General features: G+C 41.3%; 22 protein-coding genes and 2 long non-coding RNA genes across 47 annotated transcripts; 10 read left to right on the top strand and 14 right to left on the bottom strand.

Moving 5' to 3' along the window:
- Window positions 1-1,830: 1,830 nt before the first annotated feature.
- On the top strand, window positions 1,831-27,988 carry prkcg (protein kinase C, gamma). The gene is made up of 17 exons (XM_086077878.1): window positions 1,831-2,365; window positions 5,390-5,612; window positions 9,037-9,068; window positions 9,179-9,261; window positions 10,176-10,287; window positions 11,033-11,161; window positions 11,255-11,411; window positions 12,253-12,454; window positions 14,143-14,340; window positions 17,151-17,324; window positions 18,574-18,665; window positions 19,030-19,092; window positions 19,252-19,390; window positions 22,414-22,494; window positions 22,581-22,688; window positions 22,899-23,039; window positions 24,769-27,988. Exons 2-17 carry the CDS (start codon window positions 5,395-5,397, stop codon window positions 24,928-24,930), a joined length of 2,091 nt encoding a protein of 696 aa, XP_085934004.1. The 5' UTR covers window positions 1,831-2,365; window positions 5,390-5,394; the 3' UTR covers window positions 24,931-27,988.
- A 3,297-nt stretch (window positions 27,989-31,285) lies between these two features.
- Window positions 31,286-48,816, top strand: cacng7b (calcium channel, voltage-dependent, gamma subunit 7b). The gene is made up of 6 exons (XM_086079276.1): window positions 31,286-31,582; window positions 39,610-39,805; window positions 41,562-41,648; window positions 42,235-42,375; window positions 43,580-43,725; window positions 45,087-48,816. The coding sequence occupies exons 2-6, from the start codon at window positions 39,610-39,612 to the stop codon at window positions 45,537-45,539; spliced, it is 1,023 nt and encodes a 340-aa protein (XP_085935402.1). The 5' UTR covers window positions 31,286-31,582; the 3' UTR covers window positions 45,540-48,816.
- A 3,448-nt stretch (window positions 48,817-52,264) lies between these two features.
- cacng8b (calcium channel, voltage-dependent, gamma subunit 8b) lies at window positions 52,265-74,862 on the top strand. Of its 2 annotated transcripts, none has more exons than XM_086078253.1 (6): window positions 52,265-52,408; window positions 63,142-63,540; window positions 66,768-66,992; window positions 70,249-70,332; window positions 70,838-70,978; window positions 72,138-74,862. In XM_086078253.1, exons 2-6 carry the CDS (start codon window positions 63,510-63,512, stop codon window positions 72,938-72,940), a joined length of 1,284 nt encoding a protein of 427 aa, XP_085934379.1. In that variant the 5' UTR covers window positions 52,265-52,408; window positions 63,142-63,509; the 3' UTR covers window positions 72,941-74,862. The 2 variants fall into 2 exon arrangements, with proteins under 2 accessions (XP_085934379.1, XP_085934380.1); XM_086078254.1 differs by having other exon boundaries at window positions 52,324-52,408; window positions 63,145-63,540.
- Window positions 74,863-78,823: 3,961 nt separating this feature from the next.
- On the bottom strand, window positions 78,824-88,937 carry cacng6b (calcium channel, voltage-dependent, gamma subunit 6b). The gene is made up of 5 exons (XM_086078874.1): window positions 88,750-88,937; window positions 85,977-86,400; window positions 81,367-81,441; window positions 79,865-80,002; window positions 78,824-79,780 (listed from the first exon to the last, which is right to left on the bottom strand). The coding sequence occupies exons 2-5, from the start codon at window positions 86,338-86,340 to the stop codon at window positions 79,560-79,562; spliced, it is 798 nt and encodes a 265-aa protein (XP_085935000.1). The 5' UTR covers window positions 86,341-86,400; window positions 88,750-88,937; the 3' UTR covers window positions 78,824-79,559.
- Window positions 88,938-93,218: 4,281 nt separating this feature from the next.
- On the bottom strand, window positions 93,219-101,014 carry u2af2a (U2 small nuclear RNA auxiliary factor 2a). 6 transcript variants are annotated; one of them, XM_086079321.1, is made up of 12 exons: window positions 100,442-101,014; window positions 99,187-99,328; window positions 97,834-97,869; window positions 97,502-97,608; window positions 95,743-95,894; window positions 95,532-95,648; window positions 95,316-95,454; window positions 95,111-95,190; window positions 94,804-94,926; window positions 94,626-94,712; window positions 93,483-93,731; window positions 93,219-93,365 (listed from the first exon to the last, which is right to left on the bottom strand). In XM_086079321.1, exons 1-12 carry the CDS (start codon window positions 100,488-100,490, stop codon window positions 93,231-93,233), a joined length of 1,416 nt encoding a protein of 471 aa, XP_085935447.1. In that variant the 5' UTR covers window positions 100,491-101,014; the 3' UTR covers window positions 93,219-93,230. The 6 variants fall into 6 exon arrangements, with proteins under 6 accessions (XP_085935447.1, XP_085935446.1, XP_085935445.1 ...); XM_086079320.1 differs by having other exon boundaries at window positions 95,111-95,208; XM_086079319.1 differs by having other exon boundaries at window positions 95,298-95,454.
- A 735-nt stretch (window positions 101,015-101,749) lies between these two features.
- ccdc106a (coiled-coil domain containing 106a) lies at window positions 101,750-107,955 on the bottom strand. 2 transcript variants are annotated; one of them, XM_086078958.1, is made up of 8 exons: window positions 107,713-107,955; window positions 106,909-106,987; window positions 106,723-106,824; window positions 106,046-106,264; window positions 105,886-105,942; window positions 104,509-104,766; window positions 104,081-104,245; window positions 101,750-102,598 (listed from the first exon to the last, which is right to left on the bottom strand). In XM_086078958.1, the coding sequence occupies exons 2-8, from the start codon at window positions 106,979-106,981 to the stop codon at window positions 102,282-102,284; spliced, it is 1,191 nt and encodes a 396-aa protein (XP_085935084.1). In that variant the 5' UTR covers window positions 106,982-106,987; window positions 107,713-107,955; the 3' UTR covers window positions 101,750-102,281. The 2 variants fall into 2 exon arrangements, with proteins under 2 accessions (XP_085935084.1, XP_085935083.1); XM_086078957.1 differs by having other exon boundaries at window positions 107,656-107,953.
- Window positions 107,785-109,864, top strand: LOC147172839 (transmembrane protein 238-like). The gene is made up of 2 exons (XM_086078960.1): window positions 107,785-108,123; window positions 109,390-109,864. Exon 2 carries the CDS (start codon window positions 109,392-109,394, stop codon window positions 109,719-109,721), a length of 330 nt encoding a protein of 109 aa, XP_085935086.1. The 5' UTR covers window positions 107,785-108,123; window positions 109,390-109,391; the 3' UTR covers window positions 109,722-109,864.
- Window positions 109,865-109,866: 2 nt separating this feature from the next.
- On the bottom strand, window positions 109,867-120,316 carry LOC147172840 (C-Jun-amino-terminal kinase-interacting protein 4). Of its 2 annotated transcripts, none has more exons than XM_086078956.1 (28): window positions 120,175-120,316; window positions 119,202-119,453; window positions 118,930-119,124; window positions 118,726-118,846; window positions 118,041-118,111; window positions 117,887-117,951; window positions 117,691-117,751; window positions 117,451-117,611; window positions 117,127-117,362; window positions 116,903-116,960; window positions 116,662-116,814; window positions 116,531-116,573; window positions 115,745-115,872; window positions 115,575-115,628; window positions 115,339-115,464; window positions 114,117-114,246; window positions 113,931-114,017; window positions 113,818-113,865; window positions 113,608-113,749; window positions 113,426-113,468; window positions 112,327-112,407; window positions 112,167-112,234; window positions 111,949-112,097; window positions 111,703-111,874; window positions 110,963-111,076; window positions 110,788-110,886; window positions 110,571-110,657; window positions 109,867-110,503 (listed from the first exon to the last, which is right to left on the bottom strand). In XM_086078956.1, the coding sequence occupies exons 2-28, from the start codon at window positions 119,298-119,300 to the stop codon at window positions 110,391-110,393; spliced, it is 2,904 nt and encodes a 967-aa protein (XP_085935082.1). In that variant the 5' UTR covers window positions 119,301-119,453; window positions 120,175-120,316; the 3' UTR covers window positions 109,867-110,390. The 2 variants fall into 2 exon arrangements, with proteins under 2 accessions (XP_085935082.1, XP_085935081.1); XM_086078955.1 differs by having other exon boundaries at window positions 114,093-114,246.
- Window positions 120,317-121,302: 986 nt separating this feature from the next.
- Window positions 121,303-125,048, bottom strand: LOC147172841 (uncharacterized). The gene is made up of 2 exons (XM_086078951.1): window positions 123,027-125,048; window positions 121,303-121,891 (listed from the first exon to the last, which is right to left on the bottom strand). Exon 2 carries the CDS (start codon window positions 121,833-121,835, stop codon window positions 121,422-121,424), a length of 414 nt encoding a protein of 137 aa, XP_085935077.1. The 5' UTR covers window positions 121,836-121,891; window positions 123,027-125,048; the 3' UTR covers window positions 121,303-121,421.
- LOC147172842 (visinin-like) lies at window positions 121,534-131,276 on the top strand. 2 transcript variants are annotated; one of them, XM_086078946.1, is made up of 4 exons: window positions 121,534-121,759; window positions 125,862-126,429; window positions 128,788-128,899; window positions 130,196-131,276. In XM_086078946.1, the coding sequence occupies exons 2-4, from the start codon at window positions 126,049-126,051 to the stop codon at window positions 130,282-130,284; spliced, it is 582 nt and encodes a 193-aa protein (XP_085935072.1). In that variant the 5' UTR covers window positions 121,534-121,759; window positions 125,862-126,048; the 3' UTR covers window positions 130,285-131,276. The 2 variants fall into 2 exon arrangements, with proteins under 2 accessions (XP_085935072.1, XP_085935073.1); XM_086078947.1 differs by having other exon boundaries at window positions 121,535-121,759; window positions 125,901-126,429.
- Window positions 131,277-132,215: 939 nt separating this feature from the next.
- Window positions 132,216-142,030, bottom strand: LOC147172843 (germ cell-specific gene 1-like protein). 2 transcript variants are annotated; one of them, XM_086078944.1, is made up of 8 exons: window positions 141,628-142,030; window positions 140,880-141,052; window positions 138,984-139,572; window positions 136,045-136,227; window positions 135,511-135,558; window positions 135,287-135,439; window positions 134,622-134,733; window positions 132,216-133,734 (listed from the first exon to the last, which is right to left on the bottom strand). In XM_086078944.1, the coding sequence occupies exons 3-8, from the start codon at window positions 139,177-139,179 to the stop codon at window positions 133,335-133,337; spliced, it is 1,092 nt and encodes a 363-aa protein (XP_085935070.1). In that variant the 5' UTR covers window positions 139,180-139,572; window positions 140,880-141,052; window positions 141,628-142,030; the 3' UTR covers window positions 132,216-133,334. The 2 variants fall into 2 exon arrangements, with proteins under 2 accessions (XP_085935070.1, XP_085935071.1); XM_086078945.1 differs by lacking the exon at window positions 141,628-142,030 and having other exon boundaries at window positions 140,880-141,198.
- Window positions 142,031-142,475: 445 nt separating this feature from the next.
- On the bottom strand, window positions 142,476-144,774 carry atg12 (ATG12 autophagy related 12 homolog (S. cerevisiae)). Its single transcript, XM_086078952.1, has 4 exons — window positions 144,581-144,774; window positions 143,885-144,021; window positions 143,751-143,813; window positions 142,476-143,148 (listed from the first exon to the last, which is right to left on the bottom strand). Exons 1-4 carry the CDS (start codon window positions 144,726-144,728, stop codon window positions 143,089-143,091), a joined length of 408 nt encoding a protein of 135 aa, XP_085935078.1. The 5' UTR covers window positions 144,729-144,774; the 3' UTR covers window positions 142,476-143,088.
- Window positions 144,775-144,805: 31 nt separating this feature from the next.
- isoc2 (isochorismatase domain containing 2) lies at window positions 144,806-146,405 on the top strand. 2 transcript variants are annotated; one of them, XM_086078949.1, is made up of 7 exons: window positions 144,806-144,924; window positions 145,061-145,132; window positions 145,292-145,416; window positions 145,502-145,636; window positions 145,800-145,870; window positions 145,941-146,058; window positions 146,230-146,405. In XM_086078949.1, coding segments are annotated over exons 2-7 (516 nt in total). In that variant the 5' UTR covers window positions 144,806-144,924; window positions 145,061-145,131; the 3' UTR covers window positions 146,296-146,405. The 2 variants fall into 2 exon arrangements, with proteins under 2 accessions (XP_085935075.1, XP_085935074.1); XM_086078948.1 differs by having other exon boundaries at window positions 144,812-144,924; window positions 145,502-145,714.
- Window positions 146,406-147,852: 1,447 nt separating this feature from the next.
- foxj2 (forkhead box J2) lies at window positions 147,853-156,455 on the top strand. Of its 3 annotated transcripts, none has more exons than XM_086078940.1 (10): window positions 147,853-147,998; window positions 148,279-148,608; window positions 150,066-150,140; window positions 150,256-150,348; window positions 150,423-150,548; window positions 151,781-152,123; window positions 152,725-152,901; window positions 154,135-154,236; window positions 154,319-154,648; window positions 155,892-156,455. In XM_086078940.1, the coding sequence occupies exons 1-10, from the start codon at window positions 147,861-147,863 to the stop codon at window positions 156,002-156,004; spliced, it is 1,827 nt and encodes a 608-aa protein (XP_085935066.1). In that variant the 5' UTR covers window positions 147,853-147,860; the 3' UTR covers window positions 156,005-156,455. The 3 variants fall into 3 exon arrangements, with proteins under 3 accessions (XP_085935066.1, XP_085935069.1, XP_085935068.1); XM_086078942.1 differs by lacking the exon at window positions 147,853-147,998 and adding an exon at window positions 148,044-148,212; XM_086078943.1 differs by lacking the exon at window positions 154,135-154,236 and having other exon boundaries at window positions 154,420-154,648.
- epn1a (epsin 1a) lies at window positions 156,169-170,495 on the bottom strand. Of its 6 annotated transcripts, XM_086078935.1 has the most exons (14): window positions 170,039-170,330; window positions 168,577-168,835; window positions 167,250-167,404; window positions 166,713-166,814; window positions 166,165-166,323; window positions 164,605-164,733; window positions 164,214-164,334; window positions 163,976-164,133; window positions 163,734-163,805; window positions 162,681-162,764; window positions 161,753-162,056; window positions 159,896-160,060; window positions 159,516-159,758; window positions 156,169-157,927 (listed from the first exon to the last, which is right to left on the bottom strand). In XM_086078935.1, the coding sequence occupies exons 4-14, from the start codon at window positions 166,779-166,781 to the stop codon at window positions 157,464-157,466; spliced, it is 1,968 nt and encodes a 655-aa protein (XP_085935061.1). In that variant the 5' UTR covers window positions 166,782-166,814; window positions 167,250-167,404; window positions 168,577-168,835; window positions 170,039-170,330; the 3' UTR covers window positions 156,169-157,463. The 6 variants fall into 6 exon arrangements, with proteins under 6 accessions (XP_085935061.1, XP_085935062.1, XP_085935060.1 ...); XM_086078936.1 differs by lacking the exons at window positions 168,577-168,835; window positions 170,039-170,330 and adding an exon at window positions 170,462-170,495; XM_086078934.1 differs by lacking the exon at window positions 168,577-168,835.
- Window positions 170,496-175,835: 5,340 nt separating this feature from the next.
- Window positions 175,836-193,560, bottom strand: LOC147172848 (uncharacterized). Of its 3 annotated transcripts, XR_015095336.1 has the most exons (8): window positions 190,183-193,560; window positions 189,388-189,444; window positions 182,460-182,782; window positions 182,073-182,327; window positions 181,634-181,737; window positions 179,492-179,642; window positions 176,237-176,324; window positions 175,836-176,077 (listed from the first exon to the last, which is right to left on the bottom strand). It is a non-coding gene; the product is annotated as an uncharacterized LOC147172848 (long non-coding RNA). The 3 variants fall into 3 exon arrangements; XR_015095335.1 differs by having other exon boundaries at window positions 182,073-182,782; XR_015095337.1 differs by lacking the exon at window positions 189,388-189,444 and having other exon boundaries at window positions 182,073-182,782.
- Window positions 175,842-183,514, top strand: sbk3 (SH3 domain binding kinase family, member 3). Its single transcript, XM_086077996.1, has 4 exons — window positions 175,842-176,120; window positions 179,517-179,664; window positions 179,959-180,161; window positions 182,116-183,514. The coding sequence occupies exons 1-4, from the start codon at window positions 176,115-176,117 to the stop codon at window positions 182,863-182,865; spliced, it is 1,107 nt and encodes a 368-aa protein (XP_085934122.1). The 5' UTR covers window positions 175,842-176,114; the 3' UTR covers window positions 182,866-183,514.
- mfap5 (microfibril associated protein 5) lies at window positions 188,689-193,561 on the top strand. Its single transcript, XM_086078000.1, has 7 exons — window positions 188,689-188,777; window positions 190,169-190,233; window positions 190,358-190,390; window positions 190,488-190,526; window positions 191,245-191,332; window positions 192,301-192,374; window positions 192,439-193,561. Exons 2-7 carry the CDS (start codon window positions 190,191-190,193, stop codon window positions 192,552-192,554), a joined length of 393 nt encoding a protein of 130 aa, XP_085934126.1. The 5' UTR covers window positions 188,689-188,777; window positions 190,169-190,190; the 3' UTR covers window positions 192,555-193,561.
- A 302-nt stretch (window positions 193,562-193,863) lies between these two features.
- necap1 (NECAP endocytosis associated 1) lies at window positions 193,864-199,968 on the bottom strand. Its single transcript, XM_086077998.1, has 7 exons — window positions 199,763-199,968; window positions 198,246-198,346; window positions 197,677-197,781; window positions 197,513-197,594; window positions 197,301-197,409; window positions 196,415-196,562; window positions 193,864-194,984 (listed from the first exon to the last, which is right to left on the bottom strand). Exons 1-7 carry the CDS (start codon window positions 199,861-199,863, stop codon window positions 194,878-194,880), a joined length of 753 nt encoding a protein of 250 aa, XP_085934124.1. The 5' UTR covers window positions 199,864-199,968; the 3' UTR covers window positions 193,864-194,877.
- Window positions 199,463-202,229, top strand: LOC147172852 (uncharacterized). The gene is made up of 3 exons (XR_015095338.1): window positions 199,463-199,599; window positions 200,896-201,117; window positions 201,362-202,229. It is a non-coding gene; the product is annotated as an uncharacterized LOC147172852 (long non-coding RNA).
- aicda (activation-induced cytidine deaminase) lies at window positions 200,536-202,250 on the bottom strand. The gene is made up of 5 exons (XM_086077999.1): window positions 202,231-202,250; window positions 201,376-201,541; window positions 200,853-201,135; window positions 200,651-200,766; window positions 200,536-200,583 (listed from the first exon to the last, which is right to left on the bottom strand). The coding sequence occupies exons 1-5, from the start codon at window positions 202,248-202,250 to the stop codon at window positions 200,536-200,538; spliced, it is 633 nt and encodes a 210-aa protein (XP_085934125.1).
- A 6,303-nt stretch (window positions 202,251-208,553) lies between these two features.
- On the bottom strand, window positions 208,554-210,487 carry nat14 (N-acetyltransferase 14 (GCN5-related, putative)). Its single transcript, XM_086079207.1, has 4 exons — window positions 210,320-210,487; window positions 209,850-209,980; window positions 209,408-209,713; window positions 208,554-209,163 (listed from the first exon to the last, which is right to left on the bottom strand). The coding sequence occupies exons 2-4, from the start codon at window positions 209,928-209,930 to the stop codon at window positions 208,717-208,719; spliced, it is 834 nt and encodes a 277-aa protein (XP_085935333.1). The 5' UTR covers window positions 209,931-209,980; window positions 210,320-210,487; the 3' UTR covers window positions 208,554-208,716.
- Window positions 210,488-211,147: 660 nt separating this feature from the next.
- Window positions 211,148-221,696, bottom strand: znf628 (zinc finger protein 628). Of its 4 annotated transcripts, none has more exons than XM_086079203.1 (9): window positions 221,602-221,696; window positions 220,637-221,155; window positions 219,480-219,552; window positions 218,421-219,374; window positions 217,199-217,369; window positions 216,777-217,101; window positions 216,553-216,707; window positions 214,790-215,032; window positions 211,148-213,555 (listed from the first exon to the last, which is right to left on the bottom strand). In XM_086079203.1, the coding sequence occupies exons 2-9, from the start codon at window positions 221,005-221,007 to the stop codon at window positions 211,633-211,635; spliced, it is 4,215 nt and encodes a 1,404-aa protein (XP_085935329.1). In that variant the 5' UTR covers window positions 221,008-221,155; window positions 221,602-221,696; the 3' UTR covers window positions 211,148-211,632. The 4 variants fall into 4 exon arrangements, with proteins under 4 accessions (XP_085935329.1, XP_085935330.1, XP_085935331.1 ...); XM_086079204.1 differs by having other exon boundaries at window positions 220,637-221,143; window positions 221,602-221,668; XM_086079205.1 differs by lacking the exon at window positions 221,602-221,696 and adding an exon at window positions 221,450-221,590.
- Window positions 221,697-223,975: 2,279 nt separating this feature from the next.
- il11a (interleukin 11a) lies at window positions 223,976-232,450 on the bottom strand. Its single transcript, XM_086078811.1, has 5 exons — window positions 232,093-232,450; window positions 231,233-231,390; window positions 225,818-225,913; window positions 225,497-225,658; window positions 223,976-224,228 (listed from the first exon to the last, which is right to left on the bottom strand). Exons 1-5 carry the CDS (start codon window positions 232,097-232,099, stop codon window positions 224,049-224,051), a joined length of 603 nt encoding a protein of 200 aa, XP_085934937.1. The 5' UTR covers window positions 232,100-232,450; the 3' UTR covers window positions 223,976-224,048.
- Between the last annotated feature and the right edge of the window lie 18,416 nt (window positions 232,451-250,866).

A 250,866-nucleotide genomic window follows, 5' to 3' on the forward strand; every position in this document is an offset into this window, starting at 1 on the left:
TTATTTTTAAATTATAATAATAATAATAAAAAATAAATTAAAAAAAAAAAAAAAAGCTATAAGTGGCTTCAAAAGCTTAGTATTAGTTTGGTGGAAGGCAGCCGTAGTAGCACGCTCGAGGTCCGCCGTTCGGGGGGCGCACGCATTGACTTGCAAGCCGCGCTACGCTACTATGCAAGGACGCATTACTCCGTTATTTGTGACAGCAGACAGACACCATTCATCCCAGATAAGACAAATGAAAAGTCTACCCGGATACAAAATGAAGTCAGCGGCGGTTTGGTGATGCATTTTGGGGGGGGGGGGGGGGGGGGGGGATGGGGCAAAAGCAAAACTGCTATCAGGTCCAATCAGCTGCTGCTTCCGCATGATTGATGCTGAAATGACACATATCGTCGTCAGACAAGCACATGTTCAGTTCATGCTGACTGGCATACTGACGACAGCACATACAAACACGCGTTCGTGCACGCTGGCGCTTTCTTATCTCGCTTGCTGACACCATTTTGCTCTCCAACAATCTTGCTAATTATAATTGTTAATTAATTCTCTGCCAGCGTCCTCATCAGGAGACTAATAACCTACATTTCCATTAATTAGACCTTAAGACCTTCGCTCGCTCTCGCAGTCTCTCTGTCCCACTCCATTCCGGACCTTTGTCCCCGCATGCCCGCCTGAATCCCCGCCTTGAGCCCTGCCAGCTTCCCTGCCCTCATTCCCGCCCTGATCCCTGCCTTCAGCTTGTTCTTCCCTGGTTGAGCCACAGTCACACCCACTGTGTAATTGATTGTGACTAGGTGTCTATTGCCTACTCACCACGGCAAAACCAAAAACTATTATCCATTAGGGCGAGCTGATACCATATGGGGGTACCAGTGGTCCTCAAACTCATTTTGACATTTAGTATTTACTAGGGGTGTGCCAAAAAATCGATTCTCATAAGAATCACGATTCTCATTTAGTACGATTTAGAATCGATTTTAAATGTCCCAAAATTGATTTCATTTCAATTATTTTATACTGTCTTCCCTTTGGTTGTGTGTGCCTTTATTGGGAGCGCTGTTCATGTTGTACCCGATTTGGCCACTTAGGGGCAGTGTGGTTTCACGCGGTCTGATACATTGTTAAGTTGTAGCCACATTATAGAGTAGAAGGAAAAAGTCACGATCAAGTTATTCCAATAAAAGTTGTTTTTTGCAGCGTGGAGCCGTTCTTTTGAGTGATTAAAGCATTAGCGAGTCAAACTGGAGTAGATCATTACGATTCCTTGAACATCTATAAATTGAAGCAAAAATCATTGTCAATCAAATCATTTTGAATCAAAAATCGCTCTTAATCAAACAATCGATTCCGAATCGAATCGCGCACCCCCAAAATCGGAATCGAATCGTGAGACATTCAGAGATTCCCACCCCTAGTATTTACCTTTTCAGGTTAATGTATGTGGATTGAAATAAAACCCAAAACCGCCATTGTCATATGGAACTCCACTCCCCTAACAGGCTTGCTTTCAATGCACCAAAGCAAAACTTGAAGAAATTTGAACTGTGTGAGTGTTTTCTTTTTAATTAACTGCAGTATTGCTGCAGATGTTTAACAGCCTTCCTTATTTCACGGGCCTGTTGATCCTGCGCTCATCTGCTTGGAGCTCCACCAGCCGTCTTTTTGCCACGCTCGAGTTATTTCTGCGAGTCTCCAGCAGTCCATCTCGCTGCTCTTTTCTTTCCAATCTGGCTGCCTCACTCCCCCCCCTCCCCCCTCCCCCCTCTCCCCCCACCCCCACTTTGCCTTTCTTTTCCTTCCTCCGTCTGCCACTCCAAGAAGGAGTGAGAGGCAGTTGGCACTCGGTCCACACTGGATCATGGATGGTGGCAAAAATGGCAGCTTTTGCCTTATCCGTCCCCCTTTCTCCACCTCCCTGGGCCCCTCTTGAGAGAAGTAACCCAGATTTCGAAATGAATCGCCTCCTATTCCCCTCAATCTCTCGCTCTCCTCGCTCTCCTCTCTCTCACTCTCTTTCTCTCTTCTTATCTTTCCATCCTACTCTTGGTAAAAACAGGACCAATCTTGGAAAGAGAGAGTACCACCTCTCCATCTCGTCCTCCTCCTCACCCTGCCTGCGGGTTAACGGATATTTACAACTTCTATCTTTGGTTCCAGGAAAGCTTGAATCACAATCTCTTGCTGCCGTTTGGTTGAGAAAGCTTCCTTCTTTTTTTAATTTGCGCTGGCTCATTTCCTTTCCTCTTCTTATTTCTGAAGTGACGATCCACTGTACAGGTGCCTCTCTTGCGAGGTGAGGGCCGAGGAAGTGAGGAAAGATACCCGCCGCTCAAGCCTCTCCTCCAAAATCGCACATTTTCAGGTACTGTCCTGATAGATTTTGTGTTTGTGCATTATTAAATATGGAATAGTGCTGCCCCATTTTTGCCCATCAGTCTCTTCATCCATCACATTTCCTGACATGGCTTCGTGCAACATGCTAAAATCGATTGTTTGTAGCTAGCATTTCTCAAGTTACAAACTATATTAAAAAAAAAAAAAAAAAAAAAAAAAGTAGCTTCCTTTGTCCCTGCAGACTGTTTCAGTGGAAACTTCTTCGGCTAAATGAGACTAACTGTTAATAAGGGCATGGCAGGAAGTGGGAGAAGAGGACACAGGCGCTAATATTGGAGCAGGTGGTGAGGGTGTTGTTGACATGGCAACAGAGGAGGTACAGTCGACATGGCGACCAGGGCGAGGGGTGGGGAGATGAAGGAGCGAGAGAGAGAGAAAGTTGGCAGACTGGACAGGCAGTATGTGGGACAGTTGTGTTAATTGTTTCGCGACTCAAAGTCTCTTAAGAGCGCTTTGCCACTGTGCGCAAATTAACCTCTGTCTCCTTCATTATGTCCTCTTTCCCTCCATACGTGTCGCTTTTACGGTTAAAAATACACAGGGAGAGTTTGTTTCCCTTTTCAAAAGGTGCCCCATTTGTAGGAAAGTTGACTTGTTTTTATTTGTTGAAGGTGTAACCTTTAATCCAAAAGGTTTCCACAGTTCTAAGTTTCAAGTGTGGAGTTTCCCTAATTATGTCTCTGATGGATTGTTGCCATGGCGACAGGACACGCCCCACCAGAGGCTTCTAAATAGGGTGACCCGACCCTTAAAATGTAGAACTGTAGAAGCCTTTTGGATTAAAAGTGAAACATGTTCAGTAAGGATGAGACTGCATGTCTGGATTCAACCTGTGCTGGTTGCCATGACCCGGATGACTGAGGATCCATACAGACAGCATATCCTACTGTTGACATTGACTCTTGTTTGGTGTGTTTTGGTGTATTGGGTGATTGAAGTCTGAATTTTGCTGATCGGCTCCAATATTCTTAACTTTTGAATGAGTCTCAATTATTTTAACAGTTGAATCGTGTGCAGTAGATCCATATTCATCATCTTCATTCTTGTCAGTCAGGACGAACGGCATGACCAAGCGTTTATTGGGTTCAGGTCAGGCAATTTCTTTGTTTGTATTCCAAAGGTTGCTTTTGAAACTCTTCCCCGCTCGTCATCAGGACGGAGTCCCAGACCAAAAGGTGTTACCCTGCCAGTGGTGCTGGTGTGAAGATTTGGCAAATACTCTGCTTGTCATTACACAAATGCCCCCCCCCCCCCCCCCAATTTACAAATGTGGGCATAAACAGGCTTTCCAGTGGTATAACATTGATAGATCACCATTTCCTGTACTTCATGGCCAATCAAGTTAATGACAGCTGGCACTCGTATCGGTTATTATTCCACTAATATGTTTATTATTGTAGCTGGAATTTGCAGTGGTGTATAACTGAACTGCACCATACTGGGAGGTGTATGTAGTAAAAAGAGAACTGTTGAACCAATTTAAGATTGAACAGAGAATTGTTGACCGACTTAATAAAATTGCAGGTCCCCTTTTCATACAGTTTTTTTCTATTTCATTGCTATGTGAATGAAATGTTCTCATTAAGGCCACTTGTGTTCTGTCTGGAGGAAATTAAGGCTTGCATGACACTAAATTTAGTTATAAAGTTATGGTGTTAGGGTCTGTATGACAAATTTTCACTCCACACTCTAAAAAGAGAATTGTTGAACCAATTTAACATTACAAAGGGAATTGTTGACAAACTTAATAAAAGTGCTTCAATTGGTAACACACGATTGAATTAAGTTAATCCAAAGTAAATATATAAAGTTTAATGAACTCATGATTAATTCAACTTAATATATTCACTTTGGATTAATTTAATTAATGATTGAATTAAGTTCATCCAAAGTGAATATATTAAGTTTAATGAACTCATAATTAATTCAACTTAATATATTCACTTTGGATTCATTTAAATTAAATAAATTCATTAATTAACGATTGAATCAAGTTAATCCAAAGTGAACATATTTAGTGTAATGAACTCACAATTAATTAAACTTAATATATTCACTTTGGATTAATTTAGATTAATTAAATTAATTAATTAATGATTGAATTAAATTAATCCAAAGTGAATATATCAAATTTAATGAACTCGTGATTAATTAAACTTAATATATTCATTTAGGATTAATTTAATATATAATTTTGGATTAATTTAATTCAATCGTGTGTTACCACTTGAAGCAATTTTATAAAGTTGCAATTCTCTGTTTAATCTTAAATTGGTTCCAAAATTCTCTTTTTAGAGTGTTATAGCTAGTCGTCTATTAAGCATGCAAACATTGAATATATTCAGTGTATTATTAAGCTGACGCATCCATTATGGCAAAAATAACAGTGACACGACAAATATAGAATCAGAAATTTGAATATACTTTTTTTTTTCTTTTTGGTAATGATTTCCGCAGAACATAATGAATATGTAATGTGGTCATTGTTCTTTTGTATTCGCAGTGATGGGAGTACATAGAGGAGGATACCGAGAGGTCAAAATGGCCATAAAGTGCTTATGTAATAATGATTTCACGCTTGGGTAGCAATACTGTACTCCGTTCCACCTCTACTAAATCTTACAAACAGCTCTCAGTTTGATGATGTGCAGTTCTACACCGCCGCTAAAAGCGACCACAATACATTCATGAATAACTTACCGACAGAGTAAACCACAAACTGAGCATTGTGACTTATGTCAAGGAAGAAATTGAGATGTGTATTTTGTGCTGGTTCTTATTAGATTGTGCAGGTGTGAAATAATCTGTCTATTTAATCCTCTGCCCTTTCATCTTTCTCCATGTTTAAGTCCATCTCTCGACTTCCTGTCCTTGCGTACGTCCGCCGTCCTACTTCCCCCCCCCCCGTCCCACATTCAAGGTCTTTCCCCTCGTGTGCAACTCAACAGTGTCATCATCCATCCTCCCTCTCTACTCTGGCATATCCCTCCAGGCGTCATGTCCGCCCCCGTTTCCCCTTGCCCGCTGACACTGGTCTCCCCGACATCCGCCGGCTCCCCGCTGCCCTCGCCCCTCTCGCCTCCACCCAGGGTTCCCGTCTTCCAGAGAAAAGGCGCCCTCAAACACAAGAGGGTCGTGGAAGTGAAAGATCACCAATTCACGGCCCGCTTCTTCAAGCAGCCCACCTTCTGCAGCCACTGCACCGACTTCATCTGGTACGCACACACCGACACACTCCACAAACACGTTTGTAGAGAAAGCACCCCGGTAGTTCTTAAGCCGCCTCCTCAGGCAACCCACTGCCGCATCTGACTTCTTCTTTTTTTTTTTTTTTTTTTTTTCTCTCGCTCTCCTTGAGGCTGCAGAAACAGCCCACATCAGCTAGCACACTGACCCCGTCCGATCAAATAAGCTCTCCTCCCCGCTGGAGCCCACACGATAGAACACGTTCCGTTCAAAGCAAACTCACGAGACACTTCATTAGGTACACATGCTCAAGATAATGACATTCAACATAGAGCTGCCTCTACAAAAAGGACGTTACTGTCTTACTCTTTGTAAAGACAGAATTATTGACACAGCTGTTATATTGGATCTTACCAAATTGTACATAAACTATTAAAATACCAAGTAACCACCGAGGGCAGGGGCGGACGCAGATACAAATGAAGTTTTTCGCAACTAAAGTCAGTTACTCAGTAAGCTCCATAATATTAGTCCGATTTTCAAAAATAGGTATTTTCTAGTGTGAACATGTCTAAAAAGTGACCATAAAATGTCCCAAAAGGAAAAGCACCAAATTACATATGATGTACACAAAATTGGTAAAAAAATAAATAAATAGATTAAAAAGTCAGAACATTTATTTTTAAAAAGCGGAAAATAATTTGTTCAAAAAGTAACCATAAAATGTTCCAAATACAAAAGAAGAAAGGCAGAAAATTGCCTTAGAATGTGTTTGGAATTGCCTAAAAGTCAGAAAATTCTTCTTTTTTTTAAATGAAGAAAATAAAATGTTCAAAAAATGTCCAAAAACAAAAGTAGAAATCCCATAAATTACCATAAAATGTCCACAAAATTGCCCAAAATGTCAAAAATTCGACAGAAGAACAGAAAAGTAAAAAAAAAAAGTTCTATGAAAAACAAAGTATAAAAAATTACACCAATTTAAAAAAAATCCAAAAAACGGAGGACAAGAGATAGAAGAAAATGAATCTCTACGTGTTGGATGCTGCATATTTTTGTATTGTGGTGCAGTTCATTATTAGCTCTTGGGCCCTCAGTACATTAAACTAACACTAACATACTGTTTTCTCCATAATGTTCAAATGTTTTGCGGCTCCAGATAGATTTTATTAAAAAAAAAAATTGGGCCTAAGTGGCTCTAAAAGACCCCTGGTCTAAATGTTATTTGGAAACTATGAGTTTTTACATTGTTAGCATTACGCAAAAACATGCAATTCTCTTTGTTTACTTTTTAGTTTGACAGAGTTGAGTTGCATCACATCGACATAGTTCAACAACACCAATGTACTACTTTCCTATCAGATAGGGCTAAAAAAAAAAAAAACACAGAGATAGATTGTCAGCAAATAAATGAGGAAGAAAGAGAGGTGAATCCCTGAGTAGCAAATTTGAATACACTGACTAAACATTTTCTACACGGCGAGTGCAAACGTGGAACGAGAGTAAATGCACTGTGATGGCAGCAACATGTTTGAAGACGCCAAATAGAATGTGTGAATCAAAGTGTGTTAAGCGTGTGCTGTGTGGCATATGGCGAGGCTGCAAGTTGGAGGACGCTTGGCGCGTGTGCCAGCAGCCTCTGGGAAGTTTTCGGGACATTCCCCCCACTTGGCTGCCATCTTGGATGCACTATCACACTCAATCCTTTCTTCGTGTTGTTTGAGGCCCAGTGTACAATTTTAGGTTGATTACAAAAAGAAAATTAAACACGGAAGAATTACAATGTTGCTTGGGAGTCCTTCCAAGAAAATTTGTTTCACAAAATGGACCCTGCGTGCCTCATTATGGTTGTGCTGGGAATCATTCACTCGTTCCCTACTCCCTAATCACTATATAAGATAAGGATTCTTACATAGTGAACTTTATTATATATTTTGATTTCAAGCAGAGGCCTGGAGGTTTTGGGTCAAAATATACAAAGGATTAAAAATAATAAATAAATATATATATATATATATATATATATATATATATATATGGGGATTTTGCTGTGTCAAGCAGTTCAGAGTTGGAAGAGAAAAGAATGCCACCATTACATAAAAGCATAATTTGTATTTTCACGTCATCACCATCTAGATCAGTGCATATGCAGCACATGTAGCAGACACATCGCCAAACACAAATCCCTCCTGCGTGCACGTCGGCAACTTTCCCAAACATTTTAGGATGTGCCGCTTATCAAATGCTGATAACAGTAACGAATGCAAATCTGTGCTAAAACTGCAGCTTTGCTTACCTTTTAGTTTTGACACGATAGCGCTAGTCATTTGAAAATAGCAGATCTTGAGGATTTTCAGAAATAGGCAGCTCACAAAAGATTTCCTGTACTTGGTTGTGTAATTTCACACTTGATGACATACAAGAGTCTCCCACCTAACAACATAAACAGTAAGTTACAATTAAATGCAGCAAAACTGAAGAATGGTAAGGATCGTTTTTTGGTGTTGACTAGGAGAACCACATAGTTTAAACCAGGTACTTTGAAGGACATGCAGTCAAAAATAAAATAATAATTTGTAGTGTTTTAGGGGTGCTTGAGAAAAAAACTCAAAAATGGGCTAGGAACGTCTGTTGCTAACCAATCAGATTTAAATTTGCAAGCTCTCCTTAATGAGGTCAGCATTTTCCCTTCTTCTGATTGGTTGGTCAGGGCAAAATTTATTACAGCCAAGTTCAACTAGCAAAACAAATGTGCACACATTAATAAAAAGTTGATAATCAACATCTATGGTGAGTATGATGTATTTATTTTAAAACATTTTGAATGTCTTTGTCATGTTATTAGATAAATATTGATTCTGAACTGCAAATCAGCAACGTACACATACAACAGTATTTTATTTAATTGTATTTTTTTTACATCCTCGTGTTAGCCATTGCAGAAATGTTTTAGTATGGCATCAAAGTGAGCCAATGAGCATTAATTGCGGCATCATAGCTGGTTCTCTCATGCTCTCTGCTGGTCAAAAGCAGAACGCCGTTCACGTGCTGCACAGCCTCCTTGCTGCTGCATATTGTACGCGACCATTACCCCTCCTCTTTCATTGCTCCCTTTATAGGGTCACTTCCTATCAGCTCCCCCACTCGGCCTCTCCTTATGTGTAAGCATGTCTTATTTGTCTTCCCTCCCCAAAAGTGCTCGGTTCACAGCAGGCCAGATGCTGAGTGGACTCTTTGGTCAATCAATGGTTTTAACGATTCAATTAAAGGAGACGTTGGAAAGAAGCCCACGGGGCTACGCGGGCCTCCCTCTGCAATGTGACACACCACGTTTTGTTGATCACGCTGCTGCTTTTTTGGCCCACTTTGTATGTTCTTTTAATTAGCGAGGAAGATTGTGTTTGTCCCTTAATTGTTTTGCCGTCCTAATCTGTGCGCCTTTCTCACTCACAGGGGCATCGGCAAACAGGGATTCCAATGTCAAGGTACGCGCGGATCGATATTTGGCTATTCATCTTCTCAGATGAGTTGCTGACTTGAGTTGTCTCTCCCTTGCCCTCTCAATCTCACTCACTCTCGCTCTTTCCATTTTTAGTTTGCAGCTTTGTGGTGCACAAAAGATGTCACGAGTTTGTGACCTTCACCTGTCCCGGCTCGGTGACGGCCCCCAGACCAGATGTGAGACGCCTTCCGCTCATCGCGCACCACTCATCATATCTGCACGCTTGCATGACTCACTCGCTCATTAATCCAGACGCATTCCTTGTCACGTCTGTCTACCGCGAGGAGGTGTTGGGGGTGTTGGGGGGGTTAATAAGACTTTGAAGGCAGAAGAGGAGTAAATTCCTTTGTCATCTTCCTGCTGCCTTTTTTTAAGCTTTCGGGAACAATTTGTCTTCATGCTTTATTTTTTTGTTGGGCTGGCCAAATAAACGGCGTCATGAATGGGGTCAAGGGGAGTGTGTGTGTGTGGGGGGGGGGGGGGGGGGGGGAGTCTAGTTTTTGTTACATATTGGGGCCACATATATCGGGATTTCACAGAGTTGTGGGGGCCCACCCGTCCATGTGGGGCCATTTTGCTGGGCCCTAAAAGTTTAGACCTCTTTTTGAGGGTCAAGACTTGTTTAGGTTTGAATTGGGTTATGGTTGAGGTTAGAGTAAGGAAAGAGGGGTAGGCAATCATATTTGATGGTTGGGGTTTGGGGAAGGAGCTAGGAAATGCATTATGTCAATGAGATGGCCCCACAAAGATAGTAAAACAAACTTGTGCGTGTGTGTGTGTGAGTGTGAGAGAGAAATGATAACAAGGAAAAGTGCACACACAGCAAGATGGAGGATTTTCAACTATAGGCTAAAGCAGAGGAAGGTGAAAAGAATGAGGGCGCTGATGATGAGAGATAAAAATGAATCATCCCTCTTTCAACCACACGCACACACATTCCTAGATCTCATTTCCACGCCCTCCCTTATCTCATCTGCTATATTCATGAGCATCCCAATCCAAATGTCCCGATCCTGCATACCTGCATGTAACCACATGTCCTTGCTGTCACACTTCGTCTGTTGAGGACAATTTTTTTGTTACCTTTCAGGACCTGAGGAGTCAACACGTGTTCAAGATCAACACCTATGCCAGCCCCACCTTCTGCGACCACTGTGGCTCGCTGCTCTACGGGCTCATACATCAGGGCATGAAATGTGCATGTAGGTACTACTTCAAATTCATGAGATTATTAATCATAGATTATCAGATTATTCTATTTGACCAATAGGGATTTCTTTAATGATTATTTATTTTTTGGGGTTGTCATTTTTGATATTCAGATAACTGATACTGATTTTTTTTTAAATTAAATATATAATTAATTTAAAAAAAATGTTCTGGTCCCCTAATGCTAACAACAACAAATATATGAATTACAGGAAGAATATTTTTATTTTATTTTATTTTTTTACAATAATTTGTCCTTTAATATTTGTTTAACTTCACAACATGAATTTTCAAGGACAAAAACATGCAAATGCATGGCACTGCTGTATATTTTTAAACTTGAATTTCTATTTACAACTTTATTAAACTGTTCATTTTTTATGTGTGTATTTATTTAGATAACTGATTCTGATCATTTTTTATAAATATATAGTTAATTAAAAAAATAATAATTCTGGTCCCTTAATGCTAACAACAACAAATATATGAATTACAGGAAGAATATTTGAATATTATTATTTTTATTAATAATTTGTATTTTAATATTTGTCTAATTTTACAATAGAGGAATTTTCAAGGACAAAAACATGCAAAAAGATAACAATTAAAAAAAAAATGTACAAGTGTGGTTGCCGCTACCCAGTCGGTCCCCCTTTCTATCTTTAAACTTGAATTTATATTTCCCACTTTATTAAATTAATCCTTATTGATGTGTGTATTTATTTACCATCTTCACAGGTTGTGACATGAACGTCCATCGCCGATGTGAGACCAGCGTCCCCAGTCTTTGCGGCCAAGACCACACAGAGAAGCGGGGCCGGATCCACTTGACGGTTCATGGCGAGAACGAAGACGTCTTTGTCACAGGTGAGAAGTCACCTGAGGTAAACCAAAGCACAAATTTACTCAGACAATGTTTTTGTTCTTCCTTCGCTGTGATTGTTCTCGTCCGCTGCGCAGTGCGGGAGGCTCGTAACCTGATGCCCATGGATCCAAATGGCCTGTCAGACCCGTACGTTAAACTTAAATTGATTCCCGACCCGAAGAGCCACAGCAAACAGAAGACCAAGACCATCCGCTCCACACTCAATCCAGTCTGGAATGAGAGTTTTACTTTGTGAGTCCATCAAGTGAACGTGAATTTGATGTGAGAGAGTTCTGAGTATCACATTGGAATTATCCGAATTAGTGGTTCTTTTTTTTAGAAAATCATCATTTTTAGTTTATAATTTTAGAATTTGTTTTATAGAAACATATTTTTTTAGATATAATTTAGTTTAAAAACATTTTCTGAAGAACTAATATTTATTTCTGAATTAATATATTCATTATTTTTTTTTATAAATTTTTCAGAAAATAATAATTTTAGAAGGACATAGTATTTAATTTAAAAAATATATATATATGTATATTTTAATACAATTTAATTAAAAAAATATATCAGTAAAATATTTATTTTAAATAAATAGATTGAAATTAATCTTTCAATTTATTATGTAATGGTTTCAGAGAAAATATTTGGTAAAATAAATAACAATTAAAAATCACAAAATCATTGTTAATTGGTTTGTTCCAGATTTATACTATATTATTTATACTTTTATACTAGTTTTTTTTTTACTTGTATTGTTTTCAAAGTAATTGCATACCAACATTTTATGAGAATTTTTTAAAAGTAAATGTAATTATAATTTTATTTTTATATTTACTATAATTTTATTAGGAAAAAAATGCTGAAATATTTCATGAGATGATGAAATAATTTGTATTATTTTAATTTTTTACTTCAGTTTAAGCAGAGAAAAAAAAATAATGGAAGAAATCAAATTACATTTAATTTTAATTTTTTGTAACGTACTTTACTTAGGAAAAAAAAATCCCGTTATCAGAAAAAAAGGTCATGCACACTCCAGTAGTAACTTATTTGGCTTGAAGGCGTTTCGCCCATGTGTGTGCAGTTCCGTGCGCGGCCACCAGTGGGACAGGCGTCTGTCCGTGGAGGTGTGGGACTGGGACCGTACGTCTCGCAACGATTTCATGGGCGCGCTGTCCTTCGGAGTGAGCGAGATCTTCCGGCGTCCTATCAGCGGCTGGTTCAAGCTGCTTGCCCAAGACGAGGGGGAGTATTACAACATTCCCGTGCCCGACCCGGACCTGCAGGTACCACTGTAAACAAATAACACTGTAAAACATTGAGTGCCTGTTGGCCAAAAAGTGCACTAATGCATTTATATTCATTGACCAGACAGTGAGGCTGCCACTTACCGTTTTAATGCGCTGCCACTTTTCCTCAGGCTTGGCTCGGCCTTTATCTCATTACAAATATTTACTTCCAATAAAACCTAGCTGCTATGACTCACACAGTCGGAATCTTGTACTGCCACTTTGAGTTTATCTGCGCAAATAAAAACACAAGTGCCTTGCACATTAGGGATGAGATCCAAGACAAGAGATGTATCCCCTGAAAATTTTGCCTTTGCAGAGATAATAATGCTCTGTTTTGATTAATGACACTGTCAAACTGGTATTCATGTACCAATTTCACTTGTTTTAGTCAAAAAAAAGAAAGAAAACTTAGACTTTTAATCTTGAGATGACAAAATGCTGTAAGGCTCCCGCAGAGTGAGGAAGAGGTTGACAGTTTTCAGACAGTTCAAGTGTCTTAGAGAGTTAATAGTTTTGCTGTCATTTTTGATTGGATAATCATTTGCGAAAATTACGGACCTTGTGGGGACTGGGCATTAGGATCCATTTTTTTAATTATTTTTTTTACAAAAAATATGACATTGACCATATTTGGAAGTGCAGTGGTGCCTAGAGGTGCAAGTTTAATTTGTTCCGTGAGCATGCTCGTAACACAAAACACTCGTCTACTCACTTCCATCCATTTTCTTAACCGCTTAGTCCTCACAAGGGTTGCGGGGATTAAAATAATTTTTGATTAATTTCATTCATTTTAATACCGCAATCTCAGTCATATTTTTTATCCTCTGCGAAGATCGACTACTAGAAGAAGAGTTGAGATGTCTTAACTTATTCACTCGCAGCCATTTTTACTGAAGCAACCTCCTTCACTCCCGGCTCTTTTACTGGATTTTGACTGCTTTTGCAAGGCTCACAGAATATTGTGTTCTATTGCTATAAAAACATGGAAACTACCAAAAGAAAGATTAGATTCTTTCATCGGGGAAAAAAAAAAGTATATTTGTATCTATTTCCGTTTTGCAGCAATTATCATTAGAATAAAGCTATTTTTCATCATTATTCACAAATCTGTGAATATCCAGAAGGGGAAAGAGCTTTTTGCAACATGGTCCTGGCTGATCTCTTATACTATGCTGCCACCTGCTGGCTGCTTTTGTAATAACTACCATTCTCTTCAGTTCAAAGGCTGCATCAAAGCCTTCTGTATGCTCTAGCATAAAAATAAAACGTTTTTTATTTATTTATAAATATGTCTTTGGCAGCATGGTTATATTTAAAATAGAACGTATTCATACATTTTTGGGAGCAGTATTTCAATCTGTCTGTCTTATACTGCCCCCAGGTGGCCAAGGCAGACACACTAGAAAGATCTGCACATTGACCAATACATTGATCAAGTGTAATAAAAAAATATTTTAAATTCTGCCTAATTATGCCATTGTTGTAAAAAGTCCAATATTCTAGAGTGCTATTTTCCCTTAAAATAACAATATTACTGATGAACCGTGCTGTACTACGCTTTCTCTCCACCAGGGTGCAGGCTTGTCCAGCCTTCCTTCAATTAACACCCCAGGAGGTGAAGTTGAAGTTGAACTTTGTTGTAGTTGTATGAACCGCATCTAATCGCTCGTGTCCCTCCACAGGAGCCCCAGCCAGACGGCGCCACACCCTCGCTGCCTCAAGTCGGCCCCGCCGCCCCGTCGGAACCCCTCCCCTTGGCCCTGCCCCTGACCCCTGTGCCCTCCTGTCCGCCCGCCCACTCCCACATGCCGGGCAAGGGCAGGGTGGGCATCCACGACTTCAACTTCCTCATGGTGCTCGGTAAAGGCAGCTTTGGCAAGGTAACGTCTTCTATTGCTGGATTGACCTTCACGTCCCGTTTCGAACGCGAGCTCCTGGGTGTGCGTTGTCCCGCCCCTGCAACAGCGGCCAATGATTAATTCAAGTGTGCGTCTTTTGTGCTGTCAGCAGTCATGAGCTCAAGCTGGCTGGCAAACAGACTCCCCTCCTGGAGGTGCTCCTTCCCGAGGAGCCTTGCTCTCCATTTTTACTTTCCAAGCGCCCCCCCCCCCCCCCCCCCCATCCCTCCTGTAGATGAGCCGTGATGGAGAGAGTGTCGTTTTGAGTCCTTCTGCCTGGTCTACAGCTCCCCTGTGCTGTTTCATAACTGTCAGATGAGAGTCTTAACAGGGGACGGGAGAAATAGAGCTCAACTTACGTAAGATGGATGTTTAAAGGGGGGGAAGAAAGGAAGGAGAGAGACTTGAGGCTGCTGGGGGAGGGAGCGAACGGGGGAGGGGGGCACGCACAGATAGGAAAGGAGAGGATTATTGTGAGGCGGGAAGTGACAAAATGGCCAAGAGGAAATGGGATAACAAGCAGCCAAGAGAGAAGAAGCACTATGTGTGGGATTTCTAACATTCTAATGCTGTGGCCAATTGCGGTTTGAAATGGGAAAAACTATTACATACCAGGGGGAGCCACTCCGCTGCTCTCCTTTAGTCAGACGTGCTTTTTAAAATTCTAATTACACTTCATATAGCAAGTGGTATTAATAATACTGTCCATACAATTGAGCCCTTATTAATTTAACAGAGCTCTACAACTTGAAATGAAATGCAATCTCTCATGGAAAGAATATTACCGTGAAACCTTGCATACTGTTATTCACAGTTTTGCATTTGATTTCCATATCACAATTTTGGGGGGGGAAACCTAAAACTCACTTTGGCATGGCTAGCCTATTTTTGCGATTGCTTAAAGCACCGAGAATTTGAGACATTTTCAGATTTTATTTTATCTTATTTTTTTTACTGTAATGTCCTTTTTTAGCAAGTTAGAGAAGTGTAATATGAGTTGATGTTTTTTCTAGGTAGGAAACATCACAGGTGGTCGGACCGTAGCTTTTCAAATTGCAATGAGACGCTTTTACCGTTTGTGCACATGCTCATATGTCAATATTAAAGTTACATTATATTTAATTATTTTTTTGGTTTTTTGTCACTTGTTGCTAGGCAGAGTTCATAGGACTCAGTTGCAAATGCACCGTTGGCCACTTGTTTGAATGACAAGGAAGAAAGTGGTTCCATAACAGCCACTAAATTATGGAATGATTTAATTCTATCATGATGATAGAGATGAGATGCTATTGGAATTCGAAATAATGTGTTCATTTCCAAATTGTATGTTTACCGGCAGAACCTAATCTTTCATGATTAATCAAAATGTCTGACATAGTTGAAATAGTATACAATCTTAATCCAATTAAACTTTTCCAGACACCCAAAAAATACATTTTATAGAGAATAAATATAGTTTATCATACAGAAAACAATGTGCAATAAATACATAATTTGATCCTTTATTTGACTTTTGACAATGTATAAAAGACGTTTAAAAACAAAAAAAATCCACTATAATTATTCTAAACATTATAAGGAGCCACTGCCCCGAATAGCATAACGTAAACTAAAATTGATCCCTTCAATTAGTATTAACCCGTAGATACCAAAAGTTGGCACCAAAGCACTATTTTTTTTGATAGACTAAACTGACTTGTACAACCCTCACTTCAACATAGTTCCCTCGCACAAAGATGCCACAAGATGGCGGCAAAGCCCTGTGACGTTTGAGTCATTGAGCCATGTGAGTTTTGGCGCCATCTTGTGGCATCTTAAAGCGTTTCAACTTTCAAAGTTTTTTTTCATGACTAAGGAAGGCTGGATTTTCAAAATAAAATAAAAAAAATCTGCCAACAGGCAGAGGAACCTTTCATTGGAGGGCAGAGGTGGACAGGATTTCTGTCACTTAGCAGCAGGTCAACAATAACCCTGTAAACACATCCCAGAGCCACTAATTGTCCGGTAAATTACAATTCCATAGCCAGTAAACTTTAGCAAGCAGCTTTGCAACGTCACCAGGACCGTTTCTCAGTCAACAGCTCTCCGTAAGTTCTTCCCATTGTAGCAACTGACAGCGTCATTAGCTTTTAGAACAACCCCAAGCTGCAGTTTCTGATTTAAAAAAAACCCCGAGTGCCTTTTGCCCATGTTGACATTAATGTGCCTTGAAATATGGGGAGCATTAATGAAATGTTATTTCCAGTCATTTCAGCATGAATGCGCACACCAAGCACAGACATCCGTCCTAATAGTGGCAGCACGTGCTTGATTTTTTTTCGGATGCCCGCCATGCACACGGCAGGATGACTCGTAGCGCTTATGACACACTGACCACGCCACAGTTGGCACGTGCAAAAGCGCGGCAGGGAAATATAAAGCCTTACAGGGGAATGCATTCTGAGTCACGTTCAAGTAAGCTTGGAATATATTCCGCTTTTTCCCCTTCAAGCCAAGTACTGTACTGTGTTGTTATTTCCTACAAGCAAGCACTTCGGTTTATTTACGACCACACTTAAAAATTCCCAAACTCATCCGTCACAACATAAGGTACACCACAACATTCAATACAAGATCGCTGTTTGAAAAATAAATATCAGTTTGATTGGCAATTACTTTTTTTTTTTTATTGCACAAATTGCTTGCCGTCATGAAATTCACAATTCATACATTGAGTGCAAAAAAAAAAATAATGCAAATTGAGCCTGCTTGTTTTGTAAACGGAATGTCCACTGTCCTTGTGGTTCTTTCAGGTGCTGCTGGCGGAGGAGCGAGGCAGCGAGCGCCTTTTCGCCGTCAAGGTCTTGAAGAAGGACGTCCTTTTCCAGGACGAGGACACGGAGAGCGCCTTGGTGGAAAGGAGGGTCCTGGCGCTCCCCACACGTCCCTACTTTCTCACCTCGCTCTATTGCGCCTTCCAGACTGAGGTGTGTGTGTGTGTGTGTGTCGATTGTATGTGTGTGTGTTTGCGTATTTGTTGTGATCTTATTTATTTAAGCTTTATTTATCCAGGTTAAGGTAATGGAGAACAGAATTAGACTAAATCAACAGTATTGTGTTGGCTTGTTTGCAGCACTCTGCAGTGGTTCATATCCTATTTGGCAAACAGAACGTTCGTGTTCCACTACGGTGTTCCACAGGGGTCAATTTTGGGGCCCCCTGCTGTTTGCGTTGATTTCATTTCAAACACCTTTGTTCAGGCCCCTGTTTATTCTTTTTCACTGCTATGAAGTTGTCTCATTATGGCCACTTGTGTCCTGTCTGGAGGAAATGAAGGCTTGCATGACACTCAATTTCTTAAACTTCAATGAAAAGAAAACAGAAGTTATGGTGTTAGGTCTGTATGACAAATGTTCACTCCACACTCTAAAGAGAGAATTGTTGAACCAATTTAAGATTACAAATTGAATTGTTGACGAACCTAATAAAAGTGCTTCAATTGGTAACACATGATTGAATAATTTAATCAAAAGGGAATGTTTTAAGTTTAATGAACTCATAATTAATTAAATTTATATATTTGGATTAACTTAATTCAATTTTATTAAAGGGATACTTTTCAGCAGTAAAAAGGTTATATTTTTATTTTTCATGTACAATTAATACTAAATAATGAAATTAACAATAAAAGAAACACATTTTTTTCCACTTGCTGTCGATGAAGATGACATCACCCGTGCTGAGGAAATGGGTAACGACCAATCACGGCTCACCTGTTTTCTGGATTTGGTCAACAAACTGAGCCATGATTGGTCATTACCTATTTCCTCAGCACGAGTGATGTCATCTTCAATCGACAGCAAGTGGAAAAAAATGTGTTTCTTTTATTGTTAATTTTATTATTTAGTATTAATTGTACATGAAAAATAAAAATATAACCTTTTTACTGCTGAAAAGTATCCCTTTAATAAAATTGAATTAAGTATTTTTTAAAGGTATTAATCGTTCATGAAAAGTAATGAAGTTATCACATTTAACGATAGACAAAATATTATCTTCTTACTGTTGAAAATGGCTCAATGAGTCAAGAATCCTTTTAAGTTGGTCAACAATTCAATTTGTCGTCTTAAATTGGTTCAACAATTCTCTTTTTAGGGTGCATGTACAGCACTTTGTGTGCCTTAAAAAGTCATTCACTGCCACAGTCGATGAATCGTTGCAATCGTCTTTCCTCAGGACCGCCTGTACTACGTGATGGAATACGTCAACGGCGGCGACCTGATGTTTCACATTCAGATCATCGGGAAGTTCAAAGAACCTCACGCGGCGTACGTGCGCTTGCTTATCTTCACGCCGCTTTTCCTCGTCTTGAATTATCTGGCCGCTTTGTTCGCGATTCCTGGCGACTCTTGGGGAAAAAAAAAAAAAAGTCCTCAGCTGGAGGAGCGTCTTCCTCTTCCTCCTCTCCTCCCACTAATCTCGCCTTCGCATCTGCGTCATCCGATCATCTTTGATCAATCATCCAAAAGTCATTCATAGCCTGTTGCTCAATTTTTGATTTGCCTTTCATCTAGTTGCTTGCGCCGCCTTTCATCATCCGGCCGCTTCTACTTGTCATCCGTCCTCTTTTGATTTACTTTTATTTCCTGATACATGCACTCACTCGCTCTCTCTCTCTCTCGCTCGCTGCAGGTTTTACGCAGCAGAGATTGCGGTGGGCCTCTTCTTCCTCCACAGCAAAGGGATCATCTACAGGTAAAAGCTGATTTATGTCACGTTCGGGGGCCCGAGTCGCTCCTCCGCAGTGCAGCGAGCAAAGCGAGTCGCTCTTGTCTTTCTTAGCAAAAGACTCTTTTAAAGCCGCTTTGCGGCATCCATCAAAATGAGTCACGCGGCGTGTCCTTCCTCCCGCAGGGATCTCAAGCTGGACAATGTGCTGCTGGACAGCGAGGGCCACATTAAGATTGCCGACTTCGGGATGTGCAGGGAGGGCATGTTTGAGGGGGACAGCACGCACACCTTCTGTGGCACCCCGGACTACATCGCACCCGAGGTAGGCCGCACCAAGCAGGGCAACTTTGGGACTTCGTTTCTATTGTCAACAGTTGTGAAGGGTAGCGAGTTTGCCATTCGCAAGTTCACATTTTGCTTATTTTTTTATTTTTGTGTGAGAAACCTATCCAGTTATTCACTGAAAAAAAAAAGTCTTCATTTTAATTATTTTTGTGTTAAAGTAGCACTAAGGAACTTTTCAACCTTAATAAAATATTTTCCTAACTCTTCTGATAAACATCGACTTAAAACTAGTGGAATGGTGCATTTGACGTGGCCCGAAGGGGGTCTGTATCATTTTTACTGGCACTAACTCTGAAGAGGATGGTAGGAACACTGCCACACAAAAAACTACAAATGTGCTGACTGCTTTCTGGCATACGTCACTTCCTCCTTGACCCATTCGTTACAAAGACGGAAGTCAATTTAAATGCCGACGCACGATTACTGCTTTCCTGGCAGAAGCTGCAAAACTACTGAAAAGTTTTGTCTGAGAAGACACTAAAGAAAAATGGAAGCTACCCGGATAAAACGACAGTCGAGGATCAACAGTGGCCCGGAATTCACTCGCTGGCGTGAGCTCAAAAACAACGCAATGCGCTTGTCCTCATGGGAAATGTGGTCTTCCTTCGGGCATAACAATACCGCTTTTGTCCATATGGCGCCGCCCTAATCAACATAAACTGAAAGTTCCTTAGTGTTGCTTTAAAGCAATCAAATCAGTGCTTTGTCTTATGGCATCTTGGTGCCAAGAAACTACCTTGAAGTGAGTTGAGGAGTCTCATTAAGATAAAAGTACTTCTTTACTGGCATCTTCTGGGCCAAGGAACCATGTTGGAGTTGAAGAGTTTATTTCGGACAAAAGTAGTGCTTTGGCACTTTTTTTTTTTTTTTTATAGCATCTTGGTGCCAAGAAACGATGTTGAAGTGAGTTGAGGAGCTCCAGTTTTCATTACTATAAACTAAATATAATTTTGTGAAGCAAATATTCCAATTGCGGTTGCCTCTTCACACCTTACCATCGCAAACCGTACCGTCCTGCGCCTTTGTGAACTGATTGGCCCGGTTTCCCCTCGTCTTCTTCTTCTTTCACCTGCAGCCCCCTGCTGCAGTTCCGTGACTCTCATGTGACCTTGTCAGCGTTTTTTTTTTCCAGCCATTAGCCGATTCAATTAGCCCAGCTGGGAACCTGCAACACACACGGCCGCAAAACCACCAGCCAGCGCTGTCCTTCACAGACCTTGTCTCACCATCCTCACGTTGACAAGCGTGACTGATGAAGTGTGAGAAAAATATTGGAAAATCTCAAATTAATCCGGCTGAATTTTTTCTTTTTCTTTTTAAGTGTTTGTGTGTGATGAGTCGTGTTTGCGGTGCAGTGCGTGTGTGCGTGTGTTCAGGGGGGCAATTGAAGGAGCAGCTAGAAGCACGGCGGGGAAAGACAAAAGGGAGAACGTGACTTGTTGTGCACGTCTTTGATCAACATACGGGGAGTATCGACTCTCTTATGTAAACACTCATTGATTCTGCCGCCTTTGACATTTTGTATGCGATACAATAAACTCCCCCCAGGGGGCCGCGGGCTTGTTCCCTTGTGACACACACACACACACACACACACATACTTGTGAACACGTTCCCACGAGTTATTGCGACTCTCATTCAAACAATCAACCTCCCTAATGCAACACTTTCCCATCTTACATATACTGTGAAAAAGAATCATTCAATTCCTTTATTTAAATTTGTAAATTGGGAGAGTGATTTAAAAAAGAAAAAAAAAACGTTGTCATATACATGCAAACTGTCTGTATGTACGACGGCATATTAGGGCCACGTATGAATATGATTATTTTTTAAATCTCCAATTTGCGACTATAAAGTGGCAAATTTGTGGAAAAAAAAACTTAGAAAGAAATACACGTATTACTGTACTGCATGTTTTGGGTGTCTCCTGCCTCCAACCGAGGAGTTTCAAATCATCAGCTCATAATTACGTTCTGAAAATTCACACTCGCTCTCACAAGTGCAGAACCCCTGACCATGTGATTCATTTCAACACTTCTACCCGCAGCTTAAGCTCTAATCATCTCCATTTAATTGTCTGTCATTCACACGCACCTAAAGACGCACATAAAGAGATCATTATTTTCCAACCACTTTGCACCCAAACTCTCGTGCGCCGCATTCCAGAAAACGGGCACGCTGGGAATGTTCAACCTCATATATCGCACATTTGTCACCCGAACTGTCATACAAGTGTAAAAGTTTAAGTTACTGACTGTTACAGCCTAAAATGATACAGCTAACTGAAATATGAAACACGTTTATGTAAAATGAAAATGTTTACATTGTTGAACATTGTTCAGAATTTTTGCATTTAGCACTGACATGCTTTTTTTTTTTTATATATATAGAGTAATAATAATTAAAATACAATAACCATAACTTTGATTATGGAACTTTCCATTGGAAAGATAGCTTGGCATAATATTTACTTACAAAAAAAACATTTTAGCATAAGAAATGTTTAAATACTATATAGGCTGATATTGATATAATATATGTATATTTTTTTTTAAATATAATTTGCCTTTCTCATTTTGTACGATCCAGAATCGATTTTAAATGTCCCAAAATCAATTCTATTTAAATTATTTTATACTGCCTCACCTTTGTCTGTGTGTGCCTTTATTTGGAGCGCTGTTCATGTTGTACCCAGTTTGGCCACTGAGGGTCAGTGTGGTTCCACGCGGTCTAATACACTGTTAATTTGTAGCCACATTAGAGAGTAGAAGGAAAAAGTCACAATCAAGTTATTCCAATAAAAGTTGTTGGTTTTTTTCAGCGTGGAGCCGTTCTTTTGAGTGATAAATATGCCGCGAGTAGTATATCTATATATATATATATATATATATATATATATATATATCACAACTTTTGACAAGAGAAAGGCAAAAAGTTGCATACAAATCTGACAATGGCCGAAATGCGACCTCATGACCTTTTCTTCCTTACTTTCAGATTGTTGCCTATCAGCCCTACAACAAAGCGGTGGACTGGTGGTCTTACGGCGTGTTGCTCTATGAAATGTTGGCAGGACAGGTATCAGACGCGTCCTCGTTAAGCCTCCGAGTCTCTCTCTCTGTTGGGATATCGATTATTCATTTGACTTTATTTTTTGACTCCAGCCGCCTTTTGACGGCATTGACGAGGAGGAGCTTTTCCAGTCCATCATGGAACAATGCGTTTCCTACCCCAAGACTCTGTCCCGGGAAGCCGTCGCCATCTGCAAGGGAGTACGTACACGAAATGCATCATATCAAATTGTCACTACATGTGAGGGCTTGTTTGTCGATATTGTACATTATTTTTATGAATATATTGTCACATATTGTTTCGCCTTTGCCCCAATTAGGACATAGTAATAGGAAATGGATAGATGAAGGGAATAACGTGAAGAAGAGAATTGTCTTTTTTTAAATTATCTTTTTTATTTTTGATTGAAGCTGCTAACAAAGCACCCGGCCAAGCGACTCGGTGGCGGCGAGGACGCCGAACGCGAGATCAGGGAGCATCCGTTCTTCCGCTGGATCGACTGGGACCGTCTGGAGAGGCTGGAGATTCCGCCGCCATTCATCCCCAGATCAGTCAGTCCACCTTGTGGAACCTTCTTACCACCTCTCTGCTTCTCCTTATATTTTATCATTCCTCTTCTCATAGTGGTGGTCAGGGTCAACAAAGGCTTTCGATTTGAGATTTTGAGATTTTTCGTCCAATCAGATTTAAGCCTCTGCTGCCATGTTAAAGGGATACTTGACTCATTGAGCCATTTTCAGCAGTTCAAAAGTTAATATTTTGTTTGATAACTTCATTATTTTTCGTGTACAATTAATAACATTAAAAGCACATTTTTCTACTTGCTGTCGACTGAAGATGACATCACCTGTGCTGAGGAAGTAGGTAACGATCAATCACGGTTCCCCAGCTTTCTGGGCTTGGTCAGCAAACTGAACCACAATTGGTCGTTATCTACTTCCTCAGCACAGGTGATGTCATCTTCAGTCGACAGCAAGTGGAAAAATTACTTTTTAAAGGTATTAATTGTATGTGAAAAATAATGAAATTATCACATTAATTCTGGACAAAATATTTACTTTTTACTGCTGAAAATGGCTCATTGAGTCAAATATCCCTTTAATCGAATCCTTCAGACTCAGTAATGCTGACTCAAATTAGATTAGAATAGACCAAGCTGTGGCCCTGGATGACATCAGCATTCTTCTGTCCTCTGATTGGTTCATTAAAAGGAAAACTATGCGACTAGCAAAACACATCTGTTATTTTTATTAGAGGTGTCAGGCAATCATTTTTTTTAACCGTAATTAATCCCATGACTTCAATAGTTAAGTCACGATTAATCGCAAATTTTATATCTTCTAAATGTACAATAAAATATTCGTTTCTGTTTTCATCATACTCTTGTTAACATCCAAGTGGGGGGAAATTTTTAAACTAAAAGAAATATGGCTGCATCATTAAGTCAGTAATTTTATAATAATTCATAAAATTGAGTTAAAATTAAAAAGATGTACTGTAAAAAACGAGTGTGATATTGATTTGTGTTGGTCATTTTTCTGCCACTAGATGGCATAATTGCATTTGTAAGACGGTGACAGCTCAGTGCATTTTTCTTTTCATATTAAGAGCCATAAAAAATTTTACCATGAAGTAACTTGTGAAATTCTGCACATTTTTAAAATTGTAAAATACAACTTGACCCCACTCTCCACAAATATATATGCATTATTTTTCAATTTATTACTGCAAAATTTTGTCATGGACGCATCTGCTGCGTCGCAACTGGAATTCCCCCAGTACAGGCTTTCCAAGTAATGGGCGGCCATTCATTCAATTAGTGCCATTAAAAGAACTTTAAATTAACTCAAAATGAACGCACTAATTTTGACACCCCTGATTTTATACAACTGTCACATAATAGTGGCGGCATTCTCCAGATCACTCGCACGTCAACTTGCCAAGGGTTTGATTGTCAATCCGGCCATTACAGACAGGACCTTTGTGACCTCCTGTTCGCGCCTGCTCCTGTCCTATGCAAATATATGACATCATTAGCGCTCCATGAGCCCGTTTGCCGGCCCGATCGTGCTCAGGGGTTAGGGGTCTGTCCCATTAGCCGAAAGAAAGTCACATCAGAACCGCCGTCACATGCTGCTGAGGAGCAGCTCAGGAAATGCTCGCAGTCGAGTTGATGGTCAGCTCAATGAAGAATGTTTACGACGGTACAAAATGGGGAAGCTAACTCGCCGTTCCGAGATTCCTCCGACTCGCACTAAATTCTCTGCTGACTTCCAACAGGGCGGCAGAAAAGGGGAAAACTTCGACAAGTTCTTCACGGCGGCCCCGTCGGCGCTCACTCCCTCGGACCCGGACGTGCTGGCGGCCGTCAACCAGGAGGACTTCCAGGGCTTCTCCTTCCTCAACCCAGAGTTTGCCCCGTCACCGCTCACTGCAGTCTAAAAACAACCTCGATCACCATAACAATAGTCTACTTTTATACCGCCACCTCTCACCACTACATTCTATTGCAGGGCTCTTGAAATATGTCGCAATAATGGAGGGTGTTATGTAAACGTTGTTTTGGGGAATAATAGCAGTACGACTTCATCATTTTGCATGCGGACTATGTAGAATGGATTTATTGGACTCCATTTTCGTAGCGTTTCCCAGGAATGCAATAAAAATCCTATGATTAGAGAATCGGTTAAGATGGCGCGCATAGGTCGTAGGCTACCTTTTTATTTGTTGTTTTTGCAACCAGAATGTGGAATGCAGACCTCCACCAAGGCCAAGCGCTTGATTAAAGTCGACGTTCTAAATTTTCATCACTCCAACGACATGGACGATGAAAAGAAATGGCTTTGTCCAGACTTTCAAGGAAAATTCATATCTACTTTTCAGGATCATGCTCCACCCCTCAACAAAGTTTCACAGAGTTCAGTTTGGTATTTTATAACAGTATTTGTCAAATAGTATATGGGAGGATGGGTCTTGAAAACAACATGGTGGACTTTTGCACTCGAGGTGAACAATGTAGGAAGATGTGAAGAACACGCAATCCCAAATTTCTTCATTATGCAAATCCAATGTGGCCATTTTTAATTGTATTTATTATTGTTATTTTTGTATTATTCATGAATTGTATGTTCTTGCCCTTATGTGTTTTTTTTCTTCTTTTTTTTGCATTTTATTGTTGAATTTATTTTCCCTTATTTATTTATTTGGTATTTTATTTGAGTGTGTTATTTTGTGATTTTATTCCCTTTTTATTATTTTTAGTTCATATTGATTTCATTATTAGATTTTTTTTGTATTCATTCTGATTTCATCCTGAGTTTGTTTAAACTTAATTGTATTTTTCTTTACAATTTTTTTCATTATTTTTGTTTCATTTGACACTTTTTTAAATTAATTTTTATTTTGAATTTATTTTTCAAAAATGTTTGTGCATTGTATTTATCTTTTTAAAATGTGATATTTAATATATTTTTGTTAGTTTTCCCCCCCACTATTTTTATTGTTATATTTTTGCTTATTTTTAGTTTGATATCATTTGATTACAGTATTGTAAATCTTATTTCATTTTACATTTACATTATTTATTTTTTTATTTAGTTTATCTTAATTTTTGTATTCGTTTTACATTATTCTGTGATACTTTTTGCTTTTTTTTTTTTTTTTTTTTTTACATGACAGTTTGTTTGATTTATTGTTCTTGATTTTAATCCATCCAGCGATTTTCACGTTTTTGAATGTCTGCAATGTGATTGAGTGTTGACGGCCATTCCATAGAACTGCACTGAGTTGTCGTCCTGTGGGTTCGCTGGCGCTCCAAAAGCAACGTCGCGCTGACCTCACACGACCCACTCCGAAGCCCCGCTGACGTGGGCTGCGGGCTTCAAGCGTCGCCTCCCACTCCGTGTCATCATCACACTTTACCACCTCAAATTGGGACGCTATTTTCAGCTCTCATTATTTTTATTACCGTAAAATGGCCAATTTATTTCGAGAGAGGATTCGAGCTTGGGCTTTGTGAGCCTGTGCAGTTTTCCGCTACGTGATGACGCGCCCTCATCGATTGGTTGTAATTAAAAGCGCGGCTCCCTGGAAGCGGTTCAATATGGCGAGCAAATAATAGCGTCAACTGTCATCAGGCGCTATCTGAGCCTGGCCAGGTGGCTGGATGGAAAGTCCTTTCGGCATTTATTCGATATCCAGCTTCAGGTCCATGTGCTAGTTTGTTCTTCTTCCTTATTGCAGTGCTTTGCAAAAGTATTAGCCCCCCTTGACATTTTGACCTTTTGCCACATTTCAGTCTTCAAATGTACTGATTGAAAATGTTATTTTGGGAGAATCAGCACCAAGTGGGATTTGCTGCAATTACAGCTGAAGTCTTTGTCTCCCATCAGTTTTGAAATGTGATTCCGGATCTGCCTGTTCCTTGTTCTTCATGATGCTGCTTGCTCCCCAGTATTCTTTTAGCAGACCTCCGAGACCATCACAGAGCAGGTTCATTTATACTGAGATTGATTACACACAGGTGGACAATTCATCATCATCATTCATTTAGGTCAACATTGGATCATTTAGAAGTCATCAGGGAATTTCTGGAGTCAGTTGGCTGCACTGAGAAAAAATGGGGTGAATAACCTTGCACATGCTACTTTAGTTATCATTAAAAAAATTATAATATATAAAAATATTGTATAGATTTTGTTCCACTTCACGATGATGTTGATTACCCCCTCCCCCCACATTCTTTTTTTGGGGGGAAGGCTGAAATGTGGCAAAGGGTTACAAAGTTCAAGGGTGCTAATACTTTTGCAATTAGAATGTTGTTTCTACTACTATATATGAAAACCTAGAATTTTTTTATTGTACATTTAGAACAGATATAAAATGTATGATTAATCGTGAGTTAACTAGTTATTCGATTAATTACGATAAAGAAATTTAATCGCCTGGCGCGATCATTTTTAATAATATTTTCTCTCTTTTTTATCGAGTCAGGCAATTAATTTTTTTTAATTGTAATTAATTGCATGACTTCAATAGTTAACTCACGATTAATCACAAATTTTATAACTGTTCTAAATGTACAATAATTTTTTTCTAGGTTTTCATACTCTCGTTAACAAAAATGGAAAAAAAAAAGTTAAGCAAATAGAAATAGTTCAAATGCATTTTTGACGTCAATGGCAGCGAATCAGTTAATGATGACAAATAGTGAACCGGCGCACGGTCCTTAAACTCGATCTCAAGGATATCAACTAAATGCTCAAGCGGCTTCCCCTGCAGCTCTGCTTATCACCAATTGTGGCTCTTCTCTGGCACTTGGCACATCAAACTCTGTCACCTTTCTGATTATTTCCTCAGCGAGTCAATCCTAAATGAAACCATACTTCAGTGTGTGACTTTGTGTATATATTCTGTGTGTTGATTGTGATGGAGGAAAACAAGTCGTAAATGGAAACGTGAAGACGAATAAAGAGCAGCGGTGAAGCTGCGGCGAAACAAACAGCTTCTCGCCTTATCTTCTCTCTGTCACCCCCCGCCCCCGCCCCTGCCCCCGCCCCCTGACGCGCCACCTCCCACTTTCACACGTATGCGCAAAAGTGCAACCTCAAGCACGTACACACAGAGAAGCTGCTGACCCCTCTATTTACTGTAGTAGTGTACTTGCCAAAGCAGCAAAAGCCTCTCTCTGGCATCTCACGTTCCCCCCATCCCGCCTCCCCCCCCCCCCTCCCTCCACAACGCTGATGGGACTAATACCCCCTTAGAGATGCTAACAAGTTGACCTTCACATTAAAATCTCATCAAGTTCTCCCTCTCGCTTTGTCTGCTTTTCCCGGGCTCGTGTCCTGTCCCGTCCCGTCCCGTCCCGTCCTGTGCTGTATCTGCCCTTCATCGCTCCTTCGTCCTTCGTGTGTCTTCACAGGCTTCTTTTTGTGCGCTTGGCTTTTAATCATCCTGTCAAAAGGTATTGTTCTGTTTTTTTTTTTTTAATCTGTTGATAAGACTACAATACTGGCAGCACTGTGGAGGTGTGGGTAGCACGTTTGACTCACAGTCGAGAGGTCCGAGGTTTGATTTCTGGCTTGGCGCCCCTGTATGGAGTTTATATTCTTAAAAACATGCATCTTAGACTTATTGAAGACAAAAGCTGTTTCGTGTCCATCACCTTGAGCCGATTTTCTGTTAGACTGGAGTACTTTTTTGTGTGTGTGTGTGTGTCTTAAAAGTGCCCAATGCAGTACAAAATTATAGTAGGCCTAAATGAATATTCAAAAGCTTAATAACAGTATTAACTCATTCACTTCCAGCCGTTTTCACTGAAGCAATCCCCTTCGCTCCCGGCTGTTTTACTGGATATTGACTGATTTTTGCAAGGTCCACAGAATATTGTGTTCTATTGCTATACAAATATGGAACCTACCAAAAAAAAGATTAGAGTATTTTTTATATCAGGAAAAAAAAAGTATATTTGCACCTGTTTCCATTTTGCAGCAATGAGCATTAGAATATAGCTAAGTTGCATCATTATTCACAAACCTGTTGAAAACACTGGGAAAAAGAGCTTGATGCAACATGGCCCTAGTTGATCTCTTGTACTCTGCTGCCACTTGCCGGCCGTTTTTGTACTACCATTGCTTTGAGCGACCTATTCAGGTCAGAGGCTGCATCAAAGTCTTCTGTATGCTCTAGCATAAAAAACATAAAAATAAATAAATACGTTTTTGGGACCATGGTAATATTTAAAATAGAACATTTGTATACGTTTTTGGGAACAAATGAGTTAAGCTAATTTTTAAAGTAGGAGAGAAAATTGTGCCCAGCTCGTCCCACTCCAAATTTATTCCATATAGATTGACACAAAACATGGCAAGAACTCAAGTTACGAACAGCCATAAATGCAGATCTCTAGCTACAACACACTCTTTTGGAGCCGTGTGCTAATGCTAAGCTAATGTCCATTACCTTTGACGGGACATTGCTCCTGCCAACATGGCCGCCATGTAGGCACGTGAGCCTGCTTTAGTCTCCTGTACATTCCGCAACTAACCGACTTTGGCAACTAATATACTGCACAATCGCATTTTAAATCGCAATATTAACAAACAAAGTCTCAATTCGATCATTCTTCAAACCCGTGAAGTGCTACAGAAAACAAAACCATCCATCATGGCCAGCGAATGATACTTTCGCATCCTCCAACGAGTGAATGATGCTCCAGAATGAATGACACACACTGGAGGCTTGAACCCGGCGGCGTTGACATGCGCTGCAGCTGCAGCTAGGCCTCGCTACCCCCCCCCCCCCCCCCCGCTACCCCCCCCCCCCCATGCAGCTCATCGCTCACTGTCATCCGTGACGCCACTTTCATCCCTCTTCTTCTATTTCTATCCCTCCCCTCCTCCCCTTCGTTGTGACAATCCGTGCCCCGAGGTCGGAGGGCGCCACGGACTTTTGATATTGTTGCTAAAAATGAGATGATTGTCTCAAGTGCGCTCTAAATATAGACCGCGACCTCTGGGGACCTCTGACAGGCCGAGGACGCGAGGAAGAGAAAGAAGGACTGAAACGAAGGAGGAGAGACTGAGAGGGAGAATTAGATGGAAGAGGTGGAAAGGAAGGACACGTAAGACCGGTGAGAAGATGGACAGAAAAGAAGAAAACGGGGTGATGAAGGAAGCGACAGAAGATGATTGGGTCACGAGAGCCGCAAGACACGTGGACGACTGAAAGAAGGTGACGAACAGGAAGGAAGGAGGACAAGAAGCGAGCGGGGATGGAAGAATGACAAAAAGTAAGCCATGTAGGGATGGAGCTAGGACGGAGGGAAGAAAGACAGGAAGGAAGTGGGGCAGATGCAAAGGAAGGAAAAAAAATGGATTACAAAAAGGAGTGGGTAGAAAGGGACCAAACAAAGGAATTAAGCACGTGGAAAGAAGAGTGAGAAAAGGCAGGAAGAAGACGAAGGGTGGCAGAAAAGATGAAAGACAAGGACACCAGCAGGGAGAGAGTAAAGACAGAAGAAAGGAAGGGCAGACTGACAGAAGAGAAGGAAAGAAGTGAGAAAAAATGAAGGAGAGTGATGACAAACGAAGAAAGCTTTTACATTAGCCATATCTAACATGAAAACATTGCTTTGGCGCCATCTTGTGGCATAGAGGGGCATCAATCACTTGTGGATTTTCGCCCTTTGCGTCATTCACTTTTCCCACTGTGTTAGACCTGACTTTGGCGCCCTCTTGTGGCATCTGGCAGCTTTTTACAAAGCGTGAAAGCGGTATATAGGTAAGTTTTTCAAGGAAAATAAAGAAATGTGGACGCTGTACACTCTTCTTCATATTTGCCCTGCACTCTGTGCTACCATACTGCCCCCCACAGGTCAGTCTTGGTACTACAACTGCCATTGTTATTAAATGGTGTGTTGTTTTGACCACGTCGACTAAACCACACTCATGTTTTTTTTTTCCCCTCGTCGTGTGTGGGGACTCTTAACATTTTCACATTTTAAAAATATGTTCGAAACGATCACAAGAACGTAAACCGGTGATGGACAATCCCGTTGACGGTGTTTGAATGAGTCACAAGCAGATGAGCTCATGCGGGCACTTAGTTCACTTTGTCTTTGGGTCACGTGGAGTTTGGCACCATCTCGCATTTTCACACACACAACACACTCTTTATTTAACATATAGGCTACACATATAGTTAAAAAGCGTTGCACTACTACACACAGTGATAGGGCACACAAGCTCCCTCTCTCTCGCTCTCTCTCTCTCTCTCTCTCTCGCTCGCTCTCTCTCTCTCTCGCTCGCTCTCTCTCTCTCTCACACACACACACACATGCGTAGACGCACACACTTTTGAAGCCGAAGTGGCGGGCAGAAGCACATCCACACCGCAGTGCCCGCTCCGGATGGATCCAAGCAGGGCTGATGGATTTAAGGCTGGGCTGGAGGTGAACGCACGGACGGAGTGAAGAAGAAGAAGAAGAAGAAGAAGAGCACCAAATTCCCACCAAATCTCCCTGGCGTGTGTTCGCGCTTCTGTGTGTGTGCTCTCTTGGCTGCTGACGTGTGCGCACGACTCTGGTGGCAGGGTGAGTAATTCTCCTTTTTTCCTTCTTTTTTTTTTTTTTTTTAAAATAACCATATTGTGTACGTGTGTGTGTTTGTGTTTTGGCAGTAATGACCCCACGATGACGCCATTGCCGTCCTGACTTATCAAATGTGCGTGTGCGCGCGATGCAGCGTGGCGCCCATGTTGTGTTAACATGCGCACCATAAATGAGCGTGTGCATGCGTGTGTCGACTCGCTCACGTGTACGCGCGCCGTGTTGAGGAGCTCCAAACTCCGCCTGAGAGTAGGAGGGTGGGGGACACTTGCTGAGGGGGGTGGGGTGGGGGGCGGTAGGGTGTCGGACTCCGAGCCATCCTCCAGTGTATGCGCACGTCGGTGCTGCTGGTGGCGCATATGCAAGCATGCACTTTTGCAGGACATGTTTTTTTGACTGCCAATTTGGGCTTTTGTTTCCACATTTACCACAAACAGACAAAAAAATGCTGCGAAATGACACGAAGGGACGACATCACGGTATAGCGGTCCCAACGTGAGTATGGAACCCAACTATGCCAAAGCTTTTATTCCATATCCTTAATGACCAGCTTTTAAGTCCATCTACTTGTATGTCAAAGCGTCTTTCCCTATTAATTATTATTATTTTTTAAATCATTACAGTATTCCACTCCAGCGTGCCTCAGAATAGCAGCAAGTTTTTTTTACTAAGGAAAATAACACTCTATAATAATGCACATTACATAAATGAATAAGAGTAAGTAACTTATAATTGCAGTAATATATGTTTCTCTTTGCAGAGGATAAAGAATGCACGCCTGGGAGTATTGTCATATTGTCTAAAAATGTATTGCTGCGCCGTTTATTATTAAATATCCATGACCTAAAATGTTATACCCCCGTCATTTAGATGCCATTTGTTGGCTCTTCTATAGCATTCTCCAGCATGCATTAGCATTAAGCTAGCAGACTTAAACGCAATGTCATGTCATGTGTCTGTTTTAAATGCACTCATCTAAATTGCAAAATGACAAAACAATTTCATCCAAGCGGCTCTTATTCGTTATTGGCTGCAACGGAGCAAAAATTGGGCTTTATCAGCAACGTGACCAGAAAGGTCACTTTTGGTCATTTCGATTTGAGTCAAAATGGGAGCCACACATCAATATAAGACATTATCGGAAAGACACGTCAGCATTTTATTCATTATTCTTTATGTCCATACTAGTAGCATATTTGTTGTCCTCATTATTAAAACACTTCAGCGTACTAGTAGTACGACTTGGGCGCACTAATAAAACGACTGTGTCATACTAGGATTTTTTTTGTATGTGTGTTATTTTTATTTCTGCCTTCTGCCTTACTATACTGTATGACATCACTGCCCACTAAAAACGAGTGCTACTATCACAACAAGAAACGTTTCAAAATTCTACTAGTTGACCTCACTAGTAGCACGCAGATGTCATGAGGACAACGAGTGTACTAGTACATGTAGAAAATATCTCTTATCCTTCATAAGAAAGCTACTAGTGCATGACAAATGGCTAGTTGCTGGGCCTAGTCATGTCACTAGTGTAGTCGTTAGCCAAAAGTGGCACTAGTAGTGGGGGGGGGGGGAAATGAGCTGAATTGTTTTACTCATGAAGACAAAACTATTACATGGACCTTAAGCTGGGAATCAAGGATATGAGGCAGACAAGCATTCCACGTTTAACCGTGAACAGGATAAGTGGTCTTTAACTCATTCACTGCCATTGACGGCTATAAACGTCAAAAATTCATTTCAACTATTTCTATTAGTTTAACATTTTTTCCCCCACTTTTGTTAACAAGAGTATGAAAACCTAGATTTTTATTTTTAGAAATACAGATATAAAATGTGTGATTAATCGTGAGTTAACTATTGAAGTCATGCGATTAACTACAATTTAAAAAAAAATCATCACCTGATGCAACTTTAAAGATTATAAAAAAAATTGTAATCGCATGACTTCACTAGTTAACTCACAATTAATCACACATTTTATATCTGTTCTAAATGCACAATGAAAACAATTCTAGGTTTTCATACTCTTGTTAACAAAAGTAGAAAAAAATGTTAAACTAATAGAAATAGTTCAAATGAATTTTTGACGTCTGTAGCCGTCAACGGCAGCGAACGAGTTAAATAAATCAATCAATCAAATGAATGGATACAAGCTTAGCAAAGGTGATTCCCTCAATGCAAAGTCAAAGACCAAACCGTCGGAATGGAACGCTGGTTCGTGCATCGCAGTATGCGGGGAATAGGAAAGCAACGATGATGGCTTCCGAGCGCTATGATCTCCCATTACTCGGAAAACAAACGACGCTGCTATTAATAAGGGAGAGCCCGCAACGAGCGGGGGGGGGGGGGGGGGGGGCATCGTAAGCAGAGAATGCAACGGGGGCCCATGCGCCTATAAAACCAACATACCAAACCAATTACTCTTCCCTGCCCTTCGCTTCGGGCCAATTAAAAGCTCTGATGTGATTGTGATGTATCGGCAGAATATTTGCTGTTTGGAAGCACACGCTTGGGTTTTAAAAGGTCCAACTTGTCGAGGAAACGACGCTCGGCACAAACTCCGTTCTTGCCATGCGCAAAACAATGTCAAAATGATTCCGTTGATTTATTATGTTTTTTTTTTAAGCAATACGCTTTTATGAGTTACTACAGTATACTTCCTGTAACGCCCTCACCAATGGATGTCACATGAAACCCAAGCAGGCCCCGCCTCTTAAAGGCACATGCATGTACGCAAACGACTATGTGGCGTTTTCCAAATAATGTATTCCTCCAATATGTTTACAGTGTGTTTAAAAAGTGTGCTTCAGTCAGTTTAAGTGCATTTTAAGCATTGAAATGATACAGCGATATGTTTTTTTTATCCGGTCTGTACCTTGTCGATTCTCACCTCTATAGTGCATGACCTGTACTAGTAGTCATGAGTTCTGTTCCCGCTATCACTTCGCCTCTCCCTTTATTATTTTTTTTATCCGTCATGGCCTCTTTCTGTCTTCCCCGGAGAGCCTACGATGATGTCAGCTTGGAGATTGTGACACACGACAGAGATTGAAACCCTTTCGCCCCCCCCCCCCCCTTTCCCGCCCCCCCTCGTGTGGCTCCAATCTATCCAATTCAACCGGCTCGTTTCTTTCTGGGCCAGGGAGAGCTGGGCCCTTGTCTCAGAAGGCCTAAGAGTGCAATGTTAACACACGCGCCCCAACAGAAGAAGTGCCTTAGTTTCAATTCAGTCTCAATCTGGACGATTGCAGGTTTATCTTTATCTTCATATCTCTATTTCTATTGGTTAGGGGGTTTGAGCACATACAAATATAATGCTTTGATGTTTTGGGGCGCTAAAAGGATCCGAGATAAAGGTCATCTTTCTATGGCGATTGATTAGCTAGCTGTCTCGCTAGCTCTTTATTCAGTGAGTTCGATTGCTAGCTAGTTAGCTAGCTAGCTTTTTGTCTTTCATAGCTGCTTCAGTTGCTGTTGTTGTTGTTGTTGTTGTATAGTGTCTTCTTGTTGCTCTGCTAATCTATCCATCCATCTATCTATTTATTAGGGGTGTTAGAAAAAAACGATTCGGCAATATATCGCGATATTACAGCGCGCAATTCTCGAATCGATTTTTAAACATCATTCTGGGAATATTCAACAAAAACGTCTTACTTAGGGTTAGGATTCACACATTAAGCATAGAAGAATGTTATATGAATGGTACATTAAGCCTTAATATTTTATTTCAGTGCTGTTCAAACATGAAACAGACTGTTTGTTAAATGCGGTGGCTCAGTTATAAGCCTGAATTTATTTGTATTTATTCCTAATACATTTTCATACATATCTTACAGTGTACATGTACAAGTTTACTGATTTGAGTAAAAAAAAAAGAAAAAAACGCAATAATCAATGTAAAGATTTGCATCGGGATTAATCGGTATCGAATCGTGACCTATGAATCGTGATACGAATCGAAACACCAGGTACTAGGCAATTCACACCCCTACTGTCTATCTATCTGTCTGTCTGTCTGGTTCGATAGCTAGCTAGATAGCTCGATAGCTCGATAGCTCGATAGCTCGATAGCTCGATAGCTCGATATCTATCTATCTATTTAACAAGTGATGTGTCAATGATTTTGGCGCTAAAAAGAAAATGTGTCCCGCTTGTGCCAGTGATGGCACAAATTGATTCATACTCATTTGTGCCACCTTCATTCTGAGGTGTGCTTGTTACGGTTTTGTGTACTTCACACCGTGGCCTTCCCGTCGCCATCCCGCCATTTCCTCGGTTCTCCGTCGCGTGGCTCCGTCTCTCTCCTCTTCACGAGAGACACAAGCTCACGCGAAGGGCGCCATTTGTGCAAATTAGAACTTTAGACGTTTGATCGATTTGATTTGGAGCCCTTTCATTGGCTCCCCCTTTGTGCCACAAAGGAGGTTTTCTCTCTACCCTTGACATTTGGTATTAGTTACCCTGTGAGTACTTTGCCCGCTTCGCACTTGCCATCTCTCTGAGAACTTCTCTCATGTGGTGCCTTCACTCGCAGGGTGCCATCGCTTTGTTCTAACGCACACAAAGTGGAGCTTGCATTTGCACATGAATCATGATACACTTTGTGTCACTTCATACGACTGCAAACTCCACACTTAATTGATAAGCAATGTGACTTTATGCAATCGCAGGCCACAAAAAAACTCTCACCCGTTAAACACCTTTTACACAAACAGACGAAAAACCTTATACATTTTTTTTTTTTTTAAAGTCACACGTCCAAGCAAACTCTCACACAAACCTAAAATATGTACTCTGAATAAACATAAACTTTGATGGACAACAAAAATCTCTCACTCTCACCAAAAGCTCTTTCACGCTCACAAGACCTCTCACACATACATCAGAACATTCTCACACACACCATAATATCTGATACACAACAAAAAAATACATAGATGAAAAAAAAAATCTCACACTCCAAAAAAACTCTCACACAAAATAATACAACTTTATTGCATGTCAAAAGAACGCCAAAAGACTTTTCACACACACACAAAAATCTGTCACACACACACAAAAAAAACTCTCACATTCCAATTGAACTCTAACAAACAACTCACGCACAAAAACATTTTCACACTCCCCTAAAGACCTCTCTCACGCAAGCAAAAATAAAATAATGAAAAAAACTCACTCATACAAATATCTCTCACATGGAGAAAAAACCTTCACGAAAATATCTCACTCTAAACTCTCACACTCATCACAACAAAACTATCTCACACAAATACCTCTCTTGCACTCACCAACAACCAATAATGCTCATGAAAAATCTCACACTGACACAAAAAACTCATACACCAAACAACATCTCTTACACACCAAAAAACTCTCATGCACCAACACACTCAAAATACTCTTACACACCCAAAAACACTCTCACTCACACACAAAAAAACTCGCTCCTCCGCAACAACAAAACTCGCACACACTTAAAAACTGTAATTCATGCAAAAAATAATAATCTCTTACACATAGCCAAAAAGTATGCATTAGAGTTTCTTTTAAGTGTGTGAGAAGTAAATTTATTTTTTTTATTTTTTTTCCCCCCTGTTTGGCGATTCATAGAAAATAATTCGATTTTGCACCGTGGATCAAGAAGTGCCGTTTCGTATTTTAATAGCGCGGAGTGAGTCGATGTGAGAGAGCGACAGACGGCCGGCAAACAACAGCACGGCGCGAATGTACAGACGGGAAGATTAAAGGCGTCTTGTGTTTGAATGTTTGTGCAGCTCTGCAACATCAGCAGCAGATTTATTGCTTGTCGACTTGTGTAAGAACAACACAACTATTCTGTTCACAAGCCAGCGTGGCTCTCACAACAACGGCAAACTGCAAGACGGCACAGGCCGACAATAAATATGCTTGGTTTGACGTGACAATTGAGTTGGATTGCATGCAAAATGGAATTCTCAATTTGTAGTTCTATGAATTGCCATTTAATTACAGTATCCGTAATTATATATATATATATATATATATATTTTTTTTTATGATTAATCTTCCATCCCCCACATGAGTGTGGAGTGTGTTGCTGCTATTTTTGCAGTGTGTCGCTGCAGGTTATGTGCATGCACATGGACCTCACGCAGGCTCATCTTGCTGTAAAATCAGCTATTAAATTCGCACCACAACACACACATGTTCATGTTTTTAGATGAGACATCTGACAAGGAAATTATGATTGAAAAAAAATACTGTTTTTAATTGAAATGCTTTATACACAATTTGATTAAAATGTTGGTCATATTAAAGGTGACCTTTCACCTTGTCCTCTAAGTCAACCTTTATTTAAGTAAGGAACATATTGTCGCTGCTATTTTCTTCCAATTTTTACGTTTTTGTGATGTCTGCGTTCCGTTTCATCCCCAAAACATAAAAATGTAAAAAATGACAAAAAATGGGACATAAGTGTTTTTCGCATAGTAGCGACGATATTTTAAAAAATGTCACGGCATGACATCACATCAAATTCATATATTTTGAAATAATAATGATCTTATCTCAATTGGAAAAAAAACCCGTAATACTTAATAATTAAATCATTTACTCTAAAAAAGGAAAAAAAAAGCTCTATTTTAAATATTGCCATGGTCCCAAAAACGTATTTATAGAGCGTCCAAAAGGCTTTGATGCAACATCTGACCTGAAGTGGTCACTTAAAGCAATGGTAGTTATTACAAAAAACGGCCAGTAGGTGGCAGCAGAGTATAACAGATCGATTAGGGCCATGTTGCAACAAGCTCTTTTTTCCCCAGTGTTTTCAACATTTTTTGTGAAAAATGATGAAACTTAGCTTTATTCTAATGCTAATTTCTGCAAAACGGAAACAGGTACAAATACATTTTTCTTAATCTTTCTTTTGGTAGGTTCCATGTTTTTATAGCAATAGAACAAAATATTTTATGGGCCTTGCAAAATCAGTCAAGATCCAGTAAAACTGCCTGGAGCGAAGGGGGTTGCTTCAGCTAAAATGGCCGGGAGTGAACGAGTTAAAGTACTTGCTCTTGGTGAAAGCAATGATTCTATTGTTATGAATGGCAACATGTGCTTACACAGGTTGACCTTGTGACCTGTCATGCAGAGGAAGTGCATGTAATTGTTCTGCTTGCCGTTAAATGTTGCTGGCATAGATCATGTGTATATATATATTTTTTATTATTATTCTGGGACCAATTAAGTGAAATTAAATCACGAGTCAAGACAAAAAAGGAATACTGTATACAACAGTGGTTCTCAACCTCGGTCCTCGATTACCCCTATCCAACCTGTTTTTTCCATGTCTCCCTCAGCCAACACAGCTGAGGCTGTGTTCAAGGCTTCATGCAAAGCGTGCTGATGAGCTGAATGTTTGAAACACCCGCGTTGGCGGAGGGAGACAAAAAAAAAGCAGGCTGGATAGGGGCACTCGAGGACGACGGTTGAGAAGCGCTGGTTTGTGTGAAAAAGTTTCGAAATGAGCATGAAAATGTCGAAAACAGCTTTTTCCGTCGAGACATCTTGAGCGTTTGCTCGCTCACCCGATGATGTAATCAACTCAATCAAAGCAAAGGCGTAAAGCTGACATGAAGCAGATGTTGCCCGATTGCACATCCAGCCACTCGCAAATGTAAACAGACAGCATCCTCTCAACATTTTTTGCGCGCGCGCGTGTGTTTTCTTTTTGAAGTGCTTTAGCATGAAGCGCTCATGTGTTGGCTTGACGCTAACCTTTAACAGGATTGGTTGAGGAGGATGTGTGATGAGTTCATCTTTAGCGGTAACAAGGCGAGACAGGAGGATGGCCAGCGGCCGTGTGCATCCAAGTGTGCCTGCTTTTTTTTTTTTTTTTTTTTTTTAAACCCCCGCCCCCTACAATCCTAACAACTTCCCTTACGTGACCCACTCCAAATAAATGTGCTCCACATACACACACGCGCGCGTGTGCGCGCACCCACGAGTCTCCTCTCTGTGCCCTCCAGATGAGTTCGTGCAGCAGCCGCGCGTTGACCATCCTGTCCACAGTGTTCGGGGCCTGCGGGCTGCTGCTGGTGGGGGTGGCCGTGTCCACCGACTACTGGCTCATCATGGTGGAGGGCGTCATCCTGCAGCACAACCAGAGCATGGAGGTCAAGATGGCTCTGCATTCGGGCCTCTGGAGGGTCTGCTTCGTGGCCGGTAGGCACGGCTACGGACGCGCGCGCTGCATGCCAGGCCAACAAAAAAAAAGTCACATGCGGCACTGTAACAGTAATGTACGGTGGATATCAAAAGTGTGCACACCCCTTTTTTTTAACTCATTCACTGCCATTGACGGCTATAGACGTCAAAAATTTATTTGAACTATTTCTATGAGTTTAAAAATGTTTCCCACTTTTGTTAACAATAGTATGAAAACCTAGTTTTTTTTTTTATTATTATAGTAGAACAGATATAACATTTGTGATTAATCATGAGTTAACTAGTGAAGCCATGTGATTAATTACGATTACGAATTGTAATCGCCTGACGCCCCTAATTTATAATAATCTTTCCTTAAAATTTTTTTTTTTTAAATTAAAAATATATATATGTATGTTTAAAAAAAAGAAAAGATTATTAAAAATTAGGGGCATCAGGCGATTACAATTTGTAATCGTAATTACTTCCCTAGTTAACTCACGATTAATGACAAATTTAATATCTGTTCTAAATGTACAGAAAAAATTTTTTTTCTAGGTTTTCATACACTTGTTAACAAAATTTAAAAAAAAAAGTTAAACTAATAGAAATAGTTTAAAATAAATTTTTGACGTCTATAGCTGTTAATGGCAGTGAATGAGTTAAATGACACTCAACTTTTTTTCTCCTCTTCATTTATTTAAGTAACATCTAGTTAAAAGAAACAAAACAATTACAACAAAAGTTATACAAAGGTGGTACTCAAAAGGAGCAGGTAGAAGTTCAGAGAACTTATAATGATCCTACCCCTTATTTTCCACTATTTGGTTATAGATATTTCTCGTACGACAAAACATCAAAATATACTCCCTCAGTTTGGAGTTACAATGTTTCACCTAATCTCTAAGCCGGAGTCCTGCAGGTTTTTTTTTTTTTTCACAGGATGTTTTATCAGGCAGAGATTGCTGATAAACTGATCATATATCAGGTCAACATGCAAAACCTGCAGGACTCCGGCCCTCGATGCCCAACCTCTGCTCTATGGCGATTTACAGAAAACCAATCACAATTAATGTCATAATTGTACCAAATTTAAAATTTACATTTTTGCAAGTAGCACAGGAAAACAGGCATCAAATATGAAATATAAGAATAAGAACAACAAAAGAAAAAGAAAACAATTGGCACAAACAAAATACTCTTATGGTCATATAGTTTGAAGATAACTCAAAGACAATTTGTATAAATAATATTACCGTACTGTAAGGTTCGGAAATGAGTAATATTGAAGTTAATTTGTTCAAACATATATTTACTTATACATGTTTGTTTCCAGCATTATTATTTACACATTTATACTTTTTTTAATTTTTTTTTATGCAAGTAGCTAAATTGACATGTTGAATCCGCTGTTCTCCTTCCCTTGCATTTACCTAATGTTTGCTAGCTCCTGATTGGTTAGTGTTGGTCAGCTGATCATTTGTCAGGAAGTGTTGTCGCTTTCGCTGCGTGAGTAAACAACGTTGTTCCTGCTTTATCATCTTATAAAGAGTATTCCATTAACCACCGATGAACCCTCACGTTACTCAATTGAAAGTGTGATTATTACCCTAAATATTTATGAATTAATTTAAAATCAAGTTTGTGTTAATAAGCTCCTCTGCTTAGTTGAGGACGCCTCTAAAAAAAAAAATCACTCTTATATTATATTTTCTGTTTTCTGACTTGTTGCATTACTTAACTACATCTTGTGATTATTATTGTCTCCTTTCAGGGTCCGAAAACGGGAGATGTGTAGCATCCGAGTACTTCACAGAGCCTGACATCGAGATCACCACCGAAAACACCGCAAACATCCTCAGTGAGTGCAAGCAAGCCTCGAACTGTACATTTTAAGTTGTAAGGACCCCTGCTGGCGGATTGCAGGTACTGCTGCTAGAACAAAACGGTAAGGTATCAAATACCCCGTCCTCGAGGGCTGCAATCCTGCATGTTTTAGAAGATTCCCCTCCTCAAACACACCTGATTCATCAGCAAGCTCCGCAGGAACCTGCTAACGATCCTGATTATTTGATTCAGCTGTGTTTGAGGAGGGAAACCTCTGAAGCATGGAGGGACTCACTGGAAAAATGAGTGATATTTACTTGAGAAAAAAAAACGAATAAAGTTTTATTCACTCAGAATTTTTTAAGTACAGGGAGATTTTCATTAGAATTTCTGGGTGAAAGAAAACTTTACTAGGTCTTTTGAATTAAATATCACTCCCCATTTTTTCCTCGAGGATCAGAGTTTGACACCTGTATACTAGAATGTCATTTGAGCGGTACTTATTTTATACTTACTTATGTGACATTGTGATTTTCTAGGAAAATGTGAACATTAGCAGAGATGTATAAAAGCGTTTTATGCCACTACGACTTAATAATAACAACAAGTATCCTCCACAGAGATGGTGCGCACAGCGACGCCGTTCCCGATGGTGTCGCTGCTCTTCGTCTTCACCGCCTTCGTCATCAGCAACATCGGACACATCCAGCCCCAGCGCACCATCCTCGCCTTTGTGTCGGGGATTTTCTTCATCCTCTCAGGTGCCGCTCGTTCGCATCCTTTCCCCTGCGCGGTCAAATCAATAGATTTGTTTAGCAAAGCATCACAGGGTCTCAACTGCTCGGTTGGTCTCAAGGATCAACTTCACTTGTCAACAATGTAACGTGGTTTGACATTAAGCGCAATGCAATAAGAAAATGTGTTCAGATCAATAACACTCGACAGTAATGATTAAATGTTATTGCTAAAAAAATCACACGTCATCATTATGGCCAGTAATAAAATTAAAATCCATGTTGTAAAGAGGAAATGAAATACATTGCATACATGAAAAGATTATTGCTGTTGCACACAAACAGTGATGACGTTACTTCGCCTCCTTGCCAGTAATCCAGTCGAGTCATGTGATTTTTCTGCATTATTGTAGTTCATCCGTTTGGACGGCAGGTGGCGATCACAGCCCCAATTGCTTTCCTGTTGTCTGTGCGCCGAATGGTGGCAGATTGCAGCTCTTGTGCTCCGTTTGACGTGTTGCAGCGCCGCAGTGCTCGGAGCAACATCAAACAGCATCTCAGGCGTCGCTGATGAAATAATAATAATAATAATAATAACAATATCTTTTTTTAAATAGTTAGGGCAATGATAGTTGTGATGTCATAGCAGTTATGTAACGGGCCACTGCAATCGCTGGAAGTTCTTTTTTTGTCTTTCTAAATATATAATAAGCTAATAATGCTTCTCTTGTCGGCATGCCACTTTAACAAATGTATTAACTGTTTATTTTCATTTTTTGACGTATGATTGAAAATGACTGCAATAGTATGTGTGTGTGTGCTTTTAGGGTCAGATCAACGTGTCAACAGTGGACAGCAGCATGAGTTCCTCGTTTTATAGCAAAAAAAATATTTTTCAAGTAAACATACATGTAAAAGCTATGTTGGCAATGCTTGTAAATATTGCAATGCGGCTTGAAATTATTCATGCTAAAAGTATGTCTTTCTTTGAATATTGAATAGTCGACATTGGCCATATGTTGCCGCTCATGCGTGGAAATGTTCCTGGAAGGAGACTTTGAATGTTGCAAGTCGAAAACTAGCTTTCAAGTCCTCAGCTTTTTTTCTGGAATCGAGGCGCAACATGAATACATTTCCCGATTATTTCCATTTCCTGTTTCAAATGCCCCATGATGATTTCTATGCTCTTTCTTGGCGTCGCCCGTGTCTTTACAACATGTGGTTGTTGCAGGCCTGAGCCTGGTGGTGGGCCTGGTGCTGTACATCTCCAGCATCAATGACGAGGTGATGAACCGGCCCCGGGAGCCTGAGCAATTCTTCAACTACCACTACGGGTGGTCCTTCGCCTTCGCCGCCTCCTCTTTCCTGCTCAAAGAGGTCGGTCTGGGAACATATTCGTTTTACAAACCCCCCAAATTCTTCCAAAAAAAAAAAACTCTGAAAAGCATTCAATATACATTGTCCACAAAATACCAAAATATTTTTTATTTATTTTATTTATCTTTTATTGTCATTGCACATGCACAGAGTGAGAGTACAGCGCAACAAGATTCATTTAACAGGCACAACCCGTCCAAGAAACACAGACAAACAGAAGTTTATTAATCAAACACTAATCAAATACAACAATCAAAAGCAATCTTAGCACACCTGCCAGCTAATGCTATAACCAGGAAATAGTCAACTAATAGTTAAAAAAACAAAAAACATACACAGTCCATTCATGTGTGTGCGTGGAGGCTTGTTGCAATTTAATGTGCATTCTTTGCTCTTCCGTCCTGCGACTTCCCTCCCTCCACTCCTCCTTTATCCGCATACTGTTTTGGTGCAGTGTACAGTTCGGCGTCTTCCTCCTCCCCATCGTCTCCCCCCTTCTCAATTTCGCCCCTTTTGCAATCACATTTACTGCATTTTCTGTACTCCTCTGTCATAAAGTCATAAAACATATGCACAAAGCAGTTTAATGCTTTTAGGCAATCTCATTTGTAGAGATGTTTTGTTTTTGCGATGGTTCGGAAGTACAAACCGCAACATTAGGTACACCAGCACAACCCATGAGAATCAATATTGTTTCAAAAATACAAATGAATATAAATCCATTTTTGTCACGCCACCAAAGGGTTTAATGGTTAAGCTGTAATGTGCCTATTTGCCCACTAGGAAGAGCAGCAACACTTTAATTCAGGGATTCCCAAAGCCTGGGGGAGAATCAAAGTGTCCGAATAAATGAAATAATTACTCATTTATATTGTTTGGGGGCCGCATTTGTTCCCCCACCCCGCAAAATCAAATAACATTAACATTTCAAACCAGGAGGCTCATGGCTAACTAACTACAGTTTAGCACACCCCACAGCACTACTTCTGATATTACTTCTACCACTAGTACTACTTCTTCTTACACTCATATTGCTTCTATTGTTGCTGTTTCTACTTCTACTATTACTGCTACCTCTGCTACTGCTACTAATAATGACAATCATAAATAAGAAACATTACATTTCAGCATAGTTCTTGATAGAAAGCTAGCTAGCTAGGACCTGATAGCTATTTAGCTAGCTATAGATAGCGAGCAAGGTAGCTAGCTAGCTGGATGGATGGATGGATAGATAGATAGATCCATCCATCCATCCACTAATGGCTGTGTATGTGTGTGACCTATGACCTTTGTTAGATAGATGGCTTATTGGCCCACTAATGCCTGTGTGTGACCTTTGACCTTTATTCTTGGTTGCTTAGGGCGCAGGCGTGCTGTCCGTCTACCTGTTCATGAAGCGCTACGCCGAAGAGGAGATGTACCGCCCCCACCCGGCGCTCTACCGCCCCCGCCTGTCCGACAGCAGCGACTACAGCGGCCAGTTCCTCCACCCGGACTCGTCGTGGCCCCCGCCCAAGCGAGGGCGCAGCACGTCGGAGGCCTCCAGCGACATCTCCATCCAGCTCAACCAGCCGCCGCCTCCCCCGCCCAAAAGCGGCGCCCACAAAGGGGGCCAGGGCAACCCGCCGTCCGGCTCCTCTTCCGGGGGGGGCTACCCCAAAGCCCCGCCCTCTGCCGGGTACCCCACTCACAGCCTGCCCAGGTCGCACTCCCTGCACCCCCAAGGCCTGGCCCTGTCCATGGCCGTGCCACCTCCGCCCGTGCTACCCCCTCACTACCACACGCACATGCACATGAGCGCCTCCCCCTGTTAGGAAAAGGCGTTGACTCCTTTTGGTCATTTACGTTTGGAGGGCAAATGTCCAGCCTTACAGATCACGTAAGGATTTAAGAACAAGATAAGTGAAGTTTTGCAGAAAGCGTCCAAATTATCACAAAAAGGGCAAAGTTGAGCATGTTATTAGTGGTGGAAAGTATTTCCTGGAAGTGATCACATGACCGAGGACGCATACAATTTTATATGTAGCGATTTGTGGACGACGTGTGGACCTTTCTACAAAATTGGAATGTGATTTAATATACTGGAAAATTTCCTACTTTATCAGTCGGACTTCCGTAGCGGCGTGTAGGATTATTTTGAGTTAGTCAACAGTACAGTAGCTGGTAAACATTATACGTGAATGTTGTCACCGTTTTGAGAGGAAATGCAAGTGGATTACCGTCCGAAATATCATCAACTTTATGTTTTGTATATTTGTTGAAGTTATTGTACATATATATACAGTTGCACACTGGAATTTGTGTAGTATAGATAATAATGGGATTTTGGGAGGAGGACTGATGATTTTGCCTTATGCAATAGGCTGGTGATGACATCATCAATATTCTCTCAATGCTGTACAAGGTTACAAAATCAAAATAATGAAGGTTTACGCCCTCTACTGGCAAATTGGTGCACTGCCCCTGGACTCGCTTTGGGGGCCTCCTTCCTTTCTCGACACTCAATCAAATATTGCAGATATTCTTTAAAGACCTATTTCAAGAGCATTGCAATTTGCAACAATTTATGTCAGAAATCACGATTGGATCACGTCAGTAGATTTAGTCAAATTTGGATTTGGACTCAACAAGAAATTCCAACATGAAATTTTCAAAGCAAGTCGGTGATGTTATTTATATCATGTGGGTTGTCCTCGGTTTATGATATATATAACATAAAACATTTCATGTAGCACTTTTTTTTTTTTTTTTTTGCTTATGCAACTACACATACAGCCACTAGGGCACCATAAGAATTAATGCATTTTTTTTTTTTTTTTTTACTACTTACAGAAGCGGGGAACTGCCAATTTGATTAAAGATTTGCAAGTAAACATATTAGCCACTTCAGATTGGCAATTCCCCGTTTCCATAACTGCACTCTTGTAGCTTACTGATTGACTAGGTTCAAATTTAGGTGGTTCTGCCTGTACTATATTATAATTTCACAATTTTTTCAACTAAAGGAGAAAAAAATTCAATTTTCCACCAGTTCCTTTATATTTTTTTGTTTTACTCCATCTTACTGCAATACATCGCGGTGAGAGGAGAAACGGTAGCATCACTGACTGTCATCCGCACAAATGGAAGCACAGGGTAGACGCGCTCGTATTTAACGATCTTACTCCATGAAGCATGTAGCGAAATGAACAAACACCTTTTTTGAAGGGAAGCTCGCCAAGTTTTGTACAAAGAGAAAAAAACGGAAAAAAAAGAAGGAAAACGGATTATGATATTATGCACAACTTGTTTTTGATAAACACACACACACACACACACAAAAAATCAGTGCCGTTCCAATCCTAACTGGAAGCCGTTATTTAATGTGTAAGTGACAACTAATGGTTATCTTTATTTCAATTCTGACAGCTTTTTGACATTTACACTGCAAACTCGACAGTACTCTTGTTAGTAAGATATTTTTCATGGAGTTTTTTTTTTAAATACCCTGTAAAGTGATTTTAGAGATTTGTTTTGAATATATTATAGGTAGCACTCACTTGTGGAAAAGTCGTGTTAAACTTCTTTTCACGTTTCAGTTTTTTTCTTTTTTATTTGCCATGAATCATCCCTCCATCAATATGCATCAGCCATTTTCCAGCACAAATGGAACATTAGCTAGCTATGCCTACACCCCAAAAGTCCTTCCGATGGTTGCTTTAGAGTGCCTCGTTGTTGGCCGTGATTGCGTGTCTGTCCCACTTGAGAAGGGTGGAAGAGCAAACAGGAGCTTTTTTCATGTCTCAGAAATGTAGCATAAGCAAGATGCTAGTCAAAGTAGCATCCATTTTTCCAGGATGTACAAGGGGTATTTGATTGACAGTTGACTGCTGAGTGGGGGGGGGGGGGTGGTTTCAGCACATTAGTGAACACGCCCACATCGTTTGAGAGCTGCGACAAAGGCTTAGCTTCATCACAGATTTTTTTGATTTTTTTAATCATTCGACTTTGATTCGATTTGATCAAATTCACAAGACATTTATTTTCACTCTACGGGGACTTTAAAACTCATTCACTGCCATTGACAGCTAAAGACGTCAACAATTCATTTTCACTATTTTTATTAGTTTAACTTTTTTTTTCCATTTTTGTTATGTATGAAAACCTAGATTTTTTTGTACATTTAGAACAGATTTAAAATTTGAGTGACTAGTGAAGTCATGCGATTAATTACGATTACAAATTTGCCCCTGATGCCCCTAATTTTTAATAATCTTTTCCTTAAAAAAAAAAACGTAAAAATAAATAAATAAAAAACAAATTCTAGGTTTTCATACTTTTGTTAACCAAAGTGGGAATTTTTTTTTAACTAAAAATAGTTTAAATGAATTTTTTACGTCTATAGCCGTCAATGGCAGTGAATGAATTAATAAATAAATAGTGTTGCTATTATGAAAATAGTTTAGGATTACCTTCAAACATCAAAATCATTTGTGCAAAAATGTGTGTTACTGTTTGTCTACAAATCTTGACGACATATAAGACATCAAATCATCTCTGAAATGAGTTGACGTCATTATCACTGTGATGTGATGGAAGGACACAGCAGACGATGTGAACAAAAAACGAACGACGTCACAGAGGCGTCATCATTATCATCATCATCATCATCATCATCATTGAAACCTTCATCTCAGAGCATTCCGGATCTTTTCATGCATGCCAGGTACACAAGTTACGAGCCATTTGGGCTTCGCTAGACAACGTTCTGCTCTGATCTGTTGCCGCTTCAAAGTCCACCGTCATCATTTTGCATGCGGATTTGATCTGACATCTTCCCTCCTGTACAAATCCATTTTCGTTTGGAACATCTCAAAACATTTGATAACCATTCAGTGCCTCTTCAAATCCTTTTTCCGCCCCACTTTCCTTTCCCGCAGACAACGTTCTGTAAAATTCTGTAGCTGTGCTTGCTTATGCATTGTCTTCTTGACATAAAAAAAAAAAATGCTTTTATGGCCTAAGTGATGCGGTACTATGCCGATGTTACATGACTGAAAAGGTGAGTGGTGACACCTTCTGCAGCTAAACATCAATAAATCTTCAATCTTTTGTGCGCCTTCTTCTCTTTAATATAAGGCTGAAATCGATACAGTAGATATAAAAAGTCTACACACCCCTGGTCAAATTTTTTGGAATATACCAAAATTGAAGCCAAGAAAATGTGGTCTAAAAACGGAACAACTCAACTGAAAAAGAGATGTAATCCTTTCAAGATGGGAAAGTAAAAGTGTACACACCCTGTTATAATTGCGATGCGGCTGTGGGTCAGAATGAACCAATCACATTCAAGCTCATGTCAAACCTGCGACCATTCAAAGTGCCTCTGATTGACCCTAAATACATTTCTGATGTCCTATAATAATAAATTAAAAATGATAAATAAAATGTACTAATTAAGGTAATTAATTAACTAATACAATTCTGATGTTCTAGTAGGCTTTCCCAGATATTTGTTTTCTTGCCTAAGCCTGAAGGTTTAAGTTTTAACACGAGCTGATATTTCAAACAGTTCATAATTCCTCATGCTTTTATGTTTTTTCTTCTGCTGAAACCGGCACCCAAGGTAATGTGCAATTATGCACCGTTAACACAAAAATGTCGGGAAAAGCCTACTCGAACATCTGAAATTGATTTAGGGTATATCAGATGCACTTTACATGGTGGTGGGTGTGGGCCGGCTCATTTAACATGTGTTTGAATATGATTGGTTAATTCTAACAGGGTGTGCACACTTATGCAAACACATTTTAATCTCATAAAGATGGGGGGAAAAAGTCGCATTAATAGCGGAAAGGTCTTGGTCATATTTTTTGTCACAAAAACATGACGACATCTGGACAGGGTGTGTAGACTTTTTATGATTTCTAACATTATGGAAATAATCCTGGCTGTGATAACACTTGCTGTCGTGTCGCATTTTGCACTCCAGCCATGACGAGACAACGTAGCCTGGGGCCAAAATTGATCAATTTGCGTCCCTTCTTTTGCTGGCACGTGTGTCGGCATGTGTAACCGGCAGTCGAAAACTGGACTTGTGGCCCACTCAAGTTTGCTACATCAGCATTTTGAAAGATCTTTGTTGCATATCCTGGAGAAAATGCTCAGCATTTACGAAATTTAATTCTTTCACTGCCATTGACAGCATTTTTGTTGACAAGAGTATGAAAACCTAGATTTTTTTTGCACATTTAGAACAGGTATAAAATTTGTGATTAATCATGAGTTAACTAGTGAAGTCATGTGATTAATTACGATCACTAATTGTAATCGCCCCTAATTTTTAATAACTTTTAATTAAGAAAAATAATAATCTTTTTAATTTTTAATGTTTTTTTAAGAAAAAAATTAAAAAATAATTTGGGAAGTCTTTTATATCTGTTCTAATACAACAACAAAAATCTAGGTTTTCATACTTTTGTTAACAAAAGTGGGAAAAAAATGTTAAACTAGAAATAGTTCAAATGAATTTTTGACGTCTATAGCCGTCAATGGCAGTGAATGAGTTAATTGGAAAATATATCAAATTTATGTGGAGGGAAAAAGTCACTGTACTTCCGAAAGTATTGTAAAATATGTTTTTTTTTTTTAATTACATAATAGATTAATTCATGTCCAAAAAGGTGAGTTAACTGTTCTAGTGCCGCAGCAGTGAGCCTTTTATGGCTTTAAAAAAACAACAAAAAAGACAGTTGCAAATACCCCACAAACTGATAACAGATGAGAAAAATGTTTTTAAAAAATTGCCATCTTGTTTTGTGTGAATAATAAACAAATGGGCGACATAATTGTGACGTGACTACTTTTTTTTTACGTCATAATGCACCTTTCTTTCAGTGTTTGTGTGTGCGTATGTTTGTGTGACCCGTCTCCTTTTTTGTATGCATGTGTGTAGTGTAGAGTTGAGTGGATCTCTCTTTTCACCATCGCCATTACTGCATGAAAGAGCCGTCACTCCGAATTAGCTCGATGTGGCGCTCCCCCCCAACCCCGGTGTGTGTGTGTGTGTGTGTGTGTGTGCGTGCGTGTGTGTGTGTGTTCATGTTGGGCAGCAAAGCCATTTTAAAGCTACTGAAGGTCATTGTCTGCTGGGTTTTGTGCAACCTAACTGTTTTGTGTGTGCGTGTGCATGTGTGTGTCCTGCAGCAGCTCAGCAAGTGGCTGCATTATCTTTTTTTTTTTTTTTTTTTTTTTTTTTTAAAGTTCATAGGGTGACATATTTCAGCTTCCACCACCAACAGCACTGAAGTCATTAGACAGAATTCTGGTGAAAGCCGTGACAGACAAGTCAGCCTATATTGATATGTCGCTATTGATTGTTGATTTGCACGCACACAAAGACAGACAACCGCTCATGTATGTCACTGACAGCGATGATGCGATTTAATGTGTCATTATTGCTGTTAGTAGTAGCAGGACTGTATTTGAATCTATTTCAATTTTATTTTTCTTGTATTTTAGTATTTTTGTGTACGCTACCTTTAATTTAGTCATTAAAAAAAAAAAAGGATTTAGCTATTTTGTATTCTAATGTACTTTTAATTATGTAAAGCACATTGAGTTAATTGTCTATGAAATGCGCTACATAAATAAAGCTGCCTTGGTATGGTATGATATAGCTAATGCTAGCTTGTTAGCTAGCAAACTGATGAAAAAACACAAAACAACGTAGCAAAGGAATTTATTTGTTACCCATTTGGCTTTTGAGTTCTGCGCTCCATGAATGACATTTAGATATTAACGATCTTAACAAATTTAATGTTGGCTAATAAATTATTATTCAAAAATGTTCTTTAAATCCACTGCTTGTTTTTATCCATCCGAGCCTGAGAGGGCGGGCGGGCATTTTGTCACTTGCTGTCGACTGAAAATGACATCACAGGGCTGATTAACCAATCACAGCTCAGCTTGCGAACGTCACATGACCAAACCCTAGAAAACAGGACGCTCATAATTAGCCATGCGGTTTAAAAGACCATTTAAAATCCAATATAAGTACATTTTTAATTTTCACATAGTGATAATGACCTTTGAATTTTTTTTGCGCATGCTTAAAATGTCTTCAACTAGCATATCATTCTATTATTTTTAAGGTAAAAAAGGTGGACCACGTTTTAATCATGTGCAACCTATAAGTACTTTCCCCCATTTTTATGTGCAGTTTAGTCGTTATTTATTTATTTATTTTACAATTGTACTTTTCGTGTAGGCCTACCGTACAGTGTTTAAGGACAGTTGAGTTGTATTAACTTTGATGAACAGTTTTTATGACATGCGGCAAAAAGAATCCGCGCTCATTCAGTGACGTGTAATAGTTTGACCGCCCCTCTTCCACCCCACCCCACCCCCACCCCCACCCCCAACCACTGACTCGCTTGCTATAAAATAACATTGGAATCAAATTCCTAATGATCTGACCTTAAACCTTTTGTTTTATTCCACAGTTGCCTCTGATCGGTATCCTTCCACTCAGCGTGCCCCCCCCTCCCCCTTCCGCTTCCTCACACCCCCCTCCCCATGCACTCCTCCTTGCCTCCACCATCCTCATCATCCTCATCATCATCACCCTCATCATCTCCTCCCCGTCCTCTTGTGGAGTGCGCCGCGCCGAGAGGAGCTCTGACATCCCGCAGCAGCCTTTCAGGTAAGCCTGATCCATTTTCCCCTCCCGCAGCCTTTATCTCTATACGCGTGCGATCGCAACGTGTGGTTCGCTTGACTCGCTATGCGTCCCGTCTCTCTACGTGCGATGTGACGATTTTGCCGATTGCAAACGTGCGGCCGTTTGCACTGCAGCTCGTCCACGTTGACGCGCTCCAACTTCACCGTCGTGGGCAGAGTGGGGGGAAAACAAGCCCGATTACATCATTTGGGGGACTATTTACTATAGCGCGGGGACTATAATTAGCAGTGTCTATTATGCAAATGACATCCTTATAATAGCTGATTGGGAGCCCCCCCCCTCACCCCCACCCCTCCCCCCTCGCACCCACCTCATCGTCTACCTCCCTCCCTCCCTCCCACCTTACATCCACTAATATTTATTATTTCTCCTGTGATGATACAAGCAACAATTTGTAGAGGTCTCAATTATGTGATTTGTGTGCTGCCAGGCGTCCATTTTGCCCCCCCCCCATCCCTCACCCCTCCTCTTCAGCGCGCCCCCCCATGAGTAGCCAGTGCAGTCAGGGTGATGATGCATGTGTGTGTGTGTGTGGCTGATCTGTTAATGAATGCACCGCAGTCTGCATCCCTATACACTAGCCTGGCACGCTTGCATCCTCCTCTATGTATGCTGCTGTATGTGCACATAGACCCCCCCCACCCCACCCCCCTTCCCCCACTCCCCGTAGGACGTCATGTTGACGATGACCCACATGATGTTCATCTGAGGCATGTTTGTCTACTAAAAAATAAAAAGGAAAAAAAGCACTAAAGCACATGTGGAGAGGATTGTGTGAGGGGATGTGAGAAGTGTGCACTGCAGCATTGAGGAGACCCCCCCCACCCCCCACCATCCCCAAAAAATTGAAAAAAATTATATATATAAATATATATATATATTATAAGAAATAGACCATGATGGCGTCCGTCAGCACCTGCTGTGACTCAACTTGTGTGACCCCGCCTCCCGGATGCGGGATGCACCAACTTGACCGTATTTTTCCACAAATAGTGGCCGTGGATGTTTATTTGCTCAGTTGCAGAGATGCAAAGAAACAAAAACAGAAAAGGGCGGAGCTATTAAAGCCGTGCGGCTATCCAGGAATATAAACATGTGTACTCGCACAACATGGCGGTGCTCGGCAGTAGAAGGGGGCGGAGCAAGCAGTGGTTCGTTTGATACTACTTTTATCTGACTGAGTCGTATTTACATGCAATTACATCCTGTAATTGTGAAGAAAAGGTATTTTAATCTTAAATTGTAAAAACATAAATGTTTTTCTATCTGGTGCAAGTTTCTGTAAATTTCAACTACACGTATTTCTGCCTGTAACTCAAGACATTTGAGTTTTGTGGGGTTTTTTCAGTCGGAACACTAGGGGGCACTGTGTTAAAGGAGTACATAGATAAGAGATGAAGAAGATGAAGTCTAGTGAAAATGAATTTCCCCACGGGGACCAATAAACCAATCAATCAATCAATCAAGAAAATGTAGTTTGGAGGATACAATTGAGTAGGAATATGGATGTCACGACCACCATATTTTAACTGTTTAAATTCAAACAAAACACACAAAAAACGTGTAAAAATAAATCCAAGGCTGCTTCTTGAGAATACCACAAGTTAGAAAAATAATAATCAGACATTTACATGTGACTTTAAAGACTCCGTCTGAGGGTTGTGGATGGCAACCAAGTCGATGATTATACACGATTAGGTGACTCATTCCAGTCAATGGCAGCCCACTCACATTTATTGAGTTTGTTTGTAGGAAAATCATTATCCTCAAACACGCGATGACTCGTCAAAAAAAAGACTGAAAGAAAAGTTTTCAAATTGTTCTTTTTTTTTTTTGGTCTCCTCCGGCGGCTCTCGTTGTCTCGTACTCTCTCCGAGCGCTGACGCATGTACCGGCTAGCACCAGCTAGCGCAGCTTTTGGGGGGGGGCTAATTTCGCGCAACCTCCTCAAGTGGGGTTGCAACAGCCGCTTGATTGTAGCGTATTATGTCAGCTGTGCGACTTGTGCGCAGCGTAAACATACAAAACACACTCGCCACATCAGCATGTGTGACTAACACACACACACGCACGCACACGCGCGCGCGCTGCTGATGAAGGCATGAGGTGCGGGAAGAAATTTAATTAAGTGTCAAGTTTGCCAGTAGCAGCGACAGGGCAAGATTTATTATTATTGCCATATATCGCTAAACGACATCCATTTTGCCATTTTATTTGTTTAATGAAGCATTTTAGGCCTGAATAGAGATGGAACGGAAAGACTTACTCATGCCCTGGACTTCGCTACAGTCAGAAGCTAACAGGCTAAGCTAATAATAGCAAGCTAGCTGTCCTAACAAGGCCACAGCAGCCTTAACATTTGCCTGGATATCGCCCAATGGGTGAGCCAGCTTTCAGTCTATCCGAAAGAAAAACGTATTGATCAGAAAATGTCATGATTAGTTGCAGCCTATGTGGAGGCTCGTTGTTATTTTCGATGAAACAATCAGAATCAGAATCGATTTTGTTGCCATTGTCAGTGAAAGGTAGAGTACATTTGCTTCTTCTTCTTCTACCTTCTACCTTCTTTTCTTCTATCAGCTTCACGTGGGGGGGTTACTCAATTTTATTTTGTCAAGTGGTTCTAGAAACATTTAACATGTTTCTGGAGCCAGATGATTTTATTGTGTGCAACTAGATGAAATAAAATTGAGTACATTAGACACCGTTTTTTTCAGTGTTCTTCTTCTAGCTACCTTTTTCTTCTTCTTCTTCTATCTACCTTCTTTTTTTTCTTCTTCTTCTATCTACCTTCTTTTTTTTCTTCTTCTTCTTCTATCTACCTTCTTTTTTTTCTTCTTCTACTTCTATCTACCTTCTTTTTTTTCTTCTTCTTCTTCTATCTACCTTCTTTTTTTTCTTCTTCTTCTTCTTCTTCTATCTACCTTCTTTTTCTTCTTCCAGCTTTACTTCCCCCCCCCCCCAAAAAAAATAGTACTCCATTTTATTTCATCAAGTGGTTCTAGATATATTTAGCATGTTTCTGGAGCCAGATGATTTTATTGTGTGCAACTAGATGAAATAAAATAGAGTACATTCAACTCACCATTTTTTCTTCTTCTTCTCCTCCTGCCGACTAGGCAGCAAGGCTTTTGGTGCACTGCTGCCACCTTCCGGTCAACAGCGTTAATAAACCAAAAGTATTTTCAAATTATCAAAGGAGTCTGAAAATTGCAGTACGTTTTTTTTTATTTTTTTTAGCTCAGGTTGCACGTCAACGTCTAATAAGAAATGCTACTGCCCCTTGTGGTTACAATAAAATCAAAATCTATGCTTTCAAAATCGTTTTTTTTTTTACTGCACATTAACCATTCCTTTTAATTTCAAACAACTTTATTAATTGCTACAGAATTACTGTCCCACTGAAATAAAGGATACAACAACCTTTCTCAAGGTGCTTTCCGGTGCTGCAAAAACAATCCTCTTTCTTTTCACCTTCCCTGAAAATGCACATGCGTGTCCATGAAAGCCTACACTGCAAAAACTAAAATATTAAGTAAGATATCAATTCTTAAATTTAACCTAAGTTTGCTTATTTTGATTTGACAAGTTATTTTTTTTTACTTAAAATGAAATTGTCAGGCAAGATGCTTGTGCTTATTTTAAGATGCTAATTTATTATAATTATCTTATTTGATCAAGCAGTCTTGGCATTGAGTGCTAACAGACAGTTTTAAGTACTGTGAGGATTAAAACAAGCATTTCCTACATTTTAAGATGACAACTAACCAACATCAAAGACCCTGAACTGGAGTTTAATCAGTTTTCTCATTTTAAGATTTTGCATAATCTAGTAATAAGATAAATGGGGGGAGAAAATATGAAAACGTTATATTTCGTTATATTTACTAAGCTCTTCTTCTTCTTTTTTTTTCCACTACCAGCTCAGTGTTCTAGTGGTAGAGTGCCTACCCTCAGACTTGAAGGTTGTGGGTTCAATTCCTGGCCTCCCTGCTTGACACTCAGGCTCAGTTATCCAGGCATAAAAAAAAAATACTCATGTATTTTAAGAAAATAGTTCTATTTATAACAGCTTGAAAAAATATTTGTTTTTAGACTATTTTCAAGACCGCAGTGGTAGATATGGGGCTAGTATTATTTTCTTATTTTTCCAAATCTTACAGGTAAATTTAAGTAAAAATTTTGCTTATTTGAAGTAATCATTTTTCTTATTTTACAATATTTGTTCTCTTCCATTTTCTACAGTCCTTTTTTGCAGTTGTAACAGGGATCTCATCTTGGAGAGCACTTTTTTTTTTTTAGCATGAGTGCGGCTTTCCACATGTATATTTATGCGTATGCTGATGAGTGTCCGGTCATCCAAAAAGCACTATTTCGGGAGCCTCTTAGAACCAAGGTGTGAGTGTCACCGCCTCCTCGGGCGCTTGTGCTCCGGCAAGCAGGGACGAGGTCACATGCAGGCGGAGGTGGACACTGAAGTGCCTTTTAAAGATGACCTATTTTAACATTCTATTGTCATCACATTTGACAGTGCTGCTGCTTTCAGGCGCTGAGTGTGTGTACGCGCGCGCGCGTGTTGGCTCACGCTGGTGTTGATCTACCTGCGCGCGTGTGTTGGTGTGTGCGCTTGCCTGTAGATATTTTTGCGCGTCTGTAGGAGCGTTGCGTCACCATTTTTGGAGGAGAAATGTTTTATCCAACAACACACGCGCACGTTTAGCCTCCCCGTTGCCTTCCCCAATTTCCATACTTGCATCCATTGCGGGACTTGAACCCGTAATCCTCCCGTCCCTCGAGTGCGCTTCCGCAGGCCCGCTCGCGCCTCTTTAGGAACATTATCTTCGGCTATGAAAAATTCACATAACACTATTTTTATAAAAGCAGCTAACCCAAGTGCACCTTGTGCGCTTATGCCTCATTTCGGGCACGGGGGGGGGGGGGGGGGGGGGCACGTGGAATCACCAGATATGATATTAGAGACAGCTGCGTCATTAAAAAAAAAAAAAAAAAATCTAATATGAGAGTTTAAGCTTTTGTGAGGACGACTAGAAATGCAATGAAATGTGTGTGAAATGTGCACTACTGTACTTTTTGTCATTGCGCAATTTTACAAAACAATATAGTAAGTAATAGAGGGGATAAGAATACGATTTTATTTATAGGTGTCTTTCGGGACATTCAGTGTCACCTTTCACTGTTACACTATATATATATATATATATATATATATATATATATATATATATATATATATATACTGTAAGCATTACATAACATTAGTTAGGATGTATCATGTCTTTGAAAATGCAACAAAAAGTATGAAGCTGTTTTAATTAAATTGGGGAATTGAGCAAAAGACTGAACGAATCCTCGAGGCTAACTAGTACCCGCTGGCACCATTTAAAAAAAAAACGTATTATTATTAGGACAATGCAAATGAATCAATACAGCCAAAAGGCATCCATATTTGCATAGTGTCTCTTTCATCTTGCTCCCTCTCACCTGTGTGCGTAACTCCTCATCACTCCCCTCTATGCTCACCAAGAAAGTGGGAAAAAGTTAATTGGAGGCAATTAGCATCAAAGAAGTGGCTCGTCAGCTTGTCACAGTCATTGTTTCACCTTTAAGGTAAACTGGCATACTAAAAACTAGGGTCCGACCAATGTGGATTTTTTTTTTTAACTCAGTCACTGCTATTGACAGCTACAGACGTCAAAAATTCATTTGAATTATTTTTACGAGTTTAAATATTTTTTCCATTTTTCTTAGCAAGAGTATGAAAACCTAGAATTTTTAGAATATAATTTTTTTGTACATTTAGAACAGATATAACATTTGTGATTAATCGTGAGTTAACTAGTGAAGTCATGCGATTGATTACGATTACAAATTTGCCCCTGATGCCCCTAATTTTTTATAATCTTTGCCTTCAAAAAAACAACACTTTTTTTTTATTTATATATATATATATTTTTTTTTAAAGAAAAGATTATTAGTCGAGCGATTACAATTTTTTTTACGTGATTAATCGCATGACTTTATGATTAATCACAAATTTTTACATCTGTTCTAGTACAAAAAAAATTCAATGTTTTCATACTTTTGTTAACAAAAGCGGGGAAAAAATGTAAATTAATAAAAATAGTTCAAATTAATTTTTGACGTCTATAGCCGTCAATGGCAGTGAATGAGTTAATTCCGATATTTTGGACATAAATTCCTTTTTTGTGGTTGAGTACATCATGCGCTTGGGTCCTAACTCCACCACACAAACACATATTTTGAAAATTAACTTTACATGGAGCACAACCACATTAAATAGCCTCAAGTTTAACAAAAAAAAATAATATTTATTTTGTTGTACACATTTTGAGTCTCATGTTGTGCCAGTGTACCTAATGTTGTGGCCTGTGACCGACTCCAGCTTGGTTGTATGAACATTGCAATTATGCGCGGTCTTTGTGTTGAGTATCTGTGCTGGTATTATTACGCTCACACAGGACTAACATATTACAGATGTCATCATTAATTCAACATTCCAACACTTTGTTGATGTATGCAATAAATAGCTAATGGTGCAGATGCTATAATATTCAAATGGTTTATGGGAGAGAGATTGTTGCACTGTGGCATTGCTTTCATTGCACTTCGATTGTATAAGCCCACCATTCTGACGAGTGGGACAGGCTGAAGGTTCTCCTGAGCTGTGCAGTTCTTGATAATGGTCCCTGTTGGCCTTTCAAGCGACGTGCTTGGCCTTTTTCAGAACCGAAGCTAATTGGAGGCTTTCTGGCCTCAAGATTTCTCGAAATCCTCCTGGAAGTTGTAAACAAACCTAGAGACGGGGGGGCTGGGGGGGGGGGGCTGCTTTGGCGGGTGGGCAGCAGGGTGCCAGGGGGGCATGCGTCACTTTGGATTTTTTTTTTTTTTTTTTGTAATTGCACATCCATTACAGTAGGTGGCAGTGGCGCTCTTATTGTCAGAGAGTGCGGAAGCTATATTAACTCCTCTGCAGAAGTGTACTTACAATTTTTATAGACAAATGATACTAATTGTAGTCACGGCAGAAAGTTTGGGGCGGTGTAAAATATCTAAGCGCCCAAAAATTCTTGACAATAATAAGTTATATGTGACCTCACTCGTCTAAACATGACATTCTGATTAATGTTACATCTGTGGAATATGAGTTAAGCAGCAAAATCCAGCCGTTTTTAATCCATCTCAGGGGGCGGCCATTTTGCCACTTGCTGTCGACTGAAGATGACATCACAGTTGCCCAGGTCTCATTGGTCAACCAATCCCAGCTCAGTTTCAGAAAACAGGTGAGCTGTGCTCGGTCGTTGCCTGAGCAACTGTGATGTCATCTTCAGTCGACAGCAAGTGGCAAAATGGCCGCCCCCTGAGATGGGTAAAAAAACAGCTGGATTTCCCTTCAATAATATGTTATACCATATTACTGTTAAGAAATGTTTAAGGTTGACTTCCACTTTAAGCACCGCCTTCATATGATATATTTTTTTAATCTCGCCCTCTCGTCCTTTCACGCTCTTCTGCTCTCACATACGCTTCCACTCGATGTTAATTATTGGAAGGAAATGGGAATTAAATGGCAATTATGATCTCCCACACGGGGGACTTTTGCTGAAGGGAATAAAGAAGGTCATTGGAAAGGTCACGCACATGTATGCACCTTTGGAGATACTGTAAGCCTTCGAGGTTGTGGATTCTCCTGGGGGGGGGGGGGGGGGGGGAGCGTCTTCATGCCGATAGGGTTGGAATGTCACACGATTGCGTCTACGCGCAAGTCGTTTGCTTCCACAACGGCGTATATAAGTAAGCCACACTGCAGCAGTGTTGCTTGACAGTTTACATAATAAGAAGGCAGGAGCGAGCGATACTGAGGATGAGGAGGACGTCGGGCTGAGGGGAAGAACGTGCGCCGCCGCCGCCGAGATTCAACAGTTTCCAACGCTGGCCAGGAGGAAACACGACGTCTTGCGTCGCATCTTCGAGGCTGGGGGAGAGGGGGGGAGGGGGGGGGGGATGGGAGGGGGGGGGGGTGGGAGGGGGGGGGGGTGCTCACAATGCAAACGGGATCAGGATGTAACCTATTTTGCTCACGATGCCATATTGCGTCATGAAATATTAACAGGAATTCATGTCTGCTCGTTGTGTGTGCGCGCGCGTGTGTCCAATGCTTGCATTTTCTTTGGGGTTTTCTAGAGGGGGGGGGGGGGGGGACACTGCAGGATGCTTCTCGTCTGTGCCACTCGCGTGTTTTAGCGAGTGCACATGCGCTGCTTGGGAGCATCTGTGTCGCAGTCGTTACGCACACTCTCACGCACGCACACACACACATGGATAGAGCTTTAACTCACACTCACTATCATGACTTCAAATGTCAGCCCTCTATCCCCATTTTTTTTGTTGTTGCTTTTTCACCATCTTTGCTCTCTTTCTGTCTCTCGCTTGCTTGTCACACACACGCACACACACGCACGCACACGCACACACACCCCACAGTTCCCTCACTCTATGCTGATCTAGACTTTGGAATTCAATGTTGCCATGGTAACATTGTCGGGTCGGTCGCCCCCCCCTCCCCTCCCCCCCTCCCCCTTTTCTCCTCTATTCAGACGATGAGATGCAGCACAAGTCGCGCTAGAGTCATTCCGCCTTTTAGCCTCCACTGTTGGCACCGTGTCAGTCCAAAAGAGACGCCATGCTTTGGAGAACAATCACTTTCACACGATGCACGCTTCTTATTTTAAGGGCTTCATATCTTTTTGCATTCTGCAGTCAAGTTGCCTTGACGCTACGTCAGAGTGTTAAACATTTAATAACAATTAAGTTATAGCGTTGCAGTGAGATATTTGTAATATTTTGGTCACCGTATTGAGATGCATGACGGGTGCAAAAACGCTGCATCGTTGCTGCAGTTGCTGTACTTTATTCTATACATGCTCTGATGTGTTGGAGCTCGGGTGCAGGTGTACCTAATGTTGTGACCGCTGAGTGTTGCTAAAAACAAGATTTGATATTGAGCACAACACCGTTTATTATTTATTATGTATTCATTTATTCATTTATTTTTAAATTATTTTATTCATCAATACATCAGTTAATTGAACCGCTTATCCTCACGAGGGTATTTTTTTTTTAATTAATTTATTTATTTATCGGGCAGAGTGGGAAAAGTGAGGGTGTTGAAAAGTGGGCGCGACTCTCCTGATAATTATTACAGCTATGAATAATAAATTGGCATTTTATTAAAATGTTTTAGATATTTATATAGATATAATTTATCTCCATAATGAGAATGCAATAATTCCGTTTCAGAAGCAAAAATGGTTGACTCCACTTTTTGCTGTGATTTATATCATGTGTATCATAACATGCGTGTAGTATTTAGTATTTATTTTGTACATATAACATTAATGAAGTAACTTACGTCAGCCTGCTCTTGTTTTTGCTTCTAAATATGGACATGCTGTTCAGTGCAGGGGCGTAGATATTTTCCTGAGGTAGAGGGCCAAGAGCCTCCCTAAACCCTGAAAAACGATTTGCCAAATTTTTTTGTAGCTCCTGTATATTACACACTAAATTAAAGAATAGATCAATTGAGCATGCACCATGTGATTTATCGAACCCGAAACGGATTGCGCTAACTGATTTTGCATTTTTAAAGTAGGTGCAAACCAGCCACGCAACGAACGGCACCATCGTAGCAAAGGCAAAATGAGGTGGTGATCATTTTTCCACTAATGTTAATAAAAAAAAAATTAATTCTTGCGACCAATATTTTGGAGCTTCTGAATTATCCAAGGTCTAATTGGAGGCAGTCACAAGAAGGTGTCATGCCATATAAACAATGTCAACTTTCCTTTCAACTTTGTATTGCCATGCATCCGGGTTGTTTGAGTGCACAAATTAGTACTAGTTTTTGGAAAAAATAATGACATTTTGAAATGAGATGGGCACACGTGTAGCCTGCATCCAAACGTCATGTACTCTTTAAAAAATAAAAATAAAAAAATAAAAACGCCACTCGAGATGAACTAAATCAAACAAAATACGTTTGTTTAATGTAGTTAATTGTTTCCCCCGAAATTATTGCTTTGTTTACCTCTTCCACTAACACTTCCAATTCCATCACTCCAAACTTCATTTTGCACTCGCGGTGTTCTCCCAAATGTTGCACGGCGACCAAAACACTCGTCGGTAGCCATTGGTTGCCAGATTTGATATACATATGCTCATTGTAAAGCAGAAAACAAAAATGAGATTGTTATGACGATGTCGTTTGCTTTTCAACTATTTGCTTTTGTCTCATATGCACTGCCGACTTCCTTTTTAGGCCCGTTGCCAACAGCGCAATCTGTTAGCATGAGTTCACACGCTATTTCGCGCCGGCTATTTGGAGTCTTAGTAAATCAAGCCCTTTGTGAGTAAGCGCGTGAGCTACCAAATCAAAATGATTCACGACGGAAGGTCAATTCATTTATTTGGGATTAATTATTCAAGCAGAAAAATGTCAAATGGGCAGCAAATGCAAACTGTTCATAGATGAATTTGACATGGCGATCAATTGAGAGAGACGAGGAAATGGCGTGCGTGTGTTTTCATTGGAAATGAGGCCCTGTCTGATTTCATCTGCATATTCAAACGGCCCATTCTTTACTTTGTGTGTGCAGCAGCTGAGCAGTGATGATGGGCCCTTTGGTGGCGGCTTCCTGCTAGCGGAGGAGCGAGCGAAGGAGAGCGGGACCGACGTCCAAGACTCAGCCTCCGCTGGCACCGGCGACTCCGGCAAGAGAAAGACGGCGGCAAAGAGCGAGTGAACGTGAAAGAGAGAGAGAGAGAGAGAGAGAGAGAGAGAGAGAGAGAGAGAGAGAGAGAGAGAGAGAGAGAGAGAGAGAGAGAGAGAGAGAGAAAGAGAGAGGGAGTGCACGGAGGAGAGAGAGAGAAAGCGAGCGGGGAGCGGCTGAGAACAGTCGATGGATGCTGTCCGGATTGAAGGGGCAGCACGTTCTTCACTGACGAGGAAAGGAAAGATTTCAAAATGGAGTCGAAGGATAGAAACTCGGCGTCAGGTAAGTCCAGTTCTACGCTCTCCGGGATTGGGTCGCAGTCGCGTGGACGTTTAGGGAAGAAAACGGCCACTGGACAAAACATTAGGAACAGTGAATTCAGAGTGCCTCGTTGTTGGCCATGAGTGCGTGCATGTCACACAGAGAAAGAGGGAAGAGTGAGGATTGGGGAAAAAAATTAATGTCTGACTTGACAGCCAGCATGCGGACCGGGTCTTTGCGCTCGCGTGGCTGCTATAGAGTGCCTCATTGTTTGCCATAAGTGTGCGTTCAAAACATAGAGAAAGATGGAAGAATACGAATTGGAAAAAGTAAATGTCTGACTTGACAGTCAGCATGTGGATTGGATTTTTGCGCTAGCGTGGCTGCTATAGAGTGCCTCATTGTTTGCCATAACTGTGCGCACGTCACACAGAGAAAGACAGAAGAGAGAGATTTGAGAGTGGCAACATGCAGTTATCTAATTTTCTACTGTATGCCTACACTCAGAAAAAGCATATTCACTTTGGATAGCCACTTTAGAGCGCCTCATTGTCCACCATGTGTCCACACTTGTCACGCAGGAGGGGAATTCATTATTATTTTTTATGTCCAGTGACAGCATGTGAACCGAGGCTTCTGGCTGAAATGGCCACCTTAGAGTGCCACGTTGTTTGCCATGTATATGCGCATGTCACGCTAAGAAAGACACAAAAAAACGAGGATGGGGAAGAAATAAATGTCTGCAAGAATATAGCCCGGGGCTTTGGGCATTAGAGTGCAACGTTGTTTTCCATGAGTGTGCGTGTGTCAACTAGCTGTCAGGTAAGTCTATAATAATAATAAACTAAAATAAAAACAGACAACGACACACCAGTGAGGATGCTGGAAAACTAAAAGTCTGACTTGGCAGCTGGCATATGGTCAGGGGCTTCGGGCTGGCATGGCCGCCTTAGAGCGCCTCGTTGTTCACTGCGAGTGCGTGCACAACCGCGGCCTTCAAGCGGAGAGAACGATATAAAAATTCCCGAGTTCAGTTTACAGGGCCTTTAAATAAAAGATGTTCAGGATTGTTCTACCACAGATCGATGCGATTTAAGTCTGTAAAGGCGCGTCCTCGTTGCCCCGAAGGGATTTTTTGCGGCGGATCTGCTGCGAGTGTGCGCGCGTTTATGCATTCCTCTCCAGCCTTGCCTTCCAAATTCTAAAGCGAGCGGCGGTGTCAGGGTTATGAATATGGAGTAGACGTGCGGGGTGTGATCTGGAGCGTTTCGCATCACTTCTGACTTGTTAAGCCAAGTCAGCAGAGTCGTCCAACTCTCCTTCCAAGGACACATCATCATTCTGTGGCCCCTCCTTCTCCCTCACCTCTCACCGTCCGCCCTCCCTTCCTCCCCCCTTTTCCTCCCCCTTTTCCTCCCCTGGCCGCTTATCACCTCACCTGCAGGGCTGCTGTGTTTTTGAATGAAGTGCGGCTCACTCGTGAGATGATTTGACCGTTCCTTCTCATTCACTCAAAGGCGACTTAACGGCAAATTCCCGGCGACCACGGCAGTCACCGTGACCGGAAATGCAGCGTGCTGTAGGATTTCGGCCATTTTACGATACGTTTTCTCACCGTACGATACGATGTGTCCCGACCCGTCGCCTTCTGCCGGGGTCACCTTCAGTCGAGGCTTTCGTGTAGCTTTGGAGGTTCGAGGCCGGCCCCAGAGTTGGCGTCAAACCCGTCAACCCTCGCCCCAACCCGCACTCTCTACTGCCGCACCGTAAATGTTAGCGTTGGGTCAACAACTAAGTGACTAATCATCTTTGTGCAAAAAAAAGTACGTTATTGACATACACACTGCGCTTCTGCTCTCAGAGAAGGGCAGTGTCTCGTTCTTTCTTTCTTCTCTCCATCTTTTTTCTTGTTCTCTCTCTCCCTCTGTCCCCTTTTTCTCACTCTCGCTCTCTGTCTCTTCTCTGTCTTTCTCTCTCTCACTATCTCTCTCTTGCACTCTCTCTATCTCTATCTACTCTCTTTCTCTCTCACTTCATCTTTTTCTCTCTCTTGTCATCCCTCTTTTTACACTCACTATTAGTCTCTCTCACACCTATCTTTACTTTCTATCACTCTCTTTCTTTCTTTGTTCCTATTTCTCTGCCTCTGTACTCCCTTTCTTCCACACGCTATCTCCATTTCACTTCTCTCCTTCTCTCTCTCTCTCTCTTTCTCCCTCTTCACTCTCTACTCTCTCTCTCTCTATCTTGCTCTTTCTCCTTCTTCACTCGCTCTCTCTTTCTCTCCTCATTTTCTCTATTTATCCGTCTTCTCTCTCTCTCTCTTTCTCTCTCTCACCCTCTCTCTCTTTGTCTCTCGCTTTCTCTCCCTCTCTTTCTTTTGCTTTGTTCTCTTTCTCTCCTCCCTTTTCTCTTTATATCCCTCTTTCCTCTCTCTCTCTCTCTTCCTCCCTGTCTCTCTGTCGCTCTGTCTCCTTCTTCACTCTTTCCTGTTTTTCTCTCTCTTTCTCTTGCTCTTTCTCCCACTTTATTCTCTATCTCTCTCTCTTTCCTTCTCTCTCCCTCTTCCTCCCTTTCTTTCTCTCTCTCTCTCTCTCCATCACCCTCTTCACTCTTTCCTGTCTCTCTCTCTCTTTCTCTTGCTCTTTCTCCCACTTTATTCTCTATCTCTCTCTCTTTCCTTCTCTCTCCCTCTTCCTCCCTTTCTTTCTCTCTCTCTCTCTCTCCATCACCCTCTTCACTCTTTCCTCTCTCTCACTCTCTCTCTCCCTTTCTCTCGCTTTCTCTCACTCTCTCCCTCTCTTTCTTTTGCTTTGTTCTCTTTCTCTCCTCCCTTTTCTCTTTATATCCCTCTTTCCTCTCTCTCTCTTCCTCTCTGTCTCTCTGTCTCCCTCTTCACTCTTTCCTGTCTCTCTCTCTCTTTCTCTTGCTCTTTCTCCCACTTTATTCTCTACTCTCTCTCTTTCCTTCTCTCTCTTTATATCCCTCTTTACTCTCTCTCCCTCTTCCTCCCTTTCTCTCTCTCTCTCTCTCTCTCCATCACCCTCTTCACTCTTCCCTCTCTCTTTCTCTTTCTCCCTCTTCACTCTCGGCTACTTTTGTCATCGCGAGCGCAGCGGCAAATGCTTCAACAATGGAAAGAGCTCACCAGACATCACGGGCATCTCTCGTTTGTCCGTCCCGTTTTGCCCCCCGCGACCCGGAACCGGGTCTGCCGTCAACGTAGCTCCGCTTGCGTTTCCCCCCAGGCATGGTGTGCGAGAAGGGGATCCAGATCCTCCTCACCACCGTGGGGGCATTCGCCGCCTTCGGCCTGATGACGGTCGCCATAGGGACGGACTACTGGCTGTACTCCCGCGCCCTCATCTGCAACAGCACAGCCAACGTCACCCAGGACGACCCTCACAACAAGGACAAGAAGGACCCGGGGGCGCTGACCCACTCGGGACTCTGGAGGATATGCTGCCTGGAAGGTACGTTCAACATGCTACGCGATGCGCTTGATTGGTTGTCTGTGCGAAGGGCGGGTTTTTCCGATCCAACGGTTTGTTTTGCGAGGCGGCGCAGTGTTGTGATACTTCTAATTATTATCATCATCAGGCGAGCACGCATCAACCTCCTCGACCACGCCGCTGTGACAAGAAGCCATTTCAAACAATAGAGGGATAATTACATGATACCGTAGCCCAACCCCGTTTCCAAAATAATCCATTAATCATTGTGCCGGCGCCGGCTGCCGTCGTTTCACTCAAGTGGCCAAACAAAAGCTTGCGTTCCGCCTCCAGTCCAGACTCGGCAAAGACGCCGGAAAGAGACGTCGTGAGCGGCTGATTCGCTCAATGCTACACTGGCGGCAACATTCGATGGGTGTAGGCAGGGGTGCGAGGAAATAAACGAGTAAAGAGCCAAACGCTGTTGGTGTAGCTTTGCTTCTAAACACACTCGCACTTTGCGCTATCGCTTTGGTCCGTTTAAATCAAAGTCCGGTTTATTTTGGTACAGTTTGTTTATTATTATTGAGCGAACACCGAACCGGTCCAAGGCCGTGTCTCGCTACGGAAAAAACAAACTTACTAGTAAACTACTGTTTTACTCAGGAATGCTTGACTAGTATCACTATTTGCCCAACTTGTAGGCCTGTCATGCACTAGTAGCCTCGGAAAAAGGAACATTTCCTCAGTGCCGCTTTTTAGCATCCCGGGTTTCTTAGATGAACAAAACATGTATGAAGGGAAAAACAAAGCTCAAACTCCGCCCCTTTAAAGTGGAAGTCAACCATAAACATTTTCTTGACAATAATATGTTATATGTGACATCACTTGTCTAAACATGACATGAATAAGAGATATGAAGCAAAATCCAGCTGTTTTTATCCATCTCAGGGGGCGGCCATTTTGCCACTTGCCGTCGACTAAAGATGACATCACAGTTGCTCAGGGCTCAGGCAACGACCAATCAGAGCTGACCTATTTTCTGAAGCAGCACTGTGATTGGTTGTTACCTGAGACCCGAGCAACTGTCATGTCATCTTTATTCAACAGCAAGTGGCAAAATGGCCGCCTCCTGAGATGGATAAAAACGGCTGGATTTTGCTTCTTAACTCTATTTTTACAATAACGGCAATGCAATATTAACCAGAATACCATATTTAGACTAGTAGAGCTGCATAGAACATATGATTGTCCCAAAAAAAAAGAAACTTTAAGGCCGTCCTTTTTCACAAACGGCCATTTTCAAGCTGAACACAATTTTTGGGGTTGATTGGAGAATCATCACCTCCATGTGAGAACTGGAAGAAAAAGAACATGAAGCATTTTATTATTTATTTATTTATTTATGTTTGCTGTTTCTGGCAATTGTGGCCACGCACGCTCTCTTCCCGCCCTTGTCATTGGTAAACGTTCCACTGCGTTTGCGGCTATGATGTCACGCTTGACGTCGTTGCCGTTATCTCTTCAGCCCATGGTGGGAACACAAGCCAGATTAGGGCTTTTCTTTGGCCAAATGAACCGAAGCAATCGCGTCCTAATTCCCTCCAAGCAGCCAATTAGAGATAAGATCTCGTCCTGGCAGCAGTACTGCATCGCACGCCGACTTCCTCAGTCCCGGCCTCCAAACGTCATATTTCCGCTCGGTCGTTTCCTCTCCCCCTTTTTTTTCTGCTCTTGTGGCTGCTGCCATGTTGGCTGGCGTGAAAGCGGGCCAGCGTCTTGGCGTGGCTTCCGGGGTCAAGTGTCATCCATTCAGCCAGGAAAGATGCTCTCAGGTGCAGCTGGAGCGCAGAGCGGGCTCGCTCTGAAAGATTCGAATGCTCACGGTGAGCCGCTGCTGCTGCTCAGCGGTCTCGCTGAAGGTGGCGACCAGGTTTGCTATATCGCTAATATTTGCCGTGCGTGATGCGATCCGATTGGCGCACAGCGAACGGGAACCTTTCGTTTGTTTTTATGTAAGCGGCAATAAAGGAACGACGTTAAAGTTTAGTGGGCCGCTTAAGGAATCGGCGAGCGTTACGGTGAATTGAATAATTTAATTGTACACTTTGTTTTACTTACACACAATTGAACGCACGCATGAACGAGAGTGCTCAAGGACGGCAGCGACGGCGCCATATTTGCCTCAACTACTGCGTGGTTGTGACAGTTTGGGATTTGTCATTATAGTTAGCTCGTTCACTCCCAGACATTTTCACTGAAGCAACCCCCTTCGCTCCCGGCGGTTTTACTGGATTTTGACCGATTTTGACCGAAGGTCCACAGAATATTCCGTTCTATTGCTACAAAAACACGGAACCTACCAAAAGAAAGAGGAGAGTCTCTTCTTTCATTTATATCTGTTTCCGTTTTGCAGCAATTATTAGAATATACGTTTCATCATTATTCACAAACCTGTTGAAAACTTGGCAAAAAGAGCTTTTTGCAACTGGCTGATCTCTTATACTCTGCTGCCACCTGCTGCGTTTTTTGTAATAACTGATAGGGTAATAGGGTTATAAAACACAAAGTTCTAAAGGGACGGATAGCGGGAATGTCCGTTTTTTTTGTGGGGAACATTGATAGACTGATGGTTTTCAGCTGTTAAATGATAAATTTGCATATCCATTTAGAAGTAACATTAGCTGCTGGTTCTCAAGCCCCGTGAGAGGAAACAGAGAAAAAGTTCGATACAAGATTAAAATCGGACTAATCAAATAAAGTTTCTCCCTCAATATTCTGACAACAATTGTCAGAATTCACTCCATCAAAAAATTGTTGCAAGCTTCAGCAGGCCACCAAAAAATGTCCCGGCGTGCCGTTTCTGGCCCACGGGCCTCGAGTTTGACCACTGACGTGCGCCTCCATCTGCTTCTTCACAGAACAACATGGCCGAGCGACAAAGGGGAGGCCGCCACGCGTCCGTCTGTCCATCTGTCCCTCCGTCTGTGTGTCTTCATTCCACCACCTCCATCTTATCTCACAATCACATCAGCCAGCGTGTCGCCATCACGCGTGTGTGCTTGTATGTATTTACTAACACGACACGTGCACGCGCGCGCGTTGCTAACATTCCCGCCCTTGTGTGATTCTGTACGCTGAGGAGACGCTGACGCCGAGTCGCTCCGTCCCCCTTTTCGGGCTCTCGGGAGGACGCCCGCTGTTCTCCGTTTGACGCAGTTGGCTTTATGACTTTTTGTTCTCTCGCTTGTGTGTGCTCATCACATTTTTCCCCCCCTCCCCCCCTCCCTCATCTCAGGAGTAAAGCGAGGAGTGTGTTCTCAGATCAACCACTTCCCGGAGGATGCGGACTTTGACCACGACGGGGCCGAGTACGTCCTCCGTAAGTCAAACGGCTGCTTTTTTTTTTGTGGTTTTTCTTTTTCTCTTGCCGCAGTGGAGGAATCAACACGTGACAATGTGGACTAAAAGTCACAGGAGCTGCTGCGGCCTCGTTGACGCCAAAAGGCCCGCAGGGGGGACGCGTTGGCGCTCCGTGATACGCCGCACGGGCGCATACGAGCTTGTTTACAATCTTGCACAGGCATCTTGTTGGCATTTTGCTGGCATTTTCTCTCCTGTGGCCTACTTAGACTTCGTGTGCGCACGCACGTGTCGCATTTGCATACGACGACGGGATTCTCATGTGAGTTTGTTCAGGAGGAATTGTTTTGTTGCTGGGAGTGAATGGAAGGTGGTGGTCAGAGGTCAAGGTGGACGGTGACTGAAACGTACACTAAAGTGTATTTTCCCATTGAAATGAATGGAAATGCTATTAATCCGTTTTGGCAGCCCCCCCATACATAGTAACTTTGTGTTGCTAAGCACTTTTTCTTTGGCTTTTGCAGGTGTCGTGAGGGCTTCCAATATCTTTCCCATCCTCAGTGCCATCCTGCTGCTATTGGGAGGCGTGTGCATTGCTGCTAGCCGTTTCTATAGGAGAAAACGGAACATCATCCTGGGAGCCGGGATTCTCTTTGTGGCCGCAGGTAACGTTGGGGCATTATTATATGACAGAACACATCCGTGCTTCAAGCATCCTCGAAGAGCGGACACTTATTTTTACGCTGACTACTCTGCTTTTGTTTTGAAAGTGATGGATGGATGGATGATGAATAGATGGATGATTGAAGGATGGATGGATGGGTGGATGGATTGATAAACAGATGATGGAAGGATAGATGGATGGATGGATGGATGGATGGATGGATCAATGGATGGACGGACAGATGGACGGACAGATGGATGGATTGATGGGAGGATGATGAATGGATGGATGATTGAAGGATGTATGGATGGGCGGATGGATTGATGGATGGATGATGCATGGAAAATGGATGGATGGATCAATTGAAGGATAGATGGATGTTGGATAGACGGATGGATGGATGGATTAATGGATGGATGATGGAAGGCATGTATAAATGATTGATGGATGAATCATTTGAAAGGTAGATGGATGTTGCATACACAGACGGATGGATAATGGATGGATGGTAGATTTATGGATTGTTTGAAGGATGGATGGATGGATGGATTGATGGTTGGTTTGATGGTTGGATTGATGGACAGATGATGGATGGATGCATGGATGGATGGATGGAAGGAAGGAAGGAACGGATGGACGGACGGACTGATTGATGTATGATTGATTGTATGACAGATGAATGCATAGATGGATGGATGGACGGATCCATCAAGACTCATCAAAACTGATGGTTGGACGGCCCCCTCGCCCCACCCCTTTGCAAGCCCTTGCTGATAAGTAAGATAGCTGATAACTAGCTAGCTCGCTAACTAACTAGCCAACTAAGAAACTAAGATTGAAGGAGCTGTCTTTTTCTCCTTCCCCTTCATGTTTTCTTTTCATCTGACATCAGCACCAACCATCATTAAGGGATGGAATTGGGCAGTTAGATCCCCAAATGATTCCCGAGCGCGGCCCCTGCTGCTGCTCACCACTCCCCCAGGGGATGGGTCAAATGCGGAGAATGAATTTCGCCCCGCGTAGGTGGGTGTGACACTCATTGGTACGAACCCCCACCCCTAAACCGGTCCCAAGCAGTCCACGGCACAACATAAGGTCGGGTTCCGCCCGCGCAGTCGGAGGTACACAACAAGCGATGATGGCGTCGTTGTGCTTTTCAGGTCTGAGCAACATCATCGGCGTGATCGTGTACATCTCGGCGGCGCTGGGCGACATCTCCCCCAAGAAGGACGAGGACAAGAAGTGGCAGTACTCGTACGGTTGGTCCTTCTACTTCGGCGGCCTGTCCTTCATCATGGCCGAGATGGTGGGCGTGCTGGCGGTCAACATCTACATCGAGAAGAACAAGGAGCTGCGCTGCCGCTCGCGCACCGACATCTTCAAAAGCACCACGCACGCCATGCTCCGCCTCCCCAGCTACCGCTTCCGCCGCCGCTCCCGCTCCTCCTCGCGCTCCACCGACCCCTCGCGCTCCCGAGACCCTTCGCCGGTGGGCGGCGGCGTGGGGAAGAACTTCGGCCTGCCGCCGTCGGCGCTGCTCTCGCAGGGCCCCATCTCCGTGTCCACCCTGCCCAACCCGCACTCGCGCTCGCACACGGGCCTGGCCGGGGGCGACATCTCGCTCTACACGCTGTCCCGAGACCCCAAACTGGGGGGTCTGCCGCCCATGTACGGCACGGTGGACCGCGCCACGCTCTACCAGCTTCACAACTGCTTCCCCAAGGACGGCGGCGGGGGCGGCGGGGGCGGCATGATGAGCGGCACGCTGCCCTCGCTCAAGTCCCACAACCCGTCCAACTCCTCCAACTCCAACGTGCCAATGTCCAACTCGGTGGGCTCCGGACCGCCCCCCTTCACCTCGTCCACCGTGGACAGGGAGCGAGGGATGGGCACGCTGGACAGGCTGAAGGGAGACAGGGAGAGCAACTCCAACACTCTCAATAGGAAGACCACGCCTGTGTAAAGTTCGGGCGGGGGGGTTTGGGGGGGGGGGGGGCAGGAAGTAGCCGTCATCCAGCACAGCTGAAATGTTAACCTCTCCCTCGGCAACGAAAAGAAGAGTACGCTCGTACCTGAGCGGTAACAACAACAACAACAATGAACTCTCACTACAAAACTATTTTGATATTTCCACATGCTAGAAATGATTTATTTTGTTAACGATCAACATGCAAACTAACCTCGGGCTACTATGAAAAAAAATTGTGCAATATTAGCGCTAATTTAGCACACCTGCGTTAGCGTCGATTGTTGTTGTGATTATTCTTTGCGTTCGTGCTAGGGATGGATGGATTCAGGATTAGCTTGTTAATTAGCTTGTTAGCTAACAGCGTTTTTTCACTAGTATGAATTGAATCTGTATATCAATTACATCAAATATATGCTAAAACTGCTTTGCATACGCTACTAGTATGAGACAAAGCACAACTAGTGGGGCCATTTTTGTAACAGAGCTACTATGGACGATAAAATTCTACTAGTTAACATGTAGGGCTCTATTTTCGTAGACAGCAAATGTGCAACGGGGCCATTTTTAGACTCTCCACATTTAAAGGGAATGAGAGGAAATCAGCTCTCTCATCCACCAGCCTGTCCTCGTCTGTGAAATTACCAACACTGGGTCTAACCCACCTCTGCGTAGAGTTACACTGCATGCCATGCAGGTTTACAGGAAAATAGAGCCCAACTATTGCACAGTTTCACCTCACTAGTAACATGTAGTTATCTGACTAATATGCAAAAGTTGTCCTACTAGTGAGGACTAAAAATATACTAGTACATGGACCTTAAACTGGATATGAAGGCTATCAAGAAAAAAAATTATCAGATGGCTTCATGAAACGTTATTCCAGCATTTTATTTGCTACTCGTGTTTGCTACATGCTAACTCGTGGGGTCCAGTCAAATAACGGTTGGGTCAAAAATAACCCAATTTGGGTCAAAAGTCCTGCTCAATTTTTATTATTTTTGAGGGATGTGCATTACCCAATTTTTAAAAATTATTTTATACAAAACGACCCAACTCAAAAATTGGGTCAAATTGACCCAAGTGGATTGGCAACCGTTTTTAAAGTTACTAGTGCAGCACAGTAGTTCACAAGTACTAATGTTTCTAGCGTACCATTAAGGTTTCATTGATTACTAGTTAGAAAGATTTTTACTAATAAGACACACTAGTCCACTGAATAGTCTTACTCGTCAGCAAAAAGCATACTAGTAACTTAAAATGGAATTTAGGTTTGACTTTGTATTGAATAAATGTCAAACAGCATTCCACATGCTACTAGTACGCAATTACACTAAATTAACATGTGATTACATAAAAATAGCTGGACTTTTCTATAACATAACAAAGTGACATTTCTAGCAGGACAACTTTGGCGTACTAGTAGGACATGTTACTAGTAAAGTCAAACTCTGCACTAGTTGACAATGGTCTGCTAATAGTGGCAATAAAGTTCTACTACTTAGCATCTAGTGCTTCACCACTAGTAGTACATCCAGCACAAGTGATTCTGAAGGCCACGGGCAGATTTGACTGACATGGCAACAAGTAGACGCTGAAATCTGATTGGATGAAATAATCGAACGTTCACATACATTTGCTGAAAACAGTAGCAGCTAAGTGAAACGCTACAAAAATGAAGAGAATCAATTGTTGGGAGTGAACTACGACAACTTCCTGGAACAAATATTACAAATATTTACAAAAATTGCCAGCAAAAACAAAAACAAAGAAAAAGCAAAAACAAAGTAGTGGATGAAGGAAATGTTTGGTGACGTCCATCCTGAGTGCTTCCACGCTCGCTGCGTTATCCGGAGTTAACGTTTCCATGTTGCTGACTTTTACTGTGATATTTTATTTTTATTTTACTTTTCTTTCCACGTCGGGGGGGGGGGGGGGGGGGTCGAGCAGCGTGTTCCCGTGTCCAGCATGACGTGCACAAAACCTTACGCGGAGAGAATGATTTCTTTTGGCTCACCGGCTACTAGTACCACGTTGATTTTTGTTTGTTTGTTTGTTTTCAAGATGTGAATACTGTAAATTGTCTTCCAATAATAGTGATAAAAAAAAAAGAAGAAGAAGAGATGCAACGATTACGACTGGGTTTTGGCCTCTGTTCGTCTTCTCTCCATCGGAATCCGTGTTCAGAGTACTTGTAGCGCTAGTCGTGTTGAAGATGTTTGTTCTTTGGGCATTAACGACAACTTCACGTCCACACGGGAGAAAAGAGAAAATATGTACAGGACCAGGCGCAAGATGGCTGCCTGAGTTAGAAAAAAACAACAACAAAAAAACAAGAATTTCTTTTTTTATGAGTCCCAAAGTGACACATTTCATTTTCAATGGCAAAAAAAAAAAACATCATGTAAATGAAAATGAGAGTTTTGGAGGGTGATTTAAAAAAAAAAAATGTACATTGTAATTTATGCATACGTATATTTGTAAATTCTCAACAAAAATGAGCTTTTGTTACTCGGACTTTTACTTGGTGGTTTACCTCATGAGCCGCCCCGCCCGTGACCTTTTGACCTGCCCCCGTTCCGTCAGCATTGACGGGAACCTCCCCAAAGATTCTTTTCACTGTGCTTCCTCGCTCGTCTTCTCTTGAACGAAGGTGATGAGAATGTAAGCGGCCCCACGCACTCTTCTTTTTTTTTCTTCTCTCCCTTCTCCAGAATTTGACTCGTGCCACATGATGCAGCCTACAAACTAAAAAAAACAAAAAAAACAACAACAACAACAAAGGAGACGCTTCCAGATTTTCTGAATTTCTTTGCCGACATTCTGGGACAAAAAGGTGCACACAGAAAGCATTTATGTGGGCAATATGAATCATATGTAGTAGACGTAGAGAGACAACTGACTATGGTTTATCTAAATGTGTGATAAACTCAAACACTGTATTGCACGAAGTTTATATAAAAAAAAATCATTGAAGGATCAATGCTTTTGACTTTTTTTTGGTTGACAAAATCATATAACGTAATCTTGTACTTTCATTTACAATATATGAATTAGGGTATTATTTGATGATCAACTCAATGAATGACTTATTTCAGAACCAAATTATGACATACTGTTGCCTTAAGAGATGTCCAAGCTGGTCCATTGACAATGTCGACCACAAAAAATGACCGCTTGCCATCGCCTGATTTTTTTTTCATATATTTTTTTTCCAAAATCTGGCGATGATAGATTTAAAATTGGACCAAAAAAAAAAAACACTCTGGATTTTACTGTTTACCGTTTACCCGGATATGGTTAAAGTAAGCTAACGTTGTGTCAATACAGCTGGTGAACACATTAGGTACATTTTGAACAAGCTTCTGACTCTTAGCATGAAGGGAGTTTGAAAACAGACAAACCCTCTTTGGTTAGCTTAGCGCTAGCTAGCTGGTACAACAGAACAAGGCTGGATTTAAAACTTTACCAAAAGCAAAAAAAATAAAATCCTCTGTTCTGCCGCTGACCAGTGTAAGGCGCGTAATCCTGGTGGTTAACGTAAGCTATTTTAAACAAAAAAAGGTCAACTTTTCCGTGTACGTGTTAGTGGCTGTGTAAATGCGGCTGGTGAACGTTTTCAAACAGAATCCTAGCACAAAGTGATTTTGAAAACTTGATTGTTGGACTAGAGAGACAAACCCCTCCCAGGTTAGCTTAGTGCTAGCTAGCTTGTACAACAGAGAACAGATAGATTTACAACTAACAAAAGCACAACAACAACAAAAACACTCTGGGTTCTTGCCAGTTTACGTCAAGGGATCCTGGAGGTTAAAGAAAGTTATTTTAAGCTGAAAAACGTTTCCTTAGTTTGACGCAGCTGCATTAGCACATTGGCGTACACTCTGATAAGCGAATATGAATTTTGGGAAAGCACTTTGAACAACGTATAGTGGAGATAAAAGCACTATTTAAGTGCACTCTGTTTATGATGAGGGGGGGTGGGGGGGCGACTTAAGTATTTGTTGGCAAAATTACAAAACCCATTCGAGTTGATTCGGGATTTGCTGATTAAACAGTAAATGTGGATTTGGGGTGCAAGTACAAAGCTCCACTTCCTGCTTGTAGTTTTCTTTTGAGCATTACCTTGATCGCTTTGATCGAACACTTTCGACCTTCGTTGTCACACTGCTGCATACGATGAATTTGCATATAGATTGAAAGTTGCAGATGGTTTGCATTCGCATATTAATGTCACCGGAAAGCCGACAGAAAGTTCATGCAAACACTTTTTTTTGCTTCAGTTTGTGATTGGTCCCATCTGGCGCCTCATGCATGTTTTACACGGCTGTCGTGCTCCAAACTCAGCGGACGTGTTTTTCTTGACCTTCGCCGGCCAACTTAGCGCTGACATTTCTGCCTTGGAGCAGGTGCGAGGAGACTTCAAATTCCCCGCAGCGCCCCTTGTGAGTTCAAAGTTTTCGGACTTGTTGACTTTGTTACACAGGAGTCAGGGATGATGCAACAACACCAGCAGGTTTTTTACGAGGTGCCCTATTAGCTAAAAATAATATTTATGTCACACATACACGCGCGCACACACACACCTACACACAAACTCTCACACATACCAAAAAATACTCTCAAATGTACAGAAAAAACTCTCATGAATTCAAACAACCTCTTACACATATTTGTAAAAGTTTTCATATTTGCTAAAAACAGAACCCCTCACATACAAAAAAAAGCAATCTATTTTGCTGTGTGAGAGTCTGCTGTGAGGAGTGTATGTGAGTTTAGTGAGAGGTGTTTTTGTTGATTTTGAGAATTTTTTAGGTCTGTGTGTGTTTTGCTGAGTGTGAGAGGACTGTGTGGAGGAATGTATAAGGGTGTGTGTGAGTATTTTGGGTTAGTGTGTCTTTGTGGGAGAGTTTTTACTTGTGAATGAGAGTTTATGTATGTGAGGGTTTTTTTTTAATGCATGTGCGAGGTTTATTTTTTTAAGAATTATTAGGTGTGCGTGTGAGAACTATTTTGGTTTTCAAGAGGTTATCTGTCATATGAGTTTTTTTCTAACATGAGAGGTTTTGACGTGTGTGTTAGAGAGTTTTTGTGTGTATGTGTGAGAGCTTTTTGTTGCATGTGGGGTTTTTTTATTTTGGTGATTGTGAGTTTTTTTAGGAACCTGAGAGAGGAAGATGTCATTTTCACACCGCTTTTTTTGTTTTTGTTTGTTTACTGAGAGATTTTGGTGTGTGTGAGATGTTTTTGGGGGTGAGTGTTTTTCAGATTTGTTTGTATTTCACTTCTCAAACATGCAACTCGTGTCCAGCCCGACCTGATATAAATACGACCAAGATCAGATGTCACGTAGATCGCCTTTCTTCCCGAAGGGAGCGTTCAGCGTGCTGATGCAAAGACAGATACGGCTTGTGACGGTAATTATCCCGGTGGGAGGTTTCCGGTATGATCGCCCCCCCTGGGGGTGGGGGGGGGGGGGTAATGGGTGAGGCACGGGGATTTGGACGAGACATGCAAAAGGTGTGAGCACACTGAGGGTGGAAAAGTAAACGATGAGGCACGCATAGTTAAAATTCACGGGTAAGGTTTCTAAACTTGAGCAGTGACTAGCTAATTATAGAGAGTGTGTGTGTGTGTGTGTGTGGGGGGGGGGGTCTCTTGGCATAAAGGTCACTTGTGGGTTGAATTGGAGGGAAAATCATTTACATGTTTCTTCGTTAGCTTCATTCAAGACTCCAAATTGTGAATGCGAGTATGATTGTTTTTGTTGTTGTATGGTGCCTTGTGATTGGTTGACATCCAGGCTCATCTTGATTGGCTCCTGCTCACCCGCTGAGACCCAATGAAGACAAAATTCTATTCGAGTTTGCACTCAGTTGCTAACGTTCAACCTTTTTTTCATTGTGTTGAAAAAATACACTTTAGAAAAACACAGTGAAAATATGTAGGAACAAGTTTCGCTCTGAGAAACCAATCAGAGGACAGAAGCATGTTGATGTCATGGAGGATGAATTTGAAATCTGATTGGTTGAAGAAACAGTCCCATTGCTAACATAGTTGAAGCTACATGGGACAGTATTATTGATTCTGAATGCCATGGGGCAGATTGGATGGACATAGCAACACATAGAGGCTGAAATCTGATTGGACGAAACAAAACGTCCACTTACATGTCGTGAAAGCGCAGAGAAATGCTACAAAACAAAACCAATCGATTTTTTGGGGGAACAAATATTAGACATGATGTTGTAAATAAAGCTACAACAAGATTTGATAAGATAATGATCATTCATAAAATATATAAAGTGATAAATGTTATGTACATTGTAGAGCTTAAAAAGTGAGTCTATACAGTTGTCAGATGTACAAAATCTTACATACATTTTTTTTTGGTGATAACATCCCAAAAAAATTAACACTACAGACGCGTTTTCAAAACCGGATTGCATACCTGTTGGTGAGATCTGCTTTATACACACAAAGTGGGAATAACATAAATCCAATGAGGTATTGCGTAATAACTGTCAAATGCTAAGCTATGCTAATTGTTATGCTTTAGAAAAACTGTGGAGAAAAAAAAAAGGGTAAAAGACGTTCCGATGTCGACAACCGCTCACTAGGTGGCGCTGTTCTTGTGCGGCAAGCACTTCTGCCAGGAGCTGACGGGAAGCGAAAGGATGAGGAAGAGGACGCCTCCGAAAATGAGGACGGCCCCCGCCGAGCCCGCGCAGGCCGCCGACCACGACAGCTGGTGGTGCAGAGGGATGGAGTGGTCGCTGGACAGCAAGGCCAGCACCGACTGGTGGAACGTCAACACCGACACCAGCACCAGGACGCCTGAGCCGTGCGTGGCGGTGCGTAAACCGTTTGTTGTCATTAACACGTTACGTCACATGACTTTTTCTCTGAGTGAGGTCAGACCTGAGAGTATGAAGCAGAAGGAGGCGGGCTTGAGAAAGAAGGAAACGCCTTTGCTGAGTGTCATGACGATGCAGATGGAGCCCGTCACCATCATGGTTAGACTGAGGAGAGCTAAAATGGCCGCCGCGATGTTCAAATCTAGGAGAGGGGCAAAAATATTGAAAAAGGGGACTTATAGGGTTGGAATCACATGGAAATTACAATTACAATACTTTAACGCCCTAACTCGACATTGTATCCAAAGGTGGCAAATCCAGGTCCAGAAAGTGAAAACCCTGCCACAGTTTGGCTTTAGCCCCAGGTGCTAGCTATTTAGCTCCCTAGCTAGCTCCCAGGCTGTTCTTTTCCCTGCTGGTACTGGTAAACGAGCAGCATGGAAGCTAGCTAGGGAGCTGGCTAGCTAGCATCAGGGGCTAAAGCCAAACTGTGGCAGGGTTTTTACTTTAAGGCGCTAGCTAGCTAGCTCCCTTGCTAGCTCCCATGGTGCTCGTTTACTGGCTAGGGAGCTAGCTAGCTAGCTAGTACCTGAAAGTAAAAACCCTGCCACAGTTTGGCTTTAGCCCCTGATGCTAGCTAGCTCCCATGGTGCTCGTTTACCGGCTAGGGAGCTAGCTAGCTAGCTAGCACCTGAAAGTAAAAACCCTGCCACAGTTTGGCTTTAGCCCCTGATGCTAGCTAGCTCCCATGGTGCTCGTTTACCGGCTAGGGAGCTCGCTATCTAGCTAGCATCAGGGGCTAAAGCCGAACTGTGGCAGGGTTTTTACTTTCTGGACCTGGATTTGCCACCTCTGATCGTAACCCCATTTTGAAGCTCCAACCCTATTTTGAAACCCTAATCCTATTTCTAAACCCTACTTTGTAATCTGACTTGGCAACGCCATTTTGATGCCAAAACCCTACTTTTAAAAGCTTACTTTGAAACCCTAATCCAATTTCTAAATACTACTATGAAACCATAACCCTATTTTCGCGCTCTAACCCTACATTGTAACCCGACTTTGAAACCCTACCCCTCCTCGAAAACCCCATTTTAAAGCTCTAACCCGACTTTGAAACCCTCCTACTCTACTTTCACGAGCAAACTCTCTCTGAAACCCCAACCCTTTGAGGAAACCCTATTTCTAAACCCTAACCCTATTTTGTAACCCTAATACTAAGTATGAACCATGAAAAACATGTTTTTGTGTTTTATCAAAATACTTTGCAAAACCACGCTCAATGTTTTTTTTCCCGATGGTCTGAACTCGAATCCATGTTTTGTTTTTGCGTCTGCCTCGATGATGCAAATGTTGTTGTGCGTTGTTGGCAAGTGGGCCGATTTTTGGCTCAACTTGAAGCGCATTTTATTGGCAGGTGACGACGCACAGGTGCAACATGCAAAATCTGTGCCAACACGTGAGCCGTTGATGTCATCATTAGTCCGAGTTACACACGAGTTGATTTCTACCTCAAATTGCAAAAAAAAAAAAAAAAATTGGTTTTGAATTTTCCATTCATCTTACTTTTGTTTGTGCTCTTCTTGAACACGATGGCGTTTTCCCCCGAGGTGAAGAATTTGAAGTAGGTGCAGTTGGATTCTGTAGACCAAGAGGAAACTTTTAGTACAACGCGCACGCACGCACACACACACACGTGTGGTGGATTGCTGCTGGTCTTGTGTGATGTGCTTTCTATGCATCCATGCGCACACTATTGTCCTTCCAGGCATCCGTCCTATTTATAGACAAGTGTTGAGTCGGAATACGCACACACGCTGCACATATGCTGCTGCGAGCAGCAGTAGGAGTGCGTTACTGTATATATATTTGTCATTTACTTGAATATTTATTTTTCAACAAAATAGTATAGCCTCGATTTGAAACTACGAGCACACGCGCTTGACGATCCGAGTTGGTTCGAAATCCTCGAAGACAAGTTCAGTGTATTGAAATTTTATCTGGACACAAGATCACCTACAAACATTACGAGAACCGGGAAGAGGAATTACAGGGTGGATTTTTTTGTTAAATTTTGTCGCCAGGCCTCGTTTGGGAATTCCTTACACGTGTTATGTACACAGGTGTCGAACTCAAGGCTTGGGGGCCTGATTTGGGCCACCGCGTCATTTAATGGGGCCTGCAAAAGCAAATCATGTGCGATGATGTCATATTTATTGCTAAAGTATCAAAATTGCAAATTAGGGTTGCTCGATTATGGGGAAAAAAATTATCACAATTATTCAAATGATTATTTTTTTGCTACAAAATGAGAAAATGTTTAAACATTTAAAAATATTAAGACAAATAAAATTATTTGAAACACTAATTATGTAAGTTCCTTTTAGACCAAGCAAGATTTATTAAATTAGTCATTTTATAAAATAAAAAAAAGGTGCAAATATATCAATTTAAACAATTTAAAATTAGTATTAATAATCTTTTATTTTTGTTTATGATTATACCAATAATATAATATAATATAGGTAATAATGTCACCAATATTAATTAAAAACTTTTTTTGTTTTAAACATGACTCAATCATTCAGAATTCAATGTGGCCCGCAACAAAAATGAGTTTGACACCCCGAGACTACGACTTGACCAGGGACAAATCTGCCTCCCCTGCCTACCCAACATGTGAAGAGTAAATAATAACAGCAATTACATTCAATTATTTTGCTTTTTAGTTCCGCGGTTGCAACACATAATGCAACATAAGTTTCCATTAAGTTAAAAACTAAATTAATAAATATTTCTATTTTGTGTTTAGCAGTCATGTCAAGAGCTTCATTCATTCATTGCAATCTTGGTATCCTATAAAGCATTCAAAAACAGGCACAAGGAAGTTGGAGGAGGAGGAGGAAGAGGAGGAGGAGGAGGAGGAAGAGCAAACTGGGAGCGCAGATGGAGGGGAGGTGAAAGCTGCAGAAGAAAGAAGGACGCCACAGATGGAAGAGGAGGTCGAGGGAGCAAGGGACGGTGGAGTGAGTGTGGGTGTGGGGGGGGGGGGTAACATGTAGAGGGGGGGTTGTTAATACTGCATTAGACCTGCTCTCCCTTGGTCCCCCCCTGTCCCTCTCTCTCATTGGCCTTTCACTATATTTAGACAAAAACTGTGAAGTAGACAGATTCCACTCGGCTTTCCGAGCACATAGTGACAACTCTCACCCACTGAGCGTTACGGGCTGCGCATGCTTGTACACACACACACACACGCGCACACGCACACGCACACACATATAGAGTACATGTAGCCACTACTTATCAGCTAATCTGTGATCTCGCTCATTCATTAGGCCCATATTGCGTTGAAGACGCCTCCGAGCCGCTCGTTTTCGGGACGGCAGCCACGGGCGTAAAAGATGGGCAAGAAAACAGTTGCTTTTTTTGCCGCCAAACAAACATGGCGGCCATCTGCCAGTGGTGCGAGGGCGTGTGAGAAACATTGTCACGAGCAGACTGGTTGCCGTCGCACGTCAACGCGCTGTCATGTCACAGAAATAATTCATAATGTTATCAAATAAAAAAAGAAAATAAAATAAATATAGAGAATAAAATTCATACAAGTAAATATAATATAAAATATATAAATATAAAAATAATACGTTATTAACTGATTCACTGCCATTGACGGCTTTAGACGTCAAAAATGCATTTGAACTATTTCTATTAGTTTAACATTTTTTCCCACTTTTGTTAACAGGAGTATGAAAACCTAGAAAGAAATGTTTATTGTACATTTAGAACGGATTAAAAAAAGGTGATTAATTGTGAGTTAACTAGTGAAGTCATGCGATTAATTATGATTTAAAAAATTAATTTTTAATAAAAAAAATTAAGAAAAGATTATTAAAAAATGTTCAAAAAAATAATTAAAAGTACTTTTTAAAAAAAAGAAGAAAAGATAATAAAAAATTAGGGGCGTCAGGCGATTAAAATGTTTCATAATTAATGGCATGACTTCACTAATATCTGTTCTAAATGTACAATATTTTTTTTCTAGGTTTTCATACTCAAGGGAAAAAAAACTTACCAAAAGTGGAAAAAATGTTAAACTAATAGAAATAGTTGTAATGAATTTTTTACGTCTATAGCCGTCAATGGCAGGGATTTAGTGAATAATAGTAATAAATATATAATTTAATAATTACACTACAGTGAGAAAAATCAGCCGATTAAAAAAATATATATTATTTTCTTTTCTTCTTTTTTTTAAGGGCATTATCTTTATTTTATGTCTTTTCCTACAGCGTCGCGTATGTGCAATATTATTACATAATGCTCCACAAGGCTTCCCTTCCGTCTCCTGCCATTGGACGACTCCTTTGCCGTTCCTCCTTAATGATTGAATTAGCACGTATGGCGGGCTGACCTAGATGCATATATGTACGTACGTACACGCTATGTACAGCGCGCCGCGTCACGTTCACACCCCCCCGCGTGCTACGTTTCAAGACAAGTGTGCATCTGAGGCTCACGTTCGGTGCTGATGGGAATTTGGTGTTTTATGTAAGCTCTGCAGTATGTTGCTGGCATTGCATTTTCTTGAGGACTCTAAAAGTTGATTTTAAGTTGCCATTTATTTTACAAACACTTTATGAACAACACTTGTAAGTCAATTCTGCTCCCACTCTTTTCGCCTTTGAAATCAGAGCATTGCAAATTAGATAATGGATTTAATTGTATTTGTTTGACTAATGTGGATTTTTTTTTGTTTGATTCATCAGATTATGCAATAGGTAACAATTAATTAATATTAGCCGGTTCAAACTCATGTTAATTACACACCCGATTTATAATTGGCGAATAGCATCACTATTACGGTCACGGCAACCCTGACTCGTTTATTTTTGTGGTTTATAATTTGTGAACCAGCCAGGATGCGGCTCATGTTATACTAGCACGGGCGTCGGTGCTCATTTCACTTTTCAGAGTTGTTTTCAAGGCGTGTACAGACTATATTCCGTGCACCCTTTAAAGCGTCGTTTGTAGCTATTAATAACTGGAGTCAAACGCTAAAGCAGATTTTTTTTTATTACGCTGAAATGCATCCAAGCCTCTCATGTTGTGCTAGCCTTGTCAAGCGATTACAATTTTCCGCAATTAATCGCAATTAATCATGTTTTCCTACTTCTTCTTCCACTTTTTGTAACAAATATTTACTTGAGTAAAATACTGGAATTAATGTAAAATCATCCAAATATATTTAGTAGTGCTGTGAAGTGAATAAAACATTTACAATAATTAATTGCACAACTTAATGTAATTAATCGCAATTAATCACGTATTAAATAAATGTTTCTACTTCTGCTTATACTTTTTTTCCAAAGCTTGTAATAAATATTTACTTGAGTAAAATACTGGAATTAATGTAAAATCATCCAAATATATTTAGTAGAGATGTGAAGTGATTAAAACATTTACAATAATTAATTGCACAACTTAATGTAATTAATCGCAATTAATCGCGTATTAATCACATTTTTCTACTTCTGCTTATGCTTTTTTTCAAAGCTTGTAACAAATATTTACTTGAGCAAAATGCGGGAATTAATGTAAAATCATCAAAGTATATTTAGTAGTGCTGTGAAGCGATTACATTTTTATTATTATAAATAATTAATGACACAATTTTCCGTAATTAATCGCATATTAATCACATTTTTATACTTTTTTTCAAAGCTTGTAACAAATATTTACTTGAGTAAAATGCGGGAATTAATGTAAAATCATCAAAGTATATTTAGTAGTGCTGTGAAGCGATTACATTTTTATTATTATAAATAATTAATGACACAATTTTCCGTAATTAATCGCATATTAATCACATTTTTATACTTTTTTTCAAAGCTTGTAACAAATATTTACCTACTTGAGTAGAATATTGGAATTAATCATCAAATAGAAAGTATATTTAGCATCAAAGACCGTTCTAATAGCTTTCTTTGCTCCTTGACTATTTATGTAAAATACAAATATATATATATATAGATTATTTCAAACTTTTTGTTTGAAGATTTTTCTCATGGAAAAAGTGCCCTGGCCCAATAAGAATGAATAAGAAGGTGACTGGTGGTCGCCACGGCAACACCAGCGCTGCCATTCAGCCGGTCAACAACAGCGTCACGCCTCACCTCCCGGCAGTTCGGCGGGACCGCAGCTGGCCCGCTCGGGGTCCACGTCGGCCACCCACAAGGTGTGCACGCAGGCCTTCCACAGGCCGTAGTGCGCCATCTGGCACGTCTGGTTGCCGGCAAAGTTCTTGGGCTGCGCCAGTTCCGCCCAAAACTCGGTGCCCACGCCCAGCACGGTCAGCGTGACGCCCACCGCGCACACCAGGAAGGCCAGCTTGATCTTGCCGTCCTGGCTGTCGCTCATCTTTTGGCTCCGCCTGTGAGCGCGTCCGCCCTTCAGGGCGGCCAGACCGCCGGCTTGGCCGCCGCCCGCCGCCCCCATGCGGCCTTCGTCGTCCTGGGACACGAAGAAGTTGCTCCACATCTCAGTAGGCCGGCCGGGTTCGAGGTGGAGCAGGATTTTAGTATGGATGTAATAGTGGAGCTTTAAAATGGGGGATAAATAAAACACAGCTACTAGGATGGAGGATTTAAATAAAAAAAATACATCAGGGGACGAATTGAAGCGCCGTGCCAGTATTCCCTTTCTTGCAGTGCACTGAAGAAGATTTTTTTTTTAAATAAAAAACAATAAACAAGGCAGCAAAGGTGTCAAATTCAAGATCCAAAGTTGACCACAATTTTAAGTAGAAGCCTTTAAAATGATATTTTGAAAATGAACAAATAACAAATGTCTGCTTGCCACACACCAAGTCCGTGTACAAACACAGTGCAGCTCAGCTTCTGGCAAGCATATGTTCCTGTTTTGTTTTTTCAAACTAGTGCAGTAAAATGTAACTTGAATGAAAACTGCCTCTTCAAATTGAGCTATTATTAGCTTTTATTAGCTAAATGTATTTATTTATTAATTAATTAACTTTGTGAGGAGTAAGCAGTTAAGAAAATGGATGGATGGATGGACGGATAAATAAATTCAAATTATGGTTTCAAACTAGGTTAGGGTTTCAACGTAGGGTTTCAAAGTAAGAGTCGGGTTTCAAAGAAGGTTCACCATTTATAACAGTGGCTATAAAATTATTGAATTTTTGTGATGAACAAAAAAAGTCAACTGTCAAATTGTGTGACCTCAGTTTTCAATGTAGGATTTCAAATTAGGGTTTCAAACTATGGTTGGGATTTTCAAATTGGGGTTTAAAGATGTTATTAGGGTTTCAAAGTAAGGTTTCAAATTAGGGTTAGAGTTTCAAAGTAGGGTTTGGGTTTTTAAGTTCAACTTTTGTTAGGGTTTCAAATATTGTTAGGTTTCGAATTTGGGTTTCAGACGATAGTTAGGTTTTCAAATTAAGAGTTAGGATTTCAAAGTAGAGTTTAAAATTAGGGTTAGTGTTTTTAAGTAGGGTTTCGATGTAGGAGTAGGATTTCAAAGCAGGGTCACAATTTAGTGGCTATAATATAAAGTTATTGGTTAAAAAAAAAAATCAACTGTCAAAATGCGTGACCTCAGTTTTCAAAGTAGGGTTTCAAATGACGATTACGTTTTCCTCAGCAAGTTTGTCGAAACCGGATGTGTTCTGATCTGGCCTGTTACTGCCAGCATTGATGAAAACACTGAACTCCTAGAGCAGGCGTTTGCGCAAAGGCCAGAAAAGTCTATCTAGAGATCGACACGGGAACTCCATAAATCCATAAAAGCTCGATTCAGCGGATGCTTCGGAAAGCGATAAAGCGTTTTCTCGTCTCGATTTTAGGTTTCAAGCGGAACATTAAGATGACCAACGACCTGAAGTCGGTACGGCTCAGGCTTTATTGCTCTCCGAACTCGAAAAAAATCAGAGAAACCTTTTGTCGACATGGATTTAGTTTTATGGCGAGTGCCGCACTGGGCCACCCATCTTTCATTGTCCCGCCGCGTCGGGTTTGAATGCGGATCCCGTCTGATCTGAGGGGATAACCTGATGCCACAAATACTCCACGTCCCGCATCACATGTCACGGCACATACTGGGAATCAGGTGTGTGCGTGTGATCCAGGCTTATAAAACATTTTCCGCTCCCCCTAAATATGAGCGGGTGCCCGCGGGGGGGGGGGGCGTTTCAACGAGGTGGCAGCTGACCCTCGCGGGGTGCGAGGCAGGTGATAATTCGAGCCTGAACCAAACTAATTGACCCTGCTGGGGGGGGGGGGGGGGGGGGCTCTGACGGGTCAAACAGTGGACAGGAAGCCTTTTTGGATCACTCGATTCTGAGCTTTGCACCAGCGGTCTCAAAGGTTTTATAGAGGCGGCCGACCAAATCACATCAGGCCACCTGTTTGCTTGGGTTATGCTATTCATTAAAAAGAATGGCAACATTTAAGTGCAAACATATACATGGAATGTAGTCATTCACATAACGAGATCCAACAGATCAACAAAAATGGAATATTACAGTTCAGATGAGACAAACGATACGGGCTGTAATAGTAATACAGGTGTTTGCAAAAACCATCATATCTATCTGCTAGCTAGCTAGCTAGCTAGCTAGCTAGTATTATGTTTAAATGTGTATCATTTAAAATTCTCTTTTACGAGCCAAACTTATAATTATCCCTTCTTTATTCCCACACGTTCCTTTTAATTCTGATGGAAAGTTTCCAATTTTGAAAATCCTGGACTTTTGCAACTTTACAATCTGTGAATTTCTAGCGAGCTAGTATAGCTAGCAAGACATGCTAAAATGCAATTATTATTATTTTAACTCTACGTGCGCGCGTGTGTGTGCGCGCGCGCGTGTGTGTGCGTGTGCCTGTAGGAAAGCAACAAATGGGAGGGGGAAAACAAAAAAATTATTCTGACCTGTGGTTTGGTGTTGAGTTGAGGAGAAGACGCTTGAAAATTAAAAGGGAGAACGATCGAGTGCTCATGGGTGAGTTAGTGAAAGAGAGAGCAAAAGAGAGGAGCAGGGGGGGGGGGGAGGAGGAGGGGGTACAAAACAGTAATGGAAAGTGAGTGTAGCAGGGGAGGGGGCTGCAGCCGGGTTGGCTGACACTCTCCATTATTAAATATCCAATCTATGTGTGTCTCGTGTGTGTGGTCATGTCAGGAAGCAGCAAGTCGAGGTGCTGCAGGGGCGATCGCGCACAAGCACGCTGGCGTTCGTATGACGCGTGGGGAGGCGTGGCAGCGCGGTTGAAAACATGTCTGCTTTCTGTCGCACACGGGCCGTGCATGCGTGCGTCTATTTTGGACAGGCACCTGTTAATGACTTTAAAGTGAGAGTGGAGGAGGAGCCTCGGCGTGTGTTCGCGCGGCGCGTCCTACTGCACAGCGAGCTGCGTAATTGATCTGTCCAAGAACGGAGCGCGATTAATTATTGCAATTATGGATAACATGATCATTTTTTATGGAGCTCTTGTGTTCGGGCTCACGTGTAATTATATTGTTTGCCGCTAGATGGCGGCACACTTTTACAGATGACATGGTCAATTTGAAAGAAGAAGAATGAAAACAGGAAGTATTTCAACATCAGCCTACTTTTTGCAGAATTTTTTTTACTTTACCTTTTTGGGACAGCTTTTGTGTATGGGCTGTTTCTAATGATTTGGGCACTGTGACTTACACAAATGTAAAATTTGGAGTAACAATAAGGTAAAACTATTTACATTGAATAACTTGATATAAGTTTTTCATTCATAAAAGCAAATTTGGAGAGACTAAGCTGACCTTTATTGTGTTTCTGAAGGAATTCACTACAATTTTGTAAGTCTAAAAAGGCTTTATGGCTTTATAATAACACAGTGACCTTTTCCTTTGACCCCATTGTACGATGTGTGTATGTTGTTGGTTTTCACTGTTTTATTTTTCTACCGCTTAGTGGTATGTTTCAATTTTTCTGTAAGCTTCATTTGTTAATAAAAGGAAAAAAAGAAGAAACAATTTTTTTTTTCTGAAAATAATCAAACTCATTAATCCTGCTTTTTATGCCTACAAAAAGCAACAACTTGATGCTAATGTTTCATCTTTGGGAATGATTATTCATGTACTGTATTTTGTGGGATGATAAGTTTGGAATACACGTGATTTGTTTACTGTTAACTTATAGGGGGAAAATGTTGTGTTTGGTTAACTAAAATATCTAGTTTAGCCCCTTACTTTTTAACTTTCGTCCATAAAGTAATGCATACCATATGTGTATATATGTGTGTATAATAAGGGAGCAAGAGGTTTGGCGTTGATAGCTTGCATTTGACCAGCCAGCAGAGAACAGGACAAAACAAGCTCCAGGCAGTGTCACTTCCTGTCCATTTCAGTGTTTCCGCTGCAGCTTTTTACATCCCTCCACTTGTAATTACGCATCCGCTCTCATCTGCTCGTCCATCATTTGACGCAAAAGATCAATAATGCACCAGCGCATTGCCGACCTCTTCTGCACGTCGCTCAAGTGTTGCTGTCAGCATGATGGAAATCATGCACTTCATCAGAACACATGCACGCACGTGCAAAAGAGCATGAAGTTAAGTGGTGCTTTAAAAGACGAGTGACCCGATTGAGATGTTAAAAAAAAAAGAGGCTTCAAGGTAGTTCATGCTACTCCCAGTTCGTGTTTACTGTCAAATCACCCATTACACAAAGACAAATACACGTCGTGTACTTAAAACTTGCCTTCTGCTAGCTTAATGCTAACACACAATGCAGAACACCACAGAGATGCTAACAAATAGCATCAATAGGCGCAGTGTTATGACCATTTAAGCAGCACACGTTCGAACACATACAATAACAATACTTACAGGCATATATTCTTTATTCCCTAATCCCTACAAATGACTAATTACAGCAGCTCGCCGAGTCACTTACAGTAGTTGTGAATTTGTCTGTCTTCATTTGTGTGTATGATTGTGTTAAACTGCCCCCTGGTGGCCAAGTCGTCCCCATCAACATAATGGATTAATTATGACGCACAAATAGTTATTTATATTCTATTCAATGATGTTGCTACTATTTTAGTTACAATATTAAAGTGCTATTTTCCCCGTCAAAAAAAACCACACACATATTTTGCATCCTCTAAGAAAAACCGCAGCTTACAAATATTATGTTTCTCATATTAAAACGCATTACGTTTGAATTTAGGTTTTAAATGTAGGTCATTGCCTCGTGGCGGGTGTACCTAATATATTGACCAGAGACCTGATCCGCAAATGCACCTTAGCACCCAATTTGATGCCCTCCCCCTCCACCTCGCGCCAATGTTGCCTCGAATAAATATCAATGGGGCAATGAGAAGCGTTACCCAGAACAATTAAGTATCAGTGGGGGTGACGTCACCACACTCGGCTCATTACGTGTGTTAATGAACGGAAAATTAAGAAATTGTACCGAATTTAACAGTCTAATATTTGCATGTGTAATATATGCCACTCATATAATTTCATCGGTCGTTTCTTTTAAACTGGAAATATTGTGGTCAATTATGTTAGTCTGACGTCACATGCCGCATGCAAGGGTAAAAGATAGCGCCACCTTGCGGACATTACGGTTAACTGCATGTGATCTCCATGGCAACTAAACGACATGATTAAAAAGACGTTAAATCTATTCTTAATCTTCATCTGGGAAAACAATTATACCTTTATGAATTAAACTAAATTAAATGAGACTCTTGTGAGGACAAGCGGTTAAGAAAAAGGATTGATGGATAAATGTACTTTTATAAACTTCATTTAAGTTTTTTAAGTTACGATTTCAATCGTTTGGTGGAATGCAAAAAAGTAGGTTACACTAAAGCAGAACAAAGGGTAGAGAAAATGCATTCAGAAAAATATATTTGCTAAAGCGGTCTGTGAGGCATTTTTACAACAATAAAAAGTACTTTTGACTACCAAAAAAAAAGGCATGCTATCCTAGGTGCGTTTTCTGAATTCTTCTAACATTGACTTGGAACGCAACTGTTTTTACACCTAATTTTTTTAAATATCCAATTTACTGTTCACCATTTACAATGGATTTGAGGAAAATACTCCTGGACTACATGCAATAATGTATATTCACATTTACAATTATCATGCGTATTAAGATACACAATATACAGTTACCCGTATTTATGGCTCCTTAAATGTAATCTGCATTCAAATGTGACTTCACAATCAAAAATTTTAAATACTGAATTGGCTGGAGTGGCACCAGTTTGTAGCGTTTCCAGTACGAGACGAAGTGTAGGTATAATTCATGTGTTTATTTGGTCTTGTCAAAGAGGTGAGACGATGCACACAAATGAACCCAAAAATAAATTCAGCACGGGGTCCAAGCACAGGTTACAGTTCAGATCTTTATGTTAACAAGAGACATGAATGGCATTGCGAGGCAAAGTACAGGAGAGTGACGCCTTTGTAAGCGATCAACTAATTAAAGAAGGGCCAGCCGCTTTTGTTTCCTCGTCCAATTGTCACGGAATCATCCCACATTAAGGCTTTTGGTAAGCTAACTCCCCAATAAATACGTTTAGAGTGTGGCCTGAATAGAAGCTGTTAAAAGAAGATGTAGATAGCAAAGGTGGATGGAAAACGTCCTTTACTGTAGTTGGTGTCATTCTACAGGCCGAGTACAATGTGATGTTACACGCTGGAGCCAGCGAAGCTACGCCGTTTCGGAACAGCAACGTTTGACATTCACACGACACATTCTCGAGCGATCGTCCTGAGGGGGGCGAGGGGCAGTAGTCTGACAAAAACAAACAAATCCAAAACAAAAACAAAAACAAAAACAAAAACAAAAAAAAGGAACAACAATGTCTTCTCTAGTCATTCTAATGGCGGCGAAACTCAATTGGACGTTACAGCTAGTGACAAATAATACGGTAAGTACGACGCGGCCCAACAAAAATGCCCTCATCATTTTCCTCCTGTCTTCTCATTTCGGTACAGCCGTCTTAATTCCCCCTCAATGCACCTTTGACAAGTTCCTTGCATTTAAATACAAACATTGATGTGTTACGCCCCCTCCCCTCCCGCCAAAAATGACATCTCCGGCTCGCAAAGTATAAAAACTGTTTACCCCACCCTGGACCTATTATAACACACATTTCTCAAAAAGTTTAGACCCTCCCACCCCCCCCCCCACCCCACAACCAGAACAAGCCCACGTTACTTTTTTTCTGAGATCTCACATCATCACACGTGGTGATCTGCACTGAAGAAGAAAAAAAAAAAATCACTCACTGGGCTGATCTGGTCTGTGGGAACTGGAACCTCCCCACCCGACCAAAACTAGCCCTCCCGCTATCAACCCCTCCCCGATCCTGTCCCACCCCCCCCCACCCCATCCCCGTCTTGCCTCCTCTACCAGAAGTCCCGGCGGTGATACGCATCGGGGTCGCAGTACTTGGTCACCACTACTCGGTTGGCAAATTTCCTTCCTGTCAGGCCCTGCATGGCTTTCTGGGAGTCGAACACCGACATGAACTCCACAAAGATCTGCGGGGACACAACAGAAACGCACGTTCACAAGGGAAATAAGTTGAAATCCCCTCCTTTGTTCTAAGGTGTGTGAAATTGTCTCGACAATATGTTCAGAAACGGGCCCAGTCTCACCTTCCCGGTGCCGGGCACTTCAAGGCCGTCGACGGGCCGCGGGATTTCGATGCTCTTGACTTGGCCGTACTTGCTGCACTCGTCCCGGACGTCCTCCACGATCTCCTCGTACTCTTCATCATCCACCAGATCTTCGGGCGCCACCATGTTCATCAGGCACAGCACCTCGGTGGGCAGACCGCCCATTTGGGTCACGGTGCTGTTCAGGCCGGGCACCTGCAGCGTGACGGGGGTCTGGTTTATGCTGGTCTGCAAACACACACAAAAACAACGTTATAACGAGCTACAAATGAGGAAATTATTGATTTTCTCGTGATGGTTACAGAGGTACAAAGTTTCTAACTAAAAACACATTTTGACTGCTGTATTGATGATTAAATATTGTATTTATTTTAAAAAAACTTGTTGAAACAGATTTGTTCATTTGTTGTTTTTCTTATCAGGTTCATAGAAAAATTCATTCATATTTATATAGAGAAACTATCAAGCCCACGAAAGAGTAATTGACAACTACTGAAATGTTTGTAATTACTTAAAGTTATAGTTTAAAAATTAAATAAACCACAAACTACAATAACAAAACAATTTACTATTCATTAAAGTAGCACTAAGGAACTTCTCAACTTATGTTTGACCTCATGGGAAATGTGGTCTTCCTTCAGGCATAACATTACCACTTTTGCCCATATGGCGCCGGCATAATCAACATAAAATGAAAGTCCCTTACTATTGCTTTAAAACAAGGGCTGTGCAATTAATTGAAATTCTATAATATATTAAATATGAAAACTGCCACAATATCGTCACGATATTAAAAGCAGCACATCTGTTAAAAAAGTCAGGTTGATTTACATTTGTGCAGTTCTAGCATCCTCTGGTGGCTAGTTTTTTTGGTGCAGTTTAATTTTCATAAGGCATGTTTTGGCCCTTTTTTGTTTAGTCAAGCACAACATTGTGTTGTTTTTTTAAGTATGAGCTCTTTTTTTAAATTTATGTTGTGACTTTTTCATTAAAGTATCGCCAGCCTCCCCACAATATTGGGATAATAATTGTATCGCGAGCCATCGCGATAATATCAGATTGTGATGTTTGGATATCGTTACATCCCCACTACATGCAAACCTGTAACATATTTCCACATACCAGAGTGGCGTTCTTGGATCCCACGCTGGCTCGCTGCACCAGGAGCTTCTTGTCTCCCAGCTGCATGCCGTTGAGCCCGGCGATAGCCTGCAATCAAGGGAAGCCTTGAAACCGCTCCGTCGCCATGAGCGGGTACCGCCCGCCTTCTTTTCAGTTTGTGTCGCGCCGACCCGCTCACCTGGTCATTGAGGTTGACGTCGACGTATTCGCAGAAGGCGTATCCTTTCGACAGGCCCGTCGCGCTGTCCTTCACCAGGTTGAAGGCCTTCAGTGGGCCAAATGACGTCAACAACTCCTTCACCTGGTGAAAAGAAACAAAAGATTCCGCAGTGATATCCAGCTTGAGCGGGTCGAGAAGTCAATTGGGTACTTCACACGACATCCTACATCCTAGTGGAGGACAAAGGTCGTATTACTACGTAGAGCTCAAGCTGGCTATCAAATCAACGCTGCAGGTCAGCCGCTTTCCCGGTCCAACCACTAACCTGGTCATCATTCAGATAGTTGGGCAGCCCGCCGATGAAGAGCTTGTGGGCCGAGTCGGGCACCACTGTGGACACCACTCCTGTGTTGATGACAAGACCTTTGAGGACAGCAAACAGTGCCAGCTCCCATACATATTTTCGCAAATGGTGTATGAATGATGCCAACAGGAGTAGTAATAGTAAAAACCATTAATTGTCTGTGTACCAGGCACATAGACACTGGGGTTCTCGCTCATGCCCGGCAGTGGCTGGTAATCGTGCGGACGGCGAATTTTAAGGCTTTGGCCTTGAAAGATGATTCCATCAAAAGCCATTGCCTGTGTTGTCTCATCCACTGAGCGGAACTGGACAGGAAAGCTCACGTTATTACATGTTTGATTTGAAAGACGCGCCCGTGCATCGCCGGAGTTTGACCACCCACCTCAAGGAAGGCAAAATTCTTATCTTGGTTAATCTGCACAGCAAGCACGGGGTTTCCCGGGGCTTGCGTAAGACCACCCAAACGCATCTGAGCGTTAAAGAAGTCCATCATTGACTCCTGGAAACGAGCAGAGATGAAGAAAATCAATAAACGTGGAACTAAATCCAACAGCGAACCCCAAAGTTTCAACGCTGCCTTCGTGTGGGCGCACCTCAGTGATCCCGAATGGGATGTTGCCCACGTAAAGCCTGCGAGCCTGTCGGGTCATCTGGCTGCCCACGACGGGCACGGGGGTGGGAGTGACGGCCAGGCCGTCTGGAGTCATGGTGGGCAAGAGGGCCGTAGCTGGAATCTGGCCTGCAGCTGTGGACACAAAAACAATCAGTCAGAAAAAAAAATACTTTTCGAAGATTTTGAATTCGGAGCCGTCGCTAGGTCAATTATTTACTTGCTTTGTGTTATCAGCAAAAATTTGACACTGCCCTGATAGATGGCGGCAGTAAACTTCACAACAATGTGTGAAAAGTGCCGGTAACTTGTGCTTTGTTGCTTGTATTTGACAGAACCACTTTCTGCTCACTTAATCATTTCAGATACCACTTCAAGTCCAAGTACCCTCAAGTTAGGACTGTGCAATTAAACGAAATTCAATTACAATTTTAATTATTACAGTCCACAATTACAAAATCGGCATAATCATAAACAAAAATAAAATATTATTAATACTAATTTTGAGTTGTTTAAATTTATCGATTTGAACCATTTTTTATTTTAAAATGACTAATTTAATAAATCTTGTTTGGTCCAAAAGGAACTTGTCTAATTATAGCGTTTCAAAGAAATGTATTTGTCCTAGTATTTTTGGGGGGGTACGTGTTTAATCGTCAAAAACAAATGATTGTCCTAATTATGATTGCAATTAATACCAAATTAATCGTGATTAATATTTTCTTCATAATCGAGCAGCCCTGCCGCAAGTTTATGGCTCGTCAGTGTCTGTCTGTAATCTGAGTTTTATATCTATAAATAAAGTCTAGTCATATTGTACTATAATAAATTGACTTGTGTGTGTTTATTGTCAGATTAAGATTTAGATTCACTGATTGTCACACCCACCGATGTGGGGCGACATGTATTCTCCGCATTTGACCCCTCCCCTGAGGGAGCGGTGAGCAGCAGCAGCCGCGCCCGGAAATTATTTGGTGATATAACGCCCCAATTCCAACCCTTAATGCCGAGTGTCAAGCAGGGAGGCAAATGGGTCTTTGGTATGACTCGGCCGGGGATTGAACCCACGACCTCCCAGTTTCAGGGCGGACACTCCACCACTAGGCCACAGAGCTCATACTTTAACCCTAACCTGAAATTCCATTGTACAGCGTGAACAGTTATTGAACAAAGTATTATTTTTTTTACTTTTGCGCTGCCATGTAACCCGTTACCGGACAGAGCCCATATTAGATAATTCTGTGCAAAGTATTACTGTTTGTCATTTCACCAAATTTCAAGAATGAGCGACCACCTGATCAGGAGATATTGAGGCCTAACATGCTTAGAGACCCCAATGTCCGCAATTTTCACCTATCTTAGCCACATTTTGCTGCACGACTGATGGCCTATATCTTTCTTACGCTATTGTGTGTTAGGGAAAAAAATTTAGACAATTATTTGTTGGGCCATTAGTAAAAGAGCTAATATCGGCCACTTAAACGGGCGGGCTGATTAATCAGCTCAGCCGAACTTCTTGCAGTACAATAATGTACAGCACGAATTGCCTTATTAAAAAAACGCCGGTGTTTTGGGGGAAAACTTGCATTTAATGCCAATTCTTTTAATTTCACTGGGGGATGTTGATTTAAAGTATGATTTTTTTTTTTTAACACAAGCATAATGATAGAATGAAATAAACTTGCAAATACACTTCTGACACACCAACAACTACAGCAATCCGAAGCAGGCAACGGCTCTACCTTGCATGGCTTTGTACTGCATGGGGCTGATGTTTTCAAAACCAGGTGGTGGCACATCCCAGTACTTCTTCACTTTGACTTTCTTCTTCTCGCGGTGCGGAGAACGGCTGTGGGATACACACACAGGAAATTCGGGATTAGGGTACCGGTCGTCAGCGGGAAAAGAAAATCCAACAAGGTCGTGCCAAAACACAAACAACGCCTCACAATCAGGAGGAGTTCATGTCAAAACACTGGATGGCAACTTGCACAAGTCAGTTGTTTGTAGTTTCCGTAGGCAGGACATGAGATTGTGGCACAACAAAGCAGCTTTGTGTTCAATTTGCTATTACCTTGCAGTATTCTCCTGTGGGAAGGTCGGTGGTGAGCTGAAATGACATTTGAGGGATTTCACAAAAAGATAAGTCTCTAACATTTCCACTTCTAGATTTCTATGGAGTCACGTCCGACACGACTGGCTGGATTTATTACAGTTTGGGTCTGGATCATTTTGTTACTTCTTACTTGCTGCCACAAATCAAAAGTGCCGGCATGCTTCAGTGCATGTAAAATGTTCTGCGATGTGCAGAAGGATAATGGCTCGCTATTCATTCACTTTGATTTCATTTTTCACTGTTTAATCATCTTTAAGGTGATTATCTGGTTGAGCCTGAACTGATTATTTAAAAAAAACTGGTCTGCGAAACAATGCGATAAAAAGAGAAAGGGTGAAGTAAACTGGCCAACATTTTCAAATCAAAAGCTAAAAGAAAATATTTTTAAAAGTCAATAAATAGTGGTGAATGGTGTGTATGTTTACGCAACTTCAGAGTACCCGACCCCAATTTGAAGGAGGCATTAAATTGTGCAAATTCTGAGGTGACACCAGACTCACTGCTGTCTGTTGATTGGTCAACACATTTGGCACGTGAAGGCCACTTTTCAATGCTGCTCTGTAACAATTTGGCCAAAAATAGTTTGACAATAGCCTTTTTATTTGACCATTTATTACTGAAACATCTTCTAATTAGTAGATTAACACCTGAGCCGTTCACAATGGGTACTCCTGCAAGCCTCTGGCCAATAATTTTCTGACTGGATCGGGATTCAAATTCCCGCCCTCTGTCTGCGGATGTGATGTCATGTGTGCGTTCTGTACGTGAAGAAGGTTGTGTGCAGTTTCATATTTCGTCGACAGGTGGCAGTAGCTGTCCAAAATTGAATTTTCTGCATTCCAGTAGCTTTAAGTAAGTGTTGGTAAAAATAGACTTCACATAAACATGGTGTAATGTTTCACAAGCTTTAGTGTGATTAATTCCTCGTACATCAAATCATCACAACCCTGTGATGGTCAGAAGGAATTTGCAGATGTGAGTTTGCCACTGATAAAAATAGCACGTCTCATTTATGAACACGCTAAATCTCCAAATTTAAATGGACAACATGCATGAGCTTGGAGAGAGCTTAAGGCTGTGGAGATTCAAGTGTCCGGCCATGTGTAAAATTGTTTCTTTCCCACAAAGAGGAGGAGGGTGAAAGAGGTCAAGGCAGACAAGGGGGGGAAAAAAGGAATATTGATATGCTCGAGTAAAATCTAAGTGATTAAAGATGCCAAATTATAGGAGCAGACTGCCTGGCGATCATCGGGTGCGACAGACGTTTCCAGTCTGTCGGTCCAGTCTTGGGTGACAAGAAGGGATACCAACCTGCGTCTGTGTCTGCGATCCTTACTGTCGCCACGCCGATCCCGGCTACGTCTGTCCCTGTCTCGGCTTCGCCTCTTCCTGTCTCGGCTGCGGCTACGGGAGCCGGAGCGGCGGTGATGCCGGTTCTCCTTGTCTCGCTCAGCTGGACCACAAAGAAGGGTGATGGTGAATAAAAGAGAAACATGTGACAAATGTAGAACAAAGTAAAAAAAGAAAGAAAAAGAAGCGTGTTTTAAAGGCCCGCAAGATTATGTGAAGTAAACCTCAATGATGTGGACTTTCTGAATACAGCACAGTAAGGCAGTAGGACACACTTTGTCCTTTCAAATGCATCAATCACATTTTCTACTTCCTTGAACCAAACTCCATCACGGCAGCATTAACACTCAAATGTTGCAAATATGGCATAATTCTTGCGCAATTCACAGCGAAATAACTGCTCAATTCTTCAATAAACATGTGAAATTAAGCGGCTTAAAACAACTCCCGATTGACTGCAAGACATTGTGAACATAGTAAAAAATAAATAAATGAATAAAACAAAGATGTGTACACTGGTATTTGAAAAAAATGGGGAGTAATATTTAAATGGGGAAAAATAACGAGTAAAGTTTTTTACTCAGAAATTCTGATTAAAATAAACCCTCTTGTAAAATGTTCTTGGAATTTCTTAAGTGGGAAAAAATTACTACTCTTTTTTTCCCAAGTAAACATTACTTTTTACAGTGTACACATTCACCAGCGCTGAATTTATAACAGCGCAATTCACGGCAAAATAACCACTGCGTTATTCGGCTAGCACTAGCCAATAAGTCGATTTCACATCGACTTTTTTCCCGAAAATGAACTTTAAATATGTACTTACCATATTTTTTTATTTTATTTTGGTTTACGTACTTTTAAGTAGAAATTAGTTAGTCAAAAACGTACTTCTATATCTGTACTTCTTTTTATACACAACTTAAGTCGACTCGGCGACAAAAGGGCGAATATAACATTTGGACTACAATCCCTTTATTATGATTCCGTCAATTTGACTTGCTTGTAAAATATAATGCTCACAAAGGTCGATCCTGTTGCAACAGTAGCAAGTGGTCCCATTTTGAGCCAGTGCCTAACGACGGCGCGATGCACTTACCTTCCAGTAAATAGACCGAGCCCGAACAGCCTAGCGTCATGGCGGCAAGGCAAATCAAAACGGCATCTAGACACATTTATTTTTTACTAACGCGCCCCGATTGTGTGCGTTGCTTACCTTGCTTGTTTTCAGACAGCTGCCGTTCAAATTCGTCGAAGTCCGACATCTCTGCAGGTTTCGGCAGCTTTGCGCCTGTGTGTTATTTGCTCGAAAAAAGTGGATCTCCAAGCAGCCCCTAAAAAAAGGCTGCACGCGGAAATTAGCTACGACTAGTAACCCACTATGGATTGACTATATTCTGATAAGCACAACAACAAAACGAGCGGGCTTTATTTACACAGCGAGTGGAAAAGTCATCGGAGAAAAAAAAAACGTGGGTTAGCAACGCGAGCTAGTAGCAAAGTCCAGCAGGAGGAGAAAAAAAAGGCCTGGCGGCGCAGCAGACACTAAGCTATCTTAGCTTAGCGTGCTAGCACAGACAACGGAATGAATGGGGGCTATTCACTCACACACCAAACGCAAACTTCCGCGGTTAACTGGCCAAACCGAAAGCGCAATCGTCCGGCTTCAAACTCCAAACGCTTGCGACTTGTTAGGATTAGAGGTCAGCGAAGAGTAAGATGAAAACAATATGCCCGCTTTTCTTTCTCCGTCCGTCTCCCTGGTCCTCCTCAACACCGGAAGCTGATGAACGGCCTTCCGGGAAATGGCCGTCAATTCATTTTTTGAAAATGTATAGGAATTTATTTTCTAACAAAACTATCAAGAACGTAATTATTTTATATTGTGTTATTATTATTATTATTATGGCTTTTTTTGCTAAGTATTCTGTTAATGTGAACGTCACCCCTGAGCTTCATCGTGATGGTTTGAGCGAGCAAGCACCAAGTGTGGTGCCTGAAAAAAGGGCAATTAGGGCATTTCATTCGACGTTGAAATAATGTTCTTATTAAAAATAAAGAATTAAATAAGAGAAATAATACGGTTTAGGGTTAAATTTTTAATATGTTTTCCATTATATTTGTAAAATAGAGTAGTGTGCTGTAATAGGAATAATAATTCATCATTTTAAATATGTATACATATTTAAAAAAATAAAAATAGCTGGTGTGCTATGGGTGTGCTGGTGTCTAACATGGCTGACTTTGGGCGAGAACAAACATTCACACCTGAGGACAAATTGAGTGTTTTTGACCTAACATGCCTGTTTTTGTAATGTAATGGGGCAGGAAGCCGCAGTAACTGAAGATAACATATGCAAGCACAAGGACAACACGCAAACTCCGCAAAAGAAGGTCCGTTTCGAACCCTCAACCACATAACTGTAAGGCAAGTGTGCCACACTGCCACCATGTCATGTGGTTAAATTCTTTTTAGTGAAGATTTAATATCTGCATTTTTGGAATACACAAGAAAGGTACACAATTGAAAGAGACAAAACTTTAATTAAGGCAATGTAGAGCAACTTAAAATGAATGACCAACAAAATACAAGTAGACACAAAACACAGTGATAATAAATAAAGGTTCCTCATGCCTGACATTTGCAAAGTGGCTGTACAAAAATTAAAGTACAAAATCTAAAAATGATTTTCATCCAAACATTACAATACTGCAAAGTGTGTGGAACTTACAGAACATAATCTCCACATAAAAGACAAACTGACAATAAGAGTCTCATTTTATTGCACACATAAAAATGTTAACCACAAACCTGTTTGAAGGGCAAAGTTTTGCACGCCAAGATTGGAAAGCGGGTGCTAAATAAATGCTTTGATGGAAAATTTGTGAGAGCACCAAAAGCACAACATTTATTTTGAAGTGATGGCATTGGAAGCGATAGTGGAAGGGGCATCCAATATTTTGTTATAGTCATGTTTGGCCGCGTTTGTAAAACTACAAAAAAACATCTCCTTGCCCGCGGACTTCCTTACATTGTTGAACCCTGGTTCTTTGTGTCAGTGTCTGAACCTGTAGGAAATGGGCAGGAGCATGTTGTTCTTCTTCAGGGCTTGCACCCTGCTCAGTGTCTCCTCGTCCAGCGCCGTGTAGCAACGGCGAGCGTAGTCCAGCAGCTTCTCTTTGGACGGGTCAAACTCTCCCACCACCGCCACCTTCTCGGGAGCCACCAGCAGCATCTCGGCGATGGGTGTGGTGGAGGCCACCGTGTTGCGGTCCACGCCGTGGATTTGGAATGCCTTGGACATGTTTTTCAGACGTTGGTATGTGAGGAGGATCTTCTTGTAGCGGAAAAGCACTCCGGCAGCGTCTTTTACTGAAGCACGGAATATAAGAGGAGCGTTAGTTACAGCAGTCAAATGGACAGGATTTCTTTTATATTCCACCAACGTTGATTTGCTATTTGCTACGTGTCCCTTATTCACAGATTGAAGCCCAATTCACATCATAAGATAGTTCCTGACAAAAATAACCCAACTATAGGTTAAAAATGGACCGATCCTCTTTGAGGCAAGAAATGGGTCTTTTAGTGTAAAACAACTCATAAATATTGGTCAGATCCTTTACGTGGGTCAGTTTGTATAAATAGTTGGGTCAAATTGACCCATAAAGTGGATCGGTCCATTTTTTATCCATAATTGGGATATTTTTGACCCAACTGTTTTTAGAGTGTAGTCATGTAACGTTTCAGTGAACCTCTCCTCCTCACATGGCGAATAGCAGCAATCTGCGAATAATTGACATCCCTCTTTTGTAATTGCATATATGCTACAAAATGTCAGTAAAGCACTTAAAACGGAGATGATCATAAAACACCAACACCATGCATCTCGCATGTACACAATTATGAAGCCATGTTACATGAATGACCGGATTCAGTATTTAACTATTCAGTACCAGCTAGCAAACTAGCATGAATAAAACGCTAGCAGAAGCTGATGTGACATCACACATGGGCAAAAAATAAAAAAAACACTACAAATGATTTGAACATACAGTACCAAAAAAAAACCCCCACCAAGATTCCACCAGATGTCGCCAAAGTAATATTTTTGTTGACCACAAAAAACTGCAGATAGAAAAAAAATTCTGCAAATACGTGAATTTGCGAATGCCGAACCACAAATATGGCGTTGAGGTGCGGTTTACATATACCAATTAACCTTTTGTGTCCAAATACTTTTGAGCCTCACAAAATGGAGGAACAGCACATGAACTCATTCAAACCCATTTTTTTATATTTTGTCCTTCACTCCGAAAAACATATTTACATGTTTTTTTAAATGCAAGAGCATACGGAGGGCTTTGATGCAGCTTCTGACATGAGGAGGTGGCTTTAAGAAATTGTAGTTATTACAAAACACGGCCAGCAGGTGGCAGCAGAGTATAAGAGATCAGCCAGGGCTGTGTTGCAACAAGCTCTTGACCATATTTTCACCAGGAATGTGAATATTGATGAAACTTAGCTGTATTCTAATGATAATTGCTGTAAAACGGATGACAGAAGAGACTTTAATCTTTCTTTTGGTAGGTTCCATGTTTTTATAGCAATAGAACACAACATTTCGTGGGCCTTGCAAAATGAGTCAAAATCCAGTAAAACAGCCAGGAGCGAAGGGAGTTGCTTCAGTGAAAATGGCTGGGATGAATGAGTTCAAATGTTTGTAATTTCTACATTTTTGTGAAACCTCTCCAATTAAAGCTGAAGTTTTCAAATCAATGGGGTAGTCCATAAAACTCAATTGAGCAAACTATATGATGTGATTATGAAGCAAGCGCTCTTGTCTTTCTTTCTTACCTCTTTGCCTCTCTCGAAGGCCTCGGAATATCCGCCTTCTCTTTAATTGTTTGTTGCTGTTAATAGAATCTTGCATGGCACCTTCTCCTGATATCATTCCCTCCTCTTCTAGGTAGCCATCATGCCCCAAGTAGTCCTCCGAATCTCCCAAGAGTGGAAGCGAATCTGATGAAAGAATGAAAAAAGCAAAAAAAAGGACTTTAGCTAGTCCACGCTATATTGCTGTTCATCATTGGCACCCTTGCTTTTGTAAACAATCTTTTTTTCTGCGTTTCTAAGCATCATTTACTGTAATGCCCTCACATGTGGGAAAGGAGAGCCACACTATCTCAAAAAGTTGAGATACAGGCGTGAACTCAACTCATTTCAGTGGAGAATAAGGATTTGAATTGAAGTCTTGACGATTGACCTCGTTCGGTTTTTATTACCTGCACCCAAATTTCGATGGCCGTTCAAGTCGCTCATCAGCGGTCTTGCGGCACCGTTGGCGCCGCTGCCACCGGCCGAAGTGCCGGCAGCGGCGAGGCCTTGCAGGAGGGCCGCGGATTGCGCCGGGGTGAACAGGGCATTCATGGAGCTCATCGGATTGGTGACGTGGTTTTTAGAGGGAGCCGCAGGCGGAGCAGCCGACCTTCGTTGGATAAATTGGCGAGAGGGTAAGTGTGGCGAGTCCGTCGTCTGTTGTTCTATGACAAGAAGACGCCAGTAAATACACTGCAACAGTAAATGGCAAAATGTATGGAGCATTTATTCAATATCTAGTAGGACAATTTTAGCATATTAGTCATACGCCTGCATATTAACTCAATCACTGAAGCAACCCCCTTCGCTCCCGGCTGCTTTGACTGGATTTTGGCTGATTTTGAAAGGCCCACAGAATATTTTGTCCGATTGCTATAAAAACATGGAACCTACCAAAAGAAAGACTAAGGTCTCTTCTTTCATCAGGAAAAAATATTTGTATCTGTTTTGCACTAATTATCATTAGAATAAGTTTCATCAATATTGGTAAAAACACTGACAAAAAGAGCTTGTTGCAACATGGCCCTGGCTAATCTATTATTCTCTGCTGCCACCCACTGGCCGTTTTTAAAATAACTACCACTGCTTTAAGCCACCTCTTCATGTCAGAAGCTGCATGAAAGCCTTCTGTATGCTCTTGCATAAAAATAAAAATAAACATAAAAATGTGTAAACACATTTTGGGGAGATAAGGACAAAGTATTAAAAAACGTTTGTACGCGTTTTTGTGATTGAATGAATTAATAGTGAGCCAAGCCTACTAGTGGGCATTTTAGTGCTACTAGTAGGGCCCTGAAACTGGGCCCGGCTGATTATTCGGCTTGCTAATTTATTTAATCGGCCATTATTAGCTCTTTTAACATTGGCCCCAAAAAAAAACTGATTTTTAAAAATAATTTAAATTAAATTAATAAAAATAACAATATTAATTATTACTAATTAATAATACATTTGTACATAAGCCAAAGGTAATGACATTCATACCAACCCACCCCCAAAAAGATTAATCAGCCAATATTTTAAAACAGTTAATTGTTTTGCCCTGAATTCATATTTTTATTGTTGCAGGCATTAAGGGACCCAAACAATAAGTTACTTTATTCATGGCCTTTTCTTTCTTTTTTTTTAACATCCAGTTAATCAGTCATCTGATTTTCATCAACCTAAAACAAAAGTCCATATTGGTCGGGCACTATCCAGGAGTCTACAAGTGCATGACGCATACCTTCTAGTAGAGTAGTCAAAAGTGGCACTAACAGTGACAAAAATGTCCTCCCACTAACCAGCAGGATGTTCATCCTCTCTTCTTCCCCTCCAAGTGAACCGTCTTGACTCGTAACCTGCAAAATGACAAATTGTCACAATTCGGTTGAGTAAAACAGTAGTGGTGGATGATCAAAACAAATCATAGGAAGAAAAAAAAACATTCGATACTCTTCTTACCGTTACTGTACTGGCCCTGATCTTGACGCTGGATCTTTGTGGACGAGATGAAACAGTCGAGCTGGCACCGCAGGAAGTCCCGCTCCTCTTCCAGGTCCTCAATTCTTTTCTGAAGCCAGGAGTTTTTCTCCACAGAAATCTGCAGCTGTGTCCGCAGGTTGGTGGTCACCATGTAGGAGTTGCTGACGTGGTGAGACGGGCCAGCAGATGGCGACGACTCTGCGAAGGATTCAACAATTGGGAAAACAAGTTAACTTTGACCTTAGGAAGGTCAACTGGCTTAATGCTAACACAAAATGCCGTTGCTAGGCTAACGAGCCGAATAGCATTGACGTTGTGGTGTTTGTTCCAAATACATCTAAAATCCTCCATAACAAATAAATTAGTAAAAACAATAATGTTCCATTTGAGCTAATTAAATCGAGTTTTTAAGCCAAATGATGTTGTTTTGCAACATGGTCATTTTGACTTTTTTTTATTTTTATAGCGGCGGACACTAGAAGTAGCTCCTCTTCTTCTGTGTCTGTATGTCTGAATTACACTGCCCTCTGGTGGCCAAGACGATCACACTAGAATCAACTAAATGCGGGACTGGAATGGATTAATGGCATTTCATTTCCATTTATTTCAATTGGGAATGATGACATGATGCAAGTCAAGTCGAAATATAAATTCACCTTCAAAATTTTGGTCACTTTGGTTGAAAAATCCTGCTTGCTGCTCAAAGTTGTTTTCCTCCAGCGGCATGGCTACTTCATAATTGTCTTCATTTTTTATAACTCAACAGGAGGGAAAGAACATAAATGAATTACAGTATAATATTAAAGGGAGCATGTATAATATTCTGAACATTAATATGTTACTCTGTAGCTGTAGAGTGCCTGAGTGATTCTTGGATGCGGATGCAGCAGCAGACCGGTTTCCGTTCTCCATCATCAAGATCTAGAAAAATTGGATAATATTTGATTAGCGGGTTATTGATTTATTTTGTTGTCTTGTATTTATTTTTTACGACGCATATCTAACAGGACACAATCATACTGAACAAACACATAATGTGATCCAATACAAGAACTGTATTAAATAAATAAATAAACTGCCTTTGCAAAGTTAATAATGCATTCATAATTATTAGTCTATTACACAACCAAAACCACTGCACAGAACATGCAAAGTCATAAACATTTATTGGCCTTTTTTCCTTTTGTTTTTAAAAAGCATGATTATTTTTGTACAGAGCGATTTTCTTATGCTTTGTATTTAGATGTCTTTATGGAGGTGTCCCTAATGAAGGGTCCAATGATTGTAGGCTTTACAGACGTTAATTCTGTTTACATGAGATACATTTCCTATCATTCTGTTTAATCTCGCATAAGACACGGTACTCAAATGTAATTAAGCTATTTGTTTCCTACGGTATTTACTGAGGTATTATGCTAAGGAGCTCATCCAAACCAGCCTGTCATAAAGGCTAGCAACGATCTAGCTATGGAAATAATTAAAGCCCCAAAAAAATCGTTTTTTCTTCATTTCAGTGTTTCATTCTGTCTTTCGGACTATATATCTCATCATTTCTGTTGCAAAAGTGCCAATGTGGGTACGGTACGTACCGGATGAACGCTGGTAATAACCCTTATGATAGACATGTAATAAGACGTCGTTATTACTCTGTCATGTCGCCATCTCGCGAGCCCCGCCGCTAGCTAACAAGCTAACAATAACAATATTATTATTGCATACGGGGTGACGTCATTTCCGGTTATGGTAGGAGTCGCTTGTCAAAGCGGCGCGGCTTTCGAAATAATTTCTGAATATGAATAATTGACACTACGTGCATAAAATGAAATAAAAAGTAAGTATAGTTTGGGAACGGTGTCATAAAAAAAAAAAAGTTTTTACCTACGTTGGCACGAGTGAGGAACAAAAAAAAAGAAGAAGCTGAGGACAGGTAGAGCAAGTGAGGAGGTGTCAGGTTTCATGTTGACTGGCGACTCGGGAGTCATTCCTGTCGGGGAGTGTCACAAACTATTTGCGAAAACGTTGACAAACCGTAGTGAACAAATCTGGATACCTATAAGGTAAGATTTGGATGATGATAATGATGTGTTTGTTTGTTTTTCTTGGCTACTTTCGAGCTGCGCTTGTGTTCTGGAGGTTATTTCTTGTCACCTGAAGCTCACAGGACAGGTGTGGCACTTTCGACCGTTTAACACCAAGTCACCTGTTTGCACAATATTGTTCAGCCTGCTATTCCGTTTTTATGTACACGTTTTTAAGTTTTAGTATGGTGTACTCGTAGTTCGCGGAATGTTCTTGTAGCTACATTTAGGCACCGATTGTTCGAGTATTACTGAAGCAAATTGCCATATGTTTATTACTTTGATTTTATTCATCCCGTAATGGAATTTGATTTGTTACTACAACGATATTCACATTAATGATGTAGAAGTATTGCCTATGAACAAAGTACAATTACAAGTGCAGCATTGAGGAATCTTAGAAATGGTTTTTATATGGGTTAGTAGGGCTACATGTAGCCTACAGCTACTGCAGTGTGAATCTTGAAATAAATTATATAGACAGTAAAATTAAAAGTGTAAACATACTGATTAAATAGTCACATTATGTTGTCATTCTGTAATAAACCCTAAGGGTAAATTTTCTTGAAATATACTACTTTATCCCTCTTAAATATTACAGCTTGTCTTGAAAAATAAAATTTTAATCTTGTTCATTTCAACGTTTATCCTTTTATATGAAAAATACAACTGTATTCTTTTAATTTTATGACCTTTTTATTTCCTTAAAATAATTTGTTGGAAAATTACAACTTCTTGCTAAAAGCAATCTTTTAACTTGTAATTGTAAGATTTTTCATCATTATATTGACATTTTTCTAAAAATAAAATTATATTCCCTTAATTTTGTTAATATTGAGATGCATAAATATTGGTAATATTGTACATCATGTGTTAATTAATGTGCAAAATATCAATTGTACATATTAGCTTCCTAAAATGTTTTTTTACACACACAAAAACTTTTAAAAAATCGGAACCACTGATGATTGATTTAGTCAAGGTAGCCACAATCACAAGATGACTAAAACAATTTTTTTTTTGGTAAAACTAAAATAAATAAATAATAAAAAATATCCAGGACATTATTTTTTGTGTAAAATTATAACTTGCTAGCTTCATCTTGTCTCATCCTTTTTTCTTTTTTTTTTTGATTTGAATGAACTGTGTTATCGTCCCTTCCCAGCGCTTTGCATGTTGGTTGTGTGAATATTGCTCCAATTTAATTTCCCTCACGGTATGAATAATTCATCTATCTGAGTCTAGCAATGGCCCCAAAATACGACGGCCTGTCCCACTGCAAGCTGGCCCTGGTGTTTGCGGTGCTGATGGACCTGCTGGGCGTGACAGCCCTGCTGCTGGGTGTCTTTGCGCCGCTGGAGATCCACGGAAGAGACTTTGGGGACTTTCTGGTTTACTCGGGCGCCCTGCTGGTGCTGCTGTCCTTGGCGTGCTGGGTCTTGTGGTACAGCGGCAACATTGAGGGCCTGACCTCCAGGAAGGAGCTGGGGGGCGCCATGGGCGGCGCTGTGGACCGCCTGGCCCGATCCCTGAGCCGGAGGATACGGCTGCCCAGGACTCGCAGCAGTCCCACATAGGGCCACTGTGTACAAGGACAAACAATAGTAAATGTAATGCACTACATTGCATTGTGTGTTTCAATGTACAACGTAGGGATACTGAACCTACACGTTGCATCATATCTGGTGTTGTCCTCAGAGTAAAACAAGGCAGAACTGAAGCTATGAAATAAATCAGGTTTTTTTTTATATACAAGATTGTAACCACTCTACTATTGTCAATAATTCCTGTATGTTGGAATCATGTGCACAACTGCATAGGATGCATTCAATAATAATGACACCCTTTAGCTTTGGAGAAGATATTAAAACAGTAAAACAATCAAAAGTTGCAAAGAAAAACATGATCACAGAAATAAATAATGCGAGTACATTCCATAAGGTAGAATTCCCAATCCCAAAATTGAGAGCTTTTTGTGATGATAACAAGAAAATATAAACAGTACACAAAAGATAAATGAACAACGCTACAATCGCCTTGAACATGAACACAACAAACTGGCAGATGTGCGCATTCAAGCGTATCTCGGTGAAATTCAAAGCGTGACGGAAGCTATCAAGTAACAGGCAGAAAGGCAAGGAACAGAATTGGGACACGTTTGCATAAAGCCGGCAGCGGCAAAGGCACACGAGGCGATTTTTTTGGTAGTGAAAAGATTTGACAAAGTCTGCGGCATCCAGGACATGTCAGAGGTCAGAGGTGGGCGCTGTACAGTTCTGCCAAATGATCATGTGACTGCGTTCGAATCGCTGCGGCGTCGCTTGGGACAACTCCACTGACACGTCGCTCTCGTCGTCTCCTGGAGGCGTGAGCACAGATCAGCCTGGAAAAGTCACAACTGTGATATTTTCAGTCCTTCGACTCACCGATGCGGAAGTTGATGTAGCCCTCGCCTCCGCTGAGGATAAGTTGAGCGCTTGTAACGTTGCTGCCGGTGGGCGACATCAAGCAACCTGAAACGGGACAAAAATGTCACTGACAAGCATATCGTAAAATCGCGACATAGCAACATGCAACTGTACTCAACTCAATGGCAAAAACACTGCACAAGAACTCCATTGCATTAATAAGCTAATTACTTACCTGGTGCGGCAATGATGAAGCGGACAGCTTGTCGGTGTCCGTGGTAACACAGTTGGGCCGTCGCAACAGAGCAGTACGGGATGGAAAGAGCTTCAGACGCTGTGGAGGACAAATTTAGCAATAAAAATAAATAAATTTTTACCTCCAAAAATATGAAAAAGTGCATAACACTTACTCATGGACAAAGGGATGGAGACGATTGCCCCGCCCGCCGTGCCAACCCACAGGCGGTCAGAGATGACGGCCAGGGAGGAGATCTGAAGAGGCGAGAGGTTCAGGAAAGCTTGACCTGCAGACACCGATTGAGAGGAATTAGTATCGAAGTCATGCAAATAAAAGGGCCAGACTGATTAATCAAGCCTTAATTGGTCGATCGAAGCCCTTTTCGGCTATATAAAATAAATATTATAAAAAAAAACCTCAATCTAGTTTTGCCAATTTTTTTCAACATTAACACATTACAACATAAAACAAATATAATTACAGTCAAATAAACAAAAACAGGAAAACAAATTCTCTGTTGTTAACAGTCAAAACTGTTCTTCTTATTTTTCATATCTTTGTTGTTATATTAAGCGATCATTATATATATTTTTAATTAATGGGCTGACCGGAATTACATTTTTAAATTTTTGTCTGATGACTTCTTATATTTTTTCCTTGAATTTAAAAACAAACATATGTGCTACTCCTTTGCCAAAACAGAAGGTGTGAATCAAACTACTAGCCCTTCACATTAATCAATACCAACGATGTAGCTCTGGGTCCCAAATAGGTTTGTGACCTCTAACCTCCATTAAATTCTTTGTAGTCGTAAATCAAAATCAAAACAAATTTCAGTTCAACCAGCATCCTGGCACTGATCGTGATCAACTTCAGAGGTTTCCGCTGTATAAGAAAGAACCACACACTCACCTAATGATTTGGTAACCAAAGCAGCAAAATCCACTTCCTGTAGCGGCCGTCCAGTGGACCAATCAAACAGCCTGAGGACGGAGTCGAGTCTGCAGGACGTCCAGACGCCGCTTCCTCCCGCACACAGGAAACGAACCTGCTGCTCACTGCGCTCCGACACTGGAAAAACGTGCTGCCGGGGCAAAGGACAGAGCGTGTGGATTCAAAGTCACCTCAGCATGAAAAAGAAACTCTCGGTTGAATTACCTCCACCTTCCTCTTGTTAATGTCAACCACGTGGACTCTGTTCCAGTATCCAACCCACAAGCGTCCTCCTTTAGCAAGGCAGCAGCGTATAGGCTGCACGGGGTTTGAGGCCAGTGGCATCAGTGAATGTGACTGCAGGTTCCAGCCACCTCCAAATCAAAGACAGCACTTGAATATATAATAAACATACTCAATCTGCCATAAGAGAAAGCTGTTACCTGAACTACTTGAAAAGAAAGCCAAAGTTCCGTCACCTAATCCGGCTATGACTTGACCCTGGGAGTATCTGTCAAAATAAAGTCAAACGTGTCAACATGAACATATTATCACGTCAAGATAAGAATGATCTATATACTGTAGTTCAAAACTTGCACTCACTTGAGTGAATGAACGCTTTCAGAGAGGGAAACTGAGTGCAGACAGCGCCCCCTACCTGCAGAGGCCGAATGTATCACTATGCTGGAGGAGAAAATGATCACATGATTTGTGTTAATCTAACATGCTAAAGCTAATTCAACAGGCTGCAGGTCAACATATGCTAAGCAGTTTAACAGATTTAAAAAAACAAAAAAACAAGTGTAAATCTTTGCTTGGTGTTATTGGTGGCAATGTAAAAAAATGTTTTGTTAGCATTAGCTCTATACCAAAATAAATTAAAAAAATTGCATGATATCTAATTAAAATGAAAACAAACTGTAGTGTGATTGAAATAAATAATCCTTCAACATTTTAACGTTTTCTTCTAACTTTTTGACGCACACTGTGTTCATTTTGGATTATTAGAGTATGTAACAAAACAATTGGAAAAAAAACTTGCAGTGGGTTGCAAATGGCCTCCAGCAAAAATTTGGACACCCCTACTTTAGAGTCTTGAATGAACTTAATGCATGGATGCCCGGAGCCAAGATTCGAACCCTGAACCTCAGAACTGTGAGGTAGATGTGCTAACCACTCAGCAACCATTTACGACTTCAAATTTACATCCACACAAAACCCTAAAAAAATAAAACAAATCATGCAAACACAGGCTGTCATGCACATGCCAAAGCAACAGGTGGTGCTATAAGCCCTGATAACAAGTCCAAGGCAGCCAATCAGAGGTTAGTATTTTCTAATGACAATAATGATTGAAAAGTAAAATATACATTCCAGACCCAACTGCAATTGGGGGAAAATTGTGATATATAAAGATCATCCTGTACAGTGTAGTATCTGTAAAGCAGGGCCTGATTTGGTGGCGTGCGAGTCTCTACGTGAGCGTGTGAAAATGAGCTCCCACCCACATGATTGCATTCATGTGTTTTAATGTCCTCCAGGTGCTCAATAGTCCCGCAACGGGACATTCAGCCATAATTAAAAATAATAATAATAATTAAAAATACAATTCGATAAAATACAACAAAATAGCAACCAAATTGGTTGTGACGTCATACAAAAAGTGAGCGTGGACAGAAGTGCTTGTTCAGCATACATTTACCTTCCTTCCTGAGTTCCAATCCACACAGTTCCTGGAGAGTCCCCTGACATAACAAAAACAGGAACGCGTGAGAGGAAAATCCACACGAGCGGCGCTAATCAGTTTCCAGTACAACGCTGGAGAGGGTGGGACCAGACGGAACAAAGTTTGGGGAATGTTTGCGAGGGGGTGCGGGCACTGACCGGCGGGGGGCACGGCACAGATGCAGAGGGCAGGAGCTGTGGGGGGGAGGCTGAACTGATCTAGGACAGTGTTGGATCGGGCGGGGTCAATCACCGTGATGCCACTGTTGGAGGCGGGGCCAGAGACTACCCACACAGAACACTGACAAGAGTTTGGAGAAGATGTTACTTCAGCGTGAATGGTGGAATCAATGATTGTCATCGACTTACTGTTGCCTCTCCTGAGATTTCAGGCGGGACTGCCACCGCACAGTTCAGCTGAAATAAGCAACGTTTATGTTTGATGGTTGTTTGGTTAAGAGATCCGTGTGAACACGCATCACCTTTGCAGTGCAGTCTTTCTGGTCCAGGAGTCGGAGTTGTGTTAGGACCGGCACGTCTTGAAGCTCCGGGACCGCTTCCTGAGATTCCTACAGCCAAAAAGGATTGTTGACGTGGAACGAGGAATTCTACATTTGCAACATTTTACTCTGCAACATTCTCACTGTGAACGGCAGCCTTGCAGTTACCGGAGTGTTAGCCAAAGGTACGCTCCAGCCGTGCAGCTGACGTTTTCCGAGCGTTCCCCAAATGTGCGAGCGAATTTCTCTGTAGAGTTCCCTTCTCCGGGCGCGAGGTGATAAAACAGCGGCAGATGATCTGGGGAGAAAGAATTGGTCCAAATGAGAGAAATTAACACTGGAAAAGAATTTCGGCCATGTAGCCCAATAGGGAACTTCTGATTGCTAATGCTAATATGTATGTATCATAAGAACAATCAGGTTCCATAAAAAAGTCATTTTATTTGTATTCAAAATTTCTTTTGAATGAGATGGAATAGTGGTCGACAACGTACAACATAGCTCAAAATTTAATATTTGTAAAATGGAAAAAAAAAATTTTTTTACATTTACCATTTTTTTATTTGTTCAAATAATTGGTTGATGGATTTATTGTTGAGAATAAAACATAAAATATTAGCAAAATTAAAACATTTACATATACATTTACGAAATAATTGATTTATTGCAAAAAAATAAAATAAAAATAGTACTGAAATTAAAAAAATGCCATTCTTAAAACTATTAAATTAACTGATTTATTAAAATAAAATAAAATAGTACAATATAAAAAAAATACATATACATAAAAAAAAAGTTGATTTATTGATTGTAAAAAATATATAAAAGAAAAAAGAAAAAAAGTTTTTTTTACTTTTTAAAATGAACTGATTTATTAATATAAAATAAAACGTTGGAAAATAAAAGCATGTACACAAAACTTAAAAATATATATATAAAATAAAACCTTCAAAAGAAATTGTTTTATTAAATAATTTGCCAATTCATTTATTTTAAATAAAATAGAAATACTAGTAAAATGAACATCCAAATTGTAAAAACAATCATATATTTTATTAAATTAATTGACCGTTTACTGTAAAATACTAAACATTATTAATTAATTTTCATTTATTTTTATTATATAATTGCTTTAGTAATTGTGATTTAATTAATTTTAAATAATATAATACAAAATGTATATTTTTTTTATTGTAAAACTGTAAATATTTAACATGAACATTTTGAACCAAACCTAAACTAAAAGGAAAATGTCATAAATTGGAATTTTGGCAGACGCACAACTTTAAATCCAATGAGGTTGTGATAAAATTATGTAATTTTATATCAATTCACAAGTTACATAAAGTAGCACGATGGAAGTGTGATACAGCAACAAGCACTATCTTACTCGGCCTGACTTTGACCCACTTCCTGTCGCTGCTGAGGCGGCGGCAGAGGAGGGATATTGAGCGTTGGTAAAGTTGCACGAGGTAGGATCAACGGTTGTTTGGACAGACCAAAAAAGCGATTGAACCTTTAAAAGAAAGACAACAGGTGAAGTTAAAGACAGATCACATGACATATTTAGATTGACAATCATGCTCGTTATCATAAATTGACCCGATTGCTTCCAAACAAACGTACTTTGCCCAAACACTTGACCTTCTCTCCTCTGAGAACTTTTCTTCTTTTGTTGCCCTGCACAAGAGGAAAAAGGAAACGCAACTTCAGCTGGTGGGAAAATGACATACAGAGTCATGCGGTGTAAAAAGTGCAACGTCAGACGTGAGCTAACAGTAGACAACATTGCGGACCTGAGTGTCTGACTTTGCCTCATTGCCTCCTGCAGCTCAAACAGCCGCTGTTTGTACTGGTTCTTCTCCATGACCACGCGAGCCATTTCCGAGCGAGAGAAGTGACGCATGGATGTGGCTAATGAGGCCTGAGTGGAAAGATTGATGACGTTAAACGGGGTACAGGATGTAAACACACTGGCAAGTCGCACCATTTGGAGCAAAAATTTTAATTTTTGGAGATGCAACCTGTCGATCAGATGATTATTATTTATTTTAGTTGCAAGGTGGCAGCAAACTGTTAATTGCCACACTCAGTAGAATTTTACAGGAAAACTAAATATAACACAAAGTAGATTAATTACACGTTGTGAATTTAATGAAACCGCATAACTTTCTCTTACGAAAGTCTACTAGCGTAATGCTAACACACTATGCTAAACGCCAAAAACAAGCTAATGAAGCTAGCATCAATGTTGTGCTATTAACTTTTAGGTTATATTTGAACACAATCATTAGCAACAAATAGGGGGTGGATTAATGGTTGATAACAAAAATCACCACCACACATTTACAGAAGCCCAGAAGTGTTAATTGAGAAGGAATTCATGTCCAGTGTTCATGAAGTGTCTATTACTGAGTGAAAACTAAAGAACCCACCTTAAAAGTAAAATACAGTAGCGTGCTCTTTATTTTACTTTTTTTTCATGGCACCGCTTTTCACCTAATTAAGTGTCCACTAAATAACTAAGTGTAATCAAATGACATTTTACATTTCCAGTAGATTTCAAAACAATCTGCTCTTACATCAGGATCCGACGACTGAAATTTCTCCAGTTTTTCTCGAAGTCTAAAAATGAAAAAAAAAAAACACGACATGATTATGATAAAAAAAAAAAGTGAGATGAAAGCACCAAATAAAGTACTCTGAAAGACACCTTTTCATTTCCTCGTCTTTTTCCTTCATCCGGCCGTCGACTCGCGTCACCGTTTCCTGCAGGGAGGTGACTTCCAGTTTCAGAGTGGAGCGATCGTCCGTCAGCTCCACCACTCGAGATATGAGGGCCTTGCGGGCCGTGTCCACCAGCTCGCTGAAAAACAAAAGCCAAGCGAAAAGGAAAATAACACTTAAATCACTTGCTACTGTGAACATGAGATTAAACCCAAGGCAGGACTCACTGTGTGCGTTTCAATTCCTCGTACTGAGAAAGAATCTCCTCAAACTGGTCGGCACTGCCTAGAGGACGAGGGAAAATTAAGTTCAATACAGCCGACCAACTCTATACTCTTATTCACTGGCACCCACGTCACTCACCAGACAAGGCCCCGCCTTTTAAAGCCACACACATTGAAAGTCGCAGATACTCATACAGAGCACGTGGTTGATGAGTTTTCGTTCTTACCTCTGAGGCCGGCCCCTTGGTCAACACTCTCCACAAAATCCTGACTCATCTCCGACAGCTCCGAGAAAACAGAGTCTGTGTTGCGGAGTTCCCACTCCATGCTGTCCTCGTCCAGATCCTCCTCCTCCTCCTCCTCATTCTCCGCAGATTTGTCTTGCTTCTCCACTTCTGTTTCTTCTTCCAACTTGCCCTCCTTGAGCTCATCCTCCAAGCTGCCGGAAGCTTCCGTGTTGGGTCTTGACATGTCAAATAAGCCGACATGATGTTTTCATATTGTGCACTTTTGCTGCAAATAAATGCATCCCAAGCTTTCACATGAACGACCTTGCATCAGCGAAGGAGCCGTGAAACTGTCTGAGTTCAGGAGTGGAGCTTATGATGTTGTTGACAAACTGATCCGAGGCAGACTTGATCATATCCATCACCTTCTCTTCTTTGGTTTCTGAGTCTTCCAAACACAAAGTACCAGAATTGGAGTGCGGGCTCTGTTAAAAGCAAGCAGGACCCTCCATTAGTTGACGGGCAAAAATGTGAAATAAAAGTAGAAATGTCGAGTCGATTTACCTGAGAATTTGAGTTTGATAGGACTTGGTTGGATTCAGCATTTTTGGGCCGTGTGTGATTCCTGAATGTTTCCGAAAAAAGAAGAAGTTTTTGTTCATTCGCGCTTGTTACTAAATCCTGTGACTGATGATAGTTTCACTATTACAACTAAAAACGTAACACACTCGTCGATTTCTAAACATTACATAATAACAACCTCAGGGGCGAATCTCTTTCAGAGTCCTTCCTCTTTTCCAGCAGGTCCCGATAAGAGTGCGCCAACTAAACGGGAGAACGCAGAGAATGTGAAGGCTGAGATGACCAACAAGAAAGCATATACGATGTCCACAATCATTTGAACAAGATGTGACCTTGTTGTGTGTAAGCCTCAGCATGCTCAGCTCCCTCCCCAGGGCCAACTTCTGCTCCTCCAAGGCCACCACTGCAACACAACATTTCAGCTGTCAGCGTCACTTTAGCTCGCTGATGGACTTGCTAGAAAATGGAAAATGACACCTAAAATGATTATTGGACTAGTCAAGTAAGAAAGAAGCCATGTTACTAGAATATGACCCAAGTAAAAGTAAAAAAAAAAAAAAAAAAAGTTTGCAAAATAATTGCTTGCTATTACTGAATTAAAAACAAACTGTGTAAAACCATCATTTTTTTTATTTTGTTGATGTGGCCAAATGTATTTGACAATCCCAATCAGGGCTGTCATAAACAAATATTTATAGAATTGATTATCCTATCAATTTATTCCATTGAGTACATTAAAATACTTAAATAGTTTCAAGCCAATTAGAGTATCGAGGCAGAAACTTTTGTGCCAACCAATTTCTGTGGTCGACCTAAACCAGTTAGTTGACCCCCCCCCCCCCTTAACCGTAACCTTTAAAAAAAATCACTTTAAAATAGCTAATATCGGCTGATTCAATCAGCCAGCCGATTAATCAGCCAGGCCCTAATTAATAGCATTTCAATTCGTTCCAATAGAGAACATTGATTTGATTTGGTTCACAAATGCATTAAAATCCAAGGTCAAGGTTTACTCACACTGATCTGCTTGCTCCCTGGCTTTCTTCTCCAGGCGTCTCTCTCTGCTTTCCCGCTCCTTTTCCCTCCCTCTCATTGCTCTCCTTTCCTGCTCGATTTGGTCATCCAGCTCCAAATACCTCTAGGGGACGCAAAGACCACAATATTACGTCGAAGCTCAGTGATCCAAAATCACGTGAGCCACCTTCCAAATATCCAGCACACCTCTTGACTTCCTTTCCTCTGCGCCTTCTCAGCCTGGTATCGCTCCAGCAGGCCCTCTCGCTCAGCCCTCTCCCTCGCCGCCTCGTCTTCTCGTTCCCTCAGCTGACCTTTGCAGCTGGCCAGCCCCTCCAGTACCCACACAAATATGGGTACCAGGGACTCCACCACACCCTCGCCATGGGTCTCGATGACTGTCTGCGTGCGCGGTAGAGCCAAGCAACACTTTGAATTCAGCATACAGGGAATACAAATAAATTAATAGCGAACGTCACCTGTAGTTCCGAATACAGCTTTCCGGCCTCCTCGCTGACAATGTTGGGATCCAGCTCCAGTTCCCCTGTCCCGCACAGCACTCTCTCACTGTAATCCATCGGCTTTTTAGCGTCGTGCTTGCCTACGCAGCATCAACTGTGAGTGATTTTACAATCTATCCGGCTTTGGAACAGTTGTGCAAACTCCAGCACCACCCATCCTCCGCAACGTCATGGTGCGATTGCGCTCGTCAAGGGCGGCATCCTCGGGTACTGTAACCGAATAAAAATATGATCGGTGAAAATAAGAATGCTAAGTTTATTCAATAAAATAAATCCTAAATGTCACATATGCTTGGTCATGCCCTTTTTTTTTTTTTTTTTGGAGACATAATTGCCAGTGAAACATCGGTTGCGGTTCATAATGCATGACTAACTAACAAAAACAAATGACAAGGCAGTGTAGATGACAGTGCAATGCCTTTTTTTTTAATAAAAGAAATAACTTGCTGTTGGCTTGAAATTTGCATATTTTAGAACACTAAAATATTCAACTGTATCACTGACATGGCTCACTGCAAACAAACTAAAACGACAGTATCTGACCTATGACATTAGAGTGGCATTCCGTAAATTTAGATGAACTTGCAGGTAACTGACCGTTTCTTATCTGAGCCGAGTCAGCATTTAAGCACGAGAAACTCGTGTTCTGTTAAATATTACAATCATCTTCAGTTGTGAGGGTTATGAGACTGAACATACCTAGACGACAAAATAAACGCCGTGGCTCTATGAATATGATTGGAATGACTGTACTGTATTTTAAAATGTCAACATTTAGGGGGGGGATGTATATAGGCTACCTTGTAGGCTAGCTACTAAACGCTAAATGTGCCACTTTTGAAAAACAGTCTGTATAAATAAATAACGTGACTGACAGGAGACACCTGAGAAGGCAAAGCAGAGCCGTCGCGTTGTTGTTCGGCAAACTCACCTTAAACGTTTGACTCCACGAGTGTTTTATTTCATTTCTTCTTCTTCCAAAAAAAAAAAAAAAGAAGTCGCCAACTTTCGCTCGTTGTTTCGTTGTTGGTGGGGGGGACGTGTCAATTACACCGAAGAGAGCCAGTTTAAAGAAAGGGGCGTGGTTTGGATTTGACGGGTGTCTCATTTTATTATCTAGCCAATCGGGTTAAAGTATTTCTCTTGGTAACCAATAGGAGGGGACACAAGGCGGGGCTTGAACGGCTGGTGTTTTTAGAGGGAGAAAAAAAAGTTCCTGAAACTTGAAGGGTGACACGTGACCACGTGGTGTGTCATGTGACTTGGGTTGACTTGAAGCGCTGATACCTGCCTGTGGAAATTCTTCACATACCTGAAGGAGTAACAGCACTTTTGTCAACCTGCCGCCGCGGTTCAAATCAGACTAAACTCAGTTCGACCTTTTTAGCTGATGCAGGTGTCAAGTTTCATCAAAAAAAAAAAAGAAAGAAAGAAAAGTTGCAGCATTTGGCAACTGAAACGTAGCATATTTGTAAATAATCAGAAAACATATGTAACGATGAGAATAAATTTAATGTAAAATTACAAAACGTGTATTATTGTTATCTGCTTGAAATGTACTACGATAATTTTTATAGGGCACACATTTTGAATTTGCAGCTGTTTCAATGAGTACACTAAAACAGTTTCGGTTTTCTTAGTAACTCCACAAATGTAACATTTCCTTTCTTCGGAGGAGGTTATTGATCACCACGCAATTTTTTTTAAACCAAAACCAAATAAATATGTAGTGTAGTTAGTGTTAGATTAATTATGAAATGTGCTTCAAACATTGTAAATTTTCTGGAAAAATATGTATCAAAGTGGTGTTCAGTTAATTTTTTTAAAATTATTATTATTATTACAGTTGTTAGAAAATTCAGCTGTCAGAATGTGTGACCTCGGGATTCAAAAGTGTCAGGTGGCTTGGGACAGGGTCTGATACACACACAAATGACTTTGACCAAGCAGATGCTAACATAAGTAGCACGTAATGGTTAACATCAAGCATAAGGATTTTTTTGAGAGCTTATTTCCACTTCGTTATGTATAAGTGATGTCATCATGAGACGGTGAATAGTTTCAATTCAGAATGTTTTTTTTATTAATACAGTAGATACAATTTCCTGTTTGCATGTCAGCTCAACACATTTCATTTGAATCACACAAATCAAATTCCAATCTTTTCCAACTCTTGAATTACACCGTGACCCGTTTAACGACGTTCTCCTCCACAAGCACTTCCTTGCCATCACGCCTCATGCTCCGCCTCCTCTCCCTCCTCCTCTTGGTCAGGACATAGAAGGCCACCACGCTCCCCACCACGACAAAACTCAGGGCCAGGATCACCAGTCCCAGCGCCAGCAAGTGAGAGGTTCCCCCGCTGAAGTGGTTGAGTTGGTCCCACGTGCCCACGCCCACGCAGCTGAAGCCGATGAGCGTGCCCCAGAAGCCAAAAGCCAGCATGCACGAGCCGCAGGACAGCTCCACGCCGCCGGTTACCACGGTGATGCCCGCCACGGAGACCACGCCTCCCGGTAATGTCACGGCCTCGGACTTAGGGTCATAGGTGACGGCGGAAGCGGATAGAGTGGAAGCATCCAGGGTTTCCATGGCGAGGCTTTTTACAGCACCACCACAATGGGGATGCTTCACCTTGTTTGTTATTCCTAGAAAATGATAATATGATCTTTATTGTTTTTCTTTATCTCCATCGAGAGATTTTTTCTTCTTCAAACATTGCTTTCTGGTGCATGTCTATTGTAAAGTGATTGTTTGGATAGATTCAGTACATTTACATGTAATCATTTAACCCTCATTGCAAATGATGCATTCACATTTAACCATAATGTAATGAAACAACAAAGCAAGACTATATTAACTGTATTGTTATGTTGAGTCAAATTAACCCTTTTATAAGTAAAAGGAAAAAAATAGATGTTTTTTTCCCTCTCCATTATAATAGTACATTAGTAGTGATAGTATAATAATGAACATAATCAACATTTGCCCCAAAACGTTTTCATTTTGTTGTGGTTTTAAGTCAGCAGGCAATTTGACATTTAAACAATTAAAATGTAAATTAAAAACAAAACAAAATAAGAACGAATAAAAACGACTGCATGTTACTATATTTTTAAAATATATTTAACAAAAGTACATTTAAAATGCAGACATTAGTGAACTATCTTCTTTGATGTGTGACCCCCCCCCCCCCCCACAAAAAAATGAACTAAATGATTAAAGGAGTTCATGACAGAATCAATAATGAAATGTAAACAATGTTTATTGGGATTTACAACCTCATTTTTGACACTTTTGTATGATCAAATATGCATTTTTATTAACATTATTGCCATTCCTGCAAAAGCAGCATAGCAGGAGGGCTAAATAGCTTAGTGGCCATTGTATTTTATTTAAAAAAAATTTAAAGTAGTCAACTCATCTATTAGGAAAAAATATATTGGTTTTTTTGCAAGTGTATAAATACATGAGAGGAGGAAACTTAATTTATTCGGAAAAGTAAATATGAACAGTTTACTGAATTGAAATTGTAATTTGCTAATGTTTTGTAACATTAAGACTTTCAAAATGTCATCTCCGCAGCTAGCGTACAGTTCAGAAAGCGCTACATAAGATCAGTCCATAAACACCCTATGAATATATTAACTTAGTGATGTCTTGCAACGTCCTTGCTAAATGAATTCTATTAATCATCCAACGATAAGTGTTCCCACAATTCCTTCCGCGGTACCTGCCCAATCATTTTTCTGCCGCCAAGAAACAAGAGTAGCATAGTCTTACCTTAGTGAGCAAAATGTCCCAAGGGAATAAATATTCCCGGATGGGCCTGAAAGCGACTGCGCCTCTCTCCGAGGACAACGCGTGCAGGAATGGGCGCAGGCGGCCCCGACGCGGTCACCTTATCAAATGCGTCACACGAGTGGAGGCCCTCTCAAGATGGAGGCCATTCTCATCAAGATTGCTGTCGGCGTTGTGTTTTTTTGTTTGTTCCTGTCTTTCCTTTGCGTCCACGAGGAAATGGTCATCTGTCATTAAGCGTCATTATGAGCCATTAAGTGATATTTATCTTGCGGGCTACTCCCTTCCTCTGCGCTGAGCTCTGTCACTCTCAAAACTGGAGTTGGGTCCCGCCAAGGCATTGTTTTCGGCTCCCTTAACTATTTGGCTAGTTCTTACGTCATTTTTCTGCAAACAAGCTCTCTTGGTTAGCTTTGGTCTCAAACGAGCGGCCCCGCTTGGATAGCGCCGGTGTAAAAAAAAAAAACGCTGCAACTATTACATTTGAAACAAAAATATTGAAATATAATTCATCCTTACAGTTACATCAAGTATAACCGCTTTTGCTCTGGTCAACCAATTACAGGACACTTTTTTTTTTTTTGTCTGACATCATTGGAGGCCCTGCGCTCTGACCCTGTCAGAATGTTATTTGAAATCTGGTTGACTGCCAATGTAGATTAATTGACATGGACCAGCACACTAACGTACTGATTCCGAAGGTCCGGGGCAGAATTCGATTGACACAAAAATGGCTGCATCCTGATTGGACAGAAAACAAAAATAAAAAATAAAAAAAATCTAACATCCATATATAGTACTGTAAGCAGTTCAGTCAGAAGAAATGCTGCAAAAAAAAAAGAAGAAGATAATTATTGATGGTTTGGATGAAATTAGCACAATCTTTAACATCTGTGATCTGTTCTTTGTGAAGCGACAAAGACATGGTTAAGAAGTGAAATAACATACAAACCTTTTTTTTTTGTTTTTTTGTTATAACCTTTTCAAATAAAGGAGTAGGCCTATGGCCAAATAAGGATTAGTGTCAACTGGCTAATTACGAACAAATGTGGTGAATACAAATGGTGACAAATGCTAAATGCGTCATCATACGCCATGTGGTTGATTTCATCAGGCAAGTTAGTTTAAGAGGCAACGACATGGTTAAGATGTATACTATCCCTAAACAAAACCAGCCTGTGATAACATCATTTAAAATAAGCAGCGCTAACATAAACGTTAGCATCGACTAGCAGCTAGTGCTACCACCGGTCTTTAAAACAAATTGCAAAATTAAATGAGTTGCTAAGTGACAAGACATGGTTAAGAAGTGAAATAATCGATGCGCTGTCTAATCCCAAATGTTGGCGTCATTATAACGCGTCTCAAACTGCCTTGGCGAAAATACTTGCTAGTGTCAGCTAGCTTCTAGTGCTAATAGGGCCGAGCACAAGTGGTCTGTTCTATAAAGCAAATAAATGTTAAATGTGTTTCCAAGAGACAAGACATGGATAAAAGGTGACATAATCTATGTGCTGTCTAATCCCAAATGTTGGTGGCATTACAACACGTCTCAAACTTCCTTGGCGAAAATAAATGCTAGTGTCAGCTAGCTGCTAGTGCTAATAGGGCCGAGCACAAGTGGTCTGTTCTATAAAGCAAATAAATGTTAAATGTGTTTCCAAGAGACAAGACATGGATAAAAGGTGACATAATCTATGTGCTGTCTAATCCCAAATGTTGGTGGCATTATAACACGTCTCAAACTGCCTTGGCGAAAATAAATGCTAGTGTCAGCTAGCTGCTATCGCTAACGGGACCAAGCATGAGTGGTCTGGTCTATTATAAAGCAAATGTTGCCCGAAAATGGTTTGCTGGTTAAAATACCAATACTTCCAAGATGTCACTTTAATTATATGCTTTCCATCCTTGGTTATCTGTCGTGTACACCTATTTCAATTAGAAGGTTAAATTAACTAGCTCCATATTGATGAGCTGCAAATATGAGACAATTAAGCCTTTACTGTAACTTGGTCCAGTCTGGGTCAAAGGTAAAATGCCCCCCCCCCACCCTCCCTCCCTCCCTCCCTCCCTCCCTCTCTTACTGAGGGGCTAATTCTATTGGTCATGACAGTCCGGGATGATGGCGATGATGCTAATAGGCTAAGTAGTGGATCGGGTGGGACAGGGCAGGGCACGGCTAATCCAATAGATGGACTCACAGAGCATATTTATGGCGTCAAGTCAAATCCAGCAAGCAAAACTGCGAGCACGTGTAATTTAGCGCCATGAGGATGTCAAAGGAGTTGACATGAACATTTAATAGACTTGGAAGAAAGGGTTCCAACAAATGACATTTGCATCCTTTGAGGTCAGGGGAAACAAAAAGTGGGCCTTTGGTTTAAATACATCAATGTTAGTTTAATAAGGCAAACAGAGGCAGCAAAGTCAATGAAAGATTTGATTGGTAAACTTTCGTGGTTCATGTTATATACATAAAATCTTCAATTCTTTTTTATTTTTATTTATTTTTATTTTTTTATTTTTTTATTTTTTTATTTATTTTTTATTTTTTATTTTTAATTTTTTATATATTTTTTTATTTTATTTTAAAATAAAATAAAATCTTCAATTCAATACATGGTCGAGCGACACAATAGAAAAAAAGGACACAATCACACCTTGGTAGCTCCTTCCAGAAGCACCGTCAAAGAAGTTAATTTCAGTCAAAAGCTCAGCCACCTTAAATCCCCGCATTAACAGAATTATCCTGGTCCCACATTAGGAGATGGTTTCCCCCCTGCCCTACTTACCTTCAACTTATCTCTTACGCCGCAGAGACGCTCGACGTAAGCAAGTTCTCCTCTCGCCTTCCAGACATTTTGAGGTGGAATTTGGTACCCGGGGCTGTACTTTTAATCCCGCACCGGGATCACCGTGGTGGATCTTCACGTGGCAGCCTGCGATCAGGAACAGGCTCACAAACGTCGCCTCTTTTCTAAAGACACTCGCCAAAAATCCAACCATGGGGAATAGCACGAGTAGCGCCTTGTCCAAGGAAATCCTGGAGGACCTGAAGCTGAGCACCAATTTCACCGTGCACGAGATCGGCCAGTGGTACGAGAACTTCCAGAAGCAGTGCCCGACGGGACGCATTACGCCCGAGGAGTTCGAGCAGATCTACGCTCGCTTCTTCCCGGACAGCGATGCCAAGAGCTACGCCCGCCACGTGTTCCGCTCCTTCGACACCAACGATGACGGAACGCTGGACTTCAAGGAGTACATCATCGCCTTGCACATGACCTCCACCGGGAAGACCACCAGGAAGCTGGAGTGGGCCTTCTCGCTCTTCGACGTGGACAAGAACGGATACATCAACAAGACCGAAGTGACGGAAATCTGCCAGGTAAGATGGACGCCTTTCTGGTGGACGCAATCCTTAGGAAAAGGTTCGAGTGGCATAGGTCTTGGATTTCAGTTGGGTGGGTAACAGGATACAATTTGCTCACCAGACCGATCGATCATATTGCCAGCGTTGAGTAACAAATACTTGATTTGTACATATTCGAAAAATAGGCTGGTTGCTTTTCAATCTCCGCATCTGACGGCGTAAATGGAGAGAGACGACCCTGGTTGAGATCTTGGATACTCGTTAGTGGGGAAATCCCGGGGACAGCCGCGACATCAGGGAACCTAAACGATGATGTAGAAAAACGGATTGGGAAAAGCAAAAAATATCTCCCATCTACGGCCGAGTTCAAGAGAATTGGAAACCAATAGATCCAAGCGCTCAAAAATTCTCTCCCTTTCTGTAAGAACATACAGGTAAGGTGTATTTTTCTTTTCTTTTTCTCATCACTAACTAATTTAGCATTTTTGGTTGTTTAGCTCATGCTGGATCTATCTATATCTATTTTTGTTGTTCGTGTTTTGGGGGTGGCTGGAACAAATTAATGGCGTTTCCATTCATTTCAAGGGGAAAAGATGATTTGCGTTGAGATTTTGATTTTTATAAGCGTAATACGGACAAATTGAATTTTGCAGATTAGTAAATGTGCAAACAGACCTGTTTTGCTCATTAAAAGTAAGCTATAACGTGTTTTGTTTTGACAAACCAATTGAAAGAGAAAAATGTGACGATTCCAAACCTTATTGCATTGAAGTGACAGTAAAAGCAATTTTCGTCGTTTTTTTTTTTTTTTTTTTACTTTAAATGATTTTACTTTTACAGAGTATGAGTACTTGTGCCACCTCAGCACCAAACACTACTGTCGACCATTTTGTCTTACTTCCAGGCCGTTTGTTTCTTCCCCTTCCAAGGTGGTGATCCCCCGCGTGCAGCTTTTCAGCACTAATTGCCAGCCCACTTGAGTCCCAGACTCCCCCTAATCTCTAATCTTTAGCTCCCGGGCTGCAACGTATAACGCCCTCCCCGCTTCGTATAATCTGCGTTTCTCTCTCCATACACCGGCTGTTGTCGTTTAATCCCACAAAGAAACTTCATTGTCCCCCCCCCCCCAAAAAAAAATAAAGATTGCGTGTAAAGTGTAAAAAAAAAAAATAATTATCATATCTTTCAAATTGGACATGTAGAATTGTTGAGGGTTTAAGAAATCCAGTTGGCACGGTAATGGGATTTGAACCCCACCAACTGGCTTGAGAGTCAAGCAAGTACCGCGCAGGAGCATTTGTAACCAACTGGAAGGGTCACTTAATCCAGGCGTGTCCACATTTTTGTGCTCATCAGATCTTTAACTACTATTTTCCTATTCACAAAGGGGACAAATGGGAGCTATAGACTGGTGTAGTGTTTTTTTTCTTCTGGTTTATAAAATGAGACCAGAATAAAAGTAAACATTTACAACACAGAGGGGAAGTACAAAAACATCTGAGATAACATGCTTTCAAAAGTGCACACACCCTCTTGCCACTTTTTATGTCCAGGAATACTGGAGGTGCTTCAGCACCACTTGAGGTCCGTGTGTGCCATAAATCCAACGCCTGCTATTATAATAGAAAATACCACCAAACAAAATGGATCCAATTTTCTGTAAGTGGCTGCTAACATTGTACAAAAGGGTCCAAAAGTTGCCACACCACAACGCGGAGGCGTACAGAAGGCGCGCTTTCAGAGGGGCCAAGATGGAGGCCAGAGCGCTGGAAGTAAGCGGAGATCTCGCTGTTTGGCGGGCGGCCTGCGTCTTGGCTCTAATCCATGTTAATCTAGGTGTCTTAAATGTGGCAGATGAGTGCTTCCTTCTCTCTAAATGGGACACACACACACACACACACACACACACGCGCACACACACACTTAAGAAGGGCCTTGCCTTGACGGCGTCCTGCTTTGCAGTCATCTGGAGCCCAAGTGGCCATCAGCGTTTTGTAATATTGTCATTTCAACAGAACCAAGTGAACCTTAAAAAATGTGCATTTGGCTCTAAATGTACCCAATTTAATCCACATTTTAGTACCACCCTGCTGCAATTATAAAAAACAACAACATCAAAACGATATAAAAAAACAAAATAAATATTTAGGCAATAATAACTTTTGGTGTGTTTAACCAAACCATATACATAAGTAGTAACATTCCTTGAAAATTGTAGGCAATTTCAAAATGTTCTGATTCAGGAGCATTGAACTGTTGGATGATGATCAACTATATTTCATTGAAAGTGTTTGATAAGCGCTGAATTAATTCCCGACTTTGCCACAAAGATGTGAGGATGTTCAACGTTATGATTATTTCTGCTTTTTTTAGGCCATCTTCAAGCTGATTCCCAAAGAGGACCAGAGCAAGCTACCGGAGGACGAGAACACGCCCGAGAAGCGAGCCAACAAGCTGTGGTCCTACTTCGAGAAGAAGGACAACGGTAAGCAGTGCTGCAAAGTATAACCAAGAGCAATATTCCTCTTTTATTCGTCTCTACTACTTCTACTTAAGTACTGCCTAAGAGTACTTTTGTCACCTCTGATAAATGTACAGGAATTGAATTATTACTTGTACCAGATTTATTAATTGATTAATTTACATTACATTTTTAAATTTACTTAATTAAGGAGTGGAAACTACTTTTACCAGTCTTTTTTATTTATTTATTTACTTTCCCCCGCTGATTTTTCCTTTTCTTTTGTTTTATTTTAATTTTTTTATTTTACTTAAGTACAAAAGTTGAAGCAGTACTTCTGATTTTACAAGTCTTTCTTCCTTTAATTCTTTCTACCCCTATAATTTCAACATTAAAAAGAAAAAACAAAACAAATATATGTACTTCTAGTAAAGTACACGAGTCAGTACTTTTGCTTTTCACAATTTTTTTCCCCAACAATATTTGTACTACTTCTAAGTACTTTGATACATTTTTACTTGGGTAAAGAAATTGGATCAATATTTTTACTTTTAGTGTGAGTACTTTTGCTCGCAAACACATCTTTTTAAAAATGTTTAATGTTTTTTTTTTATGCTAGAGCATACAGAAGGCTTTGATGCAGCCTCTGAACTGAAGAGAATGCTTGAAGCAATGGTAGTTATTACACAAACGGCCAGCAGGTGGCAGCAGAGTATAAGAGCTTAACCAGGGCCCTGTTGCAAAAAAAAGCTCTTTTCTCCAGTGTTTTAAACAGATTTGTGAATAATGATGGAACTTAGCTATATTCTAATGCAAATTGCTGCACAACGGAAACAGAAATATGCTTCTTCTTTTTTTTTCTGATCAAAGAAGGGAGTCTAATCTTTCTTTTGGTAGCTTCCATGTTTTTATAGCAATAGAACACAATATTGTGCGGGCCTTGCAAAATCAGTCAAAATCCAGTAAAACAGCCGGGAGCGAAGGGGGTTGCTTCAGTGAAAATGGCTGCCAGTGAATGAGTTAAAAAAAAGTCACTCTCAAATTTGGAAGGGGGGGGGGGTGAACATCTGCGTGCTACCTTTCCTCAGCAGCTGTTCGCACACATGCACGGAGATTATATGTGACAATCAGCTGTTGGGCACAACAATGAAAAAAAATTGGAATGAATCAACCTGCGGGCTCGGGGAAGCAAGCACATGACGGGTGGCATGCGAGCTTTGTTAGAACCTCAGCTGACTCTTTTGTTTTGCATGCATGTAAGATCAGAGCGGATTTCTCACATAAGTCAAATATCTTTTTTTTTTTTTTTCCACCTCACAGAGCGACTGGCCGAAGGGGAGTTCATCAAGGGAGTGATTGAGAACGAAAACGCGATGCGGCTCATTCACTACGAACCGCTGAAAGAGTAAAATGTTTGTCACATCTGTCAAAACCAGCTACTTTTTCCTCCCTGTTTTTCAATGTCCTCCATGTGTAAATACTTTGGGTTTACGTATTTGACAGGAAATGATATCAAATGTGATTTTGTGTTTGGCATATATTGTATCACCTTAAGCCAAAAGTGTTAAATGGGTTTGTTCTATATGGAAATGATGCAAGAAAGTTCAACGAGACTGTAGAAAGTTATGTTGGAGATGTTCATTTAGAAAAAAGTATATAGTAATAGTAATTTTCTAGCATTGTAACAAACTTTAAATAAGGACATTACATACATACGGATTTTTGGGGGGTAAAAAAAAGATACAAAATAAACGTTCTTAAATTTGTATCTCAACACAAAACAATAAAAACACAGATGAGTATTAAATTTAATTAGCCAGTGTATGAATAATTTTTGGTCTTAACTGACTGTAAAGTTAAAAAAAAAAGTACCGGTCCTTAATATTCTTTGTCAACCTGCTCCACAAAATAATAACAAATATCAAATTGTTTGGCCACGAACTTGTATTTTTTGCGTGTTTATCTAAAGTAAGTCGTTGTGTATAACATGTTGATTTTTTGGGGTAGCAACAATGGAAATCTAAGTCATTTTAAAAAGTAATCATTTTCTTAGCGTCTTCACATTTGTACAGCCACAAGTAAGATTATGTGAATATTTCTGTTTACTGTATATGTGGGGGGGACTGTGACAAATACAAGATGAATAGAGATTGAAAATGATCACTCAAAAAAAGAAAAAAAAAGTGATGTGTGGTCAGTTAAACAAGTGGCCCTCACTCATATACAGTATCATTTAAGTGTCATAGCTGATTGTTTGAACCTGAAAGCTCTGCTGTTACTTTTTTTTTTTCCTTCTAATTTTGCAGCTATTGAAATGTATGTAGCCATTTTATTTCTGATATATTGTAACTTTACACTACACGATACGGTGAATGACATTAAAGGTTTTCTCATACATGTCGACTTGAATCCAAGTTTTTATTCTCAATCCTAAATTATAAGTGAACGTGGTGAATAATGTTTTTTTTTTTTTTTTTTTAATTATATATATATAAATATATTCATGGCACATTTGTAACTGTTCCTGTTAGAAAACGACACTCCAGTAATGCAATTCCATGGAAAGCATAAATACATCTACAGCCCTTCAAACGCAGAAGCTGCAAATATGTACTGCATATACTTTTCGACAATTTCATGAAATGTCACAGAAACCAGCAACGTGCATGTTTTACTTTGCGTGTGAGGGCAAAAGCGATACATTGAAGGCAGCACGTCTTTCACCCCCCCCCCCCTGCATTAAAAGCAGATAGTGCCATACAGCAGCAAATACCTGATAGCAGTGCTGGTGGTGGTTGATAACATTGTTGATTAAGATTTTCAATTGTATTTATCCCAGACGGCAAATCCAGGATTATCCCAAATGTTTAACCTAAAGACATTAGGATGAATTTGGCTCCATTTATTTGAGCAACAATTTCAAGCTTTCGATAAAGTAAGTGTCGTTTCATATTTTTGCATAATTACCACGGACGTGTGTCAGCGCCAACCTTCTTATTGTGCGCCGCCGCCGCGTGCCAGCGCCTCTTTCCAACTTTTCTTCTGACCCCTGCGACCCCTCTCGACCCATCTCTCTCCTTGCCCGTCTTTCCATCCAACTGTGGATTACTGCTTTACACATAATCTTCTGTTCAACATCAGAGAGCAGACTTTTCAAAATCTCTATAATCTTTCTATCTCCGTGCGTCTATCTACTGTATCCATCTATCGCTCGGGTTTGTCAGCAGAGGTGGTTTGTTACCAGCAGCTGCTGCTGCTGCTGCATTGACTTTGATCAAAGGGTTGGGGGGGGGGGGGGGGGGATCATGATGGCAATGAATGTCTGACTCGGATCAGTGAGTGCGTGTGCGTGTGTTGTTTATTCACTTCAGAAGATAGCATGTTAGAACCGGAGAAGAAACACATTCATAATTATATGCATAAATGATATCCAAAGACATTTTTACACCGTCGGAGAGGTGCTCAATTTAGCAATACAGTGTTCCCTCGCTGGGGTTACGTTCCCAAAAACACCCGCAATAAGTGAAATCCGCTAAGTAGTCAGCTTTATTTTTATTTTTTTTACATTTATTAGAAATGCTTTAAAGCTGTACAACCCCTCAGCACACACTTTATACACTTTTCTCACAGAGGCATTAACATGTTGTCACATTTTTTTTTCTTGCTTATACACAATCAATGTTCAAACCTTCATAAAAAAAAAAATGCGCTAATGTAAAAAAATAAAATAAATACACGTTATAGAGAGGGAACACTGTATACTTATTTGTGTACGGTATTCAAATGTTTCATCCGGTGTGCAAATCAATGATCAATCCAATTTTAATTGAACGAATGAAAAGAATTTCCACGAAATGTACCCGTCGAGACCATAATAACTTTTACAAAATTTGAAAGGTGTAAAAAGTAGAATTACTATAATACTGTAAAATGTGAATATTAATAATACCTCTCAAAACTGAGCATTATCATCTTGTAAAAGCAAACATTTATGACACACTGTTTACCTGCAGGGTTGCACCATTACGGCTGTTGTGCCCATTGTTCTCTCGTCCATCCCTCAGAGTGGTTCTTGGCCTGCTCAATGTGTAAAGTGACTTGACATAACTTCTGTTGCGAAATCATAAGCAAAATTGACTGGACTTGACTCTTAGTGGCCCGTTGGGATTGTGTGGGTGTACCTAATGAAGTGTCTGCTGAATGTATATTGAGTTTGCACATAAGCATTAGCCTTCCTCTATGAGGCACTGAGAAAGAAAAAAAAAAACAGATAACATGCATCCCTGCACGTCACTATGGCCTGTATTCAATTCAGTATGGTCAGATTTGATATGAAGAGTTCAAGAAGCAAAGTTTCCTTCACCTTGTCCGCAAGTCTCCATCTTCAGTTTTTAAGCTCCTGGGAGGTATGAAGGGTGCTCGCTCTTGCTCTCTCTCTCTCTCTCTCTCTCCCTGTCCTTCAGCAAGGGGAGTCCACCCTGTCCACGGGCCCCTCCATCTCGTCCATCTCCCTCTCGCAGTCTTCGCAGCCCTCCGGCCCACAGCCTCCGACTAAAACCAGCGTGGGCACGTCCCCGTTGCCCACGCCGACCACGCTGCCGTTGGGGGCCCACGCCACGTCGATCATGCCGTCGGGACACTGCAGCAGGCCGCTGACGGAGTAGAAGCCCCCGCCGGCGCCGCCGCCGCCGCCGGCGCCGCCGGAGACCACCTCCTCGTAGCAGGGGGCCCGGGCGGTGGCCCTCGCCTCCTCCAGACGAAGCCTCTGTTTGCGCCGCAGCTCGATGATGGTCTTCGTGTAGGAGTTGAGCGTCACCACGGCGGCGCCCATGCAGCAGCTGAAGGACACCCAGGCGAGACTACAAAGCAGCATATTTTCAAACATTAGGAGGCATGCTAGCGGTATTATAAATAAATATAAGGATGACAAAAAAAAATTGCTCATCATAGTTTAAGTGAAGTACGACGGCGTATTAGGGCCACGTATAATTAATTAATTTTTTTAAAGGGGGGGGGGTGTCAATATACCGAGAAAAAAAAACTCGCAAATTTAATTGGCGAGAAAAAAATCTGAAACTTACTCGTCATATACGGTAGCTAGAGCAACAACACTTCCTGATCCCCTATCAGCTGACTAACTAACCAATCAGAAGCTAGCATACTTTAGGTAAATGCAAGTGAATGACGGAGAGCAGCAGAATCAACACATCGACTTAGATACTTGTACAAAAAAAATAATAATAAAAAAATAATAATAATAATAATAAAAAAAAAAAATTATTAGGAATGTGTAAATAATAATTCTGGAAACGTAATGTACAAGTAAATATACATTTTAACAAATTAACTAAAATGCTTGATCCTCAGGGTGCGGACCTTCGCAAAGCGAGGCGTCTTTGTCGCTGGCAGTACGCAACGCTTCAAGGAGCGAATGCTTAACATCATATGGTTAAAGCCATGACTATCTCCTTATTTGAAACCCGACCGAAAAGTATTGGCACAAACATTTGCTACGTGTATAGTTTTTTTCTCGCAAATCTACCACTTTATAAAGTCGTAAATTTGCTATTTAATAAACTCGCAAGATTGCTACTTTAAAAAGTGGCAAATTAGTTGAGTTTTTGTTCCTCGGAATATTGCCCCCGCCCTAAAATATAGATACATTTATATGTGGCCCTAATGCGCCGTCGTAGTGAAGAGCTGATATCGACTGCAGTCATTTTGTGTGTGTTTGGCAGTAACCTACGCAAAAGACCAGCCATAGTCCCAGGACTGAGGTCTCCAGTCTTTGGGGCCTACAATGACTGTCATCTGGAACACGGTGGTGTACATCATGTGGGCCACCATCCCGAGAAGACCTGCATTGGGGATAATACAGTAGAAAAAAAAAAAAAACATTAAGTAGAGGGGGAAAAATGTATCACATTCAGGCAAGCATAAACCGCCACTCTGGTTGCATCGTTTTGGATTACTGTACTGCATTTATTTCACTTTGGAGTCAGCCAGCTAACCAGTTGCTCCTGTAGAGGTTCCGAAGTCAAAGCAGAATCTCAGGGTGCACGTTAAGACAAACCTCTTCTTTGTTTAGTTTTTAAAACCCATTTTAACTCCTTGGCGTTCAACAGAGCACGATACTAGTACCCTTTTATTTTAGTGGCAATTTTTTTTTCTTTCTTTTTGTTTTCAATTACAGTATACTATGTTTAAATGTCTTAGGTGTCAGGGTTGATTTTTCTGTGCCCTATGAATACAATCGTTTTGATGGTTCGATAAAACAAATTTGTCTTTGTCCAGGTCATGCAAAGACAAGATCATGTTTTGTCAAAAACCAACATGAAATGGTTTTCTCATCATCACAAAATTGGTTAAGAACATGAAACGGCGATTGAAAAGCAATACCTCTCCACTCACCTGACAGCACAGTGCACATGGCAGCGTAGGCACTGATTTTGAGCGAGTGCATCTCTTTGTGAGAGCACAACACTTCCAGCCACATGAGCAAGAAGCCCATCCCGAGCAGGCCGATGTACGTGAACTCGGATACGACCGATAGCCAGAGCACACCTGCGGCGACCACAGCAAAGTAGAAATGAAGGAAGACTTTTAAAAAGCTAACGTGACAACGATCGCCTCACCTTGCGTCTCGCCTGGAGTCAACTCGATGAAGCTCCTGCATTTCTCCCCTGCCGACAAAATGGATTCCGTTGGTAATGAGAACATGACGAGTACAAATAAGTTACATTTATTTCAGTCGTTCAGCTCTAAAACGTAAAACTCACAGCATCACAATTTTATTTCCCAAAATGTAGATTCTTTCAGATCACAGCTAACGAAACATCCAAATTCACTCTTTCAAGAAATTTAAATAGAATTCTAACTTGACTTTTATTCTGTAATTGGATGTTTATTTAAATATATAGTGTGACTAAAGTAATATTGTGTCGTGATATTGTGCATTTACAGTAAGAATCGGCTGGCGTTTAAATTGATAAAAAAAAATAGACTAATGTCTTGTCACTTAAATAAGCGGCCCTAACTAGAGCTGCAACAGTCATCCTAATAACTTTAACAATGCGATAAAATAAGTAAAAAAACAAAACTATATTCCATTAAGTTATTGTATAACTATGACACCCCCCCCCCCCCCCCCCCCCACCACCTCTGCTCACCATCACTGTGTTTCTCGCAGCTTTCCCAAAAGCCGGTGTGGAAGTATCTGAACGCGAACTTGTCCTCGCCCGTCTCCCAGATGTAGTGAACGGCGTTGGCCAGCTGCCTCTGGCGGATCTTGGCCAACTCGTCGCGTCTGGCTGGAGACAGCGTGCGGTTGAAAGGGTTTTGGGTCGGGCTCTCTGTGGGACAGCACACAAGCAGGGCGACGCTCACACACACGCGGCATGGTTTCGATGTTTGGACGTTGTGGCCAACTACTGGACACAAAGACATCATCGCACTGGTGCGCCTATGATTGACCCTCTAAAGTTTTTTTTTTTTTCTGAACTGCTCTAACACCTTTCATGCATTTGACGTTATAAGTGATGTTGTAAGCAAAGTCAAAAAGACAAAGACAGAATGAGACACTGTAGCTTTTTTTTTTTAACCCATGTATTGTCTTTATTTTATTGTATTTATTTATTTTTATTATGAATGTACTGTGTGTCAGATGGAGATAATTGAATTTCCCATTGGGATTATTAAAATATCTATCTATGGAAATAGCATACCAATCACACCAATAGAGGTGGCAAAAGTATTTAACCTTGTCGTAGGTATTGAACCCCACCAGTTTCCCAATGGCAGCAGATACAATGAAAACAGCAGAAGCCCCAGAATTGAACCCTGTGGAACACCATACGCTCCGTTATACATGTGAATTCATATCGCGCATATTCGTCCGACCACTTTTTTTTTTTTGCTCGATATAGATAGTATGAAAGGATGACAATAATACTTCGACCTAGGGCTGGGTATCGATTCAAATTTCCTCAATCGGTTCGATTTACAAGAGTTCAGTTCGATTCTATTTTTTCCTATTCGATTAACTTGGTTCAATTCGATATTGATTAATTATGGAACATCAATTATTCTTAAATAACAAGGACATGATAAAAAAAAATCCACAAACATTAAATATAAATTAAAAATATTCTGAAATGTCATAAAGTGCAATGAATAAGGTATTTCATAAATGTAAGAAAATACTTTTAAATTCACGTAAACAGTAAATTTCAAGAAAACTAAGATACAAATATATTTTGTTGTTTAATTTAGGGGGAAAAAAGAAGTATTAAAATAATCGATTCATGGCTCTACGAATCGATATCACGCTCGAAAAGAAAAAAAACGACTGATATTGATTATTCAATTTTTAAAACCCAGCCCTACTTCTACTTAACTGACTTAAGCAGAAGTACAGACGGTGTATATGAACAAGTGCAGCAATGTAGCACCATCGGGGTGGGGGGTGGGGGGGGGGGGCGAATTCCCCCTGGGATAATAAAGTTGATTCTATCCTATACAAACCCAACTCCAATCTCATTAGGTCCAGAAATCAGAACTGGAGATGTCGCAATGATTTAAGCCAACAGTGTACATCGCTTACAAGTACATCCTGTACTGTTTTTAGGCATACACAGCAAACAGTGAGTAATTCCTTTATGCCGTTAATCCCATTGTGAATTAAGCATATATGGTGGGGAAATAAAAAGCAGATGAGGGAAATCGCTCCCTCAGTCAACTGTGTAGACCTGTGAGGGGTGTCCACAGATTAAAGTAATCCATAATTAAAAGTGAGATTAAAAAAAACAAAAAACACCAAAAACAATAGGTTTTCAAGAATCCTGACACTCATCCACGTAGATTAGTTCCAGGTATTGGCAGTGTACTGCGGTGACACAGTATAAAGATGGAAGAACTCGCTTCAAGTCTAATCGGGATCAACCAGAAAAAGAAAACGCTTCCAGTAAACCAGACAAAAATGCAATTTTGGTACTAATTACTCGTGCGTAGTGAAAATATAATCCACTCACAGGTGCATGTAATCAACAAAATTCTTCCAATCTCTGTTTTTTTTCCCCTGCTAAACTCATATTAAAAAGTTCTTACTAAGAATCAAGAGACAGGAATGGACAGTGCACCTGCTTATTAGTATACTCGATACATGGACGACATGCAGTGCGTGATTATGTGACCGTTTCATCCACTGCAATGAATTGCCGTTTCCAGTAAAATGGCAACAAGCCGTGTTTAACGTGCACCATCTTGGAGCTCAAGAAAAGAACATTTGATCGTCAGTGGCTACAACATAAGGGACGGAATCAGATGCAAGATAAGAGCTGTATTAAAAATTCTGCCAGTACAATTGTAGTTTGCATTATTTTATTTACATGGCTATATATATTTTTTTTTTTACACATTTTAAAAACCTAGATTATTTCATTATTAGACATGTTATTTCATACAATTGCAGCAAATGATCATATGTCATTTTGTACATTCGAGCATTAACATATGACTTGGAAAAACATTACACAAAGCTAATTATGATCATTGGAAGGTTCACAACATTGGACATTTTAAAGCACCAGATGGCAGAAACTTTTGTTTTTAGCATATAATAGGAAACATCGTCAGTCTTTTACAAAAAAAAAAAAAAAAATTAATCCTATTTTGACCACAATTTATTTTTGCAATTATATACCCCTATATGAAATTACTTTATCACATATAATCAATATTTTTTCTTCAGGTTTTTTTGTGTCTTCAGGGGGAAAATGACTTGTGTCATTCTTTTAGGAGAGTGACAATATTCAGAAAAAAAAAATATGGCAAGGCAAATTGATTATTTACATTTTGCTAGTTATTGGGCATAAATTAAAAATGTTGGCATTGTTTTATTTCTAATCACATTTAAAAACCTAGATTATTTATTTCATACAATTGGAGCAAATGATCATAAAGTAAAAGGTGAGTGAAGGAGATTGCTTTTTTCCACTGCCATAATATATTTAAACCCCTTTAAATAACATTTCCTTTTTTTGGTAACTTTTCCAGAAAAGGTGGATGCATACAGAAAAGCCTTTGAGAATGAGGAACGAAAATGAAGTACCTGTAGTGTAAGGCTCGCTGTTGTTCTGCCCGCAGTTCTTCATCTTGACGGGCGACAGGCAGAGCGGCTTGACCACCTTGTGGGTTCCCTCGCACCAGTAGGAGGTGCACAGGGCCAGGATGGAGAGCGCCAGGGCCAGAGAGGTCAAGGTCAGGGAGAGCAGGGAGCGAGAGCGGCGCGACATGCGCTCTGGCATGGCCGAAGGCGCCGGGGGCAGGGCGGGAGACGAATGCGGCGCGCGGCGCGGCGGGCACAGGGGGAAAAAAAGAGGGACGGAGGAACAGATGCTTCCGGTCGGGGGGGCGGGTCGGGAGGTGATGAGCTGCCAGGTTTAATAAACCGTGCGGCAAAGATGAATGTGACGTAACCGCCGGAGAGTGATTAAAAGGGGAGGCGGGAGAGGAAGATGCTGTCAAGTTGATGCATGTGCGGGCAAAACAGATGGAGGTAAAAGTGGACAAGAGGGGATTTCCATGGTTCGCGTAAGGAGAGAAGTGCTGGGAGGGCTTGCCTGGAAAGCTGACTATTGATTTTCACGGTTACCTAACTGCGCCTTTGGCAAATGCGACAACAGAAGCACCCGACGAGCCTGAGGATAGAAACAGGAAAAAAAAAATATTTTGGACATTGTGTTATTGTAACTTCACACATCATTTTACATGTTCAGTTGTTAACGTGAGTAACTCTTTGGGGTGAGTTGTTCAAACAAAAAAAAAAAGGTACAACTTGAATATACGTGAACTTGACTTAATGTGCTAAGATTAAAAGTAGTAGTCAAAAAAGCCATATTAATGCGCCGCACATACAGTGCTTGAAAGTTACATTTGTTATATATATGTAATATTATATAGCCTTTATTGGAGTGAATCAATACTTTTATAAACGCTATCATCCTAGATTTGATCTAATCTAATCTGAACAAAGATGGTGACTTGGCGGAAGAACACACCAGATCAGTCTGCCATCTGTCGCTAATTGCCGGTGGAACGGTCACCTGCGTGGCCGCAACTCTTATTGTTATTTTGGAACAATTTATATTTATAAAATATGGAAAATGTTTAACTTTTTTGTACATTGGGGAATGCAAAGAATTCAGTGCATCATGGTGAATTTTCAACAAAGATTCTTAGGTTAACAATCAAATTTAATTTTTATTTATTTTTTACAGTGTATTGTAGCGAGGTTCCCCAAAAATTAAGCATTTCTCGTCAACCCCCCATTTACAATAATATGTTCAATGCAGCCCCACAAGTCTAAATATGGCATTCTAGTTAATATTGCATTAGTGCAATATGAGTTAAGCAGCAAAATCCAGCCATTTTTTTTAGCCATCTCAGGGGGCGGCCATTTTGCCACTTGCAGTCGACTGAAGACGACCTCAATGTTACTCAGGTCTCAGGTAACAACCAATCACAGCGCAGCTTCACAAAACAGGTGAGCTGTGATTGGTCATTGCCTGAGCAACACTGATGTCATCTTCAGTCGACAGCAAGTGGCAAAATGGCCGCCCCCTGAGATGGCTAAAAAAAACAGCTGGATTTTGCTGCTTAACTCATATTCCACAAATATAATAATAAAAGTCAGAATGTCATATAACATATTATTGTCAAGAAATGTTTAAGGTTGACTTTAAAGATCGCAAGTGAGCATGCTACCAATCTCAATTTCTTTGGTGAACCTTTTCCACACATTTGTGGCATATGTTTTTTTTATGTAGTGTTATGACATAATGTCAAAAAGCTGCACCGGTGTTGTGATGTTGCTGCGTGTTATTATATCAATAAAGTTCCCGCCATCACATTATTGGACATAACATTTTAGTGAAAAAGATGGAGCTTCACTTCCCTCGGCCAGACAACAATGCCAAACAAGAAGCACCCATTTGACAGTTCTCACCTCAAGTCAAAAGTTGAACGGAGCGCTAACAGGTTTCAAAATGTCCACCACGTTGGATGCTGGGGTTCACTCTCACTGTTGCTCGGGTTACTTTCTTAAACGTGCCATGTACTTCCTCCCCGCATCCCGATTAGGACTCCTTGGCCCGCTGCTCATTATGGACTCCACCTGCTCTGTACCAGGCCAAGAAAGAAGACAACAAAAGCAGAGATGATGAAATGATGACTAACGCGCCAATCCGAATTTTGGTCAGTAATCCCTGTCAATCCGTTTGTGCTAGTTGGTGTGGTTCGAACCATAGCATCCTTTAATACAACGAGCCACATGATATTGTGACATTAGTTCACTATTCTGGGTGCTTTTTGATTTTGAAGAGAAATATATTGGGATAGGCTGTACAAAATTCTGAACTCTTCTATTTGTATCGACCTCCCATGAGAACAACATAAAACTGGCATTGGACAAATGCTTTATATATAGAATGTTTAGTCTTGGTTGGATTTAACAATAATGGACGTTAATAGTGGCGTAGAAATGCATGTACAGTATTCAATACGGCATGCAATGCTTACATAGTAAAATTGCAAAGTGACGAGAATAACATGTTCAACATTTATCAGTCATCTCCGTGCAGGCATGAAATCCATGGCAACAGTATTTCGGATTTTATATGGAAAACACAACTCAACTATGGATCTTCAACCTTCAAAAAATAAGCAAACTTCCCATCATAGTGTTAATTACTTACCAAAGTCGTTATCCTGTAGTGGAGCTCATGTATGAGGTACATCAAATGATAAAACGTCATCCAGTGTTCACCGGTGGCAGGGGAGGAGCCTCACAATCCTCGCTCATCTTTGTTAATCAAGAACCTTGTCAAAGTAAAAAAATCACATTTATCCATCTTCAATGGATTCCCGGTGACATTATGGTGCCTTTCGCTCATTATCGCCGTCCTCCCTCGTCCAGAATGAGCATCAGTGACCCTCCACTAGCGCCGCCGCCGCCGCCGCCACCCTCTTGTTAATCCTCCCGGCCAATAGTAAAGACGCAGAGTCGGGCTTCTTGTGTCCACGCTGCTCGACTGTCTTTCTTGGGAATTGATGTCGCCAACTCGCACTGATTCATGTCATCTCTCTAAATCCATCTGCCTACTGGTACTTGCCCCCCCCCCCCCCTTGTGGACCACTTCACTGACCACCTTCACCACTAAGCAAACATGCTGCATTCAGCATTGAGCTGTTATGCAAGTTCCAACAGATCTGAATTTAGCCACAAATTTAAATGATTTTAAAATCGAGGTTTAAAAAAAACAAAAACTATGCTTTTAACTTCATTTACAGCAGTTCTATAATTATTTTTTCCCAAAACATTCTTTTGTGCTTGACATTATTTTAGCAAACTACTTTTCATTTCTCTACTTTGTTTTTAAATTTCTTCAATTCGTCTTTAAATCTTATTTTTCTTTTTTTTTAAGTCTTTTTATATAATTAAAGCTGCCTTGCCTTAAGTTTTAAACTACTTGAATGATAACGACACATTTCCTGCCATTTTCTGTTGCAACTCTAAGTAAAATCCTTAAAAAACACACAAATATAAATTGTTATATTGTTGATCATTTATTTACAATATGTACACAAAACATTTAAAAAAAACATGTTTGTTCTGATGTTAAAGGAGGCCTTTTATGTACATTTTCCCTCTCACAATTTAAAACCGATTGCAGGCATCTTAGTAACATGACTGTGCCAATTAGAATACACTTTTGCCTTTATGACACCCTATTTCTTTTTGTCTAGCTGAATGAAATGAGACAGTTTGCGAGTGGAGCCAGATTTCATGTAAATGAGCCAATCCTGTCATCCTGCATTTGTGCTTACCTTTGCGCTTTGATGTAGTGATTTCACTCCTCCGCATTACGCAAAATAATGCCGCTTGCACTGGCAAATTTGATCATATCACATTCCATAAAAAGTCAATTTCTCAGGCTATGTCCAAGAGGGCATAATATGAAAAAATGGACATGGATTGCTTGTATACAAATAGAAATTTCAAAGGGGTTAAAAAGTGTGATGGATGTTTGTTTGTTTTTTTAATCCTTGGGAAATTTTGACCAAAGCATGTCACAGACACCTGGAAATGGCATTAATTTGTGGAAAATGTTCATAATGTCTTCTTTAAAATGGACAAATCCGGACCAAATCTGACATCAACCCCAAGCTTGAGATTTACAATAATGCAGAATCAATTTGTTGTCACTGCCAAAACACTGAAAGAGAAGACAGAAATACAAAACGTTCTTTAGACAAGTAACAGCAGTGAGATGTTCACATCACAGTTTGTCTTCTTAATTCTGGATTTTAACGTCCATTTGTCCCCCCCCCCCCCACTGCAGCAGCCCTTTAATCTGAAGCCAAGGATTTTTGTCACAGTCACAATGATCTTGACTCATCTGGCGTCCTCTGCTGGTCAAGGCTGCTGATGTTTAATTGAATTGAAATGACTCCATTCTGGTATTCGTTGAACCCCTTTTAGAAGTGTGAGGAATGATTCTTAGAAATTCTGCTCCACCTGATGAATGTACGACTAAAATGTTCCAGGGTTAACTGTGCTGAACATTGCACAGATATATCGACACGCCGGAAACTTTTTTTTTTAATGTATGTGCTTCCAAGCCGCAAATATTTTGCAAAGGTCGCCTTGTCTCACTTGTACAACTCAATCTCAGACATTGGGACCCTTCTGCTATTTGTTTAATTTTTTTTATTAAACAGAATTAAATCCTCAACTCACGCAAATATGTTTATGGCGTTGGCCTATAGATCTAGTCAGTCTAACATTGGTTATGAAAGCAGTGTTTTAGGTACTCACGTCAAAGAGGATCCCGACCTCTTGGTCCGGTGACGGCGCAAATGATTGGTTAACGTAGATGAACTGCGAAAAAAAGACAAGTGTCATAATAATGTGCCCGTACTGAAGACACTTTGTACAAAGCTGTTTCTTACCAGTTGTTCATTGGCTTCCAACTTGAGGAAGCGAGAGATGAACTGAGAAAGCGAGTGCACTGTCCTGCTCCTTTCCACAGCCCATTTTTTGGTTTTCATAATGGGGGTGTCCCCAACTGCCTTCAACAGGACATCAACTGCAGATTGAATGAAGATAAATCAGTTTGCTTTAATCAATATATGCAGGAGTGAGAAGCAAAATAATACAAATACGCGGTTACTGTACTTAAGCAGATTTATCAGGTTTAAACTTAAAAGTACAGCGTGAGAGTACTTTTGCTACCTCTTAAATTTAATTAAATTGCCGTAAAAATGTACAACTATTTTTCATGCACCATCTCGTGAATTCGACAGCTGAATGCAATGCTTTACGTACGTCACTCTCCCCCCGAATGTATAACTACTACAAGGCAACCTTATAATTAAATAAACGTATTTATGTGAAGATAACATTAAATGGAGGTAATTCAGTAGTTATCAATAAAAACATTAGCATTCGCTACTTCCCCCATTGGACGGACGTATAAACAACTTACAAGCTCATTGGTCAGATCGCCAAAAAGCAACAACCGGATTGGTCGTCACTAAAAACATTTGCTCGATACGTCACATTCCCGGAAGAAAGTGTTTATCGCGGCTTTGATAGTCGTTATGATACGCTTAATTAGCAATGTTGTATAAAATACACGTTCTTACTCTTTTTCTTCTCCTCTGTTGTCACCGAGTCTTCTGGGGGAGAGTGTAACTCCTCTTTATGAGCCTCTGTCGGTGACTCCGCATTGTCAGACATCTTTGTAGCTTTTCGGTTACCACCACGGGACCTGTTTTTTTTTTTCTTCCTCATATAACTTTATTAAACAATTTCAGCACAATACGGACCTCAGTCAGCGAGGCGATTCGTCTTCCGCTTTTGATTTCTATTGGTTTACAGAGACGTCAATCATTAAAACGCCAGATTCTATTGGTCAGTATGCCTCAGGCGTGGTTTACAGGACACAAAACAGTCTGCACTTTTGCTTTCGAGCTGTGTGCTTGCAAAGGTTTGTTATTGTTGATCTTTGCTGTCTATTTCTTTAAATAAATACGACTTCCTAGTGGTTGTTTATATCTTCTGATGACTTGGATGGAAGTTTCTCTTTCTTATTGGCAACTGTACATTTTCTCTTTTGAACACAGGTGGTGGTGTCACATGAGGACGGTCGGGCAGTTGGAACTTCAAACAGGGTGCTTCATAGTCAATCAACAACAGTAAGTCACCTTGGCTTTGCGGAGGCAGCCTTGCTATTACTTCTTGTATAGCATTGTTGCAGTCATACAACCAAAAATTGCCCTGCATGAATCAGAGAGCCAAAAGAATCACTGTCAGTCTAAACCTTGTAATGCATGTACATCCTGTAATGTTGACAGTGGCCGGCATCGGCAGGCTCTCCACCAAGGATGCGGTGCTCCTCCTGTGCGACATGCAAGAGAAGTTCCGACCCAACATCTTCCAGTTCACCAACATCGTCAGCAATGCGGCCAGATTGCTCCAGGTTGCGACTATCGCCTTGCAGTTAAATTTTTTTTGAAAATAATCCTACTTCCTGATAAACGTTTAAATTCCCCCCGTTCTGATAGGCCAGCCGAGTTCTGGGGATCCCTGCCATCGTCACAGAGCAGTACCCTAAAGGGCTGGGCCCCACGGTGCCTGAGCTAGGAGCGGAGGGCTTGACGGCTTACGCAAAAACATCCTTCACCATGATGATAGAGGAGGTGCAGAAGGAGATGCAGATCCTGGGGAACCCCAAACAGGCCATCCTGTGTGGCATAGAGGCGCACGCTTGCATTGCAGTAAAAAAAAACAAAAAAAACATTTGCAACTCGTTTAGTAAATGAGTCACAAGCTCTGCCTGATTTACCTTTGCTCTTTTGGCAGTGTACAACATTTGACCTGCTGGAAAAGGGAATCGAGGTCCACATCGTGTCGGACGCAGTCTCGTCACGGAGGTAGCCGCTTACATAACACTCCCCTCCGTGTTTCCACAGCTAAGCGTGTGTGCGTTTTCTTTCCGTGCAGCCAAACGGACCGCTTGTTCGCTCTGTCCCGCCTGAAGCAGAGCGGCGCCTTCCTCACCACCACTGAGGCCGTCCTGCTGCAGCTGGTCCAAGGCGCAAAGCACCCCAACTTCAAGGAGGTGCTTGTCATATACTTTTCCTAGCCACAACATTAGGAACACCCTGCGAAATCAAACACAAGAGCTGGATGAGCTAGCTAGCTAGCTAGTGTTGTGGCCCATTATTGTAAATGTAGCTGCTTGACATTTTTATGATCTAGATCAATTTTTCATTTTCTGTCACCCACCCAGATTCAGCAGCTAATGATGCAGCCGTCCCCTGACACGGGCCTCCTCGCCTACTTCAGTGCGCTGTAAAAAAAGAAAAGAAAAGCAGAACGTCCAGTCATATTTGCAACGAATACGGAATTCCAAAGCCATCTACATGCTAAGTGCTTCAATAAAAGGATGCTTCATTATTAATTGCATATGTCTGTTTGTCTGAGTGCTTGGAAACAGCAATAATATGGAGAGACATTTGAGCATTTCATAGGAGTGTGCTACTATCATAACAACTGACTGTCTTACTAGTAACGTCTCTCTCCCTCCCCACCCATTACTGTATGATATTTTGTAGCAAACAGTTGTCATCTAGTTGATAGTTTTACCTCACTCAGAACGTTCGAATTCATAGATCTTAAGTATTAGCGATAAAATGGTCGAATGGTTTGCCATAAAATTGGATGAGCATTTAATTACAATATTCACATTTTCATTTATTATTTAGTGCACTATTAAGTCAGGACAGTGAGGCAAAACTGTGGACAAGTGGACATTTGTGTGCTAGTTCTTTTTTTTTTTTTTTGTTCCTAATACAAATTACAGGCAGAATATTTAACAGATTTACAATACTTTGTCCTTAGTATTTGTTTGATTGGCTGATATAAGCTAAATCAGTTAAAAATGTATAATTTGGGAGGGGGGATATTTGAATATCATTATCTTTATTTAGGTTGTATTGTATTATTGTGTGTTAAATAAAAGCTTATTTTTTTCAGATAAAAAAAACCTTGCCATTCTATGAGGGGAGGGGGGTGTTTGGAAATAATTATCTTTGTCTTATGTTGTATTGTGTTAATGTGGAAAAAATAATCTATTTTATTAAATAAACTTTTTACAAAAAAAATGCTAATTTTTTGGGGTGCGGGAATGTTTGAATATTATATTTGTCTGTTATTATTATTTATTTATTTGGGGGGGTAGATGTTCGGAAATCATTACATTTGTCTTAATCTTCTAATGTGTTAATGTGTAAAAAATAAATGAAAATAAACTTGTACTTGTTAGCATCTGACACTTCCCTCGTGGTAGTAGTAGTCCACAGATGTCAACTATAGTGCACACTTTTTCCTACTTGTAACATTTTAGTAGTTTCGCAACCAAGTGAAAAATCTCATGGCACACCACCAAACAAAAATTTCCCCAAAACTCGATACACATGTCAATTAAGTAGTTATTTATGTAATTATTCTGCCTTTCTCTATAAGTCACTGGCATAGATAGATGAACAAAGTTTATTTCTTATAAATAAATACTTTTTTTTTAAGTATTATTTTTTGAGAATCTCTGCTCTAGTAAACCAAAGTTGTCCTACGAGTGAGGACAAAGCATATTTGCACATATGGACCTTTAGCTGGCTATCACAGTCATTGAATAAATATTCAAATGAAATTTCTGCACACTGGTAGGACAACTCGTGAGTCAAAACTGTGCTACTAGTACAGCTAGTTGTCCGCATGACATCAATGCTCAAACCACTTTCCATACAGTACAACAGTCAGACATGCTGTCTCCTGTTTGTCGGAGGGAGGAGGCGAGCTCGCGGGGGAGGCATCCAAAAGCGATGATGTCACCCGGGGAGGGAGGAGCGGCTGACGTGATTCATGCACAGGCAGAAAAAGGGAGGGGAAGAAAAAAAGGAAGTTCACCCGATAGGTCTCGTTGTGTACAAAGTTACACAAAACTTTTTCCCCGTCTCGAGCTCTGGAGGGGATTGCAATGCTGTGGGGGCAGATCTGAAGGTGAGCTGGTGGGAGAGGGTGGGGTCAGTGCTTTTGAAACTGTGCACCACTGCTGTGGCGGCCGCATGAATTATTAATACTTTTTTTTTCAAGGCCTTGGCCCTCGAGTGGTCACAGGAAAGCAAGGCACTCTTATCTCTGTGGAGCAAAATTGTGTGGAGGGGAAGTGCGTGTGAAATGTGATCCGAGTGTAACCAATTGGGCCAAAGTGAAAGTATGCAGTTGTTACTCAAAAGTCCACGGTTTGTCTACTCAACTAACACCGGCGATCCGTCCTCAGACTCCCAACATGTCCTCCAACCTGGACTCCAGCCTCACCAGCATCGACTGGCTGCCGCAACTGGGAATCAGCGGCCTGCGTTCAGGTCGCGAGCGAGGAGGAGAGCGGGAGAAGAGGAGGGATCGAGGAGGAGGGGAGAGGGGAGACTTGTTGGCTTCCGTGCCGGACCCCTCCCTCAGCAACTCCAAAGGCAAACCCCCCCACAGCTACGCCACCCTCATCGCCATGGCCATCACGGCCGCACCGGAGAGGAAGTTGAGCCTGAACGACATCTACACCTGGATCAGTGACACGTTCCCTTACTACAGTCGCACGGGGCGCGGGTGGAAGGTAGCCAGCCTCGAATTCTGATTTTGTTTTGCTTTTTGCTTCCATAAGGCATCCTAATGAATGTTATTTTATGAATAGCTCCAGGCGCTACGCTTTACTTAAATATTTGCACATGGGACCAAACTGATTCTAGAAAATACCAAAACTATCAATTATAGGAACTGTCAGGGCTGGGCTGTGATTTTCCACGCCATACACACATATCCAGAACCTTGCTCAACACCATCAATATACATAGAAACCATCAATACCATGAGTGTCAATATTTATCTCATGGCATGAAAAAACGTAAAGAAATGAGAAAGAATGCATCATACTCACCAGAGATGCCGATTTTTAGTCACTACAGACACTTCGAGCTAGTTGAACTTGACTTTCACAAGGTTTGCTCTGACCAGCCAATCAGAGGACATTAACTCATTCACTGCCATTGACGGCTATAAACGTCAAAAATTAATTTGAACTATTTCTATTAGTTTAACATTTGTTTCCCCACTTTTGTTAACAGGAGTATGAAAACCTAGATTTTTTCTTTTTTTACATTTAGAACAGATATAAAATTTGTGATTAATCGTGAGTTAACGAGTGAACTCATGCGATTAATTACAATAACAAAATTGAATTACATTTTTTCATTGTAATTAGTCACAAGTTAACTCAACGATTAATCACTTCATCAGCATGTTTATAATTAAATCAAATACAATATTTTCTTTGAGATATTTATGATTTTCAAAAATATATTTATCATACTGTATATATAGTAGTGTATAATTTTACTTTTGTATTACTGTATTTATAGCTCCTTTTTTTATTCTCTTATTTTCTTGACATTAGTTGACACTGATTGGCTGAGAGAAATCACATGGTTTCCCTTTTGACCATAAATGGTTCCGTGCACTATATTGTCTCTGTCCATTGAAAAGCGTGTGCCTATAAAGCAAGAATAATTATTCCTTACAGAAAATTGGTACCTTGAAATAATTTTAACTCATTCACTGCCGTCAAAAATTCATTTGAACTATTTCTATTTTTTTCCCACTTTTATTAACAAGAGTATGAAAACCAAGAAGAAAATTATACATTTAGAACAGATATAAAATTTGTGATTAATTACGAGTTAACTATTGAAATCATGCGATTAATTACAATTACAAATTTTAATCGCCTGATGCCCCTAATTTTTAATACTCTTTTCTTTAAAAATAAATAAATAAAATATTATTTAAAAAAAAAAGTCTAGCTTTTTACTCTTACTCTTGTTAACAAAAGTGGAAAAAAATGTTAAACTAATAGAAATAGTTCAAATGAATTTTTGACGTTTATAGCCGTCAATGGCAGTGAATGAGTTAATAATATTTGCTTACACTGCTCTCTCTCTCTCTCTCATACACACACACAAGTGCATTACTGTCTCTTGGCTGAGTTGCATGGTGACATAATGTTCTTCTCAACAGAACTCCATTCGGCACAATCTGTCCCTCAATAAATGCTTCAGGAAAGTTCCTCGTCCGCACAATGACCCCGGCAAGGTGAATAGTTGCAAACCTCACGACAGGATCTTACATAAGTAACACAAGTTTACCCCAAATGTTTTGCTAAATGTTCACCGGATTCTACAAAAATAACTTGCTTTGGTTTTACCAGGGCTCCTATTGGACAATGGATGGACCGGCTATGTCCAATCAAGTCAGGGCGCCCAAACGCCCTTATCCAGACGATGATCAGCAAAATCTGGATGTGTGTTATTCTTTCAAAACCAGTCTACAATAATGTGCTTATTTTATCTTATATATACACATTTTACCTTCCAGGCTGCACAAGAACTAGCAAGAGACCCCTCTCCTTGTCCAGCTTCCTACAAAGAAGGCGGCGTACCTCTTGAGACGTCCCTGCAGCAGCCCCCCCGACCTGCTTCCCTCTCTCCTCCCCCATGCAAGGTAACATTCTTCATTTAGTACCTGGGCCTATTTAGAAACTAGGGATGGGCGAGTACCGATATCAGGTATCAATTTTATTTTAAGGTAGACTGCTGATACCAGCCGAGGATAATTAAGGCACACAAAAAAATTCTGACATTGAGTAAGTCCTCCTCGGCAGTAGTTGGCGCTATATTATGGCAGCTTGACACATCCGCCTCGAAAAAAAGGGACATTAAACATCCCTAACAGAAAAACTCGTTCTTTTGAGTGATAAAAGTGCCGCGAGTAGCGCGTTAATTAGCATTAGCGGGTCAGACTGGAGTAGATCATTACAATTCCTTGCACATCTATAGATTGAAAGCAAAAATCATTGCCAATCAAATCATTTTTAATCCAAAAACATTCTTAATCGAGAATTGATTCTGAATCGAATCGCAGACCCAAAAATCGGAATCAAATCGTGAGACATTCAAAGATTCCCACCCCTAGTACTTACCAGATCGCTACATACGTGTTTTGCTAGTTTGGCTCTGACCAACCAATCAGAGGATGGAAAAATGATGATGTCATGAAGGGTCAGCGCTGCAGCCCTGTGAGGATGAATTTGAAATGTGATCGGTTAAAGCAACAGTCCCATTGTTAATCTAGTTTAAATTACAACGGCCAGCACTTTTGATTCTTGGGCAGATTAGATTGACATGACAACACGCAGAGGCTAAAACTTGATAAGACGACAAAAATAAAACAATTCCAACATTCACATGTTCATGTACATTCCTTGTATTCATTCTATTATGACTGTGAATGGATGTGCGCCTTGAATGTATGCGGACATGCTATTGGCTGGCTAGGCTACTTCCTGATGATAGCATTAGCTACCGTTGTGCTCACTGACGGTGTCAGTTGAGCCTACCTACCGACAGGTGTGCTAACTGCTAAGAATGTTTCTCCGTTTATTGCCCAATGTTTTTGTTACCGTTTGTTTAATAAAGCAACTGAGGAGAGCAAAACCACCTGTAATGGATTACAATCTGTTGTAACTAGCTAGCGCTGGTAGGCTATATTCATTTAGCTAACAATGTCTACTTGAGACGTGAGTGTTCTGTACTTCACAATAGAAAAAGTAGGAGAAACACTAGAAAATGAAGAAAACAGACTGTTGGGGATACATTATTAATTTACTTACTTACCACTGTGCCACTTCTTCTTTGGTCCTCATTTGTACTGATACAAACAACGTGTCTCCGCAGCAACCATACACGCCAGCTCCCGCCGCCTCCATCAACACTCCCCCCAGGCCCGGCCCCACTCCCCCTATGCCGCCTCTTTCTGCTGCCAGTGCCTGTCCAACATTCCGTGCCCACTCAGGACCGGAATGTGCTCCCACTTCCTCTTCTTCTCAACCGAACTCCTCAACTGTCACTTTTTCTCCTCATTTTTCTTTACCTGTGACCACCCCCTCCTCAGCCGGGTCGGGACACCCCACGGTGGACCCCCCGCTGCGATTCACCTTCGACGAGATGAACTTACCCGACTTGTACGCATCGTTTAAGTCTATCTTTAAGAGCATGAGGGAGAGAGGAGGCTCACAAGGTAAGCACGGACACTACTGCATTTGCCACAAAAATGTTCTTGCTGCAAATAGTAAAATTCTGCAAATAATTTACACTTCCCCCAAAAGGTGTTTGTAATGGCAAATAGAAGCCACAAGGTGGCAGAAAAGAACCTAAACCGGTAACCGAGAGTGTCATGAAGCACCAAAATCGTAAATCTAGCATGTACACAATCATGCACCCATGTTACATAAACATATTTATTCAAAAACAGGACATCAATAAAACATCTCAAATGAAAACCAAAGAACACTAAAATTCCGCCAGTGTGAATACAAAATATTATTGGCGAACGACGCTAATTTAAGTAGTTTCCAATTGACTAATCTACATAATCCCGCCTCCATAGGTTAAAAAATTGGCCAATTATTATTTTTTATCAGTTGTGTTGTGCATTTTGGGACTAAACCCAATTTTTGGGGTGTCACCTTGCTTGAGTGCTCTAATTTATACACACATTCAAGTGTGTGTGTAGCATCACTATGACACAACATTCCATACAATGAGAACTCCCACTCAGATGACCAAATGTGGTTCCTTGCCCGATCTGACTGACCTCTTTTTTTTCTTTTTTTAAATAGCCGATTCTGCCGCCGTGGCTATGCCAAGCAACGACGTCACTCCGCTTCACACCCCGGTTCTCCTGCCAATGTCTCCTCACTTTGCACCGCCACCGCCACCGCCAGCACCACCAGCAACCGTGGCGTCACTCGCACCACCTGCCCCACCGGGCGACACCGTGCGCCTCTCACAGCACAGTAAGTCTACAAAAATATTTCTGACGTTGGGAGAGAGGTGCGGTACACATTGACAATATAACTTCTTAAATGAACCGTGTTTATGTCGCTCTTTGCGTGCACTCTTGGCCGACAACGAGGCACTCTACAATAGTGTTAATTTCGTCAACACAAATTTTTCACCTAAAACGAGACTAAACTAGACTCAAACCCTCATTAATAAACAATGAAAATGTATTTCACTTAATAAAAACTGGACTAAAATCTATGGACATTTTAGTTCATGAACAAAAACAAGATTAAAATTATATGATTTTGTAAAATCTTGTCTCTGCTAATCTGTTTTCAAATCTGCCTCTAGCGAATGCAACATCCACAAACACACGGGACAGACACGAGGTGGATTCACGGTGAAAAGTTAAAAAAGAATAAGTTATTATAGTTATAAAGTAACATTAATTCAACGGCTATAACGTTCCAACAATAATGCTAATCCGACCGCTAACTAATGCTAACTAATTTACTAGCTCGTAGCATGGCGCCAGAGTAGCCACTTGTTGATATACTGTAATTGTGTGTCAAGTTCAGAGGTGGCAAATCCAGGTCCGGAAAGTAAAATCCCTGCCACAGTTTGGCTTTAGCCCACGTGCTAGCTAGCTAGCTTCCATGGTGTTTGTTTACCTTTTAGGGAGCTAGCAAGCTAGCATCAGGGGCTAAAGTCAAACTGTGGCAGGGTTTTTACGGGTTTTTACTTTCTTGACCTGGATTTGCCACCTCTGGTCAAGTTGTTTTTCATCAAAAAGATGAGAGAATTTTTTATGTGAAATAGTTCAACATTATCTACTGACAAAAAAAAAATACAGTGGTAAAATGATTGTCCTGGCTAAAAGTAGACTAAAACGTTGGCAGTTTTTGTTGACTAAAACTATAAACAAATAAAATTGTGTTTTCTTGGACTAAAATAAAGCCTAAGATGCTAGATTTATAGTCGATTGAAAATGGAGTAAATAAAAATTGGATGAGGTTGACTAACTGTGATTAAAAACTAACAAGCGTGAATGAAACTGAGACTGAATTTAAAAATGGCTGACAAAATCTGAAGGTAAGATGAATTTTGGGGGTGTAGTCATAGCTAGCTAGCTAAATGTCTCAAAAGTATGCCGGATAACCATTTATGCTAATGTAGTCTTGTGTGGGAGGGGTTACGGAATTCACTTGACAAGGTCTTCCATTGCTGTCTTGTGTTTTCTGTAGCGGTACCAGCCGACTGGTTCACAAGCACAGACTCTCTAAAGGAGAGCTTCCGCATCGCCAGCAACCTTGACTGGGCTAACATTGACCTCTCTGGTCACCCAGGTTCGACCGCACTAATCCACCCGATGAGGAAAATAACAGATACACCTTTCAAGTCAACGCTTTCCTTACTTTGTGTGGTCAGACTTGCTGGAGAGCATGCGGCAAGCGGAGCTGTGCGACTGGGCTCTGGACCCGGCGCTTTTCACCTCCCTGTGCGACTCCCTCAACCGCTTTTTTGTCCAGAAAGGGATGCTGACCTCGGGGAGTCACTCCCCGCTGGCCCCGGGCATGCACCACCCCTCGCAGCCAGCACCTTTCTCTTTCAACACGCCACCCCCGCCGCATCTCGCTGCCCATCCCTCGTCCTTCCACTACGGACCCGCCAACGGTTCGCCGCTGCCTCGCAGGCCTCTTCACATGCCGGGGCACAACCTCCATCGACCTGTACACGCGCAGCCTGCAAATACAGCCGGTAAGACCAGGTTAACTGCATTTTCTGAAAATGAGAAAGGTGCGAATACAGTAACAATACTTAACCATATGTACCTGGTACAGTTGGTAAATGGTTTCCTTGCTTTGGGGAGAACTGCTTCTTCCATGACAATTGCCTGGTGTTTTTGCAAGCCCCCCCCCCTTAGCTCTCCTTCTCTGGTGCTTCGAGCCACTGTAAGGACTCGCGAGGTCGTCTCCAGGGCAACGAGACGATGTGTTTCTAGACATACTACACATGACCTTATTATCAATGCGATCGGCTTCTTCGTGCATCTGTGCTGTAATGTCCCCCACCCGATAGCCCCCTGCCCTACTGTCACGTCTGCTAGTCGTTGATATCAAATAAATTTTCCTTTTCATGGCCTGATATTAATTCATTTAAACATAAATCGAATATTTTGTCTTTTCCCCATAATTAATGAGAAAATCGTATTTTAAAGCTATAAATGTTTTTTTTTTATCTGGCCGTTTACTTGAAATTTACTGTTTATGGGGATTTCAAAGTATTTTCTTACATTCACTGAATTCACATGACTTATTGCACTTTAGACCATTCAGAATAATTTTCAGTTTTATTTAAAATTATTGAATTAATTTATGAAAATGGTATTTATTTTTATCTCATCCTTGCTGATGCCAATGTTAAATATAACACATTACTTTAATAAAAACAATAGTAATTTTACCAATTACTTCCACTGCATAATTTAATTTGAGAAGTAATGTTTGTGAATTTTCAATCATATCTTTGATATTTAAGTATTGACATTCCATAATCGATATTGGATTGAGTTGGATCAAATCAAATTATATTGAACTCGTGATTCAAAACGAATTCAGGAAATTAGTATCGATACCCAGCCCAAGCTAGTTGCTGAGTCCCCCCCCGTTCCTAAATCCATACTTTTTTACCAGAGCCGTATATAGTTTGACCAACTCTGTTTCAAGCAGGGTAACAAGATGGCGTCCTTTTGTCATGTGACCAGCATTCATCAGCATGATTGGTCAACTGCTGGTCACATGACAAATGCACACCATCTTGTTACCCTACTCGAGTTGGCACCGCTTCAGGCCTCCCGTTGTCTCCCTCGTCCATTATTTTATGTCTCTTGGACAGGCAACTGTCAAGATACATTGTTTTTTTGTCCTGCTGCTCCTGGATCCTACTTTTCAAGATACTCCAAAATATAAACACTCACGGTGAACGCGTTTGTGTGTCTCAGGTGTTGCACAGCCTCACGCTATGGCAGCACGACCACGTCCGCCTTTTAAAAGTCTCCACAGCAACAGCGAGGAGATCCAAGATGACTTCGACTGGGATTCTCTAATCGTCTGAAAAACGAGACATTATCAGCAACCAGAAGGCAAACGAACTGTTGATTAGAAACTATTCTCCCTCGCCGTTTTCTTATGCCCAATCCTAACTGCTTCTTGACGGATGTCTTCTGCGGATAATCATGGAGGTGTGGTTGTGCAATAAAGGGTTAAAAAGCAATAGGATCAAGGAAAATAAAATATACATTTATTCTTGTCACATTATTGTACTCTGCAGCAGTAAAAATTGCAAATAGGATAAAGACATTAAAGTACAGCACAAGCATGAAACCAGCCATAACCCCACATCCAGTTTGCTTTTTTTCTTCCTGTTAAATTTCATAAACTTCTTTTTCATTTTACTTGTCAAATGTGAATGTTCACAGGCAACACCACACGACTACCCAGTATAAGATTTTTTTTTTCTTGTCGATATAAAAATGTGTAAATTAAAAGAACAGCATGGAGCATGTCGTCTTTTGTTGTTGTCATCTTTTCAATTCATTCATTTCATCAATGTCTGTTCCCAACAGCACAGCAGGACCAAACACATGGACAGTCGCAGTTTCCGGGAGACGTACAAACGGGATTGAAATGTTGTGGATTATCAAAAGTGAAATCAGATTGGCAGCCAAATGTGCGACCCTCAAAGAGAATAATACCTCATTTGAAATTCCAACATTGCAGAGTATTAACACAGGTTAGTCTTTAAAAACAAAATGAATGGATGCCATTGTTTTTCTGTCGACTGAGTCACAGAACTGACGACAGAACACAAGAAAATAAACAAAAGAAGGGCGACGTAGTGAAGCACGTACACAGAAAGGCATTGGAAATATTTCAGACTTGCACAAATAAGCGTTCGTCATCTCGCACCCTTGCGTCACTTCTCGCGTACATCGGTCACAGATCAGTCAGAGCGCCGATTCGGCTTCCACAGCATTTAGGAAATAAGGAAAATAAGCATTTGATTTCTTTATATATGGCATGATCACATTTGATTTTCCTTAATTGTTCCCAAAAATACAATAAATTATACTTAAATTAATTGAAATGATTTGACCACATTGTACCTGAAATGCTTCTTTTTTTTTCAGTCCATGTGCAGTTTGTTTAAAAATAATTCTTCATGCGCGCTTTTCCTCTTACAGATTCAGTGTTTGTGGAGGAAGAGGAGGCAGAGTTCCACCCTCCGGTTTGTTATTCGTTCTCGGCGGCAGCCTTTTCTCTCAGTGCGCAAATGTTAGACGAGAGTTTCACATGGAACATAAAGACCACTAAATAAATAGATCTCTATTTCCCCCCGGACCCCCAAAATAACCCCTCTTGAAATGAACATGGTGAAATGAGTCCTCAGTGAAATGCTTCTTGGACAGACAGTAATGATTTTCGTTTCAAAAGAGCCGAGTGGACATTTTGCGTGTTGAATAAAAAGGGAGCAGCAGGTTATGACAAAGGAGCTTCAAACGGGCGACACGTCCTCAAAGAAGAAACGGATTGGTGCTGCCTCCCGTCGTTCCCGCGCCGCCCACCGCGCCACCCGTTCCCATCACTCCTCCCGCTCTGCCGGGCCCACCCAAAATCAGCTGAGGGGGCGCGACTCCCCCGGGGCCCAGCATACCGGAGCCGGGCGGCGCCATCGGGGAGAGCCCGCTGTAGCCCATGCCCATGGGGCCGGCCTGCATCATGCCCAGGCCCATGCCCGGGGGGGGGCCCATGCTCATCGGGCCCATGCCCATCCCTGGCGTTGAGATGCCCAGCAAGGGGTTGGGAGGCACGGGGCTGGTGCGAAGGCCGCTCAGGCCCAGTGACGAGGGCTGAGGCGAGATGGAGGTCATGGGCGGGACCACGCCGAAAGGGTTGGACGAGGCCGGCGTCGGGGAGACGCCGCGGCTGGAGATGGTGCTGCCCGGGGTCACGGCCATGCCGGGTGCTGGGGAGGAACCTGAGGGCAAACGGGGGGGGAAAAGGTCGCAATTTCAATTTGTTACGTGGCCAAGCTCGCAACTCCATCAGGACAGAACGACGAAATAAAAGGTGTGTTCTTTGTAAATTTGTTGTCAAAATGAGACTTTTGTGTTGAAATTGACCATAAAAAAATGTTCCGCCTAAATGAGCACATTGTACAACCGCACATTAACATGCTGTCAGCCCTTCTACATTGGTGATGTTCTCCTTCCTCACGTTATGAAAAAATACTTGCAAAATAGTCAGCTTTATTATTTACATTGTATTATAAATTTAAAACAGTCAGGTGATTTTTTTTTTTTTGCGCAATTAATCAAAAAATGTATAATAAAAGTTGTCATACTCTTGTTAACATAAAAGTGGAAAAAAATGTTAAATAGAAATGTCAGCATCATTTAGTCATTGATAAAGTAATTAAAAAAAAAAAATCACAAAATTGAGTTAACATTAAAAAGATGTACTGTAAAAAAAACAAGTGCGGTATTGATTTGTGTGGTCATTTTTTTTGACACTAGATGACATAATTGCATTTGTAAGACGGCGACAGCTCAGTGCATTTTTCTTTTCATATTTGACCCCAGTCTCCACAAATATATATGCATTGTTATTAAATTTATTACTGCTACATTTTGACGTGGACGTGTCTGCTGCGTTGCGACTGGAATTCCCCCAGTACAGGCTTTCCAAGTAAGGGGCGCCCGTTAAAAAAAATTGTGGTGTTAAAGGAACTTCAAATTAACGCACAAATTTTGACCCCTATTATGAATGTTACAAGGCTGTAAAGCCCCTCATCACACTTGTCTCATAGGAGGTATTTACATTTTCTCACATTTCTCTCTTGTTTAAACGCTCTCAATGTTCAAATGAGAGCTGAATTTTGATTAATCACGATTAATCGCTTAACAAAAAAGGCTTTTTTATCAACATCCCCCCCCCCCCGCCAAATTTGAAGAGCACCAGGTTATGTGTGAATTATTTTGACATTTAATGTGATGGGGACATCTTCAAAAAATTTTGATCCACTGCACACGCTCATCCTCCTCTTTTTCTAATCCGTTAATTACTTGCATCATTTTAAAATGGAAAAACAATGACCTCAATATTTTGACACAAACAAATATTTCTAAAACATTGATTAAATGCTTTACTTTAATGCATGTAATTATGTTTATTGCTCAAACACAACCTGTGCTACCTTAAACGTAGCCACCCGCTGTCACGCTAAAGGATAATCTATGGTCAAAATTAATAGTGTGATTAATCTGCATTAATGTGATAATTTTTTTGTGATTCATTAATCAGTTAACGCTTTTAACTTTGACAGCACTAGTTCAAACCTTCATACATTCTAAAAATAGGTACACTATTGTTAAAATTTTAAATTATAAAAATGCACGCAAAAAATCCGCAAAACAGCGAGGCCAGGAAAAGCGAACCGCGTTATTGCGAGGGACCACTGTTGACAACTTGTATCGCCTACCTCTAGTCAAGGTACAAATGCACTCGTGGGGATAGTAGAGAGCCAAGGAGGAGCCATAATTGTTTTCCCATTGGTTGTAGCTCACCTGTGTTCTGGAGGAAGGGGTTGTGCGCCGACGTCGAGGAGATGGAAGGAGGCGGCGGCTGTTTGGGTTTTGGTTTGGACGACACCAGCGAGTCGAGATCAACCAGCGCTGCGTTGGGCCCGAGGAAGGACTCGGGGGTCTTGCGGACAGGTAGGGAAGAGCCCAGGGAGGAGAGGTCAAAGGGCACGGGCGAGCCGGTGCTGTTGCAGCCCGTCGCAGAGGAACCTCGTCGCTCAAGATCGCCTGAGAAATGAGCAAAAAGTCGGCCGCTGGACAATAACTGGAATCTAACTCACTTGGAGGGGATGAAATGGTGGACGAAGACAACTGCATGATGTGTGTTTGTAACTTAACCATGTGGCTCACGGGTGTGAATGTACCTGTGCCGTTAGTGTGTTTGGCGGAGTCACTCCAGATGTCAGAGGTGATTGGGTCAGAGGCAGGCACAGGCACGTCCTTCGCCCAGGGGTCTACTGGGCCCCCTGAGGAGGAAGTGCTGGGTGGCACTGAGGGGCCCCAGGGGTCGACACTGGGGGGTGTCACGGCTACAGGGGGGAAGGAAGGGGGGGGGGGGAGATGCAGGGGGGGAAGGGGAGGATTAACACAACACCTTACAGGTACAAATTAGGGCTGGGCAATTCATCCATTTACGATCATTGCTTTGTTTTTTAAAATTGGAATTCAGTAGTTCAAAGTGCGTCCCCGCTGATGTGTCTGCAATGACCGCGAGCAAATTTGTGGTGGTTTTGAGAATTCAAACAGTAATTGATCATGATTTTGGGGTGGTGTTGTGTTGATGTGACAAGATGACGTTTTGTTTCTTCGTTTCTGATTTGGAGATGTGAGGATTTCGCCTGACGCAACAATAAACTGTATTGATAAATCGGATATTTATCCAATAGGGAGCACTTAATTTTTATTTTTTTTAATATATATATATATTTTTAAATCTTGGTATCAGGCGTACGACGGCGTATTAGCGTCACATATAAATATGTTTTGTTAGACGGAGGGGGCAATATTCCAAGAAAAAAAAAACGATAAGAGGCAAATTCGCGAGAAAAAAAATTACGGGAAAGACACTATAGCTATAATCTAATCATGTGAGGATTTGCAGTTAATGGGACACTGTTTATAAAATGAAAAGGCAGGATGGAGACGGATTCATTCTTAATTGAAACTTTACTCGTCATACACGACAGCTAGAGCGACAACACTTCCTGATAACCTATCAGCTGACTAAACACTAGCCAATCAGAAGGTGGAATACTTTAAGTAAATAAAAGTGAATGACTGAGAGCAGCAGATTCAACATCAATTTAGATACTTGTACAAAAAAATGACTGTGTAAATAATAGTTCTGGAAACAAAAATGTAAAAGTAAATATTTATTTTAACAAATTAACTTTAATGCATGATCTTCAGGGTGTGAACCTTTGCAAAGCGAGGCGTCTGTCGCTGGCCGCGTCCAACGCTTCAAACATCATATGGTTAATCTCTGCTGAAGCAATTACTATCTCCTTATTTGAAAACCCGACGAAGAGTATTGGCACAAACATCAGTGTAGTACGCTACGTGTATTTCTTGTAAGTTTCAGAATTTTTTTCACGCAAATTTGCAACTTCAGAAAGTCGCAAAATCTATTTTTTTCTCGGAATATTGACCCCCGCCCTCCCAAAAATACATATTTATATTATACCGCCCTAATACGTCGTCCAAGAGAAATAAAGCAAATAGAAGGGAAAAAAGCACATTTGTTTTAAATAACGTCAATTGCTTGTTCTATCAGCAATGGGAGCAGAAAATAAATTGACTACAATGAGATTTTTGGTGAAACAAATTGGAGATGTTATCTTTAGGCTATACTGCCCAGCCCTAGTGCAAATCCACAGTGGGGAAGAAGCAGGAAGCTGGTTTCCTCAACAGAGGCTCTCATCTGACACACTGGTGGCACCGTCAGGCATTTTGTTCATTCTCATTTTTGAGGAGCTTGTGACTTCATACATAAAAACATGAGAGCACTCTGCTGGAGAAATAGCCAGTCACTCCTAAATCGAAACAAAAGGATTTACACATCCTTGCTTTAGACACAGAAGGAGAATGAATTGAACAAGCATGCTTTCCTCCACATTAGTTTGAAAGCATGAGAGTCAATGACAAGAAATGGCAGAATGGTAACAACATGGGTGCTGTGTGGTTATGACTCGGACAGGTGAAGGAAAGTTACTGTTGCCTACCTGAGCTACCCCAGGGGTCCACGTTGTTAACTTTGTTGGAAGTCTCTCCCCAGGGGTCCGGCGGAGGGGCTATAGTTGGCGGTGGCGGCCCTCCGCCCCAGGGGTCGGAGCTTGATGGGGAAGTGGGCGAGGCTACCCCCCATGGGTCTGTGGCGGTCGTGTCCCACGGACCCGAAGTGGCGATGGGAAGAGTTGGCGGAGGGGAAGGGCCGGCTGAGCGCGCGTTGGCGGCAGCAGGAGTGGCGGCGGCGGCGGCGGCAGATGCACCCCAAGGGTCCACGGCACCCAGTTCCATTAGGGCACCCTGTTGAGCACAGAACATTGTAGGGCTGTGCAATCAATCAAAATTCAATTAAAATTTCAATTATTACACTCCAAATTACTTTTATGTCAAGTTGAGTTCTTGTAGGCTGAAATGTTAACATTTTTAGGCACAAACATTCGTGCCAATGAGTCACTTTAAAAACTTGTTTTTTTTAATGTGGGGCGGTCATGTGACTGCTCGGTTCAGTTTGATTGGTAAAATGAAGAAAAATGTCACTAGTAGTTCCAGTGAGTCATGTGAGACAAGTCTCTTTGAAAAAACTAAATCAATCATGCAATCAAGAGCCAAGATTGAAAAAAAAAAAATGTGCAGGAAGCAGCTCAGTGTCATGATTTTTGATGAATGGGATTTCCAAATTCTAGATTTTCTACTCCATAAATTCAGATCCTTTGTATATATATTTTGCCAACCAACTACAGCAGCACGTGTTGCCAGCTTATGTTAAAAAAATAAAATAAAAAATGTGACTGCAGCACAATTCACGAGGCATTTAACAAACAAGAACCACTTGTAAATCAGTGTTGTGAGGAGCAGCTGACGCTGTGTGTGACACAAACACACAGACACACACTCATACGCAAACACACGCACATACACACAAACCTCTTCCGGCTTCGCTTTCTCCCTCCTGCTCTCCTCGATGGCCATTTGCAGTCGCAAGTCGTCGCCTCTGCGCAGTCGTTCCTCCTGCCAATCACACACGCACACACACACACAATAACATAAGCAAAGTGTGATGCACAACTTGAGGTTGGCAATAACTTTTATTTGTTTTAGTCATAAGAAGTCCCTTGGGTAAAATAAAACCGCAGACAGATCACTCTAGACACATCAGAGATTCTGTTTTTTTTTGTTTAAGCTCATGATGGTGTGTTCAATAGAAGAAGCACATGCTGACCCAACTGACTGCCAGTGTGAAGTCTTAAATGAAAAGCACTGTGCAGGCTAATAATCAACTGTGGGTCTGTTTAGAAAGAAGCAGACAGTAGAACTCATCAAACAAAGGACTGGCGTGTACCATATCCAGATCATTGAGTGACATTTTATCTAAGGACTGACAGTAAATGTTGTGGTTTCAGGAAGAAGTACCGGAAAGTAACAGAAGTGAGATGTCAGTAGGAGAGATTTCTAATCAAGTCCAAAGTTCGGTTGATGAGGAAAGAAGAATCAATGTTTGTAGAGCACAACATGGAGGGTTAAATATGGTGTTAGACAAGATAGTTGGCATGCAAATTCCACAATTGGACTACCTTGAAATAATCAAATACACGAGGTTATATATATTCTTGTGCTTGGTCCTTTTTAATCAAAATCTCATCCATTTTCCCCTTTGGTGCGGTTTATTTGGTCAGGTGTTAACAAAAGGACAGTAATGAACTTTGGTCACGGATCAACTGAACCGTTTCAACTCTGGCAACTGGCAAATGAAGGATTTTACCGTGTTAAAGCAGACCAGGGGGGAAAAGGACAAAAGTAATTTGGACCACAAAAAGCCAACTATTGGTGTGAAAGGCTCTGAAAAAGATGTGATAAAAATGAACAATAAATTTGTCATCTTGATTGAACAATGCTTTGAATCCCAGATGACAGAAAGACAAGATAGTCGATGGCGGGCGGGCGGGCCGGCCCCGGCTGTGCCCGCCAACTGCCCCTAACCTCTTGTTGCATCTCTTTGCTGAGTGTCATTGCATAGCGGATCTCTGCGTCCTCCAGAGGGTCCTTGCTAGTCTGGGGGAGGTCAGGGGTTACATGGTGAGAGCAAAGCTAGGTGTAGGTGTGGCCTAACATCACTGAAAATTTCATCTGCATGCACAGCACAGCACTTGCTGGCATAGAGTCAAACTGCAAAACAATTAAATAAATTAGTTTCTTCTCTCTGTTCGGCTGCTTCGTGTTACCTGCTCGGCTTCTTCTTTACTCATGGCCAAAGCCAGCTGGAGCTGCAGGTCCTCCTCTCCGGAGCTCTGGGGCCACGCCTGCTCAGGGTCGGCCCCGCCGGAGTGGGAGCCCAGCGACAGGCTGCCCCCCAGGTTGGGTGCCGATGGCGCCGAAGAAGCTGGAAAAACGACGCCAATGAGCGTGTTGGGCGAGCGGTGAGGTGAGGTCATCGCTTTGAGGAAAACTCAACAGTCTCACCACTGGAGGTCTGCGCCATCTTCTCTTTGGTTTTGAGGGCGTGGATCCTCTCCTCTCTTAGTCTCTCCTCGTCTTTCAGCAGGATGACCAACTGTTTGGCTTTCTCGCGTACATTCACGCCCTGGAGAATTCCAAACATGAAGGTATACCCCGGTATTCAAATTCTTCGTTAAATCACTTGCACTGCTTATTATACTGCATTGCTGATTTAGTGTAAGTGCTTGTAAAAAAAATTAGCGTTGTCCCATAAAGCAAGATTTTATAGCTGGCTTTGTGAGATTTGCACAAGAGGTCAAACTTATCTGACTCCACAACAGGGCGGAACTTTCGAATGAATCACTTTGCATTTCACAATGCACACACCTTTGTGGGCATTGGCGTGTTTGCATACCTGGTCTTTGCCGTCCCTGTCGATGTACTGGAAATCCTTCAGGGTCTGGACTGCGTATATGTTCTCTCGGCACTGCTGGGCGACCCGCTCGGAACCCGTCTTGATCAGATATTCCATAAGAGTCATGGCCTGCCAGACATGAACACAACAGCTTACAAAAAAATAAAATAAAAAAATAATTAAACTTATGCAATTCTAAACATATTGATGTGTGATTACTCGACAATTAGGGGGCACAATCCTTTGAATTTTTGGAATACGGATTAAATACAGAGTAAATTTATTGTACTACAGCTGAACTAAAGGATGGGTTTGGAGGACTAAACATTTTTATCATCCGTTAATGTGTTGAAAGCAAAGTCAAAATCGATTAAGCAATACCAGTCATTGATATTTTTTCAGTGGCCACCAAAGAGCTTTTGTGCTAAGGTCCAGTTTCATGAAAACACATTTTGAGAAAAAATAAATGATTAAAAACACAGCTCACGAGCTCACTGAAGACAACCATGTGCATCCCAATTAGAACTATGGTGAGTCGCATTTGTCTCCATGCCCGCCCGTCCAAATGTCTTTACGAAAAATAGGTCTGTGACACACAAAAAGTCAGGGAACACTTTACTGTACTTTATCATATATTTTTACATTCTCGATTAATTGACTTTGACTCGACTTTCTTTACATTATAGTTGGCTACAATAACAAGTAACTTATTCAAACCCCAAAATTTATAAATAGTTTTTTTAAATCGTTGTCCTGGACTCCCAAAAACATATGTATGCGTTTTTTTATATGTTTTTTTTAATGCAAGCATACAGTTTCTGCAATGGCAGTTATTACAAAAAAAAGGCCAGCAGGTGGCAGCAGAGTATAAGAGATCAACCAGGGCCATGTTTCAAACAAGCTTTTTTCCCCACAGTTAAAACAGATTTGTAAATAATGATGAAACTTAACTATATTCTAATGCTAATTGTTGCAAAACGGAAACAGATACAAATATACTTTTTACTCCTGATGAAAGAAGAGACTCTAATCTTTCTTTTGGCTGGTTCCATGTTTTAATAGCAATAGAACAGAATATTCTGTGGACCTTGCAAAATCAGTCCATATCCAGTAAAACAGCCGGGAGCGAAGGGGGTTGCTTCAGGCTGCGAGTTTAGTTGTTCAAACACTACTCCTATTACTGTACTAATTATGTGTGCCCTGGGTGGAATAAAATCAAACTTTTGTCCAACTTTTCTAGTTCTCCTTTCACCAATGAGACACAAACTCTTAGTCAGCGAACATCATCGCGTGTTTCTTAACGCAATTCTTTTCAGGACAATGTTTAGCAACTGTTGCTCACTCGGCACACTGCGGCGTAAACTTCCAAAAGGAGGTATCTGTTTAGGAAAGGTAAGTCCCGCCGCATAGAAGCACAACCGGTTATTTTTTATTCCTGAGGGGGATCAAAGGAGCAATCTATTTGAGGTGAGGCGATGAACTGAAAGGGAGTCTAAAAATTGTGAAAAGAAGGCATTTATTTACAAACCATTTTCAAGCATGGATTGAACTCATACACACCTTGTAGACGTGCCTCCAGTTCTTGCCATGGTCATTGAGGCGCTTCCACACCATGCTCATGATTTCCGAGAAGGCCACAACATTGTATGTCAGATCGGCTATCTCTGACATCAGAGAGCTGCTGGGGCCCCATGGGTCATTGGACGTCGCTTCTCGAACCTAAACGAAGGACAGACTTCAATGCATCCACTGTCTGGTCATTCCGCGTCGCACTCGAGGTCTCTGCTGTCGTGAGCATCAATGCAAACCATCAGGAAAATGAGTTGGAGGAGGCGAATTAATGAAGGCTTGATGTGATTACGCCAGGTCATGCAGTATATAATGAGAGGAAAGAGAAAAAGGATCGCTTCAAACAAATATTGTATTAGATTACCAACAGACATTGTGCTACCGGTGCTGTGGTGAGGCATGACATGAGCTGACGGAAATCGTACACACAAAAGGGGATGTGGGTGTTTAGAGAGAGAGAGAGAGAGAGATAGAAAAAAGAAAGAAAAAAAAGAGAGAAGGCAACGGTAATTGTTGCCATAAAAGGCATAAAATACAACCTTGATTTCAGCCTCTGAATAGTTGTGGACGATGTTCTTCACTTGTCGCCGTAGCGATGAGGTCGACATGGCAACCGCCGGGCCGTCGAGCTGTGTTGGACTCTGAAGAGCGGTATTTGACAAAAAATTTTTTTTTTAGACTTCTTCATACCAATTAAATTAACTATAACCAAACCGGAAGGGGTAAGATGAGCTTGCCGTGTGTTTGTGGGCTGAAGGCTTTCACAAAACACTAGTTGATGGTGACATTAAGCGTTTATTTTTGTAATAAAGAAATGATTAGATAACCACTTTTGTCTTCATTTTGTTGTCTAAACAGACACTTTTATATATTGCCTGTCTTTTCACTGTCACAGGAGGGTGTTTGGTGAATTCGCTGAAACCTTACGTACTTTCTATGTCGATTTATGATAGAATTTGGGTTCCTCAAAGGAATCCCTGTTTCTAACTTTGTTCTTCCGTCACAAAAAAATTCAGGGAAACCTTGCATTACATCTTTTGTAGCAATAAAAGGGAGAAGGTCAGTGTTGTGCACACCTGTTACACAAGAATAATGCAGAATCGCCGCTTCTCCTCTTGGTACGCGTGCTGGCCTTTTGGTCTGGCGCGCCACTCATTCACAGCGAGCTGCGTCTTCTCCCTTCCCGTGGCAACATTGGATCGCAAAAATCACAGACGCCGGGAGATGAAGACTGCGGAGTGAGAGAAGACAAACAATACAAATAAATGACATGGTCACTTGGTGTCGGCTGCCAAGTCACCCACGCACACACTGGCTGAGTAGCAGATTCCAAAGTGCCCGTGATAAAATGAGGACAAAGCAGATATTCAGTAAGAAAAATCACATGATTGGAAATTAAGAAATGGCTCATGGGCAGAGAGAATAGATTTGATTTGCTTGGAAGAGCAGACGGTCTCACTGATCAAGAATTCACTATCAGAAATGTTTGAACTGGCATCAACTGTACAGTACCCACGAATTGTGAAACATTTAATGGTGGCACAAACCGTAGAGCTCTTAAATTTGGGTAAATAAATACCCACAAGTTAATCGTCAGTGTTAGCATTAAGCTCGCAGACCTTCATCGGACAAAGTTATGGGCTGTTTGACTAAATACGCAACGTGTAATTCTCTTTTTTGTTTATTTTTGTCCAGTAAACAGCTTACAGCGAGCACTTGGCCTCTGTTTTCTTGTAAAAATTGTTGAGGATCTGCCAAACTGCTGCTTGTTGTGAAGTTCATTGCCACCATCTAGTGCTAAGAAGTCAAACTTTTGCTTGCAATTCGAGACAGAAAAAAAAAATCAAAAAAAATACTCATCATGGGTAATATTTTCTTGTCCACAAAACTGGACATTTTCCTATCTTTAAAGTACGTCACCCTGCCTACTAGAAAGTAACCCAGCCAAGCAAGCGGCCCTGCGCACAGGTCATCAGTCTCTTAGCTCCAGCAGCACTTCTCAGATATTATTACATTGATATACCGCATGGCTATATCAAGACGGGAGAGTGTGAGCAAAGTGCACAGCTTGGCCTCCAAACCACTGATACAGCCGTGTATGTTTATTCAAACTACTTCCAAACTATTTCCATGTCCTTAAATAATCACTCACTGTGTGCATCGACAAACCCAGCTGCATTAAAAAAAAAGACAAAACACGTTGAATAGAATATCTAAAGCCACACACAGGTCAAAGGGTTGCATAACAAACTAAGTACCTGTGTCAGCTAGCCACCACCGAGTCTCAAAGTTCAGACAAGCCGATGGATAAGGGAGTATACAGTACTGTACACGCCTTTTGGGGCGAGCAATCATTGCCAACAACTTTCCTCAAAAATATCCACACTGTTCTTTATTTCTTGCCTGTTTTCCTCTCTGTGGCCATCCTTGACAATCACACCACGTTTTTGTGGTTTGATTATATACAGTGGAAATTGAAGAAGTGTAAAACCCAATATAGCATTGCAGTTTTCCTGTTGATGTGCAAGTGTGAATTGCAAACTTTAGTCCACTTTAGTCGTATTTGGCCGCGTCTCTAATGAGAGTTGACGATGTTCTAGCCTCCATCCTCAAGTGTTTACAGTAGCAACGTGACAAGTGGCCGCCATCTTTGTGGAATTTCCTACAACACAGGAAATAAGCATTTCAAACGCCTCTAAAATCCACAATGACAAATACATCAATGAAAAAAATAATTGATGATCTACTGCCCACATGACTCATCTCACCAAACGTTTCATCTACGCTATTTAGGTCAAGTTTTTAGGGCAACGTGACGGTATTTTTGATGTATCGACTTTGGGCCCTGGATACTTTTAACTAAAACTTGTCTGCCAATCAGAGAAGGAGTTTGTTCCCCTAGTACCAGAAGAATCAAAAGGGTCAAGGAAATTAGATGAGAAATAATCAAGTTATAGTGTTATTGATAACACGAAAAAATGTATTACTTTGGAACCTGCCATCGATCCAATATTTCAAAATCTTTGTGCGGTGTACTCGGGTTTAAGTGGCCGTTCTAAAGGGACTCTGCATTTTGATAGTCATTTGGGGGAAATCTTGTCACGTTGCTATTTATAGGAGTGTGGAGTTCAATTGGTTTTCTGATATACATAACATAATGTATGATAAGTTAGGTTGTTGGTTTGCTCATTGTGTAAAGTGTCTTTAAATAACTTATGAACTGACGTTATATAAATAAAATCGACTTGACTTGTTTGATGGGAACTTGCCAACGATCCATATCAACAGCTCGTGGTTACACTGACGTTATGACGTGCACCTACGAAGGTCAGACTAGAACAGAAAGCCTTTATTGTCATTGTATGGTGCAAGTACAGCACAGTGTTGTGATTAACAAGTATAAAATTGACGTGAACAAAACAGCCTCCATCCATTGAAGCAGCCTGCCTGACACGCCTACCAACTTAACACCTGCTATGCTAACTTAGCTAAAGCCTGAAAAGACCGGACGGCTACTCCATTCAAACACTACAACAGACACAACTTAAACAAATTGAAATGTATTATTGAACAGCTGAACGAGAGGCTGAGAAGCTAAAAATAACCACTCACTGACTTCATCTGTCATTTGCCTGTGCTAGCTAATGCTAACCGCTATCCCGTGGGTTTGTACCTGTGCTAAAACACACACACAAAAAAACACTTTGCCCCCAAGCTTTCACTTGAGTCTGGGTAAAGTAGAAACAAGCTACACGATGGCTTAGCTGTGGAGCAACAATATACGACAAATGTTCAAGCACGCGGTTAAGCCCAAATATTAAAACTCAACCATAGCGGGCGTCGAAATAAGTGTTCTGTTACCTACCGGTGAGCGAGTGGTCAAAGGTATCACTTGCTGCTTGCGGCTAAGAGAGATTAGCTAGCGAGCTAGCTGATGCTAGTTCGCCATTTGGACTGCGAAACGGCTCGAGCATGTTCGGCATGAGGAGCGCAGCCGAGTGTGACGCGGTCACACGAACAAACAAAACGTGGGCCACATTGGTGACGAGACCGCCCGAGAAAAGATCCCAATCGGAGCGTGTGGACTGACCCCGGGCTAGCCTGAACGGAGCAGCGAGGAGATGGCCGAGTTTCCGCTTCCGCTAGCGACGACGGCCAGACCGCACCCCCGCCACCTTTGTTTTCCTCACGCACACGCACGCACGCACGGCCAAGTTGCACAGAAACACTTTGCATCATTTACAACAACGTCAATAAAATAGACAAACGACAAGATGTACACACAGACCTCATTTACTTGATGAGAACAACTTCCGTCCATTGTGTTGCTGTTGATGTAATCTCTGTCTGATGATGACGTCAGCCAGTCTATCTATCTATCTATCTATCTATCTATCTATCTATCTATCTATCTATCTATCTCGAAGTAGATGAAATTGTAGTTATATAAATATTGGCGATAGTAGAAATCGCCATAGCAGTAGTAAGATGCAGTCTTCTTCCTTGGTCAAGTTTCCACCAAATTACATAGAGATTGGATTAAAAATCATTTTATTTTGTTTTATTTTAAACCGGTAAAGGACAATTATATGTTCAATATTGTGTAATGACTTATTGTGGTTTAGGTCAGTGGTGTAAGAATTGTTCTTTTTATATATTTATTTTGGGATTCTCATTCGGTGTAGTACTAGTATTACTAATGCAGTAATTCTCAATCATTTTATGTTATTATGCCCTTCATAGGAAGAAGAAAATATTTCATGCCCCTCTCCAACAACCCTTCACCCCGACTATATAAATATCATTATTCATCTATAAAATTGTTAGAATACACCACTGCATATTATTAACATTAAAGAGAATAAAATAAAAATAAATTAATGTACAAGGAAGGATAACTTTATTAACATGTTTTTCCAGTTGAAGTGCATTAATACACCTGAAATAAAAAATAATAATAAATGAATAAGAGTACCACTGCCACCTACTGGAATGGATATGTAATTTATTATTTTAAGGCATAATTTAAAAAAACAACTAAATAAAAACAACAACACATTCCCCAGGTCCCATTTGCCCCCCCAATACAATTAAGAAGACTACTACGCTAAAGCGTTGCAATTTAGTTGTGTTTTTTTTTTCTTCTTCAGTTGACAGGTTGACCTTGGCGGTGGTGCACTTGTGCTACACAGTGTTATTGTCTAGTGCCCATTACATGCAGTCATGCTGACTAATCAGTATAAAAGAGACGCTAAGCAGTTGTAATGCGTGACCGGGGCTGTGGTTGTAGCGTGCGCCATCCACATAGCGGCACTAACTGTACGCTCACAGTCATTTGTCTGTGGATCCATAAATACTACATAGTAAGCCCCGCAGATCAGAACAACACAGGAACAGCTGCCCTTGCAGACATGCGTGTTCCCATGTTCCTCTTTTATCTCAGGTCTCACCAGGGAAGGGCGACAGGAGAAAACACTGTGGCGCGACCCGTGCGGAAAGACAGTATGCTAAAGGACAGTGACACTGCTTTGGAAATATTAATCTCGTGGAGATAAACCGAAAAAATGCAGGCGATTATCACTGTCACAAAAGGCCATTGTGACAGGTGGTGCGGCGGGTGGTTATGTCACACAGCCAAACTTTGTTACCCCACGCCAAACATTTCATCCAAACAAAAGGGATACTTGACGCATTGAGCCATTTTCAGAAGTAAAAAGTTTATATTTTGTCCAGAATTTGATAACTTCATTTTTTTAAATTGTACAATTAATAGCTTTAAAAACATTTTTGTCCACTTGCTGTCGACTGAAGATGACATCACCTGTGCTGAGGAAGTAGGTAACGACCAATCATGGCTCAGTTTGCTGACAAAGCCATGATTGGTCGTTAGTTACCTACTTCCTCAGCTCATTAATTGTACATGAAAAATTAATCAAATTAATTCTGGACATAATAGTAACTTTTTACTGCTGAAAATGGCACAATGGGTCAAATATCCCTTTAACAATGTTGAAATCTTCTTGTCGGCAAATGAAACAGGAATTCCCAACATTTTCTATGCGCTGCAGCCTTTTCCAATGTTCTTGAACCACCCAAAGGATTACGGTATTTATTTGAAGATAATCAATTAAATCAATTCTTCTGTATGTTTGTTACTAGCCAACGGAGGAACCATCGACTATTAGAAAGCCGCAGTTATTTGTTTACTTTCAAACTGTGCTTGCAGTGGTGTTAATTTTATCAGCCATTTTTTAATTTAGTCTCAGTTTAAGTCCAGTTTTAATCACGCTTGTTAGTTTTTAACATATTTTTAGTCGACTATAAATCTAGCATTTTAGTCTTTATTTGAGTACAAGAAAACATCATTTTATTTGTCTAGTTTTAGTCAACAAAAAATGTCAAAGTTTTAGTCTAGTAGATTTGACCCCTGTATATTTTTTTGTCAGTAGTTAATGTTGAACATTTCAGATCTAAAACTATTTCACACAACAACAAAAAAACTTGACCAGAGGTGTCAAATCCAGGTCAAGTAAGTAAAAACCCTGCCACAGTTTGGCTTTAGCCCCTGATGCTAGCTTGCTAGCTCCCTAAAAGGTAAACAAACACCATAGGAGCTAGCTAGGGAGCTCGCTAGGGAGCTCGCTAGCACCTGTGGCTAAAGCCAGACTGTGGCAGGGTTTTTACTTTCCGGACCTTGATTTGCCACCTCTGAAACTTGACACACAACTACAGTATATCAACAAGTGGCTACTATGGCTCCATGCTATGAGCTAGTAAGTCAGCTAGCATTAGTTAGCGGTCGGATTAACATTATTGTTGGAACGTTATAGCCGTTGGATTCATGTTACATTATAACTATAATGTACTTTTTTTCAAACTGTCAACATGTTGACATGTATTGTGCATGTGTGTAAACACGGTTGACCAAGTGACGAAGGCTGTATTTTGGATGATGGAGTGGACCGAGGTTGCCACAGCAGGGGCGGAGGATCCCCTACAGAGTGACTACAAACTGCCTTGTGCATGGCATCCATGAGGGGCCCAAAACACAGCAGGGGTCAGGTGGGAGGCCAGTAACCTGAGTACGGCCCGCTCGTTGTGATAGCAGCATGTGTTTGTGTTACATAACGCTGGCGGTAGCAATAATAGTCCGCTAGTATGTACTACCAGGGGGAAATCTAAGGGCGTCGACAGAAAGAGGAGGAGGGTGTTGTGGTGATGCGAGCCGGAGAGGAGCACGTTTGACTTGCAGATGGTGCTAAGTAGGAAGAACAGCTGGCATGAAGATGCTAATGTTTGAATGGAATCTGTTTTTTTGTGCGTGGCTAAGGCTCCGTTGCAACTCTTTGCTGTCATCCCATAATAGGTTCCAAGACAGAGATAGTAGGGATGGGTATTATATTTGATCATTACGAAGTATGACGATTATGTGGAATTGATTCATGAATACTATTGAAGCAATAACGGTCGTGGGAAGTAACTAGTTACTAATAACAAATAATTTGTCACTAAAGTAACATTTCAGGTATTTGTACTTGAGTATTTATTTTCTGAGATACTGTTGTTGCAAAAGTGTGCACACCCCCATACATCGGATGTTGCTGTGTTCGAAATGATCCAATCACAGTCAAACTCGTGTCCATTTAAAGGGTCACCGATGATCTTCAAATCAATTTCAGATGTTCAATGATGTTTCAGATGTTTTGTGCTCACACTTTGCCTGACTGCCACCCCCATGCTTGATTGTTTTTAGTGGTGAGCAGATTTTTCTGTCAATGAATTTGCTGCCTGAAGAAGACCATGATGTCGTCTGGGTCGTATTATCCTGCTCAATGTGATGCTGGCATGGAAACAGGAATGCAAAATAATGTAATAGAGTCGCTCATCTTAAAACGAATATAAGGAAAATAACAATTAATTAATTATTTATTTATTATTATTAATAATAAATTATTAATTATTTGCCCATGCTCAAAATAGTCTCTTATTGACAAATGGTTCTGCTTTACTTTCTCTGTAATATAATTTATGTTTAATACAGAGGATTATTTAGCTTAACCCTAAACAAATTTTATATTTACTACAAAGCCACGATTCAGTTTGAATGCGTCTGAACAGTTGCAGAATACCTAAAGTGTTGTTTTTTGGAGGGCGGAATTGCAGCCACAGTTTGGACAAGGGGCCAGTGCACCCATTTTTTATTTTATAGTGAATACAGAGTTGTGATTCCGCAGGGAAATGAATGTGTATAACTGCGAGTTATCTAGTGAAGTCATGCAATTAATTACGATTAAAAACTTGAATCGCTTGACGCCCTGAATTTTTAATAATCTTTTCTTTTCTTTTTTTATTAATTCACTGCCATTGACGGCTATGAATGTAAAAAAAACATTTTAACTATTTCTATTAGTTTTTTCCCCACTTTTGTTAACAAGAGTATGAAAACCTAGAATTTTTTTTATTGTACATTTAGAACAGATGTAAAATTTGTGATCAATCGTGAGTTAACTAGTGAAGTCATGCGATTAATTACAACTAAAAATTGTAATCGCATCTTGCCTTTAATTTTTAATAATCTTTTTAAAAATGAATTCATGGCAGTAAATGAGTTAATATGAAAAGAAAAATGCACTGAGCTGTCACCAGTGTCTTACAAATGCAATCATGCCATCTAGTGGCAGATAAATGACCTTAATACAAGTCAATATCACATTAATTTTTTACAGTATAGTACATCAGTTTATTTTTAACTCAATTTTATGAATTATTATGAAAAGACTAAAAGATGCAGCCATATTTCTATTAGCTTAACATTTTTTCAACAAGAGTATGAAAACTACATTTAGAATAGATATAACATTTGTGATTAATTGTGAGTTAATTATTGAAGTCATGTGATTAATTAAGATTAAAAATTGCAATCGCCTGACACCCCTAATAAATTCAATCATACTCGCCAGTCAATATTGTTTACTCCACATTGTTGCGTTCAGTGTATAATTCGCAAAAAAGCGACATTTTCCTTCATTAAAAACATGTCATGCATCGTATTTTGTGTAATCTGTGTAATGTCTTCTCACTATGCAGAAATGTTGTTTACGTCAGTTCACAGTAAGATGAAAAGTGAGATGAGGGTTCTGGATCTGATTGAAGCTGTTTTGGGAAGTCTTCAAACAGTTGAATGCATTAACGCGGGTCGGCTGGGGTGGGGGTAGACATATTTAGTGCGCTTCATTCCTTTATTACTGCCCATGCATTGATAGACATGGAATGAAGAGTAACATAAGAGGAGAGTGATCTGGGACAATAAATCCAGCAGAGGCACGCTTAACTGTACTCTGTAATCCTAGTAAGAGTCCTGGGATCAAGAGTACAGCTTGTTGGCCTATTGCGACCATTCCTGCATACCTGTTGATTATCCAGGAATCCTGCACGACGGAGGGAATTCACCGACTCAGACTGTAAGCGAGGGGTGAGAAAAAAGGCGAGACGTGGAAAGAGGGAGGGAGTGACGGGGGGGGGGGGGGGGGGGGGGGGGGGGGGGGGAAGGGGGTAAAAAGGTGAGTGACCTATTGGAAATGGGAGTGGAGGGGGGCATCAACAGTGGCTGTGGGAGCAGAGGAGGGGGGGGGGGTCTGCGGGTGAAAGAGAAGTTTGAAATACCTCGCGACCCCTTCAGGCCCACTTGCCAGCAGCCCACCAGGCGAGCCGCAGACAGACTTGGCCGCAGAGCAGGAAAAGAGAGAGAGTGTTGGAATAAGTGTGTCCCCGGGGAGAGGCGGTCATTGTCTACTTTGCCACTACGCCGATCAGCTGCGGGTCCACATCCACAACCGCGCAAACAGCTACGGCGCAGCACACCTGCTGCATCCAAGTGCGACGACAAGCTTATGAGGACGATCAGCTGAAAAGAAGTCGACCAGCACAAACTTCATACAAGCATGACAGTGAGTACTTTGATCAAATTCATTCATCGAGTTGTTGTTTTTTTTTAAGAGCAAACTTGCCAAAAGCATGCAAAGTTAATCTTATTGCTTCTTTGTCCATTTATTTTATTGCCTACCATCAATTTGCCTTTTATCAACTCAGCTTCGTCCGAGTCCAGCGCTCCCTCCGAACTTCACGTTCAGAATGTTGGCCCATGCGGAGCGCTAAAAGAAATCCATGAGTCATGCCATTAGCTTGAATAATAATTTCATCTTGCAAACATGCTCTCCGTGCAATTAAAAATGGACGACTCCTCTGCGATTTTCATTATTAGAATCTATAAACATATGTTTAATTAACCTATAAAACTGTTGCAAACACTGCAGTTGTATATTTAATTATATATATAAAATTCATATTCAATATAAGTGTATTTATTAATACATTTATTGCACAGTATGTGTTCATACTGTTTTCTTATATTACCCTTGAATATGAAGGTAAAGATTATCTTAACATATAAATGATAGGAAATATTATGTTTTGTTACCGTTCAAAAGAAGGGGGAAAAAAAAGGTAAAATAAACTATATGTAAATGAAAGGACTTTTCTATATTCAAAAGAATATAGAAAGTTAAATAAATATGACTGTATAAGAAATATTAAAACCATGCACTTTTAAATAATAATAATAAGTTGATTTCATTCATCAGGTAAAATTTTCACCCATACAAAATAAATATAACGCGGCCGTGCAGAAATTCATAAAACATTTTACTGTAGGTTAGACATAAAATAATAATAATGAATTTGTCACGCACAGCTTTTAAGTTAAAAATTAAAACAATTCATGTTAAATAGAAAAACGCTTTTAAAATGTAAAATAACATTTTATATTTATTTATTTATTATTATTAAATTAATTAATAAAGCTTTTAAATAAAAATTTAAATAAATAAATATGAATTTAAATAAATAGAAATTTAAAAATGCAAACAAAAACAGGTGAATAAAGCCACAAAACATTTGACGTAAAAAATAATAATTATCCTTCGAATTGCAGATAAAAGATTAAAATCTCATATTAAAGTTTCCAACATGAAGGAATCAGATCTGCATTTTGGAACGTAATACCGTTCTTAATTAAAACACTGGAAAACCAGCCAGGCAGCCATTTTCCATAGCGCTTATCCACATTAGGGTCGGGCGATCTGGGGCTTATCCCATCTGACCTGGGGCGAGACGTGGGGTACACCCTGGACTGGTTGCCAGCCCCCAAGACTTTGGAAAGCAGTCAAAGAATCTAACAGTAGATATTTTGTTCCATGTCGCCTTTAATCAGCATCGATTTACATCGTCCGTAACGCTATATGACAAACTGCCAGGTCATGGGTATAAACATGCTTCCTCTTAACGTCTTTGAATTTTTTGGACATTTGAATCCATCGCGCTTAATCCATCTGCTCAACATCAAAGAGCTCAAATGCTCTATTTAAAAAAATGGAGACGTCTTCATCATATCTCTGCCAAGTGTCACTCTACCACTTGAAGACATTTTATTCCAACGCCAGCAGGGAATATGTGCAAATCTCCCAAAAGGTTTTGCATGTCGTCACATGACAGTCGAAGCACGTTTTTGTCTGGAGTGCTGCGTTGCAAACGTTCGCACCCTTCCCAAATTTGCCGGGGTTAACGTGATAAGGGATTTACTTCAAAGCGTATCATCCAAGCTGTGACTGGAGGGGACAAAGCGTCGACCATTAAGAGCTGAGTGACAGCTCCAGATGCCGCCATCGTCCTGATAAAACATCGTGTTTACCACGCTCGTAGGACGAAAGAGAGAGAACATGTGTCCTGACACTTTCTGCCCAAATGCATGCTGGGATATCTGACTGAGGCCTGAGTTTTAAGTTAGGACTGTAAAAGCATACTGTATACAGTGTTGGGCAAGTTACTGAAAATCAGTAATAGATTACTCATTACTAGTTAGTTACTTGAAAAAGTAGTTACTTATTACTCACTACCATAAGTAACTGGTTACTTATTACTAGGGGTGTCAAAATTAGTGCGTTAATTTTTAGTTGATTTAACATCACACATTTTTTTTAAACACACGATTAATGACCGCCGCTTACTTGTAAAACCTGTACTGGGGGAATTTCAGTCGCAACAAAAGCAGACACGTTCAGGTATAAATTTAGCAGTAATAAATGTTTTAATAATGCGTATAGTTGTATTTTACAATTTTACTTCATGTTAAAGATTAGTGTTAATCAACGTATTTATTTATTTTATTTATTAATTATATTAATATGAAAAGAAAATGCACTGAGCTGTCACCGTCTTACAATTGCAATTATGCCATCTAGTGGCAGAAAAATTACCAACACAAATCTATATCACACTCATTTTTTACAGTACATCTTTTTAGTTTTAACTCCATTTTATGATGTATTATGAAATTACTGTATCAATGACTAAAAGATGCAGCCATATTTCAATTTTTTTTTTTAATTCTCCACTTTTATGTTAACAAGAATATGAAAACGTATTGAACATTTATAACAAATATAAAATTTGCGATGAATTGTGAGTTAACTATTGAACTCATGGGATTAATTGTGATAAAAAATTTCTTTAAGTTACTTTTTTCTTCTCACCCTCAATGATTGCATTCTTTCTCCCCAAGTCTTTATAAGATTATTATTATTTTTTTAATACGCAACCGCTGGGACGCCCAGCTTCCAATTAAGTGTCAAAATAATTCAGACCAAATGAAATGGATAGCGTTTACACTACTACTACTACTAAAAAAAAAAACAAGACAAGTATGAATCGTTTCTGAAAAACAAAACAAAACAAAAAAATATATAATTTCTGAGTTTAGTTGGAATGGAATCAGTAATGACTACTTTTGAAAAGAGTAAATGCAATATTATATACTAGTGCTGTCAAGCTATAATTATTTTTTAATTAATCGCATAATTTCAGAAAATACTTTTAAATTCACGTGAACAGTAAATTTCAAGAAAACAGTAAGATAGAAAAAAAATTGGCCTTTAAAATTATATTATTGGGGAAAAATTAGATATTTAAATAATCGATTCATGGTTTTATGAATCGATATTGGGTCCGAAAAGGAAAATCGATTCGATATCGATTATTACAATTTTTAAATCCCAGCCCTAGTTAAAGCAACACTAAGGAACTTTCAGTTTATGTTGATATTGGCGGCGCCATATGGACATAAGCGGTAATATTATGTCTAAAAGAAGACCACATTTCCCATGAGGATAAGCGCATTGCTTCATTTTTGAGTGAAAGATTGTTCTTTCTTACGTATTAACACATTACAACACAAGACAAAGATAAACAACCGGTTGACATTTACTTCCCCCTCCTCCGTTTCCACGCAGGCGGCAAATGCCAATGAGCTTGACGAGCGCTGCTTCCTGTCGGCGCAGGCCATCTCCAACCTCAAGGTGTCCGACCACTTCCAGGTGCTCAAGTTCCTGGGCGAAGGCTCCTACGGCAAGGTCATGCTGGCCGTACACAGGAAGAAAGGTCAGGCGGCCCGTTGCGATGACACGTCAAAGCTCATTACGTCTCAATTGTCGCCCGCTCCCTAACTCGGTTAGCTAACACGCCACTAATGCATCTCTAATGTAACCAATCCCGGCTCTGGTTTCACGCTTGTGATGAAACTTCAAGTTGTGCGTGGCGGTAATGTGAGGACGGATCAGTTTTTTTGGATAGCCTCCATTTTGCCTTTTACACACCCGCCGTTTTAATCGAGAGCTATTCCTCAGGATCGGGTTCCGTCGTATGTTTCATATCGTGTCATTTATCTGCTTCCAGGAACGCCGATGGCACTGAAGTTCTTCCCTCGCCAGTCCACGAGTCTCACGTCCTTCCTGCGGGAGTACAACTTGTCTCTTTCCTACTGCACGCACCCCTCGCTGACACGCGCGCTGGGCATCTTTTTTTCCACCTCGTCGCACTACGTCTTTGCCCAGCAGGCCGGCCTCTACGGTGACTTGTTCAGCGTGATTGTATCAGAGGTCAGTTGACTGACGCGTGATGTAGATGGACGCCGACTTTTATGCTCAAGGGCACTTGGTTCGATTTTGAATACACACGGTTGGGCCAAGTGTTAAATGCTCGGTGGGCCGGATTAAAGAACTTTTGTCTATATCAGCAAAAAAAAAAGAAAAAAAGACGTGGATAAAGGTCACCAGGCGTCTTGTCACAGCCAGTAACAAGTAAAGCAAGCGATAAGAGCGAGAACACGCAGCTCGGCTCTCGGGCTAGCAGCAGGCAAGCGTGTGAAGTGAGGCAGGAGGTTTCCATCAGCGTCACTGAGTGTGTGTGTGTGTGTGTGTGTGTGTGTGTGTGTGTGTGTGTGTGTGTGTGTGTGTGTGTGTGTGTGTGTGTGTGTGTGTGTGTGTGACTTGTTCTCAGCACGCCACAATTGTGTTGTGAATGCTGAGAGATAGCAACACGGTGGTCCTAGCGGTTAGCACAACGTTGAGTGGTTCTGGGTAAAAATCTTGGCTCGGGTCTTCCGGCATGGTGTTTGCATGTTCTCGTGTGGAAAAACACGATTTAAATATACCAACTGTGGCAGTGGCTCTAATTTCCACACAAAGGGAATTCCAGAGAAGTGGAACCTGAATAGCGAATGGTCGAGGACCTGCAAACTTAAAATTAGAATTCGGACGATATTTTGCATTTCATGCAAAATCGGTGATCGGCTGTAATGTCTTAATTTGCCCAATCACGCCATTGATTGGCTCTGCGAAATATGACATCACATGTCATTTTAATGTTTATCAGCGTTTTTTGAATGATGATCAGTGATCAGTTATTCTTTTTTCAAAACTCGTTAATCACTAATTACCCGAAACATCCTGATCGTGTAAAGCCTAATTAACTCATTCAAACCCAAAAACGTATAACTATGTTTTTTTATTATTTTGTCCTTCACTCCCAAAAATCACCTGAAGAGGTTGCTTAAAGCAATGGTAGTTATTACAACAACAATAAAACGGCCAGCAGGTGGCAGCAGAGTACAAGAGATCAGCCACGGCCATGTTGCAACAAGCTCTTTTTGCCAGTGTTTTCAACAGGTTTGTGAATAATGATAAAACTTAGCTATATTCCATATGTTAATTGCTGCAAAACGGAAACATATATACGTTTTTTCCTGATGAAAGAAGAGACTTTAATCTTTATTTTGGTAGGTTCCATGTTTTTATAGCACTAGAACACAATATTCTGTGGGCCTTGTAAAATCAAAGTCCAGTAAAACAGCCGGGAGCGAAGGGGGTTGGTTGCTTCAGTGAAAATGGTTGGGGCCGAATGGATTGAAATTGTCTTATTTGAGGGTTTTGGTGGTGGAGGTGTGGATGCAAAGAGGAACCACAAATATATTTACAAAAAGGCAAACGAGGTTCAATGAACCAACTAAGGCTGAAAGAAACCGGGGCCCCAAATACAATGTAAACAAAAAGGTAAACATTTTTACACTTACTGTCAATATGTAGCCGTAAGTCAGGTTGTGTGCCCGCTTCCTTTATATACCGTAGATGGGGGGTGGAATTGCTTCGCATCGGCCCCCTCCTTTACACGCCCCTGCTTGAGAAACAAAGGAAACAGAAAAACTACATAAAATTAAACTAAAAAGCTCATTCTGATTAAAACAACGCAAGAGTCAACAAAAACAATTTGTCCACTTGGGGTCGCCATTTTACACCAGGGCTCACTGCCTGTTCTAAAAATAGCTCACCAGTGATGGGACATTGTGATTTTTTAGGTATTTTGCAGAACATTCAGAAATGTAATACACTGGCAGAGATTTATAGAAAGTTGATATTGATCAGTTTCCTAATTATCATGAGAACTCATTAACACGATAGATTGTCATTTCAGAAGTGCGTATCAAACTGGTAGCCCTTCACGATAATCCGTACCCAAGAATTAGCTTTAATAAAAGGCGCGTCCGCTGTGTTGTAGGTCGGCCTGGACGAGGAGCACGTCCAGAGGGTGATGTCCCAGCTGAGCGGCGCCGTGACCCACCTCCACACCCTGGGCTTCGTCCACCGGGACATCAAACCCGAGAACATCTTCCTGTGCGACAGCTCGTGCCGCTGGGTTAAACTGGGTGACTTTGGCCTGACCCGGCCCATCGGCTACACCGTCGGCGCCGTCTGGTACGAGTCGCCCTTCTGCACCCCCGAAGTGGATGGAGCCAAGGAGGCGGAGAAGGCGAAGGAGGGCGAAGTCACAGAAGAGAAGAAGGAGCCCATGTGGATAACGGTGGAGCCCTGCATCGACAGCTGGGCCCTCGGAATCCTCACCTACTGCCTGCTGACCGGTTGCTTCCCCTGGGAGGAGAGCACCAGCGACGATCCCGGCTATACCAAATACAAGGCCTGGTTTGAGCGCGGGAGCGAGAGCGGCGGGAAGGAAGCGGACTGCTACACCATCATGAAGGAGAACCACCGGGACAACCCGCCTCCGTCACAGTTCCACGGCCTCAGCTCGCTCGTCATGGCGCTTTTGCGACAGCTGCTCCACCCCGACCCGGAGCGGCGAGGGAACCCCGAGGAGATCCTGAGCTACCTGGGAGGACCCTGGCTCACGGAGACGGAGAAGGAGGAGAAGAGGAGGGACGAGGAGGCTGAGAGGGAAGCCAGGAAAATCAGGGAGGCGGGAGGAGGAGTGGAAGAGGAGATTGTGAGGGAGGGAAGAGGGGAGAGATAAGGGAACATATGAGGGATTTTTGTTTTATTTTTCTATTTGACCAGATACGATATTCACAAAAAGTTAGGGACATTGTACATTGTATTTAGTTTGACAGCAAATTTCAACCGGGAGTGGCAATAAACATTTTTTATTTTTTTTTACTCTCTGCCAAACTGCTGCTTGTGATGTAACTCACAAGTGCTCACATCTCAAATTTTTGCTCCCAAGTCAAAGCAAAAATATTGTAAACAATGGCTCTCGAAAAACAATACAGTAGTTTGGGGAGTATGGAAAAATATATGAAACACCTACCAGTAGCCAATGCAGCAATATAAAAAAATAATAATATTTGTTTTATGTATTTCATACGTAAGATAAGGTTAAACATTGTAACAAAAAACATTATCTTTGTTAAGGCAGAATTGCATTGAATCTCAATGAATTGTGCAGGTGTGCCTAATGCTGTGGCCAGTGAGTGTATAAATGATATTGAATTGCAAATATTAGGTTCTGTATTTTTCATAGGTTTTTAAAAATGTATACAGGTATATATGTAGATATCATTGCCACTGCTGCTGTTGTTGTATAGATTCCAGCGTGTAAATAAGTGTGTTTTAATAAAAAAAAACAGTATGACAAACATTCATGACAAATTTGTTTGCGGTGACATAAAACTTTACATCATATATATCACATGATCAATATCACAATATTTATACGAGCAATGATGTGTTTATAAAAAACTGGAGCATAACAATACAGAAACAGTCATTGTTTGACTGCCTTGACCATCTTGGGTCACTTTACATACACTTCATATTGAAATTAAAGCTAAAATATATATCCTGTTATAGCTTGATTTATACATGTGCCTTTAACTATCGCTAACATTAATATAAACTCCTCCCATAGTTGTAGGGTGAGAAGAATGTCACTCGGCAGCTGTTATCAACCTTAACCTAACAGGTTCCAACAACATTTTCCATAAACACTGTACTTCATTTTTATGCGTATCCAAGCTCACCTTACTTTATACTGGCTGTGAACAATTATCAATAATAAAAAAAAAAAATGTAAATCAAAAACTCCTAACTTAGGCTCAGACCTCTGCTAGAGGGAAAAAAGCCAATAAATCAATAAATAATAAACAAATGAATGTAATCTTAAAACAACGCTGTTCCACTCCAATCCTATAGGTGGCAGTGATGATCATTACCAAAAGTTAGCTAAAGGTCAAACAACGGACAAAAAGCCATTGCAAAAGTAGAATGAAAATACATACTCAAAAAACAATCATCCTTTTACATATTTATATGTATTTGCACTCTGTTACTTCGCACCGCTGCAAAAAAAAAGGACACGTGCAAAATAATATGCACACGCCGACCTCCATACTTAACGTTTGTCCTACATCTGTCAAAGGGGGACAATCACTGCATGAAAAATCACTCGCACTCCTGTTACAGCGCCCTCGAAAGAATGCTGGACGATGTTTTATGGCCATTCTCAACACTAAATCACGCGGTGGGGATTCGCTAGTCAAACGAAATAGGAACAGCCTCACGCAGCTTCACAATCGATCCACTTTAGCTTCTCGAAAAAAAAACAACGCAAAAGAAGGAGGGTGGCATGTTATTGGACATTTTGAAGTAACATTTCCACTGCATATTAAGACTATGACTTTGGAGTGGTAGCTAACGCCACGCCGACGCTAACCCCCGGCTAAAGGGCCACTCAACACAATTTTATAAATAGACCCGCGGCCCGTCTATTTACACACTCCGCACATCATCACCTTGCCGCGACTATCTGAGCAGCACCGTCCTCCTAATGCACACGGTCAGGCTTGCCTGGCCCGACACAGCATAAACTAATGCGTGTTTTGGTTGGTTTGTCTAATTTGAATCGCCGCTCTTGAATGATGAATACATTTTTTTCAGTCACACGCGTGATACTACGGAGCGCTCATATCTGCTTTTTGCACTAATACGTTCCTTTCGAAAATAGTTGTTTGTCTGCTGAAATGACAACCTGCGTGTTCCAGGAAATACAGAGCTCATCAGGCTTCATTCAAGGTCGCAAACGTTCGCTAGACATTTGTCAACAGTTTTAATGTTTTTTCTTGTAAGGAAATTTGGAATATGTTCAAAATGTAATTGCGAGAAGAAACCAAAAACTATGGCGAACATCTAGTGAAGTCTGGCGAGAGCGTTTAGCAAACGTTTGCGACCTTGAACAAATCTGGATGAGAAATGAACATTTGCTACCTTCACAAACAATCCCAAACGTTCAGTGGACGCCAGAACGAGTGGAGATAAACAAGCTTTTTTTTTGTCTTTAAAAAGTATAACAGTGCCGGATAAGGGCTTACCCTGTTTATGAATTTGGTAGACGCGCTACACTTGACTGGTCGTCCCTGCTGATGCGGCTTCTGCAACACCTGACGCATCTCGCAATTTGGTGACAAAAAATAAACGTGATTTTAGACTCACTGGTGTAACACGATTCCGGAAGATTTTATTATTATTTTTTTTTACAATGCTTCAATGAGAAAAATGTATCAACTGTGTGGTGATGTGGTTTTAAAGCCTTAAAACGTTTATAATACATGTAAAACATAAAGCTAACTACTTCGTGGATTTCATTTATTGCGGGTATTTTTTGGGACCGAACCCCATGCGGAAAACGAGGGAACACTCCAATACAGTAGCATCATTTAAGCGCCGATTTTGCAATATTTAATGAAAGAGAAGCTGCCTGTAGCGTTTACATCGAGAATATGTGACAATGAGCGCCTCAATTGAGATATCTGACCCAAAACGGAAACTATACTGTGCATGCATGTGCCATCTTGCATAAGGCTCTGTGGAAGGATCGTGGCCTGCCAGATGGCTGTGTTTTTCTTTCCAATATCGCTTTTATATTTAACACAGAGCTTGGATATAGCTTGAAAATTCCTTAATGCATTTTCTATAGCGCTTGTCCTCATTAGGGTGCGAAATGGAGCCCGTCGGAGCATATTGGACTGGTCGCCATATAGACAAGCAACCATGCAGTCACATCTACGTTTTTTGTCAAGTTTTTGATGTCACGAGCATGTTTTTTTTTTTTTTTGATATGTTGCAATTGTGTGTCGTGTCTTCGGGCTTCATAATGAAGCCGTCGGATGAGAAGCGCACATAAGAGATGGTACCGTATACTTCTCTCAGTATAGCAGCGAAACGATAGCTTGATTGATGGCTGCGGTGTGGAAGTAAATAGAGAGTTCCAAATACTTGAAATGCATCTTTGCGGTGACAAGTGTCATCACGTATTAAAATTTCCCTTCACGGTCCAACCTTTTTCTGTCATTAGGCTTTGTTTACCTTCAAGCAGCTTCCATTTCTCAACCCTGATTCATTATAGCACTTCAAGCTCGTTTTTTTTTCTCGGGTTCTCTCAGAGGGACCCGGCAATGGTGAAACATTTTTCCACAGGGGCGAAATGCGGCACCCAAGGGAGTTGCAGAAGGGGAAGCATGTCCTGGGGTGAAATGGAAGGCGCTTAATAACGTGTGCTGCAGCGCTGGCATGCGGCAACAAACCGCGTCTGAGTAATAAACGAGCCGAGAGTTTATCATGTGTTTAATGTCCGGCATGTTTCATGCACTTCTCTGCGTCACATGACCACCTCAAGAGAGGTCGTAGAACAACTCACAGTCTGTAATGTACTTGAAGATAATTGTGGATTTAACTCTTCTACTTAGGTCAAATTGAGTATAGACTCTGAAATGTATTTTAAGTATAAACGTTTTTTTCCTCCTCATTAAAAGTTATATATATATATATATATTAGGGGTGTGAATTGCCTAGTAGCTTGCGATTCGATCTGTATCACGATTCAATACCGATTAATCCCGATACGAATCTATAAGTCAATTATTGTGATAAAAAAAAAAATCTAATTTAGAAAATACTAATCAATAAACTTTTATGTATATTTTATGTACATTTGTATGAAAATGTACTTCAGGCTTATAAACTGTGGTCCACCGTATTTAACAAACAAACAATTCAAATTTGAAGGCTTAATGTTTCATTAATATAACATTCTTCCATGCTTAAAATGTAAACCTCAACTCTAAGACATTTTGTTGAATATTTTGATCAAAAATTGATCTTTAAAAATCTATTCGGCTGCATATTGATCGATACGAGAATTGTGCGCTATAATATAGCGATATATTGCGGATGTTTGTTTTTTTACACCCCTAATATATATATATATATATATATATATATATATATATATATATATATATATCTATATCATCTTGTTTTTTTTCTTGCAATGTTTTCCGGTCTGTTCCGGTCCGACGTGTCAGTTTGAGACGGGCACAGGATGGATCGTCCCAGTTGGACTTTTGCTTACTCTGCCCGCCTATCTGTCAAGCTGTCATCAAAGTCTCTACGGCGACCTTGTTAAGCCCCCTCCAACTGAACCCCCCCTTCCCCACCCAACAGACCCTCGGCGTAACCCCGATGTGCCAGGGGAATGACGGATGTCTCTCTCTCTAAAGTCATCCGCGGCGTTTGTTGTCTACGACCGCTGAATTGTGTGTGTTGTGTTCCGATTAGGAAAGTCTACAGGAGACAATATGGTGCTTTTGAGACTTCCACATTTTACCCTCCAAAAATGTAGGTTTTCCATTGATTGTATTAGAAAGAGGCTGTTAGAAATATATATCTTTTTTTAATAACTTAACTGCAAGCAGTCAATGTACATGTAAACATCAAAATATGTGGGCTTGCTGACAAGGTGGACAATGACAGGGTGGACATTTAAGGCCAATGTTTGCATGAAACAGGAACATGGTTGACCATCTGTTGAATAGATCCATTTTGAATTTCTAGAAGATTGTTTGAAATCCATTGACAGAGTGGACATTTTAACTCGACAAACTTCCAATGAAATGAGGACGTAAAATGAGGAAAAATTAAAAAGAAAAAAAGTGTCTAGCCACCGTTTCAGCCTTTCAAACATCACATGGCTTCTTAAAGGGGCAGTTACCTCATAACGACAGGGTGGACAGCAATTTCATTTGATCATAAAATCACATTATACAGGATCAAAATCACTTGTTTTCAATCAAATAACTTATCATGTGTTTATTTTCACGATTTTGTATTATTTAACCACTTATTACACACGTCGTAATTAGCAGAGCAGTCTGTGGGATATCAAAATCAGGTACAATCAAGGAAAGAGCCTTGCAATTGTACTTAATGTATATTTGTTTGGCCATTTATAATAAAATCTGAGAAGTTTCACAATTCTGCTACATTTTCTTGATGACTTTTTACACAAGCACTTTTGTCATTTCTGTGCATTGTAGTCATATTGAAGTACAGTAATGCGGCAGCAAACGCATGTGAAAAACACCTTAGCTGTACTTTCAACTACTGACAACTTGGCTCCTCCTGCTGGTTGTGTCAAAAATAGACACATTCAAAATAACTGGATACTACTCGTGTGCTGTACTGACTACCAAATTCAAACCCCCAACCTCAGCATTGGGAGGCAAATGTGCTAACCACCAGTTCACCACGCCACCTATATAACTCAAACTTTAGTGTATGACTTAATGAACCTTATGACTTTTTGTGATCTGGTGGGGTTTTTTTTTTTTTTTTTTTAACATGGTGATGATAAACGGAGACATCCGAAAATAAGAATGATTACAATAATGCGTAAATCGAAAGCAAAGGCGGCGTGTTATCAATTAGGCTCGTTGGAATGGGGCAGGGAGAAATTATGAAAACAATGAAGGGATGGATGATACAGGAGGAGGGAGGAGGCAAGGAGGAGGGAGGAGGAGAGAAGGAGCAGAAAACAACAAGAGGACAAAAGGAGTCGTTAAACAAAAGCAGGTTCGGACAACAGCAAAACTTGTGAGTATGTTCTTATTTTTTCAGGCTTTTGAGGACACTAAAAAGTAAATTCACGTCGAAGATTATTTACATTTAGGCAAGATTCGGATTGACTTATATATATATGTGCTTACAATTAAGGCGAATCCTGAGAAATTTCAGGATTTCAAACAGATTGCAAATGTTAACAGATTCAGTGACTTAAAAAAAAAAAAAAAAGTGCCAAACGGGTCACCAGCCTAAGCATGCTAAGAGAATGCGTGTACATTGAAAACGTATGATCAACAGGCTTTTTCTAAACTGATCTTCAGAAAGTGACCAGTTGGAAAGTGTCAATTTATTCCTGCAAAAAGAAATCTGGAAAAGAATGTGCGAGTGTGACAGAGGAAAGGGTGGAGGGGCGCTCATATTGGGCACCCAAACAAAAACACACCAAAAAAAAAAAACACATTCTTTCGAGAGAACTCACAACTTGGACTAAGTTGCTCTGACACATTGTGAGAGGAATGATGCAGTGCGGTAAGCGAGAGAAGACAACTCGAGTTACAAATAAGAAATGCTTGAAAAACAGCATAAAAAAAAAAAAGTGTTTTAGCAGTACATTAATAGTGTTAATAACATTTTTGCTTACCTTGAAAGGCCTGTGGGTCAAATGAGGCCTTGCACACTGGAATGGATCCTATATTTTCTTTCAACATATAATAACTAAATTAGAGCGAGGCCGATAAAAGAGACAAGCACTATGCATTTTTTTTTGCTCAGTTCACCAAAAATCCTGATTATTAAATGTATTAATGTGTGCAGATCGCTACATATGTTTCGAAGAGGGCTGTAACAAACCAATGAGAGGAAGGAAAACTGATGGAGGGAATTACGAATTCTTACCAAACCTAAAGGCTTCCACACAAAAAAAAAAGCAAAAAAAAAAAAAAAGGCCTGTAAAAGCTTAGTCAAACAGCTGAAATTTGTTTTTATTTTCGGGTTAATCAAAGGCACTTAAAATGATGGCAGATGTGTGCTGATGCCTATTTAACACGAGTTGGAACGTATTCATTCCTGAACATAGTTATAAGAGGGTGTGCACACTTACGCAACCACATGATTTCAGTTTTCATTTGCATTACAATTACCCACGCTAAAGATTTTGTGTTTTGACACAATAATGGCGTTTGAACAGGGGTGTGTAGACTTTTTATATCCACTGCATTTTATATTTTGTTAGTAAAATGCCAATCACTGAACTTTTAGGTACAGTATACTTAAAAGCTCATTTGAAACCATAGATCATGGGATAATTTAGTCTGAAGTCTACTACAATGATAGTTTTTAAATGTATATACACAGTACATAACAGAAATGATAGTAAAATCGTAAATATATTGAACAATCCAACTTTATTTTCTCTTTCCTAGTTTGTCAAGCTCACCTCTCGCAATGGGCAACCTTTCAGTGGTTCTCCTCCTCTGCGGTCTCCATGGTAACGCTGCCAAACAGAACACACAAATCATTTCCTTTATTTATGCTCCCTCGTGTTTGTTGTTTAAAAAAACACTCACCTCATGTTTTACTTTTGTGTGTGCGTGCGTGTGTGTGTTCCACAGCGCTCGCGGCTGTAGTCCAAGCCCAGGAGAGCGGTAACGTTCCTTCAGAAGTCTTCACTTGAGATTACAACTTTGTGATGTATGCACTGTGACTCACTAATGTGGCATGTTTACTTTTTCTTGTGTCAAGAGACCACCGAGGCACCTGCCGATACCCAACTGCCAGCCAGTAAGTAACAAATACATTTTTACATTTTAGGTCAATTAAAAAAAAAATATATATATATATTTTTTTGGTATCTGGACTTTGCTTGATGATTTTGAAAAATAACTTTTTACTTTTACTCCCTACATTTGGAAACAAAAATCTGTAGTTTGTGGTATTTGCTTCGTCAAAATAGATTTGAACTTATGACCTTCGATGTAAAAAAAATAAATAAAAAATAAAAGTATTAATAAAGAGAAGTCAACTAGGACAAAACCGAGTAATTTATATAAATTTCATAGGCACACATGCTAGCAATTAGCATATACAGTATGTAGCGGTTTTGTTACACTTTAAGCAACGCATATCTAAAAACAGTGAAGATACATATGCAGAAAAATATAACAATACTCACAGGCATATATAGGTTTACCTACTGTTACTGCCAGATTTTTGTATGTCTGTCTTATACTGCCCCCAGGTGGCCAAGGCGTGCATACCAAAATGAGCCACACATGCTCTGAAGGAAAAAACAAAACAAATTAATTGTTTATCGAATTATGTACTGTATGTTTTTATAAAGTATAACCTTTTTTTTTATCTTTTTAACTTTATTTAAGTAAAGGACTGGAGTCATTACTTAACCACTTTTACTAGAAAGTATCTCTACATCCACACAAGGAGAGTGTGAGTACTTTGGACACCTCAACTTTGAATGCAAGTATGACGTGTGTTTGTGTAGACTGCAGGGAGGAGATGTACCCATGCACCAGGATGTACTCGGTCCATCGGCCCATCAAGAGATGCGTAGGCGGGCGCTGCATTTACAGGTGGGTACCTGCGGAGGGATTGACTGCACAGATGGCAATGACCAGCAATGGAAGCACTGCAGTTCAATTTGATGATTATCCTGGGGCTGTTTTAAACACATATGGCATATAATGTAGATGGTAGTTCAGTATCTGTTGTGTTGTACTTGTTTTCATTTTATTCTGGATGTTTGACGTATTTCTGTGTTTTATCCTAGAAAGAGCTTTTTGAGTATTTATTTGATATCATAGCTCATCCGTATTCAGAGTTTGGTCAAATGATGTTGACATTTGCAAGCCCGAGGGCACTTTAACGTCAATATCAGTCGACAGCAGGGGGCGCTGCTAAAAAAAAACGTTAGCCTCCTTGGATGGGGGAAAATGGGTGGATTAAAATGCTTAATTCTTAATCTACTGAGACAATATTAATCATGGTCAGATTCGTGGGGACCAGGGTTATTATAGTTTTGGAATTTTCATTTTAGTTAGTTTTTATTTCGTTTTGAGTTTTGTTTTTAAATTTAGTTAGTTTTAAGTGGGGTTTTTTGTTTCATTACTTTCAGTATTAGTTTTCTTTTTTTTAATGCGATACATTTCCTGTTGTAATTAGAAATCCTCTTCATCGTTCATCATGCTGTTCACATTTTGAAATTATGATGAGAGCAAGAGGACACCTAAGAATGAGCTTGGACTGTCAAGGAGTGTCATCAACAGGTTGCAAGAAAGAGACAGGAAGAGTCACAGAAAGGCTTAGAAATTGACTTCCTAGGAAGATTTTCATGGATCAAGCAAATACATTTTTGCAAGATGTGCAAGAAAATACTGAAACTTTGAGCAGTTGGACATCATGTGCATTTGAAAGTTTACAAAAGGTCAAATTAAGTTCACCTGTAATGGATCGAGAGCATTTTAGGCTCATCCATCCTGAAATCGCAATATCGCTTACGTTTTGTGAATTGCGCCTAATTTCGTCCTGTTTGCGTCTCAAGTCTCCCTCGCGTCTACGTGATCAACAATGAGATTTGCACGAGGACCGTGTGCCAACATGAAGAGTATCTAAAAGGTGAGCCAGCTGGTGTTAATCACATCCCCACACTTCAGACTTAACACACGTCTTGCCTCGACAGCCGAGCTGTGCAGAGAGTTATCCGGATGGCCCAGGCGCATTGCAAGGTCATCTAACAGGAAACGCTGTCGCAATCGCCGTGGCAACCCCAAAACCTGGGCAAACAACAAGGCCTGACGGGGGGGGTCCCGGGGCATGGCGGCGTGACCGCCCGGCGAGAAGTAACTCCAGGGGCGTTGTCATCAAAACAACCCATAACACTATAAATCTCACGCTCAACACCTGCGGGGGTCTCCTACGTTTTTCACGCGTCACATCTATGTTTATGTGTCCTAACTTTTAATTGCCTGTGAATACTGTGCATTTTCATGGATCGTGTCTAGCAGGGTTTATGGCCCTTTAAAATGTGCTATGGAAAGCCGTTAAAGCATTTGTGCAATATCCTGGAAACCAAACATAAGGTCTATGTACGAGGACGCGCTTTGTTCGCACTAGTTAGACGATTGAGTGCACTAATAGAATGATAATGTCTTAACAGCCCCCCCCCCCCCCCCAACTAGTGCCACTGGCTTACACCTGAGCATTTAGTCCATATGAACAGCCCAAGATCCATGTGCTTTGTCCTCACCAAGATGATTCACACACTAATTGAACGACTCGGGTTCAGTAGTAATTTGTCAAACTCAAAGATCCGGGGGCCAGAACCAGCATCCCAAATCATTTTATGTGGCCCACTTAAGCAGATCAAATGCGTCTATTTCATGTTTCCTGTTCAATCGATACGTTCATGCTCCAAATTGAACCTTTTCTTCACTTTTTACAGATATTGCAAGCATTTTTGTAAACATAAATCAGCCAACAGCTGTATATTTGTCACTGTTTTTCATGACTTGTTTTAAAATTAAATTTGTTAAAACCCGTAATTAATTGCATGACTGCAATAGTTAACTCACGATTAATAAAAGTTTTCATACTTTTGTCAACCTAAAAGTGAAAAAAAATATTTTAACTAATACAAATATGGCTGCATCTTTTAGTCATTGATACAGTAATTTCATAATTCATAAAATTGAGTTAAATTTAAAAAGATATCTTGAACTGTCCTGGATTGGCTGGCAACCAGTTCAGGGTGTACCCCGCCTACTGCCCGAAGCCAGCTGGGATAGGCTCCAGCGCGCCCCCCCCCCCCCCCCCCCCCACGACCCTTGTGAGAACTAACCGGTTAAGAAAATGGATGGATGGATATTGAACTGAAAAAAAATACATAGAGTGTGAGATTGATTTGTGTTGAAGTCATTATCTGCCACTAGATGGCATAATTGCATTTGTAAGACATCGCACAAAGACCCGCTTTGACATTGCAATGTGCTAACTAATAATCCATGATGTATCCCACGCACTGTTGTATCTCATAGATTATACCAACACTTGATTTTGTTCTTCCCACATTTCCTTTGTTGAAGAAATAAAATACCCCAAAAAAAGCTGCGTTGATTCTGTCTTATATTTATCTTTGCATATTCATTTCCATACACAACAAATCACATTAGACGGTAAAACATTTTGTTAGGGTTAATGTCTGCAAGTGCCAGTCAACATCCATCGGCATTGCGAATCAACATAATCCATCTGCATGTACACAACAATATCACGAGAACCAAAAACGCATTTCACAAACAAAAGCTTGGTCCAACAACAATGCATCAGTCCCGAATGAAACACGTCACATCACAACCCCGGAGTTCAAATTAGGTCGGTAGCACACGCAACCTTTCAGGTTGTCAGATGATGACGACCCCCCCTCCAAGAATGACAGGCGATGACTCCACTAAGCAGGGCAGAGGTCGTGACCGAGCTTAGCTGACATCCACAGCCACTAAATCACAAGCCTTTTAGGTAGGCCGGGCGGGCACATCCAACTTGGCTGCCTCCTTCACCCTTCTGAACTGATTTACTACGGCTGCTAGTTTGCAAAAAGCAGCTGCTCTATCCTGTCTATGCTGCAAGTATTGCTGTTGTGCCCTAAGTGTCCACTGTAGGGGGCTAAAGAGCAGCACCGCTTGGGGAACACGTTCAAGTTAAAAGTTTCTTTCAAGTAGAAGACTATGGTGGTAAACCTCACGTTTAAGAGTAATAGAACAATCCCAGTGTTGAATTAAGACATACTAACAAAAGTGCATAATCATCCCAGCAAAAGGGAGAAAAGAAAAGAAGCTACAACACAGATGACTAACAGACAACCGGGGATGTACACATTGAAAATAAATATTCTCTGTATTAGTGTTAGGCTTGAGACTAACAACATTAGAACTTAAACTGATTAGTACCGTACACAAGAGGTGTGTGTGGGGGTGGGGGGAGCGCGGTGAGGGTTTACCCTGCTCGGCAGGGAACGGTAGGGACCTTCTCAAAGGGGAAAGCAACGACGCCAAAAGTGCTGCATAATGTTACTGAGAGAAAGAGAGAAAGAAGAGGGAGGAAGAACCGAGCGGGAGTCTGCTCACTTCGGGGAGTCGAAGTCTCCCCACAGGTCTGAGCCGGCCGTCACGGGAGGACTGGAAGGAGCCACCAGGTTGGAGTTGCTGGAGTCCAGTTCCAGCAAGCAACCTGGTGGAGAAGAGATACAATAAAACCGTCCACTGGCAACATTTGATTTTGAAAGGAAACAGCTGGGCCAGGTCATTATTGATGAATGAAAAAAACAATGTCTGTCAAATAGTTCATTTTAAAAAATCTATAGCAATTACAATTATTTGTAAATGCTATAATGATAATAATGATAATATTAATAATAATAATAATAATAATAATAATAATAAATAATGCCCGCGACCCTCATGAGGATAAGCGGTTAGGAAAATGGATGGAATAATAATCTATCGTTACGTTTAATTAACTGACGATACGGAATCAAATATTGTTTTGAAACATGCAAAAGTGTTTGACTAATATTAACCAAGATTTTAAATGAACCAAATTTAAGAAAATGCAAGAAATATGTCAGGACTCATGATAATGTCATTGCTCACTAAAGAACACTGCGGATCGATCGCAGTTACACAGATCTTCTCTTCAACCAATCAGCACATTCGCTTTTGAGCATGTGACACAAGGATGAGGGGTGAGGGGGTTCTCCGGAAAGTTGAATCTCCTAAGCAGCTCTTACCCTTTAAGCACCTCTTTTAAACCTTTGTAGGATAAGTCATCAGGTCAGGTTACTCAAGTAAAGTGGTTAAAATTCAGTTTTTGGTGACACATACTTCAACCCCTGTTAACGGTTTTTGTTTTCCCCCCTAAGTATGACCAATAAAGTTATTTAAATTTGAATGTAGTTTGTTTAGAAGGGCCGTTCTGTCACGTCAGGTCTCTTGAATGTAAACGGGTGAACTGAATCGGCTCCATATGGAAACGCCCTTTAAGTCACTTTAGTTGTGATTTTGGCATTTTAAAAATACAATTTAAACCAGGTGGTCGGGGAATTATTTTTCAATGTCAGGTAACAATCCCATTCATCACAAATTCCAGTGTGTTAAACCTTGTGGTGTATTTGCCATAGTTATGGGCGCACACAGCTCCACAGTGTGGTTGTAAAGCTCCATTAGCACCAGCTTGACGCCAGTCCGCCGAGGCCAAGGTTAACGTGTGCCATTTCAAGACTTCTTTCAACAAATAAATCACTTTCCTCTGACCTTCTCCATGAACGCAGTTCACATGTGAGTCAGGTACAACAGAGGAACGCAGTGATGGCTGACAAGTCGGACTAAAATGTTTCTTTCCAAATAAATTGAAATGAGCTGGGCTTGTACTCTCCCCGCTAACAACTTGAGCTTGTGGCTATATTAAGTCTATTAAAGTTGCAGGTAAAAAAAAAAGTGTAACATTAAAAGCAAGACACTTGGTGACCTCAACAGTACCCTCTTGTTTCTCCTGAGATCACAAAATACTTCTGACATGAAAGGAAAACAAAAATAAAAGAGACGGGCAAATTGGCCGCATGACCTCTACCAGCGTTTCCACAGAGGCTTACAATTACCTACCTGTGTCATTTCCTCCCACAGATGGCTGCATGTTATGATTATTAGATCGGGAGGACGGGGGCGGGGCTAGCTTGCCTCCGGGGGGAGGTGGAAGGAGTCCTAGGCCACCGGAACTCTGTGGACGAGTCCTATCCCTTTTTTTGGATTGCTGTAGGGGAAAACATTCAGATGAGTGCGTGACCCTGATTTACGAGGAGGACCCAAGTGATTTAATTGTCCAATAGCTTAGCTCTTTATGAAATTGGCCAAAAAATTAAAAACGGCAATTCTTGTCAATTTACCATCTATTTTTTGTAGTTTTAGTTGTGTTTTCACAGATTAACACATTACAATATAAACATAGTAAACATATAAAAAATAAAATACAAATAAAATACTGACATTTAACCCCCCCTCCCTCCCAAAAACCGAGGGGGGGACCCTCAGATTTTGGCATTTTTTTCTCTGTTGTAAAGCTATGCAAATACTACAGTAAATGACAAAGTACTGTAAAAGCCTCAAACATTCTGCCTGTAATTCATATCTTTATTTTTGTAAGCATCAACAGACCAAATAAGAAGTTATTTTAATAACTTTTTTTAAATTAATCGACCGATTAATCAATTATTGGAATTTTCTTCTGCTAAATATCAGAATCATCTACCTAAAAAATAAAAATAAAAAACTGTATCAGTCAGGCCGTATTGTAGATATCATTATATAACACTCCACATTTGAGTAAATAAATCCCCTACCCGGCTGCTATATGAAGAAATACCGTAACTAACTCTGGGATTTGGTTCACAGCGGCCTTTCATAAATGTATACAAAAGTCGGAACGTGCCATCATTAACATCTCGACCATAAACACAAACGACTTAACTGAAATAACAGGAAGTACAGTTACCCCAATATTGAGCGTGATGGTTTGTCCTTCTTTGAAGCCCAGGTCAAGCTTCGGAGTGGAGTCTGGAGCCTGTGCCTGTTTTCTGAACTCAATTTCTTGCTTTACCCACCTTCAGAAACAAATAGGGCAAAACAGAGATTGAAGATGGTTTCATAAAATGAATTGATTTTGTTAAATCAAATTTGATGATTGATGTTGTAACGGCTGCATACTTGAAGTGGTCCTGCAGTGCAACATTAAAGTCAAAGGCGTCGCCTCGGTCGCTAAACCCGATACCGATGAAGGCACTGCGGCCTGTGATGGAAATGTCATATTACTTTTCAGAAGTGTGGCTCTCCTGCAAGATTTAAATAGGAATTTCCTGCAGCGTACGCACCGTTGTCATCCTGGATACGGAGCACAAAGTACCGGCTCGAGTCGCTCACCGTTTCCACTGCAATGCCGGGGTACTCATCAACTGGTGCCTGGGCAAACAGCTCCCCTGCACATTGGACCAACAAGAAATATCCGTTACCTTTACGGTAAATGTTTTGGTTGCAATCTGAAGCATGACATATATGTGTTGGCAATATGATCTATAATAGTGTATGAAATACCAAGAGCATACTGTGTTTAGTTTATTTATTGCTATTTCTATTGCTATTTGTTGACAGGTTACTTGAAGCAGTAAATCAAAATAAGTTAATAAATTTGGATCAACAAGATGAGTTTGACGTTATATTAGAGTGTTTGGCATCATATTTTGGATTTATTATTAGGTGAAATTCCAAACTTTTTTTTTTTTTTTTTGGTGAGGGGCATCACTTTTTTGCACATTTTTGCTACTTGGACTAATTCTGCGAATCTATAGCCTGTGGGTCCCCTTGGTAGAGTATGACAAACAAAAGAAGTTTGGCTGACGGAAGACATCAGGCAATAGCCAAGGAATAGCTGCTTCTCTCTCACCGGACATTTTGTCCTCCAGTTTGACGTAGGCGACCTTCCCCCGAGCCACTACTCGCATACGTCCCGACCAGTCGGGAGTGTCCAGCTTCCAATCAGCGGCCCTGGGATGGACACACAAGACAGAATGATTGCAGGTAATGTAAGGACAGCAATGGATGGATGTGTGCCGTTTAAGCTTGGCAGTGGCAGGCCGGTATTTGGGTCTCCAGTGGGGAGTTACCCAACTTTATCCACCTCTTGTAGTTATACAAATCATCATACAAAAAAACAACATGCAACTGAGCAGTTCAGAATCAATAATTATCTAATAACATCCATCTTTTTTTTCTTTTTTTTTAATTCGGCTTACAGGTTGCGAAATGGAACTTTTCCCAGCCGACTTTAGTTGAGAGCAATTAGTTAACCTAAGTAACATGTTCTTGGAATGTGGCTTGCTCGGACCAATCAATCAGAAGACAGAACATGCTAATGTTATTTAGAGCCAGCTCACTGAATTTGTGAGGACAAATACAGGATTACAATTTTAATACACTGGGGCTGAAATTTAAATGGACAAAAAAACATTTTAATATCATCCACACACTACGAGAAGTAGAGCAGCCAAGAGAAACACTAGAAAATTAAGAGAGCCGAGTCAGACTGTTGGAAAAAAAAAAAATATATATATATATACAATTTCACGGACCAAATATTAGAATTGATGTTGTAAATGTCACCACTAGATTGCACGCATTGCGTGCATGTCATTAAAATTCCGCTGCCTTGTAGGAGTGTTATGTCCACTATGATGAAGCTGCAGTAGGTCAAAATGTATGGACAATTCTGAGTTTACGTCAGTTTACGTCAAAATTGCCCATTGAAAAGCATGGGACTTTTGGGTCGTAGTAATTTGACGTGTGAGGATTATTTTGATTTCAAAATATGATGACATTTAGTTTACTATAGCAATCTGTTTGGTTTGTATGCTAGTCAAGGCAAAAGCAAAACAACACGCCGTTTGTTTTCACCGTGTAAGGTGCGTTGCATTGCGGAAATATCAGAAATGCCCGGATGTTCGGAATTATTCATTAAACAAGATTGTGGCGGTACTTTAAGAAATGATCACTACTGTAGGTGACACACATATGCTGCACTACAATACAACTGGAACATCAATCCCGTCAAGTGTCCTAGGTGGGACGCTGTCCATCTTGGGTGTGTAAATCAAAAATGATCAGGGGCTAATGTAGAAGAAATCACGTCTAATCAGGCGCTTCCAAAATAACAATTAGGACGAGCATCATTTTTCGTCAGGCATGTCAGCGGGCGGCCGCAGATGTAGCGCCAAAAACAACGTTGTCCATGTAACCTTTAGGTAAAAAATATGCTTTTAATGTTGTATTTCTAACAAGGTAGATAGTGAAAAATAAACAAGCAGAATGCTAACCAGTAGCATGAAGCTATATCGGGTCGGCTAGCAGGTAACGTCTCGCCCACTGACAGCTCGCGGGCACCGTGCCCCCGCGGTCAGGCCTCACCTGATAGCCCGGTTGGATGCTCGCGGTGGGATTCGGTACACGTTGACTTCTGGTTTGACGCAGAGGACAGACTCGTAGTCGAACTGACCCTCCGTCGCCATCTTGCCTTGTTATTCCGTCGGTGTGCGCCTTCCGTCGCCGGTGTTGGTGGTGGTGTTGGTGGCGGTGTTGTGGTCCGTGCGGTCAAAGCGTGGCCGTAATATATCGAGTAGTAGCGCAGCTTCTTTGCTTTCTTTCTTCTAAGGCGATAATGTGTGCTAACATGTCAAATATAGGACGTTGTGGATATTGTTTGTTTGCCCGTCTTTAACTTTTAACCCTCCCATGTACACTTTTGTCCTCTGCTTTAAACGGACGATTTTATGTGTCGCGCAAGTCACACATTACGGTTTCTATCAATACACAGGGATTGGTACCGCTGCTCTGCAGAGGTGGCAAATTTAGGCGAATAAAGCATATCAAGAATTCCAAAATGAGTGCTGAAATCAAACCGAAAGTTAATTATTTTGTTATTTCTGCATCTGAGGATGGCTTATTGTGCTAAAGATGGAGGATTAGTGATGACCTTTTTGCAGAGTAACGTGAAAACTTGACTCTCATCATTCACTGACTCATATCACAACCAAAAGTAACATGATAGATACTTTTATTTAGTATGACCATACTGCATAGACAAGCAAGCAATGTTCTTTCAAGCCTTGCTACAACCTAAGCAGTTTTTTTCTCAGTCTCAGTTCAGCAATTGTAGTGACGGGCCACTGTAGATAAACGTTTCACAGTCCAAGAAGCTTGAAGGCATCTCTTAAATCGATGTCATAAGACTGAAAAAGACATGTTATTAGAATTGAATCCATTTTTGTTACCGAGATTGGTAATTTATTGCTGTACCTGGAGGATACGATTGAGCTTCCTGGACAGTCTGACAGAGTTTCGATGAAGGTCATCCCAGACCTTGAATTGGCTTTTCTTGCGATCCACGAAGGTGTGCCAGCAGTAGTAGTAGTCTAAGTAGAATAAAACAAAAATCGTCAGTACTTTTTGGCCTCACAGGTTAAAAGAAAAACATATTTTTTTGGTTGAACGATTGGACCTTTGTAACTCATGACTGTGACTTGCACTCCCGTTTTCTGCAGCAATCGCAGGCCCTCTCGCTCTTGGCTGTCCTCCATATCACAGTAGTAGAGGCGGGCCACAAAGATCCTGAGACGAAGGTTGGGCATCCTGCTAAAGAACTGGGACAGAGCAATGGAACACTTTGCGCAGGGAGACCAGGAGCAGAACCAAGTGATGGAGTAGCTTAGCCTCCTCTGGCCTGCCTCACCGCTACCCCAGACTCCAGGGCACAAGGCTCCCAGGTAGCGCAGAAACAGCAACTACGTGTAAATGGCAGAATGGGAATATTACAGTGTATAAATAGAGTCTACACACCCCGGTTCAAATTGAATACTTTTATTGTGTTATGATGCCCTTGTACTCAAACTAATAAATTCACTTGACATTACAGGAATATTTATTCTGAAATTAGAATAAGGTGACTTGGCAGTTTCTGTATTTAAAACCTGGTGTGTGTTATTTAAGGCTATTTTTTATTTTTCGTAGCAGGCCACACTCACCTCTACATGGCAGCCATTTCGATTGCGGAGGTGTCCAAAGTCAAAGGTCAAAGAGTCCGGGCCCACTCGCCTCTTCACTACAAAGCACAGGTAGGTTTCATGGCGGCCTTTTGCCCAGCGCACGTTCTTGTAGTGGTAGATGAACTTTTTTTGGGGCAAAAGCACACTGACGCAAAGGGAAATGAGTCATTTGCATAAGCATTCAGTGGACAAGTTAAAGTTCGGTTTTGATTGATGCTTGCATTATGTGAAGGTATTCACTTGACATTTTGTTTATTATCATGGTTTGCAGCTGTGTGATACTGCATCATACCGTGAGTGGATTACTTCTACTATTATATAATTTTTTTTTTCCTGAACTAGACCGCTAAGTAATAGATCAACAAAGCTCTATTCTACGACATCCTAAACAACTGGATGCATAAACGAAATGCACGTTCATTATTAAAAACTTGTCAGACGTTATTGTTATTATTATTATTATTTTTGCGCAACATGTAAAACTTGTGGTTAACCGAAAGCAAGTAATGGACAGTAAGAAGGCAGCTTCACCTCTTCTGGTCTCGCTTTCACTCGTTTTGTTGAAACCAGGTTGTCATTACATTACTCAGTAAGACTGAAACCTTCAAATGGTTAGAGGTTGTTTTTAACGGTGTGAAAATGAAGATTCACCCTCTGGGGATCAATATAGTAGACTCGATTGTGACTTAATTACAACAAACATGTTAATTACCTAACAAACAAAAATGCAGTATTTGATAGGATAAACAGTTCATATCTAAACGTTAAAAAGCATCGTGTATGCAATAATAGAATCGAAACATGTGACACACATAAATACATTTGTTTGCTCACCTGTCTAGTTTTGTACTCATTTCGAAAGACGCGGTTTGTCAATCACTGGGTGTGGGTATTAAATGAAGGTGACTGAGAAAGAGCGAAAGTGTGTGTGTGTGTGTGTGTGTGTGTGTGTGTGTGTGTGTTTGTGTGTTTGTGTATGTTTGTGTGTGTGTGTTATGCGGGAGGGAACCGAGAACCTACATCTCATCAAAAACATCCTGCATCCAGCAGAAGCAGCTTCTAATTGGACAGAAAGATTTTTTTAAAGTTCAATTTTAGGGGCGTGAAGATGAAGATGGATTGTCTAGTCCATACTTAAGTTTCAAAGAAATATCACAACCCATCATCTGTTGCATGTGTGTATCTATGAGTGTCTTTTTCTATGCATATTTGATTATATCATCATATATCATTTGTAGCAGCACATTCAGGTTTTGCCCATTGCGCACATACACACTTGCAAAGAATTATTTTGATGTAAGGGAAGAAAAAGTTTAAAAGCAGTGATTCCCAAACTTCAATGAAGCTGAGGCACACATTTTATATTCGAAAATGTACAAAGAGACGAGCGTTCTTAGGAAGTACGTTTTTAGGAAGACTATACTTGCAAAGGTCACAAGACCGTACGCGGTTCTTGGTATTGTTAAACGCTATTTAGCTTCAGTTAGCATGTACGCTATAATTACGTGTATGTATTTGTTTCCGTTTCCCTCTATTATTTTATGTCCAGGCGTCACACTGTGTGTTCGAGAATGTTTAGTTACACAAGGCCTACATCAAAAGAGATTACAATAACTATTGAATTTGCTAAGCTAGCATTAGCATTCCGAGTCAATATAGCATTAAGCTAGAAGAGATTTTTATTTAATTTTGAAGAGGCTAAATTTGTGTTTTTATGTGAATGTGCAGTTAACATATTCCCACGTTGTTGCAGTTTTCCCATGATTCCTGAATTTAAAGGAAACGTCATCGTCGTATGTCGGAACTGTTAGCTAGCTATATTGCTGAGCAGTGTAGCAGGCTATGGTGTGCCACTCATCCACGCAGGAGCAAAATGCTAGGACTTTCTGCTGAAACAGTAAAAACAAAAATACATATCATTGCAGAGTGGTGGCTTTGTATGTCTAAACCGGTGGGAAAAGCTACCAGGCTACTTCCTGTTCATTAGATTTACAAACAGCACCAAATTTGGGCAAGCTTGCGTGCCGCCATTATCTCACCCAAGACCAGGTGCAGTTTGTAAAGTGGGACACCTGACTGTTAGATCCACAGGCAGCAAAACAGAACATGCCTTTACGAAGTAAAGCAAGAAAACGAGTATTACCCAAATTGCCAAACCCCAAATTGAATAAGAGGCGTGTCATCTCAATGCTTTTGCTCATTTAGTGGATCTTTTCATTTGGAACCAAAGTGGGATCCCTTCGGTGCCACACACTTTTCTCCAGTCCCACATGCCACCACAATTTGGCGAAACCATAAGCATGCCCAGACCTCAACGGACTGGCACGTACCACCTCGCCCTGCCATCTGGGTTTTCCCAAACTGTCAACTCTGGCCCGGCACGTCTGCGAGACTGGACGTCCCGGCCGCAGTCTCTTAGGCACGGTCGCTCCTCGCCAAATCAGGGTGTGGTCTTGTCAGCGCTGGTCTTTTTCTCTCCGCTCTGTCTGTCTGTTTTAACTCGAGCTCCCCTCACACTCTCGTGCACTCTGCGGTTGGGGGAATTCACCCTTTCCCAGGGTGGTTGTTTTTCCGGAGCTCAATTGTGTGTGATGTTAGCCCTCTGCATGGGCATGCCATTCACACAGACGACGTGCCATGCATCATCTGGAACAAATGTATCTAATTGATCCTATTATTGTGCGGCGGCCTAATTTTAGACTGATGCATGTGTGCGGGCCTCTCACTTCATACTGCATTACTAGACAGTGCACTAAGCCCAACTTCTGACCTCTCGTGTACTTTGATCTTCCAAGTGGCTGATCAAATGCCAAACTAAACTGGATGTAACCACTTCCCATGTTGACCACACTTGACCGAGGTCATTTCGTCACGCACTTCCGGACCATATCTTGCGTGCATTGTTCGCAAGTAATGGAGTACAAATACTTTGTTACTGTACTTAAGTAAATTATTCTTTCTTTTTTTTAAACAGATATCTGTAGTTTCAATACCACTTGGTCATAATTGGCTTGTTGCCACTTCTACTTGGATCCTAAAGGAATTCTGGATTACAATCACAGGCTAAAAATGTGGGAGCCAGCTAGCTCTGAAACTACACGCAACATTCAAAGTGATTTTTTTTCTTTCTTCTTGTCAGGACAAGCACCATGTACAGTTATTAAAAAAAACAAACATCTGTAAGATTTTTTTTAAATAAAAAAAAAGCGAGACCAGGATCAATCTTTTCAAAACTTTGTCCACCAATGTTACCTTTAGCCTGTACAATTCAACTGAAATATTTTTTTTGAGAGGGGCAGGAAAAAATAAACAACTGAAATAATGTGATTGCACAAGTGTGCACACCCTCCTATTACTATGATGTGGCTTTGTTCGGTATTAATTAATAACATTCAAACTTATGTTTGATGGGAGTCATAAATTTGAGCTGTTCTAAGGCTTTTTTTCTGGCCTTTTTTTTTTAACTTAATTTGATCAGAAACCTGAACCTTATTTATTTATTTTTATTCTGTGTCATTTTTACTGTTTAATTGAATGTGTCCGTGAGGGTCTTGGAAGGTGCTTACAAATAAAAATCTGTTTTTATTATTATTCTGTGCCAACACTGACTACTATTTTGACCTCTTCATAATTCCTACCACTTTGTCTAAGGCTCCTGTTCCAGCTGAAGAAAAACAGCCTGAATGCATGATGCTACTGCCGCCATGCTTCATTGTTGCCGTGGTTTTCTTTTTGCGATGAGCAGTCTTGTATTTGCGCACAACAATACCTTTTGGAATTATTGCCAAAAACGCATATGAAAATGGGTCACTTTTAGGAAAAGCCTACTGGAACTTCTGATCTGTATTTCAGGTTAATCAGAGACACTTTAAATCGTAACAAGTGTGTCTGACTCCCATCCATCCATCCATCCATTTTCTGTACCGCTTGTCCTCACAAGGGTCGCGGGGGTTGCTGGAGCCTATCCCAGCTGGCTTCAGGCAGTAGGCGGGGTACACCCTGAACTGGTTGGTGTCTGACTCCCATTTAACATAATTTTGTGATTGCCTAATTCTCAACATACCAGTTCTTAAGAGGGTGTGCACACTTTTGCAACCAATTATCTTTTGTTTATTTTTACTTCTACAAGTTATAGATCACATTAATGGTGGGAAAAGTTTCTTAATAATTTATCTTGGTCTCATTTTCCACAAAAATCTAGCATTTGAACAGGGGTGTGTAGACTTATTTTGAAAAATAATATTTTTAATGTAAAAACTAAAAATAAATAAATTGTATTTAATTTTTTTACCACAAATGTCTGTACTTTTACCACCTCTTCTCATGTGTCGATGGATGCAGAAGAATCTCCCGGCCAGACGTTGCCGCGCATTTAACCCCTTGCCAGGGCCAGAGCCCTCGCGTAGGAAATGCAGAATCACTCTTTCCGAGCACGCCCACGCCCGCCCGGCGCACGCTCACACACAGCCATACCGTGCAGACTCACATGACCACAGTCACAAACACACTTTCTTTCCAGTGTGTGAACTCACATCTGTTTCCTGACAACAATAATAGCCCCAGATCGGGCGGGCACGGAGGCCCCGCTAACAGGTGTCTGCTCTCTGGCAGTCACGCAGAAAGAAGAAAAGAATCAGACGAGGGCCGAAAAAGTACAAAATACAGCTTTGACACACTGAAAAAGTCTGAGCGAGCATTTACTAACAACAGTGCTGCGTTACTGGGTGTCGAAGCTTTTTCATCTTGGATAATTAAAGGCCGCTAGCTTGCAAGTGCAGCTTGTATGATGGCGTTTGCTGAGTGTGTGTTTTAGTGCGTGTGTGTGTTCATATCAGGTGACAGGATCATAGTTAGAGTAGTCCTCGTGTACGTTAAAGTATTTCACACAAATGCAGTTAGTTGTATGTAAAAGCATTTCACAATTTGTGCGTACAAGAGCATGTCAGTAGTATGTACTGTATGAGAGGTAAACCCGTCTTCCCTCACATTAGCATCGTACAAACATCCTGTCTGCGCTGCGGTCTGGAAGCTGTGGCAGATTGATGCAACGCTCACTGACACCATCTGAGGTTAGTCTAGTCGTGCGGTATTTTGGCAACGTGCGCCAGTGGACGCTGGTGTCCAACACTGGTCGGTTTGTTTATCCATCTGTCAGGGAACCACTTGATTTAGGAGCCCAGCACGGGCCAGGGAGGGAACTCCTAAAATTGTAGGGCACAGCTAAAATTGTCATCAACTCTTATTGGTTGGTTTGTAAAATAAGTAACCATGGTGACAACCGCAATTTACAAACTGAGATGAACGCAGGAAACACATTTGCCGTTTTTGTGATTATGACCGTGCCAATCATGTGAAGAAAGCGACACAAAGCTCTAAAAGGGGAAGTCAACCTAAAAATACTATTGCTGTATACTGATTACTATTGTAAATTGTGTAATATGAATTAACTCATTCACTGCCATTGACGGCTATAAACGTCAAAAATTCATTTAAACTATTTCTAATAGTTTAACTTTTTGAAAACCTAGAATTTTTTTATTGTACATTTAGAACAGATATAAAATGTGTGATTAATTGTGAGTTAACTAGTAAAGTCATGCGATTAATTATGATTACAAATTTAATTGCCTGATGCCCCAAATTTTTTATAATGTTTTCTTCTTCTTCTTTTTTATTCTATAATTGCCATTGACATCTACAAACGTAAAGAAATCATTTAAACTATTTCTAATAGTTTAACTTTCCCCCCACTTTTGTTAACAAGAGTATGAAAACCTATAATTTTTTTATTGTACATTTAGAACAGATATAAAATTTGTGAATAATCGAGTTAACTAGTGAAGTCATGCAATTAATTATAATTAAAACATTTAATCGCCTGTCATCCCTAATTTTAAATATATATTAAAAATATATATTTTTATGAAATTTATGACTGAATGAGTTAAGCAGCAAAATCCACCTCTTTTTACCCGCCTCAGGGGGCGGCCATTTTGCCACTTATTGTCAACTGAAAACATCATCAGAGTTGCTCAATCACAACCCAACGGTTTTGTAAGTTTGGTCATGTGACATTCACAAGCTGAGCCATGATTGATCGTTACCTGCGCCCCGATCAACTGTGATGTCATTTTCAGTCGACACTCAAAAGCAAGTGGCAAAATGGCCGCCCCCAAACAGATTAAGATTTTTATTTATTTATTATGTATATATCTTACATTATTTTTTTCATGGGAATATATATAACACGATAGGAAAATACATAAATGAATGCTTTTCTTTTCTATCATGTCTGTTATATTTGTAGCTAGAATTCTCTATACAACTTTTATTTTCATTTTATTGTGCAGGTTGTGCTATTGTGGCCAGTGAAGTACGTTTTCAATTTTGACTACCATCCCTTAAAAATATAAAACATACTTAAGTAAAAGTATTTAAAAAAAAGAAAAGAAAAAAAAGAGGAAGTTCAAATGTGTTACTATGCAGGTGAAAAGCGGTAGAGAAGCAGCGCTTACAGTAAAGGCAAACCCATTCTGCACACTCACATAAACCACAAATACTTCAGATACGGTGAATGTGCATTTTCCCTCACATCTACAATACAGTTTCATGTTACTGTGCGGAAATGCACAATGAACCACAGACACATATTTAGCAAACACACTTTAATAAATTAACCAGTTCATTATAAGTTGTAGGCGCATGTCATGGGACATTTGAATGATGTCACTTTAAATACAAAAACTTAATAATAATTGTAAATATTATATGCATAATAATATGAGCATAATTTGTTGTCGGGTAACAAAACTAACCGATTTGTCCATATGAATTCAAATGTAAAAATGCAGTCAAATTAACTGTGTTTTTTTGTGGTCAGTTTCTAGATATGTTATGGATATATTGATAGCCAATAGATACCCATCATTAAAAAATATAAATAAAAAAACAGACAGGAAGCTAGACAACAGGCAACCATTCAGACATAACCTCCTTGGGGAAGGTAATAAATACGTGTGTAAATAATACTTAGCAGCAGAGGTGGCAAATCCAAGTCCAGAAAGTAAAAAACCCTGCCACAGTTTTGCTTTAGCCCCTCGTGAGCTGGCTAGCTAGCACCTGGGGAGCTAGCTAGCTAGCTAGCACCTGGGGCTAAAGCCAAACTGTGGCAGGGTTTTTTACTTTCTGGACCTAAATTTGCCACCTCTGCTTAGCAGACTTAAATATCCTTACATGGAGCAGCGGCGGCATCACTGCTTTGTAAGATGAAACGTCCAGTTTGCGTCCCTTCATGTCACTCGCGTATGGAGGCTCGACGCATCACAAGTCTTTGTAAAACACCTTGGTGAGCGGATATCCCAGAAAGCCTCTCTCCGGAGTCTCCCGCTGTCCGTCCTCATCCGCGTCGTCGTCTTGACCGTCCTCCCCGGGCTGCAGGTAACCCAGCTTCCTGAAGAAGACCTCGCCCACCTTGGACGGGTACGGCACGTGCGCGTATACTCGGAAAGCGCACGTTTCTCTCTCCTTGTGCTCCAGGCTGTGAAGGAAGAGCCGTGCCAGGCCCTCCCTGCGGTACCAGCTGCCCGTCACCAGTCGACAGAACCTCCTGACGCCGGCTCGCTTCTCACTTTCTCGGAAGAGGCAGCCCAGGATTTCGCCCTCGCGCTCCGCCACCCACACCAGCCCTGCGGCCTGCTCCCTCTCCGGCGTGATTGTCTCTGTTGACGCTTCCTTGTCTTTTTCGTTGGCTCCAATTCTGCGTCTTGGCTAAATCAGGTGGGGTGCAAAAACAACTACAGTGAATCCCTGATAATGGTGGGAGATATGTTGCAGAATCAACCGCCCTACCATGTCGCAGTTTCACCTCTTTGAGGATTTCAAATAAACGAGAAAGCCCAAATAGAACACTAGCTTAAAAATGTCTCCAAAATGATGAAACGCCACATAATGAGGCTTCACTGTAGTAAATTTTACAATCCACAATTGGTCCAGAGTTTACAATTCAACCAACCTTCTTCGTCATGGGTTCCTTGCCACCGGTCCTAGAGTAAGGGTTCTGTAGAATCTCATCATGCGTCCCCCTGAAGCTGCTGCCCACGTAGTCCCAAGAGGGGCGGCTGCAGCCCAGAACCCCCGTGGAGCGAGGTATGGTGATTTTGAGGTAGATGATGAGCAGGAAGACGGGAATGGCGAGGGCCAGGATGAAGGAGTGAATGAGGCATCGCAGGGCGGACGAAAAGACCGCCAGGATGAAAAGGCAGAGCGGACGAGTGAGGATGTGCAGGATGAGGCGGTTTTCCATGCCCTCGCAGCCCTCCTGCAACAAATTCACACAGTTGCCATATATTACACACAACTGCAGTGTAATGAGATCAACATTTTCCACTGAAATTTATGCACTTTCAATAAATTTTTTGGGAGGCTTAATTTATCATCTTAGTTGTTGAACAAACCTTAATGAGAGCTTTGACCATCTCAACGTCATCTTCCCTCATCCTCCTCAGCACTACTTGATCCAGGTCCAACCTCACCATGATTACTAGGATTTTGCGTTCCAGTTACTTGGACACGACATCCGCTAACCCTACAAAAAAGGTATTCAGGTTAAGGTGACACACAACCAATGTCACTGTATACAATGCAGAATGCACTGTGGATAGCATCTAATACTGCAATCATTAGACGTTCACAAGTCTGCCCCTCGCCGCCACATATATTACATATTGATATTAACAGCACGTACGTTACATATACAGTATGAACTCATTATGCACCATTTATTAATACACATTATCGACCTACAAAACGACACAAGTATGTGCTTTTTGGTTGCACTGTGGTTACTGACCATTTAAGGCGAAGTCTGCAAGTCGACGTGATTTTATGGTTGCTATTTAGACGAAACCCTGACAAACCAACTTACCTTCTTCACGCACGGCCCAAAATACGTTGGCAAAAAAATGTGAGAAAATATGTATTTAATGATGGAAAGTCTGTGAAGCGTTGCGAGGTTTGTTTGAATGACCGCAGTAGACTAGTCGTAGATTTGCTATTCTGGATACACGCTTCTGCGTCTTAATTTAGCTGTAGCGTTTACAACATGGAGGTTTACGTCGTTTGCGTACGTGCATTATGCATTGCGTGGATTTTACGGGAATGGCCAACGCTACGAAAAGTACACACTTAATGTTTATTTAAAAAAAAAATAGTAGTAAAAGTCGACAGCTTATACATGATTTAAATTAATGAAGACATTTATTATTAAGCTACTATTAACATTGTGAACAAATCGACAATTGACATAAAAAAAAAAAAAATCATAGTTCTGCCTCTGACTGTGTCATTTCAACTATTACATTAAGGACTAGTCAAAAGTTCATGCCCAGCCTATTTGAATGTATAACATTTCTAATATGTGGCACCGTGGCATTACAACACATTCCCCCCCCGCGCCCTAACTGCATGCTATCAGTTTCAGGAGATTGAAAGTAAAGTGCTAGTAAAGTGAGGCGCCCGTCCAATCATTCACTGACAGGTTACTACATCTTCAATTTACACATACGCTACTAAAAAAAAGTTGGGGATATTGGGTGAAATTTCAGGATGTAATGTGAGTGTGTTCATGCTGTGGGAAAATATTCAAGGGGGAAAACAAATCAAGCAAAGACCCAACTCACAAAAATGCACACGCTTTAACTTAATTTGACCTTCTCTGACTTTTTGAATATTCAACATGTTTTTTTTGCACAACTTGTTTTTATAATAACAAACTTTATTTGTATAACGCCTTTAAAAACAAGTGTTTACAAGGTGCTTTGACAACCAAAAAATAAAAATAAAAATCCAGATCACAAAATGCAAACAACGATAAAAGAAACGTCTAAATCAAGGAACTGAATGGCAAAATTCACAACAAGTCTTGCCTTTTCAGTGACTTTTACAATCTTTGTTTAAAGATGTAACCTGTTGTAACGTGCTGATGACATTCAATGGCCACTGAAGCGTCCAAATATGAAAAGCATGAGGAAAACTACAATTTCTAATTGAACAAGTAAAAGTATTTAGGTCGAGTCATGGATCTGTTGCAAAAAAGTGACTTAAACGTTGACCAGTTGGACGTATGCGTTCAAGAAGGTCAAATTAAGTTCACCTGTAAAAGTTTCTAGTGCATTTTAGGTTCATTGTGACATTTCAATCGAAAGCCCAATTGCCCCAACTTCTTGTGAGCGGTGCATTCTAATTGGTAAGAGTGGTGCATCTCTTAGGCAGATCTCCGATCGCATGTCCTTCCGTATCATCCGAACAGTTTTCTTTGGAAGACTTTTCCTTCGCGTCTTCGTGTTCGCCCTCCGACTTCCCATCGCTGCTTTGTGAAACGTCCGCGTCGGCTGCCCTCTCCATCCGCTCCTCTGTCAAGTTGCTGGTGCTCACCTCAATGATGACAATTCCGTCGCCCCCTTCCAGTTGGAAGATGCCCCCGGCGCCGGCTGCGCCGCTGCAGTCCCGGCCGTCCTCCCCCATCATGGCGCCCTCGCGTTCGATCAAAGCTATCATCTGCATACCCGCCTCGCTCTCGTGCTCCATCTTGCCGTCGTCGCCGACCTCGAACACCACGCCCTGGCCGTGGAGCGGCACCAGGCCTTGGGCGGAAGCGCAGGAAATTGGCAAGCCGCCGTCGTGCTCTTGATTGAAGGCCGCTTGGGACGGATCGTTCTCCTGTTCCTCGGCGTGAAAATGGAAGACGAAGGAGCCCCCCTGGCCGCACTCCCCTTCTACCGATTGACCCTCGCTTGCCTTCTCCCCCCCCCACCCCTGCAGAAGTGACATCATCTCGCTTTTATCCCCGCCCTTGTCCGCCTCTCCTTGCGTATTTGCCTGAAATTGCAGCACTAGCGACTTTTCCTCCCCGCCCAATCCCGCGCCTGCCGCCTCTCCTGACGAGACGTCCCTTTCTTCAAACTGTAACACGTACGACTCGCCTCCCTCGTCGACATTCAGACCCTCCTTCGCCTGTCCTTGGTTGTCGAAACAGAAGACAAACTGCTTCTCCGTCAAGGTCCTCGCCGAATTTATTTGGGTCAATTCCGTCTGGGTGTTATTGCTGGGAGTTGTAGGAAGTGGCGTTGAAACGCTGGCTCGGGCGCTGGATGCGACATCGGCGGAAGACGAGATACTTTGGAAAGGAGCGGCCGGCGGCGAAAGTACGCGGTTAGATGCGGCGGATGGGCAGGATGGTGATGGGCCTGAATTGGCGGCGGTACCGGCAGGCTCCGATACACTGGCCGCGTTGCAGTTCGTCACATCCGCGCTCGGCGTCTCAGCTAATTTTTGAAGAGCGGATTTTGGTTTGCGGCCCCGTCTGCCCCGTGCAGTCCGGTTGCTCTTCCCTAAAATGGGCCTGCGGAGTAAAGAGTTAGCTGGGAGAGGCGCGACGGCTGTGTTTGCATCCTTATTATTGTTGGTTACAACAATGCGGGTCTGCTGGTGTTGTGGTGAAACCGCCGGAAACTGGGCGACCTGAGCATGCGTTCGGCTGTTGAATGCTTGCAGAGTCTGAAAAACGGGGACGCTCGCCGGGTCCGGCGCTGCTGGGGGCTGGTTGGCGGTGGGCACCAGAATCAAACTTGACTGAGAGCCGTTGGTCGAGGGGCACTGGAGCAGGTAGAAATTCTGCGGCTGGGATGGAGGAGGAGGTGGCGGCGGCGGCGGCGGCGGAAGAGCTGGCGGCAATGCGGGACCTGACAAAGGAATGAGCTGCAAGCCGCTGGCTGTCTGAATCATGAAATAGTTCTGAGAGGTGTTGACGGGGATGTTGAGAGCCGGCTGGGACACGATCAGGCTGCCGTTGTTCCCCGACGATTGCAAGGTGATGGGGTTGAGGAGCGTGGTGGTGGTGGTGACCCCGCCCACGCTGGCCTTCACCGACACGCCGTCCTGACCCGCGCCCTCGGGGGAGGGCAGCGGGAGGGCGCTGCTGTGCGTTCGGATGTGCCTCTGCAGGTACGAGTGCATGACGAACTCTTTGGAGCAGTACGGGCATTTGAAGTCCTTCTGCGGGGAATGTGTGCGAAGGTGGAGCTGGAGGTTGGAGGAGTGGGTGAAGCACTTGTTGCAGTGGGAGCACCGGAAGGGTCTCTCGCCCGAGTGGGTGCGTTCATGCTGTGGAAAAGAGTTCATGGGGGGGGGGGAGGGAGAATTCAGTGTTTAGAATTTGAGGAATTAAAACTAACAAATGTAAGTTATCATCTAATAATATACATCAATAATCATGCCGGAAGATAATAATTATACAATGAACCTACAGCTGTCGGTTGTAGGTGTAAAAAGCAGGATTTTAGGGGATTGACACTCAATAATTTTATCCAAAAACTAGGGTGCACATCCTCTTTTCAGTCTTCTTCTTTAGTCACATTTAAACTGTCAAACTAAACCGTGTGCCACCATCTAGTGGGCAGCAATTACACTCAAAATAAAGAGGAGGCAGAACAAAATAAAGTTAACCCCCCCCCCCCCAATTTTTTTGACAATAATGTGTTCAATGCAACCCCACTGGTCTAAATACTGTTCTCCAACAGTTTTGATCAATTTCAAAAGGCGACCATTTTGCAACTTGCCGTTGAGTGAAAATGACATCACAGTTGCTCAGGTCTCAGGTAAAGAAAACAGGGGAGCTGTGATTGGTCGTTGCCTGAGACCTGAGCAACTGTGATGTCATTTTCAGTCGACAGCAAGTGGCAAAATGGCCAACCTGAGATTGATTTTAAAAAAAATAAACAGCTGGATTTTGCTGGATAACTCATATTCCACATATGTAATATTAATGTTTAGAGACCAGTGAGGTCACATATAGCATATTATATGTCAAGACACGTTTAAGGTCGACTCGCCTGCAATTAATAAGTCACCAATCACAGTATGCAAATTGTGAAGTCATGCGATTAATTACGATTACAAATTTTGATCGCCTGATGCCCCTAATTTACGAAAACATTTACATTTACGATTTTTTTTTAAAAATAATATTTTCTTTTTTTAAAGAAAAGATTATTTAAAAAAAAAAAATCGTAAATCGTAATTAATCCCATGACTTTACTAGTTAACTCACGATTAATCCCAATTTTTATATCTGTTCTAATACAATAAAAAAATTATAGGTTTTCAAACTAATACAAATAGTTAAAAATAATTTTTTTTACGTCTATAGCCGTCAATGGCAGTGAATGAGTTAAAATCGTCAAACTTTTCTTTCTTTTTTTTTTTTTTACTTAGACCTAATCCTGCTTGTATTATGAGCGTGTTGAGCAAAGTTCTGGATAAATATGAATTTAAACTTAAAGACAAACTTGACGGACCCTGGTCATGTCAAATGCACTGAGATGAACGTCGCGCTGACCTGTTTGAGGTTCGACGTCTGCGAGAAGGATTTGGAGCAGATGGTGCAGACGTGAGGCCGCAGTCCCGAGTGCATCTGACTGTGCCTACGCAAGCAGCTGGTGTTCTTGAAGGACTTGCCGCACTCCTTACACACGTACGGCCTCTCGCCCGTGTGCTGCCGCAGGTGGTACTGGTAATGTGAACTCCACTTGAACGTCAGAGCGCAGTGAGGGCACTGGAATGCCCGCACACCTGTGTGCACCTGGGCAAGAGAGGAATGCATACATGTTTTGGGGGGGGTGGGGATTCTCCACAAAAATGAAGGGTAACGGGCTAATGGAATCGCTTCAGAGCATTCAGCAAAACTCGTGCTGTCGCTACCGAAGATTTTTTGAATCAATTAATCTACCGATTATTCAATTGATTAACTCATTCACTGCCATTGACGGCTATAAACGTCCAAATTCATTTAAACTATTTCTATTAATTACAATTTTCCCCCCACTTTTGTTAACAATAGTATGAAAACCTAGAATTTTTTTTATTGTACATTTAGAACAGATATTAAATTTGTGATTAATCGCGAGTTAACTAGTGAAGTCATGCGATTAATTACGATTAAAAATTGTAATCGCCTGAAGTCCCGAATTATTCATCTTTTCTTCTTTTTATTCATTTACTGCCATTGACGGCTACAAACGTCAAAAATTCATTTAAACTATTTCTATTAGTTTAACATTTTTCCCCACTTTTGTTAACAAGAGTATGAAACCCTATTTTTTTTTAATTGTACATTTAGAACAGATGTAAAATGTGTGATTAATCGTGAGTTAACTAGTGAAGTCATGAAATTAATTACAATCAAAAATTGTAATCGCCTGAAGTCCCTAATTTATTATTATTTTTTTTAATGAATTTATGGCAGTAAATAAATAAATTCATTTTAACTTTACATTAAAGTGTATTACAAAAGCATTTTCCCCCCTGATCATTTGCTCCCCAAAACGTATAAATACATTATATTTTAAATGTTCCCAAAGACGTATTTCTACGTCTTTTTTGTTTTTGTTTTTTTTATGCTAGAGCATACAGAAGGCTTTGATGCAGCCTCTGAACTGCAGAGAAGAGGTGAAGCAATGGTAGTAATTACAAACACGGGCAGCAGGTGGCAGCAGAGTATAAGAGATCAACCAGGGCCAACGAGCTCATTTACCCACAGTTCTAAACAGATTTGTGAACAATTCTAATGCTAATTACTGCAAAAACGGAAGCAGATAGAAATATACTTGTTTTTCCTGATGAAAGAAGAGACTCTAATCTTTGTTTTGGTGAGCTATGTGTTTTTATAGCAATAGAACACAATATTCTGTGGGCCTTGCAAAATCAGTCAAAATCCAGTAAAACAGCCGGGAGCGAAGGGGGTTGCTTCAGTGAAAATGACTGGGAGTGAATGAGTTAACCGGTGATTGGTCGTTATTTCGTGCTTCATATTCGTATAGTGATTTTTAAAAAAGTTGGCATTGATGTTGTACTATGTTACAAATTTGGTCATTGTTTTCCAAAGTAAAAACAGATGTTGGCAAATGCCTTATTTTGATCAAACACAGAAGATAATCACTCTTCTTTCATGAGTGAACAATTACTATTGATTGCTGAAATCAGAAAAGAAAGAATCCAAACGATTACTCGATTATTAAAATAGTCGTCGATTAATTTGTTCATCAATTACTCGCCGATTAATCGATTGATTTTGACAGCGAACAATGTTCGGTTTTTCTTTACCCGCTGGTGGATGGAGAGCAGCGAGGACCTCTTGAAACTCTTTCCGCACTCTGTGCAGCGGTAGGGTCTCTCCCCAGTGTGATCCCTCATGTGGTACTTGAGCCCCGATGAACCTTTGAAGGCTTTTCCGCACTCGGAACAGCGATATGGCCGCTCTGTACGAAAAAGAAAGTCAACCGGGCACCGCTGTATATAGTCTTTCATGCTCATTATAGCCCTATTACCTCCTGCGGTGGTGTTCTTGCACCCGCCGGCCTTTTTGGAGTTTTTGGCCAGCTTGACGGGCAGTTCCTCCCGCTCCTCGCTCATGGCTATGGCGCCGGCATGAATCTCCCGCTTTCCCTCCTGCTGCTTGTCGGGGGAAGAAGGCAGCGGAAGGGACAAAGAAAGGGAAGGGGGGCACACGATCTCGGCCTCGGCCTCGGCCAGGAGCCGCTGCTCGGGGGTGTGGGAGTGCTGGTGGGTGAGAAGCGAGGACAGCAGGGGGAAGGAGCGGTCGCAGGCGGAGCAGCTGAACTGGGAACGGGACTGGGATGAGAGCGAGTGCATCTGCATGCGAGAGACGCAAGCGGAGACGATGTCATTAAAGCGCCGCATATTGCCGTCGTGGGTATTCGATAAACAAGGCGGAAGAAGTTCTTCTCACCAGTGACACGTGTCTATTGAGGCCTCCGCTGGTCTTGAAAGACTTGTTGCAGTAGCCGCATGACAGGCCTGCCCATGTGCTTGGAGCTTCTGGCTCAGCGCTCTTGGAGCTCTCAATCACCTTGCTGAAGCTCTGCAGAAGGTCAAACTGGGCCTGGGTGGCGTCCACACTCTTGAGGAGCAACCAAAAACAAAACACAAAAAAAAAAAAAAGGTCACAGGTTGATACTGTATGTGCTAAAGTTAAGGAGCAGTTTGAAGGCTAACATGACCGTAACATCCGTGCGAATTACCGTTATATCGTGTATGGTGTGACATTTTATATGTTAGCATTAGCATTAAGATAGCGGCCTTTTTAAATGTTTGAACAATTTCATGTATAAAAAGCGAGGGACATATTATTTTTTTTGCAAATTTTAGAGATTAATTTTTTGGATTATGCTCATTCTATTATGGATTATGTCGGTGTTGTGAAGCGCATAATCAGACATCCGTTACAATGTTAACAGGTCATTCTTTTTTGTGTTATGTAGTGCTGTCACTATAAAAAAAATGTTTTATCAATTAATCGATTTATTGGATTCCTTTTGGTTTTGCATTAAAGTGTATTAAAAAAGTATTCCCCCCCCCCCTGATTACTGTTTAATAACCAGCGATTGATGTTTATTTCGTACTTTGTATTCATATAGTGATTAGAGAAAAAGGGGGACTGATGTTGTACTATGTTACAAATTTGGTCATTGTTTTCCAAAGTAAAAACAGATGTTTGCAAATGTCTAATTTTGTTCACACACAGAAGATAATCCATCTTCTTTCTTGAAGGACGACAGAAATCAGTGAATAATTCTGATGAAATCAGAGGATTTGAACAGTATAAAAAAAGGGCTCCAAACAATCGCTCGATTATTAAAATAGTTGTCAATTAATTTGATAGTAGACTGTGATTGGCTGGCAACCAGTTCAGGGTGTACCCCGCCTACTGCCCGAAGCCAGCTGGGATAGGCTCCAGCAACCCCCGCGACCCTTGTGAGGACAAGCGGTACAGAAAATGGATGGATGGATGGATGGATAATTTGATAGTCGATTAACCGATTAATCTTGACAGCTCTAGTTTAATGTGTCTGGAAGTACACTTCGGGTCGACTGTATATGATTATTTCGTATGCAAGTACGTCCGCTCGCTAATATTAGAACGCGTTACTCGCCGAGTTCTTCTCACTTACTGAATTGTTCCCGTCGGCCGGGTCCGTAAGTCCGAGGAGCACCTCTGTCGTATGTCCACTTTCAGCCGCTGCGGTCGTCTCAACCACCTCCTCAAAGTCAGTAAGCAGGTGTCCGGCCCTGACCAACTCGTCCTCGACCTGCACCTCTCCCTCCGCCGCCGCCCCTGGCCCCGCCTCCCCAACGGAGCCGTGTTCCGCCGGAGCCATGTGAATGGACTGGTGCTCCTCCAGTTGGATCCGCGTGGCGAAAGTGTGGGTGCAGCTGCCGCAGCTGTAGAGCAGCAGGCTGGCGCCGGTGTCCGTGCTCAAGTGGACCTCCGTCCCGATGGCCCGGGATGAGCCGGCGCCCTCCCCCGACGGGGTGAGGCTGAGCCGGGGGAGCAGGTTTGCGTCCCGGCCGGATGACGAGGCGGACAGGAAGACTTCTTCCATGCCCACCCCGGCTCCGTCGCTCCCTTCCTGGCTTACGTATCCCACCATGGCCGTCAACATGGATGTGGCTTCTTCCTCCGAGCCCACCACCACCACCTCCACCAGGTCGCGGCCCCGCCCTCCATCTTCTCCGCCCTTGCCCTCCTTGCCAGCTGCGCCCGGGCTGGCGTGAGAGTTCTTGTGCAGCGCCAGGTTGGACGAGTGTGTGAAGCTGCGTCCGCACTCGCCGCACACGTAGGGCCTCTCGCCCGTGTGGATCCTCATGTGCTGCCTCAGGTTGGTGGACTGAGTGAAGGATTTGTTGCACACGTTGCAGGTGTAAGGTTTGAGACCCAGGTGGACGTTCTTGTGCCGCCGGAGACTGCTGGAGTTCTTGAAGGCCTTGGGGCAAGTGTCGCACGGGTACGGGCACTCGCCAGTGTGCTGGCGCAGGTGATACTGGTAATGCGAACTCCATTTAAAAGTCAGGGGGCAATACGGACACAAGAATGTTCTTACGCCTGTGTGGACACTCTGATGCACCTGTTGAGGGAGAACAAATAGAACCACGTTAGGATGGGTTTTTTTTACCCCCCAAAAATACTTCAATCTCCAAGTATTAAAATACAGCAGCGTACTAGTCATTACCTGGAGAAGAGAGGAGCGCTTGAAGGCTTTGCCACAATCTTGGCATTTGTAAGGCTTCTCTCCCGAGTGAGACCTGCAAAAAAAAAAAAAAAAACAGCAGTATAATACACGGCACATTTTTGGGCATTAACTCATTCAAACCCAAAAACGTGTAAATATAATTTTTAATAATTTGTCCTTCTCTCCCAAAAACATATTTATACGTTTTTTTTAACGCAAGAGCATACAGAAAGCTTTGATGCGGCTTCTGACAAAAAAAACGGCCAGCAGGTGGCAGTAGAGTATAAAAGATCAGTCAGGGCCATGTTGCAACAAGCTCTTTTTGCCAGTGTTTTCACAAGGAATGTGAATATTTATGAAACTTAGCTATATTCTAATGCTAATTGCTGCAAAACGGAAACAGACACAAACATATGTTTTCCCTGATGAAATGTTTTTATAGCAATAGAACACAATATTTTGTGAGACTTGCAAAATCCAGTAAAACAGCCAGGAGCGAAGGGGGTTGCTTCAGTGAAAATGGCTGGGAGTGAATGAGTTAATTAGTGTGGTTTTAGTTTTGCTGCAGCGTATAATTGTGTCCGTGTCTGCACATTAAACTGTAAATTAACCACACAAACACTGAATTATACGCTATTCTATTCATAATATGTGGGATTGCTCAACCATGAGTCTAACAACTTGCATTATTAACATGCTGCAAAACCATATATATTAAAAATAAAGTGCAAAACCCGCATGAAACCTGTCCATTTTGTCCGACTTGCCGAAAGTTCAGTGCTGAAGAAGGGTCATTCCAATGATTTGTGTAATCCTAACCCTAACTCTGGTGAGGATAAGCACGATAGAAGATGGATATGTGGATGTTTTTGTTATGTTATTATAAAAATATTATTCCAAACGGCATCAAATGAGATATATGGCACACAGTTGGTTTATTACGTTTATGGTATCTTTAATTGCTAAGTGATAGTGTTGGTATTAAAAGGTGGATTAAGTCTGGTAATTCCCCACCAATGCAAATGCACATGCAGTGTTGATCAAAACTGAGTGTTATTGTCCTACATTTTGTGTACTGATTTTGTATTAGATCGCAATACATTTTGCAGGCGTATTGCAACACAACCATTTTCCCCTCATGCCAAGTGTGTGTGTACCTTTGATGATAGAGTAAAGCAGAGGAGCCCTTAAAGGCCTTGGGACAAAGGTTGCAGCGGTACGGTCTCTCATTGTTATGGCTCCTTTGGTGGTGCGTGAGCCGGGACGACCACCTGAAGCTCTTCCCGCAGTCCAGACACTGGAAGGGATGCTCGGACTGCTCGGCCTGCCGGGCCGACTCAGACGATGCCTCCATGTCCAGAACCACCTCCACGTTGTCCGCCACGCCTTTGTTGCCGTCCACCAGGTCCTCTCTGTCCCGGTCATCCTCGCCTGAGCCAAGGAGGGACGGGAAAGGAGAGAGGGAGGCGGAGGACTCTGGAGCCAAAAGTTCTGCTTGGACCACCAGAGTGGCCACAGAATTCGCCATGACAGGTGAGGCTGTTCCTTGGAGGCAGATCAGTTTTGGAGCATAGTCTTACACTTCATCCAGGCCATCCTTTGTTTGTTGTTGCTGTAGTGTTGGAATCCAGTCCCACGACCGGAAGCAGCAGCTGTCAATCCATCTGCACACAAAACTGACGTGAAGAAAAAAATAATAATCCGATGTCACTATTCACTCGTGGTAAGAATGTACCCTAGTCCCACTTTTTCCCCCTCATTCTTGCCTTGGAAGCTCTCCACTATCTTTGCTCCCTGTAATTTCCCATCATATTATTGATTGCTAAATTGCTAGCTATGCACAATCACCAACTCGTATCAGACAAAATGTCCTCGCCTAACCCTAAAGATGAACATGCTAGCTAAACATAAACATTATAACTCACTGTTTTTTTCTTAACAGTGTCAACAAAACAGTCAACGTTACTTACTGGCCCACATTTGGCCCTCGTCTAAGCAGAGCAACGTCTATTTAATGTTCGATATGTACATGCATAAACATCGGCTGAAAAGTGAAACTCGTCGCGTATCTTCAAGTCCCTAGTAAACGATATTATTGATAATATGAGAATGAGATGCATACCGCAGTGCTAATCCACACAACCTTAACAATAAACAGCACAGACTAACGTTCTCCACCCGAAGCCGCCCTCGAAGAACAATGATGGCGATTGGCCGTTTGACGCAAATGATGAGCTTTTCCGATTGGCTAGCCACTTCCTACCGCGAGTGTGTTTGTGCTATATTTTTTCTTTCTTTACCACCTGTCCTCATTTGACTGTAGGCGTCAATTATATTATATTTTATTCACGATAAAGTAAAAGTTAATGTTTTTGTTTTGTCAATCAAACGTTGATGTTGAGTCTGTACCAGTTGGCTATGGCGCAAAGCCGTCTGGGATATGTAGTGCTCATGCGTGTGCATACCGGAAATTACGTTCAGGGCTGTGTTTGAAATAATTTCACACATTTCATACTCCCGAGTCACCATATGGAGACTTGTACATTGTGAGTAATATAGTTCAAGCGCCAGTCAAATAAAAATAAATTAAAACAGTTTTCCAACAATTATGTCTTCGTAATTACGTCATCGCTGTTACATATTCGTCATAGCTACTGGGGCGTCAGTGAGAATATTGAACAAATTGATTAATTATAATAGCATTATATTGGTATCTTGCATTATAGTTGTCACGAACGCCCTAGTGAATCATGTATAGAGCCTATATTTGCATGAAAAAAAAATCTTAGCTCAAAACCTTCTGGCTGATGTTAGAAAAAACGTAAAAGAAAGCCTACTAGAACAACTTTATTCAGAGATAGGCACTCTATGTATCCCACAGGACGCTTAAAAATGTACGGTGGCCACAAATGGCCCCATAGCTTGGACACGACTGCAGGGTCAAGGGCGATAACATTGAAGAGAAAAACTTGTAGTTTGGATTTGAAAATTACATTTAGTTGACATCAGTCCTGGAACTTTTCTGATCACTTTCTATGTCCATCTGTGTTGTGATGTGTTGCTCGACATATATTGAATATATTTTTCTATCGTAACTCATGAATTGGCACAGTGCATCATGGGATAGTTTCTAATGACCATCACTACTGTTCAAGATACATTGTGAGATACATTGAGGATGCTTTACAGGGGATATATTCGAAATGGCAAACTCGCTGTAGATGTCACTAGTTATCCCGAACATAGTCAGAAAAAAACAAACAAACAAAAAACGTATCCATCTGTTTTGTTGCACATTCTGTAGTTTTTATTTCACCAAGGCACATATTTCACATTGAAGCCAATCAGTGTCTGGAAGAGGCATCTCGATGTTACAATAATTTAACATATTGTAATTGAAGTGTACACTATTAGAATACAAACTGTATAAAAGTATAAAAAAAGAGAGGAGACTTGCTCCCTTGCAGCACAAAAATAAATAGTTCCACCAAGTTACTTAAATAAATAGCCAATACTGTAACAAATACTAGAAGAAGAATGAACAAAAATGATAGTGAGGAAATTGGTAATCTAAATTATATTGTAGAAAACAACATCATACACAAAGCACTTGACAACAATTTACATTCATGTACAATTATGTACACCTTTACGTAATAAGAGTGTCACAATACATAGTATTTTAAGACTTTTAGTGTTTAACTTTTTTCCCCCTCTTTTAAATTCCAAAGCATCGTTTCAAAATCAGCCCCCCTCACTCATCCAAGACGCTAATCCTACAAGTTTGTGCAAAGAATCTAATCAGGTCCATCAGTGCTCAACAACGGGGCCCACTCAAACAACTTTACCACATTAGAGACGTCTCCTCATGCCAAGCGTGAGAAACAGGCGTTACAAAAATAGATACTCTGACTCTAGTACGAAAAAGCATTCACTTGTCTTCGACCTCCATTCTGACTTTTTGCAGATTACTTGACATGACAAAACTGGCACATTGGATTTTATTTTATTTTTATTTTTTTTTACTTTAAGGGCACTACTGTGAAAAACCTTGACTATCTGAGATGTATGCTACATCTACTGGAATAAAGTCAGATGAATAAATGCACAAATAACAAGTAATTAGTTTAAAGAAAAGAAATATAATTAAGTGCTACCTCGGAGATCAGTGAGACACAAGAAAACAAGAAGTATGTGGTCAAATAAATTCACGTCAGTAAAGAAATGAAGATGCCAAGTGACGCACAACAACTTCAAATAAATAACATTAAATAAATTACTAACAGTCAATAAATAAATAAATACATAAATAACATGGTCATGGACTAGGTAAGAGTTCAGGAAATTATGATCACCATAGTTACACTGGCAGATGGTTATTGTAGTCGCATTATAGTGCATCCTCTTTGGCTCTGGTGGAAAGAAATAGGATTCTCTGCACATGCCGTTAGGTGATATTGCGGCCTCTTGGGATGCCTTTGACTACAGCGCACACCGACAAGATCCCCCCCCCCCCCCCAGTTGTTACCCGAGGCGGGGGGCTCTGTGCGCCCTCACTTGGATGAATTCTCATTGGACGGTGGAGATCTTTGGCTTGAGGCTAATGAACGCTCTGTATGCCCAATCGCAGAAAAGCTTGAAGTGGTGGAGGAGCTCCTGGCTGGACTGCAGCACGTCAAACTGGTAAGGGAGGTGCGGGGGGAGGGAGGGGGTGGCGGGGGTCAGCTTTGGTGCCTCCACCCTCTGCATCTGTTGGCGGGATAAACCATACATTCATTTACTCGAGTGTCCAGAAAATGGCACATTGTATAAAACGGCGGGGGGGAATACAGTCGACGACTCCCTGGCAGGCCAGAGCTATGTCTAATATAAAAAATATGGCTTTGGTGCCATCTTGTGGCATCTTGGTGCAATGTGTTGAAGTCTTGTCGCTTAGAAGTGCTTAGCCACCATCTTGTGGTATCTTAACTTGTTCACTGCCATTGACGGCTATAGACGTCAAAAATTCATTTGAACTATTTCTATTAGTTTCACATTTTTTTCCACTTTTGTTAACAAGAGTATGAAATCCTAGAAAAAAAGGTATTGTACATATAGAACAAATATAACATTTGTGATTAATCTTGAGTTTAAATAATTAAGTAAATTAGGGGCATCAGACGATTTTTTTTATTAAATTGTAATTAATCGCATGACTTCAATAGTTAACTCACGATTAATCACAAATTTTATATCTGTTTCAAACGAACAATTTTAAAAAAATCTAGGTTTTCATACTCTTGTTAACAAAAGTGGAGAAAAAAAAGTGAAACTAATAGAAATAGTTCAAAATATTTTTTGACGTCTATACCCGTCAATGGCAGTGAATGAGTTAAGGTGATTACAAACCAGATTTTTGCTACCCGCGGCAGGACTCATTCCCTGTCCCCATAAAACTCTTTTGTGCTCTTTCTAATACGCCCTTAGATGCCACAAGATGGCACCAAAAGCACTCCTTTCATATGAGACAGAGGTTTGAGTGATTTGGTGAGTTTCGAAGCGGATTACGGTCAATACATTATCCCAAAAAGTTTCCGATGGAGTTCCGATGGTGCTAAAGCACTACTTTTATACTACTAGAAAAGGCTCTGGGGGAACTATGTTGAAGTGAGGGAAGGAGGTTCTACAGTATTATACAAAACAAAGTCTTGGCTATTACAAAAGTAGTGCTTTGCCGCATTTTTTTTTGTGTGTGGGGGGGGTTCTATAAGCAAATATCAACATTTTGGGGTGTGTGGAAGGCGACGTCAACTACTCTGCTATTTGCAACGAGGTTCGGCCCCTGGGGATTACTGCTGTTTTTGCCAATGGAAAAGTTTCAAAAGCGGAGCGAGCCCAGGGACCGTGCAGCGGAAAAGGGCCATAAGTCAGCTGGGATAGGCTCATTACGCCCACCCACGTTATAAAAAAATTTATTGGATGCGTGGCTTTTAACCGCTTCGACGCAGTCAAAGCCAAGTTGAAGCTCGGCTCTTCACCTGACGGTACAGAAGATTGATGAGCGACTTCATCTCCTTGATCACCTCCACCAGCTTGGGCAGCGCCGGGTTGTGGTGCTTCTTGGACACCCTGTTGAGCCACTCAAAGTGGTGCTCGTACAGCTTCAGGTCGGCGTGCAGCTGAGAGAGTGTGGGCTTCAGCTGAGGAAAAAAAATAAAAAATACTTTAGAGAGTGAGCATGGGTGTGGCAAGATGTGCTGTAACTGCGCGGGGAAGACGAAGAAAACAGGCCGACTTCTCTCACACACGCACACACACACACACCATCCCCAGAAGAAACACATTATCGGGGGCATTACCTCAAGGTTGCTGAGATCATTGGCCGATCTGTTGCTCATTTCTGGCAGGGACCTGAACCTGTGGGGCTCCACGTCAGAGTCGAAGGCATGCTCCCTCTGAAGGAGAAAACAAGACACAAACACACAGCGGCTCGTCACTATCTTGCATCAGCACAGTTGCGCTCATCCCTCAGACAAGTCACGGCAGCATGAGGAAAGTATTAGCAGTGTGACAACGTTAGCCGGGAGACGCTTTGTTTCCTGCGCTTTCAGACAGTAGCGCGCGCCGAGGGACGTGCGGTCCATCGGGGTCAGCGTGAGTTCACTCGCACTCAACCTCCCCAAATGTCACTGGTGGGGAGTGTAAAAGTACTTAGTTACTGTAATCTAGTCGATTTTTCAGGTATCTGTAGTACGTTTGAAAACTAGTATGCAGTTTCTACTCCTTATGTTGCAAAAAAAATAAATAAAAAATGACGTAAATAGAGAAAGCGGGAAAACTCAGGTCTTATTATTAGCTAATTAAGCATATTTTTGTTGTTGCAAACTATTAACTCATTCACTGCCATTGACGGCTATTGACGTCAAAAATTCATTTGAACTATTCCTATTTTTTTCCACTTGTTAACAAGAGTATGAAAACCTAGATTTTTTTTATTGTACATTTAGAACAGTTATAACATTTATGATTGTGATTAATTACAATAAAAAAAAATTAGCGCCTGACGCGATAAAAAAATGATTATTAAAAATTAGAAGCGTCGGGCGATTATTTTTTTTATCGTAATTGCATGACTTCACGAGTTAACTCACGATTAATCACACATTTTATATCTGTTCTAAATGTACAATAAAAAAATTCTAAGTTTTCATACTCTTGTTAACAAAAGTGGAAAAAAATGAATATTTGACGTCTATAACCGTCAATGGCAGTGAATGAGTTAAAATAGATCCCCCCATTGTGTTAAGTTAACAAAACGGGTATTGTATTGTATATAATATAAAAAGTACATTAATATAAAAAGTATATTTCAAGATCTGTAGTTTTTTACTCTTACTGAAACGTCAGCATGTCGTTGCTAAAGGCTAACTTCACAGCTCACATACGCCACTCTGCGGAACTATTTGTAGTAGCAAGCCCTTAAATTTCACACACCACAGGCAGAGTGTTGTTAACAAAACTACCAAATTTGAACAATTGAAATCAATCAAAATTAGGCTTCAAAATCATGAAAAATCAAGCTGCTCTCAAATGCTGTGGGCGTGGCCACTTTCAACAGTCAATCAAATGACCTATGACCTGGGAAAAAAAAGGATGCATCTTTCTTATACAGACACATCCCTACCTACATGTTTAGCCTTTGGTGGCTGAAATATATCCCACTTGGTCACTAGGAAACATGCTAGCCACCAGCTAGCATGCAAGCTAACAGGCTAACAATTGCGGGGAATAATCGCTGATGCAAACAAAGGCGGCAGCGCTCAAGTTCTAGTGTGGGAAAGCCATACTCGACAGGTGAAGAGCGTCACTGGGCATTGTTTCATCCACAAAAATTCAGACAAAAGAGTTTAACGCCATATCTCCACAATTCAGTACTACATAGTTTTCAGTCTACACGCTTTTCGCAATTACCTTCTAACATGTATTTAGACACAAATCTCTGAATTCGAGTTGAATGAGCACTTCAACTTTTGCCATACTATTTTATTTTAAATCTGTACTTCTACTTCACAACACAGTGCGAGTACTTTTCCCAGGTCTGCCAAATGTCAACAATGCGAGCAAATGACCTGAACCCACAGGATGTTTTGTGCACACAACAACGCACGCCATGACCAAGAAGGCAGCGAGGAGCGGCAGCACACAGCTGAAGGGAAACTCCAGGGTCACTATAAAAAGCTGCAATGACGCAGTGCTGCCCACTGCCCAGCTACGGCGCGTGTTGTCATCCACGTCTGCGCTCACTCAAGTGTAATTCCCGTCCGGGCCGCCAGAGGGGGGTAAACGGTATCCAGGCAGGTGAATTGAGCTCACTAAGGAACCATCAGTCTCTACATATCATCCGCGATATAGAAATACAGTACATTATGTAAATATTCTCTAGGTATGTTTTTATAGCATTTATGGCACGTAATTTTTTTTCCCAGAGCTTCAAAAACACCTTTAAGTATATTTCATATAAAAGTGAGTAAGAGCAACACAAAAATATTCTACAGTGTACTGTAACAAATCGTATTTTTTCCAAACTAACCAACTTATCATCTTACAATATGTACCAAAGTGTACATTATAAAAATAACCTTTTTGTAGCCATAAAAAGCAGGATTATAAAAGATAATGTTCAATAAATTTCAACAAAACTCGGAGGTGCAAAATACATTACTTCCTGTTTTTTCTTCTTCTTTCGAATTTACACAAACTAAATAAGTTTCCTGCTATCTAGCGGTTGGCAACGGAATTACACTCTGATATAAATGAGACCGAAATAGAGTTATTAACTGTGAGATTTTTTTTGTCGTAACTGAATTATTCCTATAACAAATTTCCCCCTAAATGCCATCCATTTACCCACTGTGTTGCATGTATGCCTTTAAGGGGCGTGGCTCGGCGAGTGACGTCAGGAGCAAGTGTTTTCATTTTGTATTGTAAATCAAGGTACCACTATAGTAGAAAACGGAACAAGCGCCATTACGTCTGGCTCGCTAATGAATGTAAATGAGTGATGCGGCATGCGTCATTCCCCGGAGAGGAACATAACAATATTAAGGTGATTAGTGTTCTGAAATGTTTTGTGCAAACGTGTTGTGTGGGCCGGGTGTTTCCTTAACCTGTTTTTGTTGTTGTTTGTGTTGATGTTTTTTTCGGCATGAATGTGCCGCATTGTGACTCTTCATAACAGCTCACTTATGTCGCGGTCCTATGTTTTGTCTCTGCAGCTTTTTGTCCTCCATTCATCGTTCATGCCAGGTACACACACACACACACACACACACACACACAAACGCGCTCGCGCGCACGCCACTCGGGCTGCCTGATCTCTTCATCTCTTGTGGTTTTAGCTCCATCTTTCTCAGCCTTTAAAATTGGCCCTCTTATCCTCCCTTTTTCTTGCTTCCCTCCATTGCGGCTCATGACCTCACCCGGCAAAACTTAGCGTCCAGCCTCTGTCTTCCTGAATGCAAATACAGGAATGTGATAAATCTTTCTTGATTTTTATCAAGTCACTTTGCTGTGGCGACCAAAAAGTAAAGCGCTAAACACCACACCTACACAACCGTGACTATTTACAGAAACCTCAATACGCACGCATACGCGCCGCACCGCAAAAATGCACACGTGTCTTTGCCACCGGACAGACACACATGGCCGCATTGACATGTTTTTGTCACTTATATAAACTTATACGTATACGCTCCAGCTCCTCTTTTAAAAGCATCACTTTCATTGCTGCCGGAGCTGGGACTTTCCACGGATTCCTATTCTATTTATCTTTCCGAACGACGTCCTCTTTTTAGCAAAAATTCCACACAATAAGAAAAAAATACATCTTCCATGTTACTGAACACTGTCAAATACTGTCCCCAATGCTCCTTGATGTGTGTGCGTGTTTTTTTTTCTGAGCTGAACCACAGGTTAGACGATGGCGACAGTGATAGCCTCAAACACACACACACACACACACACACACACACACACACACATATTTAGAACACTTCGTCTACACATCAACTAATCAAGACTAGAGAGAGTACGAGGCTATTTTTGGCTTTATCTCCCTAACACAAAGAGTTTTAAAGTTTGCATAATGCAAAAATAGAATCTGGATCAGTCATGTGAAACCAAAGATGCTCAGATATGATCCGCATGTATTTTCACCTGTTATAAAACACCAGCTGGAGACAAGTCTTGGCTACATTCTCGCATCTGATTTTCCTACCCGCTCAAATGTCAACAAAATAGACGCTTTTAGCCAGACGTGTTCGTGCAATGCAATTCAGCGCCGGGAAAAATTCAAACATGATTTCATGCAAACATTACCTTGTACAGTTCATGTTTGTTGTTATTTCATGATTGGTATGTTAAGTTGAGCTGGAGGCGAGAAACTTTTTTTTTTTTTGAACCCACTAGCTTGACTCTTCATGTCACGCTTTTTTTTTTTTTTTCTCTATTCCGTTGTCGTGAGTTTCATTTGCAGGTCAGGTGACAGAAGGTTGCTGAGTCAGCTTTCTAAAGGCCCGTGAGGTCACTCAGTCAAATCTCTGCTCTGGTCTAAGCCCGCACGTGGACTCCGGCCAGTCGGTCATCAGTTAGAAGCAGCTTAAGTCTGACCGGAGTCCTACGTAATAGCTGAGCTCACGAACACGTGCTAAAAGGCGGCAGTGTACGCTCGAAGATAACATTAGCGCTTTCATTAATTCTATTAGGTCATTAAGATCTGATGCAATGGCTAGCAAGTGCCGTCGCAAGCGCGATTTGTCAGGAGTTTATACAACGAGCACCAAGAAAAAAAACGAGCAAAAACAGGAACACTTTTTTTCTGAGAATGCTGTAATACGCATGCCAGACCAGTAGTCGGCGATGTCACTAACATATTCAACACAACGTGAATGAGCTTCGACTTCTTTTACCATTTGTTTGCTTCAATATTTGTAAGTGAATAATTCGAATCCTTATCCAAAACTTCCACTTTTAAACCAGTTTTTACATGTTTTCAGATTCCAAAAATTCTGTTATTAAGTAAACTAACAACCAGAATGACACACTGATCAGTTTTTAGCGTAGTTTTAAGCTCACGGTTCGGTTCACATTGGGAAACAAACTTATGTTATGTGTAAACAGGAAAGCTTTAAATCTTTTCTTTTTAAGAAAGTGCAGGATCAGTAGTTTCTTTTTTTAAAGGAAATAAATGATGCAACATTTTGAAGAGTCTTAATTATTCTACTATAAAAACACTATTACAGTGGCACCTTTGCTTTGACTTTCAAGTTTTTTTGCGGTACAAGTCGCCGCTTGTCTTATTTTTTTCCATTGTCTTAAAATACAAGCAAAAATTGGAGCTGCACGACAAATGGCACATCTGACAAACACCAATTCACATTGTTTTTTTGCAGTGAGAGGACAGTTGGAACGAATTGATTCCATTTCCATCCATTCCAATGGGGAATGATGATTTGTACCGCGCTAGGTTGTTTTACAGTTGCACGACATGTGTTTGTTTGCGGATTAGGCATGTAGCTACAGTGCGAGGAAGTTGCTCCTCTTATTCCGGGACCTTACTTTAATTCTTATCAATTTTTTTTCATGACAAAAAAAAAGACAAGGAAATGTTACAGCAAAGCTTTTCTCAGGCCAAATCAAATGACTTGCCGGACCAGATCTATCCTGCCGGGCCTCGGGTTTGGCACCTGCGATCTTGTCGGCTGCGGTTCACTTACCAGCAGTTCTTGCGTGAGCTTCATGAGATTTTTGGTCTGGTTGGACAGCCTGTCGATGTCGCTGGGCCGCCGCTGAGGCAGCGGCGAGGCAGACGCGAAGACGGGCAGCTGGGCCAATAGCAGCGACAGGAGCAGAGACGACGACGAGTCGAGCAGCACTGCGAAGAAGGGCAAGGAAACGGAAGCAATTAGCGGAGAGGCGCTGTCATGAGAATGACCTCAGGCCGCTGCTGTCAACTCCAGAGGAAGATATTGCAACATAATATAAACAATAGCGCCAGACTTGGCACGCGGCGCCCCCTTCGTTGAGCCACCGGTGACAGATTCATGTTTTCACAGGCAAATCATTAAACACATCAGCATCACTCCTGGCCTGGATAAAGCCGTGCAATGAATGCGGCTGATTGTCACACCTGCAACTGGATAGGCGCGTGTGTTGCCGCTATAAATTATATAGACCGGGGGCCAAGTCAGACGCTGCAAACAGTAAGCTCATTCATTCTTTTGCCTTTCAAGTTCAAATACAAGCTAGTGTAAAAGCATTTAAAAAGGAGGGGACCACAGTGGTGCTGAAGCCCTACTGGAGGCTTGATAATTACAGGTGAACCGCAAGGATTTACTGACAAAATAACACGCGTGTGAACTCAGAATCATTTCAGGACAGTAAAACAGCCTTTAAAAAAAATCCTAGCAGTCAAAAGTTTTGACACACACTTTCTGTTCAATGAGAGACTGTGTCCAAAACTTTGACTGTGTGCTATTTTTGGTGAGTATTTATCATCATGCACCTAATTCAAAGTTACACGAGATTTATTTTTAAATTAAAAAAAAAAAAAAAAAGCACTCACACATTCACTTACATTTCATATTGGTTGGAATCCAACAGAATGGGAAAACCCAAACAGCAGGTGGATAAATAAATAAATTAAAAAAACAATAATAAATCAACGGGCACTCCGGCAAGACGTGTCACGTGCTCCGGCTTCTCCTTTGGCGCCTTTTCAGTCAAAATGAGGAGCAAAGTGCGTCCTCACAGCTCGCAAGACAAGTTGAATTGTGGGGGAAATAAAAAATAAATAAAATAAATATCGTCCAACTTTTTGTTGTTGTAAGTTTGGATCAAAGTTTGAGATGTTGTTATCTTTATGGCAGGTAGAGAGAGACTTGGACAGAGTAGAGAGAGAGAGAGAGAGAAATGCAAGAGAGAAGGATGCGATGTGTGGTAAGTCCAATTTTTGCGCGCAAGTGAAGTGTTTAGGCTTGTTTAAAACTTCCTTTATAAAGACGTCGGGCCTATGACACATCGCCAGTGACTCACTTCATTCATAAAAACACACACACACACACACACGCACACACACACACACACACACACACACACACATAGAGACACACGCTCTCTCTCCCTCTCTCTTTCTCTCCCCTCCCTTCTGCCCCTCTACTCTCCACCCTCTCTCCCTCTCTCTCTCTTTGCGAAACTTGAAAAAAAAATAAAAATAAAAAAAAAGATTCCGTTGTTTTCTTTCCTCTATCACTTTCTCCCCTCCCATCCCTGCCGGCTCCTATCTTGCACTACTTCCTCCGGCCACATTAGTGCGCCAATCATTTTGTCCCCATCTCTTCTTATCTGGCCATCTCCGAATCCAAATCTCTTCCCTCTTTGCCCATTGTCTTTATGTGTATCAGGCCAGCTCATCAGTCATGTACCTTTCATACCTGCACATGTTCTGGAGATCTTCTTTTTTTTTTTTTTAGACTTAAAATTATGTTATTGCATTTATTTGAATGTTTCCCCAGTGCCCTGCAAACACCTTTCTCTCCCTCTTTTTCTCACCCCTGGCTCTTTCTCTGCCCCTCTTGAGACAGCAGACTGTTATTTCCACTGCCCCTCCAGCACTACCCCCCCCCCCTCCTCCACACACACACACACACACACACACACACACACACACTATCCAACTCCCATTTTTTTCTTTCTCCCTCCCTTCTTGTCCAGGGTGAAGGAAAGAGTGAGGAGTGAGCGACGGATAGGAGAGAGAGGTGTTGCCCAGGACCGGACCAGAAGGGGCCTCCGAAAAGCGTTGCATAGAAACAGTGAGAACACATGCACATCCATGCATTTTTTTTTTTTTTTTTTTAGGGGACATGAGCACATACTTGCAGATTGTGGGTGGGGTGCCCACTGCGAGGTCATGAAGGGCGACATGACGACACAGGCTGCACATAACATACACATATGACTTGCAGAGAGGCACAAACAAGATTTCTCACACTATCTTTTAAAGTTTTCCCATGGGAAATGATGGACATATTGAGATCGGCAAATCAAACAAATGATCAAACTGTCAGTGTTGTAAAACCTTTGTTAATCAGGAAAAAAACTGTCAAACACACAAGTACAAAATGAAAACACTCGCAAGGAGCATGAGCAGAAGTTCACTCTGCTAATTGCATTGTGAGCGGCTAACCCGACTGACACCTCAACTCAACGTTATTTATAAAGCACCTGGTTTTAAAACTAAGGCTGTCAAAATTAAAGTGTTAACTCTGGTGATTAATTTCAAATCTTTGGAAAAATTAACTCAGTTAACTCAGTTTTATTTTCTTCCTGTTACGACCTATAAACTGCAGCCAAAGTTAGCCACTGGCGCGAAGATGGACAAAGTAGTAGTTTTACTTTCCAGTTTAACCTGACTTTTGTTGGATTTTAAGTATTTTGTGCACTTCACAAAACCAAATTCAAATAGCATATTAGTTGCACATTGCTGGCGTGTCGACGAGTCTCAAATTAAAATACCCCGCTCACGTTCCCTCCATGAAGTAGAAGAACAAGTAGAAAAATGCGATTAATCGTGATTAATTACAGAAAAGTGTGCGATTAATTAATTAAAAAAACTGTAGTCTCTTGAAACCACCCTGACTTTTGGGGGGGGGGGGGGGGACAGCACCACTCTTTTCAGATTCAAGCTAACGGTAATATCGTTAGCCTTGTAGCATAATTGCATAAGTCATTTTTCATTAAAGTTACAATATTAGCATAACGTGCTAACTAAAATGGTCTTTTTACATTATGTCAATGTATTGTTAGTCATTCAGGACTCAAACTTGACTAGTTTGTTGAATTTGTTGCATTTTTTTTCTCTCATTTTCCGAAAAATGCTATCCGGTTAACGATATATTACTACAACCCGAGCTAATGAATTCACTCGGTTTATGTACAACATTTTCAGACAAATGTTGCTCCGGTTTTCCAATGAACTTTCAGGTGTTTATTGAACTGGACAGTTACTTACAAAATGAGAACACTCACTGCTGTAGGCTACAACTCATGACCCTGATGCTCACACAGAAACTTAATTGGCCATGTTACTGATGTCACTCACTAATAGCCACACCCCATAAAGGCACACACATGGCATGTATCAATTGTACTAATTGAAAAGCCATTAATTCATTCCAACTGCACCCAATCAAAACCCTAATGATAAGGCTATGTTATTAGCATTATTACAATAATGCTAATAACATTATTATTGTTATACTTACTGTCTGTCTACGTGTGTTGCTCTCCGTTAGCCCATTTGTGGCATTTCTCATTATGTGTTAGCATACAGCTAGCCTATGATTGGTTTGCGCTACTTTTTGCATTTATGCTAGCATTGTTACAAGTTTTCCTATTCCTTATTTACATAGATGTCCCATTGTTTTTTTCTCCATACATTATAGAGACTTATATCAATTGTACTAATTGAAATGCCACTAATTCATTCCAACGCCACCCAATCAAAACCCTTCATTTTCTTTTTGTACACAAACATAACAAACGAGAATATAACAGTTTTATAACGCATGATCATCCAAGTGTTAGTTGTAATCTACAGCAGGTCCTTGCAAGTATTGTAATTTTGTGTTTGTGAGGGCATTATAGGACCTTAATTGGATTTTTTTTTTTTTTATTAATTTCTACCGAGCACGTGTTATGTTTCATGTATTTTCCCTAAACACACATGCACACGCACGCTGCATATAGAGCTAAGTTGAGCTGACTGGAAATATTCAGTCAGGAGCAGTAAAGCGTGACCCACTGTTGCAAAAGGGCAAAAATGACTTTCCAGTCATGCCACAGGGATCATGCATCAGAGTGTGTACACTACTTACAAGGAAATGCCCAGGAAAATAAGAGCGAGAGAGGAGGAAGCGAGCTTTTTCTCAAGAAACACACACTCACGGTGTGGTATGGTGGTAATTGGCCTTGGTCGCATACGAAGCGGATGATGGGCGGCGAGAAAGGTTGCACGCTGTTTTCTCAGGTCAACGACGTGGAAGAAAATGCGGGTAGATGATATTCTTTCTAATTTGCCACATCAAAAGGCCGTTTGAAGACGCAGCTGGGGTGGAGAAGAAAAGAAAGAGTGAAGTTAGTCACTCTCCATGCTTGCGCCCATGATGGGGGTCTCGTGGGTGGTTCACGCACACACACACACCCTTTATAGGGCAATCGTTGCATTAATTAGAGGCTTTGAGACAATACAATACTTTTTTTGTGCTTTTCAAACAGGTTTATTATTATAGTCTCATTGTACTGTATAGCCTGTAGCAACAGCACGTGTAGTACAGTAACACATCATAGCCACATGTTAGTTTAGGTCAAGGGTCACCAAGCTTTTTGATACTCTTGGCTACGTTTGCTCAAATGACCTTATGCTATTATTAGTATTATCAATCAATTAATTGTCAAAAATATCTGTCTTCAAAATAGAGCCGATGCAAAATTGCCAAAAATTATTTAACAAGGTAGGAAAGAAATAAACATAAACATGCAACACTTTTAAACAGTTACAATATTCTTAGGAAATCAAGGGTAAGCTATTTTTAGAACAGGACGCAGAACAACGTAAACATGATTTCCTCTCTATGTGCAGCATCTCAAGGAAAAGTTAAAGCTAAATTTAGCACCAAAATTGCTAATTGCTAATCAGCTAGCGACGATGAATACATATTAAACTTAATTCAATTGAATTTGGTTATTTTCTATTAGGTCATGATTATTTGGGTTTAAAAAAAATACGTTGCTAACATTGTGATACGGCAAACAAAAATGCAAAATTAGCTCATGTTAACTTGTGATGTTTGTGTGTCCTCGGTGCCGCTCTTCACTTGATTTCCTGTTTTGTTCCTAGTCGCCGTGACAACGGTGGTGAGCAGAGCCGGCGCACCTGCTGCTCGTCAACAATTAGCTGGCTTTTAAAAGCTGAGCAACCGCAAACAGGAGGTGTCAGAGTATTCACCTTTCCAGAGCAAAGTAGGTGGATTATTTTTATTTTTATTTTTTTCGCTGTCACACGACGCTGGATGATTTTCGCGGCTCAAATATGTAGTTCCATGTAAGGCAAAGGAGCGTACATTTTTCTAGGTCAAGGAAGTGCTATTTGAATGACAGTTGGCAGTGCAGTGGGGCGTGGTCTCAGCACGTTCAGAAGACACGCCCACAACGTTCAAGAGTGGCGAGAACGGCTTGATTTGTCACAACTCTGAGACCTCATTCCATATCCTTGGTGATATTTTTAATCCTTCAAATTTGGCAGGGTTGTTTAAGAACACTCTTCTCTGTGGTGTGTCAGATTTAGAGGACTCCCCTCCCCCCCCACCCCAACACTTTCCAGGTGCTTTAAATGTAATAATTTGCTCATAATCAGCATTATAAAGCCTGTGGGACCCACTTTGAACTCTCAATTGAAGCACTTTGTGAATGTTGTTGTTTGAACCACGCATACAACACAAAAGAGGGGCGTCAGGCTTTTTTCTTTTTTTTTTGGGTGTGTGGGAGCCAGCGCGCACTGGCGCATGCCTGCTGGAAAAGGGGGAATCCAGAGTTTGTGTAAAATGGGTGTGCGTACTGTACGCGTGTGTAATTATGGGCATGCGGCGGTATAAATGCGGTGCCTGTGTAGCGGGCCGGGCATCGCTGTTTGTGTGTGTTTGTGCATCTACGTGTGTGTGGCCTTCATATGCTACCCATTACATCACCGATGTGTGTTAAAGCGCCACAGGAGGAGAAACAGAGTGAGACACTTAGGCTGCGACCTCAAAGGCATCGGGGAGGAAGGGGAACCTGTGACACGGCCTCGCCGGGCCTCGCTGCCAGACAAACTTTACTCACACAAGCTTCTCTCAGCCGCGCAACACTGGGTTTCCTGTGCGCCGTGGCGTGCGTTCACACATTATTACGCAGGCTTCACATCATTTGAATGCCCGCCACTCTTCGCTCACCTTTGGCGGTTTCTGCCCGCAGTCGCCTGATTCATGTCAGTGTTTGCCGAAGCCTCTTTAACACGCCGATTTAAACATATTCCGAGTGATTATGGCTGTATTCTCCTACTAGATAAACATGCTCGTGTTGTTGTTGTTCACAGTTTACTTAAGTGTGACAAATAGCGGGCAGGCCAAGCTATTGATTAGGGCTGAACAATTAACCAAATTCAAAACGATCTTGCCATGCAGTAGAAGGCAATTTTCAAATTGCAAAGGCACATTAAAAATAAATAAATAAATATATATATATATATATATATATATATATATATATATTAGAGCTGTCAAATAATTAAAAAAAAAATTGGATTAATCACATCTTAGAATTTTGATTAATCACATTTTTCCCCCGCCAAATTTGCAGAGCACCGATTACGTGTTAATTCTTTTGACATTTAATGTTATGAGGATATCTTCAACGTTTTTTGATCCACTGCACACTCCTCTTTTTTTTAATCAGTTAATTACTTGCATAATTTAAAATGGGGGGGGGGGGGGGGAAAGTGACCCCAATTTTTTGACATTAATGCATGTAATTATGTTTATTGCTCAAACACAACCTGTGCTACCTTAAACATAGCCATCCACTGTCACGCTAAAGGATAATCTATGGTCAAAATCAATAGTGCGATTAATCTGCATTAATTCATGATTAATGTGATAATTTTTTGTGATTATTTAATCAGTTAACGCTTTAACTTTGACAGCACTAATATATATATATATATATATATAGGATGTAAAGATTTAAAAATATGGTGATTCAATTCGGCTCGATTACGATTTGATTCGATATGATATGGCTCTATCTTGCCATGTTTAATAATATACAGCAAAGCTTAAAAGTGCTCCAAAGCCCAAACTATTCAAATTAATTACATTCAAAGAACCAACAAATCATCAGCAACATCAAACCGATTTATGCCTGGTGTGCATCTCTCATAAATGACGATTCGATATGCATCTTGGCATGTGGCGTGTAAAAGTGTAATTATTTGATCCGGTTAATCAAATCTAAAATGATTTTCTGATTTTAAAAAAATAAAAAATTCTACACCCCTAATATATATAAATAGACAGTATATACAGGTACCTGTATGTAGGAGCTCCAGATTTTTTTGCTTGAAATTTAGAGGCATACATGAATCACAAATTGACTTGCAGAGTAAGTAAATATTCACATTTCCACTCATTTTCAGTATTATTATAATCTGATTTATGACTTATGTTTACACCACAAGTGAGGAATAAGCGCTTAGGAAAATGGATGGATAGATGTTCAGTTGTTGAGTAGAATTTTGTGAAGTTGTCGTAGGGAACACTCATACGACTGTAAGTCAAAGTGATTTGCATGTTAACAACTCTAGTTTATGCCAAAAAATAAAATTAAAATAAAAATATAGATACAGGGATGTATGGTATTACTAACTCTTAGGTAATCACCACCATATAGTGTACGGTAGTATCATCAAACATTGATTTTTGCTGTTCACAGCTTCTTTAGGCGACTGCCAAGAGTTGGATAAACAGTACAGATCTCTCACAGTACAGTATGTATATATATATATATATATATATATATATATATATACCAGCATTAAATATATTGTAGGTTCAGAATTTGTACCGTCCATGTGGCTAATGTTGTTCACTGATTACTGTTGTACAAGGAAGTTGGGTCAAAATGTTGATAATGCTATTTTACTAGCATTATTACCATAATGCTAACAACATTATAATTGTTATATTGTCTGTCTAAAGTGTGTTGCCGTTCGTCAGCCCGTTTAAGGCACCTCTCATTATGTGCTAGCATTCAGCTAGCTTCCGATTGGCTTGCGCTACTTTTTGTTGTTATGCTAGCATTGTTACAAGTTTCCCCCCTTATTTACATAGATGTCTTATTGTATTTTTTTTTTCATACAGTATAGAGATGATCACACAATTGCTGCCTACCATATCAGTAGTCAAATATTGATTATTGTACGGTGAGTTGGCAACATGAGTAACATCCTCAACGCTCTGACTGTGTTGTCCATTGCGATATGGCTGGGTTTTCCCATCCCTTTTTTTTTTTTTTTTTTTTAATTGCTCTGGGTATTACCAAGTCCAGGTGGATGATAAAGCAAGATGTGTGGTTTTTCGGGTCAGGTCCGATTCCCTCAGAGCGTCATTTGTAAACAGGGGAAACGTTGGCTGTGACGCAACAGGCATCGGAAGAAGTGGTAATAAATTCATCATTTTCTTTTTTTTCATGCAGCACGCTCATTTCCGCAGGGAATTCCAGCAGGGGCTTGAGTAAACAAACGCAGTGATTGCGCTCAAAGGCGAAACCAAAGCATCCAACCTTTTAATGTTAATATTTACTCTCCCATAACAGGACACTTTTAAGTTTCCCTGTGACCTTGTTCTCTCTCTCTCTCTTTTTTTCTTTTTTTTTTCCCCGTCATTCGGCCTCTCATTCATTCTCCCCGGCTCGCTCCCACGTGAGTGACTCCGACGGGGCATCCTATCCGGGGGAATTGCCATGGCAACGCAACCCCAACCTGCTACCCGTTGCTACCCCTTCGCCACCGCACATACCCCCTTGTACTTTTACCTACGTCAGAGAGAAAGTGAGTGTGTTCATAGTTGTAAAAAAGGGGGGTTGAATATGGCGTAGGGGGGGGGGGGGGCGGGGGGATAGTAACACACAGGAAGGGGGGCATTCCCAACGGGCAATAAAGTGACGTCCGTGGCTCGTTCTCTTTGTCAGTTGATAAGGGTCAATGCGCAGCTTGGTATCATGCAAGGAATGGGACCATCCTTGAGTCATCTAGCAACTGTGCATGGCACTCTCACTTTTTGCACAACCGCCCCAGACAGACGTAATGTGTAACGACGCCACTCAAGAAACAGTTGCTGAGATTAGTGACTCACAAGCGCGGCACTCGCAGTCACATCCATTCACACTTTGAAGGGCACTTTGGCCTTTGGACACCTTGGGGGGAGGGTGGGGGGGGGGGCTTGTAAATGTAGCCAAATTGAAGCATTTGATAATTTACTATTCAAAAATTAAAAAAAAATAAAATAAATTTAAAGTGTAAGTGGACTTATGGGAGTGTCGATTTTTTTTGTGTGTGTGCTGAGAATGAGAAATCATGAACATTTGCGTTCTTACAAGAAGAGTACAAAAATTAATCACTCGGTTTCCAAACTCTGAATTTCCCCCCTGATATGAGTCGTGATGATATTGCCAGGCCCGCCATAACGACGGCCCTTATGATGCTCAAAAAATGTTAGTTTGCCAACAAACATGCTACATTGCAATTTATGTGTCATAAAATTAGGCAATAAAAAAAAAAAGAGCACAATATTAAAAGTGCATTACTTTTTGTTACTAAATTTTGGGTGCTGTGTTTTGACTGACAAGCAGTCCAAGGTGTCCCTACGTCTCATCCAAACAAAGTCAGCTGGGATAGGCGGCAGTTCACCCTCAACTCTCAATGGATGTATCGTCATCATGGCAAAATGTCAAAAAGCATAATTGGACCTGCGTAATTGGACTTAGGAAAATCACTTTGGACAACGACAATATAAACATGAAAAAATATGCATCAAATGCCAAAGTTTCCAAAAAAATGCAAATAAAAAAAGATTTATTTTGTCATCGTTTCTAATGGGTTAAAAGTTGGGGAAAATGTGTTACTTTGCATTTAGAGATGCACATATACAAATACAATACCAGTACCGATACCGTCTGTACTCAAACTCGTAAAAACTGGGCTGATATGAGATTCTGACGGTATGCATATTTATAACTGTGAGCAAAAATATCACAGTATTAAAACAACAACCTTTTTAAAAATATTTGGGTAAATAAAAACAGCATTTTTTTTACATTACTTTTAATGTTTTTTTTGTTTAGTTTTTTACCTTTATCATGTTAAGTTTTTAATTCAGTTTTAATTCTTCTTAGTGTCCCCATCACTGGTGAGCTATTCTTGGACCAGACCTGTAGGCTACTCATATTTTCCTTGGGCCAACTAGTATCCGCTGGCACTTTTTTATTTTTTTTTAAAAGGACAATACATATTACTCAGAGCAAAAAAAGGCATCGGCGTTTGCCATTAACTTCAAAAACGCTGATCATTAACTCAACTCAACAATCATATTGTGCCTTGCTTAGACGTCCCCTTTTTTTTATTTTTATACCAGTGATAGCCAGTATTCTGTTCTGTTCTGTTCTCCTTGAGGATGTGCTGCACAGTTTGGCAGATCGTGAATTCGTTTTTCAAAATAACTCAACTCAAGGTGTGCTTGCTTCAAGTTGCTTATTGACAAAGGACTTGGTCACCAATCCTTTTAGTCCATGTCTGACCGTGGATATTTATGAAGTTATTTCCTGTTTTCCGGTGAAAATGATTCCCCTGTGGCTCTTTCTCTTGTCATTTTTGCCCGTGTCTCATTTTTTCAATGAATCATCAGCTCCTCGATTTCTAACAGTCTGCTTCCCTTTTTTTTTTTTTTTTTTTTTTTTTTTTTTAATGCTTGTGTGTCCCATCGTAGCCTGCAGTCCACTTCACAGGAAACAGACTTCAGCTTTCTTGGAAGCCAATGACTTTGGACTTGCTGAAGCTTTGGCGCTAACGACTTGAGTCACCTGTCTGGTTTGTGCAGCCTTTTTTTTATGAGAGCGCCATCGTCATTGCTGTTTTGCTCCGTGCGGCCCGGTTCGTGCTAAATCGAGTAGAACGTGAGGGGGCATAGTTGGAGGCCCACGTGTCTGCATCACATCCCAACTGACGAGACCGACTATATGATAAAAGTGCATTTGTCGTAGGGTGCAACTGAAGGGCACTAGTTTTGCTTGGCAAATTTGTATATCGCTATGGGCCAGCCCTGGAGCCAACCCTTCATGGGAAGATGTCCTTTAGCTAGAGCTCGGACTCACACCCAAAATCACCCGTCGCTATTCTTTTAATCAGCGAGTTTGGAATCAACTTGAATGACGTGCTAATTGTACGTTTGCCGAAAATGCATATAGGCCAAAAAAAGAAATATACAATTTGATCCTGCTATATGGTAAATGGATTGCATTTTGCATTTTGTCTACACCATATTCTATCTGAAGCGCTGTACAAAGCCACATACTCACTTTTTTTATTTATTTTTATTTTTATGTATCAGTGTTCACAGACAAGCTATAGCAGCCGTGTCTACCTTGTGAAAAGATGTATTTTTCTTAAAAAACAAAACAAAAAAACTTACAGCACACTGGCCAACGGGTCTTCTTTTAAATCCATCCGCTTGCGTCATACCAGCTGCTAGCTAGCGCTAAGCTAACCTGGGTATTTTCGTATTTCATCTCCATTGCTAGGATGACGTGAGAGGCCAACATTGAGTAAACAAACACTGCTTAGCTGGGCTTTATTGATTGACTGCTTAACAGTCTTAATTTAATGGCCATTTGAACGTAGCGCGCTTTCACGCACTGTGAAGGTAGCACGACAGAAGACGTTGGATAGCGGGGAAGAAGAAAGGTCGAAATGACTATGTACTGATTAGCGTTATTGTTTTGATGTGAAAACAAACCTGGGCTAAACTTAGCTCCTCCCCAACATCAGAGGTGGCAAATCCATGTCCAGAAAGTAAAAACCCTGCCACAGTTTGACCTTAGCCTCAGGTGCTAGTCAGCTAGATCCCGTGGCGCTTGTTTACATGCTAGGGAGCGAGCTAGCTAGATAGCACCGGTAGCTAAAGCCAAACTATGGCAGGGTTTTTACTTTCTGGACCTAGATTTGCCACCTCTGCCCGATATACATGTCAGAACAGTTGAGAGCACATTAGCCACTGCATTGCAGCAAGAGCAGAGATGGAAAATTATTCACTTGAGGTCACTTTATTTTCTTATTAACGGCACTGGCGAGCTGGATCTGGCTTAGTACTCATCAGTGAAATGATAAATATGCGTCTTAAATGTATTCTGGGGACGGGGATTAATTTGCTTTTTTGCCTTTCGGATGTAATGACATGTCCGAAAGGAAACACGCATGAATCAAAACAAAACAAAGCATTGCAGACGATCGGCAACTAATGAGAACTAGTTGCAGAACCTGGCTTTACTTTACTAATTGTGCGTTAGCGAGTCTCGATCCGGATGCCATCCACTCAACTTCCTCTTCAATCTCTTATTGAGAGGAATTCTGTGAATGAGCTTGTTGAAGAAACTGGTCACCTGAGTTGGGAGAAAAGGAAAGAGGCTACTGCGTAGGAGGGGGTTGGGGGCTACTACAAGAAACGAACAAGCCCATGTTAAAGGGAACTTTTTACTATGCAAACACTCTTTCCATCATCCGCCTTCCGTCTCAGACTGGCGTTAATCGGCCCGAGAGCACTCAGGCCCGTCTCGGAGCTCCCGCTTCCTCCTCTACTGCAGTTCTCATTCGCCCTAAACATTCTTTCCTCTCCTGTCACTGCGCGTCCCGTCTGCCTGCTGCATCCCTCAACTCTTCCTCTCTCCGAACTACTTCCCCCTCATCTCGCTCTCTCGCTCCCACGCGCTTCCAGTTGTGCTCCCTCTCCTCTTCCCCCCCCCCGCAACACAGCGGGAATCAATGAACTATAAACAGAACGAGCCTTAAACTACCAGATGTCATCAAACAGTGGATCATTTTATCAGCTGGATACAATATGTCAGCCCATAGCCAAGCGAAGAGTCAAGTACTATTTCGGGTGCGTGCCCAAGTGTGCAGGGACGTTGCCCCCGGAGACACTTGGTATGCTTCCTCACTCCTCTTTTTTTGTCAGTCACTCGGCTGAATTACTACATGTGTGTATTTGCGTGTACGTGTAAACCCTGTACGCCATATCGGAGCCGAGCGCCATTTACCGGCAGGTTGTACGTCAGTCACACAATGGGGCCGTTTCCATGTTTTTCAACGGAAGCTGCACTCATGGGAAGTGAGGAGGGTGGCGTGTGTGTGAAAAAGAGAGAGAGAGAAGGCGGACAGAAGGAAGACAAAAGCAATAAGTGACGGTCGTGACGTTACCTTCCTTGAATGTCTTTATCACCGTGACCTCAGTCACGAGGGGTCGTCTTTGCAGACGCATGTACCGACATACAAGTCCGGACAACACAAATATGCTTACGTCCGCGAGGCGGTTCATGCCAGTGTTTAAAGCAATTTACAACCCACGACCCTCTTTAACGTGACATGGACGGGCTGTTTTTTCGGCCAGCGCTGACGCACTTCAGGCCTCCTCTTCAGCGGCCGTTCATTAAATTAGAACTGATTACACGCGGGGCTGTCGTAAATCAAGGCTCCGGCAACGGTGACAGCAGATAACGCAAACTTCAGTCACAGCAGCGCGCAGCTGTATTGATTCCGCCAGGACCGCTTCCTGTGCGTCAGCCATGGGAGTGTGTAAATTTCGTCACGGCTGAGAGCAAACACAGGAAGGGAAATTTCATATCCGCACGTTGTCAGGCTTTACGTTTTTGAAAGGGCGCGAGAGGAGTTAAACACGGCAGTCGAGGGGCTGCGTGCATCTGAAGATGTTTGCGAGTTGGAGAAAAAAAAAGGCTGAGAGCACGACCTCAAGTTCACTGCAATGGCAAATTTGGTTTGTAGTTTGACCATGAACTGAAAGAACTCTGAGCACTGACGGAGAAGATACTCCGTTTATTCTAACGCATGTTTTCTTATTTTGATTTGAAAGAAAAGGCTTACTGTAATTGTTTATACAAGCTGTGAACTTTATATCCATCATTTCTCCTCAACAAACATTCTTATCTCTGGCACAGCAAGATATAGAAGTAATGTGTTTGCATGCATTCTTCCTAACCACCAATCGCAGTATCTGCAATTCACATCATTCAGCTGAACAACAGCACAAACTCTGCTTTCATTTCCTCGACTTTTGTTGATGGTGGCAATTCGCGGAAGCTTTGTTTAGCGGACCACCTTTATCATGAAGAGGGCCGTGACTAAGAGGAATGACACGGTCGGCATTCTCATCCCTCTTGTTCCCACTGTTTAATGTGCACTTTGACCTCCCGCTGTTACCAATTTGCCACAAATGGCTCTGCCGGGGGAGATTTGAATGCCTGACATGTCTTCTTTTATCAATAACTGTCTGAGTCAAGGTCTTTGAAATAAAAGCCATTCGGAATGTTCTATTTTTGGCACCGAGTTCACACGCGTTAGCATTACACCACCGTCGCCGCAGTCGTTTTTTGTGATGTCTAGCCCTCCCTCCCTTTTCTCCCTGACTGCTCGTTTACTTTCTCCTCATCAATCACGCTCCCCATATGAGAAGGTCACCGCTGGATGTAGGAATGGTGTCGGTCGGGCCTCAGCTAGCGCCTGCGTTGTTTTACCGACGCCCTCGCATCTGGCCCGGACCCCCGGTAGCGCCGGGAAGCATGCCAGGAATTCAAGGAATGGCCCCCCCTGGTGAGCGATACGGAGGAAATTCCCCGCCTCCGATTGGACTGGAAGCTCGGGGAACAACAGGCGCGCAGACAATCACTGGGGAAAAATGAAAAAAAGGATGACGACAAAGTGCGGGCCGGCCGAGCGAGGCTCTGACTTTGACACTAAGACAATAAACACGGTGACAGCGGCTATCCTGGGAGGCCCAGAGTGATGACGAAGATGCGAGTGATGACACATGAAAGGGGGGGTGGGGGGGAATGGAGGGATGGGACGAGCCGGGATGACACGGACGATCATGAGAAAAGGCCTAATGAACAGTGACGGACGGGATGGAGTAGGATTAGACAAGACAAAAGGGATGTAAGAGGATGACCCAATGGGAGATAGCGATGGCGGAGACACAAAACGGGTCGGTGTGAAAGGTGTCGGGCCACCGAGGCACATCTGTGGGACAGGGAGACGAGTATGATGCACCTGATTGGTTGACAGCAAGTGAGGAGATGGGGGGGGGAAGCATGCCTCCAAGCAGATTTTTGGCCGCTGAGTCCCCCTGTTTTGACTGACAGCACCTGCATATGAGTCACCCCCCCCCCCCCCCGTGGCTTTTTCGACGGCCGCCCACACTTTGCAGTCTCTAACACAACACTCCGATTAGCCTCTCATTTTGGCATGACCCAGTAAATCTCGCTCAATGTCACTACACATTCCCTTTTGTCTCGCTACAGATGTGGTCAGCCGGTTGCAAATTGTTTTGGGCTGCTAAATTGCACCAGGAAGGATTGGATTACCGACCACCGGGCCAGTTTCTCCTGGATTACATCAGTAATTGGGCTCCCTCATCTGTGAGTAAGCACATACCTCACAGTCGCAGGGGAGGTCAGACACATGACTGGCAATTGTAATTGTAAAGGATATTTCAAATTGTTCCTTATCTTTTTGGAATTTCTTTCCTGCCATTAGCACTGTAAGAGGTTCAAAAGGATGACTTTCAAGCAGCTTGTTGCTTGGACCAATTACCACACAACACTCTCCCCTGCAATGGACTCTTGTACAGTCTCGGTCAGGGGTTCTCAAGTTAGGTCCTCGAGAGCCCCTATCCAGCCTGTTTTCCATGTTTCCCTCCTGCAGCACAGCTGAATCCAATGATCAGCTGATCGGCAAGCTTTGCAGGAGCCTGATAACGATCCTGATCATGAATAAGGTGTGTTAGTGGAGAGAAACATGGTAAAGAGGCGGGATAAGGGGCTCTTCGAGGACCGAACCACAGCATCTGGGATACCTCCTGTCATGAACCTGAACTTGATAGATGCAATGGATGTTATGATAACAGATGTTTTCTGCTCATTGGCAGCATAGTGATTCAAATACAGTAGCTGACTGTGTTTTTATCAATTCCTACTCAAACCAGTGTGTGGTTTATCTTTCGTTCTCCCTGATCAATATAAGCCGTATAAACGGATATTTTGGCCCTAGCATTGCTAGCCTAGTGTTTCACATAGGTGACTTAGTAGGATCAGTTCTTACTCAAGTCAGTAAAACCAAGGTGTCGTGCTTCTCTCGCCCTTTCCGATCTATAAAGAATTGTAGAAACTAATATTTCTGCCCTAGACTTAGTAAAATCAACCTCTATTCAAATCACCCTGTGATTGGTCAGTCCAGACTGTAGTCCGTCTTTCATCTTTCACAGGGTAAGCGTCTCTGTCTCCGGTGTCTCGAATGGGCTCTGCACTCTTCTTTGACCCCGAACAGCATAAGCAGTATGGGAAGTGGATGGATGTGTTTTGTCCTGTTTTACAAGTGTTCTTACTGTTCATGTCTGATCCAAAACCAAGACTTCTTTGTATGCAGATCATAATCGCCCTAACTATTAAAGGAAATGAAAGATTGTCCCCATAAAAACCGCCTAGGGTGTCGTATTTTGTATGAAAATGTAAAATTCTTAAAATATCAAGATCGCAGCGCAGACATGGGCCAATTGCAATAACCAAATTGAGATGGATCACAACATTCCAGCCACAATCTGGACTGCTTTTCTCCACAGCATCATACTAATTAATCTTTGAAGGCACGAGTTGACCTTTCACAAAAGAGCAAATCCAGCCACTTAAAGGGACTCCTCCTGTGGGATGGGATCAACATTGTGAAGGTCAAGTGAACCCGAGTGGGCGCCGAGCACCACCACCAAGACAGACAATACATGACGTGCCGTTCGTCCCACTGCGCGGTTTGCGCAGAACACATTGGGGTCAGAATTCTGATTCTGTGAATGTGAAGAGTTCTGCCTCAGTTTAACTTTCGGGTCAAAACCTCACGTAATGACATAGTGCGGTTCCCTGGCTTTTCGACCCATCTGAAACAGCTGACGCAAGGCAGCGGGCGGGGCGGTCGTGTGTGTGACTTTTGAGGGGAGGCAGCGAGAGGCGCGGGCAGACGGGCAAAGGTAACTCTGTTTTTAGGTAACCACATTAAATAAAGAACCCCTGGGAAGTTTGGACGACTGACAGCTGAGGTGGAGCCTGGGGGCGGCCAAGTAGGTGGGAAAGTTTTTGCGTGTGTTTTCCTTAACTACTGAGACCTACAGTATGTATGTATACAGTATATACATATGTGGTTGTCCCTCACGGCCACAGTTGAAGGTGAAGGGTCCACCGAGAGGTATACAAGCGGGCCCCCGGGGGCAACCTGTGGAACACCTCGATGATCCTCCAGGGAGCAACGCCGTTTAGGTGGGGGGGGGGGCCTCCTCCCTTCCACGCTTTTACCTAAAGAGTATCCCTGACACTAATATGGAAGAAAAGCCTGTTTGGAGCGAATATAAGAGCAAATATTATTCTTCCTGACAGTTACCACGGCGAGCACCTCTGACCTGGCAGTGAAACTGTCGAAACAAAAAGCCCAAAGACTTTTTTTTTTGCTCCATCAAAGGAGAGCTACATAAAATAAACACGGCCATCAGATTACCACGCTTGAACACGAGGCCACGCTAACCCCGCTCCGGCACGGCCCCTCAGCTCTATGGGAGTTAAGTGTGGGGTCCGCTCAGTCAACACCATGACGCAAAATGGAACAAGCGTCTGACAGAAGCCCCGGCCTGGATGGAATAAGGCCCCCTACCCGCAGGCCCACATGCCCCCTGGCCCGAGGCGAAGCAGGAGAGGACGAGGAATGGAGGGTAAAGGTAGAGCTGAGAAAAACATCGGCGTGCCGTCTCGGCGGCACCCCTGGCCCTGTCCCAAACGACAGCCCCCCCAGGACACACAGCCGCCAGTGGGGAGCAAAAGCAGGGCCGGCCGGGCTGGGGCAGGGCAGTGGTTTGGTGGTGGTGGTCAGACTGCAAGGCTGGATCTGACCTCACAGGGCTTCTTTATATCCCCCGGCGTGTCTGTCTTACGCTCCTCCGAGTCAGGGACATGCTCCGAAAAGGATCTGCGTGTTTGTGTTTATATGTACATCTCATGTTTGGGTGATGCCAGCTTGGATAAAAACACACACCCTTGAAGGCTTTTCTCTCCGATGCCTGTTTGTACGACAGTCGTCTGGCTGAACGTGACCTATTTCCCTCACTGGCCTTCAAGAGCAGTCTGTCTACACCCTCAGTCTGTCTCTGTGCCAGTCTGTGTGAAATAACAGAGAATCTCCCCCCCCTGCTCCTGTGTTTCCTACCTCACCTTTACACAGGACTCAGCTGTGAACAATGTTCCACTCTCTGGCCGTCTGACTGCGTCTGATACAGCCAGACTCTTCAAATATTTTCACTATGAGACCCAAAAGACTTTTTTCCCCTCATTTATACGGAGCCAGACTCCATAGTGATACCCCCCCCCCCACCCCCTTCTCGATGAGGCCACGATACAAAAACAATTTCAGTCCACATCACGTTTAAGGTTCCACAATGTGTGGTAATGATGACTGCTTTGGAGCGAGAAGAGCCCACACACTTTCCGATCCAATTTCCTGATAGTCTCGCAGCCTCCGTCAGTGGCCCTGACGTATGACTTGAAAAAACTTCCTCACACTGCCGACTTTGGGGTGACGTAGGGCTCAGGTAAAATGTTGCCAGATCACAAATGGAGGAGCCTTTGCCAAATGGTAGCTTTTAGTGTAAAGTGCGCAGAACCGGGGGCCATTTTCCTGATAGTGACTTCAATCACTGACTGCGTTTACATGCGGTCAATAACCCTTTCAAAACCCGAATATTGCCAATATTTCGGTTTAAAAAAAAATCTGAACAAGACCCCTGGGTTACCATTTTTCTAACCAGATTTGGTCATTTAAACACATTCGGAATATCTCGATTCATTTCAGCATTGGTTTGTGTTCTGGACATGCTCTGTTCGCGAGGATTTTGGTATTTTCTATCGAAACTCAAACACAATCTGCTTCTTCCTCTGGTCGTTGAATCGGTGGAGGCTGGTGTCTGTGGATCTCACTTGCTTCATCTGTCCTTCCTTCCTTTCCTCTGTCTCTCCTTTGGTCTCTTGAGGTCTCCCTAAATTGTTGGAATTTAGATGTTTCTGGGGTTGGTGAAAGACTCTGGTTGGTAACCCGTAGGGTAGTAGGTTTTGTCTGGTCGGTGCTGGATTTCACTTTCCTTTATTTTCTTTGATCCTTCCTCTGGTCTCCTGACAACCTCACGACTCTAGCTGGATTCTGAAGTATTCGGTTTAGGTGAACGGTATGAGATTTTTAATAGGTTTTAGGGGTACTAATGAGTACACACTCACATGCACATACTCACCCACATACAAAATAAAAATTAATTAAAAAAAATTATAATAAAATTAAAAAAATAAAAAGAGAGCAATGATGATGACATGTCAAATCGGTAAAATTACCGAATGAACAATACTGAACTCTTTAATAAAAATAAAAAAATACTTGTATGCGCGGCAGCCGTCCTACGTT

The sequence above is a fragment of the Leptonotus elevatus genome, chromosome 6, assembly GCF_054856555.1.
Source record: "Leptonotus elevatus isolate MCC_2025b chromosome 6, RoL_Lele_1.0, whole genome shotgun sequence".
NCBI lineage: Eukaryota > Metazoa > Chordata > Actinopteri > Syngnathiformes > Syngnathidae > Leptonotus > Leptonotus elevatus.

Excerpts from the sequence above, each read along its gene's own strand:
- il11a (XM_086078811.1), bottom strand. Across the intron at positions 225,659-225,817 it reads ATGATCTCAGCAACCTTGAG|CTGAAGCCCACACTCTCTCA; the intron begins GTAATGCCCCCG and ends TTTTTTCCTCAG. Across the intron at positions 224,229-225,496 it reads TCAATCTTCTGTACCGTCAG|ATGCAGAGGGTGGAGGCACC; the intron begins GTGAAGAGCCGA and ends TCCCGCCAACAG.
- mfap5 (XM_086078000.1), top strand. The coding sequence starts at position 190,191 with ATGGGCAACCTTTCAGTGGTTCTCCTCCTCTGCGGTCTCCATG. Across the intron at positions 190,391-190,487 it reads AGTCCAAGCCCAGGAGAGCG|AGACCACCGAGGCACCTGCC; the intron begins GTAACGTTCCTT and ends TCTTGTGTCAAG. Across the intron at positions 192,375-192,438 it reads ACATGAAGAGTATCTAAAAG|CCGAGCTGTGCAGAGAGTTA; the intron begins GTGAGCCAGCTG and ends TTGCCTCGACAG.
- znf628 (XM_086079203.1), bottom strand. The coding sequence starts at position 221,007 with ATGGCGAATTCTGTGGCCACTCTGGTGGTCCAAGCAGAACTTTTGGCT. Across the intron at positions 216,708-216,776 it reads CAAGAACACCACCGCAGGAG|AGCGGCCATATCGCTGTTCC; the intron begins GTAATAGGGCTA and ends TTTTTCGTACAG. Across the intron at positions 215,033-216,552 it reads TGCTCTCCATCCACCAGCGG|GTGCACACAGGTGTGCGGGC; the intron begins GTAAAGAAAAAC and ends TCTCTTGCCCAG.
- prkcg (XM_086077878.1), top strand. The coding sequence starts at position 5,395 with ATGTCCGCCCCCGTTTCCCCTTGCCCGCTGACACTGGTCTCCCCGACA. Across the intron at positions 19,391-22,413 it reads CGGACTACATCGCACCCGAG|ATTGTTGCCTATCAGCCCTA; the intron begins GTAGGCCGCACC and ends CCTTACTTTCAG. Across the intron at positions 22,689-22,898 it reads CCGTCGCCATCTGCAAGGGA|CTGCTAACAAAGCACCCGGC; the intron begins GTACGTACACGA and ends TTTTGATTGAAG.
- cacng6b (XM_086078874.1), bottom strand. The coding sequence starts at position 86,340 with ATGTGGAGCAACTTCTTCGTGTCCCAGGACGACGAAGGCCGCATGGGG. Across the intron at positions 81,442-85,976 it reads TCCCGCCGAACTGCCGGGAG|AATCCAACTGCACCTACTTC; the intron begins GTGAGGCGTGAC and ends CTTGGTCTACAG. Across the intron at positions 79,781-79,864 it reads CTTCTGCTTCATACTCTCAG|GCGTCCTGGTGCTGGTGTCG; the intron begins GTCTGACCTCAC and ends CGCACGGCTCAG.
- ccdc106a (XM_086078957.1), bottom strand. The coding sequence starts at position 107,691 with ATGTCTATCATAAGGGTTATTACCAGCGTTCATCCG. Across the intron at positions 106,265-106,722 it reads AAGTGACCAAAATTTTGAAG|AGTCGTCGCCATCTGCTGGC; the intron begins GTGAATTTATAT and ends AATCCTTCGCAG. Across the intron at positions 104,767-105,885 it reads AGAGGATGAACATCCTGCTG|AACAACAGACGACGGACTCG; the intron begins GTTAGTGGGAGG and ends TTCTTGTCATAG.
- epn1a (XM_086078936.1), bottom strand. The coding sequence starts at position 166,781 with ATGTCGACCTCATCGCTACGGCGACAAGTGAAGAACATCGTCCACAAC. Across the intron at positions 162,057-162,680 it reads AGAAAGCGAAGCCGGAAGAG|GGTGCCCTAATGGAACTGGG; the intron begins GTTTGTGTGTAT and ends TGTGCTCAACAG. Across the intron at positions 160,061-161,752 it reads GGACCCCTGGGGTAGCTCAG|CCGTGACACCCCCCAGTGTC; the intron begins GTAGGCAACAGT and ends TCCCCCCTGTAG.
- LOC147172843 (XM_086078944.1), bottom strand. The coding sequence starts at position 139,179 with ATGCCAGAGCGCATGTCGCGCCGCTCTCGCTCCCTGCTCTCCCTGACC. Across the intron at positions 136,228-138,983 it reads CAGCGAGCCTTACACTACAG|AGAGCCCGACCCAAAACCCT; the intron begins GTACTTCATTTT and ends GCTGTCCCACAG. Across the intron at positions 135,440-135,510 it reads GACTCCAGGCGAGACGCAAG|GTGTGCTCTGGCTATCGGTC; the intron begins GTGAGGCGATCG and ends TGGTCGCCGCAG.
- LOC147172841 (XM_086078951.1), bottom strand. The coding sequence starts at position 121,835 with ATGGAAACCCTGGATGCTTCCACTCTATCCGCTTCCGCCGTCACCTAT.
- LOC147172842 (XM_086078946.1), top strand. The coding sequence starts at position 126,049 with ATGGGGAATAGCACGAGTAGCGCCTTGTCCAAGGAAATCCTGGAGGAC. Across the intron at positions 126,430-128,787 it reads AAGTGACGGAAATCTGCCAG|GCCATCTTCAAGCTGATTCC; the intron begins GTAAGATGGACG and ends TGCTTTTTTTAG. Across the intron at positions 128,900-130,195 it reads CTTCGAGAAGAAGGACAACG|AGCGACTGGCCGAAGGGGAG; the intron begins GTAAGCAGTGCT and ends TCCACCTCACAG.
- sbk3 (XM_086077996.1), top strand. Across the intron at positions 179,665-179,958 it reads GGCCGTACACAGGAAGAAAG|GAACGCCGATGGCACTGAAG; the intron begins GTCAGGCGGCCC and ends ATCTGCTTCCAG. Across the intron at positions 180,162-182,115 it reads TCAGCGTGATTGTATCAGAG|GTCGGCCTGGACGAGGAGCA; the intron begins GTCAGTTGACTG and ends GCTGTGTTGTAG.
- foxj2 (XM_086078940.1), top strand. The coding sequence starts at position 147,861 with ATGCACAGGCAGAAAAAGGGAGGGGAAGAAAAAAAGGAAGTTCACCCG. Across the intron at positions 150,349-150,422 it reads ATGATCAGCAAAATCTGGAT|GCTGCACAAGAACTAGCAAG; the intron begins GTGTGTTATTCT and ends TTTACCTTCCAG. Across the intron at positions 152,124-152,724 it reads GGAGAGAGGAGGCTCACAAG|CCGATTCTGCCGCCGTGGCT; the intron begins GTAAGCACGGAC and ends TTTTTTAAATAG.
- u2af2a (XM_086079318.1), bottom strand. The coding sequence starts at position 100,490 with ATGTCGGACTTCGACGAATTTGAACGGCAGCTGTCTGAAAACAAGCAA. Across the intron at positions 95,895-97,501 it reads GCAGTACAAAGCCATGCAAG|CTGCAGGCCAGATTCCAGCT; the intron begins GTAGAGCCGTTG and ends TTGTGTCCACAG. Across the intron at positions 93,732-94,625 it reads GATCCAAGAACGCCACTCTG|ACCAGCATAAACCAGACCCC; the intron begins GTATGTGGAAAT and ends GTGTGTTTGCAG.
- aicda (XM_086077999.1), bottom strand. The coding sequence starts at position 202,250 with ATGAGTACAAAACTAGACAG. Across the intron at positions 201,542-202,230 it reads ATGAGTACAAAACTAGACAG|TGTGCTTTTGCCCCAAAAAA; the intron begins GTGAGCAAACAA and ends CCTTTGCGTCAG. Across the intron at positions 201,136-201,375 it reads GAAATGGCTGCCATGTAGAG|TTGCTGTTTCTGCGCTACCT; the intron begins GTGAGTGTGGCC and ends ATTTACACGTAG.
- LOC147172839 (XM_086078960.1), top strand. The coding sequence starts at position 109,392 with ATGGCCCCAAAATACGACGGCCTGTCCCACTGCAAGCTGGCCCTGGTG.
- cacng7b (XM_086079276.1), top strand. The coding sequence starts at position 39,610 with ATGAGTTCGTGCAGCAGCCGCGCGTTGACCATCCTGTCCACAGTGTTC. Across the intron at positions 39,806-41,561 it reads GAGGGTCTGCTTCGTGGCCG|GGTCCGAAAACGGGAGATGT; the intron begins GTAGGCACGGCT and ends GTCTCCTTTCAG. Across the intron at positions 41,649-42,234 it reads AAACACCGCAAACATCCTCA|AGATGGTGCGCACAGCGACG; the intron begins GTGAGTGCAAGC and ends TATCCTCCACAG.
- LOC147172840 (XM_086078955.1), bottom strand. The coding sequence starts at position 119,300 with ATGGATTACAGTGAGAGAGTGCTGTGCGGGACAGGGGAACTGGAGCTG. Across the intron at positions 117,363-117,450 it reads GGCTCCTTCGCTGATGCAAG|ACCCAACACGGAAGCTTCCG; the intron begins GTCGTTCATGTG and ends TGACATGTCAAG. Across the intron at positions 113,750-113,817 it reads AAATCTCAGGAGAGGCAACA|TGTTCTGTGTGGGTAGTCTC; the intron begins GTAAGTCGATGA and ends AACTCTTGTCAG.
- necap1 (XM_086077998.1), bottom strand. The coding sequence starts at position 199,863 with ATGGCGACGGAGGGTCAGTTCGACTACGAGTCTGTCCTCTGCGTCAAA. Across the intron at positions 197,782-198,245 it reads ACTGGAGGACAAAATGTCCG|GGGAGCTGTTTGCCCAGGCA; the intron begins GTGAGAGAGAAG and ends TCCAATGTGCAG. Across the intron at positions 197,595-197,676 it reads CCGTATCCAGGATGACAACG|GCCGCAGTGCCTTCATCGGT; the intron begins GTGCGTACGCTG and ends TTTCCATCACAG.
- cacng8b (XM_086078253.1), top strand. The coding sequence starts at position 63,510 with ATGGAGTCGAAGGATAGAAACTCGGCGTCAG. Across the intron at positions 63,541-66,767 it reads GGATAGAAACTCGGCGTCAG|GCATGGTGTGCGAGAAGGGG; the intron begins GTAAGTCCAGTT and ends GTTTCCCCCCAG. Across the intron at positions 66,993-70,248 it reads GAGGATATGCTGCCTGGAAG|GAGTAAAGCGAGGAGTGTGT; the intron begins GTACGTTCAACA and ends CCCTCATCTCAG.
- atg12 (XM_086078952.1), bottom strand. The coding sequence starts at position 144,728 with ATGAGGAAGAAAAAAAAAAACAGGTCCCGTGGTGGTAACCGAAAAGCT. Across the intron at positions 144,022-144,580 it reads AACAGAGGAGAAGAAAAAGA|TTGATGTCCTGTTGAAGGCA; the intron begins GTAAGAACGTGT and ends TTCAATCTGCAG. Across the intron at positions 143,814-143,884 it reads TGGAAGCCAATGAACAACTG|TTCATCTACGTTAACCAATC; the intron begins GTAAGAAACAGC and ends TTTTTTTCGCAG.
- isoc2 (XM_086078948.1), top strand. Across the intron at positions 145,871-145,940 it reads GACGCAGTCTCGTCACGGAG|CCAAACGGACCGCTTGTTCG; the intron begins GTAGCCGCTTAC and ends CTTTCCGTGCAG. Across the intron at positions 146,059-146,229 it reads AGCACCCCAACTTCAAGGAG|ATTCAGCAGCTAATGATGCA; the intron begins GTGCTTGTCATA and ends TCACCCACCCAG.
- nat14 (XM_086079207.1), bottom strand. The coding sequence starts at position 209,930 with ATGGTGAGGTTGGACCTGGATCAAGTAGTGCTGAGGAGGATGAGGGAA. Across the intron at positions 209,714-209,849 it reads TGGTCAAAGCTCTCATTAAG|GAGGGCTGCGAGGGCATGGA; the intron begins GTTTGTTCAACA and ends AATTTGTTGCAG. Across the intron at positions 209,164-209,407 it reads AGGAACCCATGACGAAGAAG|CCAAGACGCAGAATTGGAGC; the intron begins GTTGGTTGAATT and ends CACCTGATTTAG.